The following is a 253,752-nucleotide window of genomic DNA, read 5'->3' as shown; positions in this document are numbered from 1 at the left end:
ACCTCACAGTTGACCTCTATATTTCGAAACAGACCTCTTGAATCACAGATGCAATCATCCTAATCCCTATTATCTGTAAATTCATACTGTATCTACAAAGGATTACGATGTGGATCAATTACTGTGAAAATCAGAGCGGCTACCAGCTTAGCTTATGATTTCCTGTAAGAGTACAAATTTACAGACTGTATCTCTGCGTTGCCACTCGATGCTTCCGGGCATTTTGTGTGACTAACGTCAGGTAGCCGTAGCTGGATTTAATCTGGACAAAATAGCTCAGAGATGAAACTAGATAAAGTAATTAGGTTAAAGAGTAACATAGTGATAGAATACCTTAATCTTTTGCGGCTAGAATTGGTAATAAAAGGACAAATGATTTATAAACCAACAAACAACCCTTATTGCAGTTCAGATATTGATTGCTGGCTAGAGGGATAAAGCAGACTGTGATTGAATGTTGCCTTCTTCTAGCTGATTAATGCCCAATCTAACTAAAAGCAAAGACACTATAGTTCAAATGTTGGGAAAAGCAGAGTTTCCTGGAATAATAACAAATGAAGATACACCACGGACTTATAAACAAATCCATATGTGAAATTTATAATTCCGTAAAACATAAATCTCTGGAAAAGATAACTGAATGAATCTAGTACTTTCTCTTGCCCTTTCTCTTCCCGTATATTGAATAGGCTTTATGGTTCTTCCCGTCTTTGCGTAAACAGAATTATCAGACAAAGTGGTGCCATTTTATTAGGTAAGAGAGCTTGTGTTTTTCATCACAGATAAGCTTCTGTGGGTGTGACAGGTAAATTAAGGGGAGAGTGGAAGAGGGAGACAAAGAGGGAAATGTGGTAGGTAAGGAGAAAAAAAACGAGTTGATTTGTTCAGTTTGGCTGAAGCCCTGAAGAGAAGGTCACTGGGGAGAAATGTTTGTTGTTGCGTACTGTTTGAACTACTGACTGACTGAGATATAGGGTCAGGCAATCCACAGCTAAGCATGCTGCTCAGCAGATGACATGTCCGTGAGACTGTTGCCGTGGTGACGGGAAGCGTGAATGACCTGAGCTACGCCTGCACAGCAGGGAGACTCAAAATGTGTATTTTGTTCTAAAATATCATCAAAAATTTCATCGATAAACAACCAGTTGTTTAATGATTATTTATCAAGACTGGTTTGATCAGATAAGCGCCCCTTTTAACCTCTTAAGCCCCAATGCCCCCTGATACGGGGGCAAAAGGCAGGAGATCAGGTAGGCTTGGGGCTTAAGAGGTTAATTGCATTAATCACAAGCTTTTGAAAGTACTTGAGAATATGAAATACTGCAATAGATATATTTTTTAAAGCTAGTTTTAGTCCAATCATGTAACAATCAGTAGGTATCATGTTCTTGAATGACTGTGCCACCAAACATGTTACATCACTCGGACAGTTAACATATTGTTTCATTCTGTTCCAAGTTTTAGTAACATCTGTGAACAACTACTATATGACCTCTCACCTTTTAACTCTTAAGCTTTCACCTTTCAATCTTATGGCTCAACAAAGGTGACATGAACTAAACCGCTGCACTTCTTAGATCTTAACTTCTATCATAGCACAAATATGCAGTGCACATACATAAATTCAGTTGCTGATACCGGTGCTTGAAGTTCTCACAACTATAATCAGCATAAGAATAAGACAATTTCTAGAAATGCATTCTAAACAAGCAACAAGGCTGAACAGACGTTTCGACAGAAACATTTCCTCATATACAAAGAAGTGAATTTTTGCATATACATTATGTGTATAAGACTGGAGTCACCTCATACAGTGGGGCAAAAAAGTATTTAGTCAGCCACCGATTGTGCAAGTTCCCCCACTTAAAATGATGACAGAGGTCAGTAATTTGCACCAGAGGTACACTTCAACTGTGAGAGACAGAATGTGAAAAAAAAAATCCATGAATTCACATGGTAGGATTTGTAAAGAATTTATTCGTAAATCAGGGTGGAAAATAAGTATTTGGTCAATAACAAAAATACAACTCAATACTTCGTAACATAACCTTTGTTGGCAATAACAGAGGTCAAACGTTTACTATAGGTCTTTACCAGGTTTGCACACACAGTAGCTGGTATTTTGGCCCATTCCTCCATGCAGATCTTCTCAAGAGCAGTGATGTTTTGGGGCTGTCGCCGAGCAACACGGACTTTCAACTCCCGCCACAGATTTTCTATGGGGTTGAGGTCTGGAGACTGGCTAGGCCACTCCAGGACTTTCAAATGCTTCTTACGGAGCCACTCCTTTGTTGCCCGGGCGGTGTGTTTTGGATCATTGTCATGTTGGAAGACCCAGCCTCGTTTCATCTTCAAAGTTCTCACTGATGGAAGGAGGTTTTGGCTCAAAATCTCACGATACTTGGCCCCATTCATTCTGTCCTTAACACGGATCAGTTGTCCTGTCCCCTTGGCAGAAAAACAGCCCCATAGCATGATGTTTCCACCCCCATGCTTCACAGTAGGTATGGTGTTCTTGGGATGCAACTCAGTATTCTTCTTCCTCCAAACACGACGAGTTGAGTTTATACCAAAAAGTTCTACTTTGGTTTCATCTGACCACATGACATTCTCCCAATCCTCTGCTGTATCATCCATGTGCTCTCTGGCAAACTTCAGACGGGCCTGGACATGCACTGGCTTCAGCAGCGGAACACGTCTGGCACTGCGGGATTTGATTCCCTGCCGTTGTAGTGTGTTACTGATGGTGACCTTTGTTACTTTGGTCCCAGCTCTCTGCAGGTCATTCACCAGGTCCCCCCGTGTGGTTCTGGGATCTTTGCTCACCGTTCTCATGATCATTTTGACCCCACGGGATGAGATCTTGCGTGGAGCCCCAGATCGAGGGAGATTATCAGTGGTCTTGTATGTTTTCCATTTTCTGATGATTGCTCCCACAGTTGATTTTTTCACACCAAGCTGCTTACCTATTGTAGATTCACTCTTCCCAGTCTGGTGCAGGTCTACAATTCTTTTCCTGGTGTCCTTCGAAAGCTCTTTGGTCTTGGCCATGGCGGAGTTTGGAGTCTGACTGGTTGAGGCTGTGGACAGGTGTCTTTTATACAGATGATGAGGTCAAACAGGTGCCATTCATACAGGTAACGAGTGGGGGACAGAAAAGCTTCTTACAGAAGACGTTACAGGTCTGTGAGAGCCAGGGATTTTCCTTGTTTGAGGTGACCAAATACTTATTTTCCACCCTGATTTACGAATAAATTCTTTACAAATCCTACCATGTGAATTCATGGATTTTTTTTTCACATTCTGTCTCTCACAGTTGAACTGTACCTCTGGTGCAAATTACTGACCTCTGTCATCATTTTAAGTGGGGGAACTTGCACAATCGGTGGCTGACTAAATACTTTTTTGCCCCACTGTATGTCTTTATATTTGGTTGCCAAGGAAACAGATTTCCTTGTTATCTTTTTGAATTTGGTCTTCAGCAGTAGTTCTACAGGAATTCTGAACCCATTTAAAAGTTTTTTGTTTGACTTTGACTGCTCTGCTTTTTCACCCATGTTCTCCCATAATCATCAGCTTAGCAAATCATCAATTTTAAAAGATATCTTTGGGCAGTTACTAGCAGTCTGTCATAAAAGCACACTATATTTTCTTAGTCCAATCTAAAAGAAAAGATTTTGAAAAGCATAACAGTATATCTTCCACCAAGAAGGTGAATCCCAAAGATCAGTTAGCCATAACCTTGACCTATCTCAGCATGGCATGCAGTGTATTTTTGAATCTTGAATCTGGAACTCATGTTTTTAATAAATAGAGAAAAGTCCAGCGAGGACATAGGACCTGAGAGATGCAGTTGATCCATCTATTAGTCACTGATACCTCATCAGGAAATCTCAATGCAAGGGTGGCTGAAAAGAAGCAATGTTTAATAAAGGAAATGATCTCAAACACACTGCCAATGCAGTAAAAGCACTTGGATAGAAAAACACACAGTGGAACACTGTGAATCATGGATAGGCTTCCCCACATGGGAGGAACTATTGCTAATCACTGTTTTAAGGAATCCGGTCGTTAAGTCTGACGTCACTAGCCGTGTTTGGGCCTAAACTCCGCTGCAGGTCCATATATCAAACGATCACTATGGCATTACTGAGAGTTGAAAAACTGTCTAAAGTATTTCATCTTTAATAAAATGATCAGCGTTCTACTCTACCAGGTGTAACAATTGAGTTTAACATCCAGGCATCCATGAAAACGGAATTTATGACATTTAACGGAGTTAGAAGTTAGCAGGAAGTTAGCTTTCTAGCTTCTATCTAAATACAATATATTAGCATGTCCTGACTGCGGGGTTTTGGAAACAAATTAAAACGTACAGCTCTGTTATTCATTTTCCAACATAAATGAAGACAGAAAACTAAACAGCAGTGACGTTTGTAGGGTTACTGAAGTTTGGCTAGCTGGTATATAATGATGTGCTACGTGACCGCTAGCGACACAGCTATGTTAGCATAATATAAACAAGCTAACTTTTTTTCCACTCGATAAAAGTTAACGTGAGTGTTCTCGGTAGTCAGGAACAAATGTAATCACATGGCAGGATGCTGTAAAAGGACCAAACTTCAGCCAGGAGAACAACTGAGATAATCCATCCACAATACGAGGTTAGTCATTCATATACTGCTGCATGGGCTGGGCTGTAGTTACATCCTAAGATTTTAAAAACTGAGCTTAAATAAACGATTAGCGGTAATAAAAGCAGAGGGAGGTCAACAGTGATCACTGACTGTTTTAGGAGCTTCTTGAGATTAAGTAGAAGAAAATACAAAACATTAAACATGTTAACAACACAAAAGCTATATTAAACGCAGACTACTTTAGCCCGGAAGTAGGATTCCACACGTCATCACTTAACGACTGGATTAAAAGAATGCTTGACTGAGAGAGTTCAGGCTTTATTGAAGAATAAAGGTGGTCATGCCAAATATTGATTTTATTCCTTCCATTCATTCCTACACCTATGTCCATTTTTTCTTAAAAAATTAAAGAAATAAGATGTTGGACTTCTGCACAGTACTGTGGAAAGATGTGGAAACAAAATGTGTTCCGTGTTTCAATGTCTTTGTTAGTAATATAGATTTGTTAGCTTTCAAGTTCTGGGGTTTCTAAATAAAAAAATCTTATATTTTAAACAATACCCATTGGTCAATGATGGTGACAGAAATCCATTAAAGCAAAGCATCCCTTCCTAATTTGTATTAGAAATTTGATATGAGAGTCGGTACTGCATTAGCAGTTCACGTCCCCATAACAGTTCTCCCTTACAAGAAATAAGTGCTTGGAAGGATCATATTTGGAAAGGTAATGAGCATCGTGACTCACTTGATATTTCTAGACTTTTGCTGTGTGGGGGGAAAAAGGAGAAAATGTGCTGCAGACTTCTTGTAATTATCTGTGTGATTTTTTTTAAACTTTTCACTTTTCAGTTGCTTCCTGAAAAAAACAGCTCTTGTGATGAAGAGAGATATTTCAAGCTCGGAGTCCTTGCTTATTTAAATACATATGTTACTGTTTTGTTTCATAGGTACCGAGTTAACATGCAAGCAGAAATGTGTTAAAAAGGATCATTAGCTTCAGTCTGTCAAGCTGAGAAACATCTGTGTTCGGAGGTAAACTGAAGATCATCTTTGGGCTTGCCCTGTGTACGTGTGTGTCTGTGGGCTTCTGTGTGTGGGATGTGCCTGTGTGCATGCATGAGTAAAGGGAAAGAAGGGGTGTCGTCGACACGGGTGCGGTTGAAACTCTGACCTTGTAATTTTAAAAAAGGCTCCAACTCTGTGCTTCTTTCGACAGAGTGAAGGGAGTCTGAAGGGAAGGCTCAGTGATGAAGCTGCACAGTGTGCCACATGCTCAGCTGGGTGCTTCTGAGACAAGATATCGGTCCCACAGGGCCACAAGACCCCGTTTTATTCATCTGTTGTCCACTTTCCTTCAGATGTTCAAAGAAACTAAAGTAGAATAAAAGTGTAAACAACAAGTCTTCCTCTTTTAGACCATCTCCAGAGAGGCAAACATGCAAAAGGCAAAGTTATGGAATGCGCACCAAAACGAAATGGCCACCATCCAAAACCTCAGCCTACGTGACCAATTTGTGTTTGCTGTAATATTTAGTTTTAAAATACCGCAGCTCTATTAAGCAGAAATGAGCGATTTATGTGTGTGCATGATTCAAACAAGCACTGAAGTGAGGTTTAATCGATTTACTTCTCCGAGTCACGAAAAAAAAGATCAAATGCTTGTTCCTAGAAAGCAGAAAACGGTTATCTCTTGTTTTCTAAAAACATTCCTACACTGCTACAGTTTGTGTAATTAGTGCCGTTATTTCATATCCCACAAGTAATTAAACAGAGGTCCAAGTTTCCCTTTTGTGGCTATTTGTTCAAGGATTCTTTTTGTGAATATATGAAATCCTTGAACATTTCACTTGTCAGAAAATGTAATGCTGTTTAGAAACATGTGGCTTGGCTTCTCCTGGAGCAGATCCATTTGAATATGCAGGGCATGCTGTTTTCCTGCATAAAGGGAATGAAACTTTAATAGCTGGTTTGAAAGCAGCTGAGCTGCTGCAGTGGCTAGCACCAGATCATTTCACTACATGCCAGTTCCATGTTCGTTCCGCAGTTGACCCATAACTGCATTCAAGAGAGTTTCCAAAGTTTCCTCCTAATTAAAAATATAGTAAAATTTTAGGGCTTCATTTTAATTATCTTGGAATGAGAATTAATTTAAAAAAGAAAACATTCGGGAAATCATACACATGCCCGATGTGCTTCAAAGCCCACACATTTTTTTTCCTCCACAAACTAATGCGCACTCAGGTGAGACGCACTCAGCCCTGGACCATCTGGCAACCACTTTCATGTGTCCTGGTTACCAAAACAGATTCATTAAAGGTTCCATATTGCAGAGAATGACGTTTTAATTTTTTTCCTTTTGATCATAAAGTCTTAAGTGCTATATAAATATTAGAGATGGACCGATCCGATATTACGTATCGGTATCGGTCCGATACTGACCCAAATTACTGGATCGGATATCGGCGAGAAATAAAAAATGTAATCCGATCCATTAAATATCAAAAAAGCACCTCACAAAACCTGCTACACGGCTTAACTCGGCTCATAACCGTAGCACGTCGCAGCAGTGTGCATCACGTGATAGAGCGGCTGTGTGTATTTGTAGCCTTGCTAGCAAACCAGCATTTCATCTCCGAGGAAGTTATCCCAGAGAGAAGTAAAGCAAGTGTGTAAGTTCATCTCTGAATGTTTGTAAAGCTTATGGAGCGACTGCATCTCTCTCTCTCTCTCTCTCTCTCTCTCTCTCTCCTGCTGCTACTTCAATCGTGAAACAGATCAATGATCAGCTGATCGGCTTTTCTGTCGCGACTCCGTCTCTCTTCTTAGTTTTTGGCCCACTTCTCACCCGAAAGAGGAAACCAGCGGCTGAACAACAGCAGCACGTTTAAGCTTGATAAGCTGTTGTTAGAATTTATTTATTAATACTTTCTACACCAGGATCTTTTTCTACGTAGCTGACTGCTGGTAACTGTGCAGGGGCGGATCTAGCAAAGTTTAGCCAGGAGGGCCGATAGGGCATGAACAGGGAAAAGGGGGCACAAAGACATACTTTTCTTTCTTATTCTCATTTAAAATGTCTAGCTTTTAATAAATAATTATCTGAATCTTACACCCAAAGTTTTAATCTGATGTAAAATATATAGAAGTCCATTACTGTATATAGTAACTGTTAAGTCTAATATACCCTAGTAAGCTATAGTACTTTTTCCTTTGGGAAGATACCATCTGTGCAGTCTGCAGTTCTGTTGAAGAAAGATGTTGAATCTATTTAATTATTCTTGAAAAATAATTTATTTTTGTGCATTTTTCCCCTGCATCAAATTAAATTTGATTACATCGATTAAGCATCATGAGGTGGAGGGTGGTTCCCTATTTTTTTTTTGCTGGGAGTTTGCAACCCTATTAGTTAGGTTGTTTAATATTTCTGCTAAGTACTCTTTAAAATACCAGAATAGGGAGGATGGTGCAGGTTTAAGGTTATTAGTTTGATCAGTATTGCTGAACTATGAAATATTTTGGGCGCAGTGTATTTTTTACATACAGGTATAACAGAATAGCTTTAGTGTTGTTATTTATTTAAACTTGAGTATGAACTTATACAAAATGCAGCAAGATATTAAAAAAAAGTTTTATTGATTAAAAAACACACTATATCGGATTCATATCGGTATCGGCAGATATCCAAATTTATGATATCGGTATCGGTATCGGACATAAAAAAGTGGTATCGTGCCATCTCTAATAAATATTGTGAAAGCACAAAATGCATGCAGTCTATATTCATAAACGATGACTCTAGACGTGAAACATTGGAAACACTGGACTTTTGGAAGGAATCCAAAGTGGCCAGAGAGAACTCACACAAACCCCACACTGATAGACCCCAACCGGGTCGTGGGTGGGATCAAACATGGGACCTCCTTGCTGTGTGTGCTTATCATCACGCTTACAATTTTATTTGTATAGTGCCAAATCACAATCACAGTTGCCTCAAGGCGCTTTATATCTTAAAGCAGGGGTTTCAAACTCCAGGCCTCGAGGGCCGGTGTCCTGCAGGTTTTAGATGTGTCCCTGATCCAATAGGCTGATTTAAATGGCTAAATTAGCTCCTCAACATGCCTTGAAGTTCTCCAGAGGCCTAGTAATGAACTAATGATTTGATTCAGGTGTGTTGACACAGGGTGATATCTAAAACCTGCAGGGACACCGGCCCTCGAGGACTGAGATTGCCCACCCCTGCCCTACATACAATTCCTGTGTTTGCTTTGTAACATTTTAGTTTCTACCTTTCCCCTGTCACAAAGTGCTTCCTTGTCTGTGTCTGTCTCTATTGTTGTGTGCATTCTGTGAGCCTTTTCCTCATTTCTCATTTGTGCCGCCTCCTTCACCTCCTCCGTTCTCTGCCTTCCTGCCAGATGGAAAACTTGATCTTACTGTGCCATCTTGAAGGTCTCAATTTCTAAAATGCATCTCGGCAGAGAGGAGAAAGGAGGCTTCCCGGAGGAGGTATTAGTGTGGATGCACAGGTGTATCCTTTACAAGAATCTTTAAAAAAAGACTGGAATATAGACACCAATGCGATAAGGGAAGAGGACTCCAAATAAATGTTGTTTTTGTTCTCTAGATTGACCAACTACACAGTCAAACCTTCTGCCCTTCGCCCGTTGTCTTTGTGTGTTTCATAAAAGCGTTCATTCTGATCACATTATATGTTGTGGTGAAAATAAATATGTTCTTGTGAGTGCCATAATGCTTATTTCACAGAGCTCATTAAATACAGCACCGGGTTATAACAACAACAAGAATCAGATGCTGCAGATGTGCCACATATCATATTTAAAGACACTGCTTTAGAATGATGTCTCCTAAGCAATGATGTCATTTTGTTAAAGGCCTGTCGCCTCATTGCGTCTCTACTTCACGTTGGAAGGACTAACATGCATGCAGAGGAGGCAATCAAAGGAACTGAGAGTGCTCAAACTGAAAAATTAGAATGCTTAGGTCGGTCTGTCTTTTTAGCAATTCTGTTACTCTGTTGAATCACATTATTGATTGTCCGATCTGCTATCATTAATTTCACCCCACGTTGTTCCCAAATTAGTTTTTCCAGCTCTATCTTTCTCTTTATCAGCTGTCAGTTGACCTGCTTTCCAATGTCCCGTTAAATCTTCTTGTTTTCCTATTCAGTAAAGTTCATCTTTGCTTGCTTTACCTTCTTTTGAAAGAAAAATGAAGCAGCAATTTAAGAACATTTGCCTCGTCTAGGATCCTCATCATAATCACACCCTGCAACACTCACACGTTGCTTTGTGCAGAACCTTGTCTGGGTATGTTGAAAGGCATCGTATGATTGTTCCATGATAGGAGATTTTTAAAAAATATCAGCTATACAATGAAGCCAATCACCAACTGGGAAGGAAACCTTTGATTGCTGTAATTTGTCTGGCCAAACATGGGGTGTTCCAAATCTGGTAACTTACTGTTTGGGCATCCTGTGGCCTTTGAGGTCGGGAAGAGCTGCAATTAGTGCAGCCCACGTTTCTTTTAGTGCAAGCATTAATTTAGAGCAGCGTGACGTGTTCCCTGACTGTCATGCTGACACTTTCCTTCCCAGAGGTACGGTCCTGAGGTGAAAGTGAGACAACTGGAAAGCTGTCTGTGTAGCTTGCTTAGCGGATTCTTTGTCATGGGTTTTTGGAAATAATATATATATTTTCGTCTTTCTTAGTCGAGTCAAAGGGACGACACTGACCATCAGGCAGCAGATTAAAAGTCGAATGTGTGAAATTTCAAAAAGAAATTTAGTATTAATGTAAAAATAATTTTATATCTGTGTTTTCAAGTTGTGTGACTCAGTATAAATCCACAGGAAGACCTGGTGATGAACTGAAACAGACCAAATCAGAGTGGCTCCCAAGTTTAGAGCTTAAAAAAGTTGACTTGTATCAAAAAGAATACCTCTGTGGAAAGTATTAGTGTTGGTATAGTATTTATTTTTTCACCGGGTGCCAGAGTATGACCAGTTTGACATCCCAAAACAGGTAGCTGCAGTCAGTATGTGTGTGCTGGGCTTCACACCTGCTGCGTGGAATCCCTTAACTGGACCATTCCACCAGGCTTGTGCTGTCGTTGATGCACGGATCATTTTATTGGACATAGCTGACAAATAATGTGGTTTCCTGTCTGTAGCAGAGGAGTCAAGAATTATATGCTTCAGTTTTGGTGTAGTGTTTTATTTGAATGTCACTTACCACTAATTAGTAGACATCTGTGTCTATATGTTGTACTTGTACTGTCTATGGATGGAGCTCTGGCTAAAAAAAAATACCCAAAACAGCAGATGCCAAAAAATCTAAAGTTGAGGCTTCAGATTGTAGAGCCCAAATCCAGCGGTTGACATCACGGTGGCTAGGTCCATATTTTATTCTGTCCGCTATCCTCACAGAGCCACATGTTAAATGATCTACCTTTAAAACAGAAATAAGGATGTGTACAGCCTTTTAAACAGCTTAAAAAAAGGTTTATAAAGGTTAAGGTCAATATTCCCACTTGTCCAGGATAAAAGATCAAATTAATAATTTTGGATTGTTAAGTTTTAGGCCACTTTAAGTGACAGGAGGTCCTAAATAGTGTCATGAAGTGAAGAGGTGAGTGTGAACCCGGAATGCAGGAATGGATGTAGTGAACAAAAAGCAAACTGTTTGTTTGGCTGACAAGTAGATACAAAGATACAGAGAATATAAAAGGGAACTGAAAAACTAAACCTATAAACAATACAACACTTAGAACCAGCAACACAAGCGGATGACGACAAACACTGTGACAAAAGAATAAAGAATACACAGGCAGGTGATTGGGGGAAGTGGAAACACATGGGGACACAGCTGAACTGAATACACCTAATAACTCAAGAGGATGCAAAACTGAACATGATGCACACAGGACAAGTGAGTATCACAATAAAACAGGGAACAGAGACTTTGACAAAGTCAAAGGTAGAATAAACACATACGTGAGCAACTAGAGAGACACAGAAACACGACTGGGGAACAGACCTGGATGACACAGAGAACAAACAATCCAAACCACTATCAGGAAATTGTAGGACTCCAAACATAAATCCTCACAAAAACTAAGGATACTCTTATCTAAGAATAAGGAGTTGCAACATGGGTCGAAAATCAAGGACCATGACAAATAGTCGCAGGTATCTGATAGGCGTCACCTGAGCTAGTTCCCAAACTAAACATCTTTGATGATATTTGAGGTGTTTGTGTTTCTGGCATTTTCATCATCTGCAAAACAACGTGGCTTGTGTGTACAATTTGTGTGCTTGATAGTCTTATTTATTAGTAAATAGTCTTATTTACTCTTTAAATTACTATTTTAAGAGCTGCCTTGCTGCAATTACGTCCAGTTAAGGGATTTTGTAACATTAGCTGCGTCTCTTAATCACATTGAATGTGCTTGGAAACAAAATAAATGAACAAAAAATTAAGTGACATAATCATGTTTCATTTGAACATTTTAATATGTTATATTTATCTTACGCATGATTTTCTTAAAATGTATAATAATGATAATAATAAGCTTCAGGATGGACCCTGTGGTTAGACTTCTTTAACAAACACCAACTGTCATCCTTTAATGTGGAATCGCTGTTGTTTGTTTACAGAGAGTCTTTCTACTTCTATCTGCTTGAGTAGCACACAGGGTCTAATTATCATGTCTGGTCAGTAAATTGCCTTGTTCTCCCACCACAGCAGTGATTTAAAAAGCAAAAAAAAAAAAAGAAAAGGGAGAATGAACCGACTCAGCTGCTCAGCATACTTGCTGCACAAACAAGGAAGATGGTCTCGAGCATAAAAGCACTCCATAAAACACAAACCACTAAATACACAGCTAAGTCCCGCTTCCTCGTTTGATTTTCCTTTGTGTCATTTAAGATTACACAAGATAATGATTTAATGTGCAATTTAAGAAAACGAGGTGCTATGCACAACAGATTAGCAGTTTGTGGCGATGTATGCGTGCATGTGTCTCTGGCAAAGGGTATTCCCACCACTGGAATTTTCACAAAATTAGGCACCTCATTTTGGAATTTTTAAATGACTGCCTGGCAGCTGCTGGTGTTTCCAAGGCAACTGTGTGAATCTGAATGGTCGCTGTCAGCGAGGAAAATTGAGTGCTGCCACAGGGATACGTTTTACCCTGTGAGAGTTTACGTTAAATGTGGGTCAATCATAAGCTTCTATTAAGTCTTCACCCTGGTGAGGCATATTAATTTGAATTTTGCTTGCCTCGTCTGTATTCCATTAAGAGTCGTGCGCTGCGTGCTGGTTTGAGATGCAGTGTAACGTGTGATGAATGTGTGGCAGTTTGAAGCAAGGGAGAAATAAAGATCTTTCACTGCTTGCGGGCTAATGGAAGCAGATGTCATCCTGCACTTTGCTTGCCTTTTGAGTTCTATTGTTGTTATTATTATTTTGATCAGGCAGCTCATTTAATGAGGATTTTTATGGGATATACAAAGAATGAACAGTAATTAAGTAAAAAAAAAAAAAAGACAATAGTTTGTATTAAAGCATCCTTCCATAACATGCAAATATGGATTTTATTCAAAATTGTTAGTACTTTATTTATAGCTGTGTGACAGCAGTGTGAATTTATCTCATCTTAAAATTAAACAGTACAAAGAATCAGCTTATAAGCAATTAGCTTATAGGTTTAAAATTCCAATTAGCTATAGGTTTGGCTAATTTACTACCCAAACTGTCATTCAGATTATCAGCCTGGAGCACGAAGTCACACTTCTGTGACTGGCTGTTTTTCAATTTGTGTGTGCTCAAATGATCTAAGCTACTGATTCATTTATATGGTTAGGTTCAAATATAGTATAACTTTCCCCAAAACATATTCAAGTTACTTTTAAATAATGAACATGGGTTTAAAGTACAAGTTCTGGGTAAAGTGAGGTAAGTTTTGAGGAACTGAGCTTGATTAACGCCCAATTTTTTCAGAGGACCAAAGCTAATTGGACGATACATTTAAAAGCTGCTTCATGTGTGTGTGCTGACTGAGTTATTTCTTTATTATTCATACATTAAGCAGGTAAAATGTCTGAAGTTCAATCCAGCTGTAGCATTTTCATTTGAAAACAGTGATTATGAACCCACTACATGCAATTAAAGGAGCTCTCAGTGCAAGTGAATCAGGCCACGCTTAGACTAAAACAAATCAAAATCTCTTTCAGGAAATCAAGCCCACTGAAGAAATTAGGCAAGCATGTGATTATTCAAGTCCAGCATAAAGCGTAGACTTCATCAAAGACCCTATAAAGGGTTCACGGCAAGGTCCAAAACAGGCTAGACAACTTCTGGGACAGTTCATGGACAGATGAATGTCGATCTGCTCCTGAATTCCAGAAAGAAAATGTGGAAAGGGTTCAGAGGTGCTGGTCAAAAGCAAATCTCATCTGTAAACTAGTTGGAGTCAGTGTGATGGCATGAGCATGCATGGCTTACAATGGTGCTGGTTTAAAAGTGTTTAATGATTATGTGACAGAAGCAGCTGGGTTTATAAAATTATGGTTTCAGTTCAGATTCAGCCAAAGTTGAATAAAGAGGGCTTCACAGTGCAGATGGCCAGTGACCCAAAATATACTGCAAAATCAAGTCAGCTTTTTTCTAACTTAATCAAGCTTTATTTCACTTGTTGAAGACCAAATTAAAGTTGGAAATACCAGGGCAGCTGCAGTCAAGCCTTGGTAAGGCTTCACAGCGGAGGAAATGTATTGTTTACAATGCCTGTGAGCCCCAGATTTTAACCAGTCGCTGTATTCAAAGGATTAAAAGTGAGCATTTTATTTACTAGTATGCTAATTAATGCAGTTTGAACCTCTGAAAATGTGCATAAAATATATATAATTCCTAAATGCAATTCCCCCTAATCATGTATTTTTGTTCAACCTGTTGATTTAAAGCTGAACGCCTGTACTTCTGTTGTGCATTGAATGGTTTGCTTCATTAATTGTGGTCACGTACAGAAGCCTTGGGTAATATCTCTCAGAGAATAAACTACTCTGTAGAGACAAGCTTCTTGCTCTGTAAAATTTCCACTTATGTGATGTTTGCAATAAGCAATATTCAGCTGTAATGCCCTGTCTTTAACCAGCGATGGCAAACCAATAACTAACAGTGCCATTTGTTTTATAGTTGTGCCATTATTATCATATCTCTGTGAGAAGTATTGTCAAATAAAGCGAGTGCTGATTCACAGCGTTTTGGCAAATGCATTAAAGTATACTGAGATAAGTTATCAGACTGGCGTTCACATCCAACTTTTAGTGAAATTTGGCCCACTTGTCTTGACTTTGCATTTGCATTTGGCTTTATAGTCTTTTTTTTTCTATTCGAACATCTCACTGCTCCTCAGCCCAATCAGCAAAGACAACAAATCCTAGACAAATGGAGGTAGAATAGGGTGGCTCTTTGCCCAATGCATGAAACCTAGAGTCCTGCGGAGGAGAGGACAGAAACTACTGTGATACTAATTGACATAATGACTCTATCACACACTTGGTATGGACCAAGAGTACATAACAGCTGCTAGAATTACTTATCGTGCAGCTGGATATGTAACAAGTAACTAGAAATGAGCATGTACACTGAGGTTTCTTTCAAATTTTTCTCTTGGGGGAGCATGCCAGCAGATTCACTTGCTGTGGTTTCACGTCAACACAATTGTATGACCCTTTATTTATTTATTAATTTTAATACCCCCTTTTTTTGCATCCCTGCTCAATGAGCATGGCTGTATGCCATTAACTGTAAATTGGGTCGGGCATATGCACCAGCTCTTAGACACAATATTTACTGTCTCATAATTTGCATCTAAATGCATGTTGTTGTTGTTTTTTATTATTATTGTAGTAGCATATAGTAGGGCATTGTTCATGGAATGCATAATTTCATCTGGAAATAAAAATGCTTACCACTCATCCAGAAAGCACAATTGTATATTGTATCATTCTTAAGCCACAGAGAAAGGCCTCAATAAATGAAAAACACTGAGGGGAAAAACACAATTGTAAGAATTAAAAAAACAAAACAAAAACCAAGAAGCTTGTTTTGCTGTTGAGATGTTGCCATCCTGTTTTGTGTATTGAATATGTGCAGGATTTGTTCACTTATGCATGTCCTAAAATTTAGTATGTGTGATGCACAAGTCTGCAACTATCATCCTACACATTGGTCTGTGAACTAGGGTTATTAGTGCAGTAGAAACCGTCTGCATCCCAAACACAATTACTACCAGATTTCGACTGAAACAAAACTTTGGAAATATTAATTAAAATGAAATTCAAGGAATTTAAAGTCACTTAAAATCTATATTTAATTGAAAATTCCACATAAACACAATTCACAGCTGCACTGGGAAATTTGGAGTCTATCCCAGCTGTCATATGTCAAGAGGCAGGGTACACTAGCAGGTAAATATTAATGAATTCCCCAACTTTTTGGAAGCGGGTTTGCTCATCTCAAGCCTTTGAGTTTATTGATCATTGCACATTAAACTTTATGGTTACATACATTCTTGAAAGCAAAATTCCCATTGATTCAGCCTCGCATAGATGCCAAACTAGGACCATCATTATTTCCACCAATTCTTTTCAAAGGGCCTACTTGTGGGGTGGAATTTCAGCACAGTGAAATTCAGTATTTCCAACAGATTCAAATATTGTTGAAAAACTGTGTTTTGCAACGTGGCGAGATCTGCTGACAGAAGAAATGCTGGTTTTGTGGTTGCATCATTGCCTATAAAATTGTACCGAGACTCCGAGTCTACATCTCAATCTGTTGGAGTGACCTGAAATAGCCCGAGGATGTGTGACAACCACTGAACCCTGGCTCAGTTCAACCATTATTGGATCTGAATGGAGCCACAAAGAAGATGAATCTGAAAGCATAATGGCTCTGGGATGTAACAAACACATAGAGAAGAAAGAAGGGAGATAAATGTTTTAAAAGACCAAATTAGATCAATGGGGTGGTTTGTTAAAAAAATGAAAGCAATGGATTGAGAAAAGCGGCATGATTCTTACATCTTATTCTGCTTTGTAATTACTGCCTGTTTCCCTCACACATAATATGAGTTTTGACCTCATTCAAGGGAGAGGCTGCAGTTGACACAGTTGGCGGTTTACAACTTGAATCAAACAAAAGAAAGAGAAGACTATGTGTGTGCGAAACAGAGGAAACAATGCCTCCAAAGTAGGAAAACCCTTAAATATATGGCAGTGCACTTCCCTGCAGCTGCCTGGCAGCTGTCCACATCAACATGAGTGGTGGAAAGCAGTGCTCAGATCTGAAGGAATTTTCTTGTTCACTAATAAAAGCTGCAAACGTTGTGCTACCTAATCATTCTTTTCTTAACATTATTTAAATGCATCTTATTTCTATAAAGAAAATACTACAGCTAGTGGAGGTTAGCATGTGTTAACCTTTAGTTGACCTCAGAGTCACTTGGTTGATCTGTTGTTTTCAAGCATTATAATTTGCTGGACCCAAACTGCCCTACTTTTTGTCCGTGGTTAAGCAGCTCCTCATTAGCCAAAAGGCTACTACACAAACTAATTATAACTTACTTATAATTAACTGTTATGCTCAGTCTTGCCTCAGCGTAACATTTGGGGAAACCATACACCAGCTGTTACAAAGCAGCACGAGCTCAGTTTCCTTTTCCCTCCTTATTTTACTTAATTATTAAAATCCTTGCTGGTTCGCGTTGAGAATCCATTTGCACAAATTAAAGCAGGTATAAATAAGCTACAATAGAGGAAAAAATACCCCCAGCTATCTATCCCACTTGCCTCCTCATCACTGACAACAGCCATTTTCCATTCTCATAAATGCTTCCTAAATGGATCATGCAAATCAGGCTATAAATTAGCGGGAGGGATCATGATGATGTGTTATCCATCTGTGGCATTGCATGTCCCTGATCCCACGTCTATAATTGACGATCACTGTCATTGTACCGCATTTTTAAATGAGGTTCAGAGTTGGCCCCAGTTGCATAAATTAATACACATGCTGTTACCTAATTGCTCTGATTAGCATGAGCTATGTGGCAAAGCAGCGATGCTAATCATAGCAGAAAGTCTGTGCTGACTCAATTCAGTAAAATTATCATCAGTGGTTAAATATTAGACAAAGTGGTAAATGTTTACTGCCTTCCTATAATGTATCACACCATCCTTTGTCTTAGAATAGGATAGAATAGTGCTTTGTTGTCATTGTACATGTACAACGCAATTGTGGGTGCTCCACACAAACTGTGCTGGAATAAAATATAAATAGTAGTCAGCAGCAATGAAAAGCAAACCGGAAAAAGAGATATACACAAAACTAGAGAAATATATACAAAATTAAGGAAAAGACACAGATTAGAGAACAAGTTGCAAAGTGCTTGGAAGTAGTGCAAACAGAAGATTTGGTTTGAATAGAGTCTGTGTGACTGATTGAGATTGATCATGGCTCAGATTGGTGGGGTGTGGGGGGGATAGTGTTTGTTAACAGTCCGAATAACCCAGTGAAAGAAGCTGTTTATGAGCCTGGGGGTGTGGGACCTGATTGACCTGAGTCACTGACCGGAGGACAGTGGGCCAAACAGGTGGTGGGCCTGCCTCCTGGGGTGGCAGAGGGTGAGGTGGGGGCCGAGTCAGACTGATTGAGGCAGGTCGGTGAGGAAGTCTCAAGGAGCAGGTGGCAGGGAATCTGAAGGCGGCCCAGTATGGTGGTGAAGATGTCTGGGATTATGGTGTTGACCCCGGAGCTGTAGTCCACGAAGAGCATTCTCATGTAGCTCTTCCTGTTCTGCAGGTGCTTCAGTGCTTTGTGAAGGGTGATGGTGATGGCATCCTCTGTCGACTGATTTTCTCTGTATACGCAAACTAGTGGGCGTCAAGGGAGGGTGGTAGACAGTCTTTGATGTCCTGAGACCAAATGCGGTCAAAACACTTCAGACGTGAGGGCTATAGGTCTGTAGTCATTGAGGCTGTCTATTCAAGTCGTTTTAAAGATGGGAATGATAGTGGAGGCCTTCAGACAGGTGGGAATGGTGGCATCAGCCAGGGAGAGGTTGAACAGCCTGGTGAGGATTCCTGCCAGTTTGCGTGCGCAAGCTTTAACCACAGTCTCTGGTCTGGCAGCTCTTCTGAGGTTCACTGCTCCTAGTCTTCTCCTGTCCTCGTGTTCCTGGAGGGAGGGAGGGGGGCTTGGATCAAGGAAACCCTCTATCGTCTTCCTGTAGGCCTCCTTTGCCTGTTTGATGCCCCTCCTCACATTGGAAGTGCTGTACAGAGAGCTGTCACTCAGCCTGGAGGCTGAGTTCTAATTGGAGCCTGTACTTCACTCCTCATCATAGGAAAAACCCGTATGTTTTAAGTCACTGTCACATTCTCTACTCAGCACACAAAGGACAGAATGATTGAAGGTCTCCAGGTCCTGTGTTTAAAAACAGTGATTTACATTTGCATCAAACAGTGGCTTGAACTATAATTACATTTACATGAGAAATAGAGAAGAAATAATGTAAATCTGCCCAATTCCTAATAAACTTAAATTTCATTATATACAGTCAATAAAAGTTATGTTTATAAGTAATTGATAGTAGTATTAATATATCTAATGACCCAATTCCTTCCTTTTTTTTAGTTATTCTAATGTATTTGTAGATATATTTTCCATATACCCTGTATTTTTGTTTGTTTTTGTAAAAATAAAGAGGTTTGACAATTTTATTTAGTATTAATATTACTTGGGGATTTAAATTGAAGGTCAACTGATCAGCTGCTTTAATGCCAAAGTGAACTAACCGGTTTTAATTTTAAATTTATGGTATATTTTCTATTAAAAACATTTTGCCCCGAATGATATCAGTACAGAAATCCAATTACTGGTGATAATAACTTTATTTTGCCAAATCTTCGAGATAAACTAGGTTATGTTACCACTATATAGGCAGCTATTGAGTAATTTGGATTTGATAGCATCTTAAAAGAAACCTGCACTGCAAACAGGGGCAATTAATTACAGACACAAAGGGCTGTCGATTAGCAGCAAATCCACTGATATACTGGCCCTGACTACTTCTCATATATAAGCTACTTTCATTATACTCTGTATGTGTTATTTTAAACACATACTGACCTGCTCAGACGTGACCAGCTGACAGACAGAAAAGGAAGTTGATATTGGCTCAATTTAATGTTACAAATTAATCTAAAGCAACTTTGCAATTCATAAATTACTTTTTACATCAAAGAAATTCAGCCGAAACCCTTCAGCCAGAGTAGAATGGACCAATGAATAAATTTTCATGGAAATAAAGCAGATACAGCAATATCATGAGTGGTCCATGTCTGCTTCTTTAGCTGAACCCTTGCTAATGCATGACTCTCTTATTGATGGTATCAGTTCATGCATACCTTCAGTAATTCATTCAAAGTCTTTTCTCTGGTGCAGAAGCTAGACCTCAAGAACTGCTGATAAGACACTAATATATACAGCTAGGGAGGCAAGGGAAAATAGTCTCCACACTCCAGACAAGACTCAGATGACAGATTGCCACTTTAAACACTTTTCGCTGCCATGTTTTGCTAGCTTAACATGCTACTGAAGTGCAGATATGACATTAAATGACCAGGGATTCTGTGGTTAGTGGATAAAGATGGAAGCTCATCACCAGGCCTATCAAAACCACCCCAACAGATCAGACATAAGCCAGTTGTTAGGTGTAAAGTTCGTTAAGGTGATTGTTAAATAAAGCTAGAAGTGCAGTTCTACAGTTAGCCGCTACTATGTCAACTCTCACACAACCATAAAATACATTTCATGCAAAGCTATCCCAGGCCTTATTTTATAGGTTTGCATTAACAGATTACTCATAATACATAGTGTAAATATGCTAAAAATGCAGTGTTAGATCAGAACAACATACCTAATATCTAAAATAAAACAATAGTACACCAAAATAAACAATCATAGTTAGACTACTGTAAATGTAGGACACACATGTGAAAACCTAAAATATTGTTGGTTTGTTACAATGGTAACTAACCACAAAGTATGAGCGAGTGCCTGAGCGCTAAATGAGACATTGACCTGTGTTTTGGGTAAATTTGCCAGTCATGGGGTCATTACATATCATATGATATTATTGCACGGAGACAGTAATAACAGCTGGTGAAGCCTTTGTTCATCAAATCCACCATGAAAGATTCAATTTCACCATCCCGTGTCATCTGTGAGGAACATGCTCCAGCTTCCTCTATCACAGCAAGACACAAACCCAGCTTTTGTGCTCAGTTGCAGAAAGGGAGCGATCAACACCCTAACCCATTGTGCTGTGATGCCAATCCAAAGATGTGCATTTCGGTATGTGCGCGTATGACATTCGCCCGATTAAATTCAGCCATGACCCAACAAGCAGAATCCAGCAGCTGTAGACATCAGCAGCTGGGAGAGACAGCAAATTTCACTGACAGCAGGAATGAGCTGACAAGGGCCAACTCTGTGTTTATAGACAAGACATACACCATAATCCAACTCACACGAGACAGCTGAAAGATAAGGAGAGAAATAGCAAATGGCAGTTCTCTATTACAAAAACTTCACAAATAGAGAATTTGTTTTGCGCCAGGGATGTCATGTTGCTATAATATTGGAATGGATGCTCAGGTTTGAAGTTCATTTGATAAGAATTGGTCCTTCCTGACGCCATATTTCCAAGGGGTTAGAAAAATTTGTAATGATAATAGAACAGACCTTAAATTAATATAAGTCAATTAAAAGTAAAAGCAGATACAATATGAAATAAATAGATAATGATATATTAGCACGGTTGCCATACAGCAAGAAGGCCCTGAGTTCAGCGCCCCCCGTGACCCTGAACGGAAGTGAATGGATGGATAATTTAGGAGATTTAAAAAAAAAAGAGTGATTTTTGGCAAATGAAAAAAAAAAAAAATCAAAAGATTCTTTAATGATCCTTTAATGACATCATTGTAGTTGTATTCAAGTTGGCATCACCACATTTTTTAACCTTCTAATTTTCTTTGAGTGCAAAAGTGTCTTTTTAAAGAAAATTTACATATGAAGTGTTGGAGCACTCGTGTCAGACAAACAGTTATTCTTTAAAAGGACTTTCTGCGGCTGCCTGATGCGCCGCTGCTCTTTTCCCCAGCGAAAAATCAGACATGCAAGCTGTCAAACGTTCAATGCAAAAATGACAACCCGCACTGTACCTTAAAACTCATGTGTTGGTTCTTTTCTCTGACAAACACTCTCACCCGAGATTTTCTTTTCTTTTTTTTCTTTTTTCGGTCCGCCTGCCTGGAAGGAACTGCCAGCGGTGCCAAAGAGCTTCACGGTGATTTGAATGCCTCTTTCCTTTAGAAATGTAATTTGGATTGACAGGTTTTATTTTTTAGGGTTTTTTTTAGTCATGTAAAAAAAAAAACATCAAAAATTAAAAAAAAAATAACCACGTTTTGAAGCGTTGCCAGCACACATATAGTTTGTCAAGTTGTTCGATGTTCTAAGTGGCAGAAGTCACACATAAAAGGCACTTTCATATGATGTAAGAGCATTTTTTGTAGTTAAAAGTGTTTATTTTGCCTCATGTGTTCAAGACTTATACATATTCACAGATTTTGCATGGTTTTCCTAATTAAATAAACTTTATTGCTTAATTTTAGTAACAATTAAACAAGACGGACTGTTCTGTAATTGAATACTACTGGGCAATATTATTGAACTGATCTCTCTTGGACACTACCGTCAACCTACTGTATACAGTACCCTTAAAAGAGGCTTTTTACAGAGAAAATATGACAATTTGGTGATGTTCAGCCTGGTTTAATCGAAACTCATTCCCAGTTTTTAACAAAGCCGCTTGAACCATTATTAAATAAATAGAAGTGTTACACTGGGCCTGCCAAAACTGTGTTTTAGCTACCAGTATGTTAAAGAGGCCTGCTACCCATCACTATTTTATCACTTAAGTGTTGAGACTGCACTCATGAATGTTTCTTGTTTTATGAGAACTGAAAATGTCCTTTCAGCAAGACGTCCAAAGTTATTTTTGTTATCTTTGGAGGAATGTAATGGAAATGTAAGACTAAGCTGCTTCTCTGTGTCAAGTTAACCACACTGAATGAAAATCTCCATATTGTCTTGTTTTCTCTCTATCTATCTTTTAGATATACCACATGTTGATGTACGAGTTTATTACGCAGTGATTTCTGTGGCAGATATAAAAAAAAAATTCTAGGCTTGCAATCCTTTTTTGGCAAAAACTATGCAGACTGCTATCTGGCTGCTATCATGCAGGCTGTGCTGACGTTTAACCACCTTGCAAAGGACAACCTGTCAAAAACAGATTCTTCATGTTTGTTTGCAAAAATCTAAATGTAAATATTAACCTTGCAAAGTACCAGGCTAAAGGCAGACGGTTGCAAAACTTACACAGTACATTTGGGTTCATTATGAGGTCATCCCCCCAAGGCTGAGGGATTACATTTTGAGGTATTAGCGTGATCAATTTCTGTCAGCCTGGATTTGTACAACCATTTCTCACCATTGAGAAATCAAATAGGAAGCTTTTATCAAATAATTGCTCCACACTGAATCCCCTGTTTCATACAGTGGTTCTGTGTTACTTATTAAAGATGCCTGAGTTGTGTGTCAAAGCACAATGTCATTTTTAATGCTGCACAAATATTTTCATCACCATCTCCGGATAGAACTTCAAATGGGGAAGAAATATTTTTAATTTCTTTCTCCGTTTTTCTGTACAGTAAGTTCTGGTATCTGCCGAGTACTCTGGATTATGAAATTGTTTAATTAAAACAGACAAAATGTAAAGGAGACTATCACATTTCAAGCCTAAGCTGAACACAGCTGCAAACACAAAAAGAAGCATGTTTTTCCATGTCCAAACGCCTCTCCCTGGAGAGTGTTTTGTTAGCATGGGTTGTGCGTGTGCACAAAGGTCTGATTCTCCTTCTGATGTTGTATTGAGGTCGAGATGCTCACGCTTACAAATTGTACATATTGCACTATTACATGCACCTGAAAATACATCAGTGGTTCATATGTTTTTGGCAATTAAATTATTGTTATTGCTCCAGTAATGTAATTTTAGCCAATGACTAGGCCATTGAGTTTCTGGAGAATGCGATGGGATTGTTGCTACAGCTGGACTTAACCTGTTGCATTGCTACATTGCATTACTTTAAGGGTCATTTCTTTACTTTCCATTGTGTGCTGTACTTGTCTAACAAAGCTGAAGGGACAAATCATTAGAGAATTATGCAACAAAAACATTTACATTAACTAAATGGAATTTCTTTACTTTGAAAACCTGAGATATTATTTTAGCATTGTGATAATTATGTAAAATATACATCTAACAAGAGATTTTATTTAACAGAATTAAAGCATTTCAGTGACATCCAACAAATAATTGCACGCTTTTATTTGATAAACAAACAAAAATAAACAAGCAAAACATTCAGTTTCCCCAGGCTTTTATTTATAAAATTCCACAATTTTTTGTAAAGTATACCGCTCTTTCAATGAGAACGGTGTACTTTATTTTGAAAATCTAACATACATTAGCGTGTTTGTTGCCTACTTTTTCATCAGTATAAATGTGTGAGGAAGAGGCAGACAAGAGCAGCTTTAAATTGTTTATATACTTATATCTAGGTATATAAACATATATAAACAAGTACATATGTGTATATTCTTTTACAGCTTCAAGCTTATATACTTACTTACTTTTGTCCATACTGAAAGCCACAGACAGTCAGAGACACTGACAGACAGATGATAAGTTGCTTTATGTCAATTTCAGGGAATGTGCTTACGATGCTTGTGCTTGCCATTCTCACAGAAAACAGAGTATTAGACGTGAACACACATGACAGGTATCAACCAATCACAGAGAGGGAGAGAGAGAATCAACCCGGATGATAATATTGAAAAGAATCAGTGTGTTAGGCTGTCAATTTGAATACGTCTATGAAAAAAAAAAAATACATAAATAAATTTTTATAAAACCCCAAATCCCTAAAGCCGTTAAATTTATTCATCAAAGTAATAACTACTTACATGCCAGTGTCTTTCTCAACGAAAAGCACTCCCTGATAAGAATAGAATTCCCATTGTTACAGCTAAATTGATTTTAATTCTGAATCCTAACCCCTAAAAATTGTTTTTTATTTTTTTAACTGTGTCAGTCTTCCCATTTATGTTATGGTTTTTAATTTAAGCTTTATAAAAGCTGACATTTTAATCGCTATTAGGTTTTGAAAAGGGCGATAGAATTCCCCAGTGAGCAGCAGTGTAAAGAAAAAGAGTACTGCAATACTTGTTGGGGTGAATTTGAAATTATACTACAACAATGACATGTTTTTACTGGGGACGAGTAGACAATGATTGTCTTGACTATCTGAGCAGTTCCTTTGTTGCCTCCCTTTCCACCCAATAACTGTAGTTCTTATTGTTCACTTGAAAGACTTACAGATAGTTTTGCATCAACTCGTTCTGAAACAGAAGCCATCTCTGAAATGTGGTCCAAGGTCACATTTCATAAACCTCCATCCAGCACTGGGTAAAATGTTCAACATAGAGCACAAATGTCTAATTTGCATGATTCATTTAGACATGTATGAGAGCAGAAGAACAGTACACAGACTTATAATTAACTTGGATAAAATGCTGTCAGTCATTCCAAGGCTACGAAGTTTTCAAGAATCCAAATGCTGTTTCGTGCAGAAGTGTCAGGCGTTGTGTGGAGGCGAGGAAGAAGGAACCCAAACGCAGGACTCACAGGTAGGTGAAGACTGGTGGATGTTTATTATAAGGAGTGGAGGAACAGAGGGTGAACGGACACTGACTGGCTGGAACACTGAATGGCTGGCTGACTGACTGAGAGAACACGGGGAGGACAACATCACACGAACATCATCAATGACACGACAAAGAACGAATAGAAACAGAAGACTTAAATACACAGACTGATGAGGATGATAATGAGAGACCGGTGAGTACACAGCTGAACATAATCTGGCTAACGGCACGAGACGAGCTAACACAGGAACAACCAGGAAGTGACGAAATAAACTGAACGTGAACAAAACGGAAAGCACTGGGTCACCGACCCAGGAACCCTGACAGTACCCCCCCCTTCAAAGGACGGCACCCGACGGCCAAAAGAGAAAAAGACCAGAACAGGGCGGGCGGAGGGGGCCCAGGACGGAGGGACGGAGTCCACAGAGAGACAAACAGTTCAGGCGGGGGGCCACGTGGCCGGCGGCCGTGACGAAACAGTTCAGGCGGGCGGCCACGTGGCCGGCGGCCGAGACGAGACAGTTCAGGCGGGCGGCCGCGTGGCCGGCGGCCGAGACGAGACAGTTCAGGCGGGCGGCCGCGTGGCCGGCGGCCGAGACGAGACAGTTCAGGCGGGCGGCCGCGTGGCCGGCGGCCGAGACGAGACAGTTCAGGCGGGCGGCCGCATGGCCGGCAGCCGAGGCGAGACAGTTCAGGTGGGCGGCCGCGAGGAAGACGGCGGCAGCCGCTGAGCTGGTCCGGTGGGCGGCCGCGAGGAAGGCGGCGGCGGCCGCTGAGCTGGTCCGGTGGGCGGCTGCGGGGAAGCCGGCGGCGGCTGCTGAGCTGGTCCGGTGGGCGGCCGCGAGGAAGCCGGCGGCGGCCGCGAGGAAGGCGGCGGCGGCCGCTGAGCAGGTCCGGTGGGCGGCCGCGAGGAAGGCGGCGGCGGCCGCTGAGCTGGTCCGGTGGGCGACCGCGAGGAAGGCGGCGGCGGCCGCTGAGCTGGTGCGGTGGGCGGCCGCGCCGGCGATGACGGCCAGAACGTGGCTGGGGCGACGGTGCGGCAGCCGCAGGACCAGGCGAAGCAGAGGCTGGCGACGCGGCAGCCGCCGGACCAGGCGAAGCAGAGGCTGGCGACGCGGCAGCCGCCGGACCAGGCGAAGCAGAGGCTGGCGACGCGGCTGAGGCCGGACCAGGCGAAGCTGAAGCTGGCGACGAGGCTGAGGCCGGACCAGGCGAAGCTGAAGCTGGCGACGAGGCTGAGGCCGAACCCGGCGAAGCTGAAGCTGAGGCCGGACCAGGCGAAGCAGAAGCTGAAGCAGAGGCTGAGTCCGGACCAGGCGAAGCAGACGCTGAAGCTGAGTCTGAGGCCGGACCAGGCGAAGCAGACGCTGAAGCTGAGTCTGACGGTGTGTTCACACCGAACGCGATGGACGCGAATAGAGCGTCAGGTTTACATGTAAAGTCAATGGAAAAGCGCGATGACGCGCGATTGCGGGTCCCGCGAAAATTCGGAAGCAGATTTGCGTCGCGAAAACGCCAAAACGCGTGAAACGCGCGTCAGTGTAGCGCGTCTGGCGCGTTTGACTCGCGAATAAAACCACGCGCGTGAGTTTTTGTGTTGCATTTTGTGCATACGCGCGTTTCGCGTCTACCGCTCGAGTTGGAAAAATCTGAACTCCAGCGTCAAATCGCGCCGCGACAACCAATCAGGAGCCTGGTGACGTGGCTCTGACCTAGGTCAAAGGGGCAGATCCAGCCAAAGCCCTTCATTCTTCATTCAGTATGGAGGAAAAGCTAATCAGTGCCGTGGCTAATCACCCGGAGCTATACGATGCTAGCTACTACTTTTACCGAGACAGGATAAAAAGGACCTAGCTTGGAGACACATAAGTGAGGAGATCGGGCAACCTGGTAAGTTCATTCCTTCTTTTTAATTTTCAGACTGACCCGATGAACCCGCGCAAAAGCTAGCAAGCCCGCCTACTGTCCCGCTATTTTCCCACTGATGTACAAATACCTTTCCGCTAACAAGATAATGCGTTTATTCAGAGGACATCTGCAGGAGAAAGTGGAAGAGCCTCAGGGACACTTATAATAAGGAGAAGAAGGCAGAGAAGGAGAAGAGGAGTGGGTCTGCAGCAGGATCGGGGAGAAAATGGAAGTTCTTCGCGGTCATGGGGTTTCTGGACCCCTTCCTCACCCCGCGGGAGACTAGCGGTAATATGGTGCGGACTGTGGAGAACTTCTCCCCCAGGACCAGGGACAGCCCGAAGAGGCAGCAGGGGAGTGTCAGTCAGAAGGTATGTTTACATTGAGTTAATGTAGGCAGTTAATTTATGCGTGTTGTCATACAGGAACATATTTTGTTTATTAATAAACAGTATACAGTAGTCCCGCTGTTCATCCGTCACTGCCTCGCCTTTTCGCTGATTTTTTTTATTGCACCGTACAGCTTTCAACAATGCGCATTGCATTCTGCAGCCCAAATGACAAATCTCCTCCGTGTCGTGTCTCCTGCGCTTGCCAAACTTATCATGTTTGGTTTTGATAACCATCACGTCCAATAGAAAAAAACAGCACAAAAACACTCATAACTATGAGCCTCATTCGGAAATACACACCTGCACCGGGAGCAAAAAAGGCGCACAAAAGTGGCGCCGCAGACGGAGAAAAAGCGCGGCATAATACTTTTACGTTTTAAAATCGACAAAGGTTTTCACTTTGAGAATCAACTTGTGAGAACTGTGACTACTGTTCATGTGCTGCAATAAATGAGAGACCACTGTATATAATAATAATAATAAGTATATAATAATATAATATTCTCTATGACTATTGTCTTCAACCTGTTAACATCTAATATTGTCTTGATAGAGTCAAGTAATCATGCAGCAGAGTCCTCAGCTGTCTCTTCTCCTGGCTCTCCAGTCCCTGGTCCCTCAGCTCCTGCTGCTGCACCCACAGGTATGAACATCAAGCACTGACAGCTTTTTACTTGCTTGAATTCCCTTGTGATCACCTTTACTAAATATCTACAACCAATCTGTTTATATCATGTTTTTTTTTCAATTTTGAAAATGAAAATCTAGTAGCAGCCTTCTCATTACTTTGTGTTGTTTTGTGCTGTGTTTTACAGGCCCACAGAGGAGGACAGCTCGAAGGCGGGCGAGGGACGGGTCCCAGGACGGTCCATCGGCGGTGGAGCTGGCCATCCTGGAGTCCCTAAAGAGGCCACGCCCGTCTCCAACTGAACATTTCCTCCTCGGCCTTGTTCCTGCTCTGGAGAGCATGCCGCCTCAGACACGAGAATTCGTGAAATTTCAAATTTATAAATTAGTTTTTCAAAACAGCACAGCTGTGTTAAATTTGGAAACATTGGACCCTAATGATCAGTAGTTTTCTGATGAGGCAGCAGCTCTCCAGGGCAGAAACAACGTTCTTATTTTTCTCCTCCTTCTCCCTGAGGCTCTTCCACTCCAAGCTGGGTCCTTTTTATTCCTGTCTCTCTGTAAATAGTTACATTTCATATATTTATGATAAATGTTTTTGTTAATGAATTTATATTTTTTCAAATAAACATTTATAATGACAAAATGTCTCTGTTCTACTACACAGCAAATATTGGCACCCGACTTGACACAAGTAGAATTTATTTCATATTATACTAATGACAAAACATACTAATACAGTGGGATGCAAAAGTTTGGGCAACATTGTGAAAAGTAATTATTTTCTTGTACAAATCACTGGTTGTCACAATAAAAATAGTCAGTTAAATATATCATATAGGAGACACACACAGTGATATTTGAGAAGTGAAATGCAGTTTACAGAAAGTGTGCAATAAGTGTTTAAATCAAGCAGGTGCATAAATTGGCGACACAAAAAAAGAGAAATGAAATAAATATTTAGTGTATATGAATGTGTGTGTCTCCTATATGATATATTTAACTGACATTTTTCATTGTAACAGTGATTCATACAGGAAAATAATGACTATTAATAAGGTTGCCCAAACTTTTGCACCACACTGTATATAGGAACATAGTGAAGACAAGTTACTTAAGAGAGTAAAAAGAGGTTAGTTTATTTTGGAGTAGAGCTCCATTTATTAAGAAAAAATTAAAAGGACAGGAACACTCTTTAGAGGTTTGTGGGTGGCTCTTAAAAGAGCCGTTGTGGGGAAGTCACTCGGACTTCAAACAGGCTACTCCTTTGGTTGCCAAGACACAGCTCCCTCCGCTGAGAAGTGAGCCATGAATTTCTCCCTCACCAGGACAGCCTCTCTGGAGGAGTTGTTTGCTGGCAAGGAACCTGGACAAAATTGTTTAAAATGAGTATTATGTGTACTGCAGTTACAAAATACATTATTGAAATTCCAAAATTACAAATTGCAAAACATAAATCTTACATAAAACCTTTTGTAATTATAAGGATAATTACATGATATATATTAGATATAATCTAAAACAGTCTGCGGTGATTATATACAAATATTCAACTATCCCAGAATTAAACCAGGTCTAAATAAAAAGGAGTGAGTATCACTACAAAGGTTAACTCAGTGGTCCTAATGCTACAGTTTGATATCAGCAAACACCGAGCGCATACATTGATATGACACCACAGCCATGCTATCATTGCAAACACTGATAACAGCATAAATCGAATTAAATCGGGACTTGATGAGACCTTCTGAGTATCACTAGAAATATTATAAACAGTCGTCTCCGTACCACAGTTTGCTTTCAGTAAAAACCGAGCATTCACTGTTAGCATAGCACATCCACGTTAGCAGTGTATAAATGGATAGTTTAGCATATATTAGCACAGGTATCAATAAAGGACTACCGTATTAAATACTTTTACTAACCTCAGGCAGATGGACAGGCGCTCTGCAGGTGGGATTGAGCGCCTGTAGTTGGTGTCTAGGCGGGCGATTCTGGGACCGACCCGGGAAAGCAGGTCCTCAAACTGGCCGAGTGAAAGACGGTGATATCGCTGAAATCGGCCGTCATCCAGGCGCAGCTCCTGGAGCAAATGGTGAAACTCACCAAACTGCTCACGCCTCTGGAGGACCTGATGGACCCAGGTACGGCGAGGGCGTCTTTTACGCCGCTGCTCCGCTCTCCACAGTATATAGAGAAGGGAGACTCTCTCTTCAAGCGCTAACTCGACAGCTGCCATCTTGCAAAGATACCGGTCTGGCACAACTTCCTCCCACATCCCTCCCACATTTCCGGTTCACGCGCGTCAAAATATCATATTTTGAAGCGCGATGGATTTTTCTTGGACACGCGTTGAGACGCGAATGTGCACGCGTCAAATTAGGGGCGTTTGGGGCGTTTTTGTTCGCGTCCATCGCGTTCGGTGTGAACACACCGTGAGGCCGGACCAGGCGAAGCAGACGCTGAAGCTGAGTCTGAGGCCGGACCAGGCGAAGCAGACGCTGAAGCTGAGTCTGGGGCTGGACCAGGCGAAGCAGACGCTGAAGCTGAGTCTGGGGCTGGACCAGGCGAAGCAGACGCTGAAGCTGAGTCTGGGGCTGGACCAGGCGAAGCAGACGCTGAAGCAGAGGCTGGGTCTGGCCCAGGCGAAGCAGACGCAGAGGCTGAGTCTGAGGCTGGCCCAGGCGAAGCAGACGCCGAGGCCGAGTCTGAGTCTGGACCAGGCGACGGCACGGGAGCCGGGGGTGACGGAGCCACAGCTTTAGGGCCAGCGGGCGCGGAAGCCCCTGGCTGGAGACAGGCAGGGCCAGCGGGCGCGGAGGCCCCTGGCGGGAGAGCGGCCGGGCCAGCGGGCGCGGAGGCCCCTGGCGGGAGAGCGGCCGGGCCAGCGGGCGCGGAGGCCCCTGGCGGGAGAGCGGCCGGGCCAGCGGGCGCGGAGGCCCCTGGCTGGCAAGCAGGAGGGCTCACAGCTGGCTCTGGGTGCTGTGGCTGCAGGTCCGGGAACTGAACTGACTGGACGGGAGGCGACTGGACTGACTGGACTGGAGGACGGGAGGAGACTGGACTGACTGGACTACAGGGGACTGGAGGACGGGAGGAGACTGGACTACAGGGGACTGGAGGACGGGAGGAGACTGGACTACAGGGGACTGGAGGACGGGAGGAGACTGGACTACAGGGGACTGGAGTGAAGGCTGAAGAGCAGGTGAGTGAACTGACTGGAGTGGAAGCTGAACAGCAGGTGAGTGAACTGACTGGAGTGGGGAAGCTAAGGGATGAACAGAGGTTGGCGATGCTAACGGCTGAGCTAATGACAGAGTTACCGAGGGGGATAAGATTGCGGCCTGGGCTAATAAGGCTGGTGCCTGAGCAGGGGACACTTCAGCTAGCCTAACCAGGGACAGTGCGAGGGCGTGAAAGGTAGGATCAGGAGGCGGATGAAGAGGTGAAGTAGTAGGTGGGCCGGTTAGCTCTTCCAAGCCTCCAGGGAGGTCAGGCTGGGTTGAGGCTGCCCTCAACCTGGGCGCTGGGACAGGCACGGGAGGTGGCTGGACACCAGTCACCCCCACCCGGGAAACAAGAGTGGATGTGGAGGTAGACTGCGTCGCAGCTGCCTTCCTCCTGGGAGCTGGCACCGGTGTGGGTGTAGGCCGGGCCCTAGACATCTGAGGGGGTGAAATGGCTGAAGAAGGAGGCCAAATCTGGGCTGCCGTGCTGGTGGGGAATGGCTGAGTGACGGGTGTGGAAATGGTGACCGGGTGTGTGCTACTGGCAGGTTTATCAGAGTTCGGTCTGTTTCTTCTGCCACCACGATTTACAGTCTTTGCGGGAGCACAGCAGAAAAACTCTTCCCAGTCTACATCATCCAGGAGGGAATCTCCCCATGAATCGGAGATGAGTCCCGTAGTTAATCTGGGTGAAGTGTCAAATAAGGAGGGTGGAAAACAATTACCGGAACTCACCACCGGGAGTTGTTGACAATAGTCCGTGTTATGGCGGCGTGTGCGCCGCTTTCTCCGGGAAGAGGAAGCGGCCGGGGTGAACAGCTGAGCCTCTGGCGCGGTAGCCTCCATTGAGCCGAGGTGGGAGGCGTAGCCGCGGTGTCGTGGCGAAGGTGGAGGTCCGGCGAATGAGGCGGCGGGTGTGTGAACGAGGAGCGGAGCGGCGAGAGAGGGAGCGGCCGAAACGCGGCATGAAACGTCCGCTCTCCGCGGCAAATGCTCCGGGGCAGGTGTGGCAGCAGGTGGGGGAACGCGGCGTCTCCGAGGCCCGCCCAGAGCCAGGCGAGTCCCCTCGAAGACGTGCTCTCGCTCCGCGAAGAGCCGCTGTTTTCCCCTGACCAACTCTGCCCAACGGTAAAGCGCTGCCACCTGCCGCTCGTTGAGGTCCGAGTCCGCTGGGTCCCAATCGTGTCTTCGTGGCACGGGTCGTGTCATTCTGTCAGGCGTTGTGTGGAGGCGAGGAAGAAGGAACCCAAACGCAGGACTCACAGGTAGGTGAAGACTGGTGGATGTTTATTATAAGGAGTGGAGGAACAGAGGGTGAACGGACACTGACTGGCTCGGACACTGACTGGCTGGAACACTGACTGGCTGGCTGGCTGGCTGACTGACTGACTGAGAGAACACGGGGAGGACAACATCACACGAACATCATCAATGACACGACAAAGAACGAATAGAAACAGAAGACTTAAATACACAGACTGATGAGGATGATAATGAGAGACCGGTGAGTACACAGCTGAACATAATCTGGCTAACGGCACGAGACGAGCTAACACAGGAACAACCAGGAAGTGACGAAATAAACTGAACGTGAACAAAACGGAAAGCACTGGGTCACCGACCCAGGAACCCTGACAAGAAGAAGATATAAAGAATAGAAACGGGAGATTATCTTGAAGAGACAAGATGGGAAAATTTATATATATTGTCAGTCATTTTGACTGACTTCAGCAAATTCAAATCAGCATCAGTAAATACTGTGATCCTATATTTTAACCATGCTTGTGTTGTATGAATTTAGCTATTTAGATCTCATGTTTTGTGTTTAAAAAAAATATGCACTTAAGTTGCTAATCAGTAGGCCTAGCAGAACATCTCATACTTATTTAAAGTGTTGTAATTGCAGCTTATAGCTAATTTTCTGTGATCCAATCCATTATGATTTGGATCATGAAAATTTGCATGACTATTTTAAATTTCAAGGAAACAAATCTTATGGCTCATTGTTATTTTGATGGCGCTGGTTTCAATCACCATACAGCTTTACTGTTTTACTGTATAAGGCTGGGAAAACCTGCAGTCGGCTGATACTGAAGGCATCTCCAGGATGAGGGATAAAACGATTAATCTACTGAAAATGCTGTGTACACATCAACTGAATCAACACTAACAGTCTTTCTTGAACTCAGGTTTACAGACTATAACATACTCTATGCAAGCTAAGAGAGAATTACTTTAACTATAAATCAATAAACCAATCAAAGCAAACACAAAGTGCACGAGCAAAGTGAATAAGAGCAATATGGACCAACAGTTGCTAATTCAATTATGACAGAGCAAAGGTTTTTGGAGTATAGCAAACATTTAGCTCTCAACTAATGATGTTTTCACATGTTTACATGAGCTCAGGCCTCCTTTCTCCTGGCTACACTTGACTGAATATTGGTTCGCCTGAGGTGAAGTATCTGTTGGTTATTATTATTTGTTTAGTACAAGGATAAAAGCAACACAAAAAATTCAACACAAAGGCTTTTTATTGCAAAATGTACTGAAAACCTGTACTGCCTCTTTAGAACTGGAAATCCAACCTTGCCCTTTCCATGAATAGCAGCAGTGGATCCATGGCTCAGCTGGCTTGTGCTTTCTTCCTGGATTAGTGCTGAGGTAAGCAGACTGGCTCTTTACTGGCCCATATTCACTGGGGAGAAAGTTTTAGCCTGTGTGAAGAGCTCATGCTGGGAGACACACACACACCCCCACATAAACTGCTCATTTATAATCGTTTCTCTAGGGACACTATTTAGAAAAACAGATAGTTAATCATTACCAGAAGTGTTGACGCTTGTGGGACTTGTGTTTGTGGGACTGTCTGCACTCTGTGTGCATACATGCAGAGCTCCTGTTAGCACTGTTAAATGTGTTTCCAGACCTTCCTTGTCAGTGATTTATCCTGATCAGCCAAAAAATAAAATAAATCACTTACTTCTGTGTTATAACTATGCTACGCATATCCTAACCACAAACCCTTTTGTAACCTTATGGCACAACCTGACATGAACCAACACAGCGCACACAGGTATAAATGCTGCCAGTGGCACTTGCGTGGGCTCTACTTTTCAAAAGCATAATTAAGGGATTACACTTAAATGTTTCACAATCTTAATAACAGTGTTGGAGTGGTTACTCGAAAAAAGTCATGTATCACACATAACCTGTTACTTTTCATAAAAGTAATGAATACAATACGATAATTATTTGCTGGAGAAAGTAATTTATCACCCTACTTGTTAGATTACTTTCTCATTACTCAGTAAAATAACAATAATGTAATAAAAATAAAAGTAATGTTACTCCACTCTTAAAGGCTGTAGACCACTGTATGTATGGTAATGGATATACAGTAATGTGTTACTTTGTAACCCTTTACACCCAACACTGGTCAGTAAATACATCAATGTCACTATCTGATAGTCAAAAAAACTGTACAAAGAATTCTAAATATTAGGCTAAGCGTTTCAAATCAAATAAATATTGTCAAGAACAACCTTGCTTAGCCCGTTAGTCAGGTTAGTCAGTCAACTCTCTTATTTAAAAAAAAAAAAAAATCATGTTAAAAACACATTTTCTTAAGAGCCTTAATGAAATGTATAATCTAACTATACACACAAAAAAATACACTGCTAAAAGTGCTCCAGTGTTTTCATGTGACGTGATTAAAAACTTTTTGACAGTCATATTAATTTGAGAAGACTTTTTGTGACAAAAAAAACTATCCAGATGCTATATTAGTTCTTGAAAAGCGTGTCTATGTAACAGATGTAGAAGCACGACCGTGTGCATACACACAGGGAGTTACATCAGAGCTGATGTGTGAAGAGGAGCACCTTCTAATGTGTTGATTTTTGCACATCTGATGCTATAATAGAGCTGTAACATCACATTCTGTGCTGTTGCATAACTAGTGTTAATGCGTTTTATTTTCTCATGCCTCTTTTGCGCTCGGTGTTGATTATTTTCATTCTGCCTTTAATATAGAAGCACACTGAGAAACATGATGTAGTGTGAAAGAAAGGGAAAATATATTGACTCAAGTATATATTTATATTCTTTCCATTTTCTGAAAAACTTATTTAGCAGGAATTTATTATAGCCTACCCTTATGGAATGGATTATGGTCCCAAGACCTTTCTCTTTCATTCCATGGTTCATCTTTTTTTGTAATGACTGATGTATGTGTAATGGAAATGCAAACTCTGCCAGCAAATATTATTGGCTTTCCTTACCTGAACTGCTACTGGACTTTCAATATTAACTGAGAGAGTTTTTATTCCATTGCGTGACTTGTAAAGTAAAGGTAAGAGTTTTTACACTTATTAAAATTATAGGTTTAAGCATTGTTGGACCCATGAGAATAATAGAAGCACACAAGATATATAGTATAACTCTTCCTGGTCTTACTGATTGACAACTTGTCCAGGGTGTACCCAGTCTCTCGCCTGGTGATGGCTAAGATAGCTCAACTAACCTTGACCCTAAACGGGATAAGTAGAATAAAATGGAAGAATAGTTGGTTATAACACAATATATTCAAAATCACATATATAATACTGTGCAAAAGTGTTGAACAACCACTCAGTTGTTTATATTTTGCCTCCAAATAGCAAGTCTCCCTTGTTGCTTTTTAAAGTGGTGTTAAAGAGTAGTTCTCCAGGGCAGTGTTAAACCTGAGCTTTGAATCATTCAAGCATAAAAAGACACCTAACCCAAGGGATTAACCGGTGTTGTGTCTACACAACACAAACAACTTAGCAAATAATCAATTTTCAATTCTGTATCTTTAGGCATTTTGTTACTAGCAGCCTATTGAAGGAAGACAATTTGTTCTCTCTTGTTTAGCTAATACGGTTTGTCAGGCATAACATAGTTTTTTTGGCAGCAACACGCTGAATGAGCTATTAGCCAAAAATGTGGCATATCTCAGCATGGTCTGCTGTGTATCCTTAAAGATTTGAGGCTAATAGACAAGTGGAGGATAAAGGGAAATGTGGGAGGCCTAAAAAACTATCTCCAGCAGATGAATTGTTTCTAAAAAAAAAAAAGAAAAAAGAAAAAAGAAAAAAAAACTGAGGGGAAAATCCAGCAAAAACCTGACACAAGACTTGAGAAATACACTTGGGCCTTACGCTAATCCATCTACTGTTTGCCAGAGGCTTATCAGAGATGGTCTCAATGGAAGGGCGGCTATGAAGAAACCATTCTTAAGGAAGGGAAACAAGGAGAAAAGGCTGGGGTATGTCAAATTACACAAGAATTGGACTGAAAATCTGTGGCAGTAGGTTTTATGGAGTGATAAATTCAAATTTGCTTCAACATTATTTGAGCAGTGTAGGATCATCTTGATAAAGACACATCAAAAGGCAGCCAACATCCAAGAAAGAGCTTAGAGTCCTTCAAGAAACCTGGAGAACTATTCCTGAAGACTAAAGAAATTACAAAAAAGTGGTACAAAATGTTTTTGTCTTTCATTTTCATGTCTGTGGGGACAGTTTTCAATAAATTTCCACACTTTTTCACATTTTCCTAGAAATATAAAGAAATTAGGGGTGATTTAAGACTTTTGCACAACACAGTAACTTCAACCAGTCAATCAAAATCAGACATTCCAAATATAAATGAAGTGTTATAAAAACACAGATCTATGTATTGGCACTATCAGGCTACGTCCACACGTACCCGGGTATTTTTGAAAACGCAGATTTTTCTGTGCGTTTGCACCTTTTGTCCCCACATAAACTGCGCTTTCGATCACTGAAAACGGAGAGTTTTAAAAACTCCTGCCAGGGTGGAGATTTTCGAAAACTCAGTTTGTGCGTTTATGTGTGGACGAGGAAAGCGGAGAAAACGCAGCGTCAAGGGTGTGCGCCTTTTTTGACGTCACACTGTGCGCCAGGTTATTGTTTCGGTGAAATGAATTTCTACAATGGCGGACTTAGACAAAATACCGTTACTGTTAATTTCTCAGCAGTGTTTAAATGCTTACACATACACACACAGTTACTGTCCCTCCACACATGGGACTCAGTTCTGCTTCTATGCACCATCTTTATTTACTCTATCCCACCCAGGCTTCTAGACTTCTGATTGGCCAACATTTCTACACGGTTAGGAATATATCGCCACCTGCTGCTTTTTCCTTTTTTTTTTGGCTTTTATATGTGGACGGGATTTTATTTTAAAACGTTGTATACGTGTGGACGTAGCCTCAGTCACTGGTGATTTACCAGTCTTTAGACTACATAGAGTGCACTCTGTGTTCAAACATTGCCATTATATGTTCTTCTAAAGCGCTGAGCTTACACACACCTCTGAATTTCTGTCATGCTCAGAGCATTTTACAAAGTAGTATACTTCAATTCTTCTGCCATCAAGATCATATCCAGTCAGCACTTTTACTTTCAAGATGAATATCTCCCTGACTTGGGGATTTCAAAGACTCAAGACAGAATAATGACAGGTAGGATGAGAAGGATAAAGAGCTCAAGCTTAAGAATAGGGAGTGGGAGCAAAGGGATAACAAGGCAAAGGGCATTTCACCGGCCAAACGGCTGGTTGAGCGAGAACAGATAGTGTGGCTGTGGCTCAGAGGGCACACAAAGCATTTTTGAAAGCATTTTGTCATGTAGAGTGCCCAGACAAAGGAGTTCCATAAATCTCTTTGGTATATTAAAGTATAGATATATCTGCCACCATGCTATTGAACCTTGTGCACATGCTTCAGTGCAACATCCTGACAAATTTTTATGGTTTCCACCTCAGCCACTATAAAGTAGATGATTGGCTGTTTGGTGGAAGGGCTGGGACAATCCAGCATCTTCGGCATAATTAAATGTATATTAAGCACCTTGGGAAAACTGTTGTTGTCAGCTGGCACTCTATAAATAGGAATGAGTTGAATTAAGTTGATTTTAGCCACCATCTTTATACCCCTTTGAGATGTAATCAGCAGACAGTCGTGCTGCTCTCCTGTTGAAAAAGAACCAATTTTAGGTACATAACTTGGATATTACGGCCTTTTAAAGCTAAAACAGGATGAAACTTACTTAAAATTAAGGTAAAGGCTCTTAGATATGGAGGGCCTTAGGTGCCAAAATGAATTAACTTCCCCAAAAATCCACTACAACTAATTGTTTGAATAATAACTCGGGCCGGGAGCAAAGACCTCACGGTGGTTGTGTGTATCTGTATTTATTTTAAAATCCTTTTACTTCTCAAGAATGTATAACCCATTTCTTAGGTCCTGTGGCATGAGTTTTTCTAGGTAGCAAGACAAGGTTTTAATTTTCTAGTTTTCTGTATTCAAGGTTTATTGAACACTTTTAAAGCATATTAAAATCACAGTAAAGTGTGCAGAAGCTACTATACAAAAAGACTTTGGCCAGTTGGAGCGATTAGAACTACGTCAGTCAGTCAACTTGCTAAGAATGAGCACCAGTGGTCCAAAAAAAATCCTGACATTAATATCCCGTAGAAAGGCATGCAGTGACCCCCTCTCTTTCTGTTACACAGCCATTCCTCAGCTGCACCACATAGTGCAAAGAACACATGCCTCTGCTGTGTCCCGGTGTCATATACATCTATACCTACTACATATTAATTACACTTGTGCACACTGTTTGGTACCAGATGTACATTTTTTGCATTTGCATTTCAATCACAAGGCTAAAACCAGTTCCATATTCTGCACTAATCCCAGTATAGACTATGTATGCTTCCCCGTCCAGCTGCTGCAGTTGTCCAGCCATCCATGCAATGGATCTGTCTCTGCTCCTTGGATGAGAATGCCACGAAAAGAAGTCTATATTTAGACTGAAAACATAAATGAACTAAACGAGACCAACAGCTATTTAGATGTGAAACTGTATTGCATGTTACTTCTCCATTTATTGCCACTGCAAATTTCCCCCTCATAACAAGTCAGAATTTTGCACTGACTTAACTAAATGTGATCTAAAAATTGAGGCCTCGGCTCTGTGACTGATTCAAATTGGTGTTTCTGATGGGCCAAAGAGATGTATTCGTATTGCTTGTTTGCTATGCCAGTGTAATGAGCATAGAAATTAAGCCCATCTGCTGACTTTGGGAGAGAGATCTGGTAAATGGAGAGCTTGTCAGTCAGTCAAGGCTTACAGTAGGACACGACCATTCATGCTCACATTCAGGTCTACCCAATACTTCCTATGTTTTATATTTTATGCACATTCACTTGCTTCTGATAAGAGTGTTTTTACTTACTGCATAGTAAATGTCATAAAACATTTACATTATTTTTGTTTCATATATGTATATTTTATATATAATTTTTAATTATTCATAATATGATAGTATGTGATAGTGCCACCAATGCCAGTGAGAGGGCACTGATGCTGCTAAACGCTAAACTAAATGACTAATGTGTGCTGATATAGCTAGTAAATGGCAAATAAATTTTTAAAGACATCAGATTTTTTTTGCGTACATTTAACACATACAGTTTACTTACTTTGCAGTCGGACGCGATTACTCACAGGCTATGCAGTGACACCCTGAGCACTGAGTAACCTTAATGAATAGTCTGATGCACAAACAAAGGAGCACGTGAAAAAATGGAAATGTTGCTTACAGATGATTTGATTTGAGTTCCCTGTGTTTATTATTCCGTCGCCAGAAAGGTTATTGTATTCAAATGGCCTAGATGTTACGCCTAATAATATTAGCAGGGGCGACACACACACACAGACACACAGACACACAGACACACAGAGCACCAACTGTAGCCTACGGACATTGCAGTGGCTCATTGCATGAGCCACTAACAACAATTAGTCCCACCACTTCAGTTCTCTCCAAAAAAATTACATGCTTGTATTATTTTGATGTACTGTAACGTGCTGGCTTTCCGTACTGCCTTGTTCTGAAAATGAGGCATCTGACTCAGAATGTGCTTTCATCTAAGAAGACTGTTTATGTTGGTGATGTCACTTTCAATTGCACTGCCTTTCCCTCTGCAATTATCTACGGCTGTGGCCTTTGTTTCTGTGTTTAATTCCTCCATTCATTTGAATCAGACCTCCGTCTGCTGCTTTCTGCAGAGTCCTTATTGAAGAAAATGAATGGATTGGAGGTTTTAATTAGGAAAGAACAGACCTTGGATTAGGTCACCATTAGTCTTTTCCTGTCTGCTCTACCATTTCTTATTGCTGTAAATAGAGCTCGGTGATATGGCCCAAAATGTAATCTTTTTTTTTCCTTTGTCACACGATGATTTATGACTTCAGTTAGGTTCAGTCATTTTACAGTGAGTCTTTATACAGCATTACTCTTTTTTGGGGGGAGGCTCAGAATCAATTGGACCAACTAACTTAATTTTAAACATAAGGATTGCTTTTAATACTTGGATAAAAATCCTTTCACTCAGTGAATACTTGGACGGCACCACAAGCACTTCCTTTGAGATAGATTAGATTCTTTAGTTCTTCGAAATCGTTCACTGTCTTTCTGAGAGCAATGTGTTTTCTTTAGCCTAATGATGGCCTCACGCACTTGCATCACCATTTCTTTGGGCTTTCAGATTTCCGATTTTAGTGCGTGAAAAGAAGCCGCGGGCACTGACCTGCTCGCTGCTGGTTTAGTCAGTCCTTCAGCTCACAAATGTTATCAGGATCAAACCAGAGGAAAGACCGACTTGACCGGCTTTCACCGTTTAAATTTTAAACTGTTATGCTATTTCTGCTAATGCCAGCTATATCTTTTGGTGCTCATAACTTTTATACTTTTTAAAATATTAAGCTTTTGAACATTTCTACTCGTCATATCTCCTAAACCGTGGACTCCAGAGACATGAGCCTTGTGCCAATATATCTTCAGACACTCACAGCGAAATCATTTTTTGATACCGCTTACCCATGAATTATGTTTATTTCAGGATAGGAAATCTATCCTCTGAGATTTCAAACTCTGGAATTAAAGCCGTTTTTTCTATCGTCGTATCTTTCTTTGGGATGAATGCTGGCTCACTGAGATTAGCGAGCACCCTGATGTGGCAACGGGTGGTTTGAATCCCACCCGTTGCCACGTGTCTTCCCCGCTCTTGTGCCTTCTGCTTTCTTGTCGCTCTTCAGTGTAACCTTTCAAAAAAAGTCACCTTCAGCACTTCTTCAGCTGTTTTCGGCGCACGATTTCTGCTACACAGCATTCACCCCACATTCTCGCAGGAAATGCAACTTTTTTTAGTGTCTATTGGATGTTTAGATGATATCAAGGTCTAGCCTACTTTGAGTAGTTTCTACAATTGTCTATAAGATGAGAGGTTATAAGGCTCTAATTTATCATCACTTTCAAATTCACCTTCCCCCGTTCCAGCTGTCACTTTAACGACTACCATTCCTTAAAGACTATCCTTAAACACTAAGTATTGTTTGGTACAGGAGTTTCTTTTATTGTGAAGTTTTGTTGTCATTCTGTTTTTGTTCATGGGTTAATTGGGGTTATCATACAGATGCTTTGACTTCATCCAAAGCCTTTTCATTTCAAGGAAAAATGTAATTATCTCTTGAAAAACATTTATTGTGTTTCCTGGAGAAAAAAAATCCTGCAGAACTTTGAACTCTAACCAACTCTGCAGAGACCTGGAACACCATGTTTGGCGCTGTTTATTTGTTTTGACAGCAGTCAAGATGTTTGGGGTCATAGATGTAGGCCAGACCCTCCACTCACATCCTAAAAATGTTAGCTAGATAACCCCTTCTCCTGACCTCTGCTTGTCAAAAGCTTTTAGTGTTGCTTCTTTGCAAACGCATGCCCGCTGATGATATTCGTTGTGCACAAACGGCCAGGACCAGAGGCTTATTTGTGTATGAGACAGAGTTGAAAAGTTCAGCTTAAAGACACGACCTTAACTAACACTGTTATTATTTAAAGGGAGGTTAAAACAGTGCAGTTGTACAATGCAGTCTGGGAAGAAGCCAATCAATATACAGAGATCCGCCTGTAGATCCGCCACGTGGGTGCTATCTAACGCTGCCAAAAATGGAAGGATAACGCTGTTCAGTTGTGAGACAAATTGTTTATACTGATGGCATAAATACACCATAAACCTTAACAAAATGCTGCTTTCACTCAACTTCTTGTGTGTATTCTTTTGGACCAAATAAGAAAATCTTAACCACAAGTCAGAAAGTATTTCATTATTGTTATCATGGGTCATGTCTGGTTCTTTGCCTACTCAGTGTTTAGAGGGGAGCCAGACAGCCGATTTACATTCCAGCTTGATTCACTGTGAACTAAAAAGGCAGTAAAGGTCAAAATCAGCTATCTGGAGCTCCCTATGTGTTAGCAGGAATTTGCCTTTTACAAGTTCCTTCAAAAGTATAGACTCTTTAGACGTCTCCCTCTTCGTTGAATGAAAAGTAAACTCTGATAGCTGACTGTATATTTGTAAGGGCGGATGTACGCAGGGATTTTTAAATGAATGATTATCGCTGCCCCCAATTAACCCCCATTTTACGTGAGTGAGTGGTTTTTGTTCAGTTTCATGTTTCAGAGATTCAGTTGTGTGGTCCCGTAAAGAGCTCTCACCAGTCTTGTCTGGCAGGCTAAGTAAACACAACAAGACAGTTTGGAAAGTTTATGTGAGTGGGCTAAAAAGGTGACCTCGTTTCCTCTGGCTCTAGTTCAGATTTTTAGGACTGTGTTTATAGCTACACGGTATATTAATCCTTTAGTAGAAACCTTGGTATCATCTGCCAACTCATTATGCACAGAGCTCCCAGAAGAGATTGTCCCTTGTTTTTATGCATGCTGTTCAGCTGTGATTGTTTACTTGCTTTGTTGGGACATTCCCACCTGAGCACACACAAGCACTTTAATACCAATGTATTCCATACAGATAGGAACGAGAAAGCGTTATATCATTTAAAAGCCAAAAATCAAACATTGTATGGTCAATATGAGATTGCAAACTGCAATGATAATACCTTTAGGATATTTAAGTGATGGAAATTCTCTAATCCTGTAAATAAAAGCTACCTTTATTTTATATTAACCCAACATTCTCAAAAAGAAGAAAGGGACGTTTAACTGCCTGAACAATGAGGCTGGCAGAGCTTGTCTGCTCATTCATTTTATCATATAGCCCGGATAAAATAAATGGACAGACAAGCTGAATTCCTTTAGGAAATGGGCTCAGAGATTATTAAGGGAACAGGATGGGTCATGTTATCTGTAATGTTATCAGTTAAATGTTCAGCAGAGCTGATGTCTGATTAATGAGTTTCAGGAAATATTGCCAGCTGGGTCTGGGACGTTAAGATAATCAGATTTCTGCAGTAAGCGTCCAAAAATCTGTTGACGGGAAGGAAAGTTAAAGAAAACTTGATTTATATATATATATATATATATATATATATATATATATATATATATATATATATATATATACACACTTTTTATATAGCCACCATGCTTGCTTTGGACTTTTGGATGAGTTATATATGAGTATTGCATTAAATGAAGAACAGAATCTCATTATTTGTCAAACTTATACAAAAGAGCTTGATTTAAGTAAAATAAGTGAGCAACGTAAATGTGGCCTCAATTAGCTACTAATATACTAAATATATGGCTTTAGGAAAATGTTTTGTGGTCAGACTGTTTTTGTGGGAGATGACATTGACGCCTAGTAGTAGATCAGTCCTTAAGACCATTCCTATAGCACTTAATGTGTCTACATTAATGTGGCAGCACCACAAGGTGATTGTTTTTGCAATAGCAAAACATATGAGGAATTGCAAATTCATATTAGTATAATTTGCTTTTTATGTGCATGCATAGTTGACTCCAGCTATTTGTCCTCCTTTGGGTACTTGTTTATTTACTCCATAACTCAAATACTTCTGTAACAGGAATATTGTTAAATGTGCGTTTCCTGGTCTCCCATAGACCACTGAGCAGTCACCAGCTCTGTGCCCCTTATTTAAAGCGTTAAATCACATTTACATACTGGCCAACTGGAGCAACATGGCTCTCATGGTAATTTAAAAAAAACTATGTAAGTTTCAGTGCAAAGGGTTTTGTGCACTACTGTGTTAAAAGAAGAAATAATTTCTCTCTCTATATAGGAAAACACAAATTCTGTTTTCACAAACAGATGCTCGCAAACTTTTATTTTTTGCTACCGCCAGTACCGCCGGTTGCTATTCCATTATTGATAAGTTGTTCCATGTTATTGGGAGAAGCTGAGCACCTCGGATATTTGCAGAGTAGAGCCGCTGCTCAAGTCTGGGCACTTCCCACCGCTTTTCTAGGTACACACAACCCAAAGATATTATATCTTCCAAGACCTGGGAATGCTTTAGGATACATTTGAAGGACTTGGAAAGCTTTGCTGAGAATAAGGCTGTCTGGAATGCCACTCCCCTAACCTAACTTTGGATATGGATAGATAGATGGATGTATTAAATGATTTAAAGGAGTCAAGAATCTAAAAAGAATGGTAACCATACAGATAATTGCAGGAGAAACACATCTATGACATCTGCATATTAATGGTGAAAGCAAAGAGCAATGTTACCGGGTGACTATGGAGTTACTTGCGTTTCTCTGTTTTGCTTCCTTTGCTTTCCCTATTTGCTGTCTTTCTCTGTGAAACATCTATGCGCATGCACGCACGCACGCACGCACGCACGCACGCACACACACACACACACACAGAGGAATGCAGCTGAGCCTCTTTGAGCACCAACAGCTGTAATGGTGTGATAAGGTAGCAAAAATCCAACCCTGGGTTTTATTTCTTTAGGCATGGTCAGAATCCCAGTGTGACAGAGGTTTTTGCACTGCAGAGTTACATGGCTACCAAGCCCATATTTATCATTCCTCAAACCTTTGTGTCCTTCTAAATGGAGACCAGTAACATCGGCTGAAATATTTTCCACAGGGCCTCCAATCAAAGAACATCTAGATAAGAGACAAGAAAGAAAGAGAGAACGATGGAGGGAAAATAGTGTGTTAAAAAATCCTGACGAAGGCCCATTTCCATTTCCACCATGGTGACAGTGATCTATGTTTCCTAGCGGGCAATACAGTTTTTCTCCTTCTGTCCTTTATCTCAGATAGACTATACAGATTGTGAATACATCAGTTCACGGAATGAAGGATGAGCCCCCACCCCTACACCACCTGAAAAAAACCCCACACTGAGCCACTGCTGCTCTGGCAATGCTCTGGACGACTATGAACCGAGCTTGCCACACCCACCTACCTACTGATTCAAGGTTTGACACATAACTACTATACAATAAGGCCTCGGCGTAATGCCAAGAAAGGCCATTTGATAGTAGCTTTGATCAGAAATACATATTACTGTAAGCATATACGAGTTGCATTCATATAAAGTTAACAAAAAATAATTTAACCATGTTAGCTTTTCTTAAAGCAATTGGAGAATTTTCTTGAAAGTAGATATCACTTTTTACTTTGCGGCACACTCGGGAGGTAGAGGATACAACAAGCTTTAATCTGTGTGATTTGTTTATGTCTTCAACCTGTCAGGGCTGTTACTAGTGGTTATTAAAATAATAAAGGTGACATACTTTTGAAGATCATTCAGATGTAGATAAAACAACTGCAGGTGGGATGTGGGATGATCAAAAGTGTCAGTGTATGACAAAACATCAAAATGCTGGGTACTTTGTTGTACAGATGCTAGATCCACTATGTCACAACATAAACGGTTATTCTTCAAGTTCCTTTTGCTATTTTTACATCTATTAATTAACTGATATGTTAATGAGGGGGAAAAGGGGGAATTTCAGTAACTTAATGTGGTGGTGCTTCCTAAAACCTTGTATTATCTCCGCTGAGATTTCAAATAAATGTTTCAGAAGCATTTTTTGCCATAAAACCTCAGTCACCTCATGTTTGACCTGTGCAAAAGTAGTGCCATAATTTCCTCTTGTCACAACATGTAATTTTCCAGTTTACCCGACATAAGAGGTGCCAGCCTCTTATGGAACATTAAGCTATATGCTAGCGATTAAATAGCAGTACACTGCAGGGTCAAACTCCCAGCCTTTTGTCAAGATAGCTGTAAATACACAAATATTTCACTAGACACATATGTGTTTATGAAAGATGTGCACACACAAAGATGCACAGGAAACACAGTGCTTCCTTGCAAGTGTCAAGCCTCCCTGTCTCTATCTTAGGCCTTAATGTTCCTCCAATTACCGCCAATTACCGCTCTCACCACCGGCGGATAGCAAAAAGATTAACACTGAAATGCCAAAGTCATTGGGCTGCTTATTGAATGCAACACTCTTCTATCCCGGCGTGCTGTTCTTATATTGATTTTCAAAAGGCGACGCTGCTGATCCATGAAGGCAACATGGTGGCATATATTAGAGCCATTTGAGCCAATTAGAGTGATGTATGTCTCGGCAGCCAGTGGTGCCATAGTCAGCGACACACTTGAATGAAGACGCCCTCCGTCATTTTTCAGAGTAATTAGAAAAACATCACATGCCATGAGTAGAGTATGCACAGACACACAAATACCAAGGGAGACAGAGAGACGACTAACGGCAAACACGATTTAATGTTGATTTATGCTGCAGATTTTGCCCGAATAACTCGCATCACTTATCTTCATTTAGAGAGGATAGACATCTTATTTACAAGTCAAATCATGGATGATTTACCTGGCAATATTTAGCAAGAGTACCTCCACAGCTAGTTGAGTTAGAACACCAAGCTTTACATCACATCAGTAGAGGATGCTCTGAAGCAGCTGCAGGTCCCTGGACGTTGCAGTACAGACTAAAAGGAGTTTAACTCAAGCAGCCAAGCTTGCTGGGCCTATTTCAGAGAAAATTAGGGTGTGTAACAGTTGTGTGTGCGTGTGGTACATACATCCTATTTTTCTCTTCAGTGCTTCCCTGGACATGATCATTTTTGCCCACTTAAATCCTCACCTACAGTGTCACACACAAACAGCAGCTCGCTGCTACATCCCTGTGTTCTTCATGCATGGCTGTGCATACGCACATGTGTGTACAGTCAGGGTGAGCTGGTCAGGTCAGTTGCCTGAAACCACTGCAGAATGATAAGTACACACATGAAGACAGTGGAAAGGCAGAAAGGTGGGACTGGCGGTAAAGTCAAAACCAAGGATTGCTGTGCAGGATCCCAACAGACAATAAAAGCAGGTACTAGAGTTCTAGGCAAATTTGGTACATGTCAAGACCTCACCACTAGAACCACAAAAACTACACCTGTACCTGTATGTTTCTTTCACTGATTGGTCTCTATAAACTCAGACTCAGGAACAGGAGGATCATCAACAGATCCAAGAGAAGGAACAGGGAATGCCTTAGTTGACCTACCTGGAAACAGATTTCGAAACATGACAAGTATTGACAAGCCCAGAAACAGAGGACTTGTTAGTCTATCCAGGTAAAGCAGATGGTTCAGCCGAGCAGCTGAGGTTGGAATAAACCCAACAGGCCAACTCAGGGGGACTTAACAGAGTGATGTGAAGGCGTATGGTAACCACGCGTATCTGGTATGCTGGCAGGGGGGCTCATTGCTTTGGTATAAAAACAGACAGGAGGCTAGTAGGCCAGTTTGTTTCCAAGTTATCAGGGAGATTAACTTGGAGTTAGTGAGTGAAAGCTGGCAGACATATGAGCTGAAACAGGCACAGAAATAGCAGGCTGGAATATTGACAGAGGTCTGCTAAAGGCCTGTTACCTCATCTTAAGATTAGCAACCTCAATGATTTGTCATCTATGGAGTGGCATGGTTCTCTGTTCAGTGTCGGCGTGGTACTTTAGAATATAATGCATAGGGCTCAAACCCACTAGACTACTGGACTTGACTCAAGGCCTGGAGTGATAGAGTAACAAGACAGCATTTAAAACACACAGCTTAAAAAGAAACACACAGGAAAGAGTCTATTTTCAAAATAAAATGGGCAATAACATTAAGAATGATCAGACTAATTCAGCTAGACAATATACACCAAGGCTTAACACCACAATTGCAACTTCATCTACCTTTGTGAAGATTTCAGTAGTGCGTAACTCTGTACTTTAAGAGTGTTGTACATATAATGACCGTGTTGGATTAGAGTTGTCTGTGTCTGTATCCTCAAATAATAAACATGCATAAAGAGAGAGAAGACAAGAGGGACGGACACATGAAAATAAAGTGGAACAAAAGCAGGCCCCTCATATGATGGGTGGACCTGTGTTTTCTATGAATAACAAATTGAATTAGAGCAATGTCCTCAGCTCTAATAGGGTATCTGTGCCCTGTTACATCTATTTACCTGTATCTGGTTCTGTTTTACTGTTTATAGAACTTGAGGCTACTTGGTACTGCTTTTATCAGCCTCAGGTCAAACTGCTGGATATTAAGGTTAACTGGAAATTTGCTGTTTTTTTAAAGAGCTACAGTCCTGGAAGTTTACATTAATTTCTACAAATGATATTTATATCCTTAGATCCTTTATATCCTTAGAGTAGTTCTAAACAGGTTCCAGCTGTTGCTGTAAATGTAACTTGCTGCTGTTGTCCTCTTAATGCGAGAGGTCTTTAAGTGATAGAGGACAGGAGCAGGATCTTTCTATATGAAATTAGAAAAATATAACAACATTAATATACTGGCTTCATACTATATGTGCAAAGTTACTGACCCTCCATGTGCATAGGCATGGGGTTTAATTCCCCCTTATTTTTCCCCACCATTTTTAAGCTCTCATGACTTCTTAGGTGAAATGACCTAGCCACATGAATTTTTTAGTATTGAGAATACATTTAGGCCCTTACCAGCTGAAACATCTAGTGTTCCAGTGGTTGGTTCTATTACTCTCTGTCATAGACATGAGTTTAGCTATGGAAACTATGGTATATCCCTTGTTATTGCTGCTTAAAGTTGCTAAAGTTTTGCATAGCCTCATTAAGTATGGTGTGGTCATTCTACAGAAAAATCCAGCTGAATCTGAGAGTGTCAGGCGGGAGGTATCTCATTAATTTTTGTCATGGAATTGCCCATTTGACAACCCATCCATCCATCCATCCATCCAATTGCTCACTAGTACTTATCTGGATGATAGCAGCCTAAGTAGAGATGTCCAGACCCCTCCCTCTCAAAAGCCACACTTCCATCTCAGTTGGGTGGAGACTGAGGCATTTTCAAGCCAGCTGAGAGGTGTAATTGCTCTTCAGCATGTCATGGGTCTACCTCAGGTCAGTCTCTCAGTAGAACACGTCTGAAACACCTCATCCAGGAGGCCCCGAGGAGACACTGATGTCAAGAAACAGTGGTTCTAATCTAAGACCCTCCTGAATGACTGAGCTCATCGACCTGTCTTTAAGGGTGACCCCAGACGCCCTATGGAAGTAGGTCATTTTCACTGCCTGTATCTGCAATTTCATTCTTTCGCTTACTAACCACACAGGTCACGGCCTCAGATGAAGGTGGGAACATAAATATATACCGATAAATCATCAGCTTGTCTTTCACGTTCAGCTCTCTCTTTGATATCACCGCAGACAGAGCACTAATCCATCTGTCAATCTCCCCCTCCACGCTGCAATCACTTATGAATAAGACCCTGAGATACCTGAAATCAGTGGGCACAGCATCTTTTTCCAGGTAAGAAACATGGCCTCAGATATGGACGTTTTCATTCCCATTCTAGCCGATATTTTCTCCTTTAACCTCATCGTGTCACCTCTCTCGTTTGAAAGAATTGGTTCAAATGACAAAAACTGACTAGTATTTTCTTAAAAATGTAATGCATTTGATAACTCATAGCGCTGCAACCAACCCTACAGCAACTCTTTTCCCTCATTGTCCTCGTTCTCACTGCAGTTGGTAGTTGAAAACCAGCAACCCTCGTAATCCACTGGGTCTTCTTCATTTGCTTTACTGCCAAGATTATATAAAAGGCTTAGTTTGCATTATCAGCATGTTATATTTGGAGTATTTTTACTACTTTTCCTGCCTGTCAGACTGTTATTACTAAGATTAACCTGACATTGTTATAGTATATTGCTCTCATTCAGTGATTTGTGTCATTTTTGCAACACTGATACTTCGATTAATCTTTTAAAACAACAAAGTCACACAAGGCCGCAAAGCAACACGGGGCTTTAGAGCAAATTTTCATATCTCATATGCAATGTTAGAAATCACATTGTTGCTGTAAATACCCTCTATTAATAAGTCTAGAGGTATAAATCTATTGGGCACAGATGCAGGATCTGACTCTCAGACTTGCACACAATTCTTCTAATAAGCTATAGCTTCTTAAAGGAGATAATATTCATTTTTATCACAAATCTTGCTGGATATTAATGTCAATTTATGTTTTTTTTTAACATTATTGTTGATTTTCCCTTAATGTAAGTAAATTCAAACATCCACTTTGAAATTCACTGCCTTGCTCCATGCTCCTTCATGCTCTTCTTAACCTAGACAGACCTTGTGTCTCTTAAAACAGAACACCAAAAGAGCTTTTAATCATTGGTAATTGAAGACCCTGCTGGGAGTAAATGAGCCTTAATCTGACAGCTGAGTGCATACCATTAGCACCAGGGGCTTAGGCATTTGGATGGCACATTTAGTGCGATGCAGATAGAAGCAGGATTTATAGAAGTGTCAGTAACTGTGCAGCTGTGTTCGCAAGTTCCTCCACTTGTTTTGTAGGATTTCTCCCTGTGGGAATTTTACCTCAGGCTTAACCTACTTGTTTTTATGCAACTCTGTCCTCAGATGCACTTCTGTAATTTAACTGGTAAGATTGTAAAACAGATCTTTCTGTTGATCTACCTCATAAATCACATCTCATAATTTAGATTCTCCGTTTCCTTCACTCTCCATGGAAAAAAAATACATACATATATTCAGATAATGCATTTTCAGTTCAGAAGTTGTACCTATCTATTTTCCCCCACATGCACGGTATGAAGTAAAAATCTTTCTGACTTGCATCCAATTTGGCTGATAAGCTCAGGCTGTTTTTTTTCCTCAGATGAGAACTGTCCCTCAGTCAACTTAGGAAGCAATGGGATTGAAGAGCAAGTGTGAATTAAAAGATAAGATATAATTCATACGATAATGTTTATTTCATTTTCAAAACATTTTAAAAAGGTCCTGACAAAGATAAACCTGTCATATCTGAAATTATAACATATCTGAAGTAGAGGTAAAAATATGGACAAGTTTACCTGGTACATAACTAATAATAGAAAACAAAATTCACTGATCAATTCATATTAACACCTCGATCTCTTAGGTTGGTTTTCCTCAAGCCTGTAATGGAAATAAGAGTGGCAACACTTGCAACATGTAAGTGTGCTTGCTTGCTTGCGTGTATCATCTTCCACATGGCTGCTTGTGTTGGGGTAAAAGCTTTACAACCAAAAATGGTCATTTTTGCTATTTTCCATGTGACAAAGCAAAAACAGCTCCTCAATGGATAAGGTTAACTGGAGCTGCTGGGAAATGGAGACTTAAAAGAAAGAACACTCTGTGCTTGAGAAGTGAATTGTAGTGTATTTGCACATATAAAGAGCAAATGAATACGCTACTGTTCAGCTGATCATCTCTTTAATCCCATTGTAGCAATAGGTACAAAATGATACGTATTTCTGATGATATCCAGCATCTACTGTTGGTAGAAATCAGCTTTCAAACCACTCAGGTAAGGCTAGATTTATTAACCCTTTAGAAGATGTTGTTAGGCTCTCTGTGGAGACTCGGCAGTCCCTAATATGCAAGCAGGACAAAATGAAATGCAAACAATTTGACCATAATGATGTCTTATAAGGTTATGGGTAAATAGCCTAAATAGAGCCTAAATATAAAGAGAAAGCATTTATGTTTTATGTAGAATAATTAGTTTTGCATTTTAGTCTTAGGATTCTGCCTGACTGGATAGGATTTGATTTAAAAGATAGAAACAGTTTCTGAGATTTTACAGTTGTTGAGCTAATACAAGAAAAACATTTTGTGTTTTACTGAAAGCTACACTGCTTTGTTGGAGGCAGTAAAGCACAGAAAGTTAGGGTGGATTTGAGTGACAAAGACCTTTGAACATAAATAAAAGAAAAGAAATAACAAATTGTGTAATGGTTTTATAATTATTGATTTATGTAAGTAATACGAACCATGCAACAGACTGGTGACCTGTCCACGGTGCACCCTGACTCTTGGCCTATGAGAGCTGGGTTAAGGACCAACCCCACTGCAACCCTGAACTGGATAACCAGAAGATAATGGATGGATGGATATTGATATTTTCATTTTGGTAAAAAAAAAAAAAAAAAAAAAGTCAAAACAATTTCCTCCCTCTCCATGACTTCTGCAGCCCCCGTAGTGTTGGAGGTTCTGACCTGGCAGTGGATTAGCAGGTTCTTAGTCAGCTCGACTAAAGTTTGGGATTGACTTGGTACTCTGACCCATCCTCTTACTGCTAATTGGTTAACCCTCTAATCCAGTTCGCAGTCAGCTATAACACCCATTCAAAGGCAGCTTGACTGTTTGGCTAAAGCTCAGCGTGCTACACCAAGAAACTGCTGGCAGTCAGACTCAGTGTCAGTTCATTAACAATGAGTAGTGAGAATACACAGATACTTGGTTGACATATTTGTGTGGGAGGACTGTTATAAACAGTAAACTTGTACTCAGATTAAGTGACAGATGGAAATGTGGAGCCTGTGTAATGACTTCTTTTGAGGTCAGATCACCTTCTCTGATCTTTCAGATCTGTTATCCAGATCCTGTGATTATTGTTCAAGACATCAACATAAAAACTTTGATTTTTATTCTACTCATACTTTATTTTTTAGAAAATCATTAAAACACAAAAGCTGTTGAAAGAAATGCATTTTTTTTAGAACATGAAGAAAAGTCATTTTCAAGCACTCCATATTTGAACTTTCCTATTATAGTTTTGGTGGGAAAGATTTTGCAGGATACAGACATTTAATAAGAAACTTACATAAGTGAAACACAGGATGGAACCTGTTATGATCGAGTTCACTCAGCTATCTATAAATGCAAACAAATGTAGTATATAAGGGTTTTACTTGACATGATTCTGTCAAAAATGAAATTAATACTTCCATCCATTTAGAAAATAATTAAAGCTGCAGAAGATCAACATCTGGAATGCAGCTCTCCTATTGCAGTTCTCACATCTCTGTGGTACAGGCTTACCGCCAAACAAACAAAGGCACATGTGCTTACTCTTCATATGAACTAAAGCTTTAAGGTGAAAACAGAAGGGAATTGCTGCTTCAATAGTTTTAGCTATTGAAGCAATTTTTTAGAGCGTAGAGTGTTTTTAGAGAAATAGATTTGTTGTGTATAGTAATATACTGTCCTCCCATTTATATCCAGCTTTTCTAGACTTATTCACTCTCAAAGTACTTTAGACTGCAATCTTAAGATTTTAACAATGCAGAAGTATTCTATACACCTCACCTATTGCACATCCACAGTTAATTTAGAATCATCAGTTAACTCCACGTGGATGTCTTCGGAAAACAGGGAGAACAAACTCCACACAGACAGGTCCGAGCCAGGGTTTGAACCAGGAACTGTCTTGCTGTGAGGCAACAGTGCTAACCACTCCAACAGTAGATTTTTAGAGTTGAATAGGTTATAGAAAGCTGAGTGTGTATTTCTATAGGATTTTTTTTTAAGTCTGTAACATAAAACCCATCATTCCATTATCAGCACTGACAGTCTTATTGTTGGAAATGTGCATGGCTATTTACATAGTGAAAACTATGAAAAACTGTTGTGTTTTCTGAAGCAGGTTAACAATAATGTGTTCGCCTCCAGCAATAATAAAGAGAAAAGCAGAAAAGGGAGAATGAGGATAACACTGACAGCTGAAATAGATAAAGTCATAATTGGCTTACAAAAGACACCCTTGATGAACTGATTAGCAAGAAAAGACATCAGAAGTAATGGGATGGCCGTCTTTGAGCCAAAACCCCAAGTGTAAGAAATCACACTGGACAGGTAATCTTAATGAAGATGAACCAGTTGCTCGGGGGTCTTAATTACTTCATGTGTAATCTTGTTGTATTGCCATGCACAATCTGCCAGTCTTTCAGTTTATACTAACAGCATTATGCTCAAGGAGAACAAGATACCATATGTGCATGTTGAAGCTGTCAACTCAAATCGAAAAGATCTGAGCCACTGAGTTCTCTTTTCTCTCCATTTGTGTCAGGTAGTTCCCCCCTATGGCAAAATGGAACAAATGCTAAGGCAAATTGATCCAACTAATGAAATGGCTTTGCCGGAGACTGAGGTCATAAGCACCCATCAGAATTACAGATTTACTTATACTACAAGGCAGGAAATGATAGCTGAATAAGAGGAGGATAAATGAGTGGTCAAGGACTAATTAATTGATCTGATGAGTTTTGCAACATAGCTGTGTGTGTGCACAAGTGTGTTTCCATGGCCATTTGGATGCAAGTCTCTGGCCCAAATGTAGGTATGATGGCTGATGGGATAGATTTGTGAGAGGGGAAGTTACAGTAAGTGGTTCCTTAATGGACAGCTGTGGCCTCATCTGTCAACTCTGGACAGAACCTTTAACCGAGGCATGACATGGACTCACACGCATGCACCGTGTTGTTTGAAATGTCCTCTTTTTGGATGTGCTGACACAGCTATTCAATTAACCAATTTTTCAGTGACTACCAGTTCTGATCATCGATTACTCTGGTCAATTATTTGACTAAAATGCCAATTGTTCAGTGGATTGAAGCTTCTTAAATGTGTGTTTGCTTCTTTACTCTGGTTTATGCCATCATACATTTATTGTATTTTCATTTTGGAATGTTTTATAATATATATAAGTTGTCATCTTCGTTTTAATTGGGGTTCATTTATAAACTTGACTTTCTGTTCTGTCAAAATGAAATTATTTTATCAAAACATGAGCAATAATGGTGCAAGTTGACCTAAACCCAACCCATAAAATCAGCTTCATTAATATGACAATATCTGTAATCTATATCAGACACTGGCAACTTGATAACTACTTCCTGGCTTCCAAGCCAATGAAAACAGGATTAAGATAAGGCACATTATTGGTTTATCTTTACTTTACCAAACTGTGATCGGTTTTGCACCTTGTGTCTCTTGGGCACAATGTTTGAGAGCTATGCCGTTTGCTCTGCCCCATAATGGAACATTCCATTAGCAAGTATGTTGTATGCCCCTTTGTCTCTTTTTGTTTGTGCATGTTTGTATGTCAAAAGCTGAAATAAAACTTGAGTGAAATAAAACTGTGCTGATAAATGTGCCTCCTGCAGACCCCCCAAGGTGCATTAAAGTGCTGCTCTACCAGGAGACCATTTGTCTCTGAGTAGTAAATGCACAGTGGAGGCAGAGAAGCGATGGCACGGCAAGCTGTGTGGTCTCTGTCTCTGCTGGGGATGAAGGGGTGGGAGGTGTTTTTTATTATTATTGTGGTGTGTGAGTGTGAGCCTATTTGGCTATATGTTCACAGATTCGCACTTTCTAATTTTCTCTACTGAATAATGTGCTTCATTTGAATCCAAGGTCACGCTGCTTCTATTAAAACAGAGTCAAATATCTGGAGCCTGGTCAAAATTAGCTAGAATTAAAAGAATTCAAATGTCAGGGGGTGAAACGGATTTCTGACTGTAACCTATTCTCCGTAGACGTGGTTTAATGTGGTAAACATCTGTCCTGGCTCCACTGAGCACATGCTCTCAGTCATAGTATTGCTCATAAAAAGCAGAATAGCTTTCTTTCATGTGAGCTCAGGAATCCAATGTTTAGAGTTTTAATTTCTATTAATATTGACAGCACATGTTTCTGCACTATGAAACTACAAGCAGCAAATGATTATTTTTGCTTAGTACTTAGACAGGAAGCTGCAGGAAATCACCACCCTCACTCTAGACCAACTTAAACTGTAACATAATTGAAATAATAATGTAATATTTATCTTTACTTTTTATCTTTATAACTCTTCACACAGAGGCGCACTAGTTCCCTTGCTTCTATGAAAATATACTGAGCTAAGCTAACTGTCTTGGGGCTGCAAGATCGTGTTTAACAGATTTGGAGGCCTGTTATTAATTTTATTCAGCTCCTGCCAAGAAAGCCAGTTCTCTCTGCTTTTGCTCCCTGTGTTAAGCAGCCTTAACTCCTGTGTTGTGTTTCCTATATGCTATGTCAGGCCTTTACACTTGTCACCTTCAGTTTCTGCTTGTTTGCATATCTCCCTGCCTTCAGTTTTATCTCCAGTATCTCGTCTACTTGGTTGAGGTGACTGACGTGGCCATTGGAGTATATCTCATTTCTTTGCCTTGAGAAACTCTTGGATTGCTTTTTCTTTGGATCATTATCCATTTGCACTGTGAAGTGGTGTTCGATCAGTTTTGCCGCATTTGGCTGAATCTGAGCAGAGAGTATAGCCGTGTACATTTCACAAGTCATTCTGTTACTTTTATCAGCAGTCACATCATCAATAAACACTAGTAGCCCGGTTCCACTGGCAGCAACATTGCCTCCATGTCTGACAGATAATGTGGTATGCATCTCTCCTTCTCCATACTCTTCCCATCATTTTGCTGCAGGTTAATCTTAGATTCGAAATGTCCAAATTATTTTTCAGCACTTTGCAGAACCTTTTAGATATTTTGTGATAAAGTCTAATCTGGCCTCCTTGCTCTTGTATGTAACCAGTGGTTTACACCTTGCTGTAAACCATCTATACATCCATTCATAGCAGACTTTGACAATAATATGCCTAACTCATTGAGCGTTTTCTTGACTTTGTTAGATGTTGCGAAGTAGTTTTTTCTGAGTTACTGAAAGGATTCTATCATTATCCTTTTTAGACTTTCAGCCCTTTTGGTGTTACTGAGCTGGGCAGTGCTTTCACTCTTTTTAAGAATGTACCAGATTGGCAATTTCTAAAGGGTTTTCTTTCTCTTTGATAGGCTTATTTTGTTTTTTCAGCCTAATAATGGCCTTTCACTTGCATCTCTTGGGCCTCATATTTAAAGTTACAGTAAAAATCTATAAGATAAAAAAAAAAAAAAAACGCTCTGAATAAACTTCAGACATTATCTCTGCTTTATTTGTCAAAGGATCAGGCCTCACCTGTCTATAATAAACTGTGTGAAGTCTGCACTGAATCCACTTTGGTGGTGTACAAAGTTAACATTTAAAAAGTTTGACCTTTTTTTATTAAATAAATTATTTGTTTGCCATACCAATCACTTATGATTAATGTGCACTGATGTGCAGAATCAGACCCACCAATGATGATTATGATGAAATCCTGCAAGTAACCTAACCTTCAGTAATTTCTCCATCATATTGTTTTGGTGCTACTAATAAATCTTTGTTTCCTTGGGAAACTTTAGTTCTTAGTACAATTTTACCTAATTGCTGTTCTTCTCCAAATGATCACCACATGTCTAATGACATATTTTCCAATATCAGAAGTAAACCATGACAGCTAACGGACAAACTTGATCCTGTGGGTCATTACTGTATAGCAAGAAGCTACTCAACAAGCTTTGCACACCACACTCGGAGACCCTCGCACAAACATACACACGCTTCTAATAATAATAGGGTGCGACTCCTGAGGAATGTGTCCATGCAAGCAAAAACACTCTGCTGCTGGTTTGGCAGAAACATACTTCCAAGACTTTTAATTTGCCCTCCTACTATTTTCTCCCTCTTGTGCAATCAGGGTTTTGTGCATTTCTATGTTTAGCAGGAGACAAGACAACGAGCAGAGCCTATTTATTTACCAGTTGTTTCTTTCAGGGGTTGTTGGTGCGTGACTGGGAGAAGCACTCTGGAGACAGTGCTGACTAAAGCAGACATGGTGTGTGGATTCAGCTTAGCTGTAGCCAGGATTCTGTCAGTGGCAAAACCACAATACAAAATGAGTTCTTGTTTTCTAATAACAGTAGAATGCTGCAGAATAAAAGAACAGATAAAGTCCATGTAGCTGCAATATCAGCACACGGCTCGAATACTGTGTAATACTTCACAGAGTGTGCTAATCTATGAAAGGCATGTTTAAACAAAGACTAATATTAAATCCAGGGCCAAAAATGGGAGCCAAAATCCACTTTGTCTATTCAGGGAGTGCTCATGATATGTCATTGTCCCAAGGCCACCCATTTGACCCTTCTGTAGCCACAACACAATTGTTAAACTGCCACACCTTTCCATACCGCACACATGGAAATGGGCGGAAATACAGAAGAATTTAGGTTTGTGTATAATTCACCTAACTGTAACATTATTTTCCTTTCCTGTCAGAATGAGAGGGGGAAATACTTTTAGTTGTGTTACACCCCAGATGAAAACAGACTTTCTTTCCTTTCATTTTTCGAGCTTGGACAAGGAAAATTCATTCTTGTCAGTGCAGTTGAATGCTTTTTGTATTGAGAGTAGCGCAATTTATTGGGAAGGAGTGTGCTGTCAAAAAATGACAAATTGCTCAAAATATGCTCCAAAATATGCTATTACATTGTCAATTTCCTGTCCAGTCGTGGTGTTTTTGAGCTGTGGTGAAAATGGGCCAGGGCAGTTTAATTTGTCTGGTCTACTCCTCATCAGTTTTTATGGGCAGCTTTTATGTTGTTTGTCTGTTTGTCTTTTTTTTCTAGCTTCTATCTCATAGATGTTTTCAGCATGCATCCTTTCTTTGGGCCGTGGTCGGCTGCACACATCAACACCTTTGAGCTGTCCTGTGTAAAAACAGCTTGGGACTGAGCATTCAAGGCCATTGTAAGTGTAGCTTAATGATAGTTGTTGAGAGAGAGGAGACCATTACCCCACCACTCTAACCACCCAGGTTGTTTCAAAATGGGCTTTTGGGATGGGGAACTCTGAACCTAGAGATCTTTCACATTGTGGCATGAATCCATAAATTGTTTTTTATATCACTGGAACAACACAGCGAAATATACCTTTGGTTGTACAGGTTCTTTTTTTGGCATAACGTGTATAATACCTTAAATGTAAAGCAACAACACAAAAACATTACTTGCTACATTACTTGCTTATGTGACTTGTAAACTGCTCAGTCAAAATACAGGTGAGGAAGCTAGTTAGCTAGCTATCGGAAAAACAATGCTAAACTCCGTAGAGATAAATTGTAGCGTTTGGGTATTATTTAAATGCTTTACATTTAAATAATACCTTAAATGTAAAGGAATACTACAAAAAAACACTTGCTTGTGAGACTTGTGAACTGCTCAATCAAAATAAAGACAGGAAACTAGCTAACTTAAAAAAAACAGCAATGTTAAGCCTGGTAGGGATAAACTGTCAATTATAAACTCGTTTTATTCAATAGTCAGGTAAAGTCAGGTTTTAGTATTCTATATTGTACAATATTTAGAAATCAGCAGATGGGAAATGTCCTGCTTCATGTACTTACCAAAACGTAGCTAATTCTCATTAGCAATGCTTCTTCACTGGAGAAGATCTATCAGTTTAACCTCGTATGACTCATTTTAATCACAGCTTATGTAGCACGGTGGCCTTTGCCCACCATCACTGCTCTCACCACAACCACAGTGGTCCCAACTCCTTTCTCTTAGTGGTCGTTTATCATTCAGACAAAAACTAATGGGCTGTGCTCTTCCATTGTCTGCTGCACTGAGGAATTCTGGGAACTTTCTGCCGTCCCAGTCATCATGCTCAGCAGGACAGGTGCTGGCGTTAGCTTAAAGCTAGCTGAATCATTATGATCAATAATCCATTAATAGCTTTAATGTACTTGTTGTTGGCCTCAGGGTAAGTGCAGGTAACTGAAGAACAGCGGTGCACAATGGAGTTAGAAAGCTTGTGGAGTGAAAGGTGCTGAGTAGTGTAAGATATATGATGTGTCCTAAAATCAGATGTACTGATGACACTGCAGCTGGAAGTCCACTTAACATTAAAAGACTACTGAAATCGTCTTAGAGAGTATCAGCAGAGAATTTGAAGGCATAAAGAAGGTTTAGAAGTAAAAGAAAATCTAAAACTTGTAACCTACAATATTAGTTTGTTTTTGTTTTTGTTTTTTTTAAAAAAAAGGTTTGTTGTTGTTGTTTTCTGGGTTGAGTATAGAGTCTGGGTGCTCTTATGAGTTGCTATAGATGTTGAAATATGTCTTATCACACATCACACATAACTGATTGAGCTTCAGAATCTAACTGATTTATTATAAAACATGTTTTTCTGTTGTTTTTATTCTTTTGATTAATACACAGCATCTCAATTTGTGTAAAGATGTGTTTATTAACAATGCTCATTAGGATTATCTCAGTTTTCTGTTGATAACCATTTTTATACAGACATCCCTGAGGAATGTAGTTACATGTGAGTATTTAACCTTCTATGGGTTAAATAGAAGTAAAGCTGATTTGCATTGCGGAGCTTCTTGAGTCCTAGAGTTTGGTCTAGAAGGTAAATGTCTTTTTTTGGCACCCGCTACATCACAATTTCTGATTTTCCCCTATTCTTATTTTGCATAATTACCATGCTGTTTCAACTGGTCATGATGCTTGCTCAGAGTTGGGATCCCAACTTTGTCTCCACAAAGTGGGACAACAACTGTAGTCACGGTATGGACATAAAGCACAAGATGTTCGCCGCTTTTGGACATACGCCGTGGTAAACCACAACTAGTGCACTCCTGAGTTCTTGGCATTTTTGTAGCCCTCCTTGTGTCTTCCTGACGTCATGCCCAGGCAGTGTGGAATGCCATCTGTTGTCATTGAGGCAGGAAAATCTCCAGGAGTCCAGCGCATGTTCCTCACCCAGCCTCTTTTAGGCACTGCAGGTAAAACCACGGTGTATGGTCATGTATCAACAGGTATTTATAATTCAGTCTAATTAAAAAGATAAGAGAAAGAAATTCTTGTTCCCTGCAACAAAATACAAGGAAAAGCTGGCAGGTTTGATTGATTTGCTTCTGGCCTCTGTCCTTCATTTTTAAGCAAGGCCATACATCTCCCCTTCTTCTCCTGCACTCTCTTTCCATTCTCTGGGAGAATATCTAATGATGTTGCCCTTGCTGTCTGTACAGATTGTGAATTCCAGTTATGGCACATCTGATTCATTGGTATTCAGAGTGCAGGACACAAGTGTCGGGTATGCTGGGCAGAATCGACATGTACGGGTTTATTGAAATACACTCCTCGTCCTACCGGTAATTGCTCTTAGTCTTTCCTGTGCTCGTCTGCTTCCATCTTTCTCTCTTTCTCCCTACACTGCGTCTCTCAATTCCTCTCATCTTATTTCTTGTTCATTGTCGTTTGTCTTGTATGTCTTCCACCATTTACGGCATCCCTTGTTACTCCCTCCACTAGCCCTATTTCATCATCTTCTTTATCCACTTTGTTTCTGTTACCTTTCTCTCTCTCTCTCTCATTCGCTTGCTTCCTCCTCTATTTTCATCTTCATTGCCATTCTCCCCACTCTAACCTCACTGTTCCTTTTTTCACCTGTAGGATTTGAGTGCAGGATAACTGAGTTTCCATCACGGTTCTCATGAATAGGTTATGCAGATGTCACAGACACCACTACCCCTCATAAATACCCAACTTATACATACTTCTCTCTCCAGCACACGCATAATACCTGATGTTCATCTTGCCTAACTAGCTGTCTCTTTAAATATGTGAAATTTATGCAGTATGCATGACATTCAGTGGAACAATGCAGCAAATGTATGCAAATCACATCTTCTGTTTACCTGTGCTGGATGTCATCATTGCTCATGTGTTTGTCTTTGAGAGAAGGTAGCTTGTAAATCCCTTTTCTCTTTCACTGTGCTGCTTTCAGCTCTGTGTCTTCCACAGCCTTAGCCAATACAAACGTGAGTCGGAGCAGAAGAAGAAAAACAGTTCTTGTTGTTCCTTTTCTCTATTTCATGCGTTCCGCCTTGTCTTCTCTGCTCATACCACTCATAGTGTTTGCACAGGAGCTCTTGGATTCTCACTGACTCGCTTATATTTTCTCTAGTTGTGTCTAGTTTTCTCCCCTCTCTCTATCTAAATTCTTCATGGCTGTCCCAGAGGGACTAGGCACCATGTGTATATGCACTTTTCACCACCAAAATGCTTGTGTAGTGGTATGTGTAGATATCAAATACCTAGTGTACTTAACATTGCTCTTTTTATGGCCTTCAAGCAGTAGAGGCAGTGATATAGAGTTCGTTTTAGGATTATAGGTCTGGCTGGGTTATGAGTGTGGGTCTGGTGGCACACTAGGGCTGTTAACAAAGACAGAATTATGAACACCATTTCCTTTTGCAAACAGCAGGAGGCTGAGTATTACCCTGATCTGTTTAACCTCGTAATCAGCTGTGGAGGACTGTGGAAAATCCTCCTCTTTATGCCGGTGTCCTCTGTGCTAAGCAGGAGCAGGAGATAAGGAAAAAGGAAGAGGTGGAGTGAGAGCACATTTGCTTGTGCATGTCAGTGATTTGTCAACATGAATACAATGTATCCTGCTTTCAACATGACAGACATAATCCAGAGAGTCATTGTGCTCAATTTGAGGCACAGGGGCATTGCTTTAGGATAAATAAAGATCACTTCATGTTATATAGGAGAGGATGCCTCATTATATGGTAGGGGTCATCTCCAGATGGCTGAACGCCGAAACACAGTGGGACTTGGCTTTGCTCAACCATGTATGTAAGACACGTTGACCACCAGTGTGATCATCTGACCTTGCATCCCACTGCTTTGTTTGTGTCACTGAATACTCAGGACAGACTGCAGTGTGCGCTTTGTCACTGTTAATTTACAATTAGCTGTATTAAGCTTCCACTAGCAGCATCGATGCACGATTGGCCGCTATGAAAAGGGTGCTAAGCATGCACAATATCAGGATGAACTTGCTATCCAGTTGCTTTCCCCTACACTTTCTTTGTTTTCTAAGGCTTGGGCAATCTGTTACTTTATCTGCACCTCCCCCTTCCCACTGTTAAAGAGGTAGAGGAATAAGAGCTTCATTTGGGTCTTTCATGTCAGACGATTTTCTAATCTGCTGGATCAGACATCATATTCTTGTTGGAGTCTCTTCACGTTGTAAATAGGGGGTAATGAGGTGGGAAACTGTCTGAGGGTAGGTAACGCAGGTGTCCAGAGGGAGGGCATTAGCAACAAAGAACATGATGGAGGTGGAGGAAGAATACAGTGTGATTGATGGCTGATGGATACACGAAGGAAGTGTGTCAAGGGGTGTGGAGGGAGAGTGCGGGGGCTCTATCTGCCTGCTGACTCTCCCCATAGGAACAGCTGTCTTTCAGACTGTAGCAGATGTAGATTCACAGACGGGGGGAACATGGCCTGACAACTCCTTTGGTCTTTTCTCCAACCCCCTTCTCTTCTTAAATAAAGTATATGTCTGTGTTATTAAATTAACTTTGAGGGTACAACATGAAGCTCTGCTTTTCACTCTTCTTTTATACGCTCATCAAAGCATTACAAGAGCCTCCCTGCCAGCTCGATTTTCCACTATTTACGTCACTTCTCTATTTCACACTTAAGTGGTCAATGCTGTTGTATACTTTATCTACAGCCCGCCATAACATAGTCCCCTCTGTGTGCTGTGCAAAGTGGAACACACTCTAATGAAGAATTTAAATTCGATCAGAACGAAGCCTGTCTGCAGGAAAGAGATGTTTTCAATTACCCCGCTTCTTTTTGTTTACCTCCCGAAGGCTTCAGCAGGGTAATATATTTAAGATGGCGAGAAATGGTAAAAGATTGCCCCAGTTTGCTTGATTTGTTCAGATTAAATGGTGGATGTGGAGGAACGAGAATCAAATGAATTGTTGCTATTACTTTTAAAAGATATACAGGGACTAATATTGTAACCGTTCTGTATGCATAACTGTGGCGCAGGTGATGGAGTTAGTTCTCTGGTATATTCACACTATATTCCCACCTCCACATGCTAGACTGTCTTTGAGTAGGACACTTAAATCCCACTGCCACTGGCAGGCACCCTACATGGCACTATGTCACCACTGGTGTGTGGCACAGAGAGAGCGAGAGGAAGCGAAAGACTCGATTAAACGATTAAATGAAGCAAAGCGTTTTAAAGCTTTTTGTTCAATGCCGAGGTAAAAAAGTGCAAAAAGGTGAGGCAGTTTGTTTGAGAAAGTGGAGAATGGTGATTTAGAATGACATTGTTACATGTTATATTTTGCATTTAATAGCCATTATAATATTAAATCAACCAACATGGAAGACTTCAAATTGTTATTAATCTAAGAGTTTAAAAGAAGAAGTGTATTTGGCAAGTGTCAAGGCTAGTGAAGCGGACTCAGACGCAGACTTTCAAACAAGAGTGGATTTATTTACAGTGATTCCCACAGGTGCAATATATATACAAAGGTGTTCGGGAAAAGGGTCGGGGTTTGGGGTCCAGGAGTGACAGGGGAAGGAGTCCAGGGTGGGGGCTTTCCATACACAGACAAAGGCTCCTCTCTTCACCACCACTCGTCTTGCACTCGCTCAGTCACAGTTGCTCAGGGTCCAGGGGTCAGCTTCCAGGTTCAGAGGTACTCACAAGTTCAAATTACAGGTTTGCAGGGCGACTGACGCTGATGGCTCAACGATCCAGCGACGAGTAGAGCCGACTCGCCATCTTAAGTAGTACTCTGATTTTCGTAATCCGCGGCAGGTGTGCTGCTCATCCCCAGGTGCGTGGGTCAGGGGCGGGGGCCCATACTGAGCTCCGCCCCGGCAGGAGAAAGAGAGAGGGAGAGGACGAGAGAGAAAGAGAGCAGAGGCAAGAGAGGAGAATAAAGAACACAAAACATAGCGCCTGACTGCTGTCAGCTGGCGAGGTGTGGGGACCATGACAGCAAGTAGAGAATCAGTTAATTAATTTATAGTGAAATTGAAATAGCCTTTCTAAGCTATATAGATCTTATTGGTTACATGCTAACTTCATCATTTATTGTAGATTCTAGCACAGAACCCAGTTTTTGACTTGGCTTCATATATCAAGCTTAAACTACAGGAGAATTTGTATGGAATTATGCATAATATGCTGACAGTTTAAGACACCTTTATCTGATTTCCCATGATACATGTGTGATGTAATGTAGAAAGATGAGTACAATTATACTTTGCAACTACTTTCAAGTGGTAAAATGAAATGCTTAGCTGTCCTTTCCAAAAGTCTCATGAACTGATTCTCATCTCCAGCTGCATGCTGAGATTCAAGACCTTTTGTTAAAAAAGGTGTCAAATCCCACATGCTTCCCTGCTGATGCTTCTAACCTACTTTTGTTGTTCAGCTGCAGAAATTCTGCTTCACTTTCTGGCCCCATTTGGGGTTCATTTGAAGGCTAGTGTGAATTTATGTGTGTGTGTGTGTGTGTGTGTAGCGTACAAGAGTAAACCCGTTTGCGACTTCATGTGTGTTTTCTCCCATTGTAGCAAATTATCTTCTTCATTAATTTTGACATAAAAGGAAATTAGCCTGTTCTTTCCTCGAGGCTACACCTAAATGAGAACAACTGAGGTAATCCAGAGATTTCAAGGGCTTGAGAGACTGAGCCTACTCTCGGCTCAAATAGTCAAATTGAAAAAAAAAAAAAGGCTGACACTTCTAAGTGACATTTCTGATTTATCTCGTACAAGGTTATCTGCCAGCTTTTCGTGGTTGTTCGACCGCCTGGGGGGTCACAGGGTGATTTTTCTGTTGTCATTTATATTTTCAGTATCTCTGTGTCTTTTTCATACTGACCTCTCTGAGTTCAATCTACGAAACCGATGAATTCTGTGCAAGCACAATTCTTGAACATGTTTGTCTTACACTGCTCAGGTAAGCACCATCACCCCCCCCCCATCTCTGCTCAAGAACCTATGTCAGTTCTTCATTTTTCCATCTGTCATCCTTTCCATTGTTCAGTTTGACTGTGTTTGTCAAGCGGGGAGGCAATCTCGGGAAAGCAGGCAGACTCTCCAGAGAGCCGATGGCAGATTCCAAACACGAGGCATTTGACTTGGGTGTCAGAGGATGCACGCTCAGATACTGCTGATCTGCCCACCCAGAGGCCTGTCTTAGCAGCAGTCAAGCAGACACAATGCAGCATCAGAGAGGAGGAAGGAGGAAAGGGAGAGAAGGAGGTTAACAGCTGAGACAACCATGTACTGTACAGTATCCTGCCCTATGGGAGGTCTTTGAATGAAAGAGCTCTGTGCCTGAGTGATTTTCATTTGGTAGTCTGCTGAACACAAGCACATTTCAGTTTGTTTCTTTTTGTTTTAATTGTGACATATGTAATTCTTATTTATTTTTTTCTGACATATGTGTCAGAGTGTTAAGTCTTTGTACCGCAGCCTTGCAAGATTCGGGCATTCTCATCGAATCGCGGTTCTTTCTGCAGGTCTTCACGTTACCTAGGGTCAGTTTCGGAGCACATTTTTACTGCAGGGTGTCCCTGTTATAAAAACAGGTCCGTTATCTGTGATGTCTCACCGCTTCCCTGAGTTATAGTACATTGTTTGTTTTGACAGTTTAGCTCACACATGTCATGGAAGTTTAGCATCAAGGCTATGGAATGAGGACAATTGCATTGCTCAAACATGGTCATCAGACGATTGTAGTGCTGTACCGCGTCTCGCTTACGGTTGGGACCGAGAGAAGAAAGGTTGCGTTATAAAATCAACAGATCCTGAGTGCCAACAATGCTGATGATGTCAGCTATAACTTTGGAAACATGGTGTTAAAGGCTGGCCAAAAATAAAATGAGGAGTCTCGAAATGATGGACATTAAATTACCTTGAAAATGCAATGAGCACGAGAGTTTTGATTTAATTTCGATGGTCTGTAACCATAAGCTACTGAGCAGCAGCTTTAACTTTCTCTTGCTCTTGTACACACTTCTCTTGTGCACAATTTTTAATTAATTTGTTATACCCTTTGTTCAGTTGCTTTCTTATAATTGAAATTATATTTTGGAACAATTTATACAGTTCTGTGCAAAAGTCTTGCGTCGCTCCTCGTTTCTTTGTATTTTCCTAGGAAAATGGAAAACTGATGCAGAGCTTTATTGACATGAGCAAACATACACGGAAATACAGTATGTATGGTAAAATCATAGTTTGTACAAGTCTGATTTTGAGGCTGAAAGTCAGTATTTAGTATAACCACCTTTATTCTTCAGTGTAACCTGAACTCTGTTTCTTGGACATTCTTTAAGTCGCCTTCAGGAATATTTCAGCAAACTTCATGAAGGGCATTTCAAAGCTCTTCTTTGGATGTTGGCGGCCTTCTGTTCATTCTTTGTCAATATAATTTGCAATATTCTTGTGTAGTTTGCTATATTTTCTCCGTGTTTCCTTTCCTTAAGAATGGCTTCTTGATCGCCAACCTTGCACTGAGCCCAGTGCTGATGAGGTTTCGGCGAACAGCAGACAGATCAGCTGAAGAAGCAGATGCATCTCCTGTGTTAGGCTTTTGCTGAATTTTCTCCTGCTTCATAAAGAAATGATTTTGAAATACTGTTTTAGACAATAGTTTAGACCTGCCACTTTTTCTTTTGTCCTCCACTTGTCCAGGTTCCTCAAATAGTTTAACCGACTGCACACCATGCTGAGACATGCCAAGTTTTCTATTAGCTCTTTGGGAATCATCTTGTTGGTGCAGAAATGCCTTCTCATGCCTGTCAAAGTATTAGCTTTGGCATTTTTTTTAGATTCGGCAAAAGAAATGGGAAGAAATTTTGTGTTTTTACCAGCTGTTAGTAACAAAGACTGATAAATAAACTTTCTCAAGATCTGCTATTTTTAGTTTCATAGCAACATAGCTTCCCTGTTTTCAGTTGATATTGCTGCACTCTTTCTTCTAGATAACTCTGAAGTATAAACTAGTCATTTATTTGATATTGTTCTCACTCTAAGCCATTATATCTATATGTTCTGCTATTTTGGGCAGTAGAGGACAGCAACATAAACCAATTGGCTCTAGCTACAGGAATCTATCATCAACCAATGGATGTCTCTGAGCCACTGCGCTTTGGAGACCTCAGGCTAACTAGTCTGTATAGAGGATGGAAAAACTTTTGATGAAAGAAAACCAGCCCATCCATCTCTAACTGTTATTATAACTGTGATTTACTATAATTTGCACTGGAGTTTGTTCCTTTTATTTTCCTTTTATTATTTTCACATTCCTCATGTGAATTTGGGGTACGTAACCACTATTGTGCTCTATCTTTGCTTTTTCTCCTTTTACTTACAAATTAGAGAGACACTTGGATATGAAAAGTTTTAAAGTTGAGGCATTGTCAGACTCATCTCAACTGTCACAAAGTCCAGGAAAGTTTAATTAGTTTTCTCTTAAGAGTGAATTATGTTCACCGTTGTGAGCATTCGGCAGATATCGTTTATTGCCTCTGAAAACATTTTGAATTTAAAAGCAAGTCTTTGTCACTGACAATTCCTTACCGAGCAGAAAGCGAAACAAGCGGTGCAGCTGATGCATTTTTCACAGAGCTCAAAGCATCGCTCCTCGGCTGAACCCCTTCTTTAAAAAAGAAGCCGAAGAGTGGAAATGCAAAGATTTCCACTCTGTTCCTTCGAGCTGTCAGTTGTTCAGTGATGCCTTTGATTTCTACAATGATGGTAATAAAAAAAGAAAGAGTTTCATGTTAGTGAACACCGTTGGTGAAAAGAGCTTCTTCTAGTTTACACTGTGTTGTCTGGTGTGTCTGCTGTAATTGAAAGATGTTAAATCATAAATATTCACCCCCAAACAGGCAAAAAATTCATGAATCTCATCTCAACTTCATGCTGGTTATTTATGTCCCTCTTTTTGTTGTTGTTGTTGTTTGTCTTTACCACAAGATAATCCCAGAGCTACTCATTAGAGATGACCTTTCTTCCCAGTGGTGTTCCGGGACTCCTAACCCATGACTGCTGTGTTGTTCAAGCAGAGCTACTCTCTGCTAACCATCCCACCAGGGACAGGGAACTTGAAAGTGTGGGCCCCTCACACCACTTCAAGTCATACTGAAAGCAACGGGGACATGAAATAACGAGAGTTGAACAGTGTCTCAGCTAAATCAATGAGAAATCAATACTACAGATTGTATTCTGTGGCCTTTGTCTTAGCACAGGTGAGCAGATATACCTCTATGGTTTGCTCAAGTCTACATATTTACATTCACCTTCATAAAGAGCTGAGAAATAATACTTAAATCTTATGTTTAACGATAATACACATAATTCTCCAAAGTATATGGATTATGTGGCTGTATGACAAAGAAAATATTTAGTGTGCAGGAATATGGTCACAAATACTAAGACGTACAGCATCCTGGTTCTTTTCCTTTCCTCCTTATATTTGAGATCGGTGCTATATATTTATTTTGTGTCTTGTTGGAATGCGAGGTCATGATCTATACTTGTTTTTGCATTTTTCTCTTCACTTGTACTGTGTGTGTTTATTGTATCGGTGCTCTCACATCTCGGAGATGAAAACACTTTTCCTGCTGCTTCCCAAAAAACCACATCAGAACCTTTCATCTCGCTGAAATTACGACGCGTCCATTGAGTATAAGTTATTTTTAGCCTGTTCTCGGGCTAGCCTGTGATCAGAATGTTTTGGATTCAAATGAGTTCGGCTATGCCGACGCCAGTCTTTCGCAGCCTTTTCATGCAGTGCAGCTGCGACTTGAAGTGCCTGAGGTTGAACAGATCTTAGAGATAAACAAGTTTAATGTGCTAAATTACAAAAAATGACTACGCAGTCAGGCAGACAAGGCAATGTATTGAATGCTCAACGTCTTAAGCATTTCATCCCACGGTCCCCTCCTCCTTTCTCCCTGAAGTTTGAAGGTGCTGCTATTGTTTCATTTCAAATGAACACCACAAACGGCAATTACAGCAAATGCCAGCAGTATCATTTGTATGTAAATTTCCTCTTTTATTTATTCCAGGTCAGATTCTAACCTAACCCCAACCCTGAATCTATGTTTTAGTTTATTGCTTATCAGCCTATGCGTGCAGCACTACCTGATAAGCTGCTTATTTGTTCTATTAAACACTGGATTGTATTTGTAAAGTAGCAACCTATTTTAACTGGACATGGTGAAATCTTTTTATGGCACTGTTTGTACAGCTGATGTGAGTTTAGATGAAATTGAGTGTATTCCAGCCCTCTGTTTTTCTGCCTTTTTGCTGTTTCTAAGTAATACAGCAGCAGTAGCGTTTCTTTGCCTGCAAATTTCGGCACTCTTAGAATACCAATTCGTGTATTTGTACGTAGCGCTAAACACGTTCCTCTAAATCTCTAGAATACATCCATTTCTTTCTCTAATCCGCCCCGAAGAGATGAGGATTTTCTTCTGTGTGACTCTGCATGCCTCAGCCCCCTCCACATGAAGCCAGTTATTTGCTGTAAATAGCTGGCCCTCTCCAGGGAATGGTTTATGGCCTGTGACAGCCGGGATGGTTGCTGTACTTTACAGTCTACTAGTGGCCTCCTCTTTAATCTGCCTGCAAAACGTTTGCTTGTTTTTGCTTTTTTAAACTGCTAGATTAAAAGATATTCTGTACTGTACTACATGTACAGAATAAATCATACTTATCTCGCAACAAGGTATGTCTGTGTATGAAGTAAAAAAAATTGCTTTTTGTATTTGCTATAACAGATTATCTTCTAATAGTGGCATACTCAATAAAATGCAGTGAAAAATATGTCAGCGTGGGAGTAAAGGATATATAAAGAAAACCTGGAGTTTGATGTAAATAAAGATGCGCATACTATGAAAATAAAATGTGTTAAGGGCAGCGAATGAGCCTTGACAGAGAGATAAAGCTTTGTTCGAGATCTGCACTGAGATAAAACTGAGTCATGGAGCCGAGGTGATGTGTAACTCTCAACCTGAGGCTAGTAGATGACTCACTCGTTTGGCTTTGAAAAGTATTTGAAAGTGCTGACTTTCATTACTCATAATTTATTCTGCTCTGCTCACATTCCATGCAGAACTAGCTGTAAAAAAAAGAAAAAAGAATGCATGCACTTAGTTGTAATTGTACCAAGGATCGCAGCCTCACACGGGTGCACAACAAGCCTCGAGTACTTCTATTCCAAGGCCTGTTTGCACAAACACAGCTGCAGGAGCAATAAAAGCAGCTTCAGCAGGTAGAAGCTTAGACATAAAATGGGCTTGGGGGATGTTCGCCGCGCTTTCTAAGCAACGTTTCAACATATGGAACGGGACCGGTGCTCTGACTTTTTAATGCAGACGGAGAAACACAACAATGCGCTGGGGTGAAGGAGTATGAAATTGTTTGTGTGAAAGCATCCTACAACTCCTGACAGGAAAATGAGTTTTCTTATCAGAGTGAGAGTGGGAAGTGTTGCCCTCAGCAAGCGACCTTGTTTATGCGTGAGCTGTTCGGTGTAGTCTACGGACTTACAGCAAATGAACTTCAAGCTGTTCAACTTTGCGTTCACGTGGTCCTTTATGGATTTCTTTAACTCGAAGATTCCTTGAAAAATCACCGACATGCATTTCGCTGTGTGCAAATATAACCACTGAGAATATTTGCACAGCAATCACAAAAACATTTGTTCATGCATTTAAATAGGAATATTATTTTAACGATGGATACGTTCCACTTGTAGTTTCTGTTATTGCGCCTGTCTGTTACTTTCTCTTTCTGTGTCACTGAGTATTAATCTATAATTCTTTGAAGAGCGTTAGGGTCTTTAAAAAAAAACGAGCTAAGAAATTTGACCCCTTGCCGCTCTCACTTTGCTCACCCGCTGTTGTAGTTCACGAGGAGTCCAGTCTCCCTCTCCCACTCATCTAAACACTATCAAAATGAGAAATTTACCTTTAGAGTATGCTGCAGTCTGTCAGAATTTAACAAAAGGTTAGATGCCTTTGAGGCAGAAGAAAGGGTGAAGGATTAGAATTTGTGACCACACACCTCTCCAGTCTTTGTGAGTTGGTTTTTCATTCTTCCTTTGCGTATGAACGTTCATGTAGTAGTCACAGAAAGCGGCTCAATTCTAGACGTTTTATGTGTTTTAGATATTTTTACTTGAATGTCATTTCAGCCCTTATGACAGACATGACAGGCAGATGACAGAAGAGAGTGACAAGAAAGTAGGGAAAGAGCAAAGGAAATCACATGCAGGAAGTGGTCAGGGAGGAGTCAAACCCAGGCTCCTGCAGACTTTATAACATGCGGGCCACCTGCTCAACCAGGTGAACTTTAGCAACAATCCGTCAAGAAACCTTTTATATTTCAGCTAAAATAAAATGGAAATATTAGTCACACACAAGCTTGGAAAAAGACACTGGTTGCAGATTTGAATTACCTTGGACTTCACTGGATCTAACAACCAAGAAGCTTTATGACCCAAATCTTACGCTAAAATTAGATTCAGTCCTAAACTTACAGAGGTATGTATTCCCACCTCGACAAGACTGCTAAAGTTGAAGCAGGCTACTCTGTGGTCTGACTGCATTGCAGAGCCAGAAGCTGAGAACACATTACATCTGCTCTGAACTCCTACAGTGATTCCTTGTTACTTTTTATATTGATTTTAAAATTCTTTTACTCCATCATCTGGCTATGTAGCACAGGTCCTCGGTGTTACAGTAAGTCTGCTAGTTGCCTGATGAAAAGCTTTAGTGAGGCTGTCACAGGATCTTGGAGGTGATGAAATACCTTGGAATAAGTATGATTTTTACTGTTGTAGTCTAGTATCTTATTATAATATTATTGGGTTATTTTAGACTTCATATTTTAATCACTTGTGTATTAATGTTTTATTCTTTTTTTATCTAGAATTTCTCCTTTTTACTTGTCATCCATCAAAGAAGCATCACCTTACATGGCAAGTCCTTTAAAGCTACTTTCAATTGCAAGTCAGAGTTGGACAGATGCCCTTTCTGACACTACCCTTAAGGGAATCTGTATCATTGGCTGGAAGTGAACCAGCAACCTTTCACATACCAAGAGAATGTGGGAATCATTAAACTATAGAGGCACATGATGAGAGTCTAAAGTGAGTTCTTTTAAGTAAAGAAGAAAAAAAACTCAGTTGCAGCTTCTCATCTATCCAAAAAGCCTTCGCAGACCAAAAGAGAAAAGCGTCTTACTGAGATCAAACAGCATTTGTCAGACTCTAGAGCCAAGCCAGACCACGATGCACTACTATAAAACTCTGGGCTTGGAATTCAAGTGTGTGTGTGTGTGTGTGTGTGTATGTGCACGCGCATGTCTGGAAGTACAGGTGCTTTGTGGTGCTTGCAGGCAGCAAGGTGAAACTTTCAGGGTCCCTGGGGGTCTCTGCAGTAGATCAAATGTAGTAGAGCCATTCCTTTGCTTAATTGTGTAGCATGTTTGAAGGAGCTTACTTGAGCAGAAAATTGAATATAAAACACTTGAGTCATCAGACTCATACATTATCTTGCGAGCGCAGGGGGGGGGGGGGGGGGTTGGGTAAAAGGAGGGCTTCTGTGGAGATGAGAGAGAGATTACACTGGGCGTGTGTGTGTGTGTTTTGAGGAATGTCATCCTATTGTCAGCAGACAAAGGCAGTTTATATTTGCTCATTGTAAATCAATCTAGTGTGCATAGTTTACTCAAAAGAATAATCAATATTTAAGCATGTGGTGTACACGAAGAAAAAAATCAGCTACCACATTTTTCATGCCATTTTTCAACTTCAGTTGAAGCTGGTTTACATTTGTACGAATAAACCTACAACGCATCGCAAGGGTTTATTTGTGGCTCCAAAAGGATTCAAGCTAACTTCTTTGCCAGAAATGGTGAATGACCCTTCACCATGAGACCAATACAATGTTCTTACAAAATCAATTTGTGTTTAATTCAATGGAAAGGGGAAAGTGGGAGATATAATTCCATCCATCAAATGCTACAGCTATCAGACTAGCCGTCATCTTTGAACATCAGTTTTCTTTACCTTGAATAAAAGGTTGTTCTCATTGAAGGTGAGTGTATGGCTCCTAATCTTATCAACTCAATTGCTTTATAGCAAAATGACCTAGTTTCTTTTTTATATTATAATGAAGTAAAATGCTAGCAGTGGACCATAACTGATGAGGTGATCACACCGAGGCTGAGCTCACAGTGAGACATTGAACCTTATTGATTTGTCATTCCCTTGTTGGGAAATTGTTTGGGTTATGACAGAGTCTTCATCCACAGCCATCATTGTCACTCATAATGACCCCTGCACCTTTATTCCTTCCATCTGTCTTCTCTGTCTTACTGCACAGACTGAACCCCGTGTTCGATAACCCATTTATTTTACCTCATTTTTCACTCTTTTTTTTAAATGTCATTCCTCTCTGCAGTGAAGTGTAATAGCTAAGACCTAATGAGATTATTTGAATTATTCCAGTTTTAAGATATTTTCATCCACTGCTCATCTTCCGTATGATCTCTGCTTTGCACCAACATTATAAGTCTATGTGATCTCCATGGACCTCAAGGATGGGTCAGATATATACGGGTTATATAGTAATAAAACATATTAACAAACCTGGGCTCACAGCCATCATCTTCCCATCCAATGGAGAATAGATTTATTATAATGAGACTGATGGTGCTGCGTCTAATTGCTCTTTTGTCTGTTCAGTTCTCTGAGGTACAGATAGAGGGAGAGGGTTGACCCATAGCTTCTTAAATAAATCCTTTCACTCCAAAAATTAGAGCCACTGCACTCATCCTAAATGACACTGTTTTACATATTTTCTAAATATATTACCAAACTCAAGTTCATCATTCAGTAGCTCTATAATAAGAAGCCTAGTAAGGCTAATCCTTGGTCTTTCTCCTAAGAGATAAACCTACCTTTCTATCTAGCACAGGGCAAGAGTATATATATCTATATATATAAATTCTGTGCCTTGTATATTTTGTCAGAAGCTCCTTTTCCATTATTCTTTTTTTTTTTCAATCACCTTTTTTTAATTAAGAAAGAAATAGAAGTTTCTAATGAAAAGAACTGATCTTTATTAATTGGGCTCTCTGCTCCGTTGCTTTGCTGAGGGGGCTGTTATAAAACGTTCTCTGGAGTCACCTGACGCTTCATTTATCATCAGCTGGAAACCTTCCCTTTAGAGCCCAGAGCAACTCACACGCACTCAAACACACACTCAGGTGCACACAAGCGACTGCAATGCCGATGTCGTCCCAGTCTTGTCATAGATGCGATACGTTTCTCCATCTGTCTAAAGCCTTGTCTGTCGTTGTCTCTCGGGATTTGATCACAAGTCGGGTGCAATGCTCACCAATGAAGTAGTCTCAAAGGGACCTTCTGAATGTTAAGGTCAGCAGTAATCGCTCATGTAGCCACCTGGTTTGGTGGTTAAGCTTTATACCTCTGGGTGCCATTGTGCTCTGAGGTGAGCTTTAAATCACAAGGTGATGTGCCTAGCTGGAAGTGCCTTCAGTCAATATCTACCAGAGATCCTTAACCAGACTCTCACCTCTCCAGATTATCCTTGTATCTTTGATCAAATTATGCATATTTCTTCATCTCAAGCATTCAATCAACAGGTATGTAAAGGAGACTTACGGTTCCTGACTTTGGGCATGCGTGTCTGCAAGATTTGTTTTGTCTTTTCGCTCTAACGTCTATATTTATTATTAGCTGTCAGCTAATAAACAAATGTTTTTAACTGTGTGTGTGCCAGTGTTCCAGGGTTTCATTACAAGTCACCCAATGCCAAAGAAAAATATGTCACAATTTTATTTTCACTCGCAGCTGCATGTCTCAAATCGGCATTGGCCAAAAATGTTTGCATATATACATAATCCACTTACGCTCCTGTGCTTGGTCTCTGCATTGCTGTCCATACTAATTATAAGCACTCTGGTTCACTGTGGTGGCATATCAGGCCAGCTGACTGGGAATTAAGTGGGGGTTCCTGTGGGTATGTCTATGCCCTTTGAGTCACTAAATCTCTCCTACAACCGCCTCTCCTGCTGCAAATGCAGGTCACGGGTTTGCTGGGTCTTATTAAAGCATCGCCACAGGCAATAAAAGAACTCATATTGCCTGATAATGCTCTCCTGGAAAATCCTGGGTCTCCGTGATAGCGGCTTAAGACTACAAAGCAACTTCATTTCTTAGATTACTTGCTTTGGCAGAAAAGACACTCTTGCCTTTTTTTTCATTGTTTGTTTTGCTGTGTTGAATAGAGTTTAACACAAAGACGCTTTGTACATCAGGTAAAGTTTGAAGGCAGCCTGAACCATTTACATTAAATTATTTTATTACCTGTTATGAAAAGGGTTTGTATCCATGTATGTCTAAATGTTTTCTGCTCATTAGCTCACTGTGTAAGTTTTTTTAATACTTGGCACAATAAATACAATTCATTTGAGCTGCTGCTTGCAACACGAGTGATTTTAATTAGCGATGCTTTTATTGCAGTGGGCTTTGCACTTCCACTGTGCAAACTCTATCTCTTTTATGTGCCTCCTGCTTTGTGTCTTGCTAAAGATTTTCAGCTATTAAGCTATATTGCCTGTTTACAATCATGTTTTAAGCAGATAAAACAGGATGGCAATGTTTTCACTTCTTTGTAATCGGTGGGGACAAAGAGCTGTATCGCTGTTCTGCAGCGATCCATCCACATTGCTCCATCCACCTTCTCTTGCTTATCCAATTTGGGGTCAGGGGGAGGGGCTGGAGCCTATCCCAGCTGCCAGTCTGTCACAGGGCCAACGCAGAGAGAGACGACCGTTCACTCTCACATTCACACCTACAGCCAATTTAGAATTGACAGTTAACCAGACCTGCGTGTTTGCATGGGTCTGTGGAAGGAAGCCAGGGTACCTGGAGGGAACCCACACAGACATAGGGAGAACATGCAAATTCCACACAGAAAAGCCCTAAAGTAGATCCGAACCCAGGACCTTCTCGCTGTAGTAACCACTGCACCAGCACACCACCCTCCCATTGCTCCATCTAATGTTAATATGGAGTGAAAAATGCTTCAGTAGTGTAGGGGCTGATCTAAAAAGAAGTCTGCACTCAGCCTGCAATCACCACCACTGTCTGATCGGAGAGCCGTCCATCACCACCCGCAGCTCTTATTGAACCAGACCCCAGGAGAAGTTAAGACGCTCCCTCCAGCAGCAGCTCAGAGTGGCGGTCTGAGTTATGCCATCACTGTTATTGCTCCACTGGGATTGCTAACATAGACAACTGACCTGTTCCTTATACTGACAGATTTGGTCTGGTGATTGGCAGGTGCCTGTAGCTGATGTGTTTAGATATTCAACCGTTGCATTGAACTGATCCCGACCACCCCCTACCCCCACCCCCACTCCCGGTGGGCCTGGGGATGTTCAGGTTGATATTGAGCTGCCAGCCGAGTGGCAGCTGGTCCTGACGTGCCTGCTTCACCCTCTAGTCTCTGGAGGCCGCAGCCCAGCCAGCCATTTGTAATTAAAAGCGTATAAAGGCAGATCAAGCTCCTTCCTTCTCTCTCCATTTAAAATGCCAGAAGGCTGAAAAGGAATCCACTAGATGCCCAGGACCACCAGCCTCCCTGGAGAGTGCTTTCATTTTTAAAACCTGAAACAAGAATTTCACGATTAGCCCTTAATTATGTCCCAGGAGAGCAAACATTGAACACAATTTATACATATTCTCTCTTAAAACCATCCACAGTTCTAATATATATATATATATATATATATATATATATATATATATATGTATATATATATATATATATATATATATATATAGCAGCTGGATAGCGTAGTGGTTAAACTACACGCCTTTGGAGCAGAGAGCACGGTTACCAAGATTACGTGAAATACCCTCAGAAGGTCTGCTAGATGATGTTAATGCAGCACTACGGACAATACCTACAGCCACGATTACCGACACTAACAAGCTGATCTACAATACGGCAGCAGTGATCAGTGAGATGCTTGGCTACAAGTTGAACAGCCACAAGGGGCAGTACCCTCCATGGAGAAGGAGGCTAGAGGGCAAGATCAAAGTAGCACGGAGGGAGGTTAGCCAACTAACGGAGTTGCAGAAAGGTGCGACAAAGAAGGTGCATAAGAAATACAGCAAGCTGTCCATACCTGAGGCCTTGGAAACTGCCAAGCAAAGACTCGCAGCCTTGGCCAGCCGCTTGAGGAGGTACACCAGAGAGATAGAAGGCAGGAGAATAAACCAGCTGTTCTCCACAGAACCAGCAAAGGTGTACTCTCAGTGGCAAGGGAACAATAATAAGAGAACAGCACCACCAAGGCTGGAGACGGAGCAATACTGGAAGAGCATATGGGAGAAGGACGCAACCCATAACGGCAATGCTCAGTGGCTAGTGGATCTGAGGGCAGACCATAGCGACCTCCCTGAACAGGGTCCAGTAACCATCACAGTGGCAGATATCCAAGAAAGGGTCTCCAGTGTGAAGAGTTGGACAGCACCAGGGCCCGACATGGTTCACGCCTACTGGTTGAAGAAGCTGACTGCACTCCACGAGCGTCTGGCAGCACAAATGAACCAGCTGCTAGTTAACGAGGGACACCCGGAATGGCTAACCGAAGGTCGGACGGTCCTGATCCCCAAGGACCCCAAGAAGGGACCAGTCCCCTCCAACTACCGACCAATAACCTGCCTCAGTACTACATGGAAGCTCCTGTCAGGCATCATATCGGCTAAGATGAACAGGCACATGGGTCAATACATGAGCGGGACACAGAAAGGAATTGGCAAGAATACCAGAGGCGCAAAACACCAGCTACTGGTAGACAGAACAGTCAGCCGAGACTGCAAGACCAGACTAACCAACCTGTGCACTGCCTGGATTGATTACAAGAAGGCCTATGACTCAATGCCCCACAGCTGGATACTGGAATGCCTAGAATTGTACAAGATCAATGGGACCCTAAGAGCCTTCATCAGGAACTCAATGGGGATGTGGCGTACAGTGTCAACACTAGAGGCACTACAGTGCCTCTAGTGTTGTACGGGATGTGGCGTACAACACTAGAGGCCAACTCCAAGCCCATAGCCCAAGTCACCATCAAGTGCGGGATCTACCAAGGAGATGCTCTGTCCCCACTGCTGTTCTGCATAGGCCTGAACCCCCTCAGTGAGATCATTAACAAGACTGGCTATGGATACCGACTACGGAACGGAGCAGTTGTCAGCCACCTCCTGTACATGGATGACATCAAGCTGTATGCCAAGAGCAGTGTTGGGTAAGTTACTTTAAAATAGTAACTTAGTTACATTACTAGTTACTTCTATCAAAAGTAACTCAGTTACTTCAAGTTACTCGTTACTTTCAAAGTAACTAGTTACTAGGGAAAGTAACTTTGGTTTTACTCAGAATTCTCTTGTTAATGTGTTGCTTCCATAACTTTGCCAGTCTTCTAGCTTGCTTACTTGCCACAAGTGCACTGTGCCACCTACCAATAGAAAGGAAAAGATAATGTGCATATTTCCATGAGAGAAATCCCACGCCTGGACCGTCATTGACTGCTGCCATGATTCTAGCCTACGTCACAGCGTCATGTGCGCCTTTTACATCCAACACAAAAACTGCAGTCGTGGTGCTTTCGATTGTACTCAGAACTCGGAAATTCTGCCTTCTGAATAGGAAGATGTAAGTAACACCAGACTGCAGATGAGCTGCATACAGGGCTGGACGGGGACAAAAAATTGGCCCGGGCATTTTGACTAGAGACCGGCCCGCCATTATAGGAAAAATCATAAAGCCTTGAATGAAAACAAACGCTGTTGTGACAGTGATGTACACTGTTTTGATGGTATATATGCATCAATCTATCAATCGTTTGTTGTAAGATTCAGATAATTATTTTTTAAAAGCTAGACATTTAAATGAGAATAAGAAAGAAAAGTATTTCTTTGTGCCCACCTCTCCCTGTTAATGCCCTACCTGGCCCCCCTGGCAAAACTTTGCTAGATCCGCCCCTGCACAGTTACCAGCTGTCAGCTACCTAAAAAGGATCCTGGGGTTATCTGTTTCTCAGAATCAGTTCATAACTTCCCTTCAACTCATTCATGTCACCTAAAAGGTAAACCTGTTTCTCCATCACCTGTTCAGCTCTGATGATTCAGTAAGGACATCTCCTGGTTTCATCTTCATGTTTCCCTCTCACCAGATAACCAAACCGATATCATGACCAGCAGCTATTTTGCAGCTGTGGCTCCAGCAAACATCAGCTGATACTAGAAATTAATATTAAATAAGTTCTAACAACAGCTGATCAAGCTTAAACGTGCTGCTGTTGTTTAACGCGACATCGGCTGGTTTCCTCTTTCTGGCGCAAAGTGGGCGATAAACAAACAAGAGAGCCGATCAGCTGATCATTGATCAGTTTTCATGATTGAAGTAGAAACGGGAGAGGGAGGGGGGAGAATGAAAGAAGAAGAGGCAGCTGTGCAGCAAAGACACAGAATAACTCCAGCTTTGTGCCTTTTTCATTGTAGCTGAATTACGGGACAAACTGTTCCTTTTCAACTCAATAAGAAACGCGTAATATTTTCTCTGGAATACCAGACGGGACGGTTGGCAACTCTAATAACTTATGAACAAAATAAAGTTCAACATTAACTTCATAGCACCCACCCAGCTGTATAGAAACTCCGTCATGCTAGCTAGCACGCAGTACGGAAAAAGTCAGAATAACGAAAATAAACTCCACCTAAACTTGGTTTATATCTGACCCAGATAGACTGCAGGTCATAACTTCTTACCTGAAGTTCAGTTCACACTTGGACCGGCGGCTGCCTCGGGTCTCTTTTCCTTCTGCGTCCCCTTTCCTTCATCCACCTGCTGGCCTCCACCACTTGCTAATGTTACTGAATCTGTGGAAGCTCCGCGATAGCCACCACACGAAGTAACGAGTAACGACCCTATCTAAATCCCAGTAACGACTAACGCGTTCCTGATTTTGGCATAATAACTAGTTACCGTGCTCGTTACCACAATAATAACGTAGTTACTGTAACGCGTTACTTAATAACGCGTTAGTCCCAACACTGGCCAAGAGTGAACGAGACATCGATTCACTGATCCACACTACCAGGCTATACAGCAATGACATTGGAATGTCGTTCGGGCTGGAGAAGTGTAGTCGGATGGTAACAAAGAGAGGGAAGGTAGTCAGAACTGAGGGGATTGAACTACCAGAAGGCAACATTGCAGACATAGAGGACAGTTACAAGTACCTGGGGATCCCGCAGGCGAATGGGAACCATGAAGAGGCCGCTAGGAAAGCTGCAACCACCAAGTACCTGCAGAGGGTCAGGCAAGTCCTGAGGAGTCAGTTGAACGGTAAGAACAAGATCCGGGCCATCAACACGTACGCCCTGCCCGTGATCAGGTACCCTGCTGGGGTAATAGGCTGGCCAAAGGAGGAGATAGAAGCCACTGACATAAAGACAAGAAAGCTCCTTACCATGCATGGAGGGTTTCACCCCAAGTCCAGCACCCTGAGGCTGTACGCTAAGCGGAAGGAAGGGGGCCGGGGACTGGTGAGTGTCAGCACCACAGTCCAGGATGAGACAATGAACATCAAAGAATACATCACGAAGATGGCCCCAACTGACAGCGTGCTCAGTGAATACCTCAGGCAGCAGAAACCCAAGAAAGAGGAGGGAGACGAGGAACCATCATGGAAGGACAGGCCCCTGCACGGTATGTACCACCGCCAGATAGAGGAGGTGGCTGATATCCAGAAATCCTACCAGTGGCTGGACAAAGCTGGACTGAAAGATAGCACAGAGGCACTAATCATAGCAGCACAAGAACAAGCTCTGAGTACAAGATCCATAGAGGCTGGGGTCTATCACACCAGGCAAGACCCCAGATGCAGGCTGTGTAAAGATGCCCCAGAGACAATCCAGCACATAACAGCAGGGTGCAAGATGCTAGCAGGCAAGGCATACATGGAACGCCATAACCAAGTGGCCGGCATAGTGTACAGGAACATCTGTGCCGAGTATAACCTGGAAGTCCCGAGGTCAAAATGGGAAATGCCCCCAAGGGTGATGGAGAATGACCGAGCTAAGATCCTGTGGGACTTCCAGATACAGACGGACAAAATGGTGGTGGCTAACCAACTGGACATAGTGGTAGTAGACAAACAGAAGAAGACGGCCGTAGTGATCGATGTAGCGGTTCTGAATGACAGCAATATCAGGAAGAAGGAACACGAGAAGCTGGAGAAATACCAAAGGCTCAGAGAAGAGCTCGAGAGGATGTGGAGGGTGAAGGTATCGGTGGTCCCCGTGGTAATCGGAGCACTAGGTGCGGTGACTCCCAAGCTAGGCGAGTGGCTCCAGCAGATCCCGGGAATAACATCGGAGATCTCTGTCCAGAAGAGCGCAGTCCTGGGAACAGCTAAGATACTGCGCAGGACCCTCAAGCTCCCAGGCCTCTGGTAGAGGACCCGAGCTTGAAGGATAAAACCGCCCGCAGGGGCGTGCTGGGTGTTTTTTTTATGTATATATGTATACCAAATATTACATTTATGTTGGTAATTAGAAAGCCAGATCTGACGTGTCCCCTAAAGAATCATCGCCAACCGACTCGCAAAAACATTTCTGGGTGTTTTGCATTTTAATTCTAATTACAGATTTTTCATTTAGCACTGATTTAAACTTGTGAAAATGGATGGTAAAGCCGAGCTCTAAAAGCTTAAGTGAATAACTTCGAAAAGAAAAATCTGTGCGGCAACACGAGTCAGAGATAACTGACATGCTTACCTAAATCTACTGCAGGACCGCATTCAATTTGAAGCATGAACTCGTATTTATGAATTTGTTTTTCCATCTCGGCTGTGTCACTACCAGAGCACTCTACATATCTATCAGGGACTGACAGATAGCCACACCAACCCAGAAAGCCTCGATCTCGAACCCACCATCCATGACCTTCATGGTGCTTTTGCATTTAGGTGGACAGAAGCCATTCTCTGCTTCAAAGGATTTTAAAATTGAGGTCTTCAAAGGTGCAACGTAGACGTCTGAGGCCCAAAGAGACCCTAAAATTTCATCCAGCAGAAATCCCTACCTTCTAATACCCACGTCTTCCCTGTCAGAGTGAAACAGGAGCCCACCGCTATTAGCATAGAGAAAGCTTGGCTGTCTCCAGAGCTGCTATTGTCTGTCTGACTGTGACTATCTCCTCTCATCTACCTGCTGGAACTCTTCGTCCCTCCGCTTGCTGCAGTCACACGCTTTCACTCAACGAGTCAAACTGGCCTCATATACATATTCACCAGGAGCGATGTTATCGTGCGCTCTCATTGCCACAGAGTCATATTTGCCAGTTGCAATGCTTCTATATTTCAGATTTTATTAAGACACTGAGGTGTTATTGATGTGGCAGCTGCTCTCTGGCTCCAGGGCAGTACTGCTACACTCAGTAAGAAGAGTGCTTCTGTTGCCTAAAACAGACACGCACTGCCTTTTTATGTATCTACTACACATTATGTAATACAATACTGTATCACGTATGACGGTGCACTTAACACAATTAAAGAAAGTCTTCAAGCAGTTTATAAAATCTCTAAATGAGTTCTACAACACTCTGTAGTAGATCATTTTTACTTATTAGTTGAACCAGTAAGAATGGATCATTTTTTATGTTGTAGTCTGGCAGACCATAATCTATAGAATAATCTTGAGAAAATAACACCAAGTCCCAGTCATTAAATAGCATCCTCTCACGAATGACCACCACATTCCTGAGTGTGTGTACGTAAACGTCATCGTTATTCCTGTGTTTTTCCATGCAGCTTACAGAACGCTCGTGCAAAGGCGCCCTCCCTTGCCTGTGTCGAAGCCCCTCTGGTCACTTACCATCGCGCAGGGCAGCAGAGTGGAAACACAGCAATCCTGGCACTGCCAATACGCACTCTGAGTTCATTCACCGTAGAGCGCACCAGTCTCCCTGTTCCATCTGTCACTCTTCTCTCGTAATCCTCTGCTCCGGTAAGCGATCGTACTGGAGCAGGAGACGCGTCTTTGCTCAAAACATTGTGAGCACTTGGAAAAAAAAAAACACTGCAATAGGTTTGTGTTTATAGTGACTGAAAGGGTAATACCAGTATTTATCAAGCTTGTGGCAGTCATAAGAGTTCTCCAAAGCCTGCAGACAGTCTCTTTAATCTGAGACATTAGAGGCGATTTTCTTGTCTACCCTCTGGTATTTTAACAGTTTCTTTTTTATTGTGTTTATTATTTCTATATGATCATGAGTGTGCATTGTTATGAGTCCAATTTAGCTTTATCTTATTTACTTTTACCAGGTGTGCTTGTCTTTGTGGTGAAGTCGAGCATTTTAACACTGGTGTCTGAATTTCTTGCTTTTCTGGAAACCTCAGATGGCCATTGTAGCCCTGTAGCGTGCCACTTGATTTAGTAGTATTTGTATATTGAACATTCACCATACATGATAATGTCACTATACTGTGTGCAGGCTAAATATAAACTCAAATTTATCATATCATGCTGTTCTTATTTGGGATTTTATTGCTCACAGCAGCTAAACCCCCTTTTATATGGTTTATTTATTTATTTATTTGCAAAGTATAAGGGGACAATAGAGCATTCTGAAGTAATTACACTGACAGCAACAGACATGTAAATCAGACGAGACGCTAACCCACTCAAGTCTGATTGGACTGGAAACATCTCCCCTTGCTTACACCTCTGACATCCTGACATGCATTTGGCCAAATTGTGATGCAGCTTCCCCAAAAACAATGCTTTTCTCACTCCTCCTTGACTCGTGTACTTGTTCTCTCGCCCTGCCATATGTCATAATAGGCTGAGGCAAATCACTTCCAGCTTAGAGCAGATATAGTGATTGTATCAAACTGACCCCTAACAAGCTGTCAGCTCACATTTGATAAAGCACGCATCAGCTCTGGGCAGCCTGGCATCCGTTTGGACAGTCCAGACAGGTCCTACTCAAGCCGTGTTATTTCTCTTAGTTGTCTGCCTCTCCGTGTTTTCCCTGACAGTTTGACTTGTTGTCTCATACTAATGATCGAGTGGTTTAGCAGTTTGATAGGGACTCAAGTGCAGTGTTGGACAGTCAGGAGATGTCTGCTCATTTCATCATGGACAAACAAGCCTCTCCCTCTCTCTTTATTTCTCTCTTTTCTGGTTATTAAGTCGGATCCTGCTGCTGAAATCTTCAGTTCCACAGTTACCACGTAGAGGGAGCCCGTGCGTGTTGAGAAACCGAAGCGTGGAAATGCTGAATGAGTGAGAGTGTGTGTATGAGAGAGGGAGGGAGAGAGAGAGGTGGACGAAATCAAATCGTAGGGGAGTAATAATGTCAAACAAACCAGCAGTAAGATAATCCATTCGGACTGTGCGCCAGGTTTAACAGACTCTCTTTTTGTTTGCGGAGCAACTTCGGACAACTCGATGGGAACCGCTGACTGCTCGGAGCTGCGCGACAAGTTGCTGTTGGAGGGGTTTAAAAAGAAGGCTCACTATTTTTAAATGGGTACAGAGAAATTTCGGGGGGCGTGGACGCGAGAGGGGCAGAAGCAGAAGCAGCAGCAGAGCAGCATGTTGGCTCTTGGCTCCAGTTCCAGTGTGGTGATGTGCCGCCTGGAAGAAGAAGAAGAAGTGGTCTGCGCGTAGACGGAGCGGTTGGACGCGGAGCCCTGTGATTGTCAGGCGTCGGCTGCGGACTTTTGAAGATCTTTTGGTATTATTTGAATTTCGCTTGCTGCTGTTTTGGCGACAGAAAAGGACTTAAGGGGAAGGAGCAAGAGCTGTTAAAGGCTGCCCCGGCGTAAGGAATGAAATCTGGCCACGCTACTGCTTCAATGACAATTTCTTTTTTTAAAATATATTTGTTTAATGGAAACGTAATTATTGGTTAAGTGGCTGCACATAGTAAGTCACCGTGGGCTGGTAAAATCGATGATCAAGTAACGTGGCTTGAAAGCTGCCCTCAAGTAATCCCCAAGGGTTCTTCATTTGTAGTTTAAATACTGACAGGTGTTTGTCATTCAGACTGTGTCAGAAAAAGTGTTTTATTCAGTCGATTTTTTCAGGATTTCATCCACATCAGACTTGGTTATGGTAACCAGACCTTTGGAATGGCTCGTGCACAATTATTTTGATCCAGTTATTTGCGCCTCTCACGCTCAAAGGAAACGCGCGTTATATTTGACCACCTTACAATGCGTTTGAAACGCGGAATGGGAAAGCAACGATCACTTTAGCGTCTTCTAGCTCTTGAGTTGTAGCCAATTTGGCAACAGGCAAAATGACAAGCAACGGACCTGTCATCGTCTACGAGTGGCTGAAGACCCTCCAGCTTTCCCAGTATGTCGAGTCCTTTGTGGATAATGGATATGATGACCTCGAGGTTTGCAAACAAATAGGAGACCCCGACCTGGATGCCATCGGCGTCTATATCCCTCATCACAGGCAGAGGATTCACGATGCTGTGCGGAGGCTGAAGGAGGAAGCCAAAGAGACAGCCAGTGGACTGTATTTCACCCTTGAACCCATGCCACCCGCGGCCGAAATTTATAGCGGACACCTGGTGGAGTGCGAGTCTAAACTGCGGGGATCCAAGTCTTGGACCGAGCCCATCAGTGACCGGGTTGGGCGAAACGGCGGGTACATTGGGGCGCAGAGGAACCTGACCCTGGGCAACAGGAGGGAGCTGATGATTTACCCCAAGCTCAAGCTGAAGATCATGATCAGGGATAAACTCATCAGAGATGGCATCAACCTCGCCAAGCCGCCGTACTCTAATAAGGTAAGAGGAACCCTGGTGAACTCTGTGACCTCATCAACTTTCATCAGTTAATGAAAGTACAAGATATACAGGCAATCATGCAAACACATACTTTAAATTAACCCGCTTAACAAGCAATTTAGTATGATGGCCACTAAAATGTAAGCTTTTCTGTTTTTACGCCTAAATAAGTCTTATTGAATTTTACTTCACTGCCATTATCAGGTGAAAAATTGTAGCAGATTTAAGAAACTGTTCACAACAAGAGTCAAAGAAATCAGTCAAAGCCGAAAGAGTAAAGCCTTTTAAACTAAACATGGAATAAATCCTTTCCAAAAGGGTTGTTTTGTAGTGTGCCTGAGATGCTTGTGGCAAGGAAGGTCTGTCACATGTTCACATCATCCATCATTTGGTTGAAAGATGTCAGCCTCTGTCAGCTAAAAGGTGTTTAGCATATTTCAGTGACGTGTTCAACGTCATCTAAAGAGCTGAGTCACAGGCAAATGTCAATGTGATGCCTAAACATTTTCAGGACCATTGCACTTTGCAGAAGTGTGAGTACTTGCTGTCATTGTGAATGATGGGAGTGAAGTTGCTGCGGATCGATAAGAAGAGAGTAGAGCCTGAGGAGCTTTCATCCTGTCTGCAATTCCTTGTGGGGAGGAATTTACACCCTGATTATTAATCCACTCTGACCTCACCTGTCCCCCGACTTGCTTCGGCATTCAGTGTGGGTGGATCAGCCAGACCCATGGGGCTCAGGCCTAGCTCTTTGCCTTGATGAATTGGCGGCGGGCTGTCGATTGCAGGTGCAGTAAATGAAGAGAGCCCAGCTGGGTAGGCTGTTGCTGTCCGATGAGGAGCCAGACTGAGAGGGCCTCTTGTTTTCACAGCACTGATAGTGACCTTTCTTCAGAAGTGTTTGAATCATATGCCTTACCAGCTGAGAGGCCTCCACTGAATTACTGCCGTTTGCATAGAGCGGGGCTTTTTGAGAGTAGCACAGCTAAGAACTGACCTGACACTGCACGGGCATCTTTAGAGGTCTGTTCCGTCGTAACATCAGGCTTGTTAACTTGTCAGCAGAACAGGCAAATCAGATACTCGCTGCTGAACTATTACAACTGAATTATTTATCTTTGTGGTCGCCAGGGACTTCCGCACTTGATTTAGCCACTTTTGAGCCTGTTGATTAAGTATTTTGAGATGTTGAGTGAGCCTGAAGAATTAAGGCAGAAACAAGTGCAATGAGTTTGCTCTGAAAATGTGTGGATTTGTAGTAAGTCTTCATGCTTCTAAGGGCCTCTGTATTTCTAAAAATCCTGGTTATGGCTTGCAAATTTATTTGAGGGTGTGTTCCCAATAACGTTTTTTATTATCTAGTTCCAGTCCGACTGCAAATAATCTTGAAGCTACAGAGTTAATGCAGTTGTGAAAATGTTGATGACTATTTCTGGCTTAACACATATGTAACTGCGTCTACCGTTGCTGAAATCTAAACTTTGGTATCATGCTCGGTATTCAGTATTTGCTCGCTTCCAAATTGGCTTTTTGAAATTGACAAGAGTTTTGTATTTTGCATGCTTTGTAAGCTCATTTTGTCCGTTTAACCATTTTGGCTAACTGCGAATCCCACAGAGATTTGGGATTTGTGAGGGATTAACTGTCAGACTCGGCCTGAAACAAAGTGTCGATTCCAGAGGGTTAAACTATCTTTCCATTTGAAGGCTGTATTTATTTAGAGCTGGAGCTCTGGCATTGAAGCTTTTGAGGGGAATGGGCAGGTCAAGGTCTTTCTGCTTCCATCACTCTTTCTGTGTGTGCGCGTGTCTATGTGCATATGTGTAGCTCTGCAGTTTCGAGTTGGCTCCAGCCCAGTTCTTTTTTTCTTTTTTTTTTCCTCCTCCACATTAGGAGTGAGAGGAGTGTGGGACATGGAGCTGTGACCAGCTGATAGAGTTTGACTGACTGAGCTGTGATTGGTCTGTAGATATCTCTCCTCGCCCTGCCCTTGAGATGAGATGTCATCCCCAGTGGAGACTGAGACCAGAGATACAGACATAGGGCAATTACAGGACACACAATGTCAATCTCAAGGGATGGTCATTGTGTAGCATAACCAAGATCTCATCCACATTTAAACCGTCCTCCGTGCTCTCAGCGCTCGGATTTTCACGAACCATGGCCCGTGGGTACTTTGCAAGCAAAACCATAGGCGATATAAGCGCCGAGATTCATAAATCCTCTCTAGTGTGTGCTGAATGTTTTCGTGGGAGACAACCCATTATCAAACAATTCACTGTAAGGGCTCTGCTGGGTGTAATAAATACCCGTGATCCTTATAAAGGCCGCGGAGACCTCTTGTCTGAGAGAGAGAATATTATTTCTTATGATGTAAACAAACACTTGTGCCGTCGGTTGCACATTTCTCGATTTCCCATCGGGGAACAAAGCAAGCGCGAAGATGCTGCCGCCGGTTTTCTGTGTTGTTGAATGCCGCAGCAGTTATGGAGTTAATGGTTTATTGTTTGGTTGAAAGATTGTGAGACGTTGATGGAACAAATACAGATGATTATTTCTGATGATCTGACTTGTACGTGTTTAATTGCTGCTTTGTTTTGCTTCCAGTAAGGGGCGCAACACATGTGGACAGGATACAGGCAGCTGACATGCTTACATCCATACAACTGTAATACCAAAACGGGGGGGGGTGGGGGGGTGCATTGATGTACAACTGAAGTATTTGAGGACATTTTGTAAGATTTTGTTTCACGCTGTTCTTTTCCTTTTTGCACAAGACAAATAATTGCAGTAAGCAAATACAGTATTTACCTAAATCCCCCCCCCCCCCCCCCCCCCCCATTGTGTCCAGTTGCTCCTATTTCTAATCAGTTCTTTAGCATAATTTCTTAAATTTCTCAACCATACTGGATGTTTCGGGTTGAAGCGTATGGCGCCTTTTCAGCGAGCAAAATTTTTCAATATTGATGTACCGGCCGCTCGGTGCCAAGTTACGGAGATGTGTTCTCATGTTGATCTCATCCAGAGGCTGCTGCTTTCAGCACCAGCAGACATAGTCAGTCATAATAGCGCCTCTTTGTTAGCGCTGTGTGTCAGGAGGAAGCAGAAGCTAAACACTGGGAGATTCTCCATTGTTTGTATGGAAGCTGATGGAGCCACATGTCCTTTCACTACTGGTCTGTTTTGCATTCCCAATTTCCGTCCATTGAAACAAACCGCGGAGGCAAGTGTCCAGCATTGTGCTGATGGGTGGATGATTTTAAAAAATACAAAAAAAACCCAAAAAACCCTTGGTATCATTCAGAGAAAGATAGAGTTGTAAATAGATGGGCACATTGTTTTTGAATTTTGGTAAAGGCTTGGTGGGTGTTTTTTGGTCAGGAACGGGCTGTCAAGTTGTGGGGGAAAGCTAGCTCTGTCTGACCCCCACAGAACAGCTGATCACATGTGGAGCCACAAGTGACAGGCCTGCAGCCTAACTGGCCTTAAGAATGTAAGAGAGGCAGCAGACCATTAGAGGTGTGGGGTGGTGCTAAAGAAAAAAGAGAGATAGCCTTTAAGAGGAAGTTCATCTTACATGACAAACACTCACCTCACTTCCTGTTTCTGTACTCTTATCTCTGTTATTATCCCAACACTCTCACACAGCAGGAAATTTGAGTTCTGTTTAAGGTGACTGCCTGTTGGCCCGCTGTGGCCGTTGATGGCCCTCGGGCTTCACTGGAAAGCTGCCAAGATCTGGTGGGAAAAAAAAAAAAATGAAAACAATTTTAATGAATCATCAGCGCTGTCAGATCATATACATTTACCGGCCAACTGCCAAATGCGGTTAAGACACAGAATTTGGCTTGCATAAAAAAAACCTGGCACAGATTTCCAGTTAAGCTCCCATGCTATGTAGCTGCTACTCTATCCCATAATGAAAAATATGTGCAAGGAAAACTATTAATTTGAAGTTTTTCCCAAATGAGGACCCTTTTCATCACAAGTGAATGCTTTTGTAGCTTTTGGTTTTTTTTTTTTTTTGTTTCCCTGCAGAATACTTTCAATCTTTGTTCATCAGGATAAGACGGGCTTTTTCCCGCAATGAAGGAGAAAGCCTCGGGTTTGTCTGTGTTCTGCTGAAAGCACTGTTTGCTCAGTTCTTATTAAAAGCTCCTTAAAGGCATAATCAACCAAGGACTCATAAAGGGGAAGTCATAAGAAGTCAAGGACCCACTCTATTGTCCTGAGAGGACAGAGAAAGTTAATTAGCAGAGTGAGTTCCTCTTAACATTATATAGCGTGTCAGGGTTATATGATTGCTCACATTCCCAGCAGAGTGAAAAGGACTTATATGCACTCCTATAGTTGCTCCTTTTGTAAACAACTCATGTTTGGAGACCTCTATAAGAGTCTATGTAAAGCTTAAACTGAACGCATCGCTTTCAGCTCCTCTTCAAATCAGTTTGATAAGCAGATTGATGACCATCACACAGACCTTTTCACCTCACAGTGTGTGCCCTGCTGGATCAAAACACAAAGCTGTCATGTTGATCTCGCCCTAGACAATAAAACAGGCTGCACACCTCGAGTCTTCTTGTGGCTCTTGCAGTCGAGTCGTCTTCTTTTTTCTCATCTTGTATTTTAGACGGCCTATTGATTCAAGCTCATGCGATCATCTTCCCATTTGTAAAAACTGCTGTGTGCAATAACTCATAAGAAATTTAGCACATCGTACGGTCTTGCCCTGCCATTCAGCCAAAAGCAATACCTGCAAAAGCAGTTCAGTCCAGTATTTTGAGAAACGTTATCACTGCAAAAGAGATTCACTGGATAGGTTTCAACTTTTTGTACTGTGAGTCAGAGAGCTTCTGTCTGTCCCTCTGTCAGAAATGCTGAACCACCCATCTCCTGGGAGCATGAGCAAATGTGGGAAAGCAGAATTTACACTATATATGCAGCTGGCAGTCTCATTTTAGCAGGAAGGAGCGAGAAGAGCTTGTTCCTACTGTGCTTTTTTTCTCACACGATCAGCTATATTTTAAGCCACTTTTTTTACATGAACTTGATGTGAGCTTGAGACTTACAATTCAACAGAAACACACTGAACACTCTCCAATTAACAGGAGTTGTCATCAATGATAATCTCAACATTTAGACCTTCAGTTGGTGTTGAAGGATTGGATTTCTGTCCTCTGCTTTAAAGCCCCCCTTCTTCAGTCTTCTGAGATGTGTTGTATTTAAGTAACATGTGGAGACGTGCAGTATATATGTATCACTTAAAGTTATGCGGTCATGGTAACAGCTTTAAATAAAGCAGGCCTCGCTGCCATCAGGGCCATTTAATTTTCCACAGCGTGCTGGGGAACGAGTCCTGATGACACACATTCATGACAGATGCATTATCGGAGCTATTCTGGTCCAAGGTTCAGCTTCCCGACAGCATGTCCAGATGACATGCATACTATGTTACCTGCATCGGGAAAAGATTGCCAGCTGCATTATAAATACTAAAGTATGTTTGGCTTCTTTTTAGACTCCACTTTCTACCTTTTAGTTTGCACATTTGCAAACGTATTAATTTCGTATACTTAATTTTTGCTTTTAGTGTCAATAAAAGTCTTACTGCTTGAGTCTAATGGGAGTGTTAAAACTGCATTTTTAGCTGTACTGCAGAAACCTCATTAATAGTGACTGTTTAAGCCAGGTGGGAGAAAGAGACTTTATTTACATGCAAAGTTTGACTTGGGGATTAAAAGAAAATGTCTTGGCACCTTTGGATCCAAGCCTTTAAAGCTTCCATATAATTTATGGTTTTGTGCACATAAGGCAGATTCATTGTCAGCCACGGCAAACAGAAACTACATGCTCGGTTACTGCTGTAACACATTTCTTCTCCACGTCTTTCTCACTGCTGTGCAAATGCAAAATGCACTAACAGCTTCTTGCTTTCATCCAAAACGTGTGCAGAAGCATAAAGGAAATCCTAACGTAACAGCACCCTGTTGTGTTTGCAGTATATGTGCACAATAAATGACCCTGTAGTCCTGACAATGAAGATATCAAGCCCCCCCCCCCCATCTCCCCAACAGGATGGCAAGACAAGAGAGATGACAAGAGAGCAGGCCGGAGCATCTGTCTGTGTCAGGATCCAGATTGCACTCGCTTGCAAATCAACATGAGCGCACATGTTTTCTATCCCTCTACATCTCTATTTTCCACACACTCATTACTACAATCAAAGTGGTTGCCTCACAAGGGGTGAATTTTCTTATAAAAAGTGACACGTTTTACTAGAAATGCACAACCACACTGTTGGATATTAAGTGCAATCTAGGGCTGTCACTCATCTCAAGTACAGATTTTTACTGTAATGTCCTAGGTGGTCGTGTGTGACCTATAGTCCTTGGAAAAAGAGCTAATTATCCAGGACTCCCACACAACTACGAACCAGAAGATCACACACTAAAAGAGCTGTGTTAAAAAGTTACCATGGAGACTAACAGAATGATATTTAAACATTAAACCAGATGTTTCATCCTGTAATCTCTGTAATACATTGCCAGGAATGGCAGGTTTAAATGGCAAACACAGAGGTTGGGATTATCACAGTAATGCAATAATTCTATCTGCAAAACGAGCGCCCCCCGTATATTTAAATGTTGCTCAAGCTTTTGGTTAAGCTGCTTTCTCGAACACTGGTGTTTCTGAAAGTTAAAATTCATAAAGCTGAAGGGGGGCAGTTCAGCAACGAATGAGCTACAGTTTGGTAAATCTGTATTTTATCAACTGGTTCCTAGAAGTTAAATCTAATTGAGAATTATGATAGGAGTCCCAGTAATGACTATTTTTAAAGTTTGCCGCTGCAGTAGCTTGCTTTGCCCAATCAGCAGTCCGTAATCCAAACATCACATTTAAAATTCCAAAAAGCTGCAAATCCTTTCTTTAGAGAAACTGAACATAGAAAAATGGATTTTAGATAAATGGATAGCTGCCAGCTAATGATTCATATCACATGATCTTGTGCTTATTATTTTCAGTTCATGGCTTAGTCAGTTTCATCAAATAGTGAATCACGACCTCTTTCAGCAGTGATTCCAGATGTTGACTGTTTCAGTTTTAGAAAGGAGTTAAATCAATCTGTTGATAAAACTGTCTGTTTTTAATCAATTTATTTGCAGTTTTATTTTAATTGGCTCATCAAATTCAAATAAGTTTTCAACTAACCTTTATCAGTGCTGGTAATCTGCATGGGTGGGTGAGCTGCAACGGTGGGGGGGAAAAAAAGAGACTTGGACATAAAATTTCTTTTCATGAGCCCTGCTCTGCTCCTTTAGAACATGTGACATAGGGCAACATGACTACAATGTTCTAACTGGATAAAATAATCCTCTTTCCTATGAAGAAGAAGCTGTTAAGGATGAACAATGACTGTATTCCTTGCTAAGCACGTGGCTCAGACGTGCATCATAAATCAGAATGATTAAGGTTGAGAAATGTGGTATCTTACTAATGTTAACTGCATCTTAGTGGGTGGATTTCCTTAAGCAGGGTGCAGTTTTGGGTGGGTTAAAGCCCTACTACCTGCAACAGAGCTTAATTGTCTCACATGTAGCTACAGCTTGGCTCATGTCAGCCCATATTATCTTGGACTGTGTTTAAAGGATGTAATGCAGGGGTGTAGAGAGACAAGTAAGGCATGATAGCAGTGACTGTGAGTGTTAGAGAGACAGACAGGAGTGTGTATAATTACCTTGTCTGAAGCTGCTGCCAGCTAGGTGTATGGAACGCAGCGCAACCAACCCTCAGTCACCCTCCCCTCACCCCTTTACCTCTAATTGGTCCATTTCCAAGGCATGAGGGCAGGGCTGTGCTGAAAGCTTTGATCACGGAGACCACACCAGTGTAGATACGTCCCTACCTGAGTGCTTTTGTAGTGGCTGTGCCTGGCAGGGGATTAAGCCATTCTGATCCCACCGAGTGTCTGTCTGCCTGTCTTGCTCTGGCTTCCCTGCGGCTTTACATACCTGAATCTGAACTCTAATTACCTGGCATTTTACTACATTCCTCAAACACACCCACGCAAGAACACTCAAATGCGTACTGCGTATTGTAGCTCTTGATTTACCCCCCCCCCCCCTCCCCCCAACGTATTTCATAGGTACACTCCAGTCTTGTGTGCTTTGCTGCTTTTGATATTGAAAGCACTTGTGGCTTTCACAGCACGTTCTGACACAAATGAGTCTGGCTTTTGTGTAATTGTTCTTTTTCTTTGCCTATATAAACAGCTCAGTTTCCGAGAAATTGTCCTATGCATGTGTTGTTTCTTACAGGAGACTAAACAAAGCATTCTGATGTGTAGAAAACTAACATATACAATTAATATGCCATTAATTAGTGCACGAAGCAACATTTTCTTTGCTGTTTAATTAATTTTCAATGAGCAAAGGTTAAGCTGACTCTAGCAGTTCTGCCCAAATGGGATGCTGCCGACTAGTCAAACTCATTAGTACGTCAATCCAGACATGCTCGGTAAGGAAGAGTTCATCACACTAATTGCTGGTTTTTGACCTCCGTGTGTGTGTTAGTTAATAGTTCTATTCATTAAGTGTCAATCACTTGCATGGAAAGAATACATTCCACTGTAGCGTCTTACAGGCAGTTTACACTCACCATTGTTGTCCTTGTGTACGTTGCACATGCCAGAAGTTACGTCATCAGTGTTGGCGCATGGTGCCGTTTGAGCTTGTTGCACACTTTTCAGTTTTGGTATTCTGCAGCAAGACTGGAGGCACGAGTCTGCCATTAGGTCAGTTTGTATAAGGAGTACAGGGGGTTTTGGATTGCAAAAAGAAAGACTGATAGAACAGTCGTGGTCAGACAGTTTTCTTTCATGCCTTAATCTAATGGTATGGCAATGATATGTTTTTTTTAGTCTCCACAAAGAGCCTTTGCTTGTTTAAAACCCCTCAGAAATCAGCAGCATGTAGCTCCACCAGTATAAGCACAAAACAGTATAAAAGGTGAACGTCATCCATTGGCTTCTGATGTTTCATTCTGGAGCCTCAGCATTTTCACTGTCACCATCTTGGTTTAGAAAAATAAAACCAAAACCGTAACAAGGAGGGGCAGGTCTGACTGTAAAACTTGGTGGTTTCAGAAATGAAGATTATCTGCGGCATGCTCATTGGCTAACAACTTCTGACTGGCAAGTCGTTAGCCAATGAGCAAGATTTACAAGCTATAATTCAATAGACTCAAAAATGAGTGCCTGAGTGCATCACCAGAAAAGTGTTTAGAGGTCCAGTCAGAAAACCAGTTTCTCAGACTTCAAAAGGATCTGACTTTTTTTTGGCACTTGGTGGCCTTCTGTCATAGGGCGAGAGGCGGGGTACGACCTGGACAGGTCGCCAGTCTATCGCAGGCCTAACACAGAGACGGACAATGATTTGCACTTTACATGCTTTGCAAGAAGTTTCTGCAAAGAGAAATGTGCAGATTTAATCCTGTCATTTTAATCTTGCACCAAAAGAGGGTTAACTCTACACGTAGGTATTTATTGTGCGTAAAAAGTATTTTTGTGAAATGGCTTAACATTCTGATTTTTCCTTATCAGAGAGTAAATCATGTTCCCAAGAAATATTTTTCTCTCATTTTGATGCCGCTAATGATGCCTTTTTGCCTGACGTGCACTCTAATGGGAGCGTCATGTGCTGTGGGTCAACAGCATAACCACAGTTTTCTTGTTAGCAGCTCTTTTAAAGAAGGCTTTGCCAAACCAACCACTGTTTACTTTAATAGCCCTTCAGAATTCTTTCCAAAAAAGAATCATGCCTCAAACAGTCTTCACCGATCCTGCTGTATTTTAGGGGAGTTAATGGGGTTGACATTCAGAGGTTGGTCCCATCATCTGAAGAGCTAAGAACATTCTAACCTCAGCTTAACTCTGTAAAAGGTAAATGTGGTCTTAAGTCTTCTATGAACAAAGTTAGGAGAAAACTTGCCTTAACTTGATTTAGCTTCATTTTTAAATGCATCCATCTGAAACCATGTCTTTATTGCAGCTGACCTGATGTGGCTGCTACTGAAAGGCAAAAGCTTGTGTAACCAGTCAGCTTTCTGATAGTCAGCTTTGTTTTAAAGAGGATTAGACTAGTTTTTTTTTTTCCCAACACGGAGGACTTTGAAGAAATATTACAACACAGAAGCTTGTGAAGAGCATTTGAATAATGGAGTTTATAGCAAGAAAAGTACGGACTAATGAGAAGGAGAGCCAAAGACGGGATGGATATGAATATTTCCAGATTCCTCTCACGACACTGATCCCTGTGTGGTAACAGCAGACTGATAATGTGCCAATGTGCCCCAAATGGACAGCAATCACAGCAGCATGAGAAACGGTCATCAATCTGGTATCTCACCTCTTTGCTGTGAATCACTGCTGATGTCATACACAAAAGCCAAACAATAAACAGGCCAACTGACAACTCCTCATCCAAACCTAAGTGCTGGGGTCATGCATCGCACGTTTTCTCTGCTCCGCCAAACATCCTCACCCAGTTTCACTTCATTCTCACTTTCTTTCAGACAGTGCAGACAGGCTGAAATACAAATAGACAGACTGGCAGATCTGTCAAACCAAAAGAGAGGAAGAGATAAAGACAGACAGTTGGTCTGACAGGCGGACAAACCGGCACTTTTAGACCGACAGAAAAACTGGAATATACAGAGAGACAAGCTTGATTGACAGGGAGCTAAAATATGTGACGGGCATCTTGAGTCATTAAGAGTATTCTCTCGTTTGAGACTTTTTAATGGAACCCCACTGCTCTCCTACCCATGCATATAACAAATTATATTTACAATAAACTGTATTCATCAGCATTTGCAGCTTTGAGTATGAGGCAGTTACACTGATTTCATACAAGAATGAGTGCTGAAGTTAGAATTTATGGTGAATGAGGGAAGTGTTTATCTATCAGAGAACAAAGTTATTAGCGTGGAAACAGCATGTTTTACATAATTTTGTCACCTGATTTGAAAAAAACATTTTCAGATGGGGAAATGTAGCACTGTTACCCCCCCCCCCCTCCCTTTTTGGGACCATACACCTACTCACACTGAGATTTTCATATGGTAGCAATTGTGAGCATGTAAGAAATGTATGCTTTGGATTACATCGCAGCATGGGAACATTTTGTTTTGAACGGTTCTCAGGCGAACGGTATTGTGATGTCAGTGTTATGGTCACTTAGCGTTGTCCGCGGCCTAGAGAAGAAACTGCCCCCCCCCCCCCCCCCCCCAACTTATGAGAACACACTGCCAGTTCAGAACAATGGACTGGGAAGATTGGGGTTTATTCTCCCAGCAGCCTCTGCATCTCTAATCCCTGTCCACTCCATTTATGAGACGACTAAATGCGAGTCCACCCACCTACCCCTCCTCAAGTGCTCCTGACCCTCCCTCCCCTAAAACGAGCGATGCCACAACTTCACCTGGTTTTGGTAAAACTTAGGAACAAAACCTGCAGGAATTTTAAGTGTCAGCTACTTACTAGAAACTTCTGTCCTTAAGATCTTTATGTGAAACAGGTACATTATAAGATAAGATTACATTGCTAATACTTCCCAGGACATGACAAAAAGCCTTTACTGATTCCAGTAGCAGTCACTCTTTGGCTTGTTTGGAAGGAAGACTACAATGCTGCACTGGAAGTTTAGGGTAGGGATTATGTGTGGAGGCTGCCTTCATTGTCATGCAGGAATCCCACAGCCTGAGCTTATATCAATTGTTATGTAAAGCGGCCATTGAAATTGTATAATCTGCTTTCAATCAAGTTTCTGATTTGGACATTATGTTGAAATGATAGAGAAAAGTTAAAGGAAGACATGTGAAAGTATGTTACCATTTTCACTGGCACACAAACTACCTCTTCCTTTCTTTTCCATCATCAGATGTATACTTCTGTAGAAGAAGCCATTCTTGTCCCTCCCCTACAACAGATAAATGCAGGGCAGTCTTAAACATGTTTGTCTAGAAATCAAAGCCACTTTTCACTTCCATGATCATTACCCTGCAAAATCACAACAGAGTGCACAAAGATCAAGCATTCTTGTTGATTACGACGAGGCGTCTCCTGTAATTCTAATCAGGATATTGATGAGGAGCCCTCTTCACTTGGGAGGCTTGAAGAGGGTTTTGTCTTGAAATGGCATTATGTCTTCAGAGGCTCAGACTCGGATGTGTTCTGCACACTGCAGTCACACTAGCAATGTTTTTTATACCTCAAGGGAGAACATTTGTTCTGTACTGATTTTAGTAACTTTACTAGAAATTCTGATTGATTTTTGTTCTCTTTTTCTTGATTAAGTTCCGTAATGACTACTTTTGTAGACAGAATAATAGTAATTAATATTCAATTCAATTCCATTTGATTTAAATAGCACCAATTCACACCAATTTGTCATCTCTAGGTGCTTTCATATTGTAAGGTAAAGATCTTACAACATCATAAAGAAACCTCAAACCTCAACACAATCCCCTCTGAACAAACCTCCTGCAAAACCAGGCACAGGGAGGGGCAGCCAGCAGAGAGTCCTGGAGTTTAATAATTGGTACAGTAGAAGTCTAAACAGAGTGAAAAGACACTGTATATTAAGAAAAGCAAATATAGTAATGTTATATATGAAATACTGATAATTTGTATAATTGTATTTACTGTGAAAGAAGGATTTCATGTTTTCCTAATGCAAAATTTTCTCATTAGGAAAGAAACACTGTAGTTAGAAATTGGTACATAAGACTAATGGCTATTTCAATGCTCTGGCTTTTTATGACTGTCTCTGTTAGACATTTAAAACACTGCTGACCCAGTTTTAGTCTGAAAACTCCTGGTTTGTATTTCAGTCCGGATGGGCAAAAGCAGAGTCTTTGGAAACGGAGAAAAAAAGACACCTTATTTCAGACACAGACTCCCACATTCACCTCCTGACTGGGCCTCTTAGGTCACCGTGTGCTGTTCCCTTATTCATCATGCCCTTATCACATGGCCCTTTTTCGGGAATTAAACAAAGACATCAGTACCAGTGGTTAATTCAACATGGATAATGAATTACAGGTGTTTCTGACCTTGCTGTCAATTCTGCACACTTTAATTTATGCATCTACTGTCTACGCTGACAGGTTCTTATTACCAGTGATGTGACAATTCCCATATCAGGTGTACATATGCACTATATGGACAAAAGTACTGGGCCACCTACACACTACACCTACAGGAGCTGCTCTACCATGGCAACACATGCCATGAAGCTCCCGGCGCACAGTTTTCGTGCAGATGTTAATGCCAGTGGAAGTTTTAAACTGACCTTTGGTGACTTTTACGCACTCAACAAGCCCATCCTGTAACTTTAAATCATCTACCATTTCATAGCAAGGTTGCTATGGTTAAAGAGATTAATAATAACTAATGATTAAATGCACAGTTGTGTATGAACAAATAGTGAGTGAAAAAGGTGACTGAAGAAGAACACTAAGTGTATCGTGTGAAGCCTAATGTTCCCAAGATGCATCATTCCTGAGGTGGGAGTCAGGGCTGGATCAGGTGACCCTAACTATGATATCAAAAAGGAAACCTAATCTTAAAAGTAGAGGGGTGTTTTTCTCCCGAATCCAAACTGGAAGCTGGTTCTGCAGAACGGTGTATATGCATTTTTAGCCATGTTTGTAGTATGGATTATTTCTAAAACAGTGCTAAAATACTCATCTCATCTTTCTCAAATGAAAACATGTTATTATGGACATAACTTGTCGAGAGTGAATCAGGATCCCAAGACCAGTTGAGACCGGAAGATTATGGAGCCATCCACATAGTCCTAGACAATGAACAGCTCATTAATGGAATCGGAGGCTCCGCAAGACATTTTACATGAGCTATCAAGCCATCAAATGAGCCATCAGCCTCTACAATAAAAAGAAACACAAGCTTTATTTTGAGGTTAACACAACACAACGTTGAAGAGGAAATGGCATTAGAGTACCACCAAAGTAGCTGCAATAGCGACTGCCTACTTTGGCTTATTATTACCACTCATTAAAAGATGGTAACTGGAAGCACTCGGTAGGCACAAAGTGCAAGCTATTAGACGAGACACTCAAGGTAACCTCGCAGTATGTGTTAAATTTGGGTTGGTATGAGGGCTGGGCAATATGACCTCAGCATCACATTAACTGAACATTTTACATCAATTACGACTAATGAACGATTGTCATTATTATTTGGGTTCTTGCCTTCATAGTTCACTGACGAGGTCTGAAAGAGGTTTGTACTTTTAATATTCTGGGGTCATTCTAGGTAATGCGATTGTGCTCCAAGTGTTGAAACAGAATGGTTGGTTGTATTACCTTTGGTTGCTGAAACTGTTTTTCTTCAGTTTTTACATGTGACTTCCTTTTTAATTAATGTCCTCTTTACAAAATGTGTGCAAATGATGGACATGGATGGGGCAGTAACGTTACAACTCAAGCAGTAGTATGTTTTTAAGGGGACAGTACATGAACACGTAAGTATTAACAGAGTGAAAAACCACAAAAAAGTAACGACATGGTAAGATTCTGTGGACTTAAAGGTTCTGAATGTCAGTTTTGGAAATTGGCTTAGTTCTTGTTAATATGTACAATATAATCAGTTCATGTAGAGCTTTATATTTCAGATTACATAGTTTGTATAAAGGCTTTATGGCTTTGTATTTGAAAATAACTTAATAAAAGGTTCATTTTCTGCAGTTTACTCTCCTTTATTGCTGCAATTTTCCCTAAATCTTAAATCCATTACTTCCATTCAACCAAAAGATCATTCTAAATAACGAATTAGAAAACAGTTTTGAAAAATACATTTAAAAAAATATGTATTTTTACTTATTAGTGTTCCCCTCAAATATTCAGCAGCCTTCTTTTTCCAGCTTCACAAATACACAAGGTCGCCCCGATTTTTGTCAGCCCCTCCAATCAGAGGAAGCAGCATTTTTCTTTCTTTCTTTCTTTCTTTTTTTGATGTAGCTGTAATGGCTGTCTCATCCCTTCCGTGTCATGCCTGCTGTGAAACCGATCTTTGCCATAGATACACATCATTGTGAGTGCTGCATGAGAAACTAGACATGCATCTCAGCACGGGTTAGAATCTCCCTCGTCCGCAGGGGTCTCTGAAATCAACTACTCGATATCTACGAGGCTCGGGGGTTGTTAGATAGAGTCTGATGAGACTAATTTGGCTTGATGTTTATTTTCTCTCTGGGAGTTTGCCGGTGTGCTTCAGACTGAATCGGGAGATGAATAGAAACAAGTGAACTGATATCACTGCCTCTGCTAGCTGTGGGAGGGTAACACTTCACAATCTGTGGGGGGTGGGGGGGTGGGGGGGCAACAAAATGCATATTTAGTTACATTTTTAAAAAATTGATAATTTTTCTAAATATGCACTCTGCACAGGTTCACTTTTTTGGGTCACCTTAATAGTAAAAATCGTGTTCTATATCCAGCATTTTTGTACCTATATAGTTCAGTGGCTGAGTAAAAACCATCTGAGCCAAGGACACTTCCAATGGAGTCAGCACTCTGAGTCTCCAGAGATGAGATGGAAAACTGCAGTGGATGTAAAACACAAGCAGAAGTGACAATGCTCTTTTTTTCGTGGAAGCCATGTGCTGAAGCTGTGTGTGTGTGTGTGTGTGTGCGCACACGCGTGCATATACAAGCGTGCATGTACAAGCACATACTCAAATGGCTCAGTTTGATTACTGCCAACCAGGATCCTTTTCCCTTGTGCACTTACACAGATGGCTGCACTGTGAACTACATTAACACTGCAATGCACCTGAACTCCACTATAGAGCATCAAAATATTGCATGCGTTTAAAGCCTCTTCATATTTGGCTGTCCCCTGTGACAACATCTCCACTGGGTATCTCCTGTTTCTAAAAGTGGGCATGAAGCCTGGGTATTTATGTTGACAGTCCCCACAGCCATGAGTGAAGCCCCCCATTGAACCCCATTCACAGCCAGCTCATTTTGGGATGTCAAGTCTGCCATCTTTCCTCTTTTCCAAGTATTTTTTTCCAACTCTAATAGGTTACCAAGGCAACATTTAGGAACACCGCTGAGGGTTTTTGGTGCTATGTTCTCCTGTGATCGCGTGGACAATAAGCCCAGTGACAGGCGTCGCTGATATGCCTGCTACAGTAATCATAATGACCGAGATCAGGGCTTGCTAACCAGTTAGAGCTGTCAGGGTGTCATTTATTGACAGGAAGTAGGGGATTTAAGCCTGTGCTGTAATTCCCTCAGCTGCTTCATTTGATTTTCATTTAGCATATCACTCCTCAGGGGTGCAAGCCAAAGCTAAAGAAGTAGGTCACTATGTGTTGAAAACTGAGTGACTGTGTGAGTATATGTGGAAGCAATGTGGCAAGCTCCTGCCCTTAACCCCCATTCTGCTAAATATCAACTCCTTGGAAGAATGCATTACTATAGATGAAGATCCTTGGCTATTCAATCCTAAAGTGTTGGACTGAGGCATGTCCTGTAGGAATAGCCTGAGTCAGCCAATCGTGGCATGCCTGCGGGCTCTCAGCTGCTAATGCGCTCCTAACTGCATGTCACGTATCCCCCTACTGAAGGTCAGAGGTTTAGTGGAATCATTCATCTGGTCTTCACAAAGGCGGAAAAGGCACTGGCAAAGAGGGAAATGTGGCTTGTGCAGGGTGACAAGTGCCGCTCAGGGGCCTGGAACATGCCAACCCCCCTATTTTCCACACAAGCAGGAGGTTATTATTAATATTCCGCTTATCTAGAGAGAGGAAAAGGGTGGGTGGAAAGAAGGACTTGTCTTTTTTTTTTTTTTCTTTCCACATTTCAAATCATACTTTGATTTTTTTTTACTTATTTATTTATTCATATGTATATTTTTGGGATGGGGGCAAAAATTTTGGTCTGATCCCTCGATCAGGATTGAGTCACAAACGCTAAATGAATTCCATATTGTGGTGGTATTCCAGCTTTTACCAGAGTGGCTTGTTTGAGCAGTATTGGAATACTGAAATTTTCCAATAAGATTTGATGGGAATTTGCATGTGCATTTAAAAAAAAAGAAAAGAAAAAAAAAAGACCCAAAATATATTGCATTTATTCCCATATGGCATGTTTTAATGCTATGAAATACTTCTGATTAGCATTAAAAATTTACACCAAGACACAGAAACTGCATTAAAAATTTTGACATATTTTTATGTCCTTGGAGAAGGATGTGCTATCTAAGTGCCCTTTCAGTTTTTGCTTTCCTTTTTTCTCTTGGGTGCAAAATATGATTGAAACATATTCTCACATAGCTCGAGTAGTCTCTTTTTAATATTTTCATGTGCCTGCATGATCAGTGCTCCCATTCTGGCTTGAGTTAAGGCATAAGACTCCACTACCTCTTTTTAGCTCCACTCTGTAAATAAGAAAAACACCCATAGGCACATCATGACTTTGGTTTGAGCTGCCAAAAGCATTGTGGGTCAAGCACAAAGAAACCATGTACAACATTTAAAAAGTCAACTAGCACCACGAATACGACCAGCTAAGTTACAAAACACAGTGCTCGATGCAGCCGGAACATTAGTTATGCAAGTCTTTGCTTTTTGTGTTTGTGCTTTGTTTATTTCTTACACTTTTACCACGAGTTGCTTCCTCATTCTAAGTTCAGAAAGGTTACATAGGAACAGAGCAGCTTCATCTATTGTGTGTATGTCTTCTCCATGTCTGTCGTGTCTGCCTGTCTCCCCTTTTTGTCTCAGAGGAAAACTCGCTGACAGAGGCTCTTTGTTAATAGAGGGGAGAGCGAGATGAGAATAGGTCATTCAGGCAGATTAGTGCTCGCTGAAATCCTATAGGAGGGGTCATCCACACAGTGCTGCTGGAATCCACTTGTGACCTCATTCGTGAACCTATTCAAAATCCTGGCCACATCCACTTATGTCTGACACTGTTTTGTAAACAAATACTGAGCATGCTATTTTTTTTTCTCCCCCATGTATGTCATTTTTATGCGGTTCTGGCACTGGAGCATTGGGCAAACCTCTCTGGAAGCGGACTTTTTTTTTTTTTTTTTTAAATGTTTCACTCTTCTGTGATCTTTACTTTAAGGCATTTCAGCTGAGCCGGGCACATTTTTCAGCATCAATGCTCAGTGTTGTCAAGTTCTTCAGACTGCCGAGGCCGACAGAAGGATTTTGTCTGGTAATGTTATTTGCCTTTAAATAAGGGTAAGAATGCGAAATGACTAGTGCTACTGTTATGAGCATTTGAGAAAAATCCCTATAGTCTATATCCACAAAAAAAGATTCCTCATTTTCAGAACTTCTATTGGAGTTCTTACAGCTATTCCAACTTGTTAGTAAATAGGAAAAAAACGTATTGCTTGATTAAACTAATAGAATTAATTGGCAAATTTTCCTGTGCAAATGCAATCGACCCGTCTAATATGCGTTAATTTATAAGGAAAATGTGATTTTTATGACAGTACAAAGCTAACCTTCACAGCTGAACTAAAGCACGCTGATGAAAATGATTAGCTCAAGTCGTGTGATGCTTTAGAAAATTTCCACAATATGGAGACCGCCAAACGAGAAATGGTTTTGAACAAAAATGAATAAAAATTCAAGAAGCAGAGTTGACAAAAAAAAAATGTAATCCATCCAATATTTTAGATTATCAATCAGCAGCACAGCAAGGAGAAGAGAACCTCAAATCAACGGTTCAAGTGCTTCAGTTTTACCATGGCAACAATTACCATTGAAGATCTTCCAGATGTTTCTTTCACATTTCCCTTTTGCCAAAATTCTTTGTGTTGCCAAATATTTGTCGTTACTGTGCTTTGTTGTCTAAACTGTTTGCATGTTGTGTTGCTATACAAGTGTTAATTGTGCATTATTCGCCTCCTTCCTTCCTCTTTAAGGGATAAATGGGAGCAGGCTAAGTCACTGAAGGGCAAATACAGTCTGCACTTTTGTCAAGGCAAATAAAGCTCAAGATTACTCGTGGATGGGAGGCACCACCAAGTGAGAGAAAGCAACCAAAGAAAAAAAGAAGCATTCACATGTTTTCTATTTGTGTTGCATTGGCAAAAGTTGCTGTTTTCCAATTTTAACATCTGTGTGCCTGATCCTTTGAGGTCAGAGAGAACTGTGCTAAAATCACTTAAGAAAATATATATGCAGTAAAGGGTTATTCAAATGTGTGTTCTGGGAGAGACTTTACTCATAGCAGCTGTTTCACTTATCTTTAGTACCTGCTTTTCTACCTTATGATACATGACAAATGTAATTTGACTGTACTTGGAGGAATTTCTCCCTTGTGGCTGCAGGTATCTGTACTCAACTCAGTAAAACATGCATTCTGCTTCCTTGTCACAGTGTGACATTTCATCACCGTTCCAAAGTAGTCACCGTAAGATTTTCTACAGGTGGAATCTCTCGAGCGTTTGCTTTAATTTTGTTTGCGTGCACTGTGATGAATTAGATAAGTGTTTGTGCACGGCGAGGCAAGATTCTCTGCTCGCAAAACAGCGGGGCGCTGTATCACTCGTGGAATTGTTGCTGCATTGTGTGTTGCGTAGCTGTTCGCGTTTCGATTGACTCTAGCTTGCATCAGGTGCATTAATGCAAATGCATGCATGGAGCACCTGCACACGATGCCCATGCTGGATGAGGCGACAGCAGACGACCACCACTAGAAATCAAGATAGGGAAGAACAGATTGCATGCTTGTCTGACCCAACCTGTCTGTGTTTGTCTCTCACACACACAACAAAGGTGGGAGCTTTTTGAAATTAGATGCTGGGCTAGTGAAAAAACAGACAAGCATTTCCAGTCAAATTAATATGACAGCAGGGAAGCAGGGGAACAGCCTGACCTTATGAGAAAAGCGTGAGTGGTGTTGAGCCGGGGGGGGGGTTAAACGACAGCTCATTATGTAGGTGACCTCTCTGATTGTTGCAAAAATGTTGTAATTTTTTTTATTTATTTATTTTTTTAAGATATTTGTAATAATGTGATTTTAGGCCCCAGTCACACAGGCCTAGAGATCAGTTGGCTACACCCTGGCAACCACTGCTTGCTAGGGGGGAAAAAAAGAGAAAAAAAAGAGTATTCCTGGACTGGTTGCTGTGAATAGATTACTTAAAAAGGCAGTCACTCAGGGCTTAGAGATTCCCTTGTAACCACAGGTCACAGGGGAAAAATGTGTTTTTGCTGTTGCCTTTTGTTTACAATAAAGACACCAATTTATCACTGGCTAAATACTCATCAAGAGTGGGAAAACTATAAAAAGGGCAAAGCAAACCAGAAACGGTATGCTTGCCTTTAAAGTAAAAATTGGTTAAATCTGGCTTATTTACTGCTATTTAAGTACTTAACCAGTGTTTGCGGATAAAACGGCATCTTCCATGCAAACTGCAGCCAAACGTGGCATATGCTAGCAACCAAACCACTGTACACCAATAAAAAAATAAAATAAATTCACAATAAATTCACTACAGGACAGCAAGCTAACCTCTTTACCCCATTTAAAAACTACAGAGTATTTTCATGCAACATTTGAATTGTACAAAGTTGGTGTACTTGTTTGTTCTGCAGGAAGTTTTACAATAAGAAATACATAATCTACCAAAACGCTTCATATACATAGCGAATATTTGATTAAAAATGAAAACTGTTTAAGCATCACTGAGCAAGTCCTTAACTTTAAGTATAATCTCTCTTCTTCCTCTCCTGTCTGGTCTTTCTTGTCTTTGTCCATCTCTGAGTGAACTTATCAGGCTCTTTTCTGATAAGAAATACAGCAGCTGTACCTTTAGCTAGGAAAAGACTGTGCAACAAACTGGACACAAACAGTTTGTGTGTTTGCTGGTGTTTTCTGAGCTGACAGTAACGCTGGATTTGAAATTTCATGACAGTTAGAAAAAGTTTCTTCCTTCATGCTGACTCCTGTTCTGTAGCGCTAGCTAAATGCTATAAAGTACCGAGGTCACAGCCTACGGACACCTGCACTCACTGCTCCCCGATAAATCTACTTAAGTACAGTAACGAAGTATTTGTACGTTGTCACTTCCAGTAACCAATCACCAACCAGTCTGGAGATACTTTTTTTCTTTTCTTTTCCATCTGAGTGACAAGAGGTTCCCTGGAGGTGGCCAACCACTTTCTAGGCCTGCATGAGTAACACAGAATCCTGTGATAGGGTCTATTTTTAACCGAATCCCTTTCTTTTACTAAACTTATCCAAGTAGATCTGGTAAAACAAACCAAACATTAGTTTCACTTCACATGTGGGGTATGAGAATGTGTTGCATAATCCAAAAGCATATATATTTTATAAACTAATCTCTACAGTCGGAATAGTTTTTTGATATTTTTTCAGAAGACTGCCAAACGGAGAAAAATAAAGCTGCTATTTTTGCCATTACGTGCTATTTTGCTCAATAACGAGCAACTGCGCTTTCTGTTTAGGTCAATTATTGAAATAGTGAAGACATTCTTTAGATGTCGTTAATATATTCACTACATTTTTAAAAAATAGAAAAAAACAACTGTAATCTAGCCAATCTTTGAAGACCTTTTTCCCTCTCTTCTCTCTTGATACTGTTTGCAAGTTTGCACTCACGTTTACAGCTGTATGTTTTTCTCTAGATGGAAATATATACAACATGACTCCGAGGGTCGTCTTTTTTTTTCTATTTTTCTTTTTTTTGCAACTGCCTATGAAGCCCAAACTTCCCATGAAGTTTTGGGAAGTTTTGGCTTCCCATGCCAAAACTTCATGGGAAAACTTCCCATGATGATTCTCCACAATGCATGGTGTCAAAGCTAACCGCACTTCTAATTGTGCAAAGACTAGGGATGTCACAAGCCATTTTAGGCCAAGTGCAACAGTTGTTTGTGATTACCACGCTAATGTGCTAATGTGAGTATCAGTTTGATTCTAATTGGTACCAAATGGCTTGGGAGTATAAAAGTGTCAGTCATAATGAGATGCAGGTCTCCCTACAGACACTGTGATTGTAGATGTCAGTGTATATTCTGTTGAAGTTGCATCTCGTTCCTAACACTGCTCCCGCTTGAAATTGAAATCCCTGCTGGGAGTAAATGAGTAGCAACGTGACAACAGAGAAATGCCCAGTAGAACTCCCTGCAAGGTTCCCCACTGCTCAACTTTTGCCTTCTGTATTGCAAACACCAGACATTCATAATAATACATTCAAATGACAGCAGCTCATACCACTTCTGAGCGACATGATCCTTATAAAACTGCAGGGATCTGTTATATTGCCCGTCAAAGTAAAAGTAGCTATTTTTTTGTAATTGTCTGCACGCAAAAATAATGTGCACATTCATCTAAAGCATATAATTATCACTCTCGTTTTAGCATTACAAGAAATACAAAAAAATGGTTAAAAGCATACGATTACATAAAAGTAGTGACATGCTAAAACAAGACCCTGATTATTCTTTGAATGTTTCCAAAGTACTGATATCTGTTTTTCTTGAACAAGTCCCTCACACTGATACTCATTTAGAGCTAATGATAGCCATGGCACCAAAATGCTATTATCATTATCTTGCATGAATAGCTGGTCTCAGAACTCGTCATTACCCTCCTCTGTGAAAAGCTGCTAATGCTGCCTCTGTGATGGCAGCGGCCACACGGTCACGCACTGGTACCAAGCGCAGTATTTACCTGACGGTTGGGTGTAGAGCTCTGCTCAGACACTTTATGCTCAGGCGCTGCAATTAAGTGAAGCTGCTAAAATAATTAATGAGGATTAAAGGATTAAAGAAGAAGCTGTCAATCTATTTTTGAGTCGTTTGTTGTGAAGATTTTACATCCCGAATTGATTTCTATGTCTTCTGTTCTTTACCATGAACCGTCTGCTTTCTTGAATACACAGCCTTAATGTTTAGAAGACCCCACTTTCAGTAGACTAGGAAGAGCCTGTAAAGTCATGCAGTTCTGCTGTATGTACATCATTAGACACACACCATGACTAACTTTAGAGCATTTAAAAAAATGCTAAATGGCATCTGGCCAATTCATAGCAGACTAGCTAATGTTCTATGAATCCTAGATGTAAAATACTGTTCAAAAGTTTTAAGCCATTCCTCATTTCGTTGTGTTCTGCTTCCATCAAGCCACACTTTCTTCTGCTTCTATTAAAGTGTTCTTGAGCAATAGTTCTCCAGGCTTTCTGAAGGTCTTTTAAAGCATTTATTTTGACACTTTGTTACTTATTTGCAGCCCAGTTCTTGTACCTGACCATTTTCAGAGGAATGTTCTGTTTTTGTTTTGTGTTAGGCCACTTAACAGTGACCAATGAATTATTCAGGCATAAAAAAGGCTAACAAAAGAGATGTACCAGTGCTGTCAACCAGTGACTTGCATATCTTGACAAAAAACATAAATTAATTAACCCTTTCATGCATAGTGGTCACTATAGTGGGCAGCTATTCAAAGGCTGTTTTCTTGTATTTGTGTCAGTTTTGATGATACACTTGCACATAAACCACTACATTGGACACTGATGGGTCACTCCATACCCACTGGTTGTTTAATGTTACTATAGATGTATGACTTGTTTCATTATAATTATTGTTATTTAACCCTGTCATGCATGAATTATGACAACCTCAATCAGGATTGAGTGTTTTTATTGATCTTGTCAGGCCTAAAGATGAATAAAGATACTCGAGGTTGTCATAATTCACGCATGACAGGGTTAAACAACAACAAAAAAAAGAGGGGGCGCTGTAAAATTAAAGGACAGGGGAAGTGGCAGACCTAAAAAATGTGTGTGGGCCTAAAGGTGTTACAGTACTGTACATATTGTAAAATAACTTTTATATGCTCTTGATATTTTATTGAGATCTTTAAAATGATTTGTATTTGCAGCATTAGTTTAATGCTCCAAATGTAAAAGTAATTCTAAATGTTTCTGGGTGTTTACATTTTGAGAATTTTATTATTTTTCTATTTTCAGTGCATAGTATTTATTTTCTTATTCAAACCAAGTAATAAAATGTATTTGGGCAAATAATTGATCATGTAAATAAGTATTGGCTGGAGCCCCATTTGATTTAATTACATTTGACAATAACTTTTACATTTGATTAGTAGACGCAAGTCCTGCCGGTCATCTCTGGGGCGGGTCATGAGCTTGTGGTTTGAAAAGGTTAATTTATCCTCTTGAGGGTCACACAATAGCCATGACCATTTTCCTTAGCCAAGAATTGAGTAATGACTTGGATTAGTCAACTCAAGGGTGTGCTATTGGGCTATTGGTTGGGCTGTTTGTGCTATGACATGCCTCTGTTACACCCACACCTCTTCATAGATGAGCTTGAAAACAAAGCAGGAGCAATTCATGGGTTTTAGCAGGAGTTTATGCATAAGCTGATGATGGTAGGATGAGTTTGGTCCTTATTCAAATGACCCGGGTGATAAGCTCCATGAAGAGTAAGAAGCTGGCCTCAACAGGTATACTAACCATCTGCCAGTATTTGATGTCTTATTACCACTGAGCAAAGAGAATTTGGTTAATAGAGATGAGCCCAGTGGCGCAAATTAGCCCATAGCTTTCTTGGGGTTGATCATTCAGGGACTGTGTGTTTGCGCAGAGGTGGTCATTAACTTGGCAGGATTGAGTAGCCGTGGCAACAGAGGTGCTGCTGCTCCATTGTGAGGCTTGTTAATCATGATACAGTAAATAGCATTCATTTTGAGATGACAAGTAATGAGAGGGTGTTTACAGGGAGCGTGATGCTGTTATACTAATGCTCAGGACTCAGACAAGAGCTGCCTTGCTACACAAGTTGGCAAAGGTTAAATAACCAGCGCTCTTGTTCTCACCGAACTTGGCTAAGCCACACAGCAGTTTTTAATAGGATACCTACGGTAAATATGGTGTAATTGTGGATAAGGAGATTTGTGTCTAGATGAAGGGTCTTGAGCAGAGACCCAACTTCAAACCCTTCAGTGCTTAACATGGTTGTTATGTTAACTCAGGCCACGCTTTAGTTCTGTGGAGGTTTTGCAAGCATGCTTACTCAATAGCTGAGGGGGAAAAAATTAAGTATTTTCAAAAGCCACTATAACCCAAGAAGGCGAATGTTTTGTGACATAACCATCAAACCATGACACATGAATTTGCATAATTCGTGAAATTTATCCTCTCTATCATTGCCGAGCTGTTTAATCTTTGGTCACAGTGTGTAGTTCAAAGCTATTTTAAATTTCATCTGCGAAATTTTCAATGTGTTTTTAATATATCTAATCACAGACTTTCTAGCTACTTGTGCTGAGGGCTAATCAGAAACATTTGGAAGTCTAGACTCTGCTTTGCCACACACTGATTATTAGAAGCATATGCTGTGTAAATTGCATCTGGTGTGGGGGGTCTCTAATTTTGAAGACGCTCTTATAGTTTCTTAGTGAAGGTTCCCTGTGTTGCTACATAAACTGCGAATTCTTGTGTTTAAACCACCAATATTGAAGGCAATTGTGACAATAACAGTCCTTTAAAACAAAAATCAACTAGTATTGGCCAGTTGCTCAGATTCTGATTATGGTGCAGTTATGCTTTGTTCAGAAATTTATTCTTTCCTGTCATCATGTCCAGTTTATGAGATGTGCAAAGGGAATTACAGTCCGACCCTCCCCTAATTTGGGCTGTAACCTGGCAGAAAGCGTGAGAAATGGATTGGGAGCTTGCAGAAGAAAATGTGCTCAGCTGCTGCCTTATGTATTGCACAGAGGTTTAATTAGTCTATTACAGCAGGGCAGTAGCAATGGGTTATATGATCCACTGCTATTAGAGCACTTAAAGTCAGCGTGTCTCCTGCTCATTTAACCCCGCTGAGCCATTAAGGCGGATGGTCTGCACGGACTCTTTATCAAATTGTCTCGTCTGAAATGAAATGCCAGGAAAAAACCCACGCAAACCGCAGTAGTTGAAATATCTCGTTACATGTTGTGCATGATGTGCTCCACGTGGTTTGTTTTCCGTTTTTGCAATGGATATTTATGCCACTGTTTTGACTTTATTGACACGTGGCAGCCTGAACAGTGGCGCATACATTAGCCGTTGTACAACACCAAGCAATAAGTGAAACCGCGGGCCTCATTGCTGCTACAGCCATCTGTCTAGTACAGAGTAAATCTGAGTGTGTTTTTTTTTTTTTTTTTTTTTTTTTTTTTTTTTTTTTTAAACCTACGTTACAGACTTGCAGTGTTGTAATTGGAAGTTCTCTTTGATCCAAGCAAGAGAAAATTGGCTTTGTTTGAATTCTTGCCTCCTTTGCTGAAAGTAAGGTTACAGTGAAAGTAAGAAGCAATTGCGTATCTGTTGGTGTGATAGTGTATTTCAATTATTTGTATCTACGGTGATACAATCAGCAAGTAGGGAGCTTATAGCTGTCACTCATACTTTGTATGCTAACCAACCAGCTTTGATGGTAATTACTTACTAGCGGCTCCGTTAGCCTTCGCTGCAGGAGAAGCTGACTGCTCGAGCTGTATTTTAAAACAGACTGCTCTCTGGGAAATTATGTTTGGTACGTCTAATCAGCAGAGAAATAAGGCCTAGGTTGCTGCAGTGACATGAGGGAAAGATGCTGAGGCTGAGGCAGGATACTGGCAAACATGCAAGGAATCGCTAAGCAGTCTGAGTAATTATTTCTAAATCAATATTTTGACAAGCAAAGCTCTGGAGTGCCAAATCCCAGCCCGTCAGATTTGAGCGAACTTATCCCTGTGGAATCTCCAGCGCTCAGTGGTGCTGTCGTGATTGATTCCCACATGATACCTTTCACATGATGGCCATCTGCAATGTTAACAGGGCGATCCCCATCGATCGGGGTCCTCAACGGAATATATTTGAGGCTCGCTGCAGACCAGGCTGCACTTTGTGTGAGCGTGCGCATCTGAACGTTAGTGTGATCTAATATTACAGCCTTTAATTAAGCCCCGTTTTCGTTTAATTAAAATGTTTTTGTTAAAGTAATTATGTCATTGTTAACACTTTTGGTAAATTCGTGCTCGGGTGGCTGGAATAAGCGCACATGGACCATATATAACCGCACACACACACTCGCGCATAAATTGTAAACAGAAGCAAGAAGGGCTTGACAGATGAGGCTATACATATTCATTAATGAGTCATTTAACTCCAGCCTTTGAACCAGCCTCTACTGGCTGTGCACCCAACTTGGTACTATATTAGCCTAGACAAATTCTTACACAGCCATTTACTTCTGCCTTGTTCTGCAAATTCCTCTTCAAAGGATAAATATTTACCTGTAGCCTGTGCCGCTGTATAACGAATCGTATTCTTTGAAAATGAATAAAAAGTGAATGTTAAGGTTTTATAGGCACAGGATCTTTTCACTGACTGTGACACTAATGAAGCAGGTAGGAAAACACAGCCTGCGCATTTTAGTTACATTTGTAAATTTGTACATTTAACATTTACAATAGGAAGAAAAGGATTGCCCATAACTGGGGAGTTATTTTCTTAAGCTGGTGGAAAAGAAAAGACCGGACTTTTACAACATTTTGATTCTTGTTTATTAACCAACCCTATCTGACAACCTCAATATATACGCAACTGTGTGTGCGTGCATTTTATATATAGACACATGTTTACAGTTGTCACACATTTTCCTTATTTTCATTTTCCCTGTACATCGTCCAATCTCTATCCACCATTTCTTTTCCTACTTCTTTTAGTGTGACACAAATTTCCTCACACCTATCAGTTCAGCCTCACACTTCCTGACAAAACCACATTATCTCTGCACTGCTTCGTCCAGTGAACAACCCTACTCTCGGCCCCCTACATGCAGACACACAGAGTAACGTCTCTCAGATGAAGGCCAGCATATGGGAACATGGAATCCTTTAATAACACCTCTTGAGTACTTGTTCTGGGCCAGATCTGCTCCCAGAATGTCACGCCGTTGCTCTCACGATTCACAAAAAGATGTTGGTCTGTTTAATGGAAATGTCTTGAATCTAAAATGCTTCACTGACAGCTAAATAATTAAAACATTGTATGATCAGCAATTAAGAACGCCTAGAAGTGTACTGAGCTTTGCATTTGTCTAATGCTACAGTTACACTAAGTAAAATAGTGGTTGGAGACTGCAGCACAACCAAAATTATTGCAATATGCAATGAACATGCAATCCTTTAAAACGGTTGCTTTGACAGGAACCATGTCTGTGACACCTCAGTCAGCTGCCATCTTCAAAGCAACTTCAGTGCATCGAGACGATGATGAAACAACAATAAGATGAAGTCGGGTTGCCATCAGTTTTTGATCAAATGGGGTCAAGTTGGAACTTACATGCTATCTGTTTGTAATAATATGGCGTTTAACAGTGATAAATCACTGAAAATCACAAATCTGCTGTCCCCCACACACAGAATTTTGCATTAACTATAAATCCACTTCACTACTATTCAAGAGTCCAACCAGACTGAGAAGTTCCTCCAAAAATAGTGCTTTCACTGCAAAATGACATAAGTGCTCAGCAACCTTGCTTATATATAGGAAAACAACCAGAATACAACCAGTTGGCAGTTTGTTGCACATACCTGTGCGTTAAGATCTATGTTTCCTTTTGTTGAAGCAAGACAGATTATGTGATGGAGAAACAATAATACGTGACCGTGCTTCCACTAAATGACTACTCCAATTACTCATAGGTTATTGTTAATAAGTGGACATTTATGTTTAATTGAGTGCATTTTGTTTAAGATGAATTTCCTGGCTGTGGCTGGAAACGCCTCGTGTAGTCAGTGGATAAGCAATAACACAATAGGTCAAGTCTCTTTCAAGACAATGGTATCCAAATGACCGGGCATTTAAAAACAAGTAACATGCTTTTTCAGTGTTCTCGAAATAGGTTTCAAAATCAAGATAAGTTTAAGATTTTAAGTAGGGTTATTCAAGTTGGTCAAAGAGACCAAGACACCTCCCACGTGGTATGTTGGCATCGCAAGTCAAAATACTCTTGCTTTGGCATCCATTTCATTATGGGAAAAGGTTTGTGGTAAAGTTAATGTGGCTATTTGCTAATGAGGCTAATTCCACAAGAAGGGCTGTGGCCAGATTTTGTACCAACAGACGGACGGGGAGAGAAGCGATAGAGGAAAAAGATTAAAGAGGAACAGCTTTACTGATAAATTCCAGAATAATGAAAAAGCAGCGCCTCAGTTCCCATCCTCATTCTTCTTCCCTCTGTGCTCTTTGCATTAAGGATAACTAATGTCCCCGTTCCCGCTGTTTGCTTAAATTGTGTATTCTAGTTGTGTGTCATTTTTAGTTAACATGCAAAGCACATTGAACCAGGTGGCTGTGGGGCACAGAGCTGTGATTTCCCTCAGCAGGAGTCAGGTTTTAGAAAAGAGCTAACAATGAGCAAACGTCTTGAATGGAGAAGGATGTTTTTAAGTAAAGGCGGATAGGAGCTTTTCATCTAGCTGTATGCTATTTTTTCTTCCTGTTTGCATTTAACTGGGGTTGAGGAGCCTGCCTTGAATTCCATCCGGGATAATAAAAACATGAGTCACCCACAGCTTTATAAGAAAGCGGAGACTTTTGCTGCCTGCAGTTATTATCACAAGACATTTTGCTTCAGATTAATAACCATCAGGAGTTTTAAAAGTAGTGAGCTATACTGTGTAAATATGAATCAATGATTTTATCCAGGAGCAGCAGCAAAAATATATCGCTAGTTTTGGATAAAATAGCTGCTAAAGCATCCAATGCATTATCAATGCTTGGACACATGTATTCTTGACATATTGATGGCCGATAGCATATCCTGAACAGGGTTATTAGTACCCTAGGGGCTTTTCCCCCCCCCCACCCGGTCCCACAAGATATCCTTCTCAGCTGACATCCTACGCGTGATTGGCTGAGTGGGCAGTTGGCATATTTTCCTGGCTTTCCTTGTAGTCTTACTTGATTCCCTTTGGCTGTGTTAGGGGTGATGTACAGTTCACTTTCAACTTGCATCCTAGCTGCTGGGTCGGTGGTAAAGCTTGTGTGTTAGCAAAGAGAAATCTTCTTAACTCTAGATGGAGAGAAGTAGCTGGTGAAGAGACTAAGAATTCAGCCCAGTTTTGTAAATCGGTGAGGAGAGAAAATAATGTTGATCAATTTGATGACAATTAGAGGAGGCGCAGTATAAATATCCTAAATATTGTTAAATTAAAATTAAAGAGCGAGAGAGGGAGATGAGGAAAGCACAGCGGACGGCTAGATGGATTGACCTTTTGTCTCAGATACCCAATCCACCTATTTGACAGAGTTTCCAATACAAGTATTGGATGGTTGCATCCCTGAAGAAAATGTATAACCTAATTATTCTCCAAATCAACGAGCCAATCCAAATCTGCTGCTGATGCTGTCTGTGCGTTGATTTTTTTCTTTAATCACTGGAGCGTGTATGCTTCTGTGTGTGTCTATGCATATTTGTAAATACGTCTGCATGTGTGGATTTCTGGGTGGGTGTACTCTGACATATGGAATGGAAGCTTTTCACAATGACACCCAATACTTGACACGTCCAACCGTGAATCTACAATCAATACAGCAGCACATATTAGACTTTAGTGCCGAGTTGTTCTTTTTCCCCCCACCCCTGTTCTCTGACTGTGATCAATACGAAATTACAAACCCTGCCTAGGTCCTACAGTTGCATCTTGCTTTGAAGTTTTTCAAAGGATTAACATGAGCCAGCTAGCTGAGATTTCTGGCACACATTACAGTACATGTAGCCATGTATTTTCTGTCTTCCAATAATAGTCCAAGTCCAATTCGAGCAAAGATCCCAAATGTTAGTGGGAAATGAACAGTGCTGCAAGTCATGTTCACACACTGTCTCCATGCATACAAGGTGGTGTAGTATATGCCAGTGTAGCAACACTATTCACCACCCTCTAAAGTCCATTTATCATTTTCCAGTCAGCATAGACACCTCTAGACAATAGATACTTAAGTGTTCAGACATGTTCCATATTTAAATCAAGCAGCTACTAGGTTTAAGTGATTTTTATGAATGTGTGTCCCCCTGTCACTGATGCTCTCTGACCTTTCCTCCTGACCTTGTACTGTCTAGTCACCACCTGGCTCCAGGGGAAATGTGGTGTGACACAGGACGCACACAGTCTGCCTCACACGTACCTGACAAAGATTAATGGCACCTCAGATATTCATCATTATTCTCCCTAACAGCAGTCGGATATGGCCCTGGGCCAGATCTCTGCCATCAAAACCCACCGTTGTAAAATATTTCTTTTCACTGCTCAGCTGAAACCTGGCCAAAGCCCTTCCTAAACATTTTTTAAATGCAGGATTACACAAATGAAGATTCACCAGGGTGCCAAAAATATGCCATTGCTACCAGAGTAAACAACCGTTTTTTTTTTTTTTTTACTGTTAAGTGGCCTTTTACAATCCCTTGCTGTCTGTACGTCCTGCGAGCAAGCAGTAGGCCTCCAACCTCTTGTTATCCATCCTAATTGTCTGGAAACGAGAGTCGATGAAGCTCATACAAAGGACTGCTGGAGGGAGAGGTGGTGGTGCTTGGATGGCGTGGGGGGTGGGCGGGCTATTGTTGCTGTCGGATAGATAGAGAGGTAATCATATGGGGAATGGAGGGTGGAGGTTGCTCTATCTGCCTGCTGCCTCTCCTCATAGGAACATCTGCCTCTCAGACTGCAACAGATGCAGAGGCACACAGGGAATGATGGCGGGCGATGGTGCTGCTGGGAGTTGATGCATCCTGCCAGGTTGTTGCGGGGAGATTCGGCACCAGTGTGGTTTTTAAGTATATTAGTTGTCTCTGTTGGCACTTCATAGCTGATCATTTTTAATCGGTCATCATTCGCGAAGCAAGGAAAAGGCAGCAGCCAGCAATGTTCAAAACCATACGTTGTGTAAAGTTCTAATGCATGAGCTAAAGCGGTAATGCTGTTAAAACACACAATAGATTAAATCAGTAATTGAGAAAAAAAGTTGCTAATTAAAGAAAGGCTTACCGCAAAGCAGGTAAGAATGCAGAAAAACACACCTACCTATTAGAGAGTGCTGGGTGTTCACTTTTGGCATCATTCTGTGCATTGCCAACCAGATTTCTGTAAATTGTCTCTAATAGGCTGAGATTTGTTATTTGTCAAAAAGCGCCTTCCATTATACATGGTACATTTGAATAGGATTCCAATTATTTGATGCCACGTTACCTCAGATTGGCCTCTGAATGGCTCCACACACCATCTGGTGTGTAGGCTAGAATCGTTCGCACTGTATGGTCCTAAAATACACTTACAATACACACAAGCTCACGCTCATCCGCTCGCTCAGTCGTTCACTCGCCCAGACTAGTGCCTATCTGTGATGCGGTAGCACACCTCGACTGATAGCCTGCTGTTAAATCTCAATGAGCCAATTTTCTTCTTCCAATGAGATTCACCCAATTACAGTTCCGCGTATTGGTATACCACAGGACAGCTGCTACTGCTGCTGCTGGGAAATGGATTGTGGTTTGGTAAAGATTGGCTTCAGTTCCTGCTAGATTTGTTTTAATCACATGTTTGATTAAATAACCATAGCTCAAAGTTAGCTGTGAACATTAAAGGAAAGAGACAGATTTTACTCCGAACCAAACTTCTTTTTTTTCTTCCTGCAGAATCTCTGTCTCCTCTTTGTTTCTCTGGAGTTCTGCACTGTCAGTAGTTTGGGGACATGCTTGATCTCAGAAGGAGGGCTCACAGGCTCAGACAGAAAGAATTTGACTTTAGTGTCAGAGGTGTCTCAGATGTTTCAGGAAAGCAGCTCCCCAAAGACCTCAATATAAATACACATATCGCAGGTATGCGAGCCACACTTGTTCAGCAAGGGGTTACAAACATGACTCTGTGACATTAATTCAGCAAAGATTTGGTTTAGAGGACCGAGCGGTGCCTTACAGATGCAATCTATCCGACCTTGTCATTTCTACTTCAGTGATGAAAAGGGCAGGTTTTTTTTCCAGTGAGCCTGAGGCCGGCTATTTTTAAAACTTATGTGGAGGAATCAGCTACTGTTTTGGATCCCAGTAAGATTCTTACTTATTAGGTTAAATCCATGACTTTGCTTTTTACTCTACTTTTTTTAAAAATCCCACTTTAGTTTTTTTTTTTTATCATTGCTTCCATCTGTTTCACGTGAAGGTCTTGTAAGGATGTAAGGTCTTATCTGTTACAGAGGTCTGGTGTGGACAGTGATGTGCCAGCAGACCACCGAGCCTGTAGCCGTGCTTATCAGCCTGTACTGGTGGCACCGGCCTGGACCGCTCTTTATCTCTTATCTCTAACACAGGATGTAGAGCAACACGGATCCTGGCTCAGCAGCAGCTAAGCAGGATATCAGGGGGGCTGCTTGCTAGCTGGCTTATTGTTGAAAAGATATCAGAGAGATTATTAACTCTCACATTTGATGATTGTGTGTCTGTGCGCGTTTTGAAATAAATTTTATGCAGTATGAAAGGTGACACTGATATTTGTATGAAAGGTCATTATAGTTATTTTTTTCAGCGTGCAGGTTTTTGGCGTTGTCTGTTCATTTTCAAAATGACAAAGTCCAAAATTGTGCAGTATTCATGTAACACTGTTCATGTTACACTAAGATGCTGAGATCACTATCTAAAAAAGTAATCGGCACTCAGATAACACATCCTCTACAGATTTTTAAGAATTATATCAACTTTACGAAGCCAGTGTTTGCTTCATGGTTGCTGGTTTGTATTGGATTACACAAGTTGTGCCAAAAATACTGTTTACCTACCTCGATGTAGCACAGGGTGGTGCTCCTAACTACACATTGGACCAAAATCTCTAGCACTTTTTCTGTTGTGGACTTATAACAGAGAACTTCTTCCTATGACCTCTGGATGTATTCAGGTCTACAATAAAGTAAAATCAATGTTAAGTAGAATAATTTGAGTCCATATTACAAGCAGTTCAGATATCAATACTAACATTTCTTCCTCTCCTCATTCCTGTTTGCATTAATGGTAACAGCAGGGTGAAAAGAATTGAATTAATGCTGATATGCTGCTTATGAGTCACATATAATATTACCATATTTATGTATGTTAATTAATTCACATACTCTTTGAATCATCGCATGCTTTGAGTTCTATTTTTAACTTAGGGCAGCTTTACAGGGCGGCCTTCTCATTTCGCTCACAGGCTTTGCCGATGCTGACCACAAAGTGTGTCTGTTATGACAAGCATGATTAACATGTCACTGAGTGAAGACTCTTGCCAGGCATTTAAACTGATTCAGGGGAAAGCCAGGATGCCAGGGGGTAGAAAGAAGCCCCTGGATGAGTCTCACTGAACTCTGTTAAATCAAATGTTACACATTTTAAATACCAGGCTTCTTCTGTATTTAGCATGAAAGATATCTGTGACGTGCATATTTTCTCTAATATCAATATTTAGGTTTTAAATGAAATTGAAAATGAAATAGGGGTGTGGGTATTTTCCCTGTGTGCTAATAAATGGGTGTGCTTAAGTGCTCAATAACTAAAGTAACAGGTCATTTAAATTATTGATGAGTAACTTGGAGCGAAGACCCTGGGGGCAAACGTGCCCTGCCAGTTGACCTTTCTGCTGTGAACTTTGATCCATTCTGCACACTACTCATTACAGAACCTGCTACAATTCTTGACCTTTTGCAAGATGCATGGGAAGTTCCAAATGTCAGTACCAACCTTCGGCAACATTGCCTATAGGCTGTGAGATTTTTATGAACAAAAAAGGTCTTATTTGCGCTTTATAACAAGAGAAAAGCTGATTAACTACTATATTATACAATGAGGAATTTGCAGTAAACCCCTTACTGTCCATTTTGCCTAGCAGCAGTGACTGATTGAATGGATGCCATGGCAAATGCCACAGCGCTGGTATACATAACGGGGTGACGATGGCTTACACCATGAGGAACAAAGCATCTTTAATAGTCAGCTATAACCAATCATTCTTTCAGGTTCAACATAAACTGAGTCACTCCTCCACTCATTTACAGTGTATATCACCCTCATGACTGAACGCATTAAATCAATAACAGGTACATTCATTCTCGGGATTCACTGGTTTCCATTTCTCAGAAAGAAAAAGACTCGTCCAACGTTTTATTGAAGCAGTATATTTCAAACCTGGACAGAAGAGCCTGTTATTAGCTAGTTAATGTGTTTAATGCTGTTGCTTTACAGCCTTTCAGCTCGACAGGCTAATGGCATGTCCCGGCTTAACCTCGATCTTTAGGGTGCCTGCATGCTGAATCATTGCGTGCAACAAAGGATATTTTTAGGCAGACTAGGACAACCAGATTCAAATCAGTTGTTAACAATCAGTGTGTGTTCTCTTACTCTAACATAATTATCAAAGATTTAAATGATCAAACACATCCGCGACCACCCATCGCACAGTTCCTGATACGGGATTAAATTTAGCACAGCCCTTAGGGTGGAAACATCTCTGTGAGCCGTGCTGAGACCCACAAAAAAACAATATTGCTGATCCTCCAGACCTCCCACTCCCACACAATGCACCACTAAGCTGCAGAAAGTGTTGGGTATAACTGCAGCACTTTTTGCTGTGGGATAGATTAGTGCATGCACAATTAAAATGGGTCATTCCACCAGCCGCTGCCAGTAAGGTATTTTTATTGTTGGGAGTATCCCATTGGATTAGCCCCACATTATGTCCTGCCTGCTGCATTTTTCCCTACAAAAAAGAAAGGGGGGGGGGAAGAGGGGGGCAGAAGTTAGTAGGGAACAAAAGTCACCCTTTAATAGTACAGCATTTACTTGGCTAATCATAGAAAAAAAAAGAGCAGTTTTAGGGATTTCGTATCACTCTACACCTGTGCACGTCTGCAACCATCTGTGTGTTAATTTGGGTTTTGGGGAGGAGTCAATATGGCTAATCCCTGTAAAAGCCACATTTTTGCCTCCTCTGTTTTCAGAGTGCCCTAACCTGTGGCTTATCATCACCTCAGAAGCTTAAAGCTCTCAGAGCTCCGTCGAGGGTTGTCAAAAGATAGCTGGAGGGAGCGCAGGCCCGAATCAAGTTGCTGCACAAATCATCTGTTGCTGGAGGGCTGCGGCTGTCAGTGGCACCCTGTCAGATGGCTGGAGCGAGGGAATGAGAAAGTGTAACACTGCTAGAAGAGTTGAGGTCGGCAGCTGCCCTTTCCTTAATATGATCATTTGAATTCAAAGCTGTCACTGATCTGATTGCTGGCATGCTTCGAATTTATATTCCATGACCGCTAGGCTTTACGAGGAGTTGTGAATGGAACACAGAGGTGGCATACATACACACTCATTTCCTGGCTTAGTCGCCCATGTGTACCGTGCTGGTTTGCATTGATTTATTGTCTTTTCAGTTCAGACTTGACAACTTAGTGCTGAAATTTAAAATGCAGAAAAGAGTTTGTTACAGCAATGCGTCACACTATGACGTCGTTTTCTGGTAGCAGAGTAAAAATAGGGCGGGAACTTAGGATAAATCAGTGGTTGCAATAAATCTTTTTTTCACGTTTGATGACAGGATAGTGAGTAGATGCCCCGACCAACTGGTAGTCCAATGATTTAGGGTGTTTCACACCTTCAATAACCAGGCATGGGTCACCTGGTGGGAGGCAACCTCTCACCAAACAATTGCAGTCTGCCTTGGACTGACTAAACCCTGTGAATGTTTGCACAGATTTTTCAGCATTCTGCATTCAGTCATTCAGGCAACTGACTGAGTCATCACAGACATGATTACCATGTTTTTCCTTTTTCCCCTTTAAAGTAACCATCATGATTGGAAGTTTATTGCACGAGGTTCATTGCAGGTTTGGCAGTGCTGCAGTTGCCCACCATTGTCTTTCCCTAGTGTGAGTGCAGCATTAAGTGCATTAATGCATCAATTAATTCAGCAACAGTTATAAAATATAACTGTGGTACTTGCATCATTAAAATGTGATTGGTCTATGAGATTGGTGGCATGTCCTTGAAAAGCCCCATGCGCTATAATAAAATAAAGGCAAACATTCATCTGGTGTTTGTGTCTGCATAGTTCCCTACCTGTGGAAGTGAAGCATTATGGGAAATCCACAAGCTGCATGTTTGTGAACAGTCCTCAGCAAGCACTAGCACCTAGCCTGTGTGCTAAATGCAAAGGTCAAATTTTCTTTTTTCTTTTTTTTGTCCCGTTTGGATCTTTAGCCATCAGAATTGTTGTCTTAAGGCCAAGAAAGATGCCAAGCGGATTTATTTTACCAAGTGGATCATCATGGCCTTGCCATATTGGTCCATTTGATTGACCTTTATTATAATTATGAATTTATTTTATTTTTGGTTGCTACAAACGGGACAGACATGACTGGGGGGATAGGACAGGGAGAAAGAATGAAAGAGAGGGAGAGAAAGAAAACCAGAGGGGAGAAGAGACGGTGAGAAAGGGGGGAAGAAAGAAAGAAAAACAAACAAAACACCTGGATCACCTGTATGGAGAAAAAAAAGAAAGAAGAGAAAGCAAACAAAGAAAGAGCAACATAATAAAATAAAGCACTATCACAATAAACTAGCTAGCAGTAGATAACAGTAGATACTAAATATTAAATGATATTGTGCAGCACGCAAGATAGACAGCGCACAATGTGCTTTGAGGCAGCAGCCAAGAAAGGTGTAGTCCGCATCTGTGAACACCCGTGTGTACACCTGTGTGCACACCTGTGTGGATCAGCATGCTTGTATTCCAAAGGTTTCCCCATGTAACGATCTGCTAGGGAGTGTGGGGAGCCATAGCCCCGTCCCGGCATGAAGCAGGTATGGAGGAGATCCAGGCCCCAGACATCCAGAGGCCCCAGAGTACGAGGACCCGAGGAGGACCACCAAAAGGGGGGGGAACCATGCCACCCTCCTGGGAAGAGCTGAGTAGAGCCCCAAACGAGAGGTCACCCAGCAGCTACGGAGCAGAGGCCAGAGGGGGTTGCAGTGGCGTGCCCGCGCAAAGGTCAAATTTTAACTGTGTACAAGGTTAGCTTGAACCTGAAAGGGAATGACCAGAACAAAAAAGATCAAAGAACCTTAGGTGGATACACTGTGAAAAGTTTGGTTTTAGTCCATCATAAAAAAACATTCTTAGTACCGGATATCCTCTATCATTTTCTGTAGCAGGAGAAAAATGAAAGACCAATAGCAGCCCGAACATGGACAAAAGTAGTCTACATTAGCAGCTGTTTCAAGTGGTCTCTACAACATGCATGCATCTGCAAAGTTTGGTGTAGCACCAAGATACTACCACTGATATATGATGCAGGATCTGGTTCTTATTGGGTCCTCTTTCACACCAAGAAGGCTTTCTGAACCTCCTAAAGGGTTATCTTTCATGGCATCATGTTCAGAACTGTTCATTCTCAGTATTTGTTAAACAGACAGGAAAGCGGTGTCAAGCCTGAAGCCTCACTGACCACATATGTGTTTGTGTATCTGACTGCAGTCCTTTCCAATCTATGCATCTTTCATACCTCCTTTCTCTAAACCAAAGAGAATATTTGGGTGAATTTATGTGTTGGTGTAAGATGAGATACAAATCCCGTTACATTCCTAATCAGAGAAGGATGCTGAGTTGGCAAAATTCAGACAACTGTGAGCAGAAGTGCGTTGATGCTTCTAACCCTGAGATGTCTGGAATCCACAGACTTTCTCCCCTGCTTCTACCGATTTATCAAAGTCCTCCTGTGTAATTTCTATACTAAATTACAGAACAGAAACTAATATCACAAAGCATGAAAATCAGCACTTTTTCTTTGGCCTGTATGCCATTCCTTTCTTGACGAAGTGTCTTGATGTGATTTCTCATCCAGTCTAGTGTCAGAGTATAGTAAAATGAAGCCATCTCAGTGATTATTTAAATGAATAAAATATAACAGCACAGCAAAGTCAGTATTCTAGTTTTTCATAAATAAAAAATACATTACAAACCCCCACACTGAATACAAGAACTCTATCAAGAGGGAAATTAGTGTCACAGTGTACTGATTATTCTTTTATTTTGGTTCTTTTTGGCTAGTAAACTGAGGGATTGCTAGTTATCGCCATGTCTATATTTCGCAGCTCCATATAATGAACATAGCCATAAGCAGAGTTAAAATCTGTGAAGTGTTGAGATCTAGTGTGGAATGTACAGAGTCAGTCAGAGGGGCCTATTGGTCTGGAAGGCTGCTGACAGACAGATTGATGTAGTGCTCACTCCTTTGAGAGATGATGAATGACTTTCTGTGGTGCTTAGAGTTGCCAACTCCCCTCCAGCGGGAGAAATGTTGGCCCTAGAGACAGGAATATAGATTCTGGTGGCAAAAGCGGAAGAGTGGTGGTGCCAAACAAGCTGACGTTCAAGATGGTTTAGGTTGCGCATGGAGCACGATGAGGTTTATAACCCTCACTTTAATTTAACCCTGGAAAATCCTCTGATGGAATTAAAGGCAGTTCCCTTTTTTAATGTGTGTTTGTGCATACTATGTCTCAACAATCTGAGGTCGCTGAAAACATTTTCATCTTTTTGTTTAGAGAAACTGCCAAATTATTGCAGGAGGCAGCTGAAATTAAGGTCAAGCACTAAATAAAATCAATTCAAACTAAATGTATTAAAACACAGATCTGCAAGGTTATAATTTTCATGACTGCCATTAGCTGTCTAAACATTATTATTGTTGAATTAATGTAATTTTTGAAATACTCAGTCACTTGAATCACCTTTCCCCTCCATTCTGATGCTCAGCTTGAACTTCAGTAGGCTGTCTGGACCATGTCTATAAGCCTAACTACATGGAGTTGCTGCATTGTGATTGGTTCACTAGATACTCACATTAACAAGAAGCTTAACACGTGTAGCTACTAAAATGCAATGTATTTGCCTTCATCACAGTGCTTTCATTCATGTGATAGATTAGATTACAAACTGAGACTGAAGTCTTCTGGGTTCACGTGTAGGTGAAAGTTGTCTGGATGTGCGTTTCTCTGGGTGGCAAACGAATGTTTGTATTATTTAAAATTCAAAGAAAAACAAGGGGAAAAAATAACACGCAGTAGTTTTACTTATCAGCTGCTGACAGCATGCCTTGTCTCTACTTGTCAGCGGTCCCACTCAGTCACGACGGTGCTAATTCAACCCTGCTGCATTTCCTATATGTTTTGATAACTGCAGTTATCCATGGAGTGCTTTTATTATGCAAACATCGCGCACAAGCAGCTGGAGAGCCGATTTTAATTCAGAGGGCCTCGTCGCAGCCAAATGCCGAGGAACCCTGTGATGTTAGGCTGATTAACAGCGTACATTGGCGTGTTCTTGCTGTTGGCTTTGTAGGTCAGGCAAATTAAATCTGAGCTTTTTCACTTAGATATTGTAGTGCCTGCACACAGTTTTAACAGCAGGTCGCATGTCACCAGTAAAGTGCCTGTCAAGAAACCCTGACAGGACTTCATTATGCGAATATGGCTGTTTCATACTGTTATAAATGACAATATAGGGAATTACTGTCAGCTTGGCTTTTTAGAGTCCACTCTCCTCTTGCTAGAAGATAAAGTACCTTTATTGAAATTTCAAATAGCTGTCATGCTAATTTGTGCATTTTTTTCCCTCTTTTTTTTAGAGAGAGTTTCTTGTACTGTCTGCAAACCTCTTTGGCCTCCTCTTTAGTTGGCATTGCTTAAGGCCTGTCTCTGCCTGCTGTAAAACCAGCGCATTAGGCCCTCTGTCATCGAGGAGATGGATGGACAGTGGCTTCTCAGCTGGCGCGTAGATAGCATTGCAGTTTCACGGGCGACTCTTTCAACAGGGGAGACATGCCAGCAGCAGGGAGGATGGATGGAGAGGTTGGATGTTGGGGGAGAGTGCGGATTAATGAGGGGCGTCTGGTGACGGATGGGGCGACATCAGTAGATGGCTGTTTCAATTTCAGCCTCCCACTCTACATCCTGCCTATATTATTCATCGGGCCGAAGTACAGAAACTCCTTCGCTGCTAAACTTAAAGCAGTTATTGTTTTTTTTCTCCCCCTTTCCTTTTTTTCTTCTCAAGTCTTTTATTCCCATTTGGCAGATCAACTTTTCAACAGTAAAGCCATGCATTGTCATATATGTAAAATTTCCCTATAATTTTCATCTTGAAAGTGCTTGTTTTTTTGTTTTTTTTCAATGTCAGTAGGAAGAAATGTAAGCAGACATAAGAGCCTCACTCTCAAGTTAACAAGTCCCATGATGCTGGGTCATAAATTGTGTCCACCATTCCCTCCAGGTCCCCCTCCTTGCCCTCTCTCCTTATTCATCCTATCCAACCTCCCCAGTGGGACCATTATAATGAGTATGTTAGTATGTGTTTGTATTCTCTGAAGTTGGGGGGGGGGGTCTTTTAGAGGAGAAGCCATGAGCAGCAGAACGGGGAGAGAGGAAAAGGCTTTAGATGAAAGATGAGAGGAGGAACTGAGCTATGAGGAGAAAGGGAATCAGAGGAGAAGTGGGGGAGGGGGGAGGGACACAAGGACTACATTAACTATTTATGGGTATGCTCCGATGGCTAATGGGAATTACATCTGTTTTAATTATTGATGCCCTAACCGTCTGTCTTTAGAATCATCTCCTCTGGGGATTGAACTGCCTGACAGATTCTATTGTTGTTGTTTACGTATGATATGGAGGCATATGTAGATTGCGTTCCACTAATAATATTTGGTTGCGAGTAATGGTCCCTAAATTAATTTTTTTTTCTGTTCCTTCCTTTCATTTTAACAACTTAATTCAATTATGCTTTTGCGTGGGGACTTGAAATAAGACATAGAAACTCAATCGCCTTTTCTACAATTGATGCCTTTTTGTGTGTCCTGCCTCAGGCTTGTGTAGGAAGCAAACTCATAATGATAATCTAATCGTGGTTTTCACAGGGAAAGTATGAGCATTGGCAGGTATTATAAGCTGGAAATAGCGCAATGTCTTGAAGGACAGGTCTTTGGAAATCGAAACGGTCCACCTGCATGTCTAAGTTAAAGGCCTTCTTTTTAAGGAATCTCTTATCTTTCAAGGGGAACAGATTTAATGTTTGCTCAAACTTGGCCACCTTGAGTTTCTGCGTTTTTCTCTTGCCAGTTATCTCTCGAGTCTTGCTCTGCTCAGATTGGTTGCCAACTGGCCCTTAGTCAGCTCTGCTGTGAGAAGGTATTGGTGTAGCAGATGGCACTGGTAAAGCCTGAGGTGTCTTCAGAAAACAGAGGTCCTGGCTTTGCTGCAAGTTAGACGAAGATTATTTTCACTCAAGATGAACTCTTTGGGTTTGCGTATGTGTACTTGCCTCGTATTTCTGTGTTAGGGGTCTCACTCCTGCTACAAATACTACTCCATAATGTCACTGTATTTATAGAGAAGTGAACTTTCTCTGTGCTCGTCTAAGAACTGCTACTGAAAGACACAGAGTAGTCTCAAGCAGTTATCAGCACCTGCCTCATGCTAGCCATTGTTAACATCACCACCGCACCAAGTATTAATTACTTCTCACTGCTAGGCTTGTCTGACTTGGACAATACCGTAAGAGACCCAAAATACACCAAATTTTATATAAAACTTTATTGTTCCAGGGTGTCCTGAGCTGTCCAGTCATGTCCATGTTCAGATGTGATGATGCATGGTAGCACTTTCTTATTGCCAAAGATGCTGAATTACAGTCTGGCCTTTTGTGGATGACTCCGCTGATTAATGGGCCCTATTAAAACCCGTCTGCTCGACGTGCTTGGTGGGGGGAGGCAGCAGAGACAAGTATCGGGGATGGGAAAGGGCCCATCCTCCCTCTAATGGATGGTCTCAGAAATGGTCCTTACCATATGTGTCATACAGCATCAGAAGATGTATTGATGTGCTAAAGCGGAGGGCTGCTAGAACTGTTACAGCTGGTTGCATCAAGCAAGAAAGCATGTCAAACATAAAAAAGGCTCGAATGCAGAAATTCCTTTGCTCTTAAGTGCAAAAAGGATAATGGCAGACACAGAGTGACAGTTGTTCAACTCAGCAAGTCAATAAAGTGAAATATGCTAATCAACCAACTGACAATTACTAATAGGGTGACGAGAGGATCTAAATAAATCGTAGTGGTCCAGTACCTCGCGCTGAGGTGTTATCTTACTAACGGTGCAGTATCATCCTCATTAGAGCGTGTCCCATGGTTAATTATTGATCAGCTATGCAGAGATAAGTCACTCACCGAAGGCCACATGCTGGGTTTTGAGGCTCAACACTTCTCCCTGCTGGGCAGCGATGCACACGCGTGCGTGCACACACGCGTTTAAAAACTGTTAATCATGGTTTACTCTCACACCCATCTGTCTCAGTCCCAGTGTTAATGTACGTTTAATATGTTTACTAAGCACCCCTCACTTTTTAGTTTAATAGAATGCTGAACTATGGAGACCATGTGGCTTATTAATGCACTAACGGCAATTAGGGTCAGACGTGTTTGAAGAAGAAAAATGGCATGAAGCTTTTCTTAATTAAATGACAAATTTCTTTTTCTTTTTTTTTTTGCCAACTTTGCTTTAATATGAAATGTGTAAAACAAAACATCCAGCTCTCCCTCTATTGTTCAACTTGTGTTCCCATTAAATATATATCAGCTGCGTCTTGTTTTTAGCCCCTTGCCTGTGTTAGCAGATCATTACTGTGGTTGCCTTTTGTCCTGGAATTGTTGGGGTGAGGGGGGGGGAGAGTGTGGTTTTTTTAGGAAATCTTGGTCAACTGAAATCAACCAACTGTCACATTGGAAGAAAAATCTGCACATTATCTCTAAAACTAAATTGGCACAGCATTGAATGCAATCTCTCAAAACGAGTCATATTTATAGCTCGCCCCTGCCATAGTCACATGTTTCTAAAAATAAAATTCTATCAACTGGCAGCACAGGCACAAGGACTAAGGTGGTCAAAATGGACCACTTTGTTTTTAATGGTAGTCTCCTCCTGGTGCCACGTAGATCAATCTTGGCTGGCTATCGATTGGCTATTCTTTCATCATTATAAAAGAAAAGTGACTGAAAGTTCAGATACTTCATCGCAGGATTTCTGCTAATGCTTAAAAGCATCAGATATCAGTGCTGATAGCTACCCTGCTGTCAGATATGTGCAAAAATCTATCACTTGCAGTCTTGGACCTGCCTGTGATGGTGTGCAGAGATTTGATCACGTACAATAAGTACTAACAGTGAGATCGGGTCTGAGCCTTTTGAGCCATTCGCTCTCTGTAATAGTAGGACAGGCAGATAGTAAGAAATGTAACATGATGAATCTAGCTATTCTCAAGGTAATTTACAATGGCTTTGTTCCATGCCATTTGTTTCCTAGTGTTTACATTGGATTTCCGTCACTCTATATTTGACAAATAGGCATTCATATCTTGCTTGATGGTATCACGATTGAAAGAGCAGACTCAAGGTTATAAAAGGGTGCTTGTCCTTTGTGGTATAATAAAGGCAAAGCCATTTTATTAGCAAATAATAAATGGGAGTCGTCTCATCCTTAGCTTGAGTGTGCCTTGTCCTATGCCAAGGAACATGTTTTGTATTGCCTTTTACAGTTTTAGTTATTAAGTAACAAGTGTAAATATCAATAAGCTACCACGTGCAGTATATTGTGACAATATGGTGTGTTTTTTTTTGTTTTTTCTTTTCTCCCCCGGAGCAATCAAAAGGAGCATTTCCTTGGTATCATGTGACATAATTGAGTGCGTAGTCATTGATTTTCTTGTCTCTCCTCTCTTGCAGGTAAGTGGATGAGTTTTGCCGCGAGGGGTCCACGGGGCTGTGGGGTGGTAAGTGCAGAATCATTTTGAACACAGAGTCATTTCTCAGCTCGGGACACGAGCCCATTCCTCCCGGTATTCAGACACGCTGAATGAACAGCTGCTCACCTTAAAAGCCGTGCTTTTGCTTTAAGCTGTTCTCCGGATCACCCTCAGTTCGCAGCGTAACACAAACAGACACACAATTGATTAGCTTTACCTCAAGAAACGTTGCTGTGCAAATAAGAAAAGGGCAACAAGAAAAACACACGTATCCTATAAATGTGGAAGTAGAGCATTGTGGACACATCTCCACAGGCGCGTGGACCTGCAGCCACCACGCAGCACATACACATCAATGTTTTAGTCTTCAATGCATTTTTGATCGATGACAGTGTGGAACTGTGGAAATAATTATTTGTTGCTTAATTCTGAGAAATGAGCAGCATTATTTGTCTTGTAGTTCAGTATATTTATTTCTTGTTCATTTCCTGGTTTCTTAAAAGTTTAGACCTCCAGTTGCCAGAACAACATTCAGAATCACTTTATTGTTAAATATTATAACTACTATTTCCCTGGCAGAATCTTCTTTCCTCAATTATCCAATAAAAGTAATCACCTCCAGGTTGTTTTGAGGTTGTAATCTGCAGCATATTAAATGTTTTCTAATGAAGGTCAGGATAATAGCTGCAGTGGATGTGATATGGTTTTGCACACTGTGAATGCAGCTAATTCAGTAGCACAGCATCGGGATTTCAGTTTGAGCGCAGGGGGAGTATCGTTTCATTTTAGTAATTGACCTTTTTTAATTGATTCCGTCTCCCGTTGCACAGGTGTCGCAAATATCAAGACGTTCAGAAAAACGGTTAACCTTCACACGGCGCGATTTACATATTTTAATCATCTACATCGATTAAAAGAAGCCAATTTCTCATGATTTGAAAATGAGCAGCTCCTTTTAAAAACGTTTTTTATATACAATCTTAGGTTTAGGTTAAATTTCGGGTATCTGTCATATCTCAGCGTTTGAGTTACTCTTTTTTTTTTTTTTTTTCTTATTTTTGGCTGCCAACATTACTTCAAATAAATCAAAAATAGTCTGGATGTTTAAATTGCAAAACCTTTGCACAGGTCCCTTAATGTTAACCTCAGATCTTTTCAATTATAATAATCTGTTACAACTTTCCAAAACTTGAGCCGTAAATATTCGCACACAGCAACTTATTTTCTTCTGACATGTGCCTCTAGCAAACTATGATTGTTAATCACTTGTCAGTAATCTTATTTGGCATAAGAGCACATACTCTACTCCATCGTATCACTTTCAAAAAGGATTGCACGCTGTGTAAAATGTAAATAACAACAGAAAGCAATTATTTGCAAGTAATTTAAATCACATCTCATTAAAAATAGGACATAGACAACATGTTGAATGCTTTATGTGCTCATTTTGACTTTGATGGTAGCAGCACATAATCATCAGGACAGGGTAATCAAAAGCCTTTTAAGACAAAAAGTGACAAGGGAGGGGATAACCACCCTGTTAAGAGTGGATCGACAGATGGTTCAACAAATTAAGAATAAGAGTTCTGAGGATAAAACTGCAACACATTTGTGGATTTCATCACCCTCATCATATACAGACTCCATTCAGTACTAGTAATCACTCCATGTAGAAAGCCATTGTCAGTTAACACAGTTCATTGCAGCAACAACTGCAAGGCAAAACTCTTTCCTGCCCCAAAATATCCAGATCTGTGCAACCTTTTCCTGCCCTTTTCTACCTTTTAATTCTTTCCCACTTAAAGAAGACATCTGATAGCCCTCCCCTCTACCCTTAATCACGAGCTTTGACACATATATAAAAGATGTGGTTTGGCCATTAGAATATATTCTGGAGTTTCCCTAAGGTAGCTGCATAGGCAGCCTCTCTAACTTCTGAAACACAACCAATCATTTTGATTTAGAAGCAGGCCTAAAGTATGACAGAGCTTCAAGGATTACTTCTAGTCGACTTTCAAGGGGTATCGAGTTAAGATGTCTTGAGGTAAACTGGAGAACTGTCCAAGATGTCTTATGAATCAAAACTTAAATTTCTTTTATAAGAGATTTAGATGCATACTACATCTTCTTAGCTAAAAAAAAAAAAGGGGTCTATGTGCATCCAGCATTTTGTCAGTACAGTTCAAAACCCACCATCCCTGAGGGCATGGGTACTTTTCACATTTGTCAAGGCCACATTGATGCTGAATGTGCTGAAATTAAATAAAAGAAATCAAATGAAAACTTTGGAAATGTAGGGATCTCAAGCTGTTGACCGGTTGAAATCTGAGGTCAAGAAGAAAATCATAAAATCTTTGCTTTTCAACCTACAGCATCTGGTCTCCGAGCTCCTCAGTGCTTACAAAGTGCTGTTAATAGAGGCAACGCAGTGGTAAACGTGTTTCTGCCCCAACGTTTTTTGCAAACATACTCTGAGTGGATTAGAATTTGGTTAGTTAGGCGTCCAGAACAAAAACACACTGCTGAGAGGCCATGTGTCCCAAATTAGCTCTTGCTGAGTCACTAAGTGATTTCAAATTTCAAATGAAATAACTCTGCTGCACTCAGTGTCAGGGGGAATGTATCGAGTTTCTCTGTAAAACCTCTCCGGTCACAGTCTTACCCCATTAGCAATCAATTAACTGTATATGGCATCTTTAAAATTAAAAATGCTTTTTAAAAATAGGAACTGTTAATCTGTGTTTATGTTTCTTAACTCAAAGTCCTCACACGTTACTGCATTATGTCACACGATCCATTGTGGGGCCTTATTCGCCAGGAGCAAAAGTGCTTCACGAATGAGAGTGCAGTCTGCGAAAACTGTGGTGAGAAAAACCTCATCAGGATTCAAAGAGCACACAAAGCCACATGTTTGACAATAAAGCCCCGGAATCTCTAAGCGTGGCAGTGAGGAATGCGTGCCACAGTGAATGTATCGTGTTCAAATGGCTTGTAGCTGACATGACAGTTCACTAAGCCTCTTAAGCCAACCTTCCACCAGGACTGTGTTGTGATGACATTATCTATGGCAGGAAGCTGCACCAGTGTTCACTGCATTGTCCATTTTCAATCATACACTCCTCATCCAGTAGCAATGATCTTGTTTTGGCTTTTTAGTAAGGCGAGACACTGAGATATTGGTTCTATAATATGCTTTCTTTCAGACTGTTGCAAAGAAAATGTCTAAAATATATCATACATTTACATCTTTATTCTAAAGCACTGGCATTTGTACAAATTACAGCATGTTTAATGAGATAATACTTGATTTGCATATTAAAACATAGCATTTAAGAAAAAATGAAACAGAATTATTTTAAAATAATAAATCGTTGAGGTATTTTTCATGGTGATGTTTTTTTGAAATTGCGGGAAAAAAAATTCTTTTTTTTTTCTTTTTTTTTGTAAATTTTTTTTCTCATAAATTTTCTTTTCTCATACGCTAAGCCAGAAATCTCACATCTACCAACTTTTGTCATTTTATTCCCGTGTATGTTCTGAGCCCGTTCTCATTCCGACCACGTAATATACAGACAAATTGTCCCTCATGAACGTGAAAGGTAACCTTCCGTGTTCCTATGATACACACTGGGTTGTGGATGGAATCCAATAGATTGACGCTCCCAGTGGTAATATACGTTCCAGCCGTGTATTACAGCCCTAAACCTAACCTTAATCCTAACCCCAACCATAACTTTATCTCTAATCCTAACCACCACCTTAATCGTGTTAGATAGTGTTTTCCAAAGCGATTAAAGTAAAATAAACTTAAATGTGTAGATTGATTTCAAACAGTTCTCATGGTTCCTCATTTTTTTTTTCGAACTAGTAATATTGGGACATGTTGGGTGGCCTAAAGCGTAACATACAGAAGATTTGTCATCTATGTGTTGATATTCTATCATACTTTTACACATAATAGATAACTACATCCAAAAAAGAAAAAGAAACATGACCAACTTGTTTATTTTTCATAATAATCCTGCCATAATGATACCAGAAGTTTGAAGATGGCGCTATCTAATGTTCACATTTCTGCCCATATTTAGTCACATAATGCCTCATTTACATGTGTTCCCCCCCCCCCGTTGACCTGTAGTGTCTCCTTAAGGGTGTCATCTGTGATTCGAGGTTTGCAGTATTGCACATAAATTGTCAGTCTGCCCTTTAGTCTTTTGAGGTTTTGCATAATTGCAAAGGCACAGGTGCATCTTTGTATTTTTATTTGCATGTGATGCACAGGCCCACATCTATTGGCCCATGTCAGAACTCCAGCCAATCATTTTAGTCCCAGGTAGTTTTCACTTAAACTGGGGAATGGGACTGGAAGACCAAAAAAAACTACAGCACATTGAAGTAGCTGTTTTGGGGTTTTTTGATCAGTGTTTCCCAAACCATGGCTTTGGTATCCTTATCAAAGCTTTGCAGTGGCCGTTAGGCTACATTGGTATTTCCTTTTCACCCACAAACCTGCTGCTAATAGATTCACTATCTGATTGGTAAAGCTGTCAAACGTGACTAATTAAGTATTTGCCGTGCAGTCCGTCATACAGCTCTCCGGTTAGTAACAAAGAACGAGGGCTACAATTCATGCACAAGCAACCACGTAATAAGGTTTGGGACTCTTGTCGTTTAGCACTATAAAGGGAAAAAAAGACCATGATTATCCACAGCGGACGAATATCTAAAGAAAACGAATATTTGATGTGACTTAAGTGAAACCAGCACAACAGCCACAAAAGCATTTGCATATCTTACACCTGTCCAAACTGCCAAAACTGTCACGATCAAATGGGGTACAGTGGTGCCGGAATGTAAATATTAAAATAGGGAGGACGTAGAGGCCTTCTTTAGATGAAGAGGATGACAGAGAAAGAGGTATTTGTGCTGTGTTGAAAATCTTGCAGATAAGCATCTTTTGTTATGGTAATTAGATGACGCGGTGGATGACAGCCATTGGTTGTGGCAGTGAAGAGTGCTCTTCAGGAGCCAATGGCTTTTGTTATCGGTGGCTGGCAGCTGGAAAACCCATAAAGAAATGAAAGCCTACAAGAGGCACTGGGCCCTGAAACAGATTTTATGTGGGACTCATTTTGCCAACTAGAGTGAAAGAAGAGAGAGATGCGGTTGTCTGCAAAATGGCCTCAAGAGCACCACTAAATTTCCTGAGGAGAAATGGTAGTCATTATTAGTACCTCGTTCAGAGTGGGATCATCTTTTTTTTTGAATGCTATTTCTGGCTTGATCCTAGATGTCTAAGGGTTTACTGCTACATTTAATATGTTTTATATTAACGTGCTGGACAAAGTAATGATGTTTTTGCTATATTTAATGCTTCTTTTCAGTTAGTGTAAACTGGTAAATCTCTGTGGGGCTTTAGTAGGTTTACAAGTCTGTGAATTCATTTCTCAGCTCTAAGTAGGTGTTGTGCTACTCCATTGCTCTTTGTATTTATTTATCTCCGTGCTGACTGTCTTCACATTCAAAGACTTTAGAGATAATTTTACTCGCTACACTTTTGACTTGGGAAAATGTGCTTGTATTATATACACTGTGCATACTATATATGCTAGTGTTTTGTGCAGATGGATTATAGCCTGAAAATGACTTTACAGCCTTGCTTTTAACATATACAGACTGAAAGCTACCATAGCCATATATTGACTGAGTACTAACATTAAAATGCTTCATTTTTTTTATTGTTGTCTGCAACTGTGTCATGGTCATTTTTATTTTATTTTTAAATTTCCACCTACTTTGTCCTCCACACTAAAGATAGGGGGTGTTGCTCTCCTGATTCACAGGACGCCGGCATTGCTAATAACTTCTGGAATCAACTACTATTTCTGGCAATCACAGATCCCAAGTCTGATCAATAGGACAGGCAGAGACAGCAGGCTGCCATCCAGCCCAGCCCTGATAGCTGCTATTAAGAGTCCCCTTAACCACTAATACCCGAGCCACATACCATCTCTGTGTGGTTTCTTCCTCCCATAATTCACTGACTGATGACTAATAGAGCTGTGATTATGACCCAAAATAGAAGTTTGTTTATTTCTCCAGAGAAGTTCAAGGTTAGGTGGTTGTTTATAATAAGTTACGGGGCTTCACTATAAAATACTGTTTTTGAGCCTGTTGTTTGTGCACTCTCTTTGTCTAAAAGAATTGCCGCTTCCCACAGTGTCGAGAAATCTGCCATACATCCCGAGGTCATTAGAGTTCAGTTGTGTCCAAGGGAAGCTTTGCTTACTGATACAGATTGCCAACTGGAAGTGCTTCCTAGTGAGATAAAGGAATCAATATCACAAAGTCTTACCACATTTGACAAAAAAGTAGCTTGTACTTGAGATCCCTATTGCTAGGAATGACTTTAATGGTTGTTACATAATCCATGTATGGCTCTGCTGGAAAGCCAGAAAGAAATCTAAGTGAAAAAGGGGAGGCAATCAGTGATTTTCATACACCGAGGTCAGCCAAGGTAAGTAGATGGTGGTGTGAATTTTTATGTTCGCAGCAGAGGGGAAAATATATGCCGGGCAGGCTTGTATGTGTAGATGTGACCTTTTACTGGCTTGGATGCCCAACCCCTGTTTGCCAAGACAAACAGCATCTTCGTTATAAACTATAAATTGAGTTAAAGCAACACAGAGTGCACTGATTAAACGTCATTTTGAAGGAGAGACGAGAAACAATTTTATTATTAAATGTAGGCTTATTTGTAGAATAGATTTAATTGTGCAGTTTTTATTTTTATTGTGTCTTTATTGTGTCTGCATGTTATCTGTAAATCTGAAGCAGTGCAGGAATTTATTCTAATACCTAAATGGATACTATACATCTGATTACAAAGGGGATTTAGCTCAAATTTAGTAAAAGGACTTAGATTAAAGCTGAGTACCTAATCCCTCTCCAGCCCATAGCTGAGCCTTATTGATGGATCATTCTCTCTTGAGAGGTAGAGGGGATCGATAGGCAAATGGCATCATTGATCCTGGCTGCTTTGAAGTCATGCCTGTCCCAGTCAGAGATCTCCATCTCTCAGATCCCCGCTGCCCCTCGCTGCCTTGTCTGGTTAATGGTTGTCATAAAACAGCCCGTTTTCAGAATATGTGGCTGTGCATAAGGTAGGGAGACATCAGTCAATCTGTTTCATATTCCTTTTGATCAATTTGTATCAGTCCTGATTTAATTGTTTATCTGTCTCATTAAAACATCAAAAAGTTATTGATACAATGATAACTGTAGACTAGATGTCCAGAACTGTGTCCATGATTGCAGGATTAGGATATAAGATGAGGCTCAGTGACGAAGTATGAAGTCCTAAAATCCCTCATTTTCACCACATTAACATGTCCCAGATGTGCAAACAGCACTCTGGGTAAAGTCTCACCAGTGACATCATCATCGTGGTCCAGACAGACACAGGCATTCCTCCAATGAACAGGCAACCATACTATTATGTGGTTCTCTGCAGGACTTTGCCGTCTCTCTTAAAACTATTTGTAACACAGAGAGAATCAATTTACTCGAGGTGTGGAAATCCAATTTTTCCAGCAAAGGCTACAGATAGTGATCATTTGTCTTGGAGAAATGCAACAAAGCAAGCCAAGACTTTTTTTATTTTTTTTATTTGTTTCACTAAAATCTATCCCTTCAGCTCTGTCTAAAAGTTTTTTTTTCTTTTATAGAAAACCCTATCCCTCTGCCTGCCACAATGTGCTTGCATAAGCAGTTATCACAGCCCCCAATAATGTGAGTGTTCTCACTGGTGAGCACAATGAAAGGCTTTGGGAAGTCTTGTCAAATCTCTGTATTTTACAACAATGGGTTACAATGGAGAGGACACGTTTGGATTGTAGAATTAACAAGAGACTATCTTGTGATGATGCCACTGAGTTCTCTGCCTGGATTCATGTTTAAAACTACAACCTCAATTCGTACAAATGGGGACAAACTGTAAAACAGAATGCCAATAAAAAAACGATTGCAATGATTTGTAAATCTCACAAACCCATATCAAATGTTTAAACTAAGATTTTATTCTTTAATTAAAAATATTAGCTCTCTTTGAATTTAATAGCCACCATTGGGACAGAGGCAACAAAAGGCTGAAGAAGCAAGTGTTTGGGTTATTCGTAACAGGCTGGTAATGTAATCGGGTATAAAAAGGACATCTTAGAAAGGCTGAGTTTCTCAGAAGCAAGATTATGCAGGTTGACCCATCTGCAAAAATAAAAGTTTCCAAATTACGGGACAATTTCTGAATGTTTTCTTAACCTTAAAAAAGTGTTTGGATCTATCTACAGTACACGATCCTATCAAAAGATGCCAGGGTACTGGAGAAACTGGTAAAAGATCAGTATTGGATGACCGTGATCTTTTGGCCCTTTAGACCAGCGGTCCCCAACCTTTTTTGCGCCACAGACCGGTTTATGCCCGACATTATCTTCACGGACCGGCCTTTAAAGTGTCGCGGATAAACACAACAAAATAAAACTAGTCCCGGTACCGGGAAAAAAATAAGATTTATTCATAACACACGTGAAAAGACCCAGGAAAACCGAGTAAACGATAAAAACGATAACAAAATAACGCTGAAAACCGATAAAAATCCTGAAAACCATACATTTCACACCTGAGCCTCAACTCTCTCGGCCCGGTACCAAACGACTCACGGACCGGTACCGGTCCGAGGCCCGGGGGTTGGGGATCGCTGCTTTAGACGACACTGCATTTAAAAACAAGCATGATTATGTCATGGGAATTTCTACACGGGAACACTTCTGAGCCAAAGTGCCACATCTTCCAACCTGAAAAGGAGCGGGCCCATCTAACTTATTAGCAGTTTCAAATTTCTACTTTATTTTTATGTCTATTTTATGGTTGCAAAAGATTTTGTGAAATACAGGCATGAAGGGTCAAAAAGTAACAGCAATACCAGCAATGATGTTACAGTCAGTCATACTCTTAGATTAAGAACATGCCTGTAAGTGTATATATTCTTGTTTATAGGCCATTTGATCAGATCCAAATGCCATAACGAGAACCAGGAAGATGTAGGTGTAATACTTGTATTCTGGGTGTTTTCAAAAGACCCGCGGCCATATGCTGTGTGTTAGATGTCATGGCTTTATCAAACATTTGGAGTGCTGTCATGTCTGTTTTCTTCCCCTGTACATGCTGACAGGGAGAGAAGCCAAAACAGCCCTGAGCTCAGCTCATTAAGATAGCTCCGTACTATTCCCTGTCAGCCTCACTCTGCCAAGGTATATGATGTTCATTTCCTCTGAGAAGGGAAGAGACGGCATAGAAGTTGAAGAAATGCTCTGTGGATTTCTGAAAAAGAAAGAGGAAATGGTAGACCTGACTAGAATAGATGAGTCAAAAGAAAATCACAGTTTTAGGTAATATTATATGCCGTGGCACCATTATTGTTTTCACCTTGTTTGTCTGTGTGTGTTATAGTGCAGTTGTTAAACTTTGATATAATTGTAAGCTTCAGCTTATATGTAAACAGTATTTAGTAGTACTTTCTACATACATTTGTTTGAATTTGGCCTGATGAGTTCTGCGACACACAAGTCAAACTTCAGTGTGAAGCCATAAAAGCAAGTGTTTAAGCCTCCACTTATCAAATTTGTATATACAGCAGACCAGCTGTCAGTGCCCGGTATAGTTGTTAAAGAATGTATGTCCCCTGTTGCTTAGAATAGAGGCGCGCACATTAATTTTGTTTGTTTGTGCAGATACAGACATCTTTCTCTACAGCCTTCCACAGTACGAGCGTGTTTCATGCCCCCATTATTCTGCTTGTGGCAACTAACACCGGCAATCCCAGCCTGTAGGGAGTTGTTTGTTTGGAGGAGGCGGTCGATGGCACAGATTGCCCAGTGAGGCTGTAATTACACTGAAATCTAAAATGGCAGCACTTGGAAAAGGATGAACTGGTCAATAAGTCACACTCCAGCCTTCCAGCGTGAACTCCGCGCACACATCTGGTAATTTTCACCCTCTCGGCACAATTAATACTTGCGGAGAGCAGACGGCAACGATTGATTGTAGTGTTAACTGAAATATAAAGTCGTGTTAGAAATCGATGGAAGCGTTTGTCAGTGTCGCGGCAATCGCTCATATTTCCTTGGGTGTTTATTTGAGAAGGAAGTTAATTGGGAATTGAGATTGCATAGGTGTGTGTTTGTGTTTTTGTGTGGTACAACCGAGATGAGAGAGGGCAATCAAAAAGGTTTACTTCAACATGCGCGTAGTCCAGGAGACATGTGCCTGATTTATGATTTTCATTTTTTTTACACAAACTCAAATATCGTTTATCAGTATTTATTTATCTTTTATTATATATCATGTTTTGTGTTCTCAGTAAAAAATATTGATAGGGAAACTTGAGGAACATTTTTACAGCTATGCCTATTTCAGCATATTTATTGCAAAAATATTATTTAGGAATTTTTACAGTGTAAACCAGTGAGGACTAGTGTTTTAAGGCCTCAGAAGCAGAAGACCAACACCCCAAGAAGCACCTGGTTGCTCAGTGCTATAACAATAGCAAATCGAGGAAGAAAGCTACTATCAAAACTGGAGATCCAGCTGCTACAGCACAGGGTGACCAGTTGTGAGCGGTAGCTGATGCTTAAACTGAACTAGATGATGTCCAACCATCTCCAATGACAGAGCTGAGGGCACATCTCAAAGTGTTGTCAGGGGGAGATGCTTGCAGATGTGAACACTGACTAAAATGAGCTCATGTATGCCACTGCCACAGTAATCTTAGAAACACTTGGGTATAACGTCAAGAATGCATGGAATCCCCACACCCGGACCCCCCACCCAGTGGAGGAAAAAAAGGCCAGAAGCCAAAATCAAAGAAGCTTCCCCTGCAAGTGTAATTCTTCAGACAGATGCAGATACACAGACGCCCTCAAACAAATACGCAAACATGTACTTGAACAGCTCCTTGATTGGCCTCACGTGGCTTCTCTGAGCACCAATTACTGCCACTCCGCGTGATACTGCATTTGTGTGCTGAACAGCAGATGCCAGTAAAACCAGGGCACTGACGTTACCAGCCAACGCTGGCCTCCCATTCCCCTTGTCTTCACTCCTCCCCCCGCTGCTTCTCTTCTCACCACTGAAGACAACTGGGACAAAATCTGCCTCCCAGATACAAAAGTGGTCTGGAGAGATGGACCTTTTATCTCGCTCTCCCCCTTTGAGCATGCTCAGAGCAGCATGCTCTCTCTCTCTCACTCTCTCTCTGTCTTCTTTTTGAAAATTATTTTTTTAATCTAAGTGAGTCTCCTACTGTGTTAAATTAAAGAATATAGGAGACATGTGTACGTGCCCTCCTCCAAAATGCTTTCATACCTCAAATCCAACTTTATTTTCAGTATTGTACTGTAAGTCCTCTGGGAATGTGAATGCACGCATTATGATTTTAATGAGTTTAGCAGTCATCCGTTGCTTGCACAGAGTCTCTGTGGTTTTTAACCTGCTTATTATTCATGAGGTCTTGGTAATTGTGATTATGCTTTGTTGCTGCCCAAATTTGATGTTGCTATTGCTTTACTGTGTGAAAGAATGAATTCAGGCTTGTATTATGTGCATATGTTAAAAAAAACCCCAAAACAAAACAAGCTGCTATTAAAGCAGCATCTTCTGGATATCGCTTTTCTCTAGCCCGACCTTTACAAAACTCCTTTTTTTAAATTTTTATTTATTTATTTTTTTTACCGAGGTTGACCTTGTCCTTGTATCTCGGTTACTTCAGTGACACTGGCACGTTGTTACAGGAGCACAGATGTCTGTTGAAAGAGCTGGAGGGCAAAAGCGAGGGAGCGTCATGAAATGGAAAGGTTTATTTATTTATTTGCCTGTTTATTTATTTTCTCTGTCACTGGCATGTTGTCTGGGAGTGGAACATGGCTGCAGTGGCCCCAGGGAGTGGAAGAAGATTTGTGGACAAGAATGGTAGAATTCTATAGCGGCGGGCAGGCCGCCTTGTTTCTGACCTCTTTGGCACCCACTGTATACCCAAAAGAAACAAAACATTAAGTGTGTGTGTGTGTCTGTGTGTGGATGGGTATTAAGACCTTCGTGGGGACCAAACTATACTTGTGGGGACCGACAGCTCTTGTGGGGACCAAAATCCCAGTCCCCACGAGTTTGAAGGCATTTTTGAGACTCAAAATGTGGTTTTAGTCTCAGGGTTACAATTGGGTTATGGTTAAGGTTAGGGTAAGCAGCTAGGGAAACCATTATGTCAATGACATGTCCTCACAAGGATATAAACACACACGTGTGTGTGTGTCTTTTAAAGATTGGCAGTTGTTGTAGTTTTCCTATATTTCCACTGGTAACTGTCTAGTCCACTTCATCTACATATTTAAAGGCGACTCTGGTGAGAAATTAAAGAGCAGCAGATGGTAATGTCACCTGGAGTGTATGCATAATGACAGATGGCCACCTGCACTGGGTTCTTCTTACAAAACAAGTTTCAGCTTTGTATTGTGTGTTACAGATTGGAACTGTGAGTGAAATTGGCTAAAGCCGCTCCAATATACTCTTTCTAGTTGCTAAGGCCATTGCTGAGCCAAATCTAGTCGAGCTGTTGATCAAATGTGCCTGCTGCGTGGAAAAACAGACACTTGAAAATCACTTCAGTCGAAGAGCCAAGGGATAATCCTTGTAAGGTGATGCTACACATAGAAGCTTACAAACTTGTAGGCTTTGGAAATGTTATTAATCCCACTGCCGTTACATGGAAGTGCATCAGTTAGTTTTTACTGTATTTTACTTTTTTGTTTTTTGAGGGAGCATCTCCATCAACCTAACAATTACTTTCGGTAATCTGTTGGATGTAAATAAGATTGCTGGAGTTGTGTGAGAAAACACACAGAAGGCTTAAGTAGTCTATAACTTCAGTCCTAGCAAAACAACATTCTGATTCTCTCAAAATAAAACATGCTCAGAAAAGGTCAGAATAGGATGAGAAAGTAAATATCTAATGATTTGAAATAATCACAGGATTTTGGGGGGGCTTAAAAAAAGATGACAATAAGTTGAAATGGTGACAGGAAAAACTACGTAAAATATTCACCATCCTGAAACAATAGATATCATAAATGGCCTGCAGTTGATACTCCCAGGATAATGTGTTAATAGGAGTTCCTGTTGTAGCCTGTGAATATTTACATATACTGAATTAAAGCTTCAAATGCACTTATTGCATTCATATACTCTCCTCCCAAACTCAGTGCTTCAAAAAAAAAAAAAGAAACTGCAGATTATATATACCCCTCTGTTCCTCCAGCTTCCCTTTATTGTCTCTCTCAAACAGGGAGGGGGGCTCCTTAGAGAGCTGTCAACCATTGCCATCTATTATCTCTCTGGCTAGCCTTGGATGGTTGAGCACTGTTAGCCTGTGGAGCACAGTGGGACTCGGGGTTAGCAGGGCTCCCAGTCAAGACGTTTCTCTTGCACCTTGCAGGACTCCCAGCGGATGGCACCATGCTGATGAAAAGATCTAACCCGCCTTCTCTTTCACCTCTTTCAACCTCGCAACCAGCAGTTTACACACTGTTTGTGTCCTTTGTCGCCGTGTATTAAACTGTAAAGTTGAGTTAAATTATGGTCCCATTGTGGATTCCTTTCAGTGCAGCTGGCCCGAAGATGTAATTTTATTTGCTGACAATTATTATAATGTTCTCAGTATTCGATATTGCTGAACGTTACATCAGCTGTTTTGAGTTATGTTTATAGTGGAATCAAACGCTGTGGTCTTTCTGCACAGATTATTATAAACTCTGGGTGGGTCTAGGGTAAAGCTGTGTAAGGTCGATGCTACTTGTGCTTAAATAGTTTAAACACATGCACTCTGTTACTGTTTAGATAACCATAAAATTGAGTCCTTTTTGACAAACACCTTGCATATCCACTTTTAAAAAAATTGTATCTTTATGCTTATTATGCCTCACTGTAATTACTGCACAGCCGAAATAATTTTCCATGGAAAACTCCTTCAGGACTTTAATGAAGTGAGTGGCACTCCTGGGAATGGAAGGCTGGATGTAGCAAGGAATGCATGATTAATCCTTAAAATGCCTCTGGAATGTGACTCTTTGGTCTCAATCCAGTTTTGGATCAAAGAAAAAGAAAAACACTCATCTTGTTCCAGTATTATTTCCTTTGATATGATTCATCGTTTAATATAAGAGAAACCACATGTTTTAATGGTATTGTTTTGGTGGAATTGTGTTTATGACAGGGAAGCAAGTAATTAACACTTGAGAAACATTGCTTAATATCAGAGCAGAATACTTTCCTTAACATTACTAACCAGCAACTGAGGTTCCAGTTGCAAACTGTACCAACACGTAAATTGTTTCCAATCACTAGTTTATATTTAAGTCAAAGGTTTGGGTGGCCAACAAAGTGCAGTGATGGTTAGCACTGTTTCTTGCTTAACCGCAAGACAGTCCAAGGTTCGAATCCACCAGCTGGCTGGGGCCTTTCTGTGTGGAGTTTCCATGTTCTGCCCCGGGTTCTCTCTGGGTACTCCGGCTTCCTCCCACAATCCAAAGGGTGTGAATGGCTCTGTGTGAGCCTTGTGACAGAACGGTGACCTGTCCAGGATGTACCCTGCCTCCAACCCTATGGTAGCTGGGATAGGCTACCCTCAATTGGATAAGCAGTAGAGGATAGATGGATGAATGGCTGTTTTAGTTTCTCTCTCAAATAGAGATGTTGTTTACACATTCAGTAAAAAGTATTAAAAGTATAGGGGTGGCCTGTAATATTACATCACCTCCATGTTTGATGATATGACCTCAGGGTGTGATCTGATATGTTGTTGTTTGATTTGTATTTATTTTATATCAGAGAAGGCCTTTCCTATCTCAGTAAGATGAAGCAATTACCAAATCTAAAGCATGCAACGCACCGATTACTGCTATTGCAACACCATTATGCTATAACAAAAGTAATGATGCCAAACTGGTCTTCCTGCTGTATAGACGTGTTGCCCAATAAAACAATTTGGTGCATCATGGAGAAAGTTCCTGAACTTTATTTTTATTATTATAAGTGCAAGAAAATGTCATATTTTCATTTTAAATATTGTATCATATTTAAGTGGTTTAGCTAATTATTTCGTTCTATGTTTCGATGTCTTGCACTGCAACATGCAGCCAAGTTTTAAAAATTGTAATTTGTCATTCTTTGTAATCAGTTATTCCCTTTTGGTAGCGTTAACATGTAGCCTTTCCTAGCCTTTTAGACGGAACTTTGTAGTCATCAGTATGTGCCCCAATGATCAGAGCTTTGAACTGTGAAAATGTGTAAAAGGAATGGTGATGAAATATTCATCATCAGCGCCACAACTTGAGATTGTAAGTATATGGCCGCTATGCTCAGAAGTTTACAGTGTAAATTAATCTTATACATTTTTTTCTCCTCTCTGCTCGACATTTTAAGCCAGAAAATGCTTCTTACATTGTTAACTAATTACAGTTCAATCAGAGTTTCATTATGACAATATGCAGAGACATAGAACAGAAACTTTCACAGGCCTGCATGTTTGTTTGGCTTTTTTTTTTTTTTTTTTTTTTTTTTTGTTTGTTTGTTTGTTTGTTTGTTTGGTTTTTTTTTTTTGGGGGGGGGGGGGGGGAGTCTTTTTTTGTGTGCTGAGGGGAAAAAAGAACATTCTCCCAAAATGCACTCCTTAGTTCCAGAACTAATAGAGAAACTAAGAGAAAGGTATTTTAGACTGAAGCATTTGTTGGTCTTAAGAATCCCGAATTCCATGATTTAATGGTGTGTATGTGTGTTTGTGTATATATTTGTATTTATGTATGGTTTCAGTCATTATGAAAATGTACTGTTTATAAGATTGGGGAAAAATGCAGTCAGCTGAGACTGAAGAAGGCACTTGGATGAGTGACGAAGCGTTTCTCCCACAAAACACTACGTCCAGATGAACAGAATCAACTTTTTGGAGAGTTATGTATATATAATATATTAGTGCCTAATCAATGTATTAGCCAACATCTAATCTAATGTTTATGCCACAGCTGCCCTGAATTCATAGTACTGCTAATTACCAAAATAATTTGTCTAGTGGTTGTTTGTGCAAGGTCTTTAATCAAAATAGTATAAAACATTTTTTTTTTTTAAGAGACCAGATTAGTTATTTACTTGCATTATAAACAAAAAAGGTTTTTAGTGGTTGATAGTTAATTTGGCTATAAAAATATGAATTAATTTTTAGTTTTAAAGAAGTTTTCTGTACATTTCTAATATATTTCTTTTATTGTTTTCTGGGAAATGATCTAATACACTTCTTAAGCATTGTAAGTGTTTTGCTCGCCAACAAACTGGGAGACATGGTGACTGGTTAAAGTGACATCTAGTGTACACAGCTGTAACTCCGTGGCTGAGAAAGGAACTGCTTGACTTTTTTGTTTCCATTACACTATTCTGAGGAATTGTCATAGCAAGACTAAAGAAAAAAAACATTATAATGACTTCAAAGTTCAACGTCGATCCTAACAATGTGTGCAGCTGTTGTAAATGTTGTTAACAATGTGGCAATTCTTTTTACTATTTCACATGAATTATGGAGAAACCAGGGAAGGGCTGAGTAGCAGTAATTGTGATATATTTTACACTCTGTTATTTCTGAGGCATAGCTATTGTTCATGAAACAAAGTCACATCTGCAAGGTCAAGAGGACACATCGAAACTGGACCGGGGCTAACATCTGATTATTGTCGTGAGTGACGACTTTCTGGTCAGGGTTCGGTTTTGTCGCGATGGAATATTTTCCACTGAGAGGATTTCTGTCACATGATCCTTAACTGGCGATGGTCTATACGTCAGGTGTGACAGTTCACTTGACTGTTGTTATCTTTGTCATGGCTTTAAATGGGTCTTGGTGTCTCTGATAGTGGTGTGCTCTGAGTGCTCGGTCTGTGGTTTGAAAAGCCAGACATAGACACGCACATTAAAGAATGTAGACCTCCAGTACTAAGGTGACTCACAAACCACAGGTATAGCCAAGCTCACTTGCACAAGCAGGCACACATTTTCCAAACATTTGCCAAGTACTTACTAAGCTGAATCTGTTTTGTTTTTTCCTTGAGAATAGTTGCAGTTTATTTGCAAAGATTCCCACTTTTCACTTAATCACACACTGATGTATTATTGGTCTCCCGATGGAGAGGGATTGCATGACTGTAATCGGCACTAATGATTCCAGACTAGGGCAAATAGTTTTAATGATTGGCTTCATCTGTGTTCCTTTTATGCTGCGCTGAATTGCAATCCTCAAAGCAACAACAGAACAATAATGAGCTCGCATGCACCAATTTCTTTCCAGTGGGGTAATTCGCATGTCGTGCCATTTAGGGACAATAAAGAACATTTACCTTACATGTTGGGGTTTTCTCAAACACACGAAAAACTCTGGATGGTATTTTAATGTTGGAAATTTTTAATCCAAGACTGGAACATTGTTTTTTATTTTTATTTTTTCAGTCCAAAAGCTTAAACTAAAAGTTTACAGTCAGAGATGGGCAGTAACGTGTTACTGTAATCTGATTACTTTTTTAAAGTAATGAGTAAAGCAAGGGATTACTATCGCAAAAACGGTAATTAGATTACCGTTACTTTCCTGTAGGAATACTGCGTTACTAAAACCGTGATTTTTTTATTTTTTTTATTTTTTTTATTTTTTTTTGTTGTTGTTGCGAGAATGTCTCATGACAATGATGTAAGCGAGTGCGACGTTCGGGACAACAGCTGTGTGTAGATCAACAATGGATAATATATCGAGTACAGGAGAGAGCATGAGCGTGCAGCGTTTAAAGCGTGGAAGTACTGACCTTACTTTAAGTTTGATTCCATAAAAAGTGGCAAAAACATTAGCGTCCGTTGTGCGTGGGAAGAAAACTTCTTTTTACAGCGAAAAAAAAAACAAAAACTAAACAAGCAAGAGTGCGCAACGACGTAATGGGAAATTCACAGAGAAATTCGTGGATTCTTCAACTGACCGCTGCAGCACACCTGCACCAGGGTAAACCTCCGCCTACCCCACTCCTGCTTTACAGGTGAAAATAGAGCAAAAGGGACAGCTAGTCTTTGACTTTATTTATTTTCTGCTGTGTTTTACTTGCATCTATTTGAAAGACTGAGTGTAAACACAAAAAATATTTTATTTTATGTGCTGGAATGTGCAGAAAATAGGTTTAAATGTTAAACTAATATTTGACTTGAATATTCTTCAAGTCAGAGAATGGTGCATATAATTAAATTTTTACTTGATACATAAAGTTAAAAGATTAAAACTGATAAAACAAGTTAAGAAAAAGAGACTTTACCATTTGATTACATTTTGTATGATGGGTTATGCAGAAAAAGTAGAATTGGGCTGAAAGATCTATCGCTTTATTACCTATTCAGGTTGTAAATCGTGTTTTAAAAAACTAAGTAACTAAGTAATTAATTACTTTTGAAAATAAGTAATCAGTAAAGTAATGGGATTACTTTTTGGGGGAAGTAATCAGTAATTAGTTACTGATTACTTTTTTCAAGTAACTTGACCAACACTGCTTACAGTAGAAGAAAACATAATAGGAATACAAAATTTAAGAAAGCACTTGTGTTATAAAGAAAAAAAGTTCTACGATCCTTTGAGGCTTTTATTTCCAAGCAGCACCCTGAATTGCAGTCTTGTGCTTTAGACTCGCATTGGAATAGTCGTCTTTCTTTGTAACAACTCCAAGAGCAGAGTCATATTTGTTGTTTTGTCCCTGTCATCTGAAAGTGATCCATTTAGGCCTTTACATATGTGTGTTTCCCAATTTTAAATATTGTATCAGGTGAGGTAGGTAGGTAACCATTTCTAGTGGAAAATGCTCTCTTTTTGAAAACAATGTGTAGAAAAGGTCAATGAGTGTTTCGCCTCTAAGAAGTTTGAGTTGATTGTGTTAACTACCCTCCATTTAGCAATCCCTGCTTTTTGATTGGCTGTGCAATTGGCCAGAAAGTTGACCTTAAAGGACTCTGGTTCCCGAGTCTGTTTTTTGAGTTAACAGCAGGCCTCTAAGCTTGTTCCAGCAGGCACTTTAAGAAGACTCATTCCTCTGACCACTGAGTTCATCCTATTCACAGCTTGATGAATGTGTCAGGAAGTTTAATTACAGTTTGTATTCTTAATATCACTTCCATGTTTGATGATATTACCTCAGGGTGTGATCTGATTATAAACTGCTTTGATACGTGATGAAATGTTACGTCTCCGACGAGGGCGATGGGTAACAAGCGTTCCCATAAGACAGCTCATTGATCACGGTGTTAACTTTATGACTGAACTAATTCCAGGCAGTTGCAATTCAGAAAAGGCTTGGAGGAACATAGAGCTGCCAGGCTGTCTGTCACATGTCCAACATTCTTGGCCAGCAGAAAAGTGATAGACAGACAGCTGGTCCATAGCTTGTCAAACATGTTATCATTACGGTTTTTTGCCTCTTTTTTTTTTTTTTTTTTGCCAGTATAGTAAATTTACTGGTGTAATAAAAAAAAAGTGTTGTATGTGAACAAAGACGGGTTTTTTTTGTTTTGTTTTTCAGTGGTGAAGAAGGAAGACAAACCACCCACTTTATTTGTTTATTTCTGCAAGACTGACAGCTTGTCTTGTCATTCTGACATTTTTGGTTTGTCTTCAATGCACTGCATGATTTCAGTTTTTAATATAGTCCTGTTTCCTGTTCGGGGTCCTTTTGTTTAACTCTAATCAAATCGAGAACTATGCTGAAGCTATTTTAAGACTTTTTCCACTGGGAGTCAGATGAAAACTTTTTCAGAGGCAAGATGTGTTGACAGTGGTACAGCCAGCTATCAAATGGGTATGCTGCCATTAAAATATGTGTATGTGTTTATACACGTTACAGTAGAGCTCTCTTCTTTGCTCACGAAGCTAGTGCTCGCAGCTGAAAGTGCCGCAGCCTGACTCGGGTCATAGATCAGCACAGATACAGTCTGACAGCTGGAGTTTTGTGGGCCGGCGCCTCTTCTTTGATGTGTCATTGTTGTGGGTTGAACATGATGGGCCTTGTCTTCCTCCAGCTCATCTCGAACCACTCTTCTTTATCTCAAAGCCTCATGCTGGGAACGGCTGAATAAAAACAACAACAAATTATTCAGCTGCAGAAACCAAGAGCTGATGAGAGAAGTATTATGCCTGTGATGTCGCCTTTGTCAGGATACACAATGTATAAATAAGAGAATACCGATTGTTTTTGCCATCGTCTTAGAAAGAGAGACTGGTTTGAAAGTGTCTTTCTAGTTGTAATGACAGCAGACACGTAACCTTAGATGAATGTATTTGTTTGCTTGTGTTGCTGGCATTTTAATGCTGGAGGTGGGAGACAGTTAAAGACCTTGAAGGACTAAAAAGTGTGTTAAAGCCTTAATAGGATAAAACCATCCATGTCTTTCATAGACAGCAAAGACATTGCACGCATAAACACACACACCAATGTTCAATTTACTTTTTTACAAACATTTACCTGACCACTTTACTGTCCCTGGAAAGTACACGCACACATTCATGCACACATCCATCACCTGTCTGTACGGTGCAAGTGTGATATGATGATGGATGGTTGGATGTTTCGACAGTGCAGAGGATGCCGGTACACTTTGAACCCATGTTCCTGGAGGGCTTTGCTGTTTTTCGCCTCAGGTGATACTGCCATCCTGAGGGTTAATTGTAGGAGTCAGTCAGCATTAAAAAGCCTCATAAAAGTTACACGTGTAAATGTGCAGTTATGCTGTAAAATGACATCCCAAACGACATGGAAGTGCAACAGAGCACCACCATATCTATTCTGCTGTGAATAATCTGCATTGATCGTGTTTGCTCGGGCCAGCCTTTCATGTTAAACACAGGTTTTTAAAGAGAAACAGCCCAGTTTTATCCTGTAATTTTGGGCATTTTAACGTAGAAAGCTGGAGGCCGTTTAGAGCAGACCTTTTGGGGGAACTGCAGGTTTTGGCACCTCAACAGCGGCTTGTAATTTTCAGCCCTGGAGGTTGCCACTTGGTTAAGATATGCCTTCCTTTTTATTCTCTGTTTTTAATTTTCATCACACTGTTTTTCTCATGAAGTGCAGCAGTTGTCTCCGGGTGGTGAGGTGTGAAGGTCATTCTGACAGTGTACCCCCCTCCCCCCATACCTGTACTGGGAAAACACAGTACCCATCCTATGCCAGTGTAGACTACAGTGTCACCCTGCAGGTGCTAGCCAGCAACCAGTGTGACCTCAAACAAGGCTGTGGTTGCGCGCCGCTTGGCGCTGCCCTTTTCCACCCTTATACAGGCTTTTCTTCTCCTGGTGCTGCCATATGTTTTGCCATTGACTGTCATACATAGAGGTCAAAGGTGAGAGATGCCCAGCGGTATCATTTCAACAGAGTGCACCACCCCATCGGGGAATTGGTCACATGGTCATACTTCTGTATCATGGTGTGGCATATTATTTTGACAGTAAGTTTGTTTTGGCTTTCAGATTCACAGCATGATTTCTTAATACTCTTTAGCCTTATCTGTCTTGTAAAGCCAATCCTCAAGCTATTTCTTCCTAAGTTTTTTGCCCATTTTACATTTAAAGTAGATTTTTAAGCAGATTCTGTTGAATGTCAGTCAGAGTCGGTCTCAGCAGTTACTAACTTTTTTTTTTTTGTTGTCACTTCCCTCTTACGAACACATTATTTAGCAGTTAAACCTCGCACAGTCAGGAGTGACTGAGTGCTACTACAGATACGGAGGTAGCGTTTCCTGGTAAATTAACCCTCCTTGGTGCTTTACCTTTCCGCTTCCTCTCTGTGGAAGAAAATAGGACGATCACGGTGGCCTATGGAGAGAAAAATGGAAAAGCTCCATGGAATCCTGGAGAGAAGGGGACACTTATTATTGTCAAACACAGAAATAACAATTTCTATAATAACGGGGGAAAAAACATTGGTGTGTTGCTCTGTTATTTCAAACATTGTGAGAATAAATACAATTGTTGATGGATGTCCAAGACCTTTGGCCTCCGTGCAGCTAGCATGTGATGTTTGGGAATTTCAGCTGTGTTTAACATTCCCTAAGGCTTGTGGCTTTGTGCTGTAGCAGTTATGGCAGATATGTCAAACTACTCCATGTGATAGCTATAGAGCAGAAACAGGAGGATTTATTTGATCCAGATTATACGGCAAATAGTGACTGCATGGTATTAGAGGCGCTGTCTGGCTATGTAATTTCTTCATTTTATCTACATATTGTTTCTCAGCTGTATTTTGTTACACTTAAGCCTTTGCTGTCCAAGTAAATGTTTGACAGCATTAGTTACTGTTCCTCAAACTGAAGCTCTAAGGGATCACCAACTCTTACACTCTTGGTTACCACTTTCCCACAATTATTTTTTAAATGTAAAATTTTATTTTAAAATAAATAAATGGCTAGCAATAATGTGAATTGTAGTATTGATATAGAATATGTCATTTTGTGGGCTAACGTAGCAAATGACTTTATGAATTCAGTTGCATTATCTCTGAAAATCGTAGACTGTTCCCACTGTGACCTACAGGGAATCTATGCGAGGGGAAAAAACATATCTGTGCATCTAGCCACACTGCAGCCCTCTTCACACAAGGTCCTTTAGCAAAATAGCAGTCCATGCATTTAAATAGGAATATTATTATAATGACAGACTGTCACATTATGTGTGTGTGTGTGTGTGCACGCCCGAGTGTCACACCAGGTTTTGCAGAGGGGAGTTTAGGCCGTAAAGCATGTCTACAGTCTGACAGGTTCGAGACTTCTAGTGGAGACATGCCTGAACAATTGACCTCATGGTTTGGTCTTCTTGTTAATGCCTGAGAATTTATTATCAACCAGCTTAGGCCTTGGGGGTACTAGTGATTAAATTTATGAGTCTAGCTGGACAAAAATCACAGTGGCAGTATATTTATTCTCTTCTGTTTTTTGTTCCTGTAAGTAAAAAGGCTGCAGTTTGCAGTGACAGTTTCAGGGGGTAAACTGGGTATGAGTTGAACTGTAAAAGAGATTTGAGTTTGGACTGTTTCATTGTTATGAGTCAGTCATGCTGTATGTTACCTAAAAAGAAGTGACATAACCATGAGGATTTGTTGGGTGTTTAACAAATGGCATTCAACAGATGTTTTGGTGCTGTTATAAATGTAAGTTGGAAGAGTTTAAGTAGCAGTCAGGTGCTGCTAATCAAAAGCAACTGATCATCAGTGAGCGTGATTGCAGCGTAAAAGCAGAGGTTCTGGCAGTTTCTGATCTGAGCACTCAGGTGTATGTTAACACAATGCTGCAATCTTCACTGAAGTGGATATCTGAGCAATTTCACCCCAAGCTCAGACTGTGCAATGAAAGAAATTGCTAAAGACCAATGAGCTACATCTCAGACTCTACAGGCCTCAGTTAGCATGCTAAATGTTAAAGTTTATGACAGTGCAATTAGAAAAAGACTGAACAAGTATGGATTGTTTGGAAAGATTGCCACAACAAAGCCTCTTCTCTCTTAAAAAAACAGCATGGTCACATCTTGAGTTCCATCTGACTAAACCACAAGACTCCTGGAGCAATGTCTTTTGACAAAGAAAAAGAGCAAGCAGAGCATATCAACAGTAACTGTTAAACACGGTAGTGTTAATAAGTGTTGTAGTGATAATTTGGTGATTATCACTCCTTATCAAGCCGGAGGACCTGGCCAGCTTCCAGTCATTGAGCTGATAAATTCCTCTAGGTAAACATTGCATACCAAAGAGTCAAAAAAACACAGGACCTATGCAATGCTATTGTGAGGCCATCTGTCAAACAGCTAAAGCTTGGCCAAAACTAGCTTATGCAACACGACGATGATCTCAAGTACAGCAGCAAATCAATGACAAAATGTTTTTTGGTTTTTTTGGTTTTTTTAAACGAATGGCCTATCAATTCCAGACCTGAACCCAATTAAAACACTGTGGTCCGTAAAGGTTATGAATGTCTGCAAACCTCAATGAACTGATCCAACGTTGTAAAGAAGGAACGGACAAAATTCTTCCTCAACAATGTGAGAGACTGAGAAAGTCATACAGTAAATGATTATTTCAAGTTGTTGGTGCTTAAAGGGATTTTGCAAGCTATTGAGTAATGAGGCGGACTTTCACAGGACTCTGGGGGGTGTAAATATTTGAAGCGTTAAGAGGATAGATGTCTTAAGTAACTAACAGTTAATAGTGAACACTCCCTGGTCATGTTTTACATCTATCTCAACACTTTTTATCAACATCTGTAGAAGTGCAGTGAAAGGGCCACTAAAAGGACTACAGTGGCTTGCAAAGTATTCGGCCCCCTTGAACTGTTCCACATTTTGTCACATTACAGCCACAAACATGAATCAATTTTATTGGAATTTCACGTGAAAGACCAATACAAAGTGGTGTACACGTGAGAAGTGGAACGAAAATCATACATGATTCCAAACATTTTTTACAAATAAATAACTGAAATGTGGGGTGTGCGTAATTATTCAGCCCCCTGAGTCAATACTTGGTAGAACCACCTTTTGCTGCAATTACAGCTGCCAGTCTTTTAGGGTTTGTCTCTACCAGCTTTGCACATCTAGAGACTGAAATCCTTGCCCATTCTTCTTTGCAAAACAGCTCCAGCTCAGTCAGATTAGATGGACAGCGTTTGTGAACAGCAGTTTTCAGATCTTGCACAGATTCTCGATTGGATTTAGATCTGGACTTTGACTGGGCCATTCTAACACATGGATATGTTTTTGTTTTAAACCATTCCATTGTTGCCCTGGCTTTATGTTTAGGGTCATTGTCCTGCTGGAAGGTGAACCTCCGCCCCAGTCTCAAGTCTCTTGCAGACTCCTAGAGGTTTTCTTCCAAGATTGCTCTGTATTTGGCTCCATCCATCTTCCCATCAACTCTGACCAGCTTCCCTGTCCCTGCTGAAGAGAAGCACCCCCAGAGCATGATGCTGCCACCACCATATTTGACAGTGGGGATGGTGTGTTCAGAGTGATGTGCAGTGTTAGTTTTCCGCCACACATAGCGTTTTGCATTTTGGCCAAAAAGTTCCATTTTGGTCTCATCTGACCAGAGCACCTTCTTCCACATGTTTGCTGTGTCCCCCACATGGCTTGTGGCAAACCGCAAACGGGACTTCTTATGGTTTTCTGTTAACAATGGCTTTCTTCTTGCCACTCTTCCATAAAGGCCAACTTTGTGCAGTGCACAACTAATAGTTGTCCTATGGACAGATTCCCCCACCTGAGCTGTAGATCTCTGCAGCTCGTCCAGAGTCACCATGGGCCTCTTGGCTGCATTTCTGATCAGCGCTCTCCTGAGCGCCTTGTCTTGGTAGGTTTACAGTTGTGCCATACTCTTTCCATTTCTGAATGATCGCTTGAACAGTGCTCCGTGGGATGTTCAAGGCTTGGGAAATCTTTTTGTAGCCTAAGCCTGGTTTAGATTTCTCAATAACTTTATCTCTGACCTGTCTGGTGTGTTCTTTGGACTTTATGGTGTTGTTGCTCCCAATATTATAACATCTGAGGCTGTCACAGAGCAGCTGTATTTGTACTGACATTAGATTACACACAGGTGCACTCTATTTAGTCATTAGCACTCATCAGGCAATGTCTATGGGCAACTGACTGCACTCAGACCAAAGGGGGCTGAATAATTACGCACACCCCACTTTTCAGTTATTTATTTGTAAAAAATGTTTGGAATCATGTATGATTTTCGTTCCACTTCTCATGTGTACACCACTTTGTATTGGTCTTTCACGTGGAATTCCAATAACATTGATTCATATTTGTGGCTGCAATGTGACAAAATGTGGTAAAGTTCAAGGGGGCCGAATAGTTTTGCAAGCCACTGTATGTAGGTCACTCGATCACTTACATGGGAAATGCTCACTGACACTTGAAGCTTACATATCTATCCATTTCTCCATCAATCCATCCAGGTTAGACTCACAAGGGGGCTGGAGTCTATCCCAAATGTTATGGTGCAATAGGTGGGATACACCCTGGAAAGGGTCATCAGTCTATCGCAGGGCTAACAAGGAGAGAGCAGCACATAAGCGCACCACCGTTCTTCCCAAAACCATGTTAATTTTCTTTGCTTAAGGCTTAGATTAGATTAGATTAAACTGCTCGAAGTTTGATACGTGATAGAAAAAAACCATCCAAAAATTAACACTGAATTAGTTTGTCAGTTTTTGGTTTCTTCTAAAATAAAATCAGAGCAATCTCCCTCAAAAGATAATTATATTTGGTTTAAAAAAATATGTTTAAAAATTGTTTCCTGTGAGAGAGAGTTTGAAAACCACAACTGTACCATGGGCTGAGCCAGCGCCAACTGTAATTCAGTGTAAACCTCCAGCTCCAGCCAGCAGGCTGTAGAGAACATTTCAGTGCACGGGGAGTAATAACTTGTGTGTTATTGCAAACAGGAGGCTGTATTTCTCCTGGTGATCAGTCTTGCTGAGGGCAGCTCCTAGAGTAGCAAAAAAGAGTATGAAAAATAAATGAAAGGTTTTTCTTGAATATGAGCCTTCCCACACTGACAGCATTAAATTGTTAGCTGTAACTGAGCAAACGCCTCAAGCAAGTTACCTCCGCAGAGTGCAGAAAAATGTCTTTTTCCCCCTCTCTCATTCACTTTGTTAAGCAGATCACAGAAGCTCACAACGCGTCATTTGGCTGCCAGAGTAGATCTGGTGACATCTGCATGTCTGTAAAACTAAAACAGCGATACCTCATTAAATATTTGATACTGGCTCGCACTGTGCTTGGCCCGCTTCGACACTTCACTCAAATCCGTTCCAAGCACTTATAAAATGTGGTGAGTGTTTTGCTTGTCAGCTGTCCCACGCCTTGAGGTGGGACCCGGACCAGATGTGTACAGTAACGGTGAACTGAGCTGTAATACTGAACTGCTGCTGAACCCCTGTTCGCAGTGTAGTTCCTCGTCGCGACTATATTGACACACCTGACTTAAGAGTAATTGCTGCAGTTTACTTAAATCAATTAGTAATCCCAAGCATCATTAGCTGCTTATACTTTGCACCGAGCGATATCTCTCATTCAAATCGCAGTGCTAATTCCTAACTCTGTAATGACTGGTTAAATGTCTTAATGATGCAATATGCTGATTAAATGACTTAGAGGATGGTGGTTTTGGAGTATTTGTACCGAAATACAATGTTTCCTCTGTTTCTTCCATGCACTTTCTGTGGACCCTGCCTGTAATGACTTCTTCCATTGCTTTCAGGTAAGAGTAATTCCCTGAATCGCCTGCGCTGGCTTCTATAATACATTCAGACAGATGTGCAACTACAGCAAAAATGTGGACATCATTGTTTTTATTATACCTTTGTTATCACCTTGCATGTGCTCTAACACTGTCTCATTTTGTTCTTGTCTGCTGATTCTGCCACAATGCAACTAACCTAATTCAGTGAACCTAATTTTGTCATAGTTTAGTTTGCTTCACTGCCTGTGGGAGTCCAGTAAAAGAAACACACGGATGTTTCTGGTGAATTTCACCGAACAGCTCACTGAACCGTGAAACAAAATGACTTCCTAGAATGTTTTTTTTCTTTTCTCCCTTTTTTCATTTCGCTATGTGTCCACCTCTCTAATTCTCCACACATTTAGTCAAATAAGATGAAAGGGGAATTTAATATAGTATCGCAGACACATGTAATTGGATAGACAAAGGCCTTCGGAAAGAAGCTCCACAGGAAAAAAAAAAGAGACCCCAACAAGGTCACCCCATTCTTCTTCTGAGCACCCATTGAGCAGTTGAGAATAGGAACAGGAGAAGTGTGCGTGAGACAAGATAACACACAAGAATGGCATAGCGTAATTGAGATATCAATCAAGGAGGTTATTTCAGGGGTAATTGCTGAGGTCCTTTGGTTTGTGTTTGTGTGAGTGTGTGTGAGAGTGAGCAGATTTAGTGGTGGAGGGGAAAAACCAGTGGATAGTCTTTATAATCCATCATTCATCTTGGTAGAATAGTCTGTATATTTATTATTCCTGTTTTTCTCTGCTTCTTTTTTTTTTCATGTTCCAAGGTTGAGAGATTTTTCGCATTAACAAAATAAATAAATAAATCTGCTTCCTGTTTACTCTTAGAATAATAGCTTAGTTTTTGTTATGGCTACGAGAGTCTCTAGGCCTGGTTTTATATTTTTATTTATTTGTTTAGTTTTAATCCACTAGTCTGAGAGACTTAATTTAAGAAATGCGTGCACTTATTTTTGGTCTATCTGTAGTCTGACGGATGACAGTAGATGACAAATAAAATTTGCCTGTGGGTTGCACTTGTCATGCTTTGCTAAGATAGATGCATGTCTTTTCTCTAACTGGCACCTTATTTTGAAATGGAGCTCTTCTGTGACATTCATACAGTACTTTATGTTTATGCATGTGGAATGTTTCATTTTATTAAATGCCAATCCGCTCTTGTATTTGTATGGATGGCCATTTGAGACTTTTTGAGAGGCATTGAGCTTTGTTTTAAGGGCATCAGTGCTCATGAATATTCCATTTCCTCATGAGATTACTTCCTGTAATAACACTGCTGCTCGGCTCCTCAAGGACATACCACTACAGAAGCTACACCCTCTGCTTCGGGCACACACACTTGTACACACTTTTTTTTTCTTAAAAATGCCACCGGCTTTCCTTGCATACATCCCCCATGTAAAACACACACACACACACACACACACACACACACACACACACACACACACATCCAGGTAGATTATTTCTATCTTGGCATATGAATGTTCATTTTTAATTTGCCATTTTCTGCACAAGTGCTCTCTGATAATACTCCCTGCATGGTTAAGTTTGAGAATAAGCTTTTATAATATATACTATAATACGTGATTATTTATAATATCAGTGACATAGTTGCTCAAGTATGGTGAAAAAAGCAAAAGTACGCAGGCCGTCAGCAACCTTGCTTTTACATAGGAATATAACCAGAATACAACCAGTAGGAAACCATTTGAGTTGAGTTGCAATTGCAAAGAAAATGCATCACAGATAAATCGCAGTCATCAAAGCAGACTGGCTTTGATTGCAACATGTCTGCAATTTTATGAATCTGCAATTCATAAAATAGAAGGAGGTTATTTGCAAACTAATCTGTCGGAGGATGATTGTGGTCACTCTGAATTGGAAACTGGTTTTCCCCCATCAGGTGACCTTGCAGTTGCAACTATTCAGTTGGTCGTTGCAGCTACTTGCAATCTGTCTTTTAGCAAATCAGTTCAATGCAGTCACCAGTCAAATACTGTTTTTGGTGAGTTTTTGTTGTTGTTGTTTTCCCCTCTTTTCCTGGATGCAAGAAGGTTGCTGTCCTAATTTTACTCTGTGACTGAGCCATAATCCACAGACACAAAAGGGTGGGGGTGGGGGGTGTTGGTTTACTAAGTATTATGTATTTCACAAACTTATTAGCTTATCTTGAAGACACCACTTGATTCCTTTCGATCAGAGATGGAAAATGTAAAGTAAAATCTCCAGCGTTATTCCAACGTTGAAGTTTATCAGTATTTTTGGAGAAGCAAAGGAGAGCGCTAATTTTTGTTTTTGCTAGACATTGTTGTCAAAAGTAGCCTTACAAAAATGGAAGTATAAAGTTGTGCAAACGCCACACAGAAAGATCCCAACCAGATGGAGTCACACTTGTGACCTTCTTGCTGTGAGGGAACCACCGTGCTACCCTAAAATTGCAAAACTGGCTGCACATTAGAGCCATGTGGATAGATCAAAATATCGATACCAGTGCTGTTGTTGGTATCAGATTGCTACTAGCGTGACTGGAACAGTTTCTGTCCTCTAAACTCAGTATGTGGCCCACTGAATTGTGTTAAATTAATAATTCTTTTGTAACCAAAAAGAAAATACTCAAACATGCACTATGAAAAATATCAGAACCTTCTTTTGTCTATGTTATTTATACCCTATGGCAGATTTAAACTGCAGAAGTTGGTCCAAAGTCCTTCAGAGACGGGCACAATTAATACTCTGCCCCCAAAATACCCAAGTTTAGAGTACATGAAAGCTGAAAGGTGTGTTTTGTTGTGTTAACTAATTATTGTGGAAACTAAAAATTAAAGTGATTTATAGGTTATTAAAATGTGCTCTGGGAAGTGATGATTCATCCCATAAGTAATGACACACTACCTACATAAGCTCTCTTACATAAGCTGCCTTATTAAGTTAAAAGTATTGGTATCAATATTAATATCGATGTAGTGGCCCTGTATTTACTTTGTATAGCGCAGCACACGGCCCAGCATACTGCTGAAAAATTACGCTTTTTTATAATGCTACTGGTTTTATATCACACAAGACGGTAACTTTGGAGCATTGTTTAGGTCTTTGAAATTTATGAAACAATGTCTTTGTCTAATCTGCAAAGTCAGTGTAGAGACATGGACTGTTTTCCTCTCTGGTCATCACATCTGTCCTTGAGCACTGCAAAATTGGATTCTTTCCAGTTATTATTTTGGTGTGTCTTAAAAGTTAACACAAAAAGATGGATAACCTACAGGAGACACCACTACAGATGAATAAGAGAAAAATGTGTTCTTTAATATTCGTTCTTTAACATCTGCAGCATATGGGAGGGTGTTTTCTGCAGTTATTACATTTTTGGTAAATCTAAAAGTGAAAGTCCAAGACCAGGTTTTTACTTTATTTTATTTAATTGATACCATTTTATCTTTGGCATTTTAGTATCTTCTTCCAAATCCATTTCTCATTACCCTTAAAATCCCATTCTCTGCCACTCCTTTGAAAGCAGCCATGTTATTAATGACACACAACTTCACTATCAACCCTTCATTGGCAAAACCCTGTGCATGTTCGCACCATTCAGCGATCACTTGACAGACATGCGAAACATCCAATTATTGGCTACCAGCAAACAATTATTCGCATTATTCGCCCAATCATCACCGAAGACCGGCAATTAATCTTGGCTTCAGCCAGCCATGAAACAGACATGATGGGCACATTAGAAGAGCAGTCCAGGGTGGTGATGTGGTGAAGGAGGAGGATGTTTGAGCATGTTGTCAACAGTCCTGAGATGTGGATGACAAATGGCCAGTGCTGGTTTCTCATCAAACTGATGTCTGTGTTATTCGTGGCTCAGTGTTTGATTAGATAATGCAGTTTCAAAAGAGAGCAAAATGATTAAAGGCACCTTTTATGTGGAATTAGACACCCCCACCCCCAGATTCAGCATGTTGATCAGGGGGTTATCAATCAATCAATCTATATATTGGTTAGTCACCATCAACTGCCTTGATCTGTGATGGCTTTCATCCTTGAACATGTCAAGATTTTATTTTCCATGTGTGCCCCAGTTTCTTCTTTCTTTGATCGCTATCTCTTTGTACCGTAGCAAAGAACCTTCAAAGTTCAGCACCTGTACTCTGTTTAATGTGATTTACTGAGATTTACTGAATAAAGACAACACCAGTCAGCTAACTGGAGGTTGTAGTTAATAATCTGCTTCAGATTCTTTGGAAAAATTGGCTTTAAGTTTGATCTTTAATTTGGGATTTTTTGTCCTCTTTGAAATAAGTCTCTTTTTTTCATGCATTGTCTTACTATGTATTCTGTTTTAATTAAATATGTTTATGAGTACAGCCCTTTCTCATTCATGAATGCTGAGAGGAAAGGGAAACATTAAAAAAAAATAGCTGTGCTGTTTCATAAATTGCTTGCTGCCTATGGGACATGAAAAAGACTTTGACTAGGCTGGCTGATGCTGACATAAAAGCTGTCTGGTGCTTTTGAAGGCGAAAGCCTTTGAGAACTGACGCTCTGAATCTGCACTTTGTGCAGAGCTACTGGAACTGTGCTGCTGCTGGGGACCAAATACAAGGCAATATTTAATCAAATGGAATTGAAAAATACAGTTCTGTCCACTGAGATGCTGTTAGATTGACAAGTATTTATCAAAATTCCCATTATTGAATGTCTCTCAAAGTGTGTTTCAGGCTTTTCTGTCAAGAACGCTCACATGTACAGGCGCACGTAGGCTAATGCCTGGTATAGAAGGAATTGCTGCATTAAAGACTCTAACAGCTTGCCTATTAAATGTAATTCCGGTGTATTTTTAAAGAGAGAGAGACATGCAAGCTGGCAGAAAAGTGAGACGGAGACACAGAGGGCAAGAAAGGAAAATCACAGATAGTCATCATTATCTAGCTCCAGTCCACCCAGCAGTGGAGCAGATCAATACAGTGTACCCAGCATGGCTCTGCAGTGGAACCAGCTCCACAAAACCTCTCATTACTGCCCACACTCTCATTACTACACACACAAACCCACACACTTTCAGTCACAGGGCTGCAAGTGCATGCACACACATGCACTGTTCGCACTTGCAAACATGCCTATGCATATTGTGTTTATGTGTCACTCTTAGGCAGTCCTTCAGCAAACGTTGCCCACACATTACACATCTGAATAAACATGTGCTTTGATTTTCCCTTGTTTCAGATGTTGTAGCGCTTGGTTAACTGGTTGTAAAGAATTTGAATGAATCCAGAGTGGTGGCCTTTTTGTGAGTGTGTGGGTTTAAATTAGTGTCCGCACTAGGGTGCGGTTTATTGAGTAGTATCCTGTAGATTGGTTTTGTTACAGTAAAGCGTAAATCCCATTAACGTGTGAGCCCTTATAGTTTCACATGCACACTTCCAATTATTCCAAATCCCAATCTCAGTGAAATTAGGTCATGATATTTACTGTGTTAACGAGTTTCTATTTTTGCATAATTATCATGGAGTTGGTGGGATTGGAGGAGGGAATTGAGTCTCAATATAATCCTCCATGCCTCTAGTGAATGTATTGTATGTAAGGCAAGTTGATCTGTGCTCTGGGTTGGTTGTAGGAAGATCTATCAGCCTCCTTGTTTGACTCTTTGAGACTTTTTCTCTCTTTTTTATTTTTTATTTTTAGAGATGGAACAAGGTTTTGGGATATCTTTTTACTCACTGTTGTATACATTTAATATATTTGTTTTTAAAAAAAATGTCAAGTGCATCTGCCCTTCTTGAAGAGCACTATGCATTTATGTGAGCTCTCCAGTACTTTGGAGCACCCTAAGGGTCCTCAAGCTCTGCGTTTTGCATTCACCATGAAGTTCAACAAGCCAAAGGATGCTGACACCAAACTGTAACACAGAGCTCTGTTTTTCTCACTCTTAATCAAATCAAGGACAGGCTGTTTGTACAGCAGTTTGCAGACTTTCATTGCATTCATTTTCCCCTTGTGACTCTTGATGCATGTAAAATGAAGTTGGTGGTGCTCAGGGGACTGGAAGGTGCTAGACAGTCACTCTGGCAGAGTGGAAATCTGATCCAGAAAATACAGCTGTGCGTATCGGTGTGTTTTGTGTCATTTCCTCACACACTCACAGGAACACCGAAACACCAGATGTTCTTCTGTATTTTATTGCTAGCTGCCCCAGGAGAGAGTAGAGCCACCTGCTGGATGAGCTCTGCTGCTGGAGCACCATGACCTTGTATATGTATAGAAGCTTCCATCTGCTTCCTTTGCACACCATACAGCTGTGGCTTACTCATAAGGATTGCCACCTCATAAAGACTAAACTAAATTCAAAGAAGGAAGAGCATGATTTTCTTTTTGATTTAATAAATGAAATGTATCCTGTGTGTGGTTTAAATAATGTATGTGGCTGTGGAGTCTACACAGTGAGGCTGTTAGCACATGTTTTTTTTATTAATAGTGCTGAATTTGAATTTGTAAGTTGCATGAAAAGTTGGTTTACTTAATAATGCACCACAATTGTAACTCTAGGATTCATCTCATTCTCAAGGAATTTTGGTAAATGCTTCCTTTGTTCCAATAGCTTCTCCTTATATAGCTTAATGTGTATAACCAAGCTCATATGAGACTGACTTGTGCATCGATGTTTTCCCCATGTTATCTTTTCAACCTGTCATGACTTAGTGATACAAAATCAGCGTGATCGGCTGTCACCCTCTGAATGTATTAGTTTGAAGCCAAATCAAAAGAGAGAGACGCATTATGTATTTAAGCTCCTTTCATCTTACTCTCACATTCCCAGCCTTCATATTTCAGTGAAAATTGCCATGGCAACGTGTCTGTAAGGCATCAGTGCGAGAGTTTAAGGGACGGAGAAAAGACTGAGCGAAAAATAGAAAAACCAAAAAACATAGCAGCTTTGGGCAGAGAAAAGCAGGCAGCAAAAGAAGGAAGGTGTTTCTCTTTCAGTGGGCTACAAATGCAGCGCCTTAGTATGGTTGTAGTCAACCAAAGAACATCTTGATCAGCTAAAATCGTATTCTCTCTTCAGCCAATGGATTTATCATGGAAGGGTGCAATATCTCTAGATTAACTAGAGTGCACCTTTAGCCTCATAAGCCTAAATAATCAACATGATGAACTATCACTTAAAACTCTGCAACTTTTCTTTACCTGAACAACAACAACAGATTCTGAGCCCACACAGTGAACCTCATGTCCTCCATCATTTTAATATTTAAATGATAAGTAGATAAAATGATCAGTTGACCAAACATAATAAAATATGCCAGTTCTGATATGTTGACACAAATCCCCAAAGTTTAAACATGAAAGCTGCTGGAGCATTTTAGCATTAAGGAAGAGGATTAGGCGACTAAAAAAAATCTGGGTCATGACCTTTTTCATAATTTATTATTATTATTCAGAATCCCATGACAAAATGCAAACTTAAGTTTATAATCAACTTTTTGGCCATCAACTAAGTTCAGTATCCGTATACATTAAATAGGTTTCACCTAAGAATCTCCTAATAGTTTGGGTAACTCACCCTGATTTGCCTCTTGTAGCCTGTTTGTTAGGGGAAAAAATTTAATCCTTTTTTAATGTGACTACAGCCCTATTAGTTTGTCCAGTTTAAAAAAATAAAGAAAAGAAAAATAACAATATATAATCTGATGGCTGGATTATTAAGTGAATATTTGATATCAAGAAACACCTGGATTCACTCAATATGGCTCTTTCCTTATTAAATACTGGCTGAAGGCTTCCTGTGTGACCAGAATGCTGTGGGCCTCACTGTACAAAGTACAGTGTGGTTGAGAAGAACTTGGTTGAGAAGAATGTGGTTGAGAAGAACTTGAAACAATCCTATGGTAAAAGGATTATTCTAGTTTAGGTGGTAACATTTTTTTTTTTTTCATGGACCTTTTCCCATAAAGTATTTTCAGACTAGGTATCTGATTGGGAAAGTAATATACCCTGCAAAAAAGCCTAATGTTAGTTTTGTTATTTGTAATTTTATTCCGGGCACCCAGGTAACTTTTGCTGATCAGAATCATTAGACCTGATAAGATTGTACACATTTTGCAGAGACGTACTGTCAATCCATAACAGCAGTCTTAGGTAAATTTCATGTGCTAAATTCTACTTTAACATAAGTAAAATTGGGAGATATATCCTTTGGCTTTATTTTATAAATATTAAAGTCGTTGTTATTGTTGCACTCAATATCCCATTTCATTCTTTAATGAAGTAGAATAAACCTACTGAAGCTAGCACAATAGTCAGTGTGTGTGTGTGTGTGTGTGTGTGTGTGTGTGTACTCGTTGTGCTGCGCTCATTCACACAGCCTAAGGAAGAGAGGGTTACAGTAGGAGTATTTTCAGTTTTCCCAGCGCTCTCAGTAAAGGAACTGATCTAAGCTGTTTCCCATTGGCATTAAATATGCATTAGTCCCAGCCTTTCATGTGGGCGCTGAGCTGTGTTTTGTGTAAGAAGTCCTGAGGATATTTTCTGATACTTGGAGCCCACCAATTTTTTATCTCCATCTTTTAATTAAGGAGGAGAATTAGGTCTGTAAGAAAGCAAGCTAATCTTTATTAAATGGAATTTCTGGGACACTGATTTGCTTCAGGGCTAGTTACAAAACATGCTGCCAACAAACACTACAAACCCCCAGCACTCAAATCTATTCTCATCAATTAACCTTGAGAAACCAAGGGAAAAGACCACACTGACATTATACGACATGGTATTAACATTGCCTAATAATCATCTCTACCCCTTACCTGTTATTTCCTTCATTCTCTTTGAATATTGTCAGCCGAGGGTCTAGTCCCTGACAGAATCCCACGTTCACCCCGTCAGTAAGCTATCACCAGCTCAGGCGTTGTGCACAGCTTGTGGGCCTCGAGCTTGGTTCTTTCTTGTATAAAGACACGGTAATCAATCATTTTTTGACAGGCTTTAATGGAAGGGTAGGGGGTCTATGCCCACGTTGTCCATAGTGGCTTCCCAGAAAGGGGTGATTCTTAATCCCAACACTGTGCTGGCTGGTGTGGCCACCTCTGGTTGCCCTTATTTCCCCTCTACTGGCAGGTTGGCCCTCCGCTGTTCTATTATCCCTCTATCTGTAATTAAACGCAGCCAAAGGGAACTGAGATGGAGCGAGAAAGGGGAAGAGCTCAGGCTAGGTGTCCATGTTTCACACAAAGCGTTTCTGACAGGAAGGATCTGCGGCTTTCCATGACCCGAGGGGTGTGTGTGTGTGTGTGTGTGTGTGTGTGTGTGTGTGTGTGTTAACGTTAAGTCCTCATACCGTAAAGTTTAGAAAGGGATTACTGTAACGTTAGCCAAAATAATAAAGCTGGAGAATTGATCAACTGTCCATCAGATACAGCGCACAAACCTTTAAAATCTCACAATTTGGACATGCAGCCTGTCTTGTGCAATAACTAATGCTGTCCATTCCCTCCGGAGACCTAATTTCGTCATGAAAGCCATAAGCTCACCTTAGAACGAGTGCAGAAGCCTGCACCCCTATCTCATTCTTTGTGGGGGTTGTAGGTGTGGGTAAATAATGGTGATACTCAACAATTCTCACAGCACACTCTATGACTGTAATTTCACACAATTTAAGCATGCTCTATTCACACTCATAAATCTCAAACTTCTCCCCATTCCCCCCCCCCCCATCTTTCCTCTGGAGACCTGCAAATGTTAATGCCAGTGTTTTGTGAGTATAACCCCTTGCCAAGGCTTTATCTGTGGGCCCACGCTGGCTAGAATTGGACAAGATTGGAACCTGTCGCAGTAATGGGGTCTCTGACCCAGTAGGGCCATCACAGACAGTCTTTGTGTGTAGAGGTGTGTAGAGGTTCATATACACAGGTCTGTGCATGTGCTGTGATTTATAGGGACACAAACCTTCCAATAGAGCCTGAAGGGCATGGCTGGGCTTCCATAAATAAGCAGCCTTGGTTATCAGCAAGGTAGGAAATATTGATTATTTTAAATGGCTATCGCATTACTCTCATAAATATGCATCGATTGCACATCATCGGGTTGATGTCCTTCGATTTGGTTTTGAAAAATGCGAAACCGTTAGCAGCTCATGAAATAAACAGCCATTTGTAAAATCTTATTTATCTCCTGAAGGCTCCTTTGAGGAAACGTTGTTTACGAACAGGCTATCCCGACTGAATTACTGAATTCAAGGATGAAAAAAAAAAAAAAGGAGAGGCTATACCCACAGTCGTATAAATTGCTGCAGGATAACTATCATTTATCTTATAACCCCAAACCATACAAAACGGAGAAACCTCTACTTTTCCAGGAACCTTTGGAATCGTTTCCTAGTAGTGTTATCCATCAGTCGTGTTACAGCCCATTGAAAGAAAACAAAATGTCAGTCGCCCCAGAATAGACCCCATGAACCATCATCTCCATGTTCCACTACAGTTTAAACCACCATACCTTCCAGATACAAGACTTTACCAAAGTACAATCACAGTGTCTGCAAAATATACAACACATCATTAACTGTGGTCTACCTCTGGTTATTTAATACTCTGTTTCTTCTCTCTGCAAACCTCCCCCCGGTGGAAAAGCCTCAGGAGTATAGATGGTTCATGGATACCACTGCCAACACTGGACAGGAATTTTGAAACCCAAGTCAGCACTCATTCTGAGATGAACTGCGCTTTACCTCTTGCCTCTTTCTTCTGTGCATTAACTCCGGAGAATTCTGGCTGTCGGCTTTTCCCTCGTTTCCTCCAGTAGCTGCTGAGAAGGGGTGATCGCTTTGACGTCGCCGAGCCTTGCTCACCGTGGGTGTAAATAATCAGATTTGTGACAAGAAGGGCCGCTAGTCAGAGGAGGTGAGAATTGAATTTTTGAACTCTCATCTTATTGTTCTGGTATGAATCATCTTCAGCCGATAAAACAGCATGCCTCCGCTGTTCTCATGAAGAGAAACTAAATTACTCGTTTGAAACTGAGGCGAGCAGCGATTAAAGCGGATTCGGCGACTGGCACAGGGACTCGTGCGGCGTGCCAAGATGCATCTATGCATCCCATCTTTGATAGATTTGGCTACTGTATTAAATAAGTGAAAGCTTCTTACATTAATCAGAATGCTTTGTTTGGGAAAAAAATTGTTGGAAACCCCAGAGAATAACTCAAAAAGCAATATTGTTTTACACACCCACCCAAATTAGGGAATGTAAGTTGTCACCATGTCAAGATAATTAAGATGCTTTCCAACGGCATTGTTGACACAAAGAAAACACTTGTATGTCTCGTGCATCTTTGTTGTTTGAATCGCCACAAAAACGGTGAGACAAGTGTGTGCTGACAGGCTGAATTTTGTGAAGCCTACACAAACGCAAGAGTTAAATGTGATGGTGAAAAAGAAAAAGAGGGAAAGACCACTGACCCGAGTTCAACATGCTGTTGCTCACTTCACTGTGGCCTGGATGGAGAATCCAACTTTATTATGTAACGCCAGTGACTGTAAGCTCAACAAACAGGGTTGAGGTTGGGCTGGAGCCCATCCCAGCTGTCAAAGGGCAAGAGGCGGGGTACGCCACTGATGGGTTGCCAAGTATCACAAGGAGATCTTAACATGCTTATCTTTGTACTGTGGGAGGAAGTGGAAGTAACCAGAGAGAACATGCAAGCTCCAGCCAGCAGATTCAAACCCAGCACCTATTTGTTGTGAAGCAGTAGTGCTAACCACCACACCCCCGTGCCTGTGTAATACACAGTGAGTAAAATAAAGAATGATCCCTTTTCAAAAGGCTACTTTTTTTTTTTAAGTAATAGATATAGAAGCTTACGGTAAATTTTGAAATGCTTAGCTGAATATAAAGTGTAACATGGCAAAACTTACAATGTGTCCCCTTCATGACATGTGGAATATGCTTTTCAAACATGTCCCATATAATTCTGAGCCTGTTTGGAGTCGCTGCAGCCGCTGCTGCTGTTGTGCTGCCTACCGGCAACCACGTGAAACTTGCGAATCCCCTATTTAACAGTACATGGTACTGGTGAGTGGCTGGGGAATTAAAGCCCTTAAAATAGGATTATTCTTTTTCATACACCCTGTATGTTAATATAATATAATACTTTTTCAAATGCCAATGTCCTTCATACCCAAAGTGTAAATTTTTTACTAATCGGTCATCAAATAGCTTGACAGTCATTACTTTTCTGTAAAGGATAGAATTGTAGCGGTTTGACTCCATTCAATTTATTTTTCCCCACCATTTATCAACCTCTAAACTAAATTCTCTCCATGGCTGAAGCCTGTGGATGAGATTTTCTTCATCATTTTCCTCAAAATAAAAGTTTTAAACGCGTTAATAAATGAGTTCCCTGGAGCCTGACCGAGCAGGACATGAGCAGATTCAGCCTGGAGGCAAGGTCTTGAATAGAAAGAGCAGCGGAGAGCTTGATCTGTCTTTATGCGCTTTTAATTACACACGGCCGGATGGCCTTCAATCCCCAGAGAGCTGAGGTGAAGCTCACGTCAAAACCAGAAAGAGACGGGGAGAGGGGAAGGATCACCTGCACCTCTGAGGGCAGCGCGAGGTTAATTCAGCAGACACATTACAAGAGCCACAGGCGGCTGTCAATCATTCCACAGTATTTTGACTGACATGTAGTGAAAAAAAACTGTCAGTTAGCAGTAGACTCACAACCCTTATTCTGCATGGATTTACTGCCCCTGTTTTAGAACACGTATTCAAATTTCCCCAGGAAGGAAAACCCTCTTTACGTTTCCAGTTTGTAGAGGAACCTCGGCTGAGTTAATGTGCTTAGCTTTTTGCAAAAATGTAATGTTTCATTTTAATGATCAACTGCCTGGCAGGTAGCTGGTGCTCTGTAGTGGGTAATGTGAGAAGACATATGGTTTGTAAAACTGACTGATCAGAAAGACAACAGATAAGATCAAGTTAAGGCTAGTTTGTGTGTATTTGTGTGTGTCTGCTGCCCATATTCACATTAGACTGAATATGCTCATTCACATGCACCCATCAACAATTGCACGTCCACATAGATTCTCTGTTGAGTCCAATTTTGCCCATTACAGTATCCCAAATTGCAAATTCTCCCTGGTGGGCTCTACCATCTATACCGTTCTTTCTCCGTCTTCCTCGCTGTTCTCTCTCACACATTTACTTTCAAACACATTTCGTCAACACACATTCCAACAGTTCAGAGCACGCTGAACAGCAAGAGCAGAGGGAATAAAACACTCACACAGAGAGAGCTTTTATGTATCGGAAACCCTCTTCATTCTTATGAATCTCACCTCCCAGAACTGTACTTTTCTACGAAATGAGTGCTATAACCTCAAGGCAATGTCAAGGTGAAGGAAACGTGTCAGCGCCTCCCTGTTGAGCTTTTTCTCGCTCCGGCTCTCTCCAGTTAATGACTCGAGTGTGGAGAGTGTTACCTTAGCTAGGCCTGGCCAGATGAGCCCAGAGGAGATGGCCAGACTGTAATCACAGGCAATCATCAGCTTTCTTGCTAGATCTCTGCTACTCTGGACTGAACGGTATGGTCCTAAACCCGTGATTTGAGCCGTAAGGTGAGTGAGACCGAAGGAAAGGGGAGGCAGAGGATAAACAATAAAGGTTCACACTACGAAGTATGCACAAGTGAGTGATTATAGTGATGTTCATGGTCTTTATTTGGTGTGTTAACATGCTAAAACACAAATTTTATTTGAAGACAGGTATTTAAATGTGGTTACATTTAGACTGGAGGGGGGTTACATGAAAAAGTCCTTATCACCAAGACACAAAATTCTTTAAAATCTATTAAATATTGCCTAGAGAGCAGTAGGCCCGGGTTTGAGTCTGACCCGTGGTCCATTGTCTTCCCCTTTCTGTCCCCACTTTCCCGTCTATCTACAATGTCTCTACCCAATAAAGGCTAGAAGGCCAAAAAAAATCATCTTAAAAAAAAAATGAGAAAAGAAAATCTATTTAAGAGTTGCTCAGACTTTTATAGTAAATCTGGGACGAGTGAAGCCAAGGAAACACCAACATGATGTGAATTCACAACGATGAGTATCTGTCTGAAATTTCCTGGCAGTCAGTTCAAAGGTGTCTGTAGTGGTAGACCGATCAGTTAACCAACAGATCAATAAAAAGCTGTATGAGTAAGTAAGACAGTCTAGAAAGAAAAGTATGAGAAAATGTCCATAATAATCAGTCATCATAGCTGTGATTTGACTCCATCTTGGTTGGTCCACCGCTGACAACTGTAACTGTTCAATCGTGATGACATTGGTCTTCTTCTGACTTTCTCTGGTGCAGAGAATTTACAGCACCTGAGTGGGTGTTTTATGCCCCTCTGAAATAAATGATCCACACCTTAGTTCAAGAAATCTTTAAACTCCACACAAACAAAAAAAGGATCCACGAGCATGTCTCACTGCAGGTCAGTAAGAAGACTACAGAAGGTAACCCTATTAAAAAATAAATAAATAAATAAAATCATGCAGCTTGACGTGGTGGGTCCAGGGACTGGGACTTCAAAATCCTCCAGGCTAAAACTAATGGAGTTCTGCTTCTTCCAGCTTGTCTGTCTCTCTTCATCAAAACACAACAACCCCCACATAGCCTGCAGCACTGATAGTAATATGCGATACAGAATGGTTGTTCGTTTAATTTTACAGCCAGGCATGCTGGTGTCACTCAAAAAAAAAAAAAACCCTGAAAAAACAGTCTAATCTACCTGGACTGATGGACAGAAAGAGCCATGCTTTTGCAGGCATGCCAGCTCTGTCTTTGGAGCTGTAAACTTTTACATGTCAGTGGTGCTGTGTGAGAGAAAAGCCTTGGACTTTTTGTCTCCTACCCTCAATCCTACGTGCTCCGCGGTTGAGTCTGGTTGTCTGCTTTCTGCTGTGGTCTTTCATCACGTTCACTCCCCATTCTGGCATGCCTACTAGTATCTGTGTGTGTGTGTGTGTGTGGTTGTGTGTGTGTGGGGATAAGACAAGAACTTTACTGCCATCTAGTGGCAACAAAACCACTGCCCTTCCTGTGGGGTCAAGGAGATTAGGTGTGAGATCAAGAAAAAGAAATGCATGGAAAACAGTGGTGTGAAGTGTTGTCTAAACACTGTTCATATACATCTCTCGTGTGTCTTTGTGGTGGTTGATGCTGGTACTTCATTAATGGGAGTCCATATTAGTGTAGCAGGTCAAGTTAAGTCAATGAGCAAGTGCTAATTCCTCTGCAGTGTTGTGCACTGCCACTCGTCACACATTTGCATATAAATTGCTTTAAACGTGATGTTGCTGCTAAATTCCTTAACCACCACTTGTTTAAAATTCATGAATGCTTTTGAATTTTGTCAGGCATGGTTGAGCTGTCAAAAAAACCTTTGATACTTTAAAAAAAAAAAAACCTGCAGGTGTGCATACGCACAGGCATTTGGCCTGAGATTTTGTGAAATTCTCTCCAATTTTGTCTGTGTAAAGCTCTGGAAGCTCCCTCTGTCTCAAGCCGTCTCTCTTTATTTCTTTGTGTGTTTGTCCCCGCACGCGTGTGTGTATTCAGACTCATTACCCAGCCTTGGCTGGTGAAGAGAGCCTTGTCTCTGTGGGCATCGATGTGTTAATGTACACTGTGTCTAGTTATCTCTGGTTACCATAATCAGTATTCAGAAACAGTCTCTGCTGGAAGGGCAAATATTTTGTTAATTTTCAAACTGGGACTTGCAAAAACATGCATGTAAAACACTTTTTTTTTTTTTTCCTCTGTAGACTTTAGATGTTTTGCACCACAGCTAACCTATTTCTAACCTTTTAATCAACATGAACAAACCAAGGTAGAACAATTAAAATTGGGCATGTCACAAATTGTTTTGGGCACAGGATACACCCGTCCTCTGATGCTGCCTATCTATTGCTAGCGGGGGATCGGATTTTAGACAAATTCTCTTGTTCCGAGTTAATTTGTGTCTGCTGTTTGATTGTTTGCCTCAGGAGGAAAAAGGATAGTGCTTAAAGTAATTGAATGGCCCATTTACATTCTACTAATTGATTGTGAGGGTTTTGATGAGGGTTTTTTTTTCCCTGTGTTGTCCTGTATGAGACAGAGTAGAGTCCAGCAAGAAGCAGCAAATGAAACCTTTACAATCAAACAATAAACGGATCAAGTAATTGTAATATGAAAATATATTGTTTTTTTCCAAGATTTCAAAAAAATGTATATATTAGGCCATAATGTAGTGGATTACACATTCACCTGACAAACAAAAGTTCCCTGGGAGGAGAGACAAATCTATTCTTGTTTAAAAAAAAAAAAAAAAAAAAAAAAAAAATCTACCAAATCAGAAATGCAGTGCTATTGGATGTGGTGACCCCTTGTGACAAGAGAGCAGCTTTATTTGCTTTGGGCTACATAAATTAAACAATCAGCCTTAATAAATCCTGATCAAAAGCTATACTTCATAAACACTAGACACTAGACAGGACGGCTCTTTAGGTCATTAAAGTATGTCTGTTTGTCATAACTACAGTGACCTGCAACTTCATGCAGTCAAAGCCAGCTCAGCAACAGTGGAATGCCTTTGATGTACCTGTACCTGCTTGTGCAGCTTCTTTCGAGTATGCGTGGCTATTTTACAGCATGCCCCTTTGAACTGTTTTGGGGTTTTGTTTTGCTTTTTGTTTTCTTTTTTTAATTTTTCAATTGCAGTGGCCATGCTCATGCGGTTTGTATCTAGCTTGCTAGCTGAAATTAAAAGAATATAAATCATTGCCTCTTGTTCATGCACTAGAAGGTTTTATGGGCTTTATTAAAGGCTGGAGCTTTGTGCTGCTTTTGTTATAACTGACTGATCTGATCTGATCTGAAGGTGTAATACACAGCATCGGGAACTGCCTCATCTAGCGGCTAAAAAACATGAAAAATATTTAACTTCATCTGCAGGAAATGTGCTGTCTAACCACTTGAACAAAGAATGTTGACCGCATTTTCTCAGTCTGCCTTCATCTGTATGTGTATACACTCCTAAAGACAGCCTGTTTATGTTCCCTGGTCTCTGCACATCCTTGAGATTCACTTATGTGATTTTTTTTCTTCTTCTCTTCTTCCTTTTTTTTTTTTTTTTTTTGCAAGTGCTTCGCTGCGCATTTACATGAACCCTTGCACTTTGTTTCCTTCTCTAAACGTTGTGATGGCAGGTCTAAACAGGATGCAGGTCAGCTGAAATGGTTTACACAGGAGATCCCGATGCATTTATTGCGTTGAGACAAAGCTGCGCTGCTACACTTCAAACATCTAAATGTAGCAGGAGTTGCAATGAGTTGCTGCACAGCTTGTCTTTACAGTTGAGCTATACATCTCGCCTCAGGCTCTCCAGCCTGCACCAGCTTTGGAAACACAGATGAAAATGCAAGCTGACCAAATAGACTTCCTCCTTTGTAGTTACATGTTTTTAGCAGCTGCACATCACCTCTAGATATGGCTTCACAGTATTTTGAGCTTCAATTGCTTAAATAATGTGCACTGTTTCTGATTTGCCAGCGTGTCATTGTCTGCTCACCATCACCCTCGCTTCTGAAAGAGTGGCGTACCCTATGCTATTTGGTTGTGTCAGCAACACTGACTTGGTGAGCCATCTCTTGGCGAGTGGATGTGGGACATTTCTCTGGTACCTATCCAAGCCTATGTCTGCCCCGCCATTCCATTCCTCACTGTTACTATCTGTCATCCCCCCAGTTTCTCCTTCCTCCTCTCCCATGACCTCAAGGAGTCCTCAGGAGGTGAAGTTTTCCAAAATGGGAAGATTGTTTTTTTTCTTCCTCCCCATCTGTCTCTTTGGTCTCGTTTTCCCTCTCACAAATTAGCATAGAAAAAGAAAAAAAACACCCCAAACCTCAATGCCCAGTGACTCATTCAAATAATTGTTGCTTTAACTGTATCGAGTTACTCTTTTCTCTGACTCCCTTTTTGCTTTTCTTCCTTTCCCCAGTACAGTGCGGTATCTGGGCCACTTGTGAATTGGGGCCTTTCAGTGAAAAGGCAGGAAAAAAACGAGTGACATCAGAGAGAGAGAAAGAGAGGGATTTAAAGTCGCCCTGTAATTTTCTGTTCTGTTTCTGTGATTGCATATATGACCATAACAGACAACCAGTTAGCTGGTTCACTTTGTATATATTACATTAGTAAAGGTCTCCCATGTGTCTGTGTTTTATTTTAGCATGTTTGCACTGCTTGTGTGTCTAGGTGGAGCTTGACATTGTTGACTTTTACAGCAAAACAGTTTTAACAGGAGGGCTGTTCATAACCGAATAACAGAGAAAACAAAGAGACCCTCTCGTGTGTGAGTGTGTGTCTGCGTGTGTGCAATGAAAAGACAGTAAGAACAAAGAGACAAGAGATGGCGAAAGAAAAGGGGAGTGTACGGAGAAAGAGGAAGGCCAGAAAAAACTCCACTTTTGAGAAGGAGAAGAAATTTGAGACATGTTGAAACATTTTTGGATAGACGAGAGGAAAAGGGCAAGACATGCGGAGTGAAGGATGAGATCCCTCCCCCTGCCAAACTCGAGTTATACTCTTGACTATTCTATAGCTAACCCTCCCTCTTTTCCCCTCCTCTCCACGTCCCATGTGAGCAGCAGCCCGATGACTGGACCTCTGTGTGTCTCCACTCTGCTTATGCTTTTCTGCGCTCTGGCAGACATGCATTGTTCTCCACTGTACACTACTTGTTGCTCCCATTCTTAAAGAGTTAGTCGGTGTTAAGCTCGGCAGAAAGAGGAAAATACTCAGCAACAGCCTCGCGGTGAGTACTGACATTTTAATTTTTTAGAGAGGAATATTCTTGTCTCATTCATTTGTGGTGCCTGTCAAAAGGTTTTCAGTAGCATAACAAGTTTTTCTGAGGGATGTCTTCAGTGGAAGATTTTTAAATAAGACAATCAGTTTGGCATGCCATGTAAAGAACATAGATTCATTCGTTTTTTTTCCATTGAGTAAGTTGGTGAAAGACATGCTCTGGTAGTGAGAGCCCTTTTAGCTCGGCTCTTGTTTCTTTTGCTGACTCACTCTATTAACTTATTTCATATGGCTCCGAGGTGTGTAGGAGTGTGTTGTGTGCATGTGTTTGCCATTGTGTACAGTTTCTTAAGGAATTCTGTACAGATGCACGTGTACATGTCATTTAAATGTAATTATCAGCCCCTGGCCCTACCTGATGGTGTAAATGTGAGAATTTAACAAAGATGGAGGGAGCAAAACATAAGGGGGGGATGCTGGCATACAGCTGTTACTCACTGTTTGCTTCGCTCTCTCAGGTCTGTATTGATTTCCTTCTCTCTCCCCACTAAACGAGAACAATAGCTTCATGCCTGGCCAAGACCCCCCAGTAAATAACTCAGCTAAATATCTCCAGCAAATCTCCAGCAAGATGTTGTTCATTGATTGCTTTGTCATCAGATGTGCACACACAAACACACACACATACGTACGGAGGAGAAATACACAAACACTCAATCGGGCCTTGTCGCCTAGAGGGACTTCATTGTTTGGTGTGCATAATTGTTTGTGTGTATGTGTCTGTAAAGGCCTTGTCCAAAAAGGTCTTGGACAATGAAGTCTGTCACCGGGGATGTGGATTTCTATCTCCCTCTCCTTCCCTCTCTCTCTTTGCTTTTCCTGTCCCAGTCTCCCTTCACATCTGGATCTCCCCACCAGCTGACAAGGAACAAGGGAGCGGATGGAGGGAGGAAAAAGGCATGGATTGGGGGGAAAAAAAGAGAAGGTTAGAAATTGGAGGAAGGGGAGTGTATTTGAGCCAAAGTTCCCTCCATGCAGGAAGAGCAAACTTCACAATGTTATTGTGATTGTCTGATGTATGGGAGGAAGCGCAAACACTGCATACACACACACACACACAGTCCTTCACACGCAGGACTTAAGTTCACATGCGTGCAAATCCAGTAAATGAACAAATGTACACACATTTAAACACATGCAATACACATTTAAATGACTGTGAAGCCAGCGTTAAGCCGATTGAAGTGACACTCATGCTGCGTCACTATTTAGGCTCAGAGAAAAACTGGTGCCGGTGCTTGTTAGAGGGTTTTGGCCTTACCATGTGTCAAGTTTTTAATAGGAAATTTTGCACAAGGCTTTAGCTGTCAAAACAAGTCCTTTTCCCTCTCGGTCTCTTTACTCTACTGCCTTGCAGCTCATTAGCCCATTGCTAAGCTATACTTGAAATTAAATCAGTTTCCTGGATTGAAATTAGAAGTAAAAAAAGATATCTATCTATCTGCCAGAAGAAGCCGTGCAGGCCAACTGTTGCAATGTTCTGCCAAAGCTGGTCAACCTTCGCCTGTTTATCCATACCAGGGAAGAGCCATGTGCCATGGCAACAGGTGTATGCTGATTATTAATATTAGGCAACAGGCGAGGCTGCGTGAATGCACGGTGATTTAAAGGGGTAAACGTCCCCCTTACATCTGCTTTGGCAGATTCTGTGCAGCACACACGATTGGGGGAGGTAAAGATTGGGGACATTGATAAAACACCAGCAGTTATTTCCTCCACAGCCTCCCAGGAATTGTTTGACTATGCAGTTTCTGCCATATGTGCATGTGTAATTCAGCCATCTCCCTCTGTCAGTGCAGCTGGTCTGCGTCTGCCTGTACCGCTACTTTTCATATTACTTATGGCCTTTAGTCAAGCCTGCATCATTGTGCGAAATATAGGCAAGAGGGATGATGTTACAGTGCAGGTGGCATGAGTAAGACTGAGGTCACTGCTGAATGGGTTTACAGTGTGAATAGCTTCTCTTTGTGACTTGACATCACTGTGAATACTATAATTTTAGGGTGTATTAGTTTTTGCTTTTCATAGTAAGCATGTTTTGATATATAAAACATATATAGCATAACAGTGATGGACTGGAAAAGTGGCCCTGTTTTGGCTTTGTAATCCGTATAGTTCTTATACTGTGGTAGTGGATGTCGACCAAGTGTGTATGTTTTACATCATGATGTCACTAAGCGGACTGAGGGCTACAGCCAATGATGTAGTGTCACTTGGCACAAGTGACACTACATCGCACTGTCTGTGTGCCAACCATCAATCAGCCAGGAGAAAAGTGAAATGTGTTGAGCTGCGTTAAAAAGCCCTGATTTGTTTTGGTCTGTGTAATAACATTCATTCAGCAGTGGTGTCAGTACATCGTGTACAACGATCTTTTTCATATTTATGGAACAAGACCAAAAAAACTGACTGATGTCAAAGAAACTGACAAAAAGGGACTAAATGGATAATGATAAAGTCAGTGTGGATAAATACTAGGGGTGGGGGGAAAAATCGATACTGTGTAGTATCGTGATATTTTGTTTGCTAATAATGTATCGATACAGGGACAGCAGAAATCGATATTTTGTTACAAAAAAGGTTTTTGTGCTCTGACTTCAGATCAAGAATCCTGACATTCCTTCACTGTCCAAACATGACAGTTTACTTATTTTAATTTAAGACATGTTTTATTTTAATTAAGTTTAAAACTTTTTTATTTAATGTAAAATTCTATTTTGTTTTCATTTACTTTCAAATTCTTCAGTTGCTGAAGGGGCTGCATAGTTTTCATAAACTGCATAGTTCAGAATAGCTATAATTGTGCCAGATGGTTGCATTCAATTCAGTTAATTCACTGTAATACAAACTGTTCAGTTTGTCAACAAAAAAACTGACTGAAATGAGAGAAAGACTGAGTGTGAGACTTTGATATTAGATAAAATGAATATTGATAAAGTTTACCTTTATGTACAGAATCTGAATATCGCAAAATATTTTTAAAAATTGCAATAATATTGTATCGTGCGTTAAGTATCGTGATAATATCGTATTGTGGGATGTATGGTGATTCCCACCTCTAATAAATACAAGGAGAAACCAAAGTACTGTAAGCGAACATAAAGATTATTTGCATTCTTTGTGTTTTATTCAAACCAGCCAAATTTGGTTGAGCATATCAGTAGGTCTTCAGATATTCAGACAGGTGGATGGGCGAAAGTAGGCTACATGGCAACCGTCAAATAAGAGTATAACTTGAGTTTGGTTCTGCTCTTATCTCATCTCATGTGCAATACATCACACTTTCTTTGGCCTCAAATGAGAGATTTGCCAGAGTAACTTCACTTTGGCAAATCTCTTATTAGTAGAGGACGATATGTTTGCTATATACATGTGTGCGCACATGTGTAAAGTGCACACATTACTACTTGCATGTTGTGGTACTGTGTTGTAGTGTTTTATGTCTACAGTTAAATAATTATAAATAATTTTTTCATATTACAGATGAACTTTGTGACTTTAAGCGTTCTTTGCTGCAGCTGCTTGCAGAGAGGCACTCAATCCCTTGTTAGACATTCCTGAATTTATTTTTTGGATTTCACGCAGTCTTTTCTTTTCTCCCCATGAATACAACTGTGGCAGGGTGTAATGACAGACCAATGGCTGCACACAGAGCTTCAGGGGTGATGTCCAAAGTAATCTGCTCCCTGACTAGTACTTGTGACAGTCTTATATTAAAGGCAAATATGTTCAAAGTGACACGTGTATGTATGTTTAATATTATGCTTAGCAATAATAATTATGCTGCGTGCAAGAACGGTAATAGAATTTAAACTAAACTCTGCTTTTCACCTTAATTGTTTTTCAGAAGGTATACGAATGATGCTAATACTCTGTGTAGACTGAGTGGGCATTTATGTAGCACGCCAAATGTCTTTATCGTTGCAAGTAATCTGCAATCTGCTAAAAAATCTCTTCATTTTACAGCCTAATTGCTTTTTGGTCTGCTTGCAGCTTCGTCACAATAGTTTATTCTACAGTCTGTGAAGCAGAAGATTTGCAGGTAGATTCTTTTCCCCCATTTTTTTTTTCTCAAAAATTCAATCAGTCGTATCTTTTTTTTTTTTTTCCTTTTTTTTCTTTTTTTCTTTTTTTTTGTGCCAGTTTTGTCTTTCATCTGGAACAAGATATCTGTGTGTGTGTGTGTGTGTGTGTGTGTGTACGCATGCTTCTGTCTGAATGAGTCCTGGCAAATTTAATTAAAATTTTCCTAATAACCAACACTGAAATCTTTGTTTTAGGCATAAAATGAGTGAAGGAATCAGAAGTCACTACATCGAGCATCAGTTTTATTAGTTGTCACACTGAATACATCTGTAGTATATATTACTATCAAAAGAATTTGTGGGTATGCATACACGTGGTAGTTGTATATACTCAGAGGGTCCTGCACGCTTGATTCTCTGTAGGTATTCTTCAAAGGGCTGTGCATTGCTGAGCTTATCCCTGAAGATTATCGCTATTCTTCCACCCTGTAATTTTTTCTTCTGTAGCTCTGGCTGGTGTAATTCTATGGTTCAGCAATTATTATGAAAGCTGGCTTTGAAAGCTCATTAAATCTATTTTGAAACAAGGTGGAGGCCAGGTATAAATCTCCTGCAAAAATCCAAGTTTCGAGCAGGTTACACATCATATTGAGATGAGAGGATTACAGCTATTATTGTTTAAAGAACATTCCCTGATTATAGCTCGCCCCTGTGTGTGGATACAAAGAGTTCTGATTACTGCTGGCACTGCCGCCTCACTTCCCCAAGAGTCTAAGCATTGACTGGCACAGCAGGGGGTGCAGGAAAGGCGGCAGGCATACACACACACGCACACTCACACACATAGATGTACCAACACAAAGGCAAACATGCAGAGACACATTAAACACATGGTAACATCATGTTTTAATGAAAAGCACAGTCTTTTCTTGAAAAGAATTGCACAGCTATTTTCATAATGTGCATTTAATACAGATTTCACCTATAATAAACACACAGAACAGCTGCAGGCATTTGGATCAGAGTTAATATTGCAATATATTAAATGGTTTTTTTTGTTGTTTTTTTTTATGGATGATAGGCTTTTTTGCATGATTGTGTATAACGCATCATTCATCACTCGGTACACCATCAGAGTTTAATGGTCTTATTTAACAACAAGCGTTCACACACACACATGCTTTTTCCTGTTTGTGTTGCCTGTGGCAACGGTTTGGCAAGGATCAGTGGTGATGTCAGCAGTGATGTACGAGTGTTGGAGTGCGAGGAATGACCTCAGCAGAGGGGAAGTCCCGGGAGACTCATATCAGCTGCAGCCAGTGTTCGCCTTCAGAACTTTCTCACACTACAGTTCTGCCGAACCGACCCCCCCCCCCCCCCCCTCCGAAACCCCTCCTTCTGATCCTTCACAGGCATCACAAATCACCAGCATGCAACATGGCAAAGAGCTCTGACATGCGCACAAGAAAACCCTACTCCCAAAGCCAATGCTGAGAGTACGTAGAAGAGGAATAGGCAAATTAACTGTTACTGCCTAGTGGGGAAAAGCCATTCCTTTGACAATATTTTTTTTCTCCAAAATGTTTCCTTTTTCCTTTTACTGACTCCTTTTGTATCAGTTAGTTTTAAAGTCTTGTAGTGCAGTACGAAGCATGCAGTCTCTCTCCCCAGCTTCTCAAAAGTGCGAATTTTATCTCAGGAAACAATTAATCAGCAGTTGAACTGATAGTTAAAATATGAACTGGCTTGAAATGAGTCACGTCCATATTTATATGCTTTATACATCCTAACACTGTAAAGCCAGACTAATATACAAGCTGGAAAATATTATTAGCAGATAAGTCTTCATATAATAAACTGTATGAACATATTTTGTTTGATCACAACTAAACGGCATTACTTGAAATGGTCTCATTACATCTCATCCGAGTTTCACTCGGACTCTATTGTTTACAATACTCTTAGCGCTGTTAGCACATGCAACAGAGTATGTATCGCAGCGAGCCAAAGGATGTCTTGATGCTAAGATGCTAACTAGCTTGTAAAATGCACTGCAGGAAAACTGGTAAACAATGATCCACAGGCTTTAGCCTTCATAGTATATCTGTGACAGAGCATGTGTATAAATGGGTTCGTCTATCAGAAATATATTGGCCAATATATCAGTACTCCATTTTTTTACTGCTTAAAATTTGTAAGTGGCATTGGTCATATTGCTAATGTGGTTTAAACAGTGACAGTGTATTGTTTCTCTCACTGTACGGTATAAAAACACTTGAAAAAGGTTGGGAGTAAGCTTTGGAAATGTTGAGTTATTGAAGAGAGCAGTTTTCTTTGAGAAATCAGTCTTTCTCTTTTGCTCATTGCCGCATTCTTCTTCTTCGAGATTAATGTGTGAAACTGATAAATGTTGTTTCCATTTATCTGTGATTCACTGCAAAATATCAAAAATTGCACAAGACTTTCTACTTGGCAACTCTGTTTTTGTGATTTTATGTTTATTTAACGTTGGTAACAAGAAAAATATTCCAACTCAAATGTAACTTTTTTTTTTACATGTACAGCAAACATTCGTTGCATGTCTATCCGATCCGTGCTTATGACTCTTGCTAAATTTTAGTGAATTTTGGTAGTGCTGATGTATAAAATAAATACCAGAGAGCATTATTTAGTGTATGCAATGCAGATTTTCCATGCATTTGTGAGTGTTTTGAAAAGATCAGTTTTGTGTGCTGTAATTTAAATAATAATGAAAGCATTTCCTGTAAGTAAACCTAGTAGTTATACTGATGAACCTTATTTTGAGACCTGCACGCATCCCATTGCCTTTTGTAGTGGTAGTAACCTCATCATCTATGCCTATGTTGTGGGCCGTTGTTGGCGTACACATATTGTTATCGGATATTTAAACCCATTACGTCCTCCTGCTTTTAAACACACCAGCTGCATCACTGCGGTGACATCTAGCATGTGAACACAGCTTGCGCCCTCCCTCCAGAGTGGTTTTCTGTCCAGATTGCTGAACTACAGTCCAGGCTTTGCTCTTGATTCAAGCAACAGTCAGTTCATAAATGAATGGTTGCCTCTTCCTAGGACAGCTGTGTTACCAGGCATGAATGGAAAAATGATCACAAGAGTACCAACCGCATTCGTGAACCGCATACTCTGTGTGTGTTTGTGTGTGTGTGTTTTCTAAGCCAAGTACACGGTGCCTGTGCTCATTTGCAGGCACACGTGTGCTCATGAACCTGTTCGTGTGTGAATGAGTTGTGAACTATGAAACATTGAGGGATCAACTGCCACTAATGAATCAATGGGTGAATTGTTTATCGTGTTTGCGTTTGCCTTGATTGATGTGTCATTCGAAGGTGGGTGTGTAATGGCTGTTGAGAGTGTGGCGAGAACAGAGGAAAGTACAGATCAGTACAACCCAGTATCCACAGAAAAATTAGGCACTATTATTTTGAACTTATGATGTGCAGAAACTACAAATATCGTGTACTTGCCCTGTATGCTGTCAAAACAGCCTACCCTTTGGGGTATGGGGCCTTTTGTGGGATCTGGCATAGGACGCTGGCACTGGATGCCTTGGGTCCTGTGGGTTCCGGGTGGGGCTTCTATGGACAGGGCTTGGCCCAACACATCATGCAGATGCTAGTTTAGATTCATATCTACAGTCCGCATCTACATTTTTAGTCCATGTCAGTGCTTTAGGGGACATGCACTGACCTGGTGCTGTAGAGAAAGTACATTTCTCCTTTATTGGCTTCTTTTCACGGGCTCCCTGTTAAATCCAGAATCAAATTTAAAATCCTGCTCCTCACATACAAGGTTTTGAATAATCAGGCCCAATCTTATCTTAATGACCTTATAGTGCCTTTTCACCCCATTAGAGCTCTTCACTTTCAGACTGTGAGCTTATTTGTGGTTTCTAGAGTATTTAAAAGTAGAATGGGAGGTAGAGCCTTTGATTTCCCCCCTGGTTCTTCTTCCCTGACCTAGAAATTCTAAAGCATTATCAGTGCTTTGCCCCAGGGGGAGCTGTTGCTCCTGCTGTGTGTTGTCCTACCCTGGTCCTTCCTACCCCCTGGACCCATGAAACATCCTCTTTTAACCTCCCCGTTTTGTTCTATCCACTTCTCAATCAGTGTTTTCTATTTACGTTCCTATTTAAATCGTTTGCTCTCATCATGGTTTACCAAAAACTTCCCTATTTTCAAGTCACGGACAAAGGCAAACTTTTCCCCACCTTTCTCTTTGCCATTACATCATAGCCCAAACCGAGGCCACAGCTGTAAACATGTTTCCACCACATGTCCATGGGTTTCTAATGCCAGTCATTTGCGTGCATAAACAGACTGAATCAGACGTCTAGCTGAGGTTATGACTGAGCTAAACGTTGGAGAAAATCGAAGCAGACTTTGTTCCAGCTCCAGTTAAAGTAAAGTGCAGTGTTGGGCACTTCTGATTTTATCCTTGGAGAGCTTTTCCTTCTTTTCCTGTTTCTGTGAGTAGATTTGTTCCTTTAGATATTTAACACCCATATAGTGTAAGTACCATGCATGCTTAAATTGTTTATCTCAGTAACTAAAGTAAATGTTTTGTCACCAGGTACATATATATGTTGTTATATTATTTGGTGCCCTCTTAATTTGGTAATTAGTTGAAAAACCTTGCATTTCATTATACTTATATTTTGTATCATAATAAATAAAATGCATTTATAGGTTGTTTGCTGTGCTATACATTCTACCCCATATTTACTGAATTTCAAACACAACAAATCAAATTTTAATGCTAAATAAAATAAGTATATGCTCATTTTAAATTTGATGCCCCACATTTTAAGGTTAGAAAAGGTTTACGTCTCTCTGTGTGTGTTTTATCTCCCAGCCTTTTATGAAACCAACTGTGTAATTACAATTTTAAACTAGTTGAAATAATATCTGTACAATAGTGCGTAAACAGGAGAGGGACCATCCAGCTTGTACAGCATCTGTGTTGACATGGAGGTGCATTCACACACATGGCATTGGTGACTTGCCCATCTGTGAAGGCACCATTAATGCAGTAGGATGTATGCAGGTTTGGGGGCATCACATACTGCCATTCACGCGAAATATATTTCACAGACTGAAACACACAGCAATTAAGTCCAAAATAAGAAGTGGTTTTGTTACCTAAAATGTTAAGTTATGCTCTTTTTTGTTTGTTTTTTTTCAGACAACACATAGATGTATATGTGTAAATGTGATGCCATAAAGCGATATAAATTGTCAGAGGACGGTGGCAGGAATCGCATGCAACTAAGAAGGAAATCAAAGGAGTTAAATTAGCTGTGGTCAAGGCTCTTGATGTCAGTAGTGCTTAATGTGCTCTGACCAATCCACATGCAGTACATGTTTTCAGACCACAGTTGAATCTAGAGAGCAGGGTGAGGTATACAAGAGCCAGTCGGCAATTTACTCTGTGGTACCTGGAGAACAGAGATACCTCAACATGGCTCATTTATTTCTAATTATAGTGACATGTGAATTACCTGAATGAAGTTGGAGTTTATTTATCTGTGGTCACAAGACAAAATGAGCCAGATGACAAATTAAAGGACAAAAACAACATAAGTTTCTAAGCCATCGTCTCTACTTTTCTTTTTTTCTTTTGCTCACGTCAGGTCTGTGCTTTATAGACCATGTGTGCTTATGTTTTGGGGTTTTTTTTCTCCTTTGAGATCATCTGGATCAGATCATCTTGCAGCTGTCCTTCAATATATTCCAGGCTTTGACACGAAGAGGAAAAATTGTGTGTATAAGGAAAGCAAGGGAGAGAAAATAATTAAAACTGAGGTGTCACTGTTTGAGCATATGTGCTCACATGTGTGTGCTTTTGGATTAGGATTTGGTAATGATATTTCATGTCATTTGCCTCTTGGTGTGACCATTTTTTATATCGAACTGCTTCTAGGTTTATACAACTGATCAAAAACAGAGTCGTATGAAGTTTTGTTTTGGTACGGTATGGTTGGTATGTTTTGTTTTGTTTAAATGTTCTAGAAACTGGCAACACGGTGCAAGAAATAAAATTCTGTATAATCAAAGAGTGGTCTCGGCTAAATGCCAGGTAAGCGCCACAGGGTATGGATCTCTTTTTAGCCAGCATGGGCTCAGAACCAAACCCTGCGGCACAAAATGTCTTTGCCAACTCAGGCCTCCTGTGAGCGCATATATGTGTGTGTTTGGATGTCCCCCGGGGATCTCATCCCTCTGACCATCAGTGCCTTGCCAGATTCTTTATCTTGCTTCTATATATTTTGAAACCTACTAGATCGACCAGGGTTTCTTTTTTCTTCTTCTTTTTTTTTTTTCCCTTTTCCGCAAATATGGGCCAAGTTTGATCATGGCACCTTTACAGGAAACATTTTTTGGTGATAATAAAAATTGTGAAAATATTATTAATAACAAAACCACTTAAAAACTAATAACTGTCCCATTTTTGGATCGCCTGTTTCTTTTTATAGCATCTTTTACTTATCAGTAAGGAAACCTACTATCTATTCAAAAGCAGCAACTATTATTAGAAACATGTCTTTACTCGAGGCAAATGAATCTGTAGCCAAACCTCTACTTTAACCGACATGAATTTTATCTCCATGGGGTTCTTAACCTTTATCCTGCTTCTGGTCCCGCTGAGTTGTGTTGGCTTCAGAGAAGATTCACTCTTCCAGAAGGGAGAGTGGGCAAAGGAGCAGGCCTTTTACTGGTGCATTGGCTGGCCTCTAACCCAGACAGGAAGGACAACCATTTAAGCCACAAAGCTAATGACCACCGACTGTTCCGTTTGTGTCATTTATTACCGTGGACGTGGGGTTTTTGTTCTCGTTGTTTGTGTTTGTAAGTTGGCAGGTTGTACGCTGATTAGATCTGCGGGGACATGGATAACGGAGAGTGGCGAAGGAATCGAGTCAGATTTAGAAAGGTGTGTTTAATTAGGTCTGAGCGACCGTCTGGGCCAGAGATTTCAGACAGGACTCCCCACCAGCCCATAATGAGGTCTCGTCAGGTCGAAACGAGCATCAACACAGGTTTGCCAAACATCGTGCCATCACTATGGTAACCTAAGTCACTTTACCATCTCAGAGGTTTTGTTTCAATGAGGCAGCCACAGAACAAAAATGTGGTTAAAAAAAATTCAGATAGGCAGCAAAGGTGACTGTTGTGTTTTTCAATTAATTGATTGTAGTGATTTATGGAATTTATGGAAGCATAAGCATTATGCTTATAGAGGGGATTAAAAACAGTACTTACTTATTTATGATAAAATATTTAAACATTTTGTTAGTTCCAGTATTTTATTTGAGAAATTATTTTTGACATCATAACATTTAGGACATTTTGCAAGTTTTAGAAGCTTTGTTTGGGCAGATGGGAAAAGGAGATGTTGAAAAGAACAAATTCCTGCCATGCATCTCTATGCGCTATACACAAAGATGAGAAGGTGGCTCGGATGTTGGCATGTTTGTCGGCAAGGTGAAAATATAGAGGTGAAATTGAGATTTGTCAAATTTTCCTAAAGATTTTTGTAGACGCCCCGTTTTTAATTGGGGGTATTTGGCAATGGATGTCAAAAACGTACTAAAGGTATCTGTATGTTTCTATAACAAAAACTTATTTATGATATCAACACTTGAGGCATCCTTAATGTTACATCCAGTGAAGTCCATTCATATACTTTGAAAAATGGTTAAAAACACACACATCGCTTTACAGTTTTGAAACTAAAGGCTTTACTGAACAGAAGCAGATTACTGAGAACAGGAAAACTGTGTCTGTGAGCATTGAAAGTACTTGCTTGACAGCACAATCCACAAGTTTGACCAGTGCTTTGTACATCACCATGTGAACCCCTTTAAGTCATTAGGAAAATATACATGTTTTGTTTTGTGTTTTTTGTAGCTCAATGCTGCCACTGGGTTCATATTTTGTCGGTGTAAGCAGGATCCTCTGGGCCGAAATAGGGGGAAATTCCTGTAAAAGTGGAGGACTGCAGTGGTTGAGCTGAGTTTGCATTATGTTTGTGTGTTGTGTGGTTGAGTTTTGAGTAGACAGCCAGACAGACAGAGACGGATTGAAACTGCTACATGTTACTCTCAGACAAAGAGAAGTCTCTTTTTTTTAAACAGTGGCATAGTGATTATCCTGCTTGACAATCAACTATGCTGTTTCTTAAGAAAATGTAATTATGTTGCTCAAATTGTGATTATTAAAATAAACATCAAAGTGTATCTACACAAAAATCCACTTTAAATTCTGATGTTTATGTCAGCCGTTAAGTCTCTTTATTTGAGATACCGGTTGCTTGAAACACATACATGTGCAAGTATAAAACTCGATGTCCCACCAGGATGCATAAGGAAATATAAATGGACAGTGGAAAGACAAACGACAAGTAGGACTAAGAAAATATTGGAAAGGAAATGTGAAAGCGCTGTGGTGAAGTATAGACTGCTAACCGAACTAGCCGCTGGTGTCAGTGGGGATGTCTTATGTAATGTGCTCTAACCAATCCACATACTGTACATGCTGTCAGACCACAGTTAAATGTGGAAAGCAAAGTGAGGTGTACAGAATTACACATTTACTCTGAAGAACAGAGGCCACGGGTTATAACTTTTCACACTAGTAGATTATTAGTTTGTGGTCACTTAACAAAACATCAAAATTAATGGAAAAACATCTACCAAGTCACTTTAAAGTGTTGAGCCACAATGCGACAACGGCTTCAGTGGTCGTGGAACAGACTCTCCAAATTTCGGAAACTCTTACTGGAGGGATTAACTCCATTCTTTCAAAACATATCCCCTCATTTGGTGTTTTGATTATGGTAGCGGAGAGCACCGTCCAAATCTCCAGAAGGTGTTCAGTATCCATGGAGACCAGGGGGACTGAAAAAAGCCACAGCATCTGATTCACATCACTTTCATTTTACAAAACTATTCACTTACTAGTTAAGCTCTATGAATGTGGACATTGTCATCTTGGAAAAGAAGCTTTCCTTCAATCCTTTCGTTTAAGGGGACAAATGGATCCAAACCATACCAGCAAAGCCCTGCTTAACTTAACAGAGCCAATGGACTGTGGGTTTTGAAGCTTAAGGTTTTTAATTTGTAATTTAATCTATTATTAAACAGTAGTTTTGTTCTCCTTTTCTCAGATTTCATGTCTATCTTATTAGCAAGAAGAATCTAAAAATGTATTTCTATGTAGTTTATTGATTAGAGGCCCCACCAGAGAATTTGTGATTTAACACTGAGAAATAAATGTGGTAATAAAGTGTTTATAGTTGAATTATTCAGTTTGAAAATTGAAAACATAAGAAAATGAATCAGATTGTGAGCAAAGCAGTTCTTCAACAGAGGTTTTTAAATCCCATTATCTCTGTTTAAATAGAGAAAGGTTTTGTCACACAAGCGAGGGAACAAAAAAAAATTATTTTATTTTTTTCCATTTTTGACTCCTGAAATTGAATAATAGTTTTGGGAAAATATTCAACTGTGGTACTGGCCGAGTGCATACCAATATCTTTACCAGTAAGACTTTAACAGCAGAGAGCATTAGGGCACATGTTTGTGTTGAAAAGCACTCTGCGCTGAGGTTTTGATATCCATCCACCAGAGCGAGTCAGCATGTATTTCAACATGGCTGTTTATTTTCCTTTAATGTGCGAATGGCCAAATATGTGTGACAGATCGTGTGCTGCGGGTTGTGTGCGTGTGAGATATATGATGGCTGCGTGAATGCTGACAGTAATTACAGAAGGGTGTACCACAGCAGCCTGGAGCTGGCTGACTAACAAGTTATTATAACATCTAATACATAACCAAATGTCAGCCATCTCTGTTTGCTGCTTGCAAAGTGATATAAATCTACAGGGATAGTGAAGGAAGCTGTAAATGCTCGTGATGCATAGCTAGCTGAAAAGATGATAAATCTGGGCTTTGAGGTATTTTAGATTTGATTTGCAGATTGTGTGCTGCTTCTTATTTTGACAGTTAGTGCGCTGTGTCTGTACAGTGTGTGCGTGCCAGGGATAATGTGGCATCTCTAGAACAGGAACTCTTCTCCGCGCCATACACATAAAAGCGCTGTCTCTCTCTGCTCCTGTAGGACCTGAATGTTCTGTCTTCTAGTTTCCACTAACAGGCCTTTTTCACATCAGCTGCTTTGCCATGAAATACACACTAAACGCAAGAATTACCAGTCACATTAATGAAGGCTCACATCTAAATGGACCTGAACCTTCATTTGTAACTCCCATCTTTACCTCCTAATTCATGTCAGAGTGGTTGCTGTGGAAAAGGTCCATGAAATGGGCTCTCTAAATAATACACACCTAGTTTTACAGCCCAGATTTTAAAGAAGTATCTATTTCACTGCAGGCAGTGCTCAGTAATGGAATGTTGGACCAATATTTGTTCTTTCTGTGGTCTTTAAATCCTCGCTAACATCAGATGCAACAACAGGTGAGAGTACTTGGGCAGAGAAACACAGCAGAGACAGACCCATGAAATCTTTATTGAGCCCCACTGGCTACTGTCTTGTTAGCATTTGGATTTGTATAGTAAAGGAAAAGCTATGTTATCGTTTCCCCTCTTTGGTTGCATAAGCTTCAGTGTGCATGCATGCCTCTGCTCCTCAGTGTGTATTTGAGTCCCATAAACCTGAAGCCAGTACTATAAAACTGATCTTTGGATGAAACTGCAGGGGATAATTATGCAGCGTGTTCACAGCACACATGGTCATTAATAAAATAGGGGGCCAAGCCTATTTTTACTGTATCTAGCTTTGAGGCTAACATATGGCAGCCTGGCTGATTTGACATAAAAATATGTGCAAGAGCATTTAACAGTCCAGTGTCTTGCATGGAGGAGAGGGCGAGGAGGGCATGCGCACTGTGGCTTGTAAATATATAAGACAACAGCAGGGGGACCCACTATGTCCCATATTCACTCTCACATAAAGGCACGTGGAAGAATATGAAGAGGGTGAAAGTTGTTGTTTTTTTTTAAGTTTTAATAAATCTAACAAATGTGAGGAATTAAATTTCAAGAAATCATGTTAAAGTATTTATATTTAATGAAACATGTCCTTTTTATTTTGCCTCAATTCATTATACACATTATAGACGTTAAAGTAGTTGCTGCCCAGATAACAGTTAACAAGCATCCATGTAGACAGTGAATAACACCCTGTGTTCTGGATTTCTCCCATTCTCTAAAACTAGCCTGTCGCAGTGCATCTAGTGCAGACCCCCAGTACACAGAGTGAGATGACTCACTGGACATTAGCAGTCAGCCTGGCAGTGCCACCCTGACACCGACGCAGCTGCCGGCCGAGCTTCATGACCTCCATCTCTAGCGAGACCAGCCCGTCGCCTCCACCTGCACCCGTGGACTCAAACAAGCTAGCTTACTTTTTTCCCAGCACTCCTCCGGACACCATTTTGACACAGATGCAGCACACTCTTCTTCCATGGCCTTTAGTCTTTCCCGCATACATACATCCAAATGATCACTAAGCTCACGCACCCTAAACACCGGCTGCTCTGTGCTGCTCGTACCTTTTGAGATTCGCTCACATCAAGAACAACATCTGTCCTTTCAGTCGGGCCTGATTAAAACACGCTGGAATCTCAGTATGCACAGTCACACACACACACGCACAATGGCGTAACTTAATCAGCTACCACATGGCCACAGAGGCTTGCACTGCATGGAGAATGTGGGAATCCGGGGCTTAGCGGAAATATGCTTTGTTTTTATATTACGCAAAGCACAATAAAGGGGCCTGCAATTGCAAGTGCATTACTGAAAGCATGGATGAAGACTTGCGAATGCTACTCGCATATGCATGTGGCCATCGGAGATATTATTTATAGTGTAGACATTTTCAGTGGTATGCATGCTTAAGCGGCGGCCAACAAACACAAGTCTTACAACTTAATTCCCTTAAATGAAACACGAGGAGGGGGCAAAATGAGCACCAAGAGCGATTCCAAAGAAAATGCTTTGTCTTTTTTTCCTTTTTTATCAACAGTGTTAGAAGGTCGTGTTGTAACACTGAGAACTTCCTGCTTCATTCCAGACTTTTTCTTCTTTCTACATCTCAGTGACACAAACTTTCTCCTTTTCCCTGAATTCCTGCATCTCATTAAAGCACATATTATCCAGTAGGATCTGTGTGTACAGAGTTGGCATTTTTTTGACAGCATTATCCAGACTGTTTTTACTGACATACCAGACACTGTATGAGCCTTCTGAGAAGTTTTTTTTTTTTCCCAGTGTGCACAATGCTATGCACAGCTGGTTATCACATGTGCCTCATACCCCAGGCAGACCATCTCCTTTTTTTTCTATATCTGTTTGTTGTTGTTCTCAGTATTCTCCCTGTTGCCCATGCGTATCACTCGGTGTGCTTATTTCACACACTCTCAGCTGTCATCCTCTTTCTTTCTGCTTTCTGCCTCACTCTAGCCCAGAGGTAATTCCTGTGTTGATATTTGAAGCTAACATTTTCTCAGCTTTCAAAAGACTCCAGTGTTATGGTTGACCGCCCTATGAAAAGTAATACCTAGAACACATAAATAGCAAGTGGCAGGCGATCATTATTACTCCCTCAAAGCATTGTTTTCAGACCAGAGTGTTGATTTAATTTAATGAGTTACCTTAGCTGAGGGAGGGGACCAAGGAAACAGTAATTAGTTGTCATGCTAATTGGGTCTGTGTGGGAGTTATCGCATGTCTGCATGATAACTCTCACACGCATGTGAAGCACACTGGGGCTGGCCTGCCTCTCTGCTCATCTCACGCACACATTTTTTTTGTACATTGAAATGCACATAAGCATGCATGTGCACACACACACACACACACACACCGATAAATAGAAAAGGCAAACGTTCACATTCTGAACAGCTCACAGAAAATGCCAAGGGACTGTCAGGCCTTTGACCCATCGACTAAGAAGAATTAATGATGCGAAAATCTTGATCCCAATTATTTATCAAGAGAAAGCAGCCCGAGAGCTAAGGGATAAGGGTTCAAGACTTTGGATCCAATTAGCTTTGAGTGTAAACTTAAATACGTTAACTTGAACAAAGGAGGAAAATATAGCAGTGCAGGGTGAGAAGAGGTGATGATGAGTCATGTCATGCTCGTATAACAGGACTGGATGTCATCCTGTCGGCTCCACTAATTGCTTTATGAAGAGCTGATTTTTATGCGTTCCAGCCTGTTTTAGAAGGGCAAAACTAACAAAATGTCACCAGACTTTTACTGATTTATACCTTTAATCCTGAAAAGATGAAAGCTGTAAACTGAGTAATCATATTCTTTTTGATCTAACAGAATATACATGTAATTATTATTTTGTCATCTGTGGCGTCACTCAAGTATGGTGGCCTTAATGTCTTTCCACCATATTTATGAACATCTTTCCCCACCCTGCCAGTGGGGTTTGTGACTCCCTGTGGAGCTATTTTTAAAGCCCCGAGGTCTGGTGACCTCCAGGAAGGGTCACACTCACTATCAGCGGAGGTCCAGCCCTGCTTTGCTTTAACGTGATATGCATTCTTTTTTTGTCTATCTTCATTCCTTCCGTAGAGCTGCCGTCTCCATCCCTTATTCCTCTCTTGATCACTCCACTGAGGAATCCTAACAACTCGGTGTTGAAAGTGAAAAAGCGATGACCTATCTTAACCTCGACTTTTCAGCAGTTCAGTACTTATTACAGTTACGTACTTTCAGCCGAGTCGCAATGATTCCTCTCATCTCCTGTGAGTTTGTTTAGACATGCTGTCTGTTTTTCACCATGGCGAATGAGAACTTTTGTATATGAGTCTCTCAATTCATGCCTGTATTGATAGCTGCAGGACACATGATTCTCTTTCCAGAAAGTGGAACGTTTTTAGCAGTATTGGTCCCATTCTCATCAAATGTCCAGTTCTAAGGCCTAATCATGCTTTAATTGAAGGTAATTTGGGGCAGTTTATAGAGTACAAAGCACGAATATGGGTATTTCTTATTTGGAAAGTAAACATTTTGGGCAGTGTTTTAGTTGTCAGACTATTAGCCCTGACCAGCTTCTGCTAATAAGCAATCAGCAAATAATCTCACACACATGCAGAACTGAGTTTCAGGATTCCTAATGTAAATTCTTCCACTCTCTCCATGTCCTCCTAGTGACGGTGCAACTGTCCCACAATTCACTAGGATCAGAAAATAATATTAAAATGAGGTTTAATAAGACATTAAAATGATTATTACTGAGAATTAAAACGTGGGAAAAGATGTAAAAAGGCAGATGAAAGACGGGGAAGATGTCGACATACAGTAAGTACAGCAATTGACACCGATCAATCACAGTCAAGCCCCAAGGCTTTCAAAAGGTCTGTTCAAAGTATGCTATCTGAGCAATTTATGTTCATGACATCACCCTTTTCCTGACGGAGCCATCTATATATTTTGAGAACCATCAAATACATTCTTCCATTCCTCTCAACAGATTTCCACCGTGAATTGCTTGCAGGTGTATCTTCTGCATGTTCATATGCTACACATTTTATCCTCATTTCTGACCAAATGTTCACTCTGAATCTTTTCCAAAGAGCCTGTCGAGAGAGAAAAGACTGTTAACATGTGCAATTAGCATCTGCGAAGTGAGTTTTATTTCCTCTTGTCTGGCAACATGACACCTTGAATAGTGGTTAGTGTGGAAAGAGTAAAACTCGGCAGCTACACACAGAGACGACACACCAGCAGTGTTTGATAAGTCAACAGATGCCCTCCTCTCATTAATAGTTTGACCCCTCTGTTTGCAGCAACTCCAGGTGGGGGTCACACTTTCTTGTCTTTGAGTAAAGGGAGTTCCAGCAGGTGTTTGTACATACTGAGCGATATGTGCGCTTGTGTGTCTGTGTGTTTAAGGGCACGACTCCGAAGAGCTCAATCCAACTGAAAATAATAGGGAAATCAGGGTGGTGCTCTGAAATCACACCTACAAATCAAACATAGTTAGCATTCTGTAGCAACAAAGGAGAGCTGATGGGCAGAGCTATGACTCAATGCCATTATAAACACTAGTAGTCCTGCCACTTGCTGCTGCTGCTGCTGCTGCCACTCCAAGGTTACAAATATGAGTCAGTAGTGCAGACCCCCGCACTTTCAGCATGTCGTCCAACAAAGCTGCTCTTGTGTGAACGTGTGTTCTGTGTGTTTAGACTGTAAGCAGGACACTGTTGAGCAGCTGCCACTCATCCAAAGCCATTGCTCACCGACACAAATTTAAAACCGCGATATTGTATATAAAGGAATAAACAGTCCCAGAAGAGCAGCAAAATCAAATTCTTTTTTTTTAGCTACACAAACCGTGCTGTGTTGTGAAGTCCAACATTTTAGTCTAGACTGAAATCATTTCACAGATTACTTTTTAATCTTGTGTAACAGACCTTTAGTCTTAATCCTGTGAACTTGAATGGACTCTACTTATATATCACTTTTCTACTCAGTTTGAGCACCAAAAGTGCTTTCTTATCACAAGCCTCATTCCCCCTCTTCAACATGCAGGCTATCTGAGCCAGGAATTGAACCACCAACCTTCCAGTTAGTAGATGACCTGCTTATCAACATCTTGACATCCTCTTGTTTTGTATCTGCTGCTTTTATTCACTTTCAAGGACCACAGTCTCAACTGTTTTTTGATAATGATATGGTGATTAAAAGAACACACTGCAGTTTGGGGAAGGCCTTACTGATATGTAATAAACAGCTTATAAACAAAGTAAAATCTGGGAGCCTTTTGCATAATTGACAGCAGTTCTCGAAGCAAAACTGCAGCTTTATGGATTGTTGTGTAGCTGTTTTCATGTTTGCGCAAAAGATTGTGGGGTTGACAAATTTTCTGTCTGCTATCTCATCTTTGGTTATGCTGCTTTTGAATAAATTTGTCCTGGTGTGGCAGAGTTATGTGGTAAACAGCAGCTAAGGCAGCATTTTATGCTGACTTGAAACTACAGAGATTGGAGCTTAGTGTGAACTGAAAATTTCAATTTTACTCTCTTAATTTCTGTTATTTCTGGCAGCTGTAGCTGCTCTTAGAAAATATGCTCTTGACAACAACCGGGAGAGCCAGAGTGTTTCAGGACTTCATTACAAAAGAGAAGCCTGCTTCTGGTAGAGCATAACAAACAGCTGATCAGACAGGGTAGCTGTGCAATTTCATGCTTATGCATAAAGTATCTCTCTCCCACTTTTATTCAAATAGCATCTGCGGCACAAAAAAAGAAAAAGAAAAAAAAATCACATAGCTGTTAGACTCTATGTAAATCAAGTTAGAATCTTATGGTTCAATAAAAGTCTTGTGTTTCGGTGTCATTGTCCAGCGTTTTGTACAGATTTACGAGGGCATAGGGCACCACATGCATGAACCTCTTAAAAACATTTTTTTCCCATAGGCTTTTTTGTTTTTCTAACAATCGTGTGGAGAATGTGCTTTGTTCACGTTCCCTATTCACTAGGCTGCAGAGATGTATTGGTGGAAGGCATGTCAGCTTGTGATTAAAGCGATTTCTGTGACAGAATCCCTTAAATGAACTCAGTTTTAGCAAAACTCTAAAGTCTAGATTCAAATTTATTCACAGAAAGCAATAGACAGATAAAAATGATTATTAACTGGGCATTGCAAAGTTGTCAGTGACTAGCAGATGATTGAAATTTGAGGGGAGGGTTAAACTAAGTCTGTTACATTCGATTGAGTAACTAACTTCACTGTAACCTTAAAAAAACAGACTCATTTGGAGGGAAAAATGTATCGATCATGTGAATAATTAGTCACTAGTGTGCGCTAATTCCGGGACATTGTACTCCTGATGCTGGGAGGGGTGTGTAGGGGGAAGGAGAGTGAGGGAGTGAGAGGAGCAGGGGTGAAGAGAGGGGGAGGCGCCTTGTTTGGAGGCTTTGCTGTGTGTTCCGGGCGTTCTCTCACTCGAATTTTTAATGGAAATACGATTGAGTGTGCTCTCTGTTGCAGTGTTGAAAGTTTTGTGACACTTACTGGGGGATTTTGTGAACTTTTCGGAAACTTTTGCCCCATTTCGACGACTTCTTCTTCCTCGGTTGTGGGGTTTGGTTTATACCCTGGGGCACCGGATCCGTGCATTGCAGACTGTGGAGCAGGGGACACCGCGTTTGAGAGTTTTCAGACGAATGACCGGTTTACATAATTCAAGGCCGACTTTCTTTACCTTTGGTCTCTCTCTCTCGGAGTTTTGCTAAACATGTCGGGACGCAGTTTGCGCACTAAACTTCAGATCGTGCCAAGCAATGCTGGAGCATTTCACCAGTGCGTCAAGGGCAGCTGTCTGTGAAACAGCCTTGGCACCGATATCTTGTTTACTGCTGGGGATTAAGGTTCCTGCCTGTGGGCTTGGAAGCAAGCTACAAAATACTGGTGTGACTCTGAACAAAGTTTTCTAACATTATGGAAGGTGATCAGGGGACCGGTGCGCCTTCCGATGAGCCTCAGGCAGATAGCGCTGCTGCGTCCGACAGTTTCTCCCAACTGTGGTCGGACGTTATGGGGATGCTGGTAAGTTTGGGGGGGAGGGGTGACGTGATAATTGGTTGACATCACAGACTCACAACTAACTAAAATTGTTACCTTTAACACTTGTATTGCGAAATGAGTGTTTGTTTCGCCGAATTATAGGCGTATGCAAATTACGCATCAGCTCTCTCCAACAGGCCCATGTTCCAAATCCATCAGTGCTCTGCGTGTAGCCTTGTATTCTGCTGGAGTTGGCTCTAGGCTGCCAATGATGAGCTCATACAGCCAAGTCAGTCCGAGATCAAAGCAAACAGGAGTTGATTGAGAGTGTGGTGTGTTATGCACCGAAAAGTTACCCTTTATGGGTTATATACGCGGGTCCGGTGGGTCCTCTAGATCTTTGGAAGTTGTTGAAGAAGTTGAAGAAGTTTTGAGATTCCTGTTGTCTTTGTAAACTGCTGTTATCTCCTTCAAGTGAAGTTTAGTGTATGTTACAGGTTTATGCTTTGAAATCGTTATCACTTCAGAGTTGTTCTGTGTTGAGGAAACCAAATTCCTGAAACAATGTTGTGTGTGGCTGTCAATGCATTCTTTATTTTACTGCCTACATGGGATGTAATAGATCTGTTATCTATAGACACTGGAGTCCCTTTGGTCTGATACTGAGGATGTGTGTATGGTGTACAGAACTGTGCGTATATGGGGAAGGAGAATGCTGACACTAGACCTGGCTCCCAGCCACGCAATTTATCTAGATTTATTGCCTCTGGAGGCATATGTCTGCTAGGCTGCACTCACTTTTGTTGGTTTTTTCACCTTGAATGGAATCACTCATACAGGGAAAAGCAACAAGTTTTGCTAAAGTGCATTGCATACACTCCAATGTTTTACCATCATTTTGAAGTCCTTTTTCCCCCAGACTGCTTCAAACACGATAACAATGAAAATAAAATTCTATCCTTGGAAAGTTTTTCTTTTTTTGACAACATTGTTGTTGTTTTGTTTTGTTTTTTACCTTGAATTCCAAGTAGTTGGCCATCTAATGAAGAAACAGCCTGAAGGACACTGAAAAAGAACAACAAAGAAACAACCCAATGTCACTGACCTCAGCTTTGTTGCTGTGATTTTCCATATTAGTTTGTAGTTTTAAATCATCTTATTTTCCTATTTTGCTGCGCAAGAAATTTCAGAAATGTGAACAAATGGGATTAGATTGGCCTCCTCCAGCTTCTGAAAACTAGTGTCTTTAGCAGAATCGGCAAGTCCATAACTGATTTAACGACCGTGATGAAAGAAGAGAACGAACATAACATAACATCTGGCACGTAAGGCTATGAGATATTACTTTGTTTGTTCTGCAAACTTAAACTGAAATGTCCCTTCATTCCAGGCCAGTATTTCTTTGCTTTTGTTTAATTTGCTTACGTGATTCAGTTTCTGCTTGTTTAGAATGCTGCACTTAACTACAGTGTTTCTTTACGTATTGGGAAACATTTCTAAATTGTTAACATTTAACTAAATTATTTCACGGGGAACCTTGAGCTTAACACTTTGCTCACGCTCATATCTCTAAACACATCGTGAGATTCTGAACACAATGAACACCGCGCTCTCCTTCAGCAAAATGGATGCTATATATAACCAACCCACTATGGATTTCAATGCCTTTTGTTTTGCTTGAGAGCTTGCCCTTCAAAGTGGGATTTGGTCTTAGCTTGTTGACCCAACTTAGCTCACTGTTGCACATGTGCCTGATCTTTGGTCTTTGCACGTGGAAACAGGCCTAAATACCTCTTTAGAGATAGTTTTCCATCATGATAAAGATCTGGTCAGACTTCTTACTGTTCTCCATCTTCCACAGATTACCGTATGTTTGGGCATACATACCAAACTTGGAAAGTACTCTTAAACTTTAAGCAACCGTTCAGATAAACACCAAAATGCTTTGTTGTTTGTCCCTTGAAAATAGGTTTTCATAATGCTTTAACTGTAAATCAAATGCTGTTTCAATCTGCTTTATATTTTCCCATCTCTGAGGTTAACCATCCACAGTGACGTGTGGTGCAATGTGTTTAATAAGAATACCTTAGAAAGCCATTCATTTATGTGCGGTTTAAGCTCAGTAAATAGCTCTTGAAGTAATTAAAACTCAAAGGCAGTTTAGGACAGTGTGGCGTAGGAGCTGTGAATTGTTTTAAGTGGTTGGATTTACAGATGTCTGAAAAGGGAATTTGCTTCTGCTTGGCCCGCCCCACGTCTGGAGATATGGGGGGGGGGGGGGGGGGGGCCTCAGAACAGAACAGAACAGAACTTCTTTACTAGCTTTTAAATTAATCTGAGTTTAAACACAAATGTGCTTTATGAATTTGTACGGAGGCGGTCTAGATTTCAGTTCCTTTTCATTGGATCCCATTTGGGAAATATCCTGTGGGATTTGACTTTAACTGGAATAACTGCTGCTTCACTGCTGCTGATGTAGAGGAGAGACAGAACTGAGATTTCAGATATGCAGTGGCCTAAGGGAAGCTTTAAATTGTGCTCCCTCACCGTATAGGAAGGTATGCTCACTAACCTGGACAGCTGACAGTCACTCCCTCTTTCCTTCTCTCCAGAAATTTCTCCTCTGTTTTTTGCTTGAAAGGCCATCTGAAGCCACAGCCGAGGTGATATTTTATTTGCCTGCAGGGAGTCCTTGTTGTCTTTGAAAGGAGTTTTGTGGTGTTTTACACAGTGTGGGTGGTAGTTTGTCCATTTGGAAAACTGATTATGTAGGAGACAGTGCTCCATCTTTAAACCTAAGAATGTTATTCTGCTCTTGAGACGTGATTATTGATTGTGCCTGGGAAATATATGGCTAGATGTTGTGACCCCTAGGTGCTTCCTCCCACATAGCATTTCATACATAGTGGCAGCATATCCTTCAGTTGTCTGCTTTCACTTAAAGCATGGTTAGCTGGGCCAGTTTGTCTTTGCCAACAGTGTTCTCAACACAGTCTATAATAGCTGGATTTAGTCTATTGGTGCCAAGTCCAACTCTGGTCACTTCTCCTTTGCTACCCCTCCCTGACCAGACTCATTATTGAGGTCACTCGGAGATCTGGCAGGTTTCCTCTGCTGCGATGGCAGAGTACTGTTCTGCTCAAGCCACGGATATCCTGAGGAAGCTCTCTAAAAGACTGAGTTGTGGCCCCTGGCCTTACCCTCCTTAACAGTCTTCCTCTACTGGCCTGAAGGCCAACTTTTAGTCAGATGTCTCCTGGTTTGGGGATTTGTTTCGTGCTCACCTGCAGCACTTTTAACATTTTTAAGAATTGCAGCCGGCTGATGCAACACCCAGTGATGTTTTTATCAAATAGTCTTTTTGTCAAATGTATATTTTGTGTTACGCTGTTAACAGATGGCATGTTCCCTTTCATGTTATTTGTTACCAATAGGATGGTATTAATCCAGAGAAGCAGGGCGGGATTAGTTTATGGAGGCGTTTGAGGAACTAAGTAGATTGATGGATGTAGTAACAACTGGCTAATTTATCTTATGATGTTTGGACTATTGGAGAGGTGATGTATTGTTATTGTTGGTGACTCAAGAGATTCACTTATAAAAACATTAGTACAGCGCACCACAGTGCAACCCAGCTGGCAGCCGTTTCAGTCTGCCAGTCCTGTCCTGAGTTTGCTTAGCAAGTGAAAGTGATCATGCTGCTAACCTTCTAGCATTACATCAGACGGCTCTTTTGTCATCCATTGTCATTGTTCTCGAACACACAAAATGGGTAGTCACAAGGGCGTGATTGTAACAATAGTTAATGCCATCTACACTTCTATTCAGCCCATGTAAAACTAAACACCGGTATGATAAATGGAGGAATTTGACGTTAAAGGTTGAAACAGAACAAAAATATTTGATTTTTTTTTTACGTATTATACTGCCTTTCTTTAGCTAATAAACAAGCAAGCTTTTGTTTAGATATTCTGTAACATGATGTGAGGAAGATAAACTGAGTGAAGCTCCAGCCTTAGCAGATATTCTTCTCATGTCACCGATATACCAAGAAAACGTTTTTGAGCAGATGTTCCCAAGGTTGCAAGTTATCAGTGCCTTGCATGCTAGCTGTGTGAATTAGCTTCATTGGGTGCCTTTCACATAGTTTTGACTTTTCCCTCTTAAAGAAACTGTCACTTCAACAGTACACTGCCTCTTTTTAAAGGACTGAACAGCCCTTTATGTAGTCCGTTATATGAAACGCTCAAGCAAGTGTTAAATCCTGGGGGATTTTCTCTCCAGATTTATATCATATTTAATTTAGAATACTATATTTAATATGTGCTCGATGTTGGTTACTTGAGTATAAAGCGCTTACTTGGTTTCATTTTCATAATGTAACAGTGGGTGTGCATGTCAATATATATATATTGTAATTATATTACTTTATTTTTTTTGGCAATAAATTCATGATTTAAAAAAAAAGAGCCTGAAATTGAAGCTGCTGACATTTAGCGCACAGACATGCCTCATGATTAAAGTGACGCTTCTCCAAATTGACTTCTGAATGTCTGTAGAGGAACCCTGTGTCAGTAAGAATGCAAGGAATTCCATGGCCAATTGACCCGAGGCTACTAAACCTTCATGCTGTTTCCCTTCTCTGTGCAACCTTTGCATACAAAGCATATGCATGTATATCTTTACTTTTTAATATCTAAAATAAAGCAGATTATCGTAATTTGTGTAGAAAGACATATTGACTTCATTTTTATTTCTGCCATAGATGTAAATCATCTCTTTTGAAGCAATTGTAAAGGAACTTTATGTACCGCAAATCATTCAGCATTAATAAGCGCTGTTAATTTCTATTTTGATGGTGGCGCAACATGTCAGCCATTAATTTGCAGTGGTCTTCACACAAACGAGTGATTCGTTAATTTCGTTAGTTTTTTAAACAAAACGGAAATTTTTCATCTTGAAATTAGAAGTACCCATCTTAATGGAATGATGAGCTTTTGTGACACTTGCACACTCTTTACTCTGATTTCATACAAGCGACCTCACCCATTCTTGCTTGGGTGGAGTTTGTGGTACGACTATTGTTGCTATTGTTCAAGTTTAAATGGGGAGTTGGCCTCCTTCACATCGAGGGTGGAGTAGCTGTTACATCACGTGTATCGGCACACAGTCATGAAACTAGATGTGTTTGTAGTTCTATATGTGCGCATGTAAAGCGGCTTCAGAGTAAAAGTTTTACAGTAAGGATCTTTTGAGACTTATTGCCAACAGAGCCTGTTTTGTTTTAGGTTACATAATGACGTATGCATTAGAGTCTCTTAACAAATGAAGGATCTCTGTTATCAGATTACAGCTGTTTTATTCTCTTCTCACCAAACAGCTGCCCTGGTTTGTAGTCCACAGACTATCCCTTTTCCAGCGTCAATGCCTACCCTCCTGCCCAATTTCCAAACAATACCCCCACATTTTCACTTCCACTTTGACAGATTTACTCTAAAATGTGGACAAAGCACTTGTTCGTGCGATTACATGACCAATCAGTCATTATGAGAAAACAGCTGGTTTACCTTTTCTTAAGACTGTGATTCACCCAAAAGCATCTGGAGTCATTATACAACAGAACATGTGAATGTGTGACTGTACAAAGTGACGGTGGAAGTGAAGGCCCGAGGTTCAGCTGTGTTGAGCGCCTATGAGGTAATCCCACTGGAGAATCAGAGGAATCTCAGTCATCTCTGCACGCACACGGGGGTTTGGGGGGGGGGGGGGGGGGGGGGGCTGTTTTAGCAGTCTATCTGAAAACATCAAAATATATGCAGCTTTACCTGTCCACAGCTGAGAGAGAGTACTGCAAGTGGAGACAAAAGACTTCAAAACGTAAATAATTCTTCTGCAAAAAAAAAAAGAAAAATCCATCACTGTTTAAAAAAAAAATAAAATAAAATTGGAGTCGTCGTCTAAAAAAATGATTTTTGCAACTTTAAAACAGGCATTAGTCTTTCTATTTGGATGTTGCAAATATATGTGCGCAGTCTTGATGTCTGATTGTAACATTTTGGGATTCTCTAATGAGTGTGCGCTTTCAGTCAATGTGAGGAATGAAGGCGAAAACATGTGTTTGCTCGGGGAGTGTTTCCACTGGGATTCTCAGTCAGCTCAAACCACATGTCTGGCCAAAACAGGATTTCTCAAGAAAAGATGCTGGGAGGACAGATCTTAGCAAGCCAAAGTGTGCATTTGAGACGAAGCAATTGTGTGGTTTTTTTGTTGTTTTCTTTTCAGCAATGTGCTCATCTTACAATTAATAAATCATAACTCGGTCTCACCGAGCTGTGTTTGTGATTGGCTTAACTCAGTTTGTTTTGGTCTGATGCTTTTGAAATCCCCAGCATGCAATGTGTGCGCATACTAATGTGTGTTCTCCCCGACTAGACACCAAGGTCTGAAGAAGACCCTATACCCCTGTGTGTGTATGCACGGGTGTGCGTGTGACACCTTACTCACAGTGATCCATTCATTTGTGGCCTGGCACCCAGATAGGGAGTCCAGTTGAGAAAGACGGAGACTGAGGGAGACTGTTTGGACCCTGCACAGTGACTCAATGCTAGCTGTCTGCCTGGCACAGATTAGATCAACACTGATGAATATTCAACTGTGGGCCATCGCTGCCAGAATGGCCTAGATTTTAACCAAGGCAAGACGCAGGAGATGAGCTTCTCTCCCACAAAAGTTATACAAAAGTTGCTTTATGTCCTGCAAAGAAATATCAATGACTTAATTCAAGAAAGTAATTAATATTTAAGTGCTTTTTTTCTTCCTGTTTTTTAAGCCTTGAGAAAATAATTAAGATATTCTAAATCTGAAATGTGGGCCGACATAAACATAAGTCACCCTAATTAACTTCATAGATTGCTTTATAACCGGCCCCTTTATGTTGACAGTTTGTGTTCAGCCACGCATTTCAATAAAACCTGAATTTAAAATGTGCTCGACTACCTCATAGTGTTATCTTCTTTTTGGTAAGCTCTTTAATGTTTGGAGCAGAACTTCCTCCATTATTCCTAAACAGATCTTCCTCACAAAGGCAGGAACTGTGCTGATGTAAACTGAAGCTTGCCGGAAAAAGTGTGTTTGGGTTGGAGCTTGGTGAATGTCTGAGGAGGTAAAGGGCATCTTGAAATAAAGACAAAAACCCAGGAACAAACCAAGGCCTGCCAGTGACACTGAATGGAACCTGATAAGAATGAATAAATGGGCCTAAAGCCCTTTTACTGGGGGTATTTTTAGTTTTTTTTGTTTGTGTGGCGTAGTTTGCCACATGGGTGACGCAGCGTGGTCTCAGTTTGAACGGTAGTTGACACTTTGAAATTAGTGGCATCGCCAAGAAGACTGCATATAAAGAATAATATTGTTTCTACTTACCCAAGAAAATATTTAGTTTATCCAAAACTGCGTAGGAGTGAGAGGGAATGTCTGTGTTAGGCATACAAAATTGCATCCTAGTTACCTTCTATTTGCCACTAATTGTAAGTGTATGTTACATTGGTTATACAAAGTTTTGAGGGGGTGTGAATGTCACACAGTGTGCTAACTCGTTTAGGCTTTTTTCTTTCCCTGCAGTACTGGTGGAATATTGTGAAGTGCAGCTATATGAAAGCGTGTAAAGGAAAGACCAAGTGCAGAAAGTAAATCGAAACAAAGCAGTTGAGTGTTCATAATTCATGCAAAGAGTTTTTCCAGTGGGAGCATTGTCAGCGAAATTATCAGTGGTTTTAGTGGTTTTAGTATTCTGGCTAAAACTATGCCCCTTCTTCTCCTCAGGATGGTTCTCTGGGCAACATAGATGACCTTGCACAGGAATACTCTGAGTACTACAACACCTGCTTTAGTGACGTCAACGACCGCATGGAGGAGCTACGCAAACGACGAGTCTCCCAGGAACTCGACATGGTAAATACACGCTCACCCATGTAATTACCTCGCCTAATGAAATCATGTGAACGGCTATTCATGCACAGCATTTTCTTTGCCTCACCTCTGAACTTGCATGCTTGATTTTTTTTTTACGCTCTTTACTAACTGCCAGACGAAGAATAGCAGAGACTGAACAAACAAGATGAATTTGTGTTAATGTCCAAGTCTTTCCCCCCGAGGCCAGTGTGCCTGAACACCACTACAAGTCCTTTTCAGAGAGATGTAGGATACTAAGACACTTCTTTGGTTGCCAAGTTGCAAGTAAATCTATGATGGAATGCTGCTGGTGCTGCTGCAGAGGGCCTAGCTTTGTGCAGCGTGCAACCCAATGGGTCCACATGCTTGCAAGAGCAAGTATAAGATCAATTCAGTAAGTCCCTGTAAATAGAACTTGGGCAAATAAATTCTCAAACACACACAAAAACAAATGGTCAATTCTGTTTTTCTGCTAAGCTAGCTGCTGCTCTCCACTACGTTTGCTAGAAAGTCAGACATAGTAGTGTTATTGCCCGATAAAACAATGATTCAGCTCTCCATCCACATACTTTGCACACATTGTTGTCACATTAGACTTTCTTATTTTAGACCTTGTACTGATTGTCTCCCCATTTTTCCGCATGTTTTTCTGTCATCACATGTTTCCAGTTTAATAGGCGGCCCCTCTTGCTCCAAGGCGACCATGTGGCTCAGCTTGCATTGAAAGGCACAGCTGATTTATTGTGCTGTGCATTTAATGATTTCAGACATGCAGTTGTCACCGCTTTCATGATAGACTCTAAATGCATTTTGCATCTTATTATAGATTAAGTGCTGTCTCTTTGGCTGCAGACTTTGATCTGTGCTTACCTTTCGGGCATTCTTTTGTTAGTTTTGAAGGGAAGCTCTTTCTTAAAACAGGGGAAAAGGAAGCTGTGAAGGCTCAGGGGAGGGGTTGGGGGTTGTGCTGAGTGGGACCTGAGCCTGAAGCCCAGTGCAAGAGGAGGCTAACGACATGAATAGTGGAAGAATGAGAAGGAAGGAGGATGAGGGGAATGAAGAGGAGGAGTGGAGTATGTGAGAGCCTGCAGCTGTCCTGCCACTCTGCAGAGTTTGGCAGCAAAATATAGAAGAAAAGAAGAAAAATACATGGAGGAGGGGATATAGGTCAGACAACACCTTATCAAGAGCTCTCAAATGTGCAGTATCAACCCACACTATATGGATTTAACCTTGCCTTGCGTTTGAGTGCAGGCCTTTTTCTAAAATTAGTTTTGGGTGCTGTTCAAGAACAGTCTTTACCAACCCTTCTAGGATGCAATGGATTAAAGACAAACTTTTCTTCTCTTAGACAATATTGTTAAGAGGCATTGTGAAAGTAATACACAAGGCGTGTACCGAGACAGAGCACAGGACACTAAATGAACTGAGAATGAGCTTAGATAGAGCAACAGACACCCAGTCAGAAAGAGAGTAACAAAATGACTGTTACAGCTTTTGAAGTGTGTCCAGAAGTCAGTGGCTGCAAGCCAGCGTCATGCAGTCGTCACCCCTGGGACCAGTGCCAGATGGTTAGGCAAGGTCATAAGAGCCACATTAATAGAGACAGATTTTATTAGTGGAGGTGGATGGTAAAGCAGACAGGACTCCATAAGGCTCACCTCTCTTTAGCCATTGTATTAATTTGATAATGTCAGATTTATAGATCAGTTATTGGTTTAAATTATTATTTTTACTAGTAGGTAACTTGTTTCTTCAGATCTCTCCTACTATATGCTTTTCAGTTCAGATCTGATCTATGTAGTAGAGATTTTAGGGTAAAAGTCACCTAAGCTTTGACCTTTCTTGGTTTGCAATGCTGTACTAGAGAAGGCTGAAGTTGAGATAAATGTAGTATCGGAGAAGACGCCATGAAAGCTGTCTGGTTGCCAGTAAATCTGTGATGAAAGTCCTCATACTCCAGGTTAAATATAACTTGAGGAAAACACTGACTGGATATTTGCTACTGGAAAATTCCCATGCGAAAGCCCCACTGTCTAAAGTGTTGTTGTGGTCAACATTGTAACACCAAAAAGTAAGAAGAAGGCCTTTTTAAGTTTCTGTTCTCCAAAGCATTCTCAACTTGACTCTTGGTACGGCGAGTTTGCTCATGATGGGAACCATTCAGCTTCTCTTTCGGGGTTTTGGGGGCTTTTTGGGTTTTTTGGGCTCTTTTCCTTAAAGTAACGAGAAATGTAACATTTGGATTTTTTTTTCCACTTGCACAATATTATTAGCCTGCTCTTGCATTGTGCCCCTTTTAGCACAGTGATGGCTGTCTGTGTTGTTGCAAAGCAAGGGGCTCTCTCTATTAAGAGTTGATGACGGAAGCTCTCTCTTAGATGGCTATCGATGCACCTCCTTTCTGCGTGGCTTCCTCTCAGTTGTTTCTGTGACTCTATGGTAGTTTTATGAGTTAGTGGGATACAAAGGGTTAAATAAACATCCTCTTTGGGAATGTGGATATGGATTAGCACGACGGCCTCGCAGTTTCCCAGCGCTCTTATACATTAGCGTTCGGACGCTGCATGAGGATTTTTATTATTGGAGTGACAGGAAATGCTGGAAAAGAGCAATATATCCAGCAGTTTTAATAAAGTGTGTTGTCTCTAATAACGGGTCAGTAAAAGGTCAGGTCAGAAGGATAAAGAATTTTTTATTTATTTTTTGCCTGGGATTCAGTTACAAACATTGTAGTCTTCCGTGTTCTAATTCTTAGCTAAATACAAAGGATTTAGTTATATTTTAGAATAAAGTAGATGCATCTGACCGTCCTAATGTACCTTACATCTGTAACCATAAACATGATTTGTTTTTCAGTGTCCCTTTTCAAAATAGAAGGTGCTTCATAGTAGTTTATTTTTACGATCCTTTTTAAAAAGTGAGTTTTAAATTTCAGCATAGCAACGAAAATTTGCCTGGCCCAATGTTGAAAACAGTTATGTCGGTGGCTATGGTAGAGGCTACCTCAAATAAAAAAAACAATGATTGGCAGCCCACAGATTCCAGGAAAGGATCCCAATTTTGGTTAGTAACACAGTTCAATCACTGGTTTTCAGATCTGTTTTAGATGTGGACTGATTCTTAAAAGGCACCAAGGCAGAAGTTTGTAAAGGTTTTAACCAGTGGCTTTGAAGTAGCATAAATTATCATTGCATATTATCATTGCTAACAACTGCAATATATGACATTCTTCGGTTTCTGAAGCGGATGAGGATCGTTTTAAGTACTGCTCCATAGAAGTCATCTGAAGTTGAAGTAAATACATTTAGTTAACTTTTGTCTTTTTCTTCTTTTGTTTCTTCAACATCAAGGCAGTTGGAAAAGTTATTCAAGCTGTCTCCATTAGCAGCCACAAAGTCACGCTACAGTTATGTCAGTGCAAATTTAGTTTAATTCAAAGGGAAGAAAAAAAAGTGCCAAAACGCAGAAATAAAACACCAGAGGAGGGATCCCTTAAACATGCAGGGACTGGTTGTTGGATGACTAATCTTGTCTGGCCAAGGGAGAGAAATACCAAACTCTATTTTGACATCACTTTCTAACCATAGCACAATAGTACAAATGAAGTACGCTAAATATAAATCAAGAGAGCTCATTTTGGCGTTTGTGGTTGTTGGGCAAACATTTTAACACTTGCTGTTAACCATAATGAGACATTGCACTGCTGTGTGTGGTAATATCTTTGAGGATAATTTTAGATAATTGCATAAACAAAGCATCCTATCAATCATAAATCTGTTCATCGTAACCTGCTAATTCAAGGAAGGCGTTTTATTTGTTTTATACCTGAATTGCCTGACAGCCGTGGGTCAAGACTCAGGCACGGACTTGTGTTTTGTTTTACCGTGAGACGAGGAACCGTGTGGTTAATGCCCACATGAAGTTAAACCATCAAAGTGCGTCAGTTCAGCTGGGTTAAAACTACAGTGTAGAGGAAAGACAAACCGTGTTGTGAACTCTGCTGCTTATTTATCCTTTCTACTCTCAGATTTTTGCCTAGAAACATAGCAAAGTCAAACACGCTCAAACAGCAGAGACTTTGTTGCTGTAAGATTGCTTTCAAAGGACGTTCGTGCCGCTGTGTTATTTTTATTATTGGCAAAACCCTTGTGGAAAGCAAGTGGTATATTTAAATGTATTTTGTGATTTATTTGTCACTAATGGGACATCGGTTGTAATAACTTTGGTATTTGTTTTGAAATACCAAAGCTGAGGAGGATTCTCAAAGCTGAGGAATGCTCCACGCGCTATAAAAGAATGCAGCCCTGTGCGGCGAGCACGTACACACACTCTCCCAGACGTCCTTGAAAGGAAGAGGATGGAGATGTTGGTGTGCTAATGTATTTCTCGTAAAAACATTTAGGCAAGCGGCAGCTTGATTGGTGTGGCGTGGTTGAATTTCAGAAAACACAAGTGTGTGTGTGTGTGTGTGTGTGTGTGTGGATTTTCCAGAACAGCCAGTCCCGCAGGCTTGTACTAGTTCCACCTCTAACGTCTTTTTCAGGGATTGCAGTAGGTACCTGTTCCACTACATATCTTTCTACAGGGCTACTTACAGTTGCCCACCCAGGTTCACTCGGCCATGCCAGCTGGCCTACCTCCACTACGCCACCTGGTCTTTTTGCTACACATACACCTTTTTTTCCATCTGAGGTTGGGAGTAATTTTGGTGAAGTAAAAGTGACTTCAACAGGCTTTTGCAGTGAATGGAATATGTGTTTAGCACTCATCTGTATTTTGAAGCTTTCCCTTTAATTAAAAAAAATATATCTGGATCTCCTGTTGCGAAGCTAAACTTTGTTGTAGTTTCCAGGTTAATGATGGAAAGCAATGTGGTTTTTGGAAGTAGTCACTTTTCAGTAGCGCTTGTTAGGGTTTAGTCGTTTCCGATGCCAGTTTCCCTGTGCTCAGACATCGTGATCCTCATTAGTCAGAGCTCTCCCTTCTTTCTCCCTTTCATTTTAACTTAATTCAGTCATGCTTAACCAATCGTTCTCCCATCACAATTGCACGCACATACACACAAAGCGAACCATGCACAAGCAACGCCTTTGGACATCTAAGGGGGAAAAAAACGCATGCACGTTCACACGCTTACAAGCCACTTTTAGGTAAGTAGGGCAGCATCTTAAGATTATTCTGCAAAGTTTGTGTAAAGGATAGCCTGCTCCCTCTGGGGGGGATGCATTTTGGGATCTATGCTTTATACACACACACGCTCGTAGGCACCGCCTCAAACACAGATTGCCTTGATATTCTCTTTCAAGTAACCGTGTCAGCAAGTTATTCATCGTTTAACCGTGTGTCTGAGAGAAATGGAGGTTTACTTTTGGAACCATTTACTGTTTGTCTCATCACATCCTGGTCTGTGACAGAATAATCCCACAGATCTCTAGTGGAGAGTGAACAACATGTAGGTTTTGTTTGTTTTTCACTCATCTTTTCAGCTTTTCACTCTCTTTCCATGTCAGAGATGGCACGCACAGACAGGAAATAAAGGGAAGCTGAGGATGAGTAGGAGGAACAGAGAGCCACATTGTGTCTTTTAGGTCTTTTAGTGGGTGTGAAAGTGGGGGCGAGATGTGTGAATGTGTGTAGATGTTCCTTGAACTGGGTTTATGTCTGTGGTGGAATGAATGTGGCGATGCCAGGGTCAGTGTCCGGCTGTATTTTTGTGTTTATCCAATATCCAAGCAGTACAGAGACATTGTACATTAAATCATTTTTACAACGAGCTGGCATGGTGCTTACAGTTACCCACCGGTGAAACTGATATCTGTCCTGTAGCTGCTGTCCGGGGAAGCCGCAAAGAGGATCTGATAGCAAAACCAGCCAACCACTACCTTTTTGAAAGCGTTTGTGTACTGTGTGTTTGCATGGGAGTATACTCCTCGTTCACAGAGCCCCTCCCTCTTAACGTGGGTCCACAATATTCTGCACAATTCATTTGTTTAAATAGAGCTGCCAAAGTGGTGCTTGCTTAAGGGATGAATGTGTTGTGTCTGTCTCTCGTAATCTCTGCCTTTGTAAGAAAAAAGACAAACAGACCTTTCCGAGATTTTCCTTACGTGCAGCTTGGTGACTGTAGAAACAAGTTTCCACGACTGTAGATGTGTAGCTGCTCTTTGACTTATGGGAATCCCCATATTCCCTGGGATGTACAAATTAAATGGTCTTCCGACATGACTTGATTTACTTCACGAAGAAGCTTCCAGTCACATGTCTCTGTCTCGTTGATTGAAGTAACAGACAAATACAGAAATGGCCAGTAGGACTTGTGTCTCGCTAAAATCCTTACAGCCACCTCTCAGTTGTGTGTGGTTATCATGGGACTTGGGCTAATTTAGAGGCTTTAAGCCACTTTAGCACTTTAGGTCCTCTGCTCATTTGACTTGCAACTTACGGTTGTTCCAAAGTTCCAAAGAACGCTTAAAGGTAGTTATGTCACTCCTGACTAATACACTTGCTCATGCCTTACTCATGTTCATGGGGCAACAGCGTGGAAGGATTGCACTCCCCCAACCACTATATGAATATAAAAAGGTTAAACTGGAGGTCATCCAGATTAGGAAGCGTGACTCTCTTAACTGTAGGAAACTGTCTGTATTACGCTTCCCGTGACTTCTGTCCTACAGCTTAATACCTGGGTGTGGAGATGCAGGATGATGATGCCAATTTCCTTTCCCGCTCTCCATTTCGGGGAAATTCTAGATTACATTTGTCTTTTGTTAATGGGCTTATAATAAAGAATTTCTTACTCATTGTAGAAGTCAAGACAGTCCAAGCAACCCTCAACCATCCCCTATATCATGTTGGTTATCCTGCAGTGAGAGAGCCAGTGTAACGGAAAGCTTAGAGTTCTGTAGAAAGACGAGGAAATAGTTTTTAATTTTAGATGTGTTAAGAAATCCTGGACAATTTCAATATAATAGGACAGACAAAATAACCAAAAATAAAAATGTAATATCAGCATTTACATCGGGACTTGTTTCCTGTAATTCTTCATGAACTGCTAAATAATAAAGGTCACACAGAAAGAAAGTGGAAGTGCAAACTTGCCTTAGATTTTGGTTTCTGTTCTTAGGTGGATCTGATAAATCTCATAAATGTTGCTGACAGTGACCCAAACCAAAGGGGTCTTCACGAGGGTCTTCACCTTTTTTGTAATTCGATGACCCATCTGGTTGAAGACCCCCAAGCTCTGCATACTCTGAATATTTATTAGTGCTTCATTAGTAGTTTTAACAATGTTATAATTGACATTTTCTTACATATGTTGCAAATTAAGGCAACTAATGGGGTCTTTTCCAGTCTTGCTTACTCACATGATAGAAGGGATGACAACAAATTAAGAGTGAAGTCACATAATGATAACTGTGCAACGAGTAGGGGTATGACCTTCAGCAAATAAGAGCTTTGTCCTGATGTTAACCTCAGATGTTGGGTCTTCAAGCCTGAGAGCCTTTGAAAAAATATGCTCACCAGCCTTAAGCAAGTTGTTGACTGTGTCTGTTTCTGTGCTGGTTAATGGCCTGAAGTTTAAAAACAGTGGTAGCACTGGGCAAGTCTGAGTATAGGGAGTCATGTTATCTCCTGCTTGACAGTTCAAAAGGATGCAAGAGCACTGCCAGAACTATGTAGTCAGCCATTCCCTCAACGAGTCTAATTGGCTAGTAATACTCACACGCTGCAAGTTAAAATCTTGTTGCAGACTCGCTGTGATGGTATCTGCCTCAGTGTCTTTATTCAGCACTTTATTCAAGACACATCTGTATCTGGAGTTGTTATAAATGCACCTGCTTCAGACACATTCATTAGCTCCAGCCAAGTAGTGCAAACACACTGACAGCGAGTTTAAAAGCTGGAAAAACTTGGCAACATTTTGTGTATAAAGAGAGTTTTAAAATAAATGTGATTTATATTGTTTTCGTACAGTTGTAGTGAAAGCCACCGTTAAATTTATGAGCAAAGCTCAGCCAGGTCTGGATGTCTGTTTTGCATGTCTGCCTGTGCAGTTAGTCAAATATGGCATGTTGTATTCTAATGTTAGATAAGAGGCAAACTAGCAGGTGTTTGTCTTGAGTAGCAGAGTGAAGGGAGTTTACTGATGTAATTGTCATTACAAAATCAGATGCACGGAGCCAGTTCTGCAGGTGCCGAGTTACATTTCAGAACGCTTCACGCAGACTGGGGCGCCTGAAGCAATTCATAACGTGCCTAGCAGCAGTTGTTGGTGTACACACACGTGTTTGTGTTTGTTTTGACGCCTTTTCAAGTATGTCTGACTCTGACAATAATAAAAAAAAAAACGTCTGTACATGCACGAGTGCACTGTGAAGCATTCCCTCGACTGTTGCTGTATTTTTTTATCCTTTCGTCTTTAGCTTTCCTTAAAGAACTGTTTTACTCTCCCGGTGTTGTGATTTGCTCCTTTGCCTCTTGGATTGTGATGCTTGACCTTCTCGCTCCTCCCCATCTAATTTTTCAGGAGAAACAAGACCCAAGCAGCACCTCTCTGCAGCTCCGTAATGAGATCCAGGTAGGCGAAGACACCTGCATAAGAGTAGCACTGAAATACCGTCAGATGTCATTGTTACCGAAAGTCTGACACGTGCCTCCACCCCCTTCCTTGTCTCTCTCTCCAGGAATCTTTAGGCTTCAGCAGCGAGGTGTCCACTCCTGAAACGGACAGAAAGTAAGTTTCCATTTTTGTCCCTGATAAAATGTGACTGTAGCAAGTGCGCATCTATGAAGTATGCTTGGATTGAGATCTGCTGCATTTCCAAACAATTTGCAGCCTGTGTCTGGCCCCCATCAACCTGTGCATGCCTGCACACAAAATCACACTTTCTTCATGTCCACGGCTAAATATGGAGAGAAATACACACAGCTTCAGACATAGCTAATGTGTTTGGTAGATCTATTATGTGGAACCTTGGGGTTTTTTTTGGGTTTTTTTTTTAAAAAGCAGAAGATGCTAGTTTACGTGTGCATATTTGCTCTAATGATGGTAATAAAACATTACCCACTGACTATTTAGAAGGTCATTTTCAAGAGAGTTTAAAGTTAAGGAGCAATCTGCACTAATGGACGAAAAAGATGTAGTTGGTCTTCCATGCTTCTCTGCTCACATTGCTGCTGCAGTTAAAGGAAACCCAGTGACTGCTTCCTCTGGCTGACTCGCTTGGACCAGCAGCCATTCTCTATTCTCCAGGCCGTCTATACTTCCTTCCTGCCTTTGTGTTCTGCGATGTACAGTGGGGGGAGACGGAGAGGGTGATGGCCAAAAGATTAGAGCAAAAGAGCATGAACGAAAGAGCAGGATGGAACTGGGCATGGGTGGGGTTCCTTTTTACTGGATCCTGTTACACAAAAGTATGTTCTTTTTTTGAATACCACTGTATTTTGCTTGCATAAAATTTCTAGGCCGTAGCCCACCATGAGGTCACTGTTATACAATGCTATGCAAATTTAAAGCGATCCAAGTTGGCTGAGGTTGGCTAAATGGCCTGATCGCACACACACGGTCGCTTTATGGCCACGTATGTTTGATAAATGAGACGGAATGTTAAGAATATATTTGTTTCCTCATGGTGAGTTGTCTAGTAAAGACCTCGTTACAAAATAAGCTCCTCGGGCAGTGTTGGTCATTGGTAGTGATAAAGAAAACCCCCAAATTTTAGGAAAGTAATCAGCCCCGGTGGAGCTCCCATCTTCACGTGATGATCAGCGAAGTGCATACCGCAGACATGATCTCTATTACCATGGCTTTATATGTTGCACAGACAAATGCAGAAGATGATGGGATCCAGATGCCAAAATGACGTCTCTCTACTGTTTGAAAGAGACCCTAAAAGAGCCCCTAACTGTGCTATATTATCCATTTTCTTACTGTCAGTCTGGTTTCTTTCTCATGCGTTGCATGGTTTCTCTTTCCCTTACCATCACCAATAAATAAATGTATATATATATGTGTGTGTGTCTGTGTAATATAACTTGTAAACCTACCATTCTCTGAGTTTTTATTCTTAAATTACAAAACTTCCCACATCGCACTTGTAATAACCCTCTTTGTTTTAATCTATCATTCACTGGCAGCCTGTCTGCTCCCACTCACCCCAGTTCTCTTCTCTATTAAGTTGTCCATTGTCCACTTTCCACCATGGTGAATGGATTTCAGGTGGAGTGATTTATCATGTGCAGGCAGACCGATAGGCATGCCCCGTGCATTCCTGGGACCCGATTCCTTACAGCCGCACAAAAGGCACGCTTGCACGTTCATGCACACAAGCACGGGTACCCCACTGTCGCCTCTTTGCGGGACAATAGCAGGCAGATAAGATTTCCCAGTCTTCATCCAGGGGCTGGAGTCACCCTTCTTTTCCCTGTTTCTATGTCACTTTGTTGGCAAGACGTGGGCACAGCACTGATTGTGCCGGATTTACAAGTGGTGTTGACAGAGAGCTCCCAGAAGGCTGAAAGGTTCAAGTTTGCAACATCCTGTTTTTGGAAGCTGATTAGTTGGTGGATATTGCTGTGCAGAATGGGCACCTTGCTTATCAGTGAGGTTAAAAAAAAGAGGTAAATGGATTTTGATGAAAAGGCACATGCAGAAACAGAATATACGAATTGCCGGCTCCAACTGGGTTTGAAAATGGTAGTGCGCTTAGAGGCATCTGTGCTGCTGGAAAGCGCAATAATCAGATGGAAGAATCGGTTTCAGAACAACAGCACTACGTTGGAAAACTAAAGCACCTTGTCAGCACATTTACCTTGTGCTGGTGAGTATTGTAGCCTTAAGTTGAACAAAGTAGACGGCAAGTTGAACGACAAAGTGCGCTCGTAGTTGAAATCCGCGTACTTTTTCAGCTAAGCGCATAATGTTCTATTTTCCTGCCTTCCCTTTTGCGGTGACCTCTCTGACTCCCTAAAGAGGTCGTCCCTCTGTTCTTCCTGTGGACACTGCTACCGTCATACTGTCACCTCTCATTGTTTCGTCAAGAACACCGGGGATTGCTTTGCTCCAGGTGGCCAAGCTTGTAACCACACAAAAAACACAGTGTCTGTGTACAAACATGCGTCCATTCCCGTAATTTCACCTGAGCGCAGTACAAAAAAATGGCAGTAAGATGCCATTAAACATGAGCTCACACAGCTGTGTTCAAATCTTCCCATGTGCTGGTTTATCATCATCTGCTCTAGACAGCACCTCTGTCATGCAGCATATGAGCTATATTACATATCTGCAGTAGTTTCAAAGCCCTGTACTGTAACACAAATGGTACTTGCAGCTTATCATTTTGAAAATTACTCACAAACATATCATTTTCGGAGCGCAAACCAAGCATTCACGCATAGTGAATATGGGCTTAAATAAGCAAACACATGGTAACTTTAATTTTCATATTGTACACACATCATGAGAAGCAACCTGTGCTTGTCCTGGACAGGTTCAACCCAAAGTAGAGATACTGTATGTTATACAGTACCTTTGTTAGCAGTTACATGCTCCCTTCTCACTGCAGAGAGGAGAATTGAAATAGGAAGACATGCCAAAGATTTAAGGTTAAACCAATTAAGTTGCCTAGCCACACTATGCTGGGTTAACACACTTTTGGAAGACATTCAGGCTCCTTTAGCGAGCGGATGTGTGCGCGTGAGTGCATGTGTCTGTGCGCTGCATGGGAGGTTAATTTATAGAGCATGAAGGTGGGGTGGGGGCTGACGATGCCGCTACAGAATAGCTTCTATTGAGGGAGTTCTTTTAGCATTAGCTTTGGCCCTAGCCTGTCTGGGAGGGGGAGCAGAGGAGTAAACCATACAGACATCCATTCAATTAGCATCTCATTATGTTGCCATGGCAGCCGGGCTTTAAGCCGTGCAAAGATTTCCCGTTGCACCTAGACAAGGGCTACCATATTTGAACAAATGTACGTGGTCGCATGCACGCGCATACAGGGCCGTGTACCAACTGGAGAGGAAAAGTGACCTGTTCATCTTGTTTTGATCCCGTCACTCTCTGTCATGATGCTTCAGTGACAACCACCTGTCTTTGTGTGTGGCTCAGCAGCTGTATGCACGTGCGCAGTTGGCTGAATTGACAGACGGGTGTGTGACGGTAAAAGAGCGAGACATGCCTTTAGAAGAGAGATTAGCTTAATAAGTCTCTTAAGTTATCAGCTGGATAAATTTAAAGTACTCTGTTCCCCCTGTGATTTATTTCCATTTAACTGAAAGAACAGCTTACAGTGTGCAGCCAGCACCACTCATTGTCACTCCCACACTATTATACATCTAAACATACCTTTACAGTGTTGTCACAGGGCCTCTATTTTGCAAACTTTGCATGAAAACTCAATAACTCACAACTTTGAAGACAAAAATAGTTCTTGATGCGGTTTGTCAACTTCTGCATAACCAGGGAGTCAGCTGAGATCCAACATGCTGCTGAACTTTCGAGAAAATGGCGAGAGGTTGCTCATACATGGCTTTTTCATCAGAACACCGCAGTTCATGTTTTACTAGAGGCTTTTACTTTTTTTTTGAGACAGATTTATGCACACATTGGGGTATTTGTTTTTACTCACGCATTTTCCATTTCTATCTCTCTCTATGCCCTTAGTTTCAGTCTCCCATCTCTCTTCCTCGTGACTGTCTATCCTGTGGAGGGAAGTGGAAACACAAACAGGCTGAGTCTGCCCTGTGGTTTCTCCTCCTCCTACCCCTTCTGTCTCCTTCTGTTTCTCTAGTCCTCAGTTCCTTACTTTCCCTCTTCAATCTGCGCACCACTGTTAAATGGTTGTTCTTCCATTCGTCTTGTTGACCTTCCTGCTTTCTGTACTGCTCCTAAACACTTCTGTATTAATGCCATCTTCATCTTACCCACTTGTTTTTGCAGCAGGGGTGTTGTTACCCACATCTCTTTTCCTCCCTCTCCCTCTCAAGCCTCAGGAGCCTGGTCTAAATCACTAAAGTACCATCACTGACCCCAAGTGGTGGATACACAGAAATGCAGACCCACTCCCTGAACATTTATAATTGTCGCTGAGCATCAGTGTACTTTTTATGTGGTTCACTGAGATTAGAAGAGACATTGTAAATTTTTCATTTTTTTTTAAACAGTGATATTTTTCTGTTTTCTTTTAGAATGTCTCTACACAAGTCCAGCTCTGAAGATGGATCTGGAGGTAAATAGATTTCAAGTCAATATACAATTATGCCACCTTGAACCCAGCTGGACTTCCAGTAACGGTGCAAAGTGTCTGGGCTAAATTGCCTATTTTTGACACTATCTGTGGGATAGTGTGGAACGTTTTGATGCTCTTTTAGGGTAACCATAATCTCCTTGCTGTTTTTAACACTTTATTTTTAGATTTCGATTTTGGTTGCGTAGGTGAGACAAAATACCTGTTTATGTAAACCTCCAATATCATTTTACATGTCCTACATCAAGCAGGGTGGAAGCATAAGTGGGTACCCTGTGGGGTTTAACCTCAGGATCTCTCACACCTAAAACCAGCATCATACTCGCATCTTTATTCACACCTTCTCACGTTTGGACGATGAGGAAGCAGAAGTTTGAATGAAGTGTAATATTGCATTTTAGTTTTACATTAATTAATTTAGTAAACATATAAAAGTTTTGAGTTAAACACATTCCAGTCATGGGTAGAGCTCTTATGAAAACAGTTATGTTTTGTCTCCTGTGCTCAGGAGAAGGTTTGTCAGATTTGAGAAGTAAAATCCTGATGATGTCATAGTGGGATCGTCAAGTTTGCCTTTGATATAAACTCAAGCTGTGGTCTAAAAGACACGGACATTTAGACAGAGTAATTCTAATGAAATCCCATTACAGGATTAACCATTGTAGAGTGCATACTAGTGTTTAATAACTGAGTTGTTTTGACTGACCTAGTTTTCGTATTTAAAGCACTGAAACACTGAACTGAACAGTTTCTTTCCTGTATTCCTGAAACAGCAAAGTGCATAACCCGGTTTAGTGTATTTCTCTTGCTCATCGTGTTTTCTTGCTTGTGTGTAACCTCGTCTTTTATTTCCTTCTTTAAGGTAAATGGGACAGTAAGAAGAAGAACAAATCTTTTTGGCAGAACTTCCGCAAATCTCAGCACAAACCCGTTGTACGACAGACGTCCAAAGGTTTGTGCGGCTCTATTGTACACATTAGGGTCACCGAATATTTGTTGCTTCGTGTTTTCCTTTTTGCTCATTGGTCTTTACCACAATCAGGAGAAGATATTGGCTACGTGGCCAGCGAGATCACCATGAGCGATGAGGAGCGGATCCAGCTGATGATGATGGTGAAAGAGAAGATGATCACTGTAGAAGAAGCTCTGGCTCGGGTAGGAACCTCCCGCATTGTCTCTTGCACTTTATCCCCTCCCTCATCGACCCTCATGCCCCAACGACTGATGGGCTGTAATCTTCTTTAAACCCTCCCTTTCTCCATACTCCCTCAGCAGCTCTGGCTTGCTAAAACGACTTACTCTTACTAACCAACCCCCTCCCTTTTTACCCTATATATATTCCCTATACATATATATATATATATATATATATATTTTTTTTTTTTGCGCCTGCATTGTCCTCTTTACACACACAGCACACACACATAACTCCAGACTTAATGGTGTCTCCAGAGGTTGAGGAGTCCAGGGATTTTGGGGTGAGAGCTCTTGGAGTGTGTGGGTGTGTTGTTCAGCTCATACTTGCGAGGTTGACGGTCATAGTAGCTCAATAGCCCCATCTGTTGGAGGGATTCTGTGGTGCATTGTGGTCTTTCTCTTTAGTTGGACATGGTGGAGGATATTCATTTGGCTGTCCTATCCATTTTTTTCCCCCAATGCACTTTCATTTTGATCTGACTCTCAATCAATATCTGTTGATTGGTTTGTGACTTTTCTGTCGTCTCTTTTTTTTTTCTTCATCTCCTCCCTTTCTGTCAGTTTCAATTTATGATGCTTTTCTCCTGGGTAGCATGCCGGGCCATCAGAGTTAGAAGACTGGATTGCTATCCCAAAGGCAGATGTTAATTTTCCTTTTACATGTGTTTTTATTTTCTTCCAGGATATTGATTTTAAATTGGAGGATTTTACCTGTCTTATGATTGACATTCTGTCCAACCAATCATAGAATCTGAAAAAGAAAAAAAAATGGTGAAAGGATGCAGAGACATGTTTAAAAATCAGTAACCTTGCTAATTTCCCTCATGGTCACCGACCTCAGCCGTCAGTTCACAACCTATAGTAGCCATTTTATCCTCGTGAATGCACACTGCTGATGTTTTCCAGTCTAGTATATAGTGAGACATAGCATGCTGGGTGAGAGTGGGTGGTCCCGCCCTGTTCCTCTGCCTCTCTGACCTCTTCTTCTCCACGTAGCTGAAGGAGTATGAGCGCAGCAGACAGTCCAGCAGTACTGACACTGCAGAGTGGGCTGACGGATCTGCACCCAATCTAAACCAGTCCTCAAACTGCAACGTAAGTACACCCTCACCCCCTGCCCCTTCCTCCGTTACCCCAGCCTATCAAAGCCTTGATCTGTTCCCTTTTACTCTCCCTCTTCTTAACACTCTCACCTCAGCCACTCTCACTTTGAGTTTAAACTTTCACAGGAGAAGGATGGGATGTAGAACAGCGACATTGAGTTGATTATATATGTGAATGTATGTGTTTATCCAAATGTGAATGATTCAACTTTACTCTTGAATTTCCTTTTTTTTCTTCCTTTATATTTCTCTCTCTGTTCTGCATTCGATAGCCAAACTACAACATAACTGCCTCTGCATACGCATTCTCTCCACCATGTCAAGTGCATCCTAGTAGTATTGATGTTGCCTCTGAACATTTCAGTTCATTGCTCAACTCTGGTTTTCCTTAGGCTCTGCTCATTTTTTTTATTTTTTGGCAGTCAGAACAAGAACTGTGCAATTCACTGGAAGTCCTCTTCCATATTTTAGTCATCAGTTTAATCCTCGCCTGGGCATCTCATTAGAAAATTGTCCCAACAAATGTCATAATTGGCTGCTGCAGTGACAGGGAAATTGTCTTGTGGAAATTTAGGGCAGGTCTGTTTACATCAGTTGGTTGTAATTGTAACTTTTGGAAAGCCAAGTGGAGAGGCACACAAAATCCACCCCAAAACGTTTGCAGCATTCAGCATTGAGGATACTTGATGTTCGAAAGTCGGCTGCATAACGGCGGCTATGTGTTCAGAGGTAGGAGCGCCGACAATCACCTCTTTGTTGGCCGCTGTTTGGATTTTGATGACAATCAGTCGGTTCTTTTCTTTGCTTGTGTATTATTATGTGCTGCTACGTGTGTGTGTGTTTTGCTTGAGTGTTTTTTTAAATGGAGGTCAGCCTCGATGCAGAATCGAGACTTGCAGTGGTCAGGGCAGTTGTATGTGAACATGCAGATGATAAAGAATGTACTGTATGGCATCGCATGGGAATAGCATGCAATGTTGCATGTTTTATGCGTGACCAGTGTTGGTCAAGTTACTTGAAAAAAGTAATCAGTAATTAATTACTGATTACTTCCCCAAAAAAGTAATCCCGTTACTTTACTGATTACTTATTTTCAAAAGTAATTAATTACTTAGTTACTTAGTTACTTAGTTACTTTTTAAAAACATGATTTACAACCTGAATAGGTGATAAAGCGATAGATCTTTCAGCCCAATTCTACTTTTTCTACATAATCCATCATACAAAATGTAATCAAATGGAAAAGTCTCTTTTTAAAACTCGTTTTGTTAGTTTTAATCTTTTCACTCTATGCATCAAGCAAAATTTTAATTATATGCACCATTCTCTGACTTGAAGAAATTAGTTTAACATTTAAACCTATTTTCTGCACATTCCAGCACATAATATATATATATATATATATATATATATATATATATATATATATTTTTTTTTTTTAATTTATTTATTTTTTTGTGTTTAGACTCACTCTTTCAGATGCAAGTAAAACACAGCAGAAAATAAATAAAGTCAAAGACTAGCGGTCCTTTTGCTCTATTTTCACCTGTAAAGCAGGAGTAGAGTAGGCGGAGGTTAATCCTGGTGCAGGTGTGCCGCAGCGGTCAGTGGAAGGATACCGCAGTTTCTCTGTGAGTTTCTCATTATGTCGTAGCTACTTGGCGCTTGCTTGGAAGTTTAGGGGGTTTTTTCGCTGTAAAAAGAAGTTTTCTTCCCACGCACAGCGGACACTAATGTTTTTGTCACTTTTTACGGAATCAAACTCAAAGTAAGGTCAGTACTTCCACGCTTTAAACGCTGCACGCTCATACTCTCTCCCGCACTCCATATATTATCCATTGTTGATCTGCACACAGCTGTTGTCACGAACGTCACACTCGCTTACGTCACTGTCATGAGACATTTTCGCAAGAAAATCACGGTTTTAGTAACGCAGTGTTCCTACGGGAAAGTAACGGTAATCTAATTACCGTTTTTGCAATAGTAATCCCTTACTTTACTCGTTACTTGAAAAAAGTAATCGGATTACAAACATGTGTGCGGGAGTTATTTTCAGAGAGCTTGGAATTTTTGTGTTTATATAAATTCACTTCCTGCAAAGAAAAAAAAAGTGGGTCACGCACAGAGATGGGCAGTAACGCGTTACAAGTAACGCGTTACAAGTAACGCGTTACTGTAACGCGTTACCTGTTACAGTAACGCGTTAACGCGTTACTGTAACGCAACGTTACTTGTAACGCGTTACAAGTAACGCGTTACTGCCCATCTCTGTGCGTGACCCACTTTTTTTTTCTTTGCAGGAAGTGAATTTATATAAACACAAAAATTCCAAGCTCTCTGAAAATAACTCCCGCACACATGTTTGTTGTTTTGAAAAGAAAATGGCATCGGTTCTTCACCAGAGTCTCAGTTACCTGTCCTGTTTCTCCCCTTTTATCCACCTTTGTTCTGCAGACAAATACAGATTTCAGTCCAAGCAGCGTTTGAGTACCATAATCTCTTTCATTTAAGTGAATGAACATGCTTCGGTGACTAATGCTCTAGACTTTTGCACATTCACCCCGTGTGACTCCTCAGCTTAAGTAACGATTGCATTCATATGGAAATCAGATCTGCATTGCCGTTTCTTTATATGACTGAATCAGTAACTTTATGAATGAAGACCCATGCCAAACAGTTTTCTCACACCATCAAGGGACTCCATTATTTATTCTTCTGGGTAATGATTGATGATATCCATTCACATGGAAAAATAGGTCAATTATGCCATGCATAACTTGTATCTGTTATCTGGTTCTTTGATGTAGTGCAGTATGCTGATCAGCTTGTCAGTCTCCTAAAACTCTCTGTTGTTAGCGGCTCACTTCCTGTGGGAAGACGGCTGATCATTTGGGGGATTTTACAGACTTGAGAGAGGACGGAAGAGTTACAGTACTGAAGGATTATTGTGTAGCAGAACACACAGTTTGGCCCTTGGAGGCAAATGCTAGAAGCCGAGAGGAAACTAGGGAGACAGAGACTTAAGATAAAGACTCAGCCCCCAAGGCCAGGAAAGGGGGAGCTATGCATCTCCCTTTGCCCCATGTTCCAGAATTGGCCATTACAGGAAATATTTCTTCTCTGCTGGGGCCTCTATTGGTGTCACATACTGCCCTTTCTCCTCTCTAGTGAATAAAATTAGGTTAATTCCAAGATCAGTAGATTTGCTCGTCCGTGCATTCCTGTATGCTATTTATGGACACAAATATACAGTTGATGGTTGTAGCTGAAATGTTTGCAATAAACCTTTTTTTGGTTGCTCTGTGACTTTTTTTTTCCGTCCTGATGCTGTTTTTCTCTGGTCTTTTTTGCCACGGCAACGGAACCTGCATTCCAGGGCTGGCCATTAGCGATATGGGGGCCAAGGCAGGGTCAGAGGGGCTCAAACGCTGGGATTGTTCTCCATGCACAACATGCCTTTTCTCTGCTAACTATGAAGCACGACCCTTCCAAACAGTCCCTCATTCCTCTGAGCTAAACAGGCTGCGTTTGTGTCTGCCAGCATGTGCACAGGGGCACAGATATTATTTTGGATTGTGCATGCGAGGGAATGTGCTCAGGGCACTACGGATTTGATGATCCTGCTTGATTGAATTATGGAATATTAACACAGGAAGTGCTGCCCTGCTTTTTCCAATATAGTGGTAAGTTCTATTGGTTTTTTGAGTTCACTGTTAGATTTTCTTGTAAATGCTCTTTTTCTGTATTTGCAGAGAAATTTCCGTGTGCCTGAAAAGGACATTCAGTCGTAGCTTTTGTTTATAGATGTTTGTAAAGTCGCCGTTCGCATTTTTACTTTTCCCATGTTTTAAATGGCAGCCTTTTGGCCAGCTTGATTTATGTCCTCGTTTTGCTAGGCTTTCTTTCTGAGTTTGTCCCTATTCCCCTGTTTATGTGGTCATTCAAATGGATAGTGCCTCTTGGGAATGGGTTGGGATTTATGTCACTATCTCCTCTAAATCTTCTATTCATTAGAATAGAAGAAGAATCACATCATTCAACCCTGACGTTGCTAGGGCATTAGCGCTGCACACAGTTCTTAATATGATAAAATGACTTTTTTCCAGTTTTTTACACAAAGACTTGCTTTACATTGCATTTAATGAAACTAATGCACTCAACCATCACCCAGGGTGAATGGCAAGTAGAAAAAGCTAACACAGCAGTCAGACCAACATGGTTAAGTTGTTGGAGGGACAGTGGAATTGGGCTTCTTAGCCTGTTTCTGCAGGTTTGTCATCCGCCAAACGAGTGGTCTGGTGTTCTGGGCAGACATGGCAGAAGACTACAGTTTCAAAAAAGGAAATATCCTGCACACTGCTCAAGCTCAGTATAAAAATGTATCGATGAAAATAATGTTTCGGACCCTTGGGGCCTTCCTTGTATTTGTGCAGAGGTGCAGGACAGTTGTTTTCCTGTGGGAGTTTCATTCAGTGATTTAATGTTAAATGCACAGTCTATCACAATATCCACATATATGAAAAATATGATCATGTGTGACATGTGTTATCTATTAATAAGAAGGGTTACATCAGACCTAAAACGTAGCTCTGAAAGCGATGATGAAGTGGAAAGCACAGACTTACACAATGACACTTTTAGGAATGATGTGTAGTTTTTCCCTTTTCACGTTGGCAACAGTTAAGGTTTGTAATACTTGCATACCTGCAGAAAATGAAAAGTCATCATGTTGTTGTGGCCTTGGCGTGGTGTTGTCTGGGATTTGTGGTCACTGTCAAATGTTTGCTCAAACCGAGCCACAGTTGTTAACATCATCCTGACTATATGTCAACAGCGTCTGCGCCAAGCCTGTGGTTTGTTTTTAGGGTGGCGGGAAAGCCTTTTTATTTATTTTTTTCCTCTTTCAGATGAATAAAACTGCGTGTTAAAGTAAAGGCAGAAATGTGCATGCATATTATTCTTGTCAGATTTAGAAGCGTGTGCATGCTTTTCTAATCTTAAACACTGACAAAAAAAATGGTTAAAAAATGACTACATTAGTACAACAAAAGCAAATGTTAATATTCTGTGTTTTGGGGACAAGAAAATTGTAAGTTTTCTTCCCACTTGACCACATGAGGGTTAATTTACTCAAAAAAGTGTGTATGGAAAGTATGTGACTTTTTTCTTTTTAAAGATATGGTTGTTTATGTGTAGGAAAAGATAAATACACGTTTGTCCTTTTGCAAAAGATGTTCCCATGAATGTGAGCTGGAAGCATGTTTCCATGACAGTGACAACAAAAAGCTTTATCTGTTCTCGCAGCAGTCGAAACATCACCACTACGAAACAATGAAATCGCAGTGAAAGTAATGATGCTAATAAAGATGTAAAAAAAAAAATTATAACACTGAAAACAATATATAAAATTAAATAGAAATTAGAGTAAAAAAAAGTCCTCTGTGTGTGTCTATGTGTGTGTATGTGTCTGTGTGTGTCGTTTAAATAGTGGTTTCCTCTGAAACAAAAAGTCTTTGAAGGCAACATAACTCTAGATAACCTATTTTTTTTTTTTTTTTAAATACTGATTGATTACATCATTTGGTTGTGTCACTTCCTTCAGATCACATGCCACCTGGTTTGTTGTTTTAGTGCATTTCATGTCTCAACTGAATATGACCTTCACGCAATGCAGTGTGCCACCATCCCTCCAATCCTTCATCCCTCACCTCACTAACTTTGCCGCCATCCTAAACAGAGCTCCACAATCTGTCGCGTTGTAAAAGGTCTCTTAAAATCTCAAAGCATATTCATCCAAGTGTTTTACCTTATCTGCCTAATCATTTTAAACCACCTGTTTCTGTTACAACTGCAACTATGAATTGTTATGCTGAACTGGAAAGAAATTTTCAGTGTTTTTCTTTATGTATTTATTTATTTCTTTATTTATTTTTTGCTTTTTATTACCCTAGCTACCTTTTCTCGTCTTCTTCTTTGTAATATCAGCCCTCTCTCACTCTCTCTCCACCAGTCTCGTGAACAGTCAGATGATGAGCAATCAGAGGACTCTGTGAAATTCAAAAGGCTTCACAAATTGGTTAACTCGACACGCCGGGTCAGGAAAAAACTCATCAAGGTGGAGGAGGGCAAGAAACATGCCTCCGAAGGTTTGTGATTCTGTCTGGCAGCAATATATTCATTTGATAACTTGATTATCTTTATGACTTATTACACACTCCAACCAGCTAAATAATGTTAATGTAATTGGATTTACATTAATTTCAATGAATAACTGCTGTAGGCGTTTTAATGTTTTTGGGGTTTTCCGATTCTCAGATTTTAAGAATGTAAATTTTTTTGATGGGTAGCTAACTCAGGCAGACTTTCCTGTCTAATCCTCCTGAGTAACAAACTTTCTAACTGACTGTTTGTGTTTCTTTAGATTTTCTGAATCTGGAGACACCTCCCACCTGTGAGGACAACACCGCTCTGTACACTGGGGTTCTAAAGAAGCTCCCTTTACACCAGGAGGCGTCTCTGCCCTCACTCACCCATGACCAGCTTTCTCTGGATGGAGACACAGATGGCCTGACGACCTCCCCTTCCTCCAGCAGTTTGGACACCTGGTCTGGACACAAGCTGGTGAAAACGTTCAACAAGTCTTCTAGTACCCACGGTCTTATCCGGCCCCCCAGGAGGACCCCAGCGGGCTCCAGTGCCCTGGGAGGCTCTATTCCTGGTGTGACAGGTAGTGGCTCCTCCTTCTCAGAGCTCGATGGCTGTGGATTGGACGATGATGGAAAGCTGTCACGCTCCACAACTGATGGCGAGATGAGGAAGGCCCTGAACTCCATCTCCCATGGGGTAAGTAGCAACGAGGCCCTGTATGCTTTCTATGGCCTGACTAAACCTCGCCCCAAACCCCATTCCCAGTCCCGCCTTCTGATCTCCCTGGATGACGGTCCGCAAGGCAGTCCCAAACATCAACCTGCCAGCCGGCACCACGGCAGCTGGACGCACCGGAAACCTGATCCCAACTATGCATACTCCACCAAGCACCTCCTGTACCAGCGCTCGCGCAATGCTAAGTCCCCCATTTCTCCACTGTCAGTCACCCCATCCTCCCCTGTCCGCTGTGATGTATCCAAATCAAAGGTTTTTGGAAGTGGGGGAGGGGGCTGGGTGTTCCCCTCTCGCAGGCTGCGTGGGCGAACAGCAGTCAGTGAGCTCAACATCACCTATGTGGTAGAGCGGAGCCTGTACGGTCACCTCAACTGGGCACAGCTGGTCCGCCCGGTTACACTCAGCCGCGCTGAGCGGCGCTGTCTATTGGAGGAGGACCGTGAGGCGGACAGGAAGTGGGCGGCCAGCGTGGACCGCTGCACCAAGCGTGTGCTCTTGCGCATCCAGCAGAAGTCTGTGAGTTTAGGTCTACAGGTTTAAATCGGCCGCCTCGTGTGAGAAGGACTCAGTGTGCTTCAAAGTTGCAGAATAGCCCAGAGGTTTATAGGTGAATGTCGCACAAACATACACAAATAAGATAACAGGTCAGCTGTTACATACCCTATATTAAACGTACCCATTTAATATAGTGTGTGTGGAAACATGCAGGTATTGCACAAGTTCTTTTATCTTGAAAACATCAAAAGCTGGCATATCAGTGACAGACCTAACTGCCCTTATAAGAATGCCATCTTCAGTGACCTTTAAGCAAATGCCTTTGCCTTCAAGCCTTTTTATTTTAGCTGAATATGAAATGATTATGGAAAGCGCAGTGCCATACTTGGGAGGTTAAGTTACAGCAGAGGTTTTATAAGTGCCTTTTATAAATGTCAGATCCCTGAAGAACACATGCACTTACAGATCAGTAGTCGCACTGATCCCTGTGGGTGCAGGGGATGTTGTACAAGCTCGGAGCTGCTCATCCTCATAATAACTGCAGCACATAACATTCATAGAATGGGTTGACTCGTTAGGTGAACTTCAGTGACATAATAGTCGCCATACTTATTGTCTTGCACATTTATAAGGCTGTGAATAGCAACAAAATGATGGAAAGGTCAGAAAACCTTAATCATCATACAGTGATTGTAAAAAGCCAGTAATGACTTTTTTGACTTTAACCCAAATGAAAGTAGTCTGGTGGAATTTTAAATATTTTAGTTCTTTTTGGCAAACCTTCCCTATAGAGGTTTGTCATGTGAAGTTATGAGGTTATTTGCACGTTGATCGAAAGTTGTCCACCATATTGGACATGATACACCACCAGTTATTCCCCAACTGGTTGGAGAGTGGTTGCAGAGTTCCACAGTGTCACTAAGCTGAAATTGCTCGCAAAAAGGGTGCTGCATTGTTCGCAGTTGCCTGCAGTTTACATAAGAAATGCCACCTTGTTTGCAAACACTTGCAAACTGCTAACCAAAGCAGCAGTAAAACTTACCACGAAAACCAGAAAAGTAAAAGTTCTGCCTTTGTGCTGCAGTCAGCTTGTTTCAGAAGATGCAATGGTTAATATGAAGGCAATCGGTCTTTGGTTTCCAGTTTGTGTCACAGTTTCACTGCCGTGCAACCTACAGGCGGAAATCAGCTAGTGACCAAAAAAAGGTTGTTGCCAACCAGATGGGGAATACTAATTTTTCCCTGACGACCGATGGTTACCAGATGGTTGTGGACTGGTCTCTAGGCTTGTGTGACTCGGGCCTTATTGCCTTGACTCTGCATTGTCACCATAACCCTGTCACATGTCGAAAATGGTGGACAATTTAAAGTCACGTTGCTTGTAGTGATGTGTCTCAATAATCTGTGTATACCAGCAGAAATAGTGACACATAGAGGTAACGACGTAGTAGCGCTATCCTGCAGCTTTGAGGGTACCTGAAGCCTATCGTGTTCTAGTGACGTCACTGGAGGTCGTTCTCATCCAAAAACTTTGAATCCACTTATTTCTGTTTTTGCTTTTCGTCTTCTTTTTTGGCCCGTGCCTCTATTGCAGATGTGATTTTTCTTTTTCTTCTCTTTCTCTGTAATTATCTCCGAGAAACATCTTTTTTTTTTTTTTTTTATCTGGGTGCATGTCCATTCCATTGAACACCACCATCACATTCAGGCTTATTTATGAGCATCTTTGCAACAGGTTATGTTTCCTGGAAAGCTGTGGCCATTTTCTTAATGTGCACTGCTCACCCACTTGTTCAGGGTTGAGCTGAGCAGTTTTGTAATTGCTCAGAAAGCAAAAGGGAAATGCCATCACGTGCCCCACTTGAACTGTGAGCGTTGTTGGCAGATGCTTTGTGTGCATGTCCGTGTCTCCATCTTTGTGTTTAGAGTTTAACTTAGCAATTCGAATGAAAGAATTTATTTTTTCTTTACGTGTCAAAGTTCTCTGTTGTGTCTGCCTTTATTTAGTTTTTGATCTTGAGGGAAAAAAAATCCACATTTCTCTGTCCTCTCAGCAGAAACAGTTGGCTCTTTCTGAAAATGTTTCTGGCGAGACTAATATATTGTTGGCTCTATATGTTGTGCATGTTTGCTAACTATTGCCAACTGCATTGGGTTGAGATGCAAGGAATGTATATATCCACATGTAAAAGTAGCTTAGCCACATCAAGAAAAACTTAATGTTGTCCGAGCATATCAGGGACCTTTCGGAGCCGACAATATAACAGCTCATTTGACTGGGACCAAGCAATAACTCGCAATTTTAAAGAGGAGCTTATATAAAAGTTTGTTACATCATGTCTGTTGGCTGTCTGCAGTCCCATATGACATCATGCCCTCGCATATATGCGAACCATACATCCATGCGCATTAAACAAACTGCTGCCGTGTTGTGCCGAGCATGAATCACTGTGAGTTGACTCGTTGGGTGTGGAAGGGGAAGTTCTGTAACGTGGCCTGGTGAGTGTGACTCATTTGATTGTGTTTTGGCTCTCCCTCAGAGAACATGCAGCTTTGGAGGCTTTGACCTGTCCAACCGTTCCCTCCATGTGGTCAACGCAGGCAACGAGGCCAATGTAAGTGGTAACATCTTGTAAAACAGAAGAGCACGAGCTAAACTCTCCTGCTATGCTTAATCGCGCTGATTTCCCTTTTGTTTTTGGGATCTCTCTTGGTCCTTGTCATACCCTGTGCAATCTGTAACGTCTCATTCCCGTCTCCTCTCATCTGTCTTTCCGTCTTTTTCTGCTCTCGCTTTTCTATCTTGTGATCACAGAGTAAAGAGCAGGAGGCAATATACAGAGAAGTGGTCAAATCCCCCACTACGTCTCGGATTTCACTGGGCAAGAAAGTCAAGTCAGTGAAAGAGACGATGAGGAAGCGCATGTCGAAGAAGTACAGCAGCTCTCCTTCTGAGCAGGTTTGACATAAATATAACATGGATGCAGATGTGGATGCAGCTTTTGAATGCTTCATTTGTCCCTATCTTGGCCTTATTTTTCCTAGTATTTAAAATAAGGCTTTTAAAAAAGAGTCCTATCGTGTACACATCTAAAGGATGTTTGCAGAGTAAGCTGCATATTCTGTCCATCAGCTGTGGCTGGGTTGGGAGTATTTATGTTGGTTACAAGATAAACAGAGAGCACTACGTCACATTCACATTTGGATTTCTCTCTCTGCTGTTCCCCTCCTGGACTAAGTGTCTTGGGTGGGGTGTTTGCTTCAAGTTGAGCTCAGGGAGTGATGCAAACCTCCCCCAGGCCAGCACTTAGGAGATGGAGAGTTAAAGTATGCGAGTCTAAAAGGATCATCTCCTTTGCACTGACCTAATTTTTCTGGGCATCTACTCACTTTACCAGCGGCCTGTCCAGCTCCACAATTTGATGTCACCTCATAGGATGTGTCATTAACATGCAGTCGGCCATCTGCTTGCCATGGTGGTCAACGTGACCCAGATATCCTCACATGAGTCATAGAGATGCTGGTTGAGGAGGAGTGAAGAAAGATGAATTGCTATGTCACAGTTTGTCAGCTATTTGATAAACCACAGTGCCACCTAGTGGATTTATGAGACACGAACAGCAAATGTTGACCTGTCACTATATATAAATATATATAACACTGCTCCAAAGTTTACCTTCATTTCTCCGAAAGTTGATTCTGTTCATCTGGATGTAGCGTCTCCCACAAAACGCTACGTCCAGATGAACAGAATCAACTTTTGGAGATTTACTTACCTGGATGATTGAGCATACATCAAGACGTTTACCTTCATTTAGAAATCCGTTTGATTTTCAAAGACATTTTAATCAAACTCATAAAGCCTGATGTTTGACCTGCACTAAGGTAAAGGAAGAACATAATAAACTTTATCAAGTAACACAGTGTGACACTTGGGAGCATGGGAGTGATGCCAGCTGAAAATGGGTCTTCGTACACGTGCTCTTAAAAATCATAAATGACTAAAGCTAAGAACGAGCGGTTAATATTTACATCTTTCTAATCTGTTTTCTTTCAAAAAGAAACAGCACTAAACATTTGACCGACTGTCAATAAAAAGATGTCATGTTTTTATTGTTTTTAGACATTCAAAGCTTTGCTCAGAAGACCAATAATCAAAGGTTTTTCATCTAGTTGTTACTAATGTGTTCCTCATTTGCTATTCTCATTATGTTTAATGATTTGATTATGGTGTGAATAAATTAATGGGTTCATACTGTTTTTGTTTTTTTCCTCACGCACGCAAATGTTTAACCCCTAATCCTGCTAGCTGGTAAAAAAATTGATTAATGGCTTAAACAAAAAATGCTGACATCCCCTGTCATACCCTCACCTGCATTTTAACCAAGCTATGATTGTCTCCCTTACGTAATTTCCTCTTTTTTTTTTTTTTTGTTGTTATACGTCCACCTGCTGTTTATCACATGCTTTCGTCTCTTGAATGCAAAATCATTTGTGCCTTTCTCTTTCTTCGTTACACATCTGGATCTCTCCTTTCCATTTGTCTTTTAGTCCAGTCCAGATGCAGCCCCTGGTTCTCCACAATCCCCTCTGCCTGACACCGACTCTCTCGAGAAACCGAAGCTTAAGGCCGGAGGCTCTGTGGAAAGCCTGCGCAGTTCACTCAGCGGACAGAGTTCAATGAGTAAGACTTCTTTTAAAAGAACCTTTATTCAGACAAGGGTTTGACTGTGCAAACAGCTGCTTTCATATTTTTCCTACCAGATTCTGAATAAAAACTGTATTTAGGTTCTTTCAAATCAACAAATAATAAGGACAATTTATGCATTTGCATAGATTTAAACAAAACAAATAGTTGTTTTGAGGCAGCCACAACACTAGATGGTGCTTATAGCATTTGCTGCTGGCTCGTTCTTCTCTGCTTCAGTTATTATTTTTGTGGCATGATTATACCCAGATCTACCACCTGATCCTTGTGTTATGGCCTTGGAGTTTTCAATTTTTTTTTTATTTTAATCTCTTTAGCTATTTCATTTAATTACATTATTTGGAGTCTTCAACCTTGTGTTTTTTTGTGAAAAAAAAAAATACACTGCATCACTTCAAGCTGTGGCTGAAATGAAGACTTGGCCAAGTTTCAGTGAGCCACAGAGCAGACACACAGGCCAGCATATGGTAATGATTAGACAGGAAGTCTTAGCTCTCATATTCCCACACGTCGACATGATTTCAACACACTTCACTCAGAATCAGAGGGAATGTGCTGTTTTTCCCAATAGTTTGTTATACAAGTGATGAAAACCCAGTTTTAAAGTTTCAATCACTGTAAAAAAGTAAAGCTACCTGTTACCTATTGTCATGGTTATTGATGTAGAGTGTAATGGAAGGCCGGCACTTTTATTTCAAGAAGTTTAGTAATGGATTTATAGGCAACTATTTTGTAGCTTTTAGCTATTTTGCCTCTCTATGCTCAGGTGGTCAGACGGTGAGCACCACCGACTCATCAACCAGTAACAGAGAAAGCGTGAAGTCGGAGGACGGCGATGACGAGGAGCCTCCTTATAGAGGACCATTCTGTGGCCGTGCCAGAGTCCATACAGACTTCACTCCTAGCCCCTACGATACGGACTCCCTCAAACTGAAGGTATTATTGGACACTGACGGTAGTGTGCAAAAGTTTTGAGCCACCCTTCATATCTCTGTTTTTCTACTGTGGAGCCAGATTTTCTTTTCATTTTTTACAGTGGTCTTGAGCAATAGTTTTTTTCACTCCTTTTGAGTCCAGTGTTAGTCTAGTTATTGTTGGTTGTTTTACAACTTAACACTGACTTATGGATCACCTGAGTATAAAAATGCTCCTAACTCAAGGCATGAACCAGTCTAACAGCCTGTCACAATAACGCATAAGATGTTCCCATTTCTGTAGCGGACTCTCAGTAATAATAACAAAATAATATTTTTACCCAAACAAGCTGATTCTCAAAGCGTTATTATCTTGGCATAACCCGGCATGGTGTGCAGTGTTCCCCTAAAAAAAATTGGAGGAAATTCCTCAAGCGGAGGACACAAGAAATGGCAGAACTAAATAAAATATCTAGCGCAGATGAACAGTATCTGAAAGTTGTTTCTTTAAGAAATACGAAAGAATCCAGCAAAGATCTGGCACTGCACATCTGTAAGGTGCGATGATTTGCGACTGCATTTTAGCCGGCGGTGCTTGGCATCTTGTCTCAACTAATGGAATTATGCATGTGGAAAACTGCAGCCCTATTCTAACTTACCATCAGAAAAGCATCTGCTCTATTTTCAGCGTGAGAATGAGCACAAACAAAACACACAATGGATGGATGGCTCAAGACTTTTGCACAATACTGTATGCTGCCTTGTAACTCTGAAAGTTTTTCTACTATAATCTATTTACAGATGTAATAATAGGCTTTCAGCATATTCCTTGCCCTCACAGAGACATTGAATCCTCTATCAGCCAAAGCGGTTTGAAACCTCAGGGTCAAATTTAAAACGTCATGCTCAGCTAACTTATCTTTTCTCCAGCGTGGGGATGTGATTGACATCATCAGCAAGCCTCCAATGGGAACGTGGATGGGCCTGCTGAACAACAAAGTTGGCACCTTCAAGTTCATCTATGTGGATGTGCTGAGTGAAGAAGAGGAGAAGCCCAAAAGGCCAGTTCGGAGGAGGAGGAAGGGCCGGCCACCCAAACCCACTTCAGTGGAAGAGCTGCTGGATCGTATCGATCTCAAGGTACATTACCAGCCAGATTTTGCCATGTATTGAAAGTGAAGTGGCTTTAATGTAAAAAGCTACATTCGCTGGTTGCAATCAGTCGGCTGTCTTAACTGGATAATAAGCCCACCCATCAGGCACTTCGGTAAAAGCAAACAAATGCTTTGATGCAAATGAAAATATTGTGTTAGGCAAATATCTCAAGCACATTTGCAGACAAGCGGAGATAAATATAGTATGTCTAATTACAGGCTGCACAGCTTTGGATGTTTGATTTGCCACTGACGCATAAACATTAACACCCACACTGTGACAGCCACACCCCGACAAATAGTTCGCATCTTTCATCAAAACCTACACATCACTGTGAGCGTGATATCATTTCCTCCCACCCGGGCAGCCAGCAGGCCTCACTTCCCCAAATAGAGAAGTTTTGTGTGTTGTCTCTTTCATCCCATTCCAATTTGGTGGCCAAGCCGCAGATTAAAGATTAATGCTACTAAGCTGTGAATCTGGCTCTTATAAGTGCATCAGATTGCTCATGCCCTCCCAGATTTGTGCAGTGGGGAAAGGATGTTATACATCAGCGGTCCCCAACCCCCGGGCCTCGGACCGGTACCAGTCCGTGAGTCGTTTGGTACCGGGCCACGAGAGTTGAGGCTCAGGTGTGAAATGTATAGTCTTCAGGGTTTTTATCGGTTTTCAGCGTTATTTTGTTATCGTTTTTATCGTTTACTCGGTTTTCCTTGGTCTTTTCACGTGTGTTATGAATAAATTTTCTTCTTCTTTCGGTACTAGTTTTATTTTGTTGCATTTATCCGCGACACCTTAAAGGCCGGTCCATGAAAATATTGTCGGGCATAAACCGGTCCGTGGCGCAAAAAAGGCTGGGGACCACTGTTATACATGATATACAACCACAGTGCATTCATTTTTTCAGGTGGTTTAAGTGGCAAAGAAAACGTGAGAAATAACTTCAAGCTCAACATTTTTCTCGATCTCTCCTTTTAGCCTGCCATGTCATCTTGAGCCCAGTAGCTAGAAACCTAAAAAGTGAAAGTTGGTTAGTGAATAAGGAAAAAAGACAAAATAATCCATTATCTTCAGATCATTTTTGGCTACCTCAGTGGCAGACAGTTTTATACTAGAATGTAAATCAACTGTAGGGAATGCCTCAGTAATCTTTTATAGTTCCAGCCTTTCTCAGGTTTTCCTCCGTTGCAGTATCCATCCCAGCAGGATAAGCTATCTAAGCACTAAATATTCTAAAATTGAGCTGTCACAGGCCAAAGTAGTAGTATTACTTTGTGTTTTTGGAACTTCTAGGCCAACATTTGGTTACACTGGAAAATCAGATTTCAACAGGGCCTCTCTGTAACTGAAGTGTAAATCTCCTCACCCCTGTTGTTTTCCACCAGTGGACTCTGCCAAATAGTCTTCGGATGTGGAGTGTGTTTACATATTTCAGCTGGCACAAAAACACGAAAAAATTGGTGAATGAGAGGAGCCAACTGCCTGTGTTTGTGTTAGTTGGTGGTCCTTTGTTTAGTCCCGCATCATCCAGCAGAAACGGGACAGACCAACCTAGTTCTCTGCCCTGGACTCCAGCGCTGTAATTGATGGTCTTGCTCATGACACACGGTCTCAATATTTTTCCAACAAAAACGTGTGGGTCGCACAGGCGTGGAACCGAGCGATATTCAAAGTGGAAGCGGTCGCTGTGTTGCTGTCAGTGGACTTTGCGCTCACACGGGGTGTATCCCAAAATAAAATCAAAAAAACTTTCATTGTGTCACTTCAGATAACACAGTGGTTTGAGTGACTTGCTTTAGTGTGTGTTTGTGTTGGTGGGTAATACATTGACATCTGTGGTTGAGAAGTATTTTGATGAAACTCTTTGAACCTTCACTTGTTCCCACATGTGTTGGTTTCCTTTTCAAAATCTTGCTTGCCATTTTGGTCACAGCCAGCTGTGGCCATGTTCTCCAAGATGGTGATGCTAGCTCGCTAATACTACTGCTACAACTGTTTGGGGTTGTTTTTTTTTGGTTTCATATATCTGTCACCATTGCAAATGTTGCGCTACATTAAAATGTGTCAACAGATTAGCAGCCATAACAGAATTAGCTGTGGCGTAATGTGATTACATGGCACCAAAAATATCAAAATAGCAATTCAGATGTTGCCCCGCAGTTTAAAAATGGAGACAGGAAATTATGAGCAGATGAAAAGTATCTGTTGTACAGAAGTTCTTCTTTTTTTGTTTTTGTTTTTTTAACCTGGTGAATTTTATGCTTCTGCTCCTGGTCGTGTGACTCGGATCAGTGTATTTTTCTTTAGTCTGCTGCATTTATTTTATTTGGTCTTTAAACCGCCTCGAGCTTAGCTTGTTGCTTTCTCTTGAATAGGATTACATGCCCACTTTCTTGTTCAATGGCTACGAGGACCTGGACACGTTCAAGTTGCTGGAAGAAGAGGACTTGGATGAACTGAACATCAGCGATCCTCAGCACAGAGCTGTACTGCTCACTGCAGTGGAGCTGCTGCAGGAGTATGACAGTAAGTAGACCGTTTAGACTGTTTCCATGAGTTTATGTTTTAAATTGTGGTTTTTTATACAATGACATCTTCATGTAACCTCAAAATATTGTTGTGTGCCAGAGTTTTTAGGATAACAGTGAAGGAAACCTGACAAACTGAAATATAAATTTAGATTCATGCAGCAGCAGATTACAGGAGCCAAACAGGGAAAGGGAAATCTGAAGGAAGTGACTGAAAAGTGGTCCCTCGTTTATCGCGGGAGTTACGTTCTAAAAATATCCCGCGATAGGTGAAATAGATGTTTTAAGGCTGTAAAACCCCTCACTACACACTTTATACAGTTTTCTCAGACAGACGTGAACATTTTCACATTTTTCTCTCTTGCTTAAACACTCTGAAAGTTCAAACCTTCGTAGAAAAATAAGTCCAGTATTATAGAATGAAACCAAAACATTTCGTCGACATTGTTGTGTTTGTTGGGGAGAAAACTTACATACAACATACGCTACATCACTTCAGAGTCACACTGCTAGCGATCGAAGACTTATGTAAAGTTGACAAGCTGAACGCATTCTGTACTGTACAGGAGACACGGCACGAGATTGACAATGGTCTACAGCCAATCAGGACACAGAACACAATGCGCTGTTAAAAAAAAAAAGGGGGGGGCATTCAAAATCAAAACAGTGAAAGGTGAACCGCGTTATAGCGAGGGACCACTGTATGTATTATGAGGAAATAATACTTTAAAGTACAAGGAAATCATTTGCCTTTCTGTGACTTTCTGTGAGCAGGTAGCAGCGATCCAGAGCGCAGTGGAATGTCAGGTTCCCAGGAAAAGCTGCTGCTGGAGGGTCGGAGCATAGTGGGAGACTCCCCACGGGATTCTGGGTGCTACGAGAGCAATGAGAACCTGGAGAATGGTAACGCTTGCTTTACTTAGTTTATGCCACCATTACCCAAAGCCCACTGGGTATTAGGCTAACTAAGGCCTATTCTTGTTCTATCCTAGTCCTAGTACCACAGTGACTCCTTTGCCCATTTCCTGTCTGGACCTTCACCTCTCTCCATCACTTGTATTGCACTGCATCTTAACACCCTGACCATGTCACTCCTTTGAATTAGCATCTTCCTAAAAGCTCATCTTTCCATCTGCCTTACCTTCCCCCAATCTTTACAAAGCCCTTATTCACTTCAGACACTTTTACTGTGCTTGCACTCTACTTTCTTCACCACTCTTTTCATCTTATAGGCATTCTTTATCATCAGTGCCAAAGTCCAGTTGTAACTGAGAAGGAGCCAAGCCCCAGACCGCTAAGCCTAGTCCACCCCACAATACTGGGAACACAGAGGGGGACGCGCTCCCCAATGCACAAAACCGTTCTGAAGAGAACAAAATCACTGCCCACTCATGGACTCTGCTTCCCAACTGTCTCACCTGTGGGCGCAAGGCCTGTAGGTGGATACGAGGAAGACGATTGTGAGCTCAGAGAATATTTCTGTTGAGTGTTTCTAATCCAGATATAAACTTGCAGAGTAGTTTGCCAGTGCACGCTTGAGCTTTCTTGCAGTGCTGATTCTCTCAGCCGATTGAAATTTAGACAAATTTAACGGTCAGATGTCAGATCACAGCTGGCAGCTCACCTTATCATCACCTTATCATTGTTTTATTTGTTCTGTTTATACCGACCATATTGCACAGTCATATACAGTATGTGCCTAAAATGATGCGGATGAAAACATTTTCAAACTAAAGTGCAGTTTTGTTGTTTTTCTTAGAGGTTTGGGGTCTTATTTTTCCAATCGATTGTGTACTTGTTGAGACTGGTCCCTGCAAAAGACTGTATTCTTCCTCCACACGTAGGATCATTTTAACAGCTCAAACACTCACCGATTACTGCTTTTTTTCTGTATCTGTATGGCCCCAGTGTAACTACTGGTTTCCCTTTTATGTACATATATGTTGTTAAGGCTGAAGAGCAAAGCAAAGCTTAAATTTCTACTCTTGCAGTCTGCAAGAGTAGAGATTTAAGCTGTGGAATAAAACCACTTCTCTGATTAAAAAAGGACTCTGGTGCTGCTTGTTTGATTTCTGTTTCGCCTTTTTTGTCTGTTTTTTCCTTTCATGCCTCTAAACGCTGTTCACAAACTAGCTCCTTAACAATTAGTAAACACTCTGCATTTCTTCTTGTACTTTCAGGGCTCCACAGCTGTTCTCTCTGTACAAATCAGTAAGGAAAAAAGTAGTCATTTTGTATTATTAGTATTGTGTAATCTAATGCAATTATTATTATTAATTTAAGACTTAGACCTGATACTAGATTTTCACATTTTCTCATGCAACATGCAATACTGTGCTAAAGTTTTGAGCCACACGCTTGTTTTTTGTTTTAAATATTTTGCCAGGAAATGGATGCTGTGATTTATAGAAATATGTGCAAACATATGTGGAAATACAGTTTTTGCCTTATATAATTCTAAAAAGCTTTAAAGTGAATTTGATATGGCTGCTTTTATTCTTGAACACAGCCTGAACTCTCTTAGACAAGCTGTTCCTGTCATTATTATCAGTCTTCAATAGTTCTCCAGCCTTCTTGAAGGACATTAAAAGCTCTTCTTTGGATGTTCGCTGCCTTTTGTTCCAGTCTTGTTAAGATGATCCCATTACTGCTTCAGTAATGTTAAGGTCTTGGCTCTGGGGATGCCAATCCATGATTGATAGCGTTTCATTGGGTGTGTTTGCAATCACTGAAATGCTGAAAAATGAAGCTGTTGCCTAAATCTGACAGTACTATTAACCATTCATAGTTCCATCATTTTTGACAAGATCCCCGATGCATCTCTTAGTTCCTGTGTCAGGTCTTTGCTGGACATCTTAAGGACATGAGTTTCAGATGCTATTCATCTGCTGTACATATTCTTTTGGGCCTACCACTTGTGTCCTCCACTTGTCCAGTTTCCTTATTTTTAAGGACACACTGCATTCAATGCTGAGATAAGTTTGATTTCCTGCCTATCAAACTTTTATCTTTGACATTTTTTTGAAGTTCCTGTTGAATCTGCAAAACATTTACACAGGCCCATTTAAAATTGGTTCTTTCTCAGTTGTCAGTTATGTGTAGACACAACACTAGTTCATGCTTTGAGTCGGGTGCCTTTTTGTGCTCGGCTGACTCACTAAACTCAAAAAATCTGAACCTGGTTTTGAACCGGTATTGAAAAAGCAGTCAATGTCCAAAGAAAAAATATGCCCCAAAATCTGGAAAGCTATTGCTCAAGACAATTTTTAAAAGTTATAAGAATGTCTGGCTCCTTCAGGACAAAATATAAAAATAAAAGTGGCGGCTCAAGACTTTTGCAAAGTACCTTAATTAAAACAATTAAGTATGAATCTGGTAAATTTTGAGAAAAATGTGAATGAATACTTTTTAGGAGTAAATAATAGTATCCGGCATGTTATCTGGTATTTTATGACTTTTTATATCAATATAAACTTGGTAGTAGTTACTATTAGAGGGAATGGGAAAGGCTTCTATTGCTTTTAAAGGATGTTTCCAACGTAAAGAATAGATTCATTAATATGCTATTGTATATTAATGAGTATTTCTGAATATTTATTAATCTAGAGTATTGGCAAAGGGCAGCATGAATTTTTGTAATGGGGAATTTTGGGGAAAACGTCACTGTAGAGCCCTGAATGTCTGCTCTTCTTTAACATTCTGATTCCTCTGTATAGATGCAGCAGATCTTCCTCCAATCATTAAATAACTCGGTTATTAAAAAACTCCTTTAATGCATTAATTAATGCTGGCTAAAAATATTATTTATAATATATAATTTGTGTGTGTATGTGTATCATGAGTCAGGGCCCTTGCACTCAGAACTTTTTTAACTGTATTTTTTTTTATTAAACAAAACTTTTTGGGGGCATCAATGCAGTCCATTAAGGTATTTTCCCCAAAAAAGGACTGAATGCCCAAACACATTTTCAGCTTATATTTCATTTATAATCTGAAAGATGCTAAATTAGTCACAGAACAGAGTTCAGCCATTTACCTGTTTCCCACCTGTGTGCCGCTGTCACAGCAAAGTATAGTATCCTGACTAAAGAAGTGATTAAATGTAGAGATTGTAATTAAGAGTGATGCAACGGTATATGCATAATTATGCAATTATGTATTTAAAAGTATAGCTTACCATCCTTTTTAACCTTCGTAGTCAGTTAACAAACGTTTCTGATACACACGAGAACTGTTGAAGCATTTCTTGGGATTTCATCTATTGAACTCCTTCCTGTCATTCCACTGTTTTAAATCTTTGAGTTGCACTATATGGCTCTCATCCATTTCATTCATCCATTTTGCTCTGTAAACCAAAGGATATATGGTAAGTTACTTCATACTTTTGTTCCAAGGCTTTTGAAGTTCCCCGTTCAGGCAGCTTTCTTTGGGGTTATTTCTATAGTGCCAACAAAAGTTCATGAATCAGAACACTTATCTGAACATCTTTAGAAGCCCTGTCTGCTTTTGACTGGCTAATGTTGTAAGGATATGATGTTTATATCAGTTTTATTTATTTATTTCGTTTTACTCTGGAACATATTCAGACCCACAGGAAAGTGAGTATTGGTGTTAATTCATTTTTTTCCTCTAATAAATTTTTCTTCATTTTTGCAGTAAGTCATCACAGAGGACAGCAAATGTCAGTGGTGCAATAAATGGACAAATTGGAGTCCTGCAGTGTGCAAGCTGCTGAATTTTTACAGACATAAAAATGTAAAACAGTTGGGAGGAAAGGCAGCCAAGACAGTAAAGAACACTCGTGCTGAGTCATGCACGGTATTTACATGAATAGAGTATTTATATTAGTCTTTCCATGTGAGTGAGAAACTTATTCACTGTAAAGAGGGAGAAACCTTGGAAACTATCTAGAGTTCAAAGCTAAGAGAGAATTTTTTTTATTTTCCAGGTAAAAGCAGGAAAGCAACCAGTCATTTTTCAGCAGGACACCAGTCTCCAGATTACCCAACACTGCCCATGACTCTTTCTACAGAGGCTCTTCAGCAGAATAGCAAAAATCAGCGCACAAAGTTTCCAAAAAGTTTCTTCATCAAGCCCTCCCTTAAGGGCTTCAACCTGCTCGGGCTGCGAAAAGCCCAAAGACGGTCTCCAATCCCAGCCAGCCGCAGCTGCGAGGACCTTGATGGTCCCCCGCAGCCCACCGGACCCTGGAAGCGCTCCCACTCTCTGGGAGATCTGCAGAACTTTGAGCAGAAGAACGATCTCAGTGTGGAACTTAAGCTTAGTAAGGAAATACCCAAATCAGGCAAAACTAGCCCCATCAAGCCCTGTAGAGATGCCGTTTCTCCAGCTCAAAATGGGACTGCAACGGTTAGTCCTAAAGGAAGGGCTGATAGGCCGCCAGTACCCTCACAGCTTCGCCTACGCTCTTCTTGTCCAACATCAATGTCCTCCAACCCTCCAGAGCCCCTTTCCAGCCCCACTCCAAGTCCTCCTGATTCTAGTGCTAGTGGGGAGAGGGTGATGCGGACTCACCCCAAAAAGCCTCCCATCCCTCCCCCTGTACCTGCAAAGAAATCTAGAGAGAGACTAGCCAATGGCCTTCGTCACCCCCCTCTCTCCCTTCCCTCCTCGCCATCCCCTACCGCCTCGCCTACCCACTCCCTCAATCGCTCTCAGCCCAGCAGCCCTATAATCCGCAGCCCTGGCCTGAGTGCCCCTGCTCTGCCTCCCAAGACCCCAAGTACTCCAGCCAGTCCATGTGCCACCTCATCAGCCTCATCCATGGGCGAGGAATCCGGCACTCCACCAGCGGTGCAGCCTCCCTGGCTCTTGGATCTTGGAGGCAAGATGGCTGTTACGAGGAAACTTTCCCATGCCAAGATAGGTCCTGATCTTTTTACCCTCCTGGAGCAACGGCTGCAGAGTGAGGGCATTGATCTTACCGAGGAGCCCTACTCTGACAAGGTTAGTTAAGCATAATCTAAAACATGAAAAATTACCTCATATTTTACATTACAAATGACATTTTACTTTCACTGGTGATAGATGAATTTATAACCAGTTCAGATACCATTAAAATGAAGGGTGACAGTTTAACATTGAATCATTAAAAAGCTTAAAACTGGTTTCTTTCAGTAACTGTTTTTATGCTGAAAAATAGATGTACACACACAGATAGGATATTTGGTTTATTTAAAAGAATCACATCCTTTTCAGTGCTCAAGAATAATATTTGATTTATAAAAACCCAAACCACCTCCAGGCCATACTTTTCTGGCGTCAGGGTCTTTTGGTTCAGCATTGTAACATGCCTAACTTAACTCAGTCATAATTTTACTGAAGCTCTGATCCAAATAATTTTGTGTTTAGGGCAAAAACACGAGCAGCTTGCTTTTGGAACTTGGTTTAAAAATAGACACTAATAGAGTCTAGAGTCTGTGTGTTTCTCATTGTGTGCGCATGCCGTTTTATATCTAAAGGCATTTATTTGTGAGTGAGGGTGTGGGTGGGTGAGGGTGTGTGTGTGTGTGCGTGCGCAATAATAAATATGCTGGAGCTGAGAAGGAAAGACTGTGGCTTGAGTCTCACTATGATGCGGTTCAGACTGTTAAGTTTATGGGCTGAATCTTACTGAAGGCAGACGGGGTTATAAAACCTCCTGGCTCTTGCCAGACCCCAGGCTGGGCCCCTTGAACATGTTGGAGCCCCCAGCACTGGCAAGAAAACAACACATATGCAAACGGAGGCATCAAGTGATGAGGTGAGAAGTGGGGCCCTCGACCACAGCAGAGCTCTGCTGGATTCCTGTTAGTCATAAGTGGACTGGCAGAGACATGAGAGGCGCATTGTTGTCTTACTAGCAACGTGTGCCAGTGCGCCTTGAGGCTTCACTCTGGCTGTCAGAAGTCAGTTAGGTAACTTAATGAATGATTTAGATTATGAGTGAATCAGTATCTACAGATTTCAGTGAAGGAGGGCGTTAGGGCATGGCTAGTAGAGATTGTAGGGGGGGGAAAAAGAAGATGAAAGTCTTTTGCGATTTGATGGAGCAGCATAGCAAAGTAGAGTTTTGAATGAAGGTAGGAAATAGGACAGGACCCAGAGGTTCATATGTTCCTGGTGATGGAGCAGATGGACACTTTTGGATGACACTGATGTTGGAAATGGGGAGGAGGCGATTTGCATGAATATCTGTCTAAAAGGTCAAATGAAAGAATAGACGTTTCAAAGAACTGGAACGCATTTGCTTATTGATTTTAGAAGGTGTTTAATGATACTAGCTTTAAGTGGTTTCAAAGTGTTGTTCTCTCCTTCTAGCCATATTCAATGTCTTTCTCACAACTTCCCTCCTTCAGCACGGCCGATGCGGCATCCCCCACCCGCTGGTACAGCGTTACTCTGAGGATCTGGAGCAGCCAGTCAAAGACGTGGCGTCTACCATAGACCAGCTCAGAGTCAAAGAGCTCCGTAAACAACACCGCATGGCTGTAAGGGAACAATAATTATCCTGAGTGTTTCGATAGAGTCCACTTTTGGGCAATTTTGTGCATTTTAGTGTGAGATAAATGTTGTGAGGCTTTTCTGAAATGTAACAATGAAGCCTGGAAAATTGGCCAGTTCGAAGGACCAAAAGCCATTGTTGGGGTGAAGTGCAAATTACGGTTGTTTGGCTATCTAATGGTCCAGCTAAATGTGGAAATAATAAAGGGAATGGCTATGTAATTACTGTTATGAAACAACAGTAAAAGCACTAAAGATGTTAATAGAGCCTCATGAGTTGTTCAGAAACAGAGCTTTCGGGCCAAAGTTGCCTACAAAATTAACAAAACCTTGACTACATATACATTATGCACCATCATCCTGTGAAACTAATGATTTTTAAACCACTGTGTCACTCAGATCCCCTCTGGAGGTTTGACGGAGATGTGCCGAAAGCCTCCCACCTTAGGAAACATCAGCACAGTCTCCGATTGGCTCATCTCCATCGGCCTACCCATGTACTCCACAACTCTGGCAACAGCAGGGATCGACACGCTGAGCCGCGTGGCCTTGTTAACCGAGAGCAGTGCGTGGGAAGCTGGGGTGCGGGACGAACGTCACGTCCGCCGCCTGATCTGTGAGGCGCGATCGGTCCACGCACACAGAGAGGTTCAGTCGTAATCATGCTGGTGGAGTCGAAGTCGTATCAACTCACTGATCCGCACCATCTCGTGGTCAGTAGGTGGCCTTGAGTAAATTGGCCCCCACGGCACTACAGCGTTTCTTCTCGCACATGTTAAAGACATATCCTGCTCTCTGATTTTTTTTCCCTCTCTCTTTTATCACGCTGTCTTTTTTCCAAATGTTTACGACATCGAGGATTTCCTCCAAACAGCCAAGACAAGATATCAGATGCCTTTAAAAGAAAATAAAAAAGACAAAAAAGACTGTAGACTCACTGTGTGGGATGACTTCCATTCTGAAGACGCCTCCCAAAGTCTTAAAATAAAGACTTGGATCTGCCTTTAAGGAAGATAGCACACAGTTTTTTTTTTTTTAAGGATGGATTTTTTTTTTTTTAAAGAAAACCAAGAAAGACTATTTTCTGCATATTTCATAAGTGCTTCATTTTCATCTGTCGTGTGGCAGAGGCAACTTAATCTGAGGGTCATTTAAGGAAGTAGCTCAGCCAAAGCAACATAATTCGATGTTTGCTTCCCACTAATAGTTTCACGATGACGCGACACATTTAATATCTGGACTGTTAATCGACTAAATACACACACCAAACAATGGCTTCGAGGTGGCTTATTTTGTGTCATGCTTATATATTGTAGCATAGTGCACATCTTAATTTCAAAATGACTCGTGTTAAAATTTGTGTTTTGCATTTTGATCGTTGCGGGCTTACTTCGAGCCCACCCTGTCATTTTATAGTTCTGTATTTTATACTTTACCCTTTCACAACAATATCCAGGATGGGCACTTTGCTCGTATATAACGTCTTAAAGAAAGCTCTGTTTTGCTGTAGAATTTACAATCACCTCTCGCTGAAATAATACATTCCCTGGTGTGTCAATGGACCTTTTAAGTTGCCTTACCATTATGATTGAGGAGCTACAAAGACTGAGACTGAACTGTGGCATATATCCTATACTATACATATTATACATGCATTCTCAACTAGATCATTTCACTGATATACATGGATGTGGAGCCCAGAACATGTTTCTAAGTGATTGAAGTGTTCATTCCAGTGAAGCCAGGCTAATACCACAACACCACAGGCTTGCCACAGGCATGGCCATTGCATGCTGAACATCTCTGGACCATATTAAAACACACTGACTGTACGTGTTGCAGAGGGGTTATGGAACCGGGAAGCACGAAGACACAGCTGACGTCTGGGCTGTCAGGTCCCGAATTTACTGGACTGTCGACAATGGCTGCAGCGTTGAGGAATTTAAATCATAGCAGAACAATAAGCTGTGTGGGATGTATTTTCTTTTCTTCAAATCAATGCTAGTATGAGTTGTCAAACAGTTAAAAGGAATGGTCGATGCAAGCTGTCACATCAGGTGAAAAGCTGACCTCCGTGTTCAGAAAAACAAGTTTTAAAATTCAGGGAAATGCTGAGCGAGGTCGGCCTGAGGGGGGGAGGAGTGAATCTTGGGATCAAAACATAACTGAAACTATCCAGAATCTCATTAGTCTTTCGTTTGCACACGCTAAATGAAACTGAACAAATAAATATTATTTCTCTCCCTCCCTCTTTGTTTCTAACAGTTATAACTTTTGTAGCCAGAATCAAGCTGATGGTTTACTTCATTTCATTAATCGAAATTCTGAACAACAGTTACTCCAAAATTTAGAGGCTATGTTTTGCAGTGGGCACTTGGCAGGCAGATGGATCGATGGATACACGATGCCTTTTTTCCCTCTCAATCAAAGTGGTGCTCTGGGCTAAGTGAGGAGAGGGGGTCGTTAGTAGAAGACCCATAAAGTGTTTTGTAAAGATTGAAAATACTGACACTGTAAATGCACTTTAGATGGTAAATCTAACTGTTTTATAGGCAAAAATTGGCTACATTTTGTTCACAGGTCCATTAATGGACACCTTTGTCAGGTAATGTAAAGAGTTTCAAAGGGGTTATGCTGGTATTTTAATGTAGTATTGAGTTCCCAATGCCAAGTTTAATTCAACTGAGTTCCAGTTACTCACTTCCAGTTTGTTTTGCAACCTAAATTCTTAATTACATATATGAAATGCTTAGCAGAAGTTGCACATTCTGTATATGTAATTGATATTTAAATAACTTATTTTTTGCTTTTTTTTCATGTCATCTTGTAATTAGCTGTATTATATGAATAGCAATACCTTCCTGCGTAATGCATATTGCTTTAGCCAGTAAGGAGCGACAGTATGTATTGTAAAATATGTGTACAAATAATTTTATTTGGTTTTCATCTACCTAATGATTGTCCATACAGATTTGCCTGTGTATTGAAACAACAAAAGCAATGTCCATAACTATTTGTCATTCTGAAATATAATAAACTGTTTCTTGCAATGACTGTGGCCTGCTGATTGCAACTATACAGCTGTACCCACAAAGGCAAAGTAGTGGAAAGCTATGTGTAAGCTATACGCTGGCTTTGGGCCTGTGTGCTGGACTGTTGAGATCTGTTTTAAATATATATTAAAACAATAACCTAAAAAAACCAAAGACCCAAGACTTGCACTGTACAGAGCACATTTTGTTTTTAGAGAACTTGCTTGTGCCACAGAAAACTAATAAAGAGGCAAGAGATGATCTGTTATCATGTTTGGAATTGGCAGATCTGAATAACCTCATGTAGATACTATAATGCCAAAGGCTCAGATGGCAGAACTCTGTAAAGACAAGGAGCTTAGAAACAGTGTCTTTTGTCTGGCTCATAATGCCTCATTTCAAAAACTATACACACATCAGCTCATGACAACAAGATCCAAAGCAAATTTGTTCTGCATGCTGTCTGTCTAGCCTTTGTTGCAGTGCAGTGAAAGCACACTGAGATTCTCCAGTCTTATTCATGTTGAGGGGTCACAAATGGATACAGAGCAAAGTGTAAACCCCGGTTTGGTTATGTGTCGTCCCCCCCCCCCCCCCCCCCCCCCCCCCCCCCCTCAGATGACTGCATGTGTCATTTGGGAGACAATTTTACTTGCATGGCTTTTATCTCGGCTCATATCTAGCTTTCTTCGTAGTGAAAACGCAGCTAAACAAGCATTTCTTTCAAGATGGATAAGATCAAAAATATGTGATGGCTGCAAAAGAAACCCTCAAATTAAGCAGCAACAGTTCAACAGTCTCTTATAGTCCTTTATCCCTACCCGACTCAATGTCAGAAAGAACCACTGCTCATTGAAACTGACATATTTCAGGGGGAAAGGTTTACAGTGAACCTTGTCAGCTTTAGCTGATTTGCCATTATTCTGAATCACTTCTCTTTCCTAGCTTTTGAATGGATGCTGTATAACTTCATCTTGCCACAGCCAATAATGAAAGCTCCCTAAGATCCTGAGGGATTCTTGATAGAACAATCCACCATACATGATACATCATTGGCCATTTTATTAGGTACACATCTAACCATGCACTTATGCATCAGCATATCAATGTATTTAGGTGTGCAGTATTCAGAAATTGCTGCTTTACTGGGATTTCTTCACATAACCATCAATAGGTCCTAATAAGAGAAAATATTCAGTGAGCAGAGTTCTCTGGGTAACAATGTCTTGTTTAGGTCAGAGGAGGATAGCCAGACTGCTTTGGGCTGATAACTAGAAACTGTTAAAGTGCAGAAGAGCATCTCTGAACAGACAACATGTGTAAGACCAACTGAGTGTCATTTCTGTCAGCTACGATCAAGAAATCCAGGCCACAATTCACACAAGTTCACCAAAAATTGGCTGATCTGATGATTCTTGATTTAAAGTAAACATAAAAGCATGGCTCCGTCATGCCTTGTATCAACAGCTCAGGCTGCTGCTGCTGGTGTAATGGTGTAGGGTAGGGGAACTCCAGGCCTCAAGGGCCGGTGTCCTGCAGGTTTTAGATGTGTCCTTGATCCAACACAGCTGGATTAAATGGCTAAATTACCTCCTCAACATGTCTTGAAGTTCTTCAGAGGCCTGGTAATAAACTAATGATTTGATTCAGGTGTGTTGACCCAGGATGATATCTAAAACCTGTAGGACACCAGCCCCTTGAGGCCTGGAGTTCCCCACCCCTGGTGTAGGGAATACTTCCTTGGCACTCTTTGAGCCTTTTGGTACTATTTTAGCATTCTTTAAAAGCCACAGTCGACATAAGTATCATTACTCACCACAGCGTACCCATCTTCTGATGGCTGCTTCCAGCATGGTAACATGCTATTACACGAAGCTCAAATCATCTTAAACTGGTTTCTTGAACATGAGAATGAGTTCACTTCACTCTAATGGCCTCCACAGTCATGAGATCTAAATCCAGTAGATCACCTTTGGAATGTGGTGGATTGGAGGATTCACATGATGGATGTGTAGCTGGCATATCTGCAACTGTGCTATTCTAGGAGCTTGGAAAGAAAGCAACTCGTCTTCTTTAAGTTTTTTGAAAGTTCAAGAAACTTCAAAAGGTCCAGTCGCTTTCTTTCCAAGCTCCTTAGACTACCACGACCTGGATGACTGAGAACTGACATGAAGAAATCAGATGTGTGATTTCCTCATGTCAGTATAGACCAAAATCTCTGAGGTGTGTTTCGAACTTTGGAGGTGCAAGGGGTGCAAGTCAGTATTAGCAAGGTTTACATAATAAAGTGGCCAACAAGTGTGACTGGATCATTGTGGACTTCATCAAAAGCAGGAACCGCTAGCAAATTTAGTCCCACGAGACTGAGAGGTGTCCTCATTATCCCAAGATTCTACAAAACACAGTGATACATTGAAGAAAATGCAATACTTTAATCCAGTGGTTCCCTAACTTTTTTTGCTGGGCCCCCCTTTGTTTTACAAGAAAAATATTCGCCCCCCCTTCCCCCCCTCGGACACACGCACAAACACATCCTCCAACCACA

General features: G+C 40.9%; 2 protein-coding genes and 2 long non-coding RNA genes across 10 annotated transcripts; all 4 read left to right on the top strand.

Moving 5' to 3' along the window:
- Positions 1-26,918: 26,918 nt before the first annotated feature.
- On the top strand, positions 26,919-30,919 carry LOC146501668 (uncharacterized). The gene is made up of 3 exons (XM_085131860.1): positions 26,919-27,837; positions 28,412-28,501; positions 28,674-30,919. The coding sequence occupies exons 1-3, from the start codon at positions 27,712-27,714 to the stop codon at positions 28,761-28,763; spliced, it is 306 nt and encodes a 101-aa protein (XP_084987986.1). The 5' UTR covers positions 26,919-27,711; the 3' UTR covers positions 28,764-30,919.
- A 55,101-nt stretch (positions 30,920-86,020) lies between these two features.
- Positions 86,021-249,231, top strand: sash1a (SAM and SH3 domain containing 1a). Of its 7 annotated transcripts, none has more exons than XM_085132872.1 (20): positions 86,021-87,609; positions 208,315-208,443; positions 216,974-217,024; positions 217,131-217,180; positions 221,632-221,672; positions 222,553-222,642; positions 222,733-222,845; positions 223,884-223,982; positions 230,001-230,136; positions 230,412-231,388; positions 233,908-233,982; positions 234,183-234,326; positions 235,919-236,051; positions 236,842-237,011; positions 237,920-238,129; positions 240,520-240,670; positions 241,447-241,575; positions 245,621-246,639; positions 248,031-248,162; positions 248,575-249,231. In XM_085132872.1, exons 1-20 carry the CDS (start codon positions 87,109-87,111, stop codon positions 248,833-248,835), a joined length of 4,611 nt encoding a protein of 1,536 aa, XP_084988998.1. In that variant the 5' UTR covers positions 86,021-87,108; the 3' UTR covers positions 248,836-249,231. The 7 variants fall into 7 exon arrangements, with proteins under 7 accessions (XP_084988998.1, XP_084988999.1, XP_084989001.1 ...); XM_085132875.1 differs by having other exon boundaries at positions 86,030-87,609; positions 230,412-230,833; XM_085132876.1 differs by lacking the exon at positions 86,021-87,609 and adding an exon at positions 159,963-178,821.
- On the top strand, positions 90,444-145,872 carry LOC146501667 (uncharacterized). Its single transcript, XR_014869349.1, has 2 exons — positions 90,444-105,890; positions 132,523-145,872. It is a non-coding gene; the product is annotated as an uncharacterized LOC146501667 (long non-coding RNA).
- Positions 227,680-229,540, top strand: LOC146501666 (uncharacterized). Its single transcript, XR_014869350.1, has 2 exons — positions 227,680-228,290; positions 228,554-229,540. It is a non-coding gene; the product is annotated as an uncharacterized LOC146501666 (long non-coding RNA).
- Positions 249,232-253,752: the final 4,521 nt, after the last annotated feature.

Source organism: Neolamprologus multifasciatus, chromosome 15 (genome assembly GCF_963576455.1).
Source record: "Neolamprologus multifasciatus chromosome 15, fNeoMul1.2, whole genome shotgun sequence".
In the NCBI taxonomy this organism is placed as follows: Eukaryota; Metazoa; Chordata; class Actinopteri; order Cichliformes; family Cichlidae; genus Neolamprologus; species Neolamprologus multifasciatus.
Note: the sequence above shows the minus strand (reverse complement) of the source record. Positions and strands in the feature narration are given on the sequence as shown.

Excerpts from the sequence above, each read along its gene's own strand:
- LOC146501668 (XM_085131860.1), top strand. The coding sequence starts at position 27,712 with ATGGGGTTTCTGGACCCCTTCCTCACCCCGCGGGAGACTAGCGGTAAT. Across the intron at positions 27,838-28,411 it reads AGGGGAGTGTCAGTCAGAAG|AGTCAAGTAATCATGCAGCA; the intron begins GTATGTTTACAT and ends TTGTCTTGATAG. Across the intron at positions 28,502-28,673 it reads TCCTGCTGCTGCACCCACAG|GCCCACAGAGGAGGACAGCT; the intron begins GTATGAACATCA and ends TGTGTTTTACAG.
- sash1a (XM_085132872.1), top strand. The coding sequence starts at position 87,109 with ATGACAAGCAACGGACCTGTCATCGTCTACGAGTGGCTGAAGACCCTC. Across the intron at positions 233,983-234,182 it reads ACGCAGGCAACGAGGCCAAT|AGTAAAGAGCAGGAGGCAAT; the intron begins GTAAGTGGTAAC and ends TTGTGATCACAG. Across the intron at positions 238,130-240,519 it reads TGGATCGTATCGATCTCAAG|GATTACATGCCCACTTTCTT; the intron begins GTACATTACCAG and ends TCTCTTGAATAG.